The sequence below is a fragment of the Mirounga angustirostris genome, unplaced genomic scaffold, assembly GCF_029215605.1.
Source record: "Mirounga angustirostris isolate CCGP_5_RB_7025 unplaced genomic scaffold, mMirAng1.0.hap1 SCAF_11, whole genome shotgun sequence".
Taxonomy (NCBI): domain Eukaryota; kingdom Metazoa; phylum Chordata; class Mammalia; order Carnivora; family Phocidae; genus Mirounga; species Mirounga angustirostris.
Window position 1 is genome coordinate 68,741,448 of NW_026991719.1, and position 243,793 is coordinate 68,985,240.

At 36.5% G+C, this 243,793-nt stretch overlaps 1 protein-coding gene and 1 pseudogene across 1 annotated transcript; both read right to left on the reverse strand.

The window, feature by feature from the left end:
* Positions 1–41,704: 41,704 nt before the first annotated feature.
* On the reverse strand, positions 41,705–236,587 carry RPS6KA6 (ribosomal protein S6 kinase A6). Its single transcript, XM_064574293.1, has 22 exons — positions 236,145–236,587; positions 184,349–184,408; positions 162,861–162,977; positions 152,131–152,212; positions 151,414–151,494; positions 149,864–149,943; positions 118,200–118,306; positions 117,853–117,890; positions 110,720–110,862; positions 108,035–108,105; positions 107,709–107,797; positions 106,863–106,921; positions 104,413–104,515; positions 103,654–103,784; positions 102,758–102,880; positions 102,008–102,097; positions 100,828–100,986; positions 97,114–97,275; positions 66,061–66,137; positions 64,352–64,469; positions 48,484–48,624; positions 41,705–47,226 (listed from the first exon to the last, which is right to left on the reverse strand). Exons 1-22 carry the CDS (start codon positions 236,220–236,222, stop codon positions 47,101–47,103), a joined length of 2,235 nt encoding a protein of 744 aa, XP_064430363.1. The 5' UTR covers positions 236,223–236,587; the 3' UTR covers positions 41,705–47,100.
* On the reverse strand, positions 224,815–229,707 carry LOC123843200 (septin-2-like; annotated as a pseudogene).
* Positions 236,588–243,793: the final 7,206 nt, after the last annotated feature.

The window sequence follows — 243,793 nt, forward strand, 5'->3', positions numbered from 1 at the left end:
CCATCAGTCTGTTCTCTAGATCACTTATTCTCTTGTCTGCCTCATTCAACCTAGTGTTAGAGCATCCAATTTAAACTGAATCTCAGTTATAGCATTTTTAAGTTCAATCTGATTAGACCTCATTTCTGCCCTTAGAGATTCTCTACTGTCGTTTATGCTTTTTTCAAACCTAGCTATTAACTTTATAGTTGCTATCCTGAATTCCTTCTCTGACATCTTACGTCCATATTGATTAGCTCTGTGGCAGAGAACATTGCCTCTGTTTTTGTCTTTTATTTTGAATTCTTTCTTCTAATCATTTTGTCCAGAGAAGGATGAGTGAGTGAGTGAGCAAAGTCCAAAGTATCAACCATGACCCAAGCAAAATACACCCTAGACAAATCTGAAGTTGTTGGAAACCACAATAGTCAAGCAAACAAAATCAAAAAAAAGAAAGAAAAGTGGGGGGGAACTATAATCTCACAGGGTCAACAAAGCAGGGTCCACTTGTTCCTGATTGAATTTTGGTGTCTATGTTAGAAGACTCTACATCCCAAAATCTCAAAGAAAGCAAAACTTGAATAGAGTGAAAGCAAAAATTGAATAGAGTGAAAAATACTAAAATGAAACATATATCTCTAAAATGTATGACCTTTATTATTTTGAGGTATGTTCCTTTTTAAACCTACCTTGTTGAAGGTTTTTATCATGAATGGATGTTCTACTGTGACAGTTTTTTTTTTTCCTGCATCTATTGAAAGGATCATTCGGCTCTTATACTTTCTCTTATTGATGTGATGCATCACCTTGATTGATTTATGAATATTGAACCACCCTTGCACTACATCCCATATATAAATACCATATATATAAACATATATAAATACCACATCTTCTTCATTCATCAGTCGATGGACATTTGGGCTATTTCCATAATTTGGCTGTTGTTGATAATGCTGCTATAAATATCATCTGGGTGCATGTGCCCCTTTGAATCAGGTTTTTTGCATCCTTTGCGTAAATACCTAGTAGTACAATTTCTGGATTGTAAGTTACTTCTACTTTTAACTTTTTGAGGAACCTCCATACTGTTTTCCACAGTGGCTGCTCCAGTTTTCATTCCCACCAACAGTGTAATAGGGTTCCCCTTTCTCTGCATCCTTGCCAACATCAGTGGTGTCTTTATCTACTTTTGGTGTCAGGGTAATGCTAGTCTCATAGAATGAATTTGGAAGTTTTCCTTCCTTTTCTATTGTTTTGATTGGTTTAAGAAGAATAGGCATTAATTCTTCTTTAAAAGTTTGGTAGAATTCTCCTGTATATCCATCAGGCCCTGGACTTTTGTTTGTTGGGAATGTTTTGATTACTAATACAATGTCTTTGCTACTTATTGGTCTGTTCAAATTTTCTATTTTTTCCTGTTTCACTTTTGGTAATTTATGTGTTTCTAAGAATTTACCCATTTCTTCTAGGTTATCCAATTTCCTGACATATATGTTTTCATAATATTCTTTTATGATTGTATTTATGCAGTGTTATTTCTCCTCTCCCATTTGTGATTTTATTAATTTGAGTCCTTTCTGTTTTATTTTTTTCTTGGTAAGTCTGGCTTATCAATTTATCAATTTTATTGATTTTTATTCAAAGAACCAGCTTCTGGTTTCAATGATCTGTTCTATTGTTGTCATTTTTGGGTTTTGGGGTTTTTTGTTTTTTTTTTTTTACTTTCTATACCATTTTTCCTGCTCTAATCTTTATTGTTTTCTTCCTTTTGCTGATTTTAGTTTTTGTGTGTGTGTTCTATTTCCAGCTCCTAAGTTTAGGTTGTTCATTTGAGATTTTTCTTCTTGAGGTAGGCTTGTATTGCTGTAAACTTCCCTCTTAGAACTTCTTTTGCTGCATCCCAAAGGTTTGGAAATATTGTGTTTTTATTTTCATTTGTTTCCATGTACTTTTTTTATTTCTTCTTTTATTTCTTGGTTGATCTAATTATTGTCTAGTAGCAAGTTATTTAACCTCCACATATTTGTGTTCTTTCCAGTTTTTTCCTGTGTTTGACTTCTAGTTTCGTAGCACTGTGATCAGAAAATATGCATGGTATGGTTTCCATCTTCTTGAATTTGTTGAGGTTTGTTTTGTGGTATAATATGTGATCTCTTCCGAAGAATATTCTGTGTTCACTTGAAAAGGATGTGTATTGTGTTGTTTTAGAATGTAATTTTCTGAATATATCAGTTTAATCCATCTGTTCCAGTATGTCATTCAAGCCATTGCTTCCTTGTTGATTTTATGTGTAGATGATCTGTCCATTGATGTATGTGGGGTGTTAAATTCCTCTACTCTTGTGTTATTATCAATTTTTCCTTTATGCTTGTTATTAATTGTTTTACATATGTTGGTGCTTCCAAGTTGGGGACATAAATATTTACAATTGTTAGATCTTCTTGTTGGATAGTTCCCTTTATATCATATGTGCACTTCTTCATCTCATGTTACAGTCTTTGTTTTAAAGTCTAGTTTGTCTGATATAAGTATTGCTACTGGGGGTCTCTTTTGACATTCATTTTCATGACAGATGTTTCTCAATCCCTTCACTTTCAATCTGCAGGTGTCAAGGTCTAAAATGAGTCTCTTGTAGGCAGCATATAGATGGGTCTTGTTTTTTAATCTATTCTGTCACCCTATGTCTTTTCATTGGAGCATTTGGTCCATTTTCATTCAAAGTAATTATTGATAGATATGTATTTATTGCCTTTTATTATTTGTTTTGCAGTTGTTTACGAAGATTTCCTCTGATCCTTTCTTTTATTTATTTTTTCTTGTTTTGTTGATTTTCTTTAGTGATATATTTGAATTTCTTGTCTTTATTCTTTGCATATTTATAATTGTTTTTTGATATTTGGCTACCATTAGCTTTGGATATAACAGCTTCTGTATACAGCAGTCTATATTAAGTTGATGTTCATTTGAATATGAAACCATTCTTTTCTCTTCTTCCCCCCACGTTTTAATTAATTTGTGTGTGTTCCTTGACTGAATTATTACAGAAATATTCATTTTTACTGCTTTTGTGATCCCTACCTCTATAGTGTCACTTTTCATCTCTCCTTTCTGCTCAAATAGTCCCCTTTAATATTACTTGTATGGCTGGTTTTGTGGTCATGGACTCCTTTAATTTTTGTTTTCCTGGGAAATTCTTTATCTCTCCTATTCTGAATCCAGCCTTGCTGGATAAAGTATTTTTTGCTGTAGATTTTTTCATTCAACTCTTTTAATATATCATGCCACTCCCTTCTGGCTTGGAATGTTTCTGCTGAAAAATCTCCTGCTTATGGGATTTCCCTTGAAAATTAATGACTTTTTTTTTTCTTGGTGCTTTTAAGAAATTTTATCAGTATATTTTTCAAATTTAGTTACAATATGTCTTAGTGTGGTTCTGCTACTGTTGATTTTGTTGGGGGTTCTCTGTGCCTTCTGGATCTGGATTATCTGTTTCCTTCTGCAGATTAGGATAGTTTCCAGCTATTATTTCTTCAAATAAATTTACTGTCCCCATTTCTCTTCTTCTTCCGGGACTTCTATAATACAAATATTATGTTTGATGGAGTCACTGAGTTCCCTAAGTCTGTTCTCATGTTCCATATTTTGTTTTCTCTCTTTTCTTCAGCTTGATTACTTTTCATTTCTCTGTCTTTGGGGTCACTAATTCATTCCTTTGCTTCTTCCATCCTGCTGTTCATTCCATCAAACATGTTTCTCCTTTTGTTTATTGTGCTCTTTATGTCCTGTTCTGTTATACCCTATCTCTGTGTTAAGTGTCTCTCTCATGTCTTCCATTTTTCTCAAGTCCAGTGATCATTGCTTTATGATCATTGCATTAAATTCTCTATCAGGCATGTTACTTATATCTGTTCTGTTTAGATCTCTGGCTGTGGCCTTGTCCTGTTTTTTTTTTTTTTTTTAAGATTTTATTTATTTATTTGACAGAGAGAGAGAGAAGGAGAGAGGGAACACAGGCAGGGGGAGCAGCAGAGGGAGAAGCAGGCCTCCCGCGGAGTGGGGAGCCTGATGCAGGGCTCAATCCCAGGACCCTGGGACCATGACCTGAGCTGAAGGCAGATGCCCAATGACTGAGCCACCCAGGTGCCACCTTCTTTTTTTTTAATTCAGGATAAATTTATCTATCTCCTCATTTTTCTCCCTCTCTGTGTCTGTTTCTCTGTGTTAAGAAAGTCAGTTATGTCAACTGCTCTTGAAAGTGGTGGCTTTATGAAGAAGAGGGCCTGGAGTGCCCTGCAGTGCAGTGTATGTTGTTCACCAGAACCTGGCCTTTCATGAGAGGATCCTTTGTGTGTTGCTTATGCCATACTTTTGTGTCTGAGTTATTTTTCCTTTGTAGTATAGGCTACTGCACTAACTCTTCTTGCTGTGAGCTGTCCTTGCTCTCTGTGGGGTTAGTGGTATGCATACAGGCCAACTCTGAGTGGGCATGTCCCCCAGGGAACTTGTGAGTGGAGTGAAAGTATTAGTAAAATTTTCGCTGGGCCACTAATCCTACCGTGGCTCCCTTGAAGTTCTGTGGAGGGTGGGGGCTGAATGCTAGGGACTGCAGGAGTAGTGAGGCTGGGCAGGGCTGGGCCCAAGTGCAAAGGTGACTGGGGGTGTGCACCTTAGCAGGGCATGCTATGGCTGCGGCGGTATACTGCTGGGAGAAGAACAGGAAAGTACCTAAGTGTGCACAGCTGGGCACTGCTTGCAATGGTGCCTAGGCATGCTGTGTGATTGTGAGTGGGGCATGAGGTTGGGCACAGAGTGGATAGGGGTGCACAGCTGTGCACCACAGGAGATATGCATGGCATATTGTGACAACTGTGGACCCTGCAGTTAATTGGGACACATGGGAGTCTTTTACAAAATTTGCCCTAGCCCAGGGAGTGGGCTAGTCCTCAGGAAAAGTTGTGGACATAGTACACTGCTAATGGGTTAAGTAGCAAGTGTCTATGCTGCCCTGCCCCTTGCAAGTGGCACTTTCTTTATGCTGGGGGGTGGGAGAGGAAAATGGTGCCCGCTGGCTTCCTGAATTTGGAGAAGTCCTCCTACATGCTCCCAAATCAGTATGAATATATTTATCTCCTGTTTGTCCCCAGCGTTGTATAAATTGCCTTTCTTATGTTGCCTCTCCTTGCAGGCTGCTGTTTCTTTAAGGGCAGTGAGGGAGATATCACTCACCCAGCTCACCCAGTGCTGAGTTAGCAGACTTTTAAAGCTCCAGGTTCCAGGGGCGCCTGGGTGGCTTAGTCGTTAAATGTCTGCCTTCGGCTCGGGTTGTGGTCTTAGGGTCCTGGGATCGAGCCCCACATCGGGCTCCCTGCTCGGCGGGGAGTCTGCTTCTCCCTCTCCCTCTCCCACTCCCCCTGCTTGTGTTCCCTCTCTCGCTGTGTCTCTCTCTGTCAAATAAATAAAATCTTAAAAAAAAAAAAAAACTCCAGGTTCCAAATAGCACTGATTTTATAAACTCATGTAGTTCAGCCACTCTGTTGGTTTTTGGTTTTCTTTTTTTATATATTTTATGTTTAAGTAACCTCTACACCCAATGTGGGGCTCAAACTTATAACCCCTAGAACAAGAGTCACATGCTCTACTGACTGAGCCAGCCATGCACCCCAACCCTTCTGGTTTTTAAAGCCAAACCTTACGGGGATTAGTCTTCCCTGTGTGAGCTCCCTAGTGAGAAGGCTCATTTCTCACCTTCTCCATGTGTACAGCTTTCTCCTTGCTGTGGGCAGCCTCCCTCTGCCTTTCTGACCTTCTTAACCTTTAAGATGCAGCTTCTTCTCTATATTTGGTTGTGGAGTTTATTCTGCCAGTCTTTGGATTACTCTGGTTTGTTGACTTAGGTGTGGACAATATCTAGTCAAAAATGTTGGACGGAGGGGCGCCTGGGTGGCTCAGTCGTTAAGCGTCTGCCTTTGGCTCAGGTCATGACCCCAGGGTCCTGGGATCGAACCCCGCATTGGGCTCCCTGCTCCGCGGGAAGCCTGCTTCTCCCTCTCCCACTCCCCCTGCTTGTGTTCAGTCTCTCGCTGTGTCTCTCTCTGTCAAATAAATAAATAAAATCTTAAAAAAAAAAAATGTTGGACGGAGTGGGCTCAGGGTCCTCCTACTCTGTCATCTTCCCAAGCTGCTCCTGTTCCTTGCTTCTTAACCTGAAATGCTTTTTTGCATTTTGATTTCTTTTAGTATTAGTATGCTTTGACATTTTTTTAAATCATATTTCTTTGTGTAATAACTATAGGCTTTTCCTTTGTGGTTACCATGAAGCTTATAAAAAATAAAATGTTAACCCCCTATTTTAAACTAACAAGAACTTTAATGCTATATCTAACGTTTACACGTTTATTTATTTTTCTCCTTACCTTTTAAGTTATTGATTTTACAGTTTACATATTTTTATGTTGTAAGTAATAACAATTACTGTAGTCATGGTTGTTTTTACTACATTTGTTTTTTTAACTTTTAAACTATAATTGTAAATGAATTATGCACTAGCATTGTCATATTACAAAATTTAACTTTTACTATATATTCATTATTACCAGTGAATTTTACACTTCCTTTTTGAATTTTTATGTTAATTAGCATCATTTCACTTCCACTCAACTCCCTTTAGCATTTCTTGTAAAGCAGGTCTAATGGTAGTGAATTCCCTCAGCTTTTTCTGTTCAGGAAAATCTTTGTCTCTTCATTTCTGAAGGACAACTTTGCTGGGTATAGAATTCTTGGTTGGCTTTTTTCCCCAATATTTTCAAAATATTATTCCATTCTTTCCTGGCCTGAAAAGTTTCCATTTGCTGATGGTGTTATGGGAGTTTCCTTGTGTGTCCTTTTTCTTTTGCTGCTTTCACCATTCTTTCTTTATCTTTAATTTTGACAATTTAATCATAATGTTTCTCAGTGTAGTCCTATTTGAGTTCAACCTATTTCGTGTCTTTGGGAAATCATGGATCTGGATATCCATTTCTTTTGCCAGGTTTAGGAGGATTTCAGCCATTATTGCTTTATGTATTTCTTCATTTCATTATTCATGTCTTTATTGAAGTATACTGGACATACAATATTATAGTAATTTCAGATTACAGCATAGTGATTTGTCATTTATATATATTATGAAATGCTGACCATGATAACTATAATTATCTGACACCATATAATCATATTACAATATTATTGACTATATTGCCTATGCTGTACTTTTTATCCCTATGACTTATTTATTTTATAACTGGAAGTTTGTACCTCTTGATCTCCTTCTACTAATTCACACACCTCCTTCCCCTCTGGCAACAACCTGTTGGTTCTCTATATTTATGAATCTGCTTTTGTTTTTATTTTTTTCCTTTGTTTTGATTTTGGATTTCATATATAAGTGAAATCATAAGTACTTGTCTTTCTCTGACATTTCACTTAGTGTATAATGGTCTAGGCCTATCAGTGTCACAAATGGCAAAGTATTATTCATTTTATGGCTGAGTAATATTGCGTGTGTGTGTGTGTGTGTGTGCATGTGCACATCATGTATCACATCTTCTTGATCTATTTATTTATCAATTGACATATACATAGCTTCCATATTTTGGCTATTGTAAATAATGCTTCAATAAACATAGGGTACATGTATCATTTCAGATTAGTGTTTTCATTTTCTTTGGGTAAATATCCAGAAGTGGAATTAATGGTTCATATCACATTAATATTTTTAATTTTTTGAGAAGACTCCACACTGTTTTCCATAGTGTATGCACCAATTTACATTCCCACCAACACTACACAAAGTCTCCCTTTTCTCCACATTCTTGACCACAGTTGTTATTTCTTGATTTTTGATACTAAGCATTTAGATTGGTGTGAGATAATATCTCATTTTGTTTTTGACTTGCATTTCCCTGATGATTAGTGATGTTGAGCACATTTTCATTTCTCTGTTGGATATATGTAGGTCTTCTCTGGGGAAACTTCTATTCAGGTCTACCCAATTTTTAATTGTATTTTTAGTTTTTTGGTTTTTTTTTTTTTTTTTTCTGTAGAGTTGTATGAGTTCTAAATATATTGTTCGTATGTGACCCCTTAATAAGATATATAATTTACAAATATTTTTTCCTATTAAATGGGCTTGACTTTTCATTTTGTTGGTTTTCTTCACTGTGCAAAGCCTTTCTGGTTTGATATAGCCCTAATTACTTATTTTTGCTTTTGTTTTCTTGCCAGTGGAGACAGATCAAATGTGTGTGTGTATATATATATATATATATATATATATATATCTGTTAACACCAATGTGCAAGAGTTCACTGTCTATGTTTCTTTAAGGTGTTTTATGTCAGGTCTTACGTCTAAATTTTTAACCAATTTTAAGTTTATTTTTGATTATGGGTATGTGAAATTTGTACAGGTTCATTTTATGAATGCAGCTATCTAGTTTTTCCAACACCGTTTATTGAAGAGACTTTCTTTTCCTCATTGTATATTCTTGTCTTCTTTGTTATAGATAATTGACTAGTAAGTGTGTTTTTTTTTTCTGGGATGTGTATTCTGTTCTCTTGATTTATGTGTCTATTTTTGTGCCAGGACCTTACTATTTTGATTATTATAACTTTATAGTATAGTTTGATTGCTCTTTTTCAAGATTACTTTGACATTATGGGTCTCTTCCAGTTCAGCATGAATTTTAGTATTATTTGTTCTTCTGTGAAAAACCCTATTGGTGGGTGCCTGGGTGGCTCAGTTGGTTAAGCGACTGCCTTCGGCTCAGGTCATGATCCTGGAGTCCCTGGATCGAGTCCCGCATCAGGCTCCCTGCTCGGCAGGGAGTCTGCTTCTCCCTCTCCCACTCCCCGTTTGTGTTCCCTCTCTTGCTGTGTCTTTCTCTGTCAAATAAATAAATAAAATCTTAAAAAAAAAAAAAAAAAAGAAAAACCCTATTGGTATTTTTATAGGGATTGCATTGAATCTATAGATTGCTTCCAGTAATATGAACATGCTAACAATATTAGTTCTTGAAATTCATGAGTATGGTGTGTCTTTTCATGTATGTGTGTCAGCTTATATGTCCTTCATCAAAGTCTTAAACTTTGTAGAGTACAGATCTTTTACCTCCTTGGTTAATTTTTTTCCAAGATATTTTTTGATGTAATTTTTAATGGGTTGTTTTCTTAAGTTTTTGTTCTGCTAGTTCAAATGCAACAAATTTCTGTAAATTAATGCAACAAATTTCTGTAAATTAATTCCTGCAAATTTATTAAACCCATTTATTAGTTTTAATGGTTTTTAGCAGAATCTTTAGGATTTTTCTCTATATAGCATCATTTCTTCTGCAGATACTGACAATTATATTTCTTCCTTACCAATTTAGATGACTTTATTTCTCTTTACTTTCTGATTGTTGTGACTTGGGCTCCAGTACTATGCTAAATAAAACTGGTAGGAGTGAACAACCTTGTCTTATTACAGATCTTAGAGGAAAAGCTTTTTGTTTTTCATCATTGAGTATAATACTAACTATTGAGTTGTCAGATATATGGCCTTTACTAAGTTGAGGTATGTTCCATGTCCACATTTTTAGAGCTTTTATCATGAATGGATGTTGAATTTTGTCAAATGATTTTCCACATTTATTGAGATGGCCATATGATTTTTCTTTTTCATTTTAATTATGTGGAGTATCACATCATTTGATTGGTAGACATTAAACCAACCTTGCATCCCTGGAATAAATCCCACTTAATCATGGCAAATGATTCTTTTAATGTATTGTTGAATTCAGTTTGCTTTTTTTTGTAATTTTCTTTTTTTGGTAGGTTCTTTGGTTTTCATATTAGAGTAATACTGGACTCAGAATAAATTTGGCAATATTCCCAAGGAAGCAAAATAGTAGAAGAGTAGGGGACTTCCTTTCATTAGGTGTCTTGAATTTAGCTAGATAACTATCAAATCATTCTGAACACTTATGAATACAACCTGAGATATAAGAAAAGAATTACTGGAAATCTACAAAGAGAAAACGCAACCACTTTTTACAAGATAGGAGGTATGGAAAAGTGAATCTGAGGGGATTTATCAGAAGATAAATGGCTGGGGGAGGGATTCTCTGTAGGCTGGCTACCAGTGAGTGGTATAGCCCTGGAACACAAAAATCAGAACCTTTAGAAATCTGCTCCAGTGAGAGACATCCCTGCCTGAATGATGCTCAGGTGGTGAAGTGAGGCAGAATCTTAGGTAGTAGAGTGTGGCCTCAGAATACCCAGGGTCACAGAAAGAATGGGGGTGCCTGAGCCAGCACAGTTTCTAAGCATTGGAGTAGGGAAATTGGTTAAGTTCAGTGAGCCCAGGAGGGGGCTTTAAGCTTGGTTCACCATAAAACATGAACCACAGCATGATTCAATGACAGCTCTCTGTGTGGGGGTCCTGCAAAGGGCAGAAACATGACAACCTTCCACCTTCCCCTGGGAGGATCAGTGTGGGTGCACACCACAGGAATCTGCAGAGTTTGGCACACACAAAAGGGAAGGCTGCTTATCTCTGAGAGTTTACTGAAGAAAGGGTACCATGAACTTTCAGCTCTGGGGCTGGAGATCAGGGAACAGCCATTTTTATTTTCATCCTCTAAAGCAGCGTGGAAATCCTTCAGGGAAGAAAAGCCACTTAGCACAACCTGAAGCAGCTTACACTGAGCCAGGCCCCCTCAAGGGATGGTGCAACTCCACCTAGGCAAAGACACCTAAGAATCAGTGCAGCAGGCCCCTCTACCAGAAGACCAGCTGGAAGAACAGGCAAACACCAAGTATATGGAGCACACAGGACTGCAAAACTCCAGTGCTAGGGGAAAATAATATATGGAGTTCGAGGTTTTTTCTCATGAGTTGTTTATCTTTCAGGTTAAAATTTTCCTTTTTTTTTTTCCCCCTTTTTTTCCTTTTCAATTAGTTTCTTATTGTATCAACTCTTTGTTTTTAAATCATTTTTTTAAATTTTTATTTATTTATTTGAGAGAGTGAGAGAGAGAGTGTGAGCATGAGAGAGGGGAGGAGTAGAGGGAGAAGCAAACTCCCCACTGAGCAGGGATATCGATGTGGGGCTTGATCCCAGGACCTCGGGATCATGACCTGAGCCAAAGGCAGACACTTAATGGACTGAGCCACCCAGGCATCCCTAAGTCATTTTTTAACATTCATTTTTTATACTTATATTTTATACATATATTCTTCATTTTTGGCTTCCTTTCACTGTATTCAATTTTATATATATATATATAAAGTTTGGTTTTCTTTACAATTTGGGGATTTAGTGTCTGCTAACAAACAGACCAAAATACACCTAGGACCAAGTGGATCACCCTGTTTTGTCCACCTGGGAGACTATATTCTCTCTTTTTTCCTTTTCATCCCTTTCCTTTTTCTTATCTTTTTTGGTTTCTGCCTTCTTTGGATTTATCTAGTGTGCATTTCTTTTGTTTTGTGGTTTGTTTTTTTTCTCTCATTCATGCATCTGTCTATGGACAAAGTGACTAGAAGGAGGAATTCACAACCAAAGAAAGAACCAGAGGCAATACTCTCTAACACAGATCTAATCAATATGGATATAAAGAAAATGTCAGAGTTGGAATTCAGGATAATGATTATAAAGTTACTAGCTGGGCTTGAAAAAAAGCATAAAAGACACTAGAGAATCTCTTAGTGCAGAAATAAAATCTAATCAGGCTGAAACTAAAAATGTTCTGAGATGCTGTCTAAATTGGATGCTCTAACAGCTAGGGTAAATGAAGAAGAGAAAGTCAGTGACATAGAAGACAAGTTGATGGAAAGGAAGTTGAAGAAAATTGAGAAAAACAACTAATGGTCCATGAGGGAAGGTTTTGAGAAATCAGTGATATAATAAAGTGACACAATATTAGAATTATTGGGGTCCATGAAGAAGAAGAAAGAGAGAGAAGGACAGAAGGTATATTTGATCAAATTATAGCTGAGAACATCCTTAATCTGGGGAAGGATACAAGCATTCAGGTCCAGGATGCACAGAGAACCCCCCCAAAATCAATAAAAATAGATCAACACCCTAACATATAATAGTGAAGCTTGCAAATTTCAGAGATAAAGAGAAAATCCTGAAAGCAGCTTGAGACAGGAAGTTCTTAACCTATAGGGGTAGAAACAATAAGCTGGCAGCAGACAGATCCCCAGAGATCTGGCAGGCCAGAAAGGGTTGGGATGATATAGTCAGGGTAATACATGAGAAAAACATACAACCAAAAAGACGTTATCCAGCAAGGCTGTCATTCAGAATGTAAAGAAAGATAAAGAGCTCCCAGGAAAAACAGAAATCAAAAGAATTTGTGATCACTAAAACAGCCTTGCAAGAAATATTAAATGGGATCCTGTAAGTGAAGAGAGAACCCAACAGTAACATATACCAGAAAGAAACAGAGACAATCTTCAGAAACAGGGACTTTACAGGTAGTACGAAGGCACTGAATTCTTATCTTTCCATAGTTACTCTGAATGTAAATGGGTTAAATGTTCCAATCAAAAGACACAGGGTATCAAATTGAATACAAAAGCAAGACCCATCAATATATTGTCTACAAGGGACTCATTTTAGAGCTAAAGACATCCCCAGAATGAAAGTTAGCAGGTGGAGAACCATTTATCATGCTAATGGACATCAAAAGAAATCTGAGGGAGTGATCCTCATATCAGGAAAATTAGATTTAAAACCAAAGACTGTAGTAAGGGTTGAGGAGGGTTAAGTATGATAAGTATATCATAGTTAAAGGGTCTATCCAAAAAGAAGATCTAAAAATTATAAATATTTATGCTCCTTACTTGGGAGCAGCCAATTATATAAACCAATTAATAACCAAATTAAAGAAACACTTTGATAATAGTACAATAATAGTAGGGGACAACAACACCCCTCTCATGGCAATGGGCAGATTATCTAAGCAGAAGATCAACAAAGAAACAAAGGCTTTGGTCCAGATGGACTTCACAGATATATACAGAGCATTCTGTCCTAAAGCAACAAAATACATTCCTCTCTAGTGCCCATGGAACATTCTCTAGAATAGATCACATACTTGGTCACAAATCAGATCTCAAGCAGTAACAAAAGATTGGGATTATTACCTGCCTATTTTCAGACTACAGTGTTTTGAAACAAACTCAGTCACAAGAGGAAATTTAGAAGGAACTCAAACACTTGGAGGTTAAGGAGCATCCTACTAATGAATGAGTGGTTCAACCAGGAAATTAAAGAAGAGTTTAAATAATTAATGGAAAGAAATGGAATTGAAAACACAACTATTCAAAACCTTTGGGATACAGCAAAGGCAGTCCTAAGAGGGAAGTACATAGCCATACAAGCCTTTCTCAAAAAATTAGAAAAATCTCAAATATACAAGCTAACCTTACACCTAAAGGAGCTGTAGAAAGAACAAAAAATAAGGTCTAAACCCAGAGAGGGAGAGAAATTATAAACATTAGAGCAGAAATCAATGAAATAGAAACCAGAACAATAGAACAGATCAATGAAACTAGAAACTGGTTCTTTGAAAGAATTAATAAGATCAATAAACGCCTAGCCAGACTTGTCAAAAAGAAAAGAGAAAGGATGCAAATTAATGAAATCATGAATGAAAGAGGAGAGATTATGAAATGAAGCAATAATCAAAAATCTCCCAACAAACAAGAGTCCAGGGCCAGATGGCTTCTCAGGTGAACTCTACCAAACATTTAAAGAACAATTACCGGGGCGCCTGGGTGGCTCAGTTGGTTAAGCGACTGCCTTCGGCTCAGGTCATGATCCTGGAGTCCCGGGATCGAGTCCCGCATCGGGCTCCCTGCTCGGCAGGGAGTCTGCTTCTCCCTCTGCCCTCCTCCCTCTCATGCTCTGTCTCTCATTCTCTCTCTCTCAAATAAATAAATAAAATCTTTAAAAAAAAAAAAAGAACAATTACCTATTCTTCTGAAGGTGTTTCAAAAAGTAGAAATGGAAGGAAAATGTTAAAACTTGTTCTATGAGGCCAGCATTTCCTTGATCCTCAAACCAGACAAAAACCTCATCAAAAAGGAGAATAACAGACCAATATCCCTGCTGAACATGGATGCCAAAATTCTCACCAAGATTCTAGCCAATAGGATCCAACAATATACATTAAGAGGCTTATTCACCACACCCACATGGGAATTATTCCTGGGCCACAAGGGTATTTCAACATTCCCAAATCAATCAACATGATACATCACGTGAGTAAAAGAAAAGACAAGAACCATATGATCCTCTGAATAGATGCAAGAAAAGCATTTGACAAAATACAGCATCCCTTCTTGGCTAAAACTCTCCACAGTGTAGGGATAGAGGTAACATACCTCAATATCATAAAAGCCATCTACAAAAAGCCCACAGTGAAATATCATTCTCAACAGGGAAAAACTGAGAACTTTTCCCCTAAGATCAGGAACATGACAGGGATGCCCACTCTCACCATTTTGTTCAACACAGTACTAGAAGTCCTAGCCTCGGCAATCAGACAACAAAAAGAAATAAAAAGTATTGAAACTGCCAAAGAAGTCAAACTCTCACTCTTCACAGATGACATGATACTTTATGTGGAAAACCCAAGAGTCCATCCCAAAATTGCTAGAACACATACAGTAATTTAGCAACTTGGCACAGAAATCAGTTTCATTTCTATACACCAAAAATGCGATAGAAGAACCAGATATTAAAGAATTTATCCCATTTACAAGTACACCAGAAACCACAAGATATCTAACCAAAGAGGTAAAGGATCTGTACTCTAAAAACTACAGAACACTTATGAAAGAAATTAAGGAAGACACCAAGAAATAGAAAAACATTCCATGCTCATGGTTTGGAAGAACAAATATTGTAAATGTCTATGCTACTCAGAGCAATCTACACATTCAATGCAACCCCTACCAAAACACCATTGACATTTTTCACGGAGCTGGAATAAATAATCCTAAAATTTGTATGGAACCAGAAAAGACCCCAAATAGCCAGAGGAATATTGAAAAAGAAAACCAAAGCTGGTGGCTTCACAATGCCAGACTTCAAGCTCTATTACAAAGTTGTACTCAGCAAGACAGTATGGCATTGGCACAAAAGCAAACATATAGATCAATGGAACAGAATAGAGAACACAGAAATGGACCCTCAACTCTATGATCAACTAATCTTCAACAAAGCAGGAAAGAATATCCAATGGAAAAAAGACAGTCTCGTCAATAAATGGTGTTGGGAAAATTGCACAGCTAATTGTAGAAGAATGAAACTGGACCATTCTTTTACACCATATACAATGATAAACTCAAAATGGATGAAAGACCTCAATGTGAGACAGGAATCCATCAAAATCCTAGAGGAGAACACAGGCAGCAACCTCTTTGACCTCAGTCATAGCAAGTTCTTGCTAGACACATCTCCAGTGCAAGAAATGTCAGAATGACTAAAATTAACAAGACAGGGAACAACAAATGTTGTGGAGGATACAGAGAAAGGGGAGACCTCTTACACTGCCGGTGGGAATGCAAGCTGGAACAGCCACTCTGAAAACAGTATGGCGGTTCCTCAAGAAATTAAAAATAGAGCTACCCTACGACTCAGCAATTGCACTACTAGGTATTTATCCCAAAGATACAAATGTAGTTGTCAGAAGGGACACCTTCACCCCAATGTTCATAGCAGCAAAGTACACAATAGCCAAACTGTGGAAAGAGCCAAGATGTCCATTGAGAGAAAAATGGATAAAGATGTGGTGTGTGTGTATACATATATATATAGCCATCAGAAAGGATGAATACTTACCATATACATCGACATGGATGGAACTGGAGGGTATTATGCTGAGAGAAATAAGTCAGTCAGAGAAAGAGAATTATATGGTTTCAGTCATATGTGGAATATAAGAAACAGCACAGAGAATCATAGGGGAGGGGGGGAAACTTAATGGGAAGTTATCAGAGAGGGAGAAAAATCATGAGAGACTCTTAACTATAGGAAACAACTTGAGGGTTGCTAGAGGGGACCTGGGTGGGAGGATGGGGTAACTGGGTGATAGGCATTAAGGAGGGCATGTGATGTGATGAGCACTGGGTGTTATATGCATCTGATGATTTATTGAACTGAAACTAATGATGTAGTATATGTTGGCTAAATGAATTTAAATTAAAAAATGGTTTGATAAGGATAAATACAACTCTTCTTTAAATGTTTGTTAGAATTTACCTGTGAAGCCACCTAGTCCTGGAATTGTGTGTTGGGTGCTTTTAAATTACTGATTAAATTTCATTACGAGTAATCTGTCTTCATATTTTCTATTTATTCTTGATTCAGTCTAGGAAGATTGCATGTTTCTAGAAATTTTCCAATTCTTCCAGGTTGACCAATTTGTTGGCATATCATTTTTAGCAATAGTCATTTACAATTCTTTTTATCTCTGTGGTGTCAATTGTAACTTCCCCTCTTTTATTTGTGATTTTATTTACTTGAGTCTTCTCTCTTTTTCCTAATGAATCTTGCTAAAGTTTTATCAATTTTGTTATTTGTCAAAGTGCCAACTCTTAGTTTCACTGATCTTTTCTATTGTGTTTTTAGTCTGTCATTTATTTCCACATTGATATTTATTTTTTTCTTTATTGTTTGGGCTTTGGGAAGAGGAGTTAATATGGTGAAGGAGTAGAGGGACCTTTAGCTTGTGTCTTCCCTCAAACACATCTAGGTAAATATCAGATCATTCTGAGCACCCAGGAAATCAATCTTAGGACTGAGAGAACAAAACGGCACATCTATAAGTAGAAAAACAACCATCTTGTGGAAGGTAGGATCTGTGGAGAGTTGATTTTGGGAAGAAAAGAACTGCAGGTGCTGTGAGGGCAGAGAGCCCTGATTGCAGAGAGAGGACCAAGAGGGAGTGAGAGAGAGAGAGAGAGAAGCAGTAGGCAGGGGATTACAGTCTTCCTTAAAACCACTGACTGTGAAAAGGAGAGGGGCCGACTACCACAAGTTATTATAAGCAGCAGAGCACTAAGTCTGGAATTTTAGAAGCTTGTGCCATCGCTGAGGTCACGCCTAGTGGGCTTAGAGGCGCTACTGCAAGGTAGGAGGGCAGAGACCTGGGATCAGGCAGCGTGGTCTGAGGATCCCCTGGGTCACACAAGGAGAAACAGTCCCCCTTCTTGGAGTGCATTTGGGAGTGGTGGCACAGCCTCTCCAGGGACAAAAGAACTGGCGATGCCAACATGCTGCCCCATTCCCTAGCATAGGAACAAAGACACCAGCTGAGGGCAGTGAAACTTGGTACTGGATTTTTGGCGCGCTTTACATAAACTCTGAACCGCTGCATAGTCACGTGACTGCTTTTCTGGGACCAACTGGGAAATGCAAAAGCACGGCGAGACCCTCCCCCAGAGGATCAGCACAGGTCTGCACCACACAGGTCCCTAAAATTTGGAGTTTTGAAACATAGCTGTACACCTGAGATAAACCACGGGAGTACCGTGCCCCCTGGCAGACAGACCGCTTGCCCACAGGGTGAAGGCAGGGATCTGATGGAAGCTGGGGACACAAAGAGGGGTGATTGTTTGCTCTTCTGTGAGGGCTTCCTGAAGAGTGGTGGGCACAAGCTTCCCCGCTCCAGGGACAAGAGAGCAGGGTGACCAGATATTACCCCCCCCAACCCAGCAGAACTGACCAACTTCAGTGAGCAACACAGTGCCCCCCAGTGGAGAATGAAGCTGCTTACACCAAGTCCCGCCCCTTGCGCCCTGCAGCTGCTTCTCCACTACGGTCAATGCTTCCTGATAATCAACACAGCAGGCCCTTCCCCCAAAAGATCAGCCCAGACCCCTCACAGGCAGCAAGTCCACTCATCACAGAGTGCTGCAAAGCTTCAACTCTAGGAGAAATGGGATCTAGCAACCTTTTTTTTTTTTTTTGATATAGCTTCTTTTAACAAATAAACCAAAACATACCCAGTTAAAGCCACACAATGGACAAGTTCCAATCAGCCCCCCTCTGCAGGAAAGGAGAAACTCTGCAGAACACTGACCTGAGGGTAGGAGTAGCCAAAACTCAACAGCAGACTGTATATAGGATCCCCCCCCCCTTTTTTTTTTGTCTTAGACCTCTTCTTAACATAGCCATTACTCTCAGGAGCAGGAATATAACAGGCTTTCCTAACAATCTCACAAAAAAACACACTGACCTAGACAAAGTAACAAGATGGAGGAATTCATCCCAAAAGAAAGAACAGGAAAAAGTAATGGCCAGGAATCTAATCAATACAGATATAAGTAAGATGTCTGAAACAGAATTTAAAACAACAATTATAAGTATACTAGCTGGGCTTGAAAAAAGAAGACACTAGAGAATCCCTTACTGCAGAAAAGAGAGAGACAGACTTTTGACTATAGAGAACAAACCAATGGTTACCAGAGGGGATGTCTGTGGGGGGATGGGCTAAATAGGTGACGGGGATTAAGGACTGCACTTGTGATGAGCCCTGGCTGTTGTATAAATGTGTTGAATCACTAAATTGTACACCTGAAACTAATATTACACTGTATGTTAACTAACTGGAATTTAAATAAAAACTTCTAAAAATATTTAATGTGTTTTTTATGAGTCCATTCATCTTTTCAATTAGGCCTGCAGCAGTGGGATTGTATGGCAGGTGGGAAGTCCATAATATATCCTAGGACTCTGCCCATTCCTAGACCTCATGTCCAGTAAAATGTGTCCCTTGATCACTATCTGAATTGGCGTCACTCACATGCTCTCCAGCTTTGTTAATCCCTTTTTAGTTGCAGTACCACAGGCAAAAGCATATACAAATCCTGTGGAAGTGTCCCTGCAGATCAGTGCACATCTGTGCATTTTCAATTCTGGCAAAGGGCCTGTGAAATTTACTTGCCAGAAAGAAATAGTGTGTGTAGTCTGCTAAGTACACCCTGGGGTATGGCATAATGGCCATTGCCTGAGGTGACACTGATGAAGTTCTTGTCAGCAGCTTGTAGATTGAAATATTTTATTTTTTAAATTTAAACTCAATTAATATGTAATATATTATTAGTTTTAGAGGTAGAGTTTAGTGATTCATCAGTTGCATATAACACCCAGTGCTCATTACATCAAGTGATCTCCTTAATGTCCATCACCCAGTTACCCCATCGCCCCACCCACCTCATCTCCAGCAACCCTGTGTTTGTTCCCTACAGTTAAGAGTCTCTTTATGGTTTGCTTCCCTCTCTGTTTTTGTCTTATTTTATTTTTCCTTCCTTCCCCTATGTTCATCTATTTTGTTTCTTAAATTCCACATATGAGTGAAATCATTTGGTATTTGTCTTTCTCTGACTGACTTATTTCACTTAACATAATACATGCCAGCTCTTTTCAGGTTGTTGCAAATGGCAAGATTTCATTCTTTTTGATGTCTGAGTAATATTCCATTGCACATATACACCACTTCTTTATCCATTCAACAGTCAATGGACATTTGGGCTCTTTTCGTAATTTGGCTATTGTTGGTAATGCTGCTATAAACATCATGGGGGTCCATGTGCCCCTTCAAGTCACTATTTTTGTATCCTTTGGGTAAATACCTAGTAGTGCAATTGCTGGGTCATAGGGTAGTTCTATTCTTAACTTTTTGAGGAACCTTCATACTGGTTTCCAGAGTGGCTGCACCAGTTGGCATTCCCACCAATGGTGTAAGATGGTTCCCTATTCTCTGCATTCTCACCAACATCTGTTGTTCCTGTGTTGTTAATTTTAGCCATTCTGACAGGTGTGAGGTGGTATCTCATCATGGTTTTGATTTGTATTTCCCTTATGATGAGTGAGTGATGTTGAGCATCTTTTCATGTGTCTGTTGGTCATCTGTAGGTCTTTGGAAAAATGTCTATTCATAACCTCTGTTCATTTCTTAACTGGATTATTTGGCTTTTGGGTGTTGAGTGTGGTAAGTTCTTTATAGATTTTGGATACTAACCATTTATAAGATATCTTGCAAATATTATAAGATATTTGCAAATATCTTCTCCCATCCCATTGATTGTCTTTTAGTATTGTTGACAGTTTCCTTCACTGTGCAGAAGCTTTTCATCTTGATGAAGTCCCAATAGTTCATTTTTGCTTTTGTTTCCCTTGCCTCCAGAGACATGTATAGTAAGAAGTTGTTACAACCCATGTCAAAGAAGCTGTTGCCTATGTTCTCCTCTAGGATTATGATGGTTTCCTGTCTCACATTTAGTTCTTTCATCTATTTTGTATTATTTTTGTTATGGTGTAGGAACATGGTCTGTTCTCATTCTTCTGCATGTTGCTCTCCAGTTTTCCCAACACCATTTGTTGAAGAAATTGTCTTTTTTCCATTAGATATTCTTTCCTCCTTTGTTGAAGATTAATTGACTATGTAGTTGTGGGTCCACTTCTGGGTTTTCTATTCTGTTCCATGGATCTATCTGTCTGTTTTTGTGCTAGTACCATAATGTCTTGGTGACTACAGCTTGGCAATATAGCTTGAAGTCCAGAATTGTGATGCCTCCAGCTTTGGTTTTCTTTTTCAAGATTGCTTTGTCTATTCTGTGTTTATCATGATTCCATACTAATTTTAGGATAATTTGTTCTAGCTCTGTGAAAATTGCTGGTGGTATCTTGATAGAGATTGCATTGAATATATAGATTGCCTTAGGTATTATAGACATTATGAAAATATTCATTCTTCCAATCTGTGAGCATGGAATGGTTTTCCATTTCTTTGTGTCATCTTCAATTTCTTTCATAAGTGTTCTCTAATTTTTAGAGTACAGATCTTTTACCTCTTTCCGTAGGTTTATTCCTAGATATCTTATGGGGTTTGGTGCAATTGTAAATGGAATCAATTGCTTGATTTCTCTTTCTGCTATTTCATTATAGGTGTATAGAAATGCAACAGATTTCTGTAAATTGATATTTTATCCTGCAAATTTGGTGAATTTGTATATCAGTTCTAGTAATTTTTTGGCAAATTTTGTGAATTTATATATCAGTTCTAGTAATTTTCTGGTATAGTCTTTTGAATTTTCTATATACAGTGTCATGTCTTCTGCAAACAGTAAAAGTTTGACTTCTTCCTTGATGATTTGGATGATTTATTTCTTTTTGTTTTCTGATTGCTGAAGCTAGGACTTCCAGTACTATGTTAAATAACAATGGTGAGAGTGGGCATGCCTGTCTTGTTCCTCACCGCAAAGGAAAGTCTCTCCTATTTTCCCCATTGAGGATGATATTAGCTGTGTGGCTTTTGTATATAGCCTTTATGATGTTGAAGGATATTCCCTCTAGCTCTACTTGTTCAGTGTTATTATCAAGAATGGATGCTGTATTTTGTCAATGCTTTTCCTGCATCTTTTGAGAGGAGTTCTTTGAATAATTCTTTTAATGTACTGTTGGATTCGATTTCCTGGTATCTTGTTGAGAATGCTTGCATCCATGCTCATCAGGAATATTGGCCTGTAGTTCTTTTGTGTGTGTGTGTGCATGTGTGTGTGTGTGTGTCATGATTCATTGTGTATAACACCCAGTGCTCCAGGCAGAACGTGCCCTCTTTATTTTTTATTTTTTTAAAAAGATTTTATTTATTTATCTGACAGAGAGAGTCACAGCGAGAGAGGGAACACAAGCAGGGGGAGTGGGAGAGGGAGAAACAGGCTTCCCGCGGAGCAGGGAGCCCGATGCTGGGCTCGATCCCAGGACCCTGGGATCATGACCTGAGCCGAAGGCAGACGCTTAACGACTGAGCCACCCAGGCGCCCAAACGTGCCCTCTTTAATACCCATCACCAGGCTAACCCATCCTCCCACCCCCCTCCACTCTAGAACACTCAGTTTGTTTTTCAGAGTCCATCATCTCTCATGGTTCATTTCCCCTTAGATTTACCCCCTTCATTCTTCCCCTCCTGCTATCTTCTTCTTCTTCTTCTTTTTTAAACATACAATGTATTATTTGTTTCAGAGGTACAGATCTCTGATTCAACAGTTATCTAAAATCAAGGTAATGCTGGCCTCATTAAATGAGTTTGTAAGTTTTCCTTCCATTTTTGTTTTGGAACAGTTTGAGAAGAATAGGTATTAAGTCTTCTTTACAAGTTTGGGAAAAATTTCCCTGCAAAGCCGTCTGTCCCTGGACTTTTGTTTGTTTGGACATTTTTTACTACTGATTTAATTTCTTTGCTGGTTTTCATGCTGTTTAAGTTTTCTATTTTTTCCTGTTTCAGTTCTGGTAGTTTATATGTTTCTAGGAATTTGTCCATTTCTTCCAGATTGCCCAATTTGTTGGCATGTTATTTTTTATAGTATTCTCTTATAATTGTTTGCATTTCTGTGGTGATGGTTGCGATCTCTCCTTTCTCATTTGTGATTTTATTTATTTGGGCCCTTTTTTCTTTTCTTTTTGATAAGTGTAGCTAAGGTTTATCAACTTTATTAGTTATTTCTAAGAACCAGCTCTTAGTTTCATTGATCTGTCCTACTCTTTTTCATGGGGAGGGAGTGGTTCTATAGCATTTATTTCTGTTATAATCTTTATTATTTCCCTTCTGCTGGATTTAGGCTTTATTTGCTGTTCCTTTTCTAGCTCCTTTAGGGGTAAGGTAAATTTATGTGTTTGAGACTTTTCTTATTTCTTGAGGTAGACATGTAGTGCTATGTACTTCCCTCTTATGACTGCCTTTGCTGCATCCCAAAGGTTTTGGACTGTTGTGTTTTCATTTTCATTTGCTTCCATGTATTTTTTATTTATTCTTTAATTTCCAGGTTATCCAATTCATTCTTTAGTAGTATGTACTATAACTTTCATGTGTTTGTGGTCTTTCCAAATTTTTTCTTGTGGTTGACTTCAAGTTTCATAGTGTAGTGGTCTGAAAATATGCTTGGTATGATCTCAGTCTTTTTTTTAAATTAATTTCAGAGGTAGAATTTAGTGATTCATTAGTTGCATATAACACCCAGTGCTCATTACTTCAAGTGCCCTCCTTAATACCCATCATCCAATTATCCCTTCCCCCTACCTCCCCTCCTGCAACCCTCAGTTTGTTTTCTAGAGTTCAGCATCCCTTATGGTTGTCAATCTTTCTGTACTTGTTGAGGTCTGTTTTGTGACCCGGTATGTGATCTATTCTGGAGAATATCCCATGTGCACTAGAAAGGAATGTGTATTTTGCTGCACTAGTATTAAATGTTCTGACTATATCTCTTAAGCCCATCTGGTCCAGTGTGTCATTCAAAGCCATTGTTTCCTTGTTGATTTTCTGCTTAGATGATCTGTCTATTGTTGTAAGTGAGATGTTAAAGTCCCCTCATATTATTATATTCTTTTCAATGAGTTTCTTTATGTTTGTTATTAATTGACTTATATGTTTGGGTGATCTCATGTTAAGGGTATAAATATTTATAATTGTTAGATCTTCTTCCTGGATAGACCCCTTTATTATGATACAGTGCCCTTCTTCATCTCTTGTTACAGTCTTGGGTTTAAAATCTAGTTTGTCTAAGGATGGTTATTCCAGCTTTCTCTGGATATCCATTAGCATGATAAATATTTCTCCTTGCCCTCAATTTCAATCTGCAGGTGTCTTTAGATCCAAAATGAGTCTTTTGTAGGCAGCATATAGATTGGTCTTATTTTTTATCCATTCTGATACCCTATGTCTTTTGATTGTAACATTTAGTCTATTTACTTTCAGAGTGATTACTGATGGATATGAATTTAGTGCCATTGTATTATCTGTGAAGTCATTTTTTTTCTGGAGATTTTCTCTGTTCCATTCTTGTCTTTGTTGCTTTGGGTCTTTCTTTCTCACTCAGTGAGTCCCCTTTAATATTGCTTGCAGGGCTGGTTTAGTGGTCATGAACTCCTTTAGTTTTTGTTTTTCTGGGAAACTATCTCTCCTTCTATTCTGAATGATAGCCTTGCTGGATAAAGTATTCTTGGCTGCATATTTTTTTCCCATTCAACATGTTGCATATATCATGTCACTCTCTTCTGGCCTGCCAAATTTCTGTGGAGAGATCTGCTGCTAACCTTGTTTGTCTTCCCTTGTAGGTTAAGGATTTCTTTCCCCTTAGTGCTTTCAGGATTCTTTCCTTATCTCTGTATTTTGCAAATTTTACTATGGTATATCTTGGTGTTGGCCTGATTTTGATGATTCTGATGAGAGTTCTCTGTGCCTCTTGGATTTTTATGCCTGTTTCATTCCCCAGATTAGGGAAGTTTTCAGGTATAATTTCCTCAAATAAACCTTCTCCCCCTTTTCCCCCTCTCTTCTCTTCCTGGGACTCCTATGATACAAATGTTACTATGGTTTATGAAGTCACTGAGTTCCCTAAGTCCACATTTGTGATCCAATATTTCTCTTCCCCTCTTTTTTTTAGCTTCTTTATTTCCTATAATTTTATCTTCTATATCACATTCATTCCTCTGAGTCTTCCATCCTTGTGGTCATTATATCCAGTTGGTGTTGCATCTTGGTTATAGCTTTCTTAAATTTCAGGCTGACTAGACTTTAGGTCTTTTATCTCTGTGGTTTGGGCTCCCTGGTGTCTTCTATGCTTTTCTCAAGCCTAGCTAGTATCTTTCTGATTGTTGTTTTAAATTCTGGCTGAGACATATTACTTACATGTTTTGATTAGTTCCCTGGCTGTGACCCCTTCTTGTTCTTTCTATAGGATGAATTCCTCCATCTTGGCATTTTCTCTAGGTCTCTGTCTTCCCTATGTTAGGAATGCCTGTTGTGTTTCCTGCTCCTGAGAGTAATGGCTATATTAAAAAAAATGTCATATAATGTCCAGGGCTTGACACTTCAGGAAGTGTTTCTAGCATATACTCTGTGCACTCTGCTGTTGTGTTTTGGCTGCTCTATCCCTCAAGTCAGTACTCTGCAGAGTTTCTCCTTCCCAGCAATGGGGAGAATTTGGACCTTGTCCACTGGGTAGCAAGTTTAGCTAGGTGTGTTTTGGTCTGCATCTTAAAAGAGGCTAGATCTTATTTACCCTAGAAAGCTTTGCAGCTCTCTATGATCCATAGACTTAGTGTATGTGTGGGGTTTCTGCTGGTCTTCTGGGGTTGGGGCCTGCCCCTGCTCTGGCTCTCAGGCACACTAGCCCTAATTTAAAAGCACTTATATAGCACATGGAGGCAGGGCTTAGTGCAAGCAGCTCAAGCCTCCACTGTAGGCACTGTGCTGCTTACTGAAGTCTATCTGTAATGATGGGTGGGGGAGGAAATGGCATCAGCTGGCTCTTTCACCCCCAGAGAGGGGATTTCATGACTGCCACTCTGCTGGAAACCCTCACTGAAGAGTGAAAAATTTCTCTTCATTTGTCTGAGGAATCCCTCAGATTCCTGCCTGCCTTCACCCTGTCTTTGTCTGAGCCATCTGCCCACCTTGGGCACAATGCTCCTGTTGTTTTGTTTTGTTTATCTCAGGTGGGTCAGCTGTGTTTCAAAACTCCAAATTTTAGGGACCTGGCTCAGCATGGACCCATACTGATCCTCTGGGGGAGGGTTTCTCCAAGCTATGGCTGCTCCCAGTTTGTCCCAGAAGGCCAGTTGCACAAATGCACAAGACCTTGGAGTTTATGGTAAAGCACAGCAAAAACCAGTGTTGAGGTTAGCTGCCCTCAGCATGCATCTCTGCTGATATGCTAATGAATGGGGCAGCTCAATGGCATCCTCCCGCTCTTTTGTCCCTGAAGAGGCAGTGCCACCTCTCCCAAATGCACTCCAAGAAGGGAAACTGTCTTTCCCAGTGTGGCCCAGGGGATCCTCAGATCAAGCTGTCTGCTCCTGGGCCTTTGCCCTCCTCCACAGGAGCATCCCTATGCCCACCAGACTCCAAATGACAATTGGTATGGACTTCTAAAACCTCAGGCTTTGTGCTCCATCCATTGCTTGTTAAAACTTGCAATAGTCAGCCTCTCTTGTCTTCCCTGTCAATGGCTTTTCTTATGCAACGCCCTGTGCCCTGTTCTCTCTTTCTCTCCTCTCTCCTTGATCAGGGCTCCCTCCCTTCACAGCACTGGTGATTTTTTTTCTCCCCAAATCATGTCTCGGCACTTCCTACATTCCACAATGTGGCCTCTTTTCTCCCTTTAGTTGTGCAGTTTCTTCTCTCAGTCCTCAGATCGATTTCCTGGGTGTTCAGAATGATTGGGTATTTATCTAGCTGTGTTTGAGGGATGAGGCAAGCATAGGGTCTTACTACTGCTCCAACCTAACTCCTCCTCCCTACGTAAGAATCTTTAAAACACATGGCTAAAGACCACCATTGGGAAGAAATCTCTTGGACATGTTTAGTTTTCCAAACAATAGTTAACATTTATTGAATTTGTATTATGTTCAGTCACTGTGTTTTATATATATATTATATAATTCTACCTTTAAAGCAGTCCTTTTGGGAACATCCCATTTACAGATAAAGAAATCAAAGCATTGAGATATTAAGTGATTTACCTAATGCCACATAGATAGTAAATGGTAGAAATAGGATTTGAACATGAGTAGGCAAGTTCCATATATTCAATCAATATTTAGTCACCATTTTGAATGGTGAAAGTGGCTGTCATAATTAGTGTGGCCCTTTAACAAATTATAGTCATGTAAGGGCATCTCAGAGTTTTCAAGATGGAATGGACGTTAGAGATCATCTAAATTACCCACCTAACTGAAACTGAGTGAGGCCACTGTTACATCTTTTATTCTGAAAATGACAAGTTCAGCCACATCAACTAATCAAATTAAGCTAGAGAAACAAAGCTGAGAGAGAAAGAGCTAAGCTTAGATTCTGCTCAAGACCAACACTAATAGGTAGGTTAGGCTTTTTAAGGATTCCTTCAGACTATTTCAGTAAAGGGGACTAGCTCTTTAGAAAACTAGAAAGGTAACAGGACTTCCTAACTTTGTGTCTATTGTCTAGGTTAGTGAGAAAAAAGATATTTATTCGAGCAGAATTCTAAATGACCTTCATTTAAGTCCCAACAACAAATTAATTCAGTATATGGAAGTGAAGAGACTGATTTGATTTACTACAAATTTCTGGAATCATAACCTGCCTTATTTAAAAGAAATCTAGCTGTGAACCTGTTATGAAAAGAGAGTATATTGGTTATAAGTTAATTAGAAAAAAATTTGTAGAGTATACTACTTAACATTTTTTTTCTCTTACTCTATAAAGAGCATCCTTCAAATCAGTTGAAAGGAAATGGACTAATTAGGTTTTGAATTTGTACCTTTTAATTTAGCTTTTAATTCAATAGTCCTAATGTAGTGAGAACCAGTATTTCTTTTATTCCTAAAACCTCAGCCCCCAAACAAGCTTTACTATTTTATTACCTTTACCTCTTTGCTGGTATAAACTTAAAAGGTAACTCCACTCGCTTGTGGAAAGAGAAAAGAGAAAAGGCAGCCTTTGCAGAGCCTCCTATGGAGTCCCTGAGAACTGTCCTGCCAAAAGGGATGAGTGCCCACAACCATGCCACTCAGGCTGGGTGTCTTCACTACTTACTTACTACACACACGCACACACACACACACACATATTCCTTTAGGCCTTCAGGGAATTGTACATATTCTTTCTGTAAAACTACTCCCTGTCCTTTATATATTTTGTCAAAGGCCCACATGACGGAAGTCATATGGGACAGTGTTTACATACAATGGCATTGGTATCAAAGACAAATGAGTTCAAATTCCAGCTTAGTCCCTCATTAGCTGTGTTACCCTGGGTGATTTATTTGACTTCTTTGAGACTGAATTTCCACATCAGAAAAAAAATAGGGATAATAATAATACCTAATTTATAGGGATATCATGTGGTTTAAATGAGGTAATGAAAAACATTTTGATCAATATCTGGCATATAGAAATCAATAAATGGTCACTGTTATTGTTACTCATTTCAAGCTATAGGTCTATTGTTTTTGCTTGAAGGTTTATGCTTTGGAGAAGGAGGTAAGACCTCCTCTTACAATATTTTCAGTGCAAACATTTTTTTTATATATCTTCTGTCTTGCATCATCATCTGTTTCATATGTTAAATGTAAAGAAAAAAATCTTGTCTGGATAAAGTTGTGATAGAGCTTTTAGTTTTGACTCTGCCAAGAAAGTACAAATTGGTATTGTAAGCCCATATTCAATGACAAAATTTGGACAAGTTTTCTTTATGTAGTGTCTTTCCTCTGTGAAATCTTCTTGGAAAAAGCTAGAAATTAATTACTAATGTGTATCTTCTGGCCTGGCAACAACTCAAAGACTAAGGCTTTTGCCAAAGAATATCCAGGAAAAAACGTTTACAGACTGTCTAAACAGAAAGAATGACACAATATTGCCAGGTTAATAGTGAGATATGTGCTGTTTTCATGTTCACACATGGTCTTGAAATTAAAAGAATGCATTTACCTGCCAGACATCCTTATTTCATTAAGGTTCTAACAGCTTGAACTTTGCAGAAATCCTGGGGAAAGGAGCATCAGGACAAAAAGACTTAGAGAAGAAAATTTATGATTACTGACTATTGAAATTTGTTGAAAGTATATGGGTCCTTGGGGTTAAATAATCAGTTTTTCTACTTTTTAAAGTATCTGGACACCTTAGATAATGATTTTGAGATGTCCTTATTTATAATCAATGACTGTCTAAATGATGTGGTAGAATGACAGAGGGAAAAGGAAGGATCATTTCTTGATGAAAAAACATGGTGGAGTTTGGGCAAGATGGCAGAAGAGTAGGGGACTCCATTTCAACTGGTCCCTGAATTTAGCTGGATATCTATCAAATCATTTTGAACATCCATGAAATCAGCCTGAGATGTAAGAATATATATCTGGATCCCTACAAGCAGAAAAGCGACTGCATTTTGCAAAATAGGATGTGAAAAGTCATACATCTGCAGGGAGATATCTGAAGATAAATGGAAGGGGGAGGGAGCCTCCATAAGCTGGCTCCTGGAAAGTGATATAACACTGGAACACAAAATCAGAAACCTTAGAAATCTGCTCTAGGGAGAAACATCCCTCTCTGAAGGGGGCTCTGGAAATGAAAAGGCAGAATTCTAGGTAGGGCATGGTGGTCTCAGGTTACAAGAGACCACAGAGCAAAAGGGGATTCCTGAAATGGTAGAGGGCCTGAGCATTGGAGCCAGGAAGCGGGTTATGGTCAGTCAGCCCAGGAAGGGAGTCTCAGCTCAGATCTCCATAAACCAGGAACCCAGCCAGTCGATAACCTCTCTTTCCTTGAACAGCCTGAAGAAATCTGAAACCTGCACCCATGACCAGGCAAAAACTCCAAGAGCGGTAGTGGCTGAGAAAGGGCTTTAGGGCAGAACCCAGACCTGACTCCAGAGTTTCAAGTGCAAGCTCTCTCCAGCCAGCAGCCAGCCGCTTGTGCCTGCAAAGGGCAGAGGCACTCCCAGGCCCCTGAGACTGCCTCTGAGAGAGTAACTGTGGGCGCGCACCATGGGAGGCTGTGGTTTTCAGTCTCACAGGCAGAAGTGGAGACTGTTTCTTCTTGAAGGTCTATTAAAGAGGGCAGACTGAGATTTTTCTGCTCTGGGCCAGAGGTTTGCCTGCAGCCATTTTTGCTCTGATCTTCTGAAGAGGCACCTGGGAAAAGCACCCAGGGAACAAAAGACACAGAAGACCGGTTTCCATTGAGCCCATCCACCAGACAGGGGGTGGGGCAACTCCACACAGGCAGGGTTACCTGAGAAACAGTGCTGCAGGCCTCTCCCCCAGAGGACAGCTGGAAGAACAAGTGGATGACAATTCTGTGGATCCTATAAGACTATAAAATCCCAGCACCAGGGGGAAATTGTATATTGAGCACCAGGTGTGGCCTGACGACCTGTTAATTTCTCAGACAGAATTCTCCTTTTCTTTTCTCTCTTTCTTTTTCCTTTTCTCATGCTTTTTTCTCTATTGTATTTTTCTTTTTACCTTCTTCTCATTTCAACTAGATGTCTATTATATCAATTTTCTTTTCTTTTTTTGGATATTATTAAATTACTTTATTTCTGAGAAGAGTGAATCTGAATACTTAAAGTTTTATATGACCACAATTTATTTTTATTTATTTTTTAAATTTAATTTTATTATGTTATGTTAGTCATCATACAATACATCATTAGGGTTTTTTTTGTTTTTTTTTTTAATTTTATTCTTATGTTAATCCCCATACATTACATCATTAGTTTTAGATGAAGTGTTCCATGATTCATTGTTTGTGCACAACACCCAGTGCTCCATGCAGAATGTGCCCTCCTTAATACCCATCACCAGGCTAACCCATCACCCCAACCCCCTCCCCTCTAAAACCCTCAGTTTGTTTCTCAGAGTCCATAGTTCCTCATGGTTCATCTCTCCCTTTGATTCTCCCTCCTTCATTTTTCCCTTCCTTCTCCTAATGTCCTCCATGCTATTCCTTATGTTGCACAAAAAAGTGAAATCACATGATAATTGACATTCTCTGCTTGACTTATTTCACTTAGCATAATCTCCTCCAGTCCCATCCACGTTGATGTAAAAGTTGGGTATTTATCCTTTCTGATGGCTGAGTCATATTCCATTGTATATATGGACCACATCTTCTTTATCCATTCACCTGTTGAAGGGCATCTCGGCTCTTTCCACAGTTTGGCTATTGCGGATATTGCTGCTAAGAACATTGGGGTGCATATGGCCTTTCTTTTCACTATATCTGTGTCTTTGGGGTAAATATCCAGGAGTGCAATTGCTGGGTCATAGGGTAGCTCTATTTTTAACTTTCTGAGGCACCTCCACACTTGTTTTCCAAAGTGGTTGTACCAACTTGCATTCCCACCAACAGTGTAAGAGGGTTCTCCTTTCTCCACAACCTCTCCAACATTTGTTGTTTCTTGCCCCGTCCATTTTTGCCATTCTAACTGGTGTAAGGTGGTATCTCAATGTGGCTTTCTTTTTTAATTTAATTTAATTTTATTATGTTATGTTAAATACCATACATCATTAGTTTTTGATGTAGTGTTCCATGATTCATTGTTTGCATATAACACCCAGTGCTCCATTCAGTATGTGCCCTCTTTAATACCCATCATCAGGCTAACCCATCCCGCCCCCCCCCAGAACCCTCAGTTTGTTTCTCAGAGTCCATAGTCTCTCATGATTTGTCTCCCCCTCCAATTTCCCCCCTTCATTTTTCCCTTCCTACTTTTTTTTTTTTAACATACAATGTATTATTTGTTTCAGAGGTACAGGTCTGTGATTCAACAGTCTTACATTTTGATGTAGTGTTCCATGATTCATTGTTTGCATATAACGCCCTGTGCTCACTACAATACATGCCCTCCTTAATACTTATCACCGGGCTAACCCATTCAAAGCTCTTATTTCTTTGTTGATTTTCTGCTTATATCATCTTTCCATTGCTGAGAGTGGAGTGTTACGGTCTTCTACTATTAATGTATTATTATCAATATGATTCTTTATTTTGGTTAACAGTTGGCTTATATAGTTGGCTGCTCCCATGTTGGGAGCATAGATATTTACAATTGTTAGATTTTCTTGTTAGATAGACCCCTTTAAGTATGATATAGTGTCCCTCTACATCTCTCACTAAAGTCTTTGGTTAAAAATCTAATTTGTCTGATATGAGAATTGCTACCCCAACTTTCTTTTGAGGTCTGTTGGCATGCTAAATTGTTCTCCATCCCCTCACTTTCAATCTGGAAGTGTCTTTAGGTTCAAAATGAGTCTCTTGTAGACAGCATATGGGTGGGTCCTGTCTTTGTATCCAATCTGCAACCTTATGCCATTTCATGGGAGCATTTAGGCTGTTCAAGTTGAGAATAACTACTGAAAGATATGAATTTAGTGCAATCATATTACCTGTACAGTCCCTGTTTCTATAGATTATCTCTGTAAATTTTTGGTCTACATTACTCTTGGGGTCTTTCTTCTTTTGTAGAATACCCCTTAATATTTCTTGCAGGGCTGGGGTGGTGGTCACATATTCTTTCGGTTTCTGCCTGTCCTGGAAGCTGTCTCTCCATCCATTTTGAATGACAACCTTGCTGGATAAAGTATTCTTGCCTGCATGTTCTTCTCATTTAGTACACTGAATATGTCTTGACAGCCCTTTTTGGCTTGCCAGGTCTCTGTAGACAGGTCTGACGTTATTTTTATGTTCCTCCCTCCATACATAAGAAATCTCTTCCCCCTAGATGCTCTCAGGATAGCTTCCTTGGCTCTAAGATTAGCAAGATTTACTATATATGCCGGGGTGTTGGTCTATTTTTATTGATCTTGGGAGGGCCCTCTCTGCCTCTTGGACATGAATGCTTGTTTCTTTCCCCAGAGTAGGGAAGTTCTCAGCTATGATTTCTGAAATATATCTTCTAGTCCTCTCTCTCCACCCCCTCGGGGATCCCAATAATTCTGACATTGGAACGTTTCATGGCATTATTGATCTCTCTAAGTTTGTTCTCATGGGCTTCCAGTTGTTTATCCTAGTCCTCCTCAGCTTCCTTCCTTTCTATCAGCTTATCTTCTGGATCACTAATTCATTCTTCTGCCTCATTTACCCTGGCTGTTAGAGTATCCAGATTAGACTGCATCTCATTCATAGCATTTTAAGTTCGGCCTGATTAGATCTCATTTCTGCCCTTAGAGATTCTATATTGTTGCTAATGGTTTTCTCAAGCCAGGCTACTGACTTCGTAATTGCTACCCTAAAATCTATCTCTGACATATTGCTTATATCCATACACATTAGGTCCGTGGCAGAGGCTGTTGTCTCTGCTTCTTTTCTTTGTTGGGAGTTCCTCCTCATTCATTCTGTTGAGGGATGGTTGAGGGAATATACAGAGTCCAAAATATCAACCAAGACCCAAGCAAGATGACCCTTGGAAAATCCAGAGTGGTTGGAAGACACCACCGAAAAAAACAAAGCCAAAATGAAACCCAAGAATAAAATTTATAGAATTAAATTTTTTTTAAAAAAATTTAAAAATTTTTAAAAAGCGTGGGTGTGAGAATGGGGGCTATAATCTATCCTTGTGGACAAATTAGGGTGTTTCATTTCTTCCTGGGTGTATTTTGTTGTGTTTGCCAGTGGGCACTACTTCCCAAAATTACAGGGATAGTAAAACTAGTGTATATATAAAAGTAATATTGAATAGGGAAAAAAGGACTACACTGAAGTATATATCTATATAAAAAATATAGGTGTGAAAAAGTACACGTTAAAAAGCTACTATGAAATATAAGTTGATATATTGAACATCTGGTTGAAATGAGAAAAAGGTAAAAAGAAAAAACAGAGAAGAAACATAAGAGAAAGAGTAAAAAGAAAAAGAGAGTTGTATCTGAAAAATACACAAGCCATGAGGCAACGCCTGGAGCTCAATATACTATTTTCCCCTGGAGTTGGGGTTTTACAGTTTTATGGGGGCCCTAGGGTTGTCCTCCTCTTGTTCTTCCAGTCTCTTCTAGGGGGAGGGGCCGGCCATGCTGTTTCTCAGGTAACCCTGCTTTGGCAGAGTTGCCCTGCCCCCTGTCACGGATCTGGACTCTGTGGAAACCGTTTTTTTGAGCTTTTGTTTTCTGGCAGCTTTCCGTGCCTCTTCTGAGGGTCAGAGCAAAAAATGGCTGCACCTAAGACCTCTGTCTCAAAGCAGAGAAATCGCAGTCTGCTCTTCTCTGAACCCTTCAGAGCACACAGTTTCCATTTCTGTATGCACCGCTGAAACCCGCAGCCTCTGGGAGCCGTGCATGCCCACAGCGACCTTCTCTGCGGTCTCTCAGGGACCAGGCTTTTCTCTGCCTTTTGTGCTGCTAAAACTGTGAGTGGTCCCAGGTTCTTGCGCAGCTCACGCAGCTCCTGGATCCTGTTTGAGCGCTGCTCTAATGCCTTTTCCCAGCCACTATTGCTCTGCGAGTTTTTGCCGGTTCCAGTGCAGGACACTTTTCTGCTCTGGCATTATATCACTTTCCAGGTGCCAGCTTATGGCAGCTCCCTCCCCTTTCTGATTATCTTCTGGTATCTGCTTTAGATTCAGGACTCTGCCCTTCCTACCTTGGGACAGTCAGCAATTTTCTGCTTACAGAGATCCAGGTATACTTACATCTCAGGCTGATTTTATGAGTGTTCAGAATGGTTTGGTAGATATCCAGCTAAATTCAGGGGACCAGTTGAAACAGGGTCCCCTACTCCTCTGCCATCTTGCCCCCCTCCTCTTGTTACTTGTTTTATGGTTTTTTTGTAGTTCTTCTTTGTTCCTGTTTTCTCCTTTTCTCTTCTCTCATGGTTTGGTGGCTTTCTTTAATGATATACTTGGATTCCTTTCTCTTTATTTTTTGCATATCTATTACTGGTTTTTCATTTGTGGTTACCATTAGGTTTATATATGACATCTTATGCATATAGCCATCTATATTAAGTAGATGGTCACTCAAGTCTGAACCCATTCTTTTTTTTTTTTTAAGATTTTATTTATTTATTTGACAGAGAGAGACACAGCGAAAGAGGGAACACAAGCAGAGGGAGTGGGAGAGGGAGAAGCAGGCTTCCCACGGAGCAGGGAGCCTGATGCAGGGCTTGATCCCAGGATCCTGGGATCATGACCTGAGCCGAAGGCAGGTGCTTAACGACTGAGCCACTCAGGTGCCCCTGAACCCATTCTAAAAGCAATAAATTTTTACTCCTCTCCCCCCATGCTTAAGTGTATGGTGTCATACTTTACATCCTTTATGTGAATCTCTAAACTGATTTTTATAGATATACTTAATTTTACTGTTTTTGTGCTTCCTACTTTTCTTACTCCTCCTTATGTTCTTTTCTTTCCACTCAAACTTCCCTTTAACATTTCTTGTAAAGCTAGTTTAGTGGTGAGGAATTCCTTTAACTTTTGTTTGGGAAACTTTATCTCTCCTTCTATTCTTAATGATAGGCTTGCTGGATAAAGTATTCTTTGTTGCACAGTTTTATTTTTTTGTTTTGTTTTTTGTTTTTCTTCTCTTAGCACTTTGAATGCCACTCCCTTCTAGCTTGCAATGTTTCTGCTGAAAAATCAACTGATAGCTTTATGGGGGTTTCCCTTGTGTATAATTTTCTTTTCTCTTGCTACTTTTAAAATTTTCTCTTTATCACTACTTTTTGCCATTTTAATTACTATGTGTCTTGGTGTGAACCTCTGTGGGTTGATTGTATTGTAAGGTGCTCTCATTCCCCAGATTAAGGAATTTTTCAGCAATTATTTCTTTAATTAAATTTTCTACCCCCTTTTCTCTTTCTTCTTCTGGGATCCTATGATCAGAATATTATTAGGCTTGATGGTGTCACTGAGTTTTCCTTAATCTATTTTCATTTTGTATTATTTGTTTTTCTCTCTCCTGTTCAGTTTGATTGCTTTCCATTACTCTGTCCTTCAGGTCACTGACCCATTCTTCTGCTTCCTCTAGTCTACTATTGATTCCCTCATGTATTTTTAATTTCAGTTTTTGTGTTCCTGATCTCTTATTGGTTCTTTCTTATGTTTTCTCTCTTCGTTGAGGATCTCACTAAGGTCCTCCACATCTTTTTGCAAGTCCAGTGAGTATCTTCGTGACTGTTACTATAAATTCCCTATCAGGCATATTACCTTATTTCATTTTGGTCTCTTGCTGTGATTTTGTCCTGTTCTTTCCCTTAGGACATATTCCTGTCTCCTCATTTTGTTTAACTGTGTCTGTTTCTATGTGTTAAGAAAGTCAGCTATGTCTCTTGCTCTGGAAAGTAGTGACCTTATGAAGATGTCCTATAGTACCTTGCAGAGCAATATCCCCTCTTCACCAGAACATGGCACTTCCAGGGTGTCTATGTGTGTTGCTTGTGCCCTACTGTTGTGGCTGAGCCATGTTTGCCTTCATTCCAGTCTTTTGCAATAACTGTCTTCTTGTTGTGTCAGGTTTTGGTCTCTGTGTTATTAGTGGCCCAGTCTGGGGCCACCTTGGGCTTGAGTTGAGTCGGACCAGGTGTTTGCCCGAGATGAAGTAACAGTGAACTGTAGGGCACTCTCCTTGTGTTGTCCCCTGAGACACTTTCATTGGTGGTCAGGTCCACTGTTAGACCAGATGTCTGCCCTCAGGCCACTGCTGGAGCTGCAGTTGGACTGCTGTGTGTGGTTATCTTCTCCTCTCCTTGGGGTAGGAGTCACTTTGGAGTGGTGCTATCTCCTACTGGGGCTGCTTGCACTCTGCCAGGCTTGTCACACTGCCAAGGGCATGTTGGAGGGGGCAATTTCACAGGGGTACATTTGGGCAGGGCATGTGTGCCAGCAAGGTTTGCACTGGTCCTTTGTGGGATGGGACCTGCAGCCACCTGGGAAAACTGCTGAGGCTGGGATGGAGGAGATAGGTTCCCAGAAGAGTGTGGGGGCTGGGACACTCTGTTAGCAAGCTAGGTGGAGAGAGCTTTTGTGCTGTGCTGGTTTCTGTAGGTGTCTGTGTTATCTAGGCTGGTGGGGGTGGGGTAGGGAAATGGTGCCCACCTGCCTGTCCTTTTGTTCTTTGAGAAGTTTCCCAAAGATTTCTGCCCTTCTAGCACATGTTCTGAGATTAATAAAATAAATCCCCACATGGCCCAGGCATTTTACAAGCTGCTGCTTCTATGCTTTATTTCAGTGGAGCTCTTTGTTGTGCTGTCTCTTTAAAAGCAGGGACTCAGTTTCCTATTACCCTCTTGCTCTCCCAGACCTGAGCTGCTGATTTTTAAAGTTCCAGGTGTTAGGCACCACTGATTTTAAGAATTAGCAAAGTTAAGGCCTCTGGTTTTCAAAGTCAAATGCTCTGGGGATTTATCTTCCCAGTGTGGGTCTCCCATGCCTGGATACTTGGTTGGGATGTAATTCTTTCCCCTCTCCATGCCCACAGCATCCCTCTCTCCTGTGGACAGTCTTGTGGGTCAGTTTGGCTCCTGAACATATCTCCACCCTTCTTACCCTCTTAGATGTGGCCTCTTCTCTACATTTAGCTATAGAGTCTATTCTGCCAGTCTTCAGGTCATTTTCCAGTTTATTTATCCTGATGTGGGTGTTATCTAGGTCTAACCATGGCATGAGGTGAGTCTAGGATCCTCCCACTCAGCTGTCTTCCCTTGAAGTCCCTGAAAGTATGCTAAACTTTTAAAGGTACCATGTCATCATATTCTCAAGCCTGGTAAAATCATGTGCTTATTCAACCCCTAAACCAGTAGTTCTCAAATGTAAGCATGTATCAAAATTGCTTGAATTTAAATGCAAAGGTCTCTGGGTCCCAGCTCCAGTTTCTGATTCAGTACCTCTGTAGTATGCCTGAGATTCTGCATTCCTAACAAGTTCCTAGATGATACTAATGCTCCTGGCTTATAGGCCACACTTTTAAGAACCACTGGCATAAGTCAATTTCCAGTGCCTAAAGACATTGAAAGAAAGTAGGCTGCTAATGACAGAATCTTCATTAAGGTAATCTAAATTCCTATTTTTGATGTGGCCATTAAGGGCAATGAACATAATTCAAGAGAAAAACAACAAGTGCTTAAAGATCAGGTGAGTAAGGGCCTCATTCCATTGCAAGGGCAAGAAGTCCTTATTCCAATCCAAAACTATTTTATATTCTATGGACTGAGGACCACAGCACTATTTCCCATCCTCCCATCATCCAAATGATTTTTTTTATTCCAATAATCATGTTCTATCTTCCCCATTGTATGTTGGGATAGTTAAAATTTAGTTACATTTTTCTATGAATCACAGGCAAGTTGATCCAAAAGTTCATATAGAAAAATAAACACATAAGAATGGCCAGGAAAACATTGAAAAGGGAGATATTAAGGCAGAACTAGTCCCATCAGGTATTTAAACATTATACCATGAAACTTCCATAAGCAAAATACTGCAGCACTGGAGCATTGGAGCATCAAATCAATGGGACAGAATAGAAAGTCCAGAGAAAAGACCTAACTACATAAAAATTGTAGTGTATGATAAAAGTAGTATATCTCAAATTACTTTGACAAAGTTAGTGTTTTCATAACTGGTGTTGGGAAAACTAGATTACCATTTGGAATGGATAAAAATTAGATACATTCTTAATACTACACACAAAGATAAAATTGAAAAGGATCTCAGAAATAAATGAAAAATATAAAGTATACAAGTACTTGGGCGCCTGGGTGGCTCAGTTGGTTAAGCGACTGCCTTCAGCTCAGGTCGTGATCCTGGAGTCCCAGGATCGAGTCTTACATCGGAGTCCCTGCTCAGCAGGGAGTCTGCTTCTCCCTCTGACCCTCTTCCCTCTCGTGCTCTCTTTCTCTCATTTTCTCTCTCTTAAATAAATAAATAAAATCTTTAAAAAAAAGTATACAAGTACTGAAAGAAAACACGTGTTACACTATATCTTGGGTGTTGGGAAAGCCTTCCTAACTATGATTAAAAGCATTGCTATAATGAAAGACAAATATGATAATTTCGATTTAAAACATTTTTAGCATTTTTTCATGGAAAAAAATATGATGAGCAACGTAAAAAACAAGTGACAAGCAGAAAGAAAATATTTGCAATATATATCAGATAATAGATAAAGGGCTAAAAGCCTTAAATTGTATAAAGGACTTTTAAAAGTTGAAAAATAGAGAAACCAAAACGTTATAGATACAAACATATGCAAATATATTAAACTTCACTCAAAATAAGAGAAATGCAAACTAAAAGTATACTGAGATGTTATTTCTTACTCCTCAGCTTGACAAAAATACCAATGCCTGTTAATACACTCTATTGGTGAGGCTATGGAAAAACAAGTCCTCTCATGCATTGCTGGGTAGAATGCAAAAGAGCATAACTCCTGGGCGCCTGGGTGGCTCAGTCGTTAAGCGTCTGCCTTCGGCTCAGGTCATGATCCCAGGGTTCTGGGATCGAGTCCCACATCGGGCTCCTTGCTCGGCAGGAAGCCTGCTTCTCCCTCTCCCACTCCCCCTGCTTGTGTTCCTGCTCTCGCTATCTCTCTCTCTGTCAAATAAATAAATAAATAAATAAATAAATAAATAAATAAATAAATAAATAAATAAAAAAGAGCATAACTCCTTGTCAATTTTTGCCATTCTAACTGGTGTAAGGTAGTATCTCAGTGTGTTTTTTTTTTTATTCTTATGTTAATCCCCATACATTACATCATTAGTTTTAGATGAAGTGTTCCATGATTCATTGTTTGTGCACAACACCCAGTGCTCCATGCAGAATGTGCCCTCCTCAATACCCATTACCAGGCTAACCCATCCTCCCACCCCCCTCCCCTCTAGAACCCTGTTTGTTTTTCAGCGTCCATCATCTCTCATGGTTCGTCCACCCCTCCGATTTCCCCTGCTTCATTCTTCCCCTCCCGCTACCTTCTTCTTCTTCTTCTTTTTTTTCTTAACATATATTGCATTATTTGTTTCAGAGGTACAGATCTGAGATTCAACAGTCTTGCACAGTGTGGTTTTGATTTGAATTTCCCTGATGGCTAATGAGATTGACAAGACAAGAAACAACAAATGTTGGACAGGTTGTGGAGAAAAGGGAACCCTCTTACACTGTTGGTGGGAATGCAAGTTGGTACAGCCACTTTGGAAAACAGTGTGGAGGTGCCTCAGAAAGTTAAAAATAGAGTTACCCTATGACCTAGCAATTGCACTCCTGGGTATTTACCCCAAAGACACAGATGTAGTGAAAAGAAGGGCCATATGCACCCCAATGTTCTTAGCAGCAATGTCCACAATAGCCAAACTGTGGAAAGAGCCAAGATGCCCTTCAACAGATGAATGGATAAAGAAGATGTGGTCCATATATACAATAGAATATGACTCAGCCATCAGAAAGGATGAATACCCAACATTTGCATCAACATGGATGGGACTGGAGGAGAATATGCTAAGTGAAATAAGTCAAACAGAGAAAGTCAATTATCATATGGTTTCACTTATTTGTGGAACATAAGGAATAGCATGGAAGACATTAGGAGAAGGAAGGGAAAAATTAAGGGGGGGAATCAGAGGGGGAGATGAACCATGACACTATGGACTCTGGGAAACAAACTGAGGGTTTTAGAGGGGAGGGGGGTAGGGGGATGTTTGAGCCTGGTGATGGGTATTAAGGAGGGCATGTATTGCATGGAGCACTGGGTGTTATATGCAAACAATGAATCATGGAACCCTACAACAAAAACTAATGATGTACTGTATGGTGACTAACATAACACAATAAAAAAAAATATATAAAAAATAGCATAACTCCCATGGAGTGGATTTTGGCAATAGCTAATAAAACTACATATGTACTTACCCTTCAATTAAGCAATTTCATTTTATAAATATACCTTGACCATACCACTTCAAAAATATGAAGATGTATATGCATAAGGTTATTTATGGCAGCATTGATTGCAAATTCAAATCAAAACCACACTGTGCAATATAGCAAATGAGAGAAATGTGAGTCTTGAAGCAGCAAGAGAGAAAGGCACGGCCTGGGTTCTAACCTGTACTTAGGCAGGGAAGTGGGGCACAGGGATAAAGGAAGGAAAGATATAGAGAGGCCTCTATAGGCTTAAGTAGAGCAGGTTCTAATCCTAGAAGAAGCTAAAGTAAAAGGACATAAATTCTACCTTCAAAAATAGGTCCCCAATATTTTCAGTCTATCTCTCCAAGTAAATAGGACACTGGGGAATCATGGGAGAAACAAATTGTGGTCTGCTTCTTCTACTACTTACCGTACCCTCCAGGGCAACTTAAGAAGATTAAATCAGCTTTAGCCTGGTAGGCCTGAATTATTTCAGGGCCCCACAGACCAAAAATCACATTCCTTCCTTATCTTGGTAGCTAATGCTTAAAAGGAAAATGCAAAAAAAGTAATACTTCAGTGAGAATAAGCTGCTTAAAGTATAATGATGTATACATGGTTATCAGATATTTTACTAAGGGGTTGGAGGGATGGAAGGCATGAAAGAGGCAAAAGCAGAAGAGAGATGCAAAAGAGGTGGCCAGTGGGAAAGCAGTTACTGCAGACTTCCCAAAGTTGCCCTAGGGTCTAACCTGTTTACCTTTAAGAAATTTAGAAAAATAGAAGAGGTACAGAGATTTTGATTGCCAGCTCCAAATGCATTTCTGAACCTCATACAAAATTGTTTCTATATGTGTATGCATAGCTGCTACAACCTAACACTACAAATGCATGACTTTTGTTGGGGGGGGGCAGCATTTATGTTATTCTACTTGATACCAAGCTTAAAATATTTTTTCCAATACCCAGAGACTAAGGTTTTAATTTGTTGTACTGTAGAAAAGGTTGTTACCTCAACTAACTTGCAGACAAATGTATTCTCCTGGTAAGTCCTAAAAGTATTTTAAGTTTTCATCTTCATTTTCTTAAATTACCTTGCCTTATAGGAACATGAGAAGAATAATACTAAAGTGGGTAATATTACAGTTCAGGAAATATCAAGGCAAATGCATAAACAAATATCTTGAAGCACTTTTTTTTCCAACTGGCTCCTAAACAATATTTAACAGCTTTTAATAAAATCTGCAAATAGCTGTATGTGTTTATAAAAGCAGAGTTTTACATCTATAAATGATCAAGCAAGATCAACTGTAAAATGTTAGAAAGTTGCAGCCTTTTTATTTAGTACCCAGAGAATGCCAGCAATTTAACATGATATCGTGATAAATGTTGCTCACAGAGTTTTAACAAGAACAAAAATAATTTCTATGTCATCTTTGGCATGTTGTAAATTCAAAATGATAGCCATTTCTTTAGCAGCACTGTGAGGGAAAGAAACAATGTAAAATGCACTACTGGATTTGATCTTATATGAAAAAAGTACAATGAAAACCATAATGTCAAAAGAAATAGTGCTTTAAAGAAAACATTTATAAAATAAATGATGGTATAAATTCCATAATGTAGTCAGAGAAAGAAATACAGTTATCTGAACAATTGGGACCTTTTTTTTTTAAATTGCAACTTTTGAGTTTTAAAGTACACACAATTTCTATTTAACACCACTTCTGCCTTGAGAGGTGTAATAAAATGCAAGGAAATATATTTTCTATATCAGGAAATAAGTTTAGGAATCCCAAAGTATATAGGAAGTGTTGGCAAGGCATTTTTAATTGTAACTATAGCCCCAAGCTTTGTTCTCTCTGCATAAATCTTATGTAACTCACAACTACCAACAGTACTGTTTTTTTTTTTTTGAATCAAATACAGAAAAACCATATTCTCTCTTTTTTGTACTGTGGATTTTAATGCAAAATAAATTCTCATTTCCAAACCATGCTGGCATTTGGATATTTAACTAAGGTTTCTTCTATAACTTTTAAAATGGATGGGTTTTTTTGCTAGAATGCCTTTGTGATGTTAAAAAAAATTATTATATTAAAAAACAAACTTACATTTTTTGCTATTAGTGGTATCTATTTTCTGAGTGAATTTGAAAAGAGAACTCAAATGTGACCTGAGTAATATTAGTTTGATAGGAAAGAAAAAAGCAAATAAATCCAATTGGTCACATTATGACAATTTATTAATAAACTAATGCACTTAGTACGTTCTCTAGAACTGTTCTACATAAAATTAGATGTTTAATAAATACCCTTTGAAGAGTAAATTAGTTCACATAATTAGACAAATAGTACAAAAGCTAAACAGTCATCCAAGGAAGCTCTATTGTCCAAGGTTTAGAAATGTGAATATAGAACAAATCCTAACTTGCCAATCACATATATATTTATTTCTAAGCATTTAGCTAAGATTTCTTGCTGGTCAATAAAAAAGGTACATAACTTGTGGAATATATATAAACAAACTTGAATTTATATATTCTAAAAATACTTTCCCTTTGTATTTTTCTTCATATTTCAAAGAAACTTATCCTTACAATTTAGGACAATTTAGGACTACCTTCAAGAGTTAGCAACCAAACTGAATTTTAGGTGATCAAGCATTATCATTTTATTCAAATGATATGACGGACTTCACTATATTGTAAGGATAAAACCAGGAACAGTGCATCCATGAGTATAATTTATTTGTGAGTAATCACTATCAATGCCACTGCACTCTTGCATAGGAAGGCAGATAGCACACTACTGAATTGTTCTGTTAATTTCAGCAATCGTTTATATTGAGATACACATCAAAAATACCTAAATAAGCTTTGAAATGTAAGAAAATGTTCTAAAGGATTTTAATTGCAGTTGACTTAATATGGCTTGCATTCTTGTTGAGAAGATCAAGGATCTCTGTGTCCTGAAATGTAGACAAAGGATCTGCAGACTTGGACTCCACTGATAGTTTGTACTCAACATTTCTATGCTCTTATTTATCAATACAATAGGAATAGAGGCTGGGGGAGCTGGAGACTCCTTATGTTATAGGCTATGAACTATGAGAAACAAGAATACAGATAGATATGCACTTAACAACTGTCTCTCCCTCCACACCATTCTATCATATAAGTTCATTGTGATTAAAAAGTTTGGAAGTTTCTTGGAAGAGAAAAAGTATAATGAGAAGTAGAAAGGATGAAGCAGGGCACAATAGAAACAGTTTATGAGATAATCTGATCCTGGGGCATATTGTGTAAATTCCTTGCCCAGAAATAACTTCCCTGATAATAACTGATAAACAATTTATTCTCATCCGGTTAGATTGCCTAAAAATCCAGCAACTAGAAATTCATTAGATTAACGGACATCTTCCTTGAAAAATGCCAATTATTTATTAGCCACTGACAAAAAAAGAGAATTAATTTATAAATGAGATCACTCTCCTTTCATCCTTTTAGCTGAATATAGCTGCTCTGTGAGAATGGAAGTTCTGATTTGGGGAAGGGAAAGGGTGTGAGGTGCTTTTGGGGCAGAGAATCCTTCTGGAGTAAGCTTTAATCATGATGGAGTCCTCTGTGAGGTACGCAAGTAGGATAGCATGTGGGGACTGGAAAGCCAGGGAAAAAGAATATACAGAATGCCACAGACATACTTTGCCTAGTTTAAATCCTAAGCTTTCTAGTTGATCTTAAGGCCAAGTTAAGCAGTTCTTTTCCTTTTTCATATATGAAGGGCCTCATGCTGTCAGGAAAATACTATTCAAATCAGTATGAGTAACTTCCTATGGACAGTACTATCTTAACATGATGTTTCAATGAGGAGACATTGTAAACACCAAGCATCTGTTCTTAAGTTTGTGGGTTGCTTATACATAAGAAATCCCTTTGGGTTAACCAGAGGTTCTATCAAAATGTTTTACTATATGTAATTATCAATGACAATAAATTAAAAAAATTAGGTTTAGGCATTTCTGGGTCTAACAAAATAGGCTCAAGTTTGATTTTCATGAAATAACTGAAACCATTCTCCCCCACAAAATCACCACCACTAAATCTTAATTATCTTACCAATGGTTTCCTGAGTTTATTCATGATAATATGCGCTTTAGGATAATAAATTGTTAGTCTATCTGGGCAAACCTGGTGTTTTCCCTTTCAGGAAAAAAATATAATATCCTCTTCCTTCCAGAACAATAAAAACTCAAATTGTGCTATCATTAAATACTAGCAAGAACCATCAACTAGAAAGAAAAACAATGCAAATTAATTGTTCATGAATCCATTAAAAACAATATCCTAAAATTTTATAGAAAGGATTTGTTTCAGTGGTTAAGCATTTTAGAAGCCCCACCAAAAAAGCTCCCATTCACATCTGCCTTTTTTGCTCTAGCAAAAAAGCTAGCTCTAGACATCCCTACCTGGATTCCTTCTACAAAATCAGGGTATATAGTTTGAAGACTTCCCTTACAGTAGGGTTGTCCCAATTACTGTTTTTAACCTACTTTGTTTGAACTTTCCAGCAGAAATGTTTTACACAATTATTGGGAAAATCCACTAGCATATCTGTGTCCTTTATAATTTGTCAGTCCTCATTGAGCAATGAAGAATCATGTTGTTCATTGCTTAATTCTGTGTTCCTTTCATGAAAGGACTGTATGATAGTACCCTTCTGAGTAACCTCACTGAAAAATTAATTAAGATCAGCTACTTTTAAAAACTATTGATTATGGAAAGATTGAAAGTTATTTTGTGATAATTTTTCACTTTCCAATTTCACTTACCCTAATGCTATTACTAGAAAAGCATACATGGAAATATTATCTCTGTTCTGAGAAGTTCAACACCAAAATCATACCTCTTAGTTTGTTATATTAATTCCGATAAGAAGAAGGCATGACAGCACAAACAAGATGACAAGAGGAAAGTAAGTCAAAATATATGGACACAAATTGTTACATGCAAGTACTTCTAGTAATAAAGCAAAATGAGGAAAGAAAAGGCCAAATTGGGAAATAAAAATCCACAAGATATGATACCAGTCTATTTCTAAGTAATGTTTTCCATGTGGCATTAGATGTTTTTTTAATGTCTTTCAATTATTGCAAAAAGACATCTCAAATTAAGGGTATATACTTTTATACATCACACCCAATAAACAGATTTTTGTACATGGAATATATATCACTTACATTATAAAGAGAATATGTATAGTTTCCTTTATTGAATACCGAAGTTACAAGTCTTCTAGCCTAAACTGTATACTTCAGTGCTCAGTAATCAACTTTCTCTCTGAATTAAACAAAATAAAATACACAGCAAACAGTACATTTAGCACTTACAAGTAGTTCATTTATATTCACTAAACAAAACTGTAATATCCTCCAGTTTACATTCATGAGTTTCTTTCTGTCAGTAGTAGTAGTAATAATAGTAATAGTAGTAGTAGTAGCAGTAATGGTATTTTCTTCAACAACATGAAAAGATTCTTTAAAATTCCATCATTTAGAGAAAACAATATATATTACCCAGTGGTTCTGAATCATAAGTTTAATAAGACCAAATTTGTCAGACTTTTTTTATAAATACGATTAAAAATGTGTTCAGATTTTGTGTAAACCATTAATATTGCTTCCTTTTCAAAATGTCAGGTTATCTCTTTGTAGCATTATCTAAAGGTTTACTGAAATGCATTATACTGTATCATGTGTGCTAAATCCACTACAATAAAATTTAAACTATATTACCATAGGATTCAAGGTAAATTAATATGTTACACTGTAATCCAATTTTGGAAGGCCAAAAAACAACAGTGTAGTTCATTATAAAAGGGACAGATAATGATTAAATCCAATTGATTAACTTGAAACTCAGCTTACATATCATGAACGTAGTAGCAACACATGTACTTTATTTTCAAAGGCTTAACTATAACCTATTTAGTAGATTACGACACCAGTATAAAGCCTTTGGCTAAAAAATTTCTCAATTGTACTACAATTCCATTAGATGTAAAATTTACAGAGGACTTATTGAAACCTTTAATTCTTTTTTTTTTTAATTTCTAGATGAGGACATTTATAGGTAGTATACAGGTCTGTCTGCACACATAATTTGTGATTTAATTCTTTTGTAAAAACTTTGGCACCAGCTATATCAGGAGTTCACATATTAGCACAAATGAATGTAGTCCTTTGGTTGTACACAATAACAAGCTTCTATGATACATTTTTTTGTTTTTCTTTTTAAAAAAGCCTATTCTTCAGGATCTGATGTTAAAAAATAATTTACATTGCTTGGCAGTATACTATTATATTTGTATCCTGATTATTGGTAATGATTCCCCAAATCATTATTTTATGAGACCAGAAAAACTATTAAAGTAAATTTTTTGAAAGGAATTTTACAAGTGAGTGTGCAGAAAAATTGTTAGGACCTTGTAGACACCAATTATATACTTGAACACTTGGACACTACTGCAAAACAACATTGTATGAGTACTGTGGACCTGTGTTTTTTAAATCTCATCTCCCTAAAAAAAGGCATTTAAATAGAATATTCAAGTAATGTAGAAGATGATGCCTTTGATATAAGATTAGGCAAAAAGCCACACATTTAATTTTTTCTTCATCCAGTATGGCTGAGGTGAACACTAGAAATCTTACAGGCCAGTTGATGTTCGTTTTTTCATGCTGCGTCGCTGAGCTAAGTTTGAAGCAGCAACAGGCTCAAGGACTGGTTGAAAGGTCTTGTGAGTCAGGGCAGAATATGTGGTGACCACTGCTCCCTAAAATAATGAGAAATAAGACAAATTGAATAACAATCTTTGGAGGTAAAAAAAATTCCATATTATATCATGAGAGATTTAACTAGAATACAACCTTATTTCTGAGGCAAGTAATTGCATACACTTGATCTATGCACTGATGTTCCCTTCATGAATTAATACCTGCTTATTTGTATATTTTTTTTATTTCAGTGACTATGCTTCTTCACATCTTAAAACATTAAAATGTATTCTTTTTATCAGCCTTTCATCACTCATGTAATTTGTTTTAAACATTTTAAGAATTTTATTTTTAATAGAAGTTGTATATATTTAAGACATGGAATATATTGTGATATACATATATACAGTACAGTGATTACTATAGTCAAGCTAACATATCTTCTCTCACATAGTTATCATTTTTTGTGATGAAAGCATGTGAAATCTACTCTTATCAAATTTCCAATATTTAATACAGTATTATCAACTATAGTCATCATGCTGCACATTAGATACCTAGACTTATTCATCCTACATAACTACAACTTTGTACTTTGACCAATATATCCCCATTTTCCCCTCTTCCCTACCCCTGGTAACCACCTTTCTACTCTCTGCTTTTAAATATTTGAGTTTTTAAAATTTCCACATATAAAAGAAATTATGTATTTTTTTCTTTATGTGTCTGGCTTATTTCATTTAGCATGTCTTCTAGGTTCATCCATGGTGTTGAAATGGCAGGATCTCCTTTTTTAAAGCTGAATAATATTCCATTGTATATATGTATACCACTATTCATTTATCCTCAAAGAGATCTCTGTGCTCCTGTGTTCAGCGCAGCATTATTCATAATAGCCAAGACAATTGAAACAACCTAAGTATGCATCAACAGATAAATGCATAAAATGCTAAAATCTTAAATCTAGGTTCAGTGTCTATAAATATGGGAATTTGCACCAATGGTTATTAATTTAGGAACTAATATCAACTTTTTCTTTCCATATGAAACTTGTATTTAGTACACTTCTAGTCCTGGTGTCTCAAGAGCAAGTCAAATACAATCAAAGAATTCTTATTTATCATCCGAACAGCAACAGGTAGAGAATATTAACAAGAATCCATGGTTGTTATTTAAAAAACAAAAACAAAAACAAAAAAATCTATAAATACACTTTAAAAAATAAAGGTATTTAAGGTAATTATATGTGTTGTCAGTGAATGGCATGCAGGCTTTATTAAACATTTAGGAGATGCATAAAAGTATGTTTGTTTTACCTTAATGACATGTGATGTATCATTTCTATTTGGCTGATCATTCAGCAACTGGTCTCTGTGGGTTATCCATGAGTGTTTTAATACTTGTTCTGTAGTGTATCGCTGATGTGGGTCCATATGTAGCATATGGGAGAGCAAATCCTAAAGTAAAATGAAAAAAATATATGTATACACTTATATGAAACTATTTAGTAGCAAAGGTTTTAATAAAATATATTATTTCATATTTTCTCAAAATATAAAAGCATCAGTAGCTTTGTGATCTGTTTTGTTTGACGTATACGCAGGGAAAACCAAACCTATACTCTGCAGAGTTAACTGTCAGAATCTTCAAACAGATTTTTTGATATATGGTAAACCCTTATTTGTCATTTCTAAATCAGAGGATACCAAATCTGTGGAACTGGACTGTTAGTAAGGGAGGAAGAAAATGTAAAGTAGCAGGGGTTATCTTGGAATGTGCTAAATAGTCAAGGAGAAAAGAGGTATTGATCTTTGCTGGTAAGCTGGGCCCTAAAGTATAAGGGTATGTGTAGAATCATACAACATAGAAGGGAAGGTCCCATGTTGTTAATATACTCAATAGGTGATGGTTTAAGTATAAAATACTGAAGAAAGCAAGACATAAATCCAAGATTGGCAGCTGACTGCCAGCATTATAGTGGTCAGAGTATCATAAGTTTCTCACAGACTGTGAATATGCTTACTTTATCTCTATTACAATAACAAGTTGTAAATATAATATAACCTGATTATAAAACACAATTTTAAATATAAACTATCTCTACCAAGCATCTTTTAGAAGAAGGAAAAGTAAACTCTCCTTAACAAGCATCATCTATAAAAAGTCATCATTTGTGAACATTTCATCAATAGTATAAGTAGTGAAACTAAAGACTCTAAGTAGTAACATCAGAATTTGAAAAATAATGAAAGTATGTAGGAGAATAAAACAATAAAAAATCTATTGGAGAAAGGACAAATATGCAAAAATGAATGGGGAAGTAATTTAGAAAATAACATTGAACTACTTCAATAAAACAGACCTAATTGATATTCATAAAAAATGATAAAAGTTCAATAGTCCAAGGACTTCTGCCTCTAGCCAAAATAGAATACCAGAGGCTGGATTCACCCACCTGTTTGAAACAACACTCCCCACCACACATACATACACACACACACACACCAACCATAAAATACAGGAAACAAGTTTTTCAGAGATAAGATATTAGGCAATAAAGGCAAGTGATCGCTAAGAGATGGAAAACAAATCAAGCAAGCCCTATGATTGCCCAAACTTACCACCTTGAGTGTTTTCAGGCTGTTGTGTAGGTAAGGGAAACCCAGGCAGTGCCTGGCAGGTTCCTTGAGTGGATGAGACAGAACTGAGAGTCAGGGAAGACCAAGGCAGACAGGGTTAGCAGGACTGACTACTAGAGTGGTGAGAGGAGCAGAGAAAATACTACAGAGACCTGTAGAGGGTCTTCCTCAATTATTCAGCAGATTATTGATAAACCAATATCTGTGGGAAAAACTATTTGAAAGGGTTAGAGGGAAATCAGAACTCATAGGGGTAGACAATATTGCTTGTTCTCACAAGTCAGACTGGAAAATCTCATAATTCATGGAGTATTTGGTAGAGTACTTGGAAGTAACTTGCCTGAGTAGTGTGTAGCCCTAAATACTGCTCTGGTCTTGCCTAAGAAATATTAAAAGGGAGACCCCAAATTATTAAATTGTTTCACATAACTTAATTGTGCCCCAGAATAAAGCTCAAGAATATGTGTAAGAATACAAAAGTGTCCAGCATACACTAAGGAAAAATTTACTATATCTGGCTTCTTATCAAAAATTGTCAAGCATACAAAAGAGAAGAAAAATAACATATGAGAAGAAACCAATCAATCAAAATTGGCCTGTAATTGATACATATGTTAGAATTAGCAGATAAGGACATTAAAACAGTTATTATAACTCCATTCTATATATTAAAAATAGAGACACAGAAGATATAAGAAGTCACAAATCAAATTTCTAGAGATAAAAACTAAAATGTAAGACAAAAAAATTAAAATGAATGAAAATTTGATATGGCAGGTAAAAAGATTGGTAAAGACACAACAATAGATTCTATCAAAAAGGAACACAGCATAAAAAAAAGAACAGAGCATCAGTGACCTGTGAGACAACTTCAAGCAGCATAATACACAAATGCAATTGGTGTCCCAAAAGGAAAGAAAGGAAGAAAAAATATGTGAGAGAATAATGTTTCCAAAATTTCCAAATTTTACAGAAACCATAAACTTACAGATCTAAAAAGCTCAATGAAGTCCAAGTGCAAGAAAAATAAAGAAAATTATATCAAGGGCATCGACCCAAATTTCTCAAAATCCAAGGCGGAGAAAACTTTAAAAGCAAATAGAGATAAAAAAAAAAAAAAGACATGTTACATATAGTGAAAAAAATATCAGAATGATAGAAGATTTCTTGTGAGAAAAAAAAAAATCAAATAACAAGACAATAGAACTCCTGAACAACCAACGGGTCAAAGAAAAAAACAAATGGTAAGTTAAAATAAACCAAAACAGAAATAAAACCTGCCAAAACTTATGGGATGGAGCAAAAACTGGTTTAAGAAGGAAAGTTTATAGCAATGAATGCCTACATTAAGAAAAAAAGAAAGATCTCAAAAAAGAAATAGGGAAACAAGAAAACTCTCAAATAACTCAACCTTATACTTCAAGGAACTAGAAAAAAAGAAAAAGCTCTAGAACAGGAGGAGGGACATAATAAAGATCAAAGCAGAAATAAATGAAATAAAGAGCAAAAAAACAATACAAAAGAGAGAACTCAGAGCTGGCTTTTTGAAAAGATAAATAAAATTGACAAACCTTTAGGCAGACTAAGAAAAAAAAGAAGACTCAAATTAAATGCAAAATGAAAGAGGAGACATTACAAATGATGCCACAGAAATAAAAAGGACCATGGGACTACTATGAAAATTTATACCAACAAACTGGATGACCTAAAAGAAATACATAAATTCCTAGATATACATATCCTACCAAAAGTGAATCATGAAGAAAATCTGAATAGACCAATACTATGTTAGGAGACTAAAGCAGTAATCAAGAATCTCCCAACACAGAAAATCCCAAACAGATGGTTTCACTGGTGAGTATACCAAACATTAAGGAAAATAAATGCCTACCCTTCTAAAACTCTTCTAAAAATTGAAGAGGAGGAAACATTCCCAAACTCATTTTATGAGGCCAGCATTACCCAATATTAAACCCATATAAAGATACTACAAGAAAATACAGGCTATCATTGATGACTATACATGCCAAAATTCTCAACAAAATAGTAGCTAACCAAATTCAACAGCACATTAAAAAGAACACACAACATGATCAAGTGGGATTTATCCCTGGTTTGTAAGGGTAGTTCAATATTCTCAAATCAATCAACATGATACACCACATTAATAAAGAAAGGTTAAGAACCACATGATCACTTCAATAGATGCAGAAAAAGCATTTGACAAAGTGCAACATCCATTCATGATAAAAGCCCTCAACAAAGTAGGGTTAGACAGACCATACCAAACCCAATAAAGGTCATATATGAAAAATGCACAGCTAATAACATCCTCAATGGGGAAGAACTGAAAGTTGTTACACTACAGTCAGGACAAGACAGGGATGTCCACTCTCACCACTGTTACTTAACATGTTACTGAAGTCCTAGCCACAGGAATCAGAAAAAAAAAAAAAAAAGAAAGAAAGGAAAGAAAGGAAAGGAAAGAAAGAAAGAAGAAGAAAAGAAAGAAAGAAAGAAAGAAAGAAAGAAAGAAAGAAAGAAAGAAAGAAAGAAAGAAATACAAAGCATCCAAATCTGCAGAGAAGTCAAACTTTCATTAATTGCTGATGACATGATACTATATATAGAAAACCTAAAAGACTCCACCAAAAAATTGCTAGAACTGATACGTGAACTCAGTAAAGTCACAAGATACAAATTCAATATGCAGAAATCTGTTGCATTTCTATACATAAGTAATGAAGCAACAGAAGTAGAAATCAAGGAATCAATCCCATTTACAATTGTACCAAAAGCCATAAGATACCTAGGAATAAACCTAACCAAAGAAGTGAAAGACCTGTACTCTGAAAACTATGAAACACTGATGAAAGAAATTGAAGATGACACAAAGAAATGGAAAACATTCCTTGCTTGTGGATTGGAACAAATATTGTTAAAAAGTCCATACTACCTAAAGTAATCTACACGTCCAATACAATCCCTATCAAAATACCACCAGCATTTTTCACAGAGCTAGAACACACAATCAATCCTAAAATTTGTGTGTAACCACAAAAGACATTGAATAGCCAACACAACATTGAAAAAGTCAAGCAAAGCTGGAGGCATAACAATTGTAGACTTGAAGCTCTATTACAAAGCTGCAGTGATCAAGACAGTACGGTACTAGCACAAAAACAGACACATAGATCAATGGAACAGAGTAGAAAACCCAGAAATTAACCCACAACTATATGGAAAAAAAGATGTTCTCTTCAACAAATGGTGTTGGGAAAACTGGACAGCAACATGCAAAAGAAGGAAACTGGAACACTTTCTTATACCATACACAAAAATAAATTCAAAATGGATGAAAGAGCTAAATGTGAGGCAGGAAACCATCAAAATCCTAGAGGGGAGCACAGGCAGTAACCTCTTTGACATCAGCCATTGCAACTTCTTACTAGATATGTCTCCTGAGGCAAGGGAAACAAAAACAAAAATAAATTATTGGGACTTCATCAAAATAAAAAGCTTCTGCACAGTGAAGTAAATGATCAACAAAACTAAAAGGCATCCCATGGGGTGGAAGAAGATATTTGCAAATGACATGTCTGGTAAAGGGTAGTATCCAAAATATAAAAAGCACTTATAAAATTCAACAGCCAAGAAACAATCCAATTAAAACAATGGGAAAAAGATGCCAATAGACATTTTTTTCCAAAGAAGACATCCAGATGACAACACACATGAAAAGATGCTCAACATCACTGACTATCAGGGAAATACAAATAAAAACTATAATGAGATATCACCTCACACCAGTCAGAATGGCTAAAATCACAACACAAGAAACAACAGATATTAGTGAGGATGTGGAGAAAGGGTAGTTCTCTTACACTATTGAGAATGTAGTATAATATTAAGTCTGGAATTGTGATGCCTAGAGTCTTGCTTTTTTTTTCTTTATCAAGGTTGCTTTGGCTATTCAGGGTCTTTTGTGGTTCCACACAAATTTTAGGATTGTTTGTTCTAGCTCTGTGAAAAATGCTGTTGGTATTTTGATAGGGAATATTTCAATGTGTAGATTGCTTTGAGTAGTATGGACATTTTAATAATATTTGTTCTTTTAATCCACAAGCAAGGAATGTTTTCCATTTCTTTGTGTCGTCTTCAATTTCTTTCATCAGTGTTTCATAGTTTTCAGAGTACAGGTCTTTCACTTCTTTGGTTAGGTTTATTCCCAGGTATCTTACGGCTTTTGGTGCAGTTGTAAATGGAATCAATTCCTTGATTTCTACTTCTGTTGCTTCATTACTCATATATAGAAATGCAACAGCTTCCTGTCTATTGATTTTTGTACCCTGTGACTATACTGAATTTGTCAGTTCTAGCAATTTTTTGGTGGAGTCTTTTGGGTTTTCTATATAGAGTACCATGTCATCTGCAGGTAGTGAAAATCTGATTTTTTCCTAGCTAATTTGGATGCCTTTTCTTTCTTTGTGTTGTCTGCTTGCTGTGGCTAGGAGTTCCAGCAGTATATTAAATAAAAGTGGTGAGAGTGGCATCCCTGTCTTGTTCATAACCACAGAGGAAAAGCACTCAGTCTTTCCCCATTGAGGATGATATTATCTGTGGGGCTTTTTTTATATACGGCCTTTGTGATGTTGAGGTATGTTCCCGCTAACTCTTCTTTGTTGACGGTTTTAATCATGAATGGATGTTCTACTTTGTCAAATGTTTTTTCTGCATCTGCTGAAAGGATCATATGGCTCTTATCCTTTCTTTTATTAATGTGGTATCTCATGTTGATTGATTTGTGAATATTGAACCATCCTTGCAACCCAGGAAAAAAATCCCATTTGATCATGAGGAGTACTATTGGATTTGATTTGTTAGTATTTTGTTTAGAATTTTTGCATGCATTTTCATCAGGAATATTGGCCTATGGTTCTCTTTTTTGGTGGAGTGTTTATTTGGTTTTGGTATGAGGGTAATTCTGGCCTCGTAGAATGCATTTGTAAGTTTTCAGTCCATTTCTAATTTTTTGAATAGTTTGAGAAGAAAAGGTATTATCTCTTCTTTAAATTTTTGGTAGAATTCATGTGTGAATTCCCTTTGTCCTGAACTTTTGTTGGGAGATTTTTGATTACTGACTGAATTTTTTTACTGGTTATCAGTCTCTTTAAGGTTTCTATTTCTTCCTGTTTCAATTTTGGCAGTTTATATGTTTCCAGGAATTTATCCATTTCTTCCAGGTTGTCCAATTTTTCGGCATACAATTTTTCATACTATTCTCTTAAATTGTTTGTATTTCTGTGGTGTTGGTTGTTATTACTCCTCTCTTATTTGTGATTTTATTCATTTGGGTCCTTTCTCTTCTTTTTGATAAGTCTGGATAGGGTTTTTTTTTCAATTTCATTAATTTTTTCAAACAACCAGCTCCTGGTTTCATTAATCTGTTCTACTTTTTTTTTTTTTTTTTTTTTAGTTTCTATGTGATTTATTTCTGCTCTAATTTTTATTATTTCCCATCTTCTTCTGGCTTAAGACGTTTTTGTTGTTCTTTTTCTAACTCCTTTAGGTGTAAGGTTAGGATGTTTATTTTGGATTTTTCTTACTTTTTGATATAGGCCTGTATTGCTCTATACTTCCTGCTTATGACCACTGTTGCTACATCCCACAGGCTTTCAACTGTTGTGTTTTCATTTTCATTTGTTTCTATTTATTTATTTTTTATTTCTTCTTTGATTTCCTGGTTCACCCATTCATTGATTAGTAGCATGTTATTTAACCTCCATGTGTTTGTGGTCTTTCCATATTTTTTTCTTGTGGTTGACTCCAAGTTTATCATTGTAGTCTGAAAATATGCATGGTATGATCTAAAACTTTTTGTATTTTTTTGAGGCCTGACTTGTGACCCAATATGTAATATATTCTGGAAAATGTCCCATGCAGAGTTGAAGAGAATGTGTACTCTGCTGCTTTAAGATGAAATGTTTTCAATATACCTGGTTAAGTCCATTAGGTCCAGTGTGTCATTCAAAGCCATTGTTTCAATGTTGATTTTCTGCTTAGATGATATATCCATTACTTTAAGTGGAGTGTTAAAGTCCCCTACTATTATTGTATTATTATCAATATGTTCCTTTATTTTTGTTACCAAGTGTTTTATATATTTGAATGTTCCCAAGTTGGGGGCAAAAATATTTACACTTGTTAGATCTTCTTATTAGACAGTCACTTTTATATCGATATAGTGCCTTTCTTCATCTCTTGTTAGGGTCTTTGGTTTAAATTCTGGTTGGTCTGATATAAGTATTGCTACTCCAGCTTTCTTTTGATGTCCATTTGCAATGATAAATGTTTCTCTATCCCCCCACTTTCAATCTGCAGGTGTCTTTCAGTCTAAAATGAGTCTTGTAGGCAACATGTCGATTGGTCTTTTTTTTTTTTTTTTTTAATCCATTCTTATACCCCATGTCTTTTGGTTGGAGCATTTAATCCACTTACACTCAGAGTAATTATTGATAGATATGTATGTAGTGCCATTTTATCACTTGTTTTGTCATTGTTTCTGGAGATTTTCTCATTCCTGTCTAGTCTTTTTCACTTTTGGTCTTTCCCTTCCACTCAGAGTCCCCTTTAGTATCTTTTGCAGGGCTGGCTTAGTAGTCATGAACTCCTTTCATTTGTTTGTCTGAGAAACTTTCTCTCTCCTTCTATTCTGAATGATAGTCTTGCTGAATAGAGTATTCTTGCCTTCAAATTTCTACCATTTAGCATGTTGAATATATCTTGCTTGCCAACTTTATGTTTAGAGAGCTGCACCTAACCTACAGTGTCTTCCTTTGTAAGTTAGGGACTTCTGTCTTCTGCCTGTAGGATTTTTTCTTTGTTGTTATATTTTGCAAATTTAACCATGATATGTCTTGGTGTTGCCCTGCTTTTGTTGATTTTGATAGGATTTCTCTGTGTCTCCTAGATTTAGATATCTATTTCTTTCCCCAGATTAGGGAAGTTTTTGGCTATTATTAATGAAATAAATTTTCTGTCCCCTTTTCTCTCTCTTCTTCTTCTGGGACTCCTATGAGTGTTATTATGTTTGATGGAGTCACTGTGTTCCCTAAATCTATTCTCATGTTCCACAATTCTTTGTTCTCTCTTTTGTTCAGCTTCATTATTTTCTATTACTTTATCTTCTGTATCACATTTTTTCCCTCTGCTTCTTCCTTCCTTGTGTTCATTGCATCCGGTCTGTTTCAGATATTTATTGCATTTTCCATTTCTGTTTTTTTATCTCTTTTATCTCTGTGGTAAGTGTCTCCCTGAAGTCTTACATTCTTTTCTCAAACCCAGCAAGTATCCCTATGATTGTGGCTTTAAATTCTCCATTAGGCATATTGCTTATATCTGTTTCACTTAGATATCTGGCTGTGACCTTATCTTGTTTAATTTGAGATGAATTCCTCTGTCTCAGCATTTTGTCTAAGTCTCTGTCTTCTCTGTGTTAGAAGAGCCTGTTTTGTGTCCTGCTTCTGAGAGTAGCTTTATACAGAAGAGGTCATATAGTGTCCAGGGTCTGGTGCTTCAGGGAATGTCTCTTTTATGCATTGCAGTCACTCGGCTGCTGTGTTCTGGGTGCTTTATCCTTCAGGCCAGTCATCTGAAGAGTCTCTCCTTGTGTGCAGTGGGCAGTGTTTGGTCCTTGGGCAGAGTTGAACTTTACTTAATACAAACATATATAGAAGAAATTTTACTCTAATGTCTTCTTTTACTGCATCCCACAGGTTTTGGAATATTGTTTCTTTTTCTTTTGTTTGCAGAAATATTATATTTGATGTTTTATTTCTTAATTGGTCCACTGCTTGTACAATAGTGTGTTGTTTAATATTTACATACTAAATATTTAATAATTACATTGTAGATTTTCTAGCTTGGTTTTATTGTTGATTTTTAGTCTTGTACCATTGTGGTTGGAATATACTTGGTATGATTTCAGTCATCTTAAATTTGTAGTATTTGTTATGTCTCTTTTTATGTGATTTAACCAGGGTATTTTTCTGTACTTGAAGAAAATGAATATTCTACTTTTCTTAGATGGAATGTTTTATATGTATCTTTTAGAACCATGTATTGTTAACTATGTGTCAAGTAAAAAATGTTCCTGTTGAAAAAAAATAACTGAGGGTACTCGTTTAAAACAAAGTATATCAAAGTGGAAATGGGTTGGGGGATGGGTGAAATAGGTGAAGGGGATTAAAAGTACACTTATCATGATGAGCACTGAGTAATGAGGTATAGCGCTGTTGAGAGTTTTCCCCCAAGGTCAGGAACACGGCAGGGATGTCCACTATCACCACTGCTATTAAACATAGTGTTAGAAGTCCTAGCCACAGCAATCAGACAACAAAAAGAAATTAAAGGCATCCAAATCAGCAAAGAAGAAGTCAAACTCTCACTCTTGGCAGATGATATGATATTTTTTTGTGGAAAACCCAAAAGACTCCACCCCAAAACTGCTAGAACTCATACAGGAATTCAGTAAAGTGGCAGGATATAAAATCAATGCACAGAAATCAGTGGCATTCCTATACTCCAACAACAAGACCGAAGAAAGAGAAATTAAGGAGTCAATCCCATTTACAATTGCACCCAAAATCATAAGATCCCTAGGAATAAATCTAACCAAAGAGGCACAGAATCTGTACTCAGAAAACTATAAAACACTCATGAAAGAAATTGAGGGAGACACAAAGAAATGGAAAAACGTTCCATGCTCATGGATTGGAAGAACAAATATTGTGAAGATGTCAATGCTACCTAGAGCAATCTACACACTTAATGCAATCCCTATCAAAGTACCATCCACCTTTTTCACAGAAATGGAACAAATAATCCTAAAATTTGTATGGAACCAGAAAAGACCCCAAATAGCCAGAGGAATGTTGAAAAAGAAAAGGAAAGCTGGTGGCATCACAATTTCGGACTTCAAGCTCTATTACAAAGCTGTCATCATCAAGACAGTATGGTACTGGCACAAAAACAGACACATAGATCAATGGAACAGAATAGAGAGCCCAGAAATGGACCCTCAACTCTATGGCCAACTAATCTTCGACAAAGCAGGAAAGAATGTCCAGTGGAAAAAACACAGTCTCTTCAACAAATGGTGCTGGGAAAATTTGAAAGCCACATGCAGAAGAATGAAACTGGACAATTTCCTGACACCACAAACAAAAATAGATTCAAAATGGATGAAAGACCTAAATGTGAGACAGGAGTCCATCAAAATCCTTGAGGAGAACACAGGCAGTAACCTCTTCGACCTCAGCTGCAGCAACTTCTTCCTAGAAACATCACCAAAGGCAAGGGAAGCAAGGGCAAAAATGAACTACTGGGACTTCATCAAGATAAAAAGCTTTTGCACAGCAAAAGAAACAGTCAACAAAACCAAAAGATAACCAACAGAATGGGAGAAGATATTTGCAAATGACATATCAGATAAAGGGCTAGTATCCAAAATCTGTAAAAACTTATCAAACTCAACACCCAAAGAACAAATAATCCAATCAAGAAATGGGCAGAAGACATGAATAGACACTTTTTTTTTTCCAAAGAAGACATCCAAATGGCCAACAGACACATGAAAAAGTGCTCAACATCACTCGGCATCAGGGAAATCCAAATCAAAACCTCAATGAGATACCACCTCACACCATTCAGAATGGCTAAAATTAACAAGTCAGGAAATGACAGATGTTGGAGAGGATGCAGAGAAAGGGGAACCCTCCTACACTATTGGTGGGAATGCAAGCTGGTGCAGCCACTCTGGAAAACAGTATGGAGGTTCCTCAAAAAGTTGAAAATAGAGCTACCATACGACCCAGCAATTGCACTACTGGTTCTTTACCCCAAAGATTCAAATGTAGTGATCCGAAGGGGTACGTGCACCCCGATGTTTATAGCAGCAATGTCCACAATAGCCAAACTATGGAAAGAGCCAAGATGTCCATCGACAGATGAATGGATAAAGAAGATGTGATATATATATATATATTATATTCCATTATATATATATATATATATATTCCATTATATAATATATATATATATATAATGGAATATTATGCAGCCATCCAAAGGAATGAAATCTTGCCATTTGCAATGACGTGGATGGAACTGGAAGGTATTATGCTGAGCGAAATAAGTCAATCAGAGAAAGATATGTATCATATGATCTCACTGATATGAGGAATTCTTAATCTCAGGAAACAAACTGAGGGTTGCTGGAGTGGTGGGCGGTGGGAGGCATGGGGTACCTGGGTGATAGACATTGGGGAGGGTCTGTGCTATGGTGAGCGCTGTGAATTGCGCAAGACTGTTGAATCACAGACCTGTACCTCTGAAACAAATAATACATTATATGTTAAAAAAAAGAAGATAGTAGGAAGGGAAAATTGAAGGGGGGGAAGGCAGAGGGGGAGACGAACCATGAGAGACTATGGACTCTGAGAAACAAACTGAGGGTTCTAGAGGGGAGGGGGTGGGGGGATAGGTTAGCATGGTGATGGGTATTAAAGAGGGCACGTACTGAATGGAGCACTGGGTGTTATATGCAAACAATGAATCATGGAACACTACATCAAAAACTAATGATGTAATGTATGGTGATTAACGTAACATAATAAAAAAATAAAGAAACATGCTTGGCAAAAAAAAATAAATTAACAAATAAAATAAAAGCTATGGTACTAGAAGTTCTAAAAGGATTTCATTATAATATTTTAAGTATTAAGCTGTTCTGTAATATAGATTATGTAAATGTTAAGTTTCAGTATACTTAATTTTCATATTATATAAAAGAACTGGGTGAACAAGAACACCTTTGCTGTTATGATTAAAGGTTTATAGACCTCTCTTTCATTCTACTTACATAAGGCAAACTAATAAAGCCTTTTTTCTCCAGAAAGTTTTCTCTATCTTATAGTAGAATGAAAAGAATACTGGACTGAAAATCAACTCCAGCTCTGCCATTTATTGGTGTATGACCATGGACAAGATAAATTATACACACCTTGGCTTATCTAACTACACAATGATGGACCAGGTCCCTTCCAGCTCCAGAAATCTATGACTTTGAAATACGTAAACAAAGACTCTTCTATTAAAAGAATGTTCAAGCCAAAATGAAAAATAAATATTTATGTAAAATCTGGCCACTTATTGCAAATTTAGTCATTCACAATAGGACAGTATCTATCTTTATATATGGACAGAAAAATCTTAGTGTGCAAATTAACAATGGAAGGTATATCTGAAGAAAAGATTAGTTTATGAAAAAGTATTCAATTAAGTATTATGCTAAGTGTGTTAGAGAATGTAAAAATGAGTATGACATTTAAACACTGAGGAGGAAGAATAAAAATGCACACAAATACATGACAAAGGAGAATGTGTTAAGTGCTCTAATAAAATACATACAACATAGTAATGGGAACACAGTAGAGGACATGTAGAATTTGCTTTTTTTACAGGAGATGAGGGAAGAGGTCATAAATAATTGTCCCATAAGAACTTCTACTAGTCAACTCTTTGTTGGTTAAAGGTCTATGTACTTGAAAAAAGTAACACTTTGTTTACTTAAAATATTATAAAATTTAGACAGAACAGTCTAATTAATCAGGTATTATTGTGTTTACATGGAGTGACACCATGAGATTTTCATTACTCTTGCCTCTTCTACTTTTGCTTAGTTTACAAGATACTTTTTGTCTTCCCTGTTTTCCAAAAGGGAAGCAGTAAAATGCCAATGTTCTTGAAGCCTGCAGTTTGGAGGTGAGGAGTTAGCTGAAACTGTTGTAGCAATAAAACACATAAAACTATCACCTCTCACACCTACCACACTTTAACTGAATGAACAAAGTTTATGAACTCTGCATGGACAGGAGGCAAAGAGAATCATCTTTTATATGCTTCTGGTGTTGGCATTCACCAATAGCAAGAAGAACATTTAAAAATTGTAATGAACTGCAATTAAGTAAAGCAACTGTCAACAGATGATTGTAAGCCAAACCATGAGAGACTCTTGACTCCAGGAAAACAAAACAAAACAAAACAAAACAAAACTGAGTGCTGTGGAAAGGTAGGTGGGTGGAGGGTTGGGGTAACTGGGTGATGAACATTAAGGAGGGCACATGATGTGATGAGCACTGGGTGTTATATGCAACTAATGGATCATTGAACAGTACGCCAAAAACTAGTGATGTACTATATGTTGGCTAATTAAATTTAAATAAAAAAAAAAAGAAAAGAGATGATAGCAAATTCCACAATTCTCACAACTAAGGGGTGCTGGTTTAAGGAGTTATGGGCAACTGAAGAATAGTTTACCTTTATCAGTAATTTAAAACAATCAAAAAAATCAAACTGTTAAAATGTACAGGAGATAGGTGGTTTTTTTTTTTTAGAAGGTTCATGTAAGTTCCTTTGCTCAGCATTTGCCACCGTTTTCAGAAAAATTTCAAAGATAGAACTAAAGTCACTTGATCCATAAAAAAGGAATACATGAAAGACCTTGTGAAATATTTCAACAATATCCCCCAATATCTTTTCCTATGTTAATTACTCCAGAATATCACACTAAAAGAGGAGGGGAGAATAAAACTAAGCTTTAATATGTATTATTATTTCTTTATTTTTTAGCAGGGGGAGCAGCAGAGGGAGAAGCAGGCTCAATCCCAGGACCCTGGAAGCATGACCTGAGCCAAAGGCAGACGCTTAACCAACTGAGCCACCCAGGTGTCCTGTATTATTATTTCTTAAGCACTAGACAGACTCAAACATAAAACACATGGAACATGGAAAACTGAAATCTAAGCATAATTGTCATATGAATCTCTATTTCAGCATTACATTCACTGTTGCTTGTTATTTTTTTAAAAGAAATGCAAGAGGATCATATGTATAGCTTTAAACACTGGACTTACTCCTTGGGAAAATGCATTTTCTGACAAACAAACTGGCTGACTAGAACATACATGTATTTATTGAATACTAGTAGTTTCAATCACTTTACATGGAGAAATACAACAAATTATAAATAAAACAAACTGCAAAGAAATGGAATTTTGGAGAATTTAGTCCCCAAATTTTATAGATGAGAAAACTGAGGCAGCTAGTTAGTAGTTCACAAACTAATAGTCAGTACTCCTGGCTTCCAATCGGGTGTTTTTTTACTATACCACACAGTACACTTGTCTCATAGCCAAGATCCAAACATAATTCCTTATGTGTTTTTCTAATGTTTAAAAGGTAGTTACAATCAAATCCCTGATTTATTTACTCTATAATAATTAGGATATGAGATTTACTCCACAATATACTCTACAGATAAGCTAGTATTCTTGAGACAGTTATGTTTTATAATTAGCAGCTATTAAGTATAAGCAATTCCTTTTGTCTTAAATTGTTTTCTACTTCAAATTGCAGCTTAAAAGCTTCAGGACCCTATAAACCACATGCTGACAGCCTGTGGATTTTTGTTTTAAAACTCAAAATTTTTAAATTATATATGTTAAAAGAGTTCATAGTCAAGGTTTGATCAATTTTTTTCCCCTAAATTAAATCAGGCCGGTTACACTGGAACTGTACAGCCTACTATGGCAGCCACTAGCCATATGTGGCTATTAAGCCTTTTAAAATGTGGGTAGTCCAACTTGTGGTGAGCATAGTATAGTGTATAAACTAGTTGAATCACTATGCTGTATACCTGAAACTAATGTAACATTGTGTGTCAACTATACACAAAAAATTAATGAAAAAGAAAAATAATTTTTGAAAAATGTGGGTAGTCCAAATTTATATGGGCTCTAAGTATAAACTACACAGCAGGTTCTGAAGACTTAGTATAAAAAAAAGAATGTAAAATATCTTATTAATTTTTATACTGTTTAGATATTGAAATGATATATTGTGGATATACCAGGTTAAATAAAAGATATTCTTAAAATTAATTTCACCTGTTTCTTTTTTGTTTTTTAATGTGGCCGCTAGAAATTTTTAAATTACATATGTGGCTTACATTATATTTCTATTGGACAGCTCTAAGTTTTCAATAATAAATATCTAGGTGGTACTGATAAAAAGTTTGTATATTCTCAAAGAATAAGTTAGCATAAAACTGCATAATCACTAGTCAATGTCTGTGCTAAAGAAGAAATGATGTGTAAAAATACACTAAATACAGAAATCAGCTCTAGTTGGCTTTAAATTTGTGTTTTCCCCCAGTAGATTTACATTTTTAGTTTTGGTTAATACTGAAAATAGTTTATATTCCTTGAACACATATGAACTGATATGAGAGAAATATCGCCTAGAAGCATGGAAGAAAAAAAAGTCAGGCTTCATCTTGTTCAAACCACATATAAATGTGAGTTGACTTAAAAACAAATACTGACATATAAACACCATCAGATACTCTGCAAATACAGACTAGGCTACAACTTAAAGGTTTTAGCAATTTAAAGTGAATGCAACAAAAGATATTTATAATTTATACCTTTGCTCCATCTGAAATATTGTCCCAGTTTCCACCACTCAATGAGAACTTGCCATTGCCTATACGTAGCAGTATCTCTTCAGGAGTATCATTGGGGCCATTAGCAAATGGAGTGTAGCTATTAATAAAATAGATTTTAATAGACATTAGGGCCTAACATACAAATTAAATCTAATTAAAAGTGAAGAGGATAAGACAACATGCAAATATTTACTACAGCAAATTAAGAGTATCATCTAATATTTTCCTTCATTCTTCATATCAAATTTTATATTTCAATGAACTTAATTCTAATGAATTAATTGAGTCTTGCCTACATTGATATTTTTTCCTTTGATCAGTTAATCAATGTAAAATAAAATAAAGGTGGCATTTTATGTAAAGCTATAGGCTTAAAATTGGACCAGAATAAAACATGCAAATTTTGTATTCTCCCAGGCATAAGTTAGCAAACCAAATATACTTACTATGAAGAAATCATCAATTTTATATATTTAGAATGTATTTATTGATTAGTTCAAATTTATTCATTAGCATTTTATCAGTATTATCCACGGGAACAGGTTAACAATATTTTAATTAATGTCTATAAACAATGGTTTAAATATTTATATCAATATAACAAAAAACCTCTATAGTTGAAGACAAATAGATTGTACAAAGTTAAAGTAGTTTAAAAATTAATTATGGAATAACAAAAGTGATCAGTTTTGTAACATTCTAACAGGTGGAACTGAAAATGGTATTCAAATTTGGGAATAGAAAGGCTTATGGTTAAGAAGTATGAGGAAGATATCTTAATATGCTAATGCTTAATTCTCTTATGTAACAATTAAGTAGAGATAACTACTCTTCGCTTTAGTACTTCCTGTGGTCTATAACTAAATATTTTGTATAAGTACATAGCATATCTATAAATATTTGGAATACACTGATACATGTAATTACCACCAAGTCAATAAATAATTCAGTCACAATATTCATAACATATTTACAACACTCCTGTTATGTCAAGAATATTTAAATTATACTAAATGCCTTCTTTAAAAAGTCACACCTAAGTATATTATATAATTACATTATAATTCTTCAAATTCCATTCTATGCCTTTTTCTACAGCCATATTTATTCTTAAATAACATTATTATTAAGAGTAAAACAGCACTTATATTATTTGTAAATTACCAATAGTAAAATAATCCAATTATTCCTTTTTTTTTTAGTATTTATCTTTTTCAGAGAAGGCTGCTGTGTATGTTTCTGTAGTTTAGTATTCTGTTGCTATTTATATTTTTTATAAAGCTCAGTCTTACTTAATCTCTACCACCAGGAAAGCCAGAATTCAAATATTTTAAAAATTTAAATCAGTATCAACAAGCTCAATGGGCAAACACCCATTAAAAGAAGAAATTATTTTATGTTCAAGTAAACATTTTCAAACCTTAATGGACTGAAAGTAAAATACCAAAATAAAAATATGTGCTTTATTTTTAAAAGTTTTAGTTCTAGTTGAAAATTCTTTTAATTTATATATCTGAATAATGCCTCATCAAATACCTTACTTCATGTTTTCACATTTTATAAATAAACAATAGATATTTTAAAATGTTCATATCATTTTACTTAAGGCTATTTTCATCTATCCATTTCTTTACAGATAGAGATATATAGATGAAATTCAAATTATGATGTGTATTATTATTTCTTACCCAGCCAGCATCGTGTAAAAAAGGACACCCAGGCTCCAAATATCACAAGCAGCATCATAGCCCTGTTGCATAAGAACCTGAGAAAGAAATACACATTATCTGGTATTACTCAGTATAAATTCGGTTTTATTATCCAAAAGACAGTTGTATTTCCAATAATCTCACAAATGTTCACAATGTAAAAGCTTAGATCATTTAAATCTTTTCAATAATAGATTCATGTAATGTCAAAGGCAAAGTCTTTTGCAATTAGCAAGCATTAAGTAAATGGCTATTAATAAGGTGATTGAGTAACATGGGTCATTAAAAAAAAAAAAAACTTTGAAGATATGATCCCTGACCCTAATGAGTTTTCACTCCTCCTCTTAGAAAAACCAGACACAGACAACAAAATTTAAGATTAATATTGTATAGAGAGCCTAATATGTACTATACACAATACTGTCTTTTCATCCTGACACTGACTCTATGAGGTAGATATTACTCTTTCTATTTTGAAGATGAGGACACTAAGGCAAATATACTATAATTTGCCCAACATCACAAAACTAGTAAGTAGTACAGTTGGTATTCTTACTCTAGAGATTGTGCTTTTAATATCTATGATAATTGCTTCCTTTCCATGCAAAAGATGGTAAGATAATATATGCTCTCATGAAAGCAAGATGGATTTATATTTTACATCAAAGCTTTATATGTTTTGGGAAGAGAAGTATATTTCTGGATCACAAAAACACATCTGATACATTCCGAATGGTTTCATTAATTTTTCATGCAATAGTTCAGCTAGTTGTTCTGTGTCTTAGAGCTAGTGATTATATCAAATAATATGTTTATTATATATTCATGTGAGTTTTCTCTATGAAATTAATAAATTTTGTTGAAAAATAGAGATGACATGGATTGCAAGAACAAATACTATAAAAATCTCTATAGTACCCAAAGCAATCTACACACTTAATGCAATCAAAACACCACCAGCATTTTTCAGAGTTAGAACAAACAATCCTAAAATTTGTATGGAACCACAAAAGACCCCAAACAGCCAAAGCAATCTTGAAAAAGAAAAGCAAAGCTGGAGGCATCACAATTCCAGACTTCAACTTATATTACAAAACTGGAATGATCAAGACAACATAGTAGTGGCACAAAAATAGACACATAGTTCAGTAGAACAGAATAGAAAACCCAGAAATGAACCCACAAATCTATGGTCAATTAATCGTTGACAAAGCAGGAAAGAATATCCAATGAAAAAAAGTCTTTAACAAATGGTGTTGGGACAACAGGACAGCAACACGCAAGAGAATGAAACTGGACCACTTTCTAACACCATACAAAAAAATACACAAAATGGATTACAGACCAAAAAATGGATTAAAGACCTAAATTAAGACAGGAAACCATAAATATCCTAAGAGACAACTGAGGCAGTAACCTCTTTGACACTGGCCATAAGAATATCTTTCTAGATGAGATCAGGCACATTCAGGGTGGTATGACCTAACCTTATACCTAAAGGGGAAGGAGAAAGAACAGCAAATAAAGACTAAATCCGGCAGAAGAAGAGAAATAATAAGGAGGAGCAGAAATCAATGAAATAGAAAACAAAAGAAGAGTAAAAAAAAAAAAGTTTTTCTTACTTTACAATTTTGAGATGTAGTTTCTTCTAACAAACTGACCAAAATACACTCAGGATACAGTGTATTGCTCTGTTCTGTTCACCTGACTGTTTATATTCCTTATTTTTTCTCTCTTTTTTGTATTTAAATTTTCATTTATAGTTACATTCCATCCTTTCATTGTATTTAATTTATTTTTGTACATATATAAGTTTTTCTTTCTGTACATTTTGGGATCTACTTTTCCAGCAAAAGGACCCAAATACACACAGGATCCAGTGTATTGCTCTAGTCTGTTCATCTGTCTGATTATATCCTCTTTAAAAAAAAATTATTTTTTTCAGTTTCAGGTCTCTTCTGATTTGTTTAGTATATATTTCTCTGGGGTTGTTATTGCCATTTTAGCACTTTGTTCTCTTGTCCATCTATTCTTCTCTGGATAGAATCACAAGAAGGAAAAACTCACCTCAAAAAAGAGAACAAAAGGCAGGCAGTACTGACTGCCAGGGACCTAATCAGTACAGACATAAGTAAGATGTCAGAACTAGAGTTCGGAATACCGATTATAAAGATACAAGCTGAGCTTGAAAAAAGCATAGAAGACACTAGAGAATCATTTTCTGGAGAAATAAAAGAACTAAAATCTAATCAAGTCAAAATAAAACAGGCTATTAATGAGATGCCATAAAAAATGGAGGCTCTGGGGCGCCTGGGTGGCTCAGTCATTAAGCAACTGCCTTCAGCTCAGGTCATGATCCCAAGGTCCTGGGGTCAAGCCCCACATCGGGTTTCCTGCTCCACGGGAAGCCTGCTTCTCCCTCTCCCACTCCCCCTGCTTGTGTTCCCTCTCTCGCTGTGTCTCTCTCTGTCAAATAAATAAATAAAATCTATTAAAAATGGAGGCTCTAACTACTACGATAAATGAGGCAGAAGAGAGAATTAGTGATATAGAAGACAAAATGATACAGAATAAAGAAGATGAGAAAAAAAAAGATAACTACTGGATCATGAGGGGAGAATTTGAGACATAACTGACACCAGAAAGTGAAACAATATTAGAATAATTGGGATCCCAGAAGAAGGGGAAATAGAGAGGGGCAAGAGGTATATTGGAGCAAACTATAGCAGAGAAATTCCTTAATCTGGGGAAGGAAATAGGCATCCAAATCCAGGAGGCACAGAAAACCCCCCTCAAAGTCACCCCAACATACAATAGTGAAACATGCATATCTCAGAGACAAAGAGAAAATCCTGAAAGCAGCTCAGGACAAGAGGTCCATAACCTAAGAAATATTAGACAGGCAGCAGACCTATCCACAGAGACCTGGCAGTCCAGAAAAGGCTGGTATGACATATTCAGTGTACTAAATGAGAAGAACATGCAGCCAAGAATACTTTATCCAGAAAGGCTGTCATTCAGAATGGAAGGAGAGATGCAGAGCTTCCAGGATAGAGAGAAACTAAAAGAATATGTGATCACTAAACCAGCCATGCAAGAAATATTAAGGGGGATCCTGTAAGTGAAGAGAGACCCAAGAATAACATAGACCAGAAAGGAACAGAGACACTCTATAGAAACAGGGGCTTTACAGGCAATACAGTGGCAATAAATTCATATCTTTCAATAATTACTCTGAATGTAAACGGACTAAATGCTCCAATCAGAAGACATAGGATATCAAAATGGATGAAAAAATGAGACCCATCAATATTCTGCTTCAAAAAGACTCATTTTACACTGAAAGACACCTCCAGATTGAAAGTGAGGGGGTGGAGAACTATTTATCATGCTAATGGACATCAAAAGAAAGCTGGAGTGGCCATCCTTCTATCAGACAAACTAGATTTTAAACAAAAGACTGTAACAAGACATGAAGAAGGACACTATATCATAACAAAGGGTCTATTAAACAAGAAGACTGAACGATTGTAAATATTTATGCCCCTAAATTGGGAGAAGCCAAATATATAAACCAATTAATAAGAAAATCATTGATAATAATACAATAATATAGGGGACTTTAACACCCCACTCACAGTAATGGACAGCTCATCTAAGCAGAAGATCAACAAGAAAACAAGGGCTTTGAATGACACAGAGGACCAGATGGACTTAACAGATATATACAGAGCATTCCATCCTAAAGTAAAAGACTATACATTCTTCTTGAGTGCACATGGAACATTCTCCAGAAGAGATCACATAGTGGGTCACAAATAAGGTTTCCACGGATACCAAAAGTTTGGGATTATTCCCTGCATATTTTCAGACAATGCTTTGAACCTGGAACTCAATCACAAGAGGAAAGTCAGAAAGAACTCAAATACAAGGAAGCTAAAGAGCATCCTACTAAAGAATGAATGGGTCAACCAGGAAATTAAAGAAGAATTTAAAAAGTTCATGGAAACAAATGAAAATGAAAACACAACTGGTCAAAATCTTTGGGATGCAGCAAAGGCAGTCCTAAGAGGAAAGTATATAGCAATACAAGCCTTTCTCAAGAAACAAGAAAGGTCTCAAGTACACAACCTAACCCTACACCTAAAGGAGCTGGAGAAAGAACAGCAAATAAAGCCTAAACCCAGCAGGAGAAGAGAAATCATAAAGATCAGAGCAGAAATCAATGAAATAGAAACTAAAAGAACAGTAGAACAGATCAACGAAACTAGGAGCTGGTTCTTTGAAAGAATTAACAAGATTGATAAACCCCTGGCCAGACTTATCAAAAAGAGAAGAGAAATGACCCAAATCAACAAAATCATGAATGAAAGAGGAAGATCACAAACAACACCAAAGAAATACAAGCAATTATAAGAACATATTATGAGCAACTATATGCCGACAAATTAGACAATCTGGAAGAAATGTATGCATTCCTAGAAACAGATAAACTACTAGATTCATAAACTACCAAAACTGAAACAGGAAGAAATAGAAAACCCAAACAGACCAACAACCAGGAAAGAAACGAAGAAGTAATCAAAAGTTTCCTGACAAACAAGAGTCCAAGGCCAGATGGCTTCCCAGGGGAATCCTACCAAACATTTGAAGAATTCATACCTATTCTTCTGAAGCTGTTTCAAAAAATAGAAATGGAACGAAACTTCCAAACTCTTTCTATGAGGCCAGCATTACATTGATCCCAAAACCAAAGACTCCACCAAAAAGATTTACAGACCAATATCCATGATGAACATGGATGCCAAAATTCTCATCAAAATACTAGCCAATAGGATCCAACAGAACATTAAAAGGATTATTCACCACGCCTACATGGGATTTATTTCTGGGGTCCAAGGGCGATTCAACATCCACAAATCAAGTAATTTGATACATTATATTAACAAAAGAAAGGACAAGAAACATATGATCCTCTCAATAGATGCAGAGAAAGCATTTGACAAAATACAGCATTCCTGGGGCGCCTGGGTGGCTCAGTTGGTTAAGCGACTGCCTTCGGCTCAGGTCATGATCCTGGAGTCCCGGGATCGAGTCTCGCATCGGACTCCCTGCTCAGCAGGGAGTCTGCTTCTCCCTCTGACCCTCATGATCTCTCTATCTCATTCTCTCTCTCAAATAAATAAATAAAATCTTTAAAAAAAAATACAGCATTCTTTCTTTTTTTTTTTTTAAGATTTTATTTATTTATTTGACAGAGAGAGACACAGCGAGAGAGGGAACACAAGCAGGGGGAGTGGGAGAGGGAGAAGCAGGCTCCCCGCAGAGCAGGGAGCCCGATGTGGGACTCGATCCCAGGACCCTGGGATCATGACCTGAGCCGAAGGCAGTCGCTCAACCGACTGAGCCACCCAGGCGCCCCAGCATTCTTTCTTGATTAAAACTCTCCACAGTGTAGGGATAGACGGAACATACCTCAGTGTCATAAAAGCCATCTATGAAAAGCTCACAGTGAATATCATTCTCAATGGGGAAAAACTGCGAGTTTTTCCCCTGAGGAGGAACACAACAGGAATGTCCTCTATCACCACTGTTGTTCAATGTAGTACTAGAAGTCCTAGACTCAGCAATCAGAGAACAAAAAGAAAGAAAAGGCATCCTAATCAGCAAATAAGAAGTCAAATTCACACATTGCAGATGACATGAAACTCTATGTGAAAAACCCAAATGACTCTACTGCAAAATTGCTAGAACTCATACAGGAATTCAGCAATGTGGCAGGATATAAAATCAATGCACAGAAATCAGTTGCATTATATCTACTAACAATGACACAGAAGAAAGAGAAATTAAGGAGTCAATCCCATTTACAACTGCACCAAAGGCCATATACTTAGGAATAAACCTAACAAATGAGGCAAAGGATCTGTACTCAGAAAATTATAGAATGCTCATGAAAACATTGAGGAAGACACAAAGAAATAGAAAAAATGTTCCATGCTCATGGACTGGAAGAACAAATATTGTTAAATTGTCCATGCTACCTAAAACAATCCATTCAATGCAATTCCTATCAAAACACCATCAACTTTTTTCACAGAGCTGGAACAAACATTCCTAAAATTTGTATGGAACCAGAAAACACTCTGAATAGCCAAAGGAATGTTGAAAAAGAAAACCAGAACTGATGGCATCACAATCCTGGACTTAAAGCTATATTACAAAGTTGTAATCATCAAGAAAGTATGGTATTGGCACAAAAACAAACACATAGATCAATGGAACAGAAGGAGAACCAAGAAATGGATCCTCAATTCTATGGTAAACTAATCTTTGACATAGCCGGAAAGAATATCCAGCGGATAAAATACAGTCTCTTCAACAAATGGCATTGGGAAAATTAAAGAGCCACATGCAGAAGAATGAAACTGGACAAATTCCTTATACCATACACAAAAATAGACTCAAAATGGATGAAAGACCTAAATGTGAGTCAGGAATCCATTAAAATCCTAGAGGATAACACAGGCAACAACCTCTGTGACCTTGGCCACAGCAACTTCCTTCAAGACACATCTGCAAAGACAGAAATGAACTACTGGGACTTCATCAAGATAAAAAGCTTTTGCACAGCAAAGGAAACATTTGACAAAACCAAAAGACAACAAACAATGGGAGAATATATTTGTAAATGACATATCAGATAATGGGCTACTATCCAAAATCTTTAAAGAACTTATCAAACTCAACACCCAAAGAACAAATAATGGAATCAAGAATTAGGCAGAAAACTTGAACAGACATTTCTCCCAAGAAAACATACAAATGCCAATAGACACATGAAAAAATGCTCCCCATCACTCGGCATTAGGAAATACAAATCAAAACCACAAGCGATACCACATCACACCAGTTACAATGGCTAAAATTAACAAGTCAGGAAATGATAGATGTTGGCGAGGATGCAGAGAAAGGGGAAGCCTCTTACACTGTTTTTGGGAATGCAAACTGGTACAGCCACTCTGGAAAACAGTATGGAGGTTCCTCAAAAAGTTGAAAATAGAGCTACCCTACAACCTAGCAATTATATTACTGGGTATTTACCCCAAAGATAAAAATGTAGTGATCTGAAGGGGCACCTGTACCCCAATGTTTATAGCAGCAATGTCCACAATAGTCAAACTATGGAAAGAGCCCAGATGTCCATCAACAGATGAATGGATAAAGAAGATGTAGGATTCTTGGGGCAAAGACGGCAGAGAAGTAGGAGATCCTATCTCAATCAGTCCCCTGAATTCAGCTGGATATCTACCAGACCAATCTGAACACCCACAAAATCAGACTGAGATGTAAGAAGATATATCTGGATCTCTACAAACAGAATATCATTGGTGGATGGTTTCAAGGTATGAAGTGGGGAGCCGTGATTCCAGAGGCAAATATCGGAAGATAAATGGAACGGGGAGGGAGGCTCCGAGATCCTGTGCCACTGGAGTGCAAAAGCCTCCCATGCTGGAGACTGGGCAAAGGCTTGCAGACTGGTATTGGTGGGGAAAGGACTTTAGGGCAGTCCCCCGGATTGAAACCTGGGGCTCCGAGGGCACAGGTGTGAACTGGGGGCAGCTGGCGGTTTTAGAAACACAAAGAGCAGAGACAAGCCTGGACCTGGAGGTGAGGGCTGGGAGTGCTGCTGTGGGGCACACAACCCAGGTCACCACAGTTTTAGCAGCACAGACAGAAATGAAGACTGTGGCCTGGACAGCTCACTGAAGAACAGACTGTGATCTCTCTGTTCTGAGGCAGAGGTTTGGAAACGATCAGTTCTGCTCTAAGTGTTGGAAGAGACATGGAAATCTGCCAGGGAAAGCAACCAGAGAACAAAAGCCCCCCCAAAACCGGTTTTCACTGAGCCCATACCCCCCACGCACAAACAGGGAGCAGGGCAACTCGGCCCAAACACGGTTGGCTGAGTAACAGCGCAGCAGGCCCCTCCCCCAGAAGACAGGCCAGAAGAACAAGAGGCTGGCAACCCTAAGGTACCAATAAAACAGGTGCATCTTGCTTGGGTTCTGGTCAATAATTTGGAATCTGTACATCCCCTCAACCACCCCTCAACAGAATGACGAAGAGGAGGAACCCCCAAAATAGGAAAGACTCAAAATAGGAAAGACTCAGGAAAGACCTCTGATGCAGAACTGATGGATACGGATATAAGCTAGATGTCGGAAATGGACTTCAGGGTCACAGTTATGAAGACAATAGCTAGGATGGAGAAAACGATTAATGGTAACATAGATTCTCTAAAGGCAGAAAAGAGAGCTGATCTGGCACAACTTAAAAATACTATCAGTGAGATCCTATCTAATCTAGATACTCTAACAGCTAGGGTAAACAAGGGAGAAGAATGAATTAGTGATCTAGAAGACAAAGAGAGAAAAGAAGGAACAGGAGGAGGCCTGGAACAAACAGCTTAATATCCATGAAAACAGAATTAGAGAAATAAGTGACGCTATGGAACATTCCAATGTCAGAATCAATGGGATCCCTGAGGGGATGGAGAGAGAGAGAGGACTTGAAGATATATTTGAGCAAATCATAGCTGAGAACTTCCCTAATCTGGGGAATGAAACGAGCATTCTTGTCCTAGAGGCAGAGAGGACCCCTCCCAAGATCAAGGAGAATAGACCAGTGCCCCAGCAAGTAATAGTAAAACTCACAAAACTTAGAACCAATGAAACCATCGTAAGGGAACTTGGGGGAAGAGATTCCTTATGTACAGAGGGAGGAACATCAGAATAACATCAGACCTGTCCACAGAGACCTGGCAAGCCAGAAAGGGCTGGCAAGACATATACAGGGTACTAAATGAGAAGAACATGCAGCCAAGAACACTTTATCTGGCAAGGCTGTCATTTCGAATGGATGGAGAGATACAGAGCTTCCAGGACTGGCAGAAACTGAAAGAATATGTGACCACTAAGTCAGCCCTGCAAGAAATATTAAGGGAGGTTCTATAACAGGAGAAAGACCCCAAGAGTGATATAGAACAGAAAATTACAATCTATAGAAACAAGGATCTCACCGGCAACATGATGACAATAAAATCATATCTTCCAATAATCACTCTCAACATGAACGGCCAAAAGCTCCCATGAAATGGCACAGTGTTGCAGACTGGATAAAAAGACAGGACCCATCCATATGCTGTCTACAAGAGACTCATTTGGAACCTAAAGATACATCCAGACTGAAACTGAATGGATGGAGATCCATCTTTCATGGCAACGGACCTCAAAAGAAAGCCGGGGTAGCAATTCTCACATCAGACAAATTAGATTTTAAGCTAAAGACTAGTTAGAGACACAGAAGGACACTATATCATTCTTAAAGGGTCTATCCAACAAGAAGACCTAACAATTGTAAATATCTCTGCCCCCAACATGGGAGCAGCCATCTACATAAGCCAACTGTTAACCAAAATAAAGAGACATAATGATAATAATATGTTAATTGTAGGAGACCTAAACACTCCACTCTCAGCAACAGACAGATCATCTAAGCAGAAAATCAACAAAGAAACAAGAGCTTTGAATGACACACTGGACCAGATAGACCTCAAATATATACACAGAACATTCCACCCTAAAAAAACAGAATACTCATTCTTCTTGAGCGCACATGGAACTTTCTCGAGAATACACCACATACTGGGTCACAAATCAGGTCTCAACCGGTACCAAAAGATTGAGATTATTCCCTGCATATTCTCAGACCATAATGCTTTAAACTGGAACTCAATCATAAGAAAACATTTGGAAGAAATTCAAACACTTGAAAATTAAAGACCACTCTGCTTAAGAATGTTTGGGTCAACCAGGAAATCAAAGAAGAACTTAAACAATTCATGGAAACCAATAAGAACAAAAACACATAGGTCCAAAACCTATGGGCTACTGCAAAGGCTGTCCTAAGGGGGAAATACACAGCCATCCAAGCCTCACTCAAAAAAGTAGAAAATCCCGAATTTACCAACTAACTCTACACCTTAAAGAACTGGAGACGAAACAACAAATGATGCCAAAGCCATGCATTAGAAGAGAAATAATTAAGATTAGAGCAGAGATCAATGAATTAGAAACCAGAAATAGAGTAGAGCAGATCAGTGAAACTAGAAGCTGGTTCTTTGAAAGAATTAATAAGATTGATAAACCACTGGCCAGACTTATCCAAAAGAAAATAGAAAGGACCCAAATTAATAAAATTATGAACAAAAGGGGAGAGATCACAACTAACACCAAGGAAATAGAAACAACTATTAAAAATTATTACCAACAACTATATGACAATAAAGTAAGCAACTTGGAAGAAATGGATGTCTTCTGGGGAAACCTGTAAACTACCAAGACTGAAACAGGAAGAAATTGACAACCTGAATAGATCAATAACCATTAACGAGATTGAAGCAGTGATCAAAAACCTCCCAAAAAACAAGAGTCCAGGGCCTGATGGATTCCCTGGGGAATTCTACCAAACATTCAAAGAAGAAATAATACCTATTCTCCTGAAGCTGTTTCAAAAAATAGAAACAGAAGGAAAGCTTCCAGACTCATTCTATGAGGCCAGCATTACCTTGATCCCCAAACCAGGCAAAGACCCCATCAAAAAGGAGAATTTCAGACTGATATCCCTGATGAATATGGATTCCAAAATCCTCAACAAAATCCTAGCTAACAGGATCCAACAATACATTTTTTTTTAAAGATTTTTAATTTATTTATTTGACAGAGAGAGACAAAGCGAGAGATGGAACACAAGCAGGGGGAGTGGGAGAGGGAGAAGCAGGCTTCCTGCGGAGCAGGGAGCCTGATGCGAGGCTCGATCCCAGGACCCTGGTATCATGACCTGAGCCGAATGCAGATGCTTAAGGATACAAAATCAATGCACAGAAATCAGTTGCTTACTTACACACTAACAATGCAAGTATAGAAAGAGAAATTAGAGAATCGATTCCATTTATAATAGTACCACAATCCATAAGATACCTGGGAATAAACCTAACCAAAGAGGTAAAGGATCTATACTCTAGGAACTACAGAACACTCACGAAAGAAATTGAAGAAGACACAAAAAGATGGAAAAGCATTCCATGCTCATGGATCCGAAAATAAACATTGTTAAAATGTCTATGCTGCCCAGAGCAATCTATACCTTCAATGCCATACTGATCAAAATTCCAATGACATTTTTCAAAGGGCTGGAACAAACAATCCTAGAATTTGTATGGAATCAGAAGAGACCCTGAATCGCCAAGGAAATGTTGAAAAAGAAAAACAAAGCTGGGGGCATCACGTTGCCCGATTTCAAGCTATATTACAAAGCTGTGATCACCAAGACAGCATGGTACTGGCACAAAAACCGACATATAGACCAAAGGAACAGAATAGAGAACCCAGATATGGACCCTCAACTCTATGGTTAAATAATCTTCGACAACACAGGAAAAAATATGCAATGGAAAAAAGTCTCGTCAATAAATGGTGCTGGGAAAATTGGACAGCCACATACAGAAGAATGAAACTTGACGATTCTCTTACACTATACACAAAGATAAACTCAAAATGGATGAAACACCTCAATGTGAGACAGGAATCCATCAAAATCCTAGAGGAAAACATAGGCAGTAACCTCTTCAACATCGGCCACAGGAACTTCTTTCAAGAGACATCTCCAAAGGCAAGGAAATCAAAAGTGAAAATGAAGTTTTGGGATTTCATCAAGATAAAAAGCTCCTGCACAGCAAAGGAAACAGTCAACAAAACAAAGAGGCAGCCCACGGAATGGGGGAAGATATTTGCAAATGACACTACAGACAAAGGGCTGATATCCAATATCTATAAAGCACTTCTCCAACTCAACACCCAAAAAACAATCAATTCAAAAAATGGGCAGAAGACATGAACAGACACTACTCCAGAGAAGACATAAAATGGCTACCAGACAAATGAAAAAATATTCATCATCATTCGGCATTAATGCAGTAAATTCAAATCAAAACTACATTGAGATACCACCTTACACCAGTTAGAATGGCAAAAATTGACAAGGCAGGAAACAACAAATTTTGGCAAGGATGTGGAGAAAGGGGAACCCTCTTACACTGTTGGTGGGAATGCAAGTTGGTACAGCCACTTTGGAAAACAGTGTGGAGGTGCCTCAAAAAGTTAAAAATAGAGCTACCCTATGACCCAGCAATTGCACTATTGGGTATTTACCCCAACGATACAGATGTAGGGAAAAGAAGGGCAATATGCATCCCAATGTTCATAGCAGCCATGTCCACAATAGCCATACTGGAAGGAGCTGAGATGCCCTTCAACAGAGGAACAGATAAAGAAGATGTGGTTCATATATACAATGGAATATTACTCAGTCATTGCAAAGATGAATACCCAACTTTTCATCAGCATGGATGAGACTGGAGGAGATTATGCTACGTGAAATAAGTCAAACAGAGAAAGTCAATTATCATATGGTTTCACTTATTTGTGGAACATAAGGAATAGCATGGAGGACATTAGGAGAAGGAAGGGTAAAATGAAGGGGGGGTAATTGGAGGGGGAGATGAACCATGGGAGACTATGGACTCCAAGAAACAAACTGAGGGTTTTAGAGGGGAGGGCTGTGGGGGGATGGGTTGTCCCAGTGATGGTATTAAGGAGGGCACATATTGCATGGATTACTGTGTGTTCTACAGAAACAATGAATCCTGGAACACTACATCAAAAACTAATGAAGTACTGTATGGTGACCAACATAACATAATAATTTAAAAAAATTAAAAATAAAAATAAATAAAAATTAAAAACAATGACTAAAGTAAAAAAAATAATAAAGTAACTCAGGGAAGTAGAAAGTGGAATGTTGATGTAATAAGATTGGCCATGCTTAAGGGAAAAAAAAAAAAAAGAAGTAGCATATATATATACAATGGATTACTACTCAACCATCAAAAAATGCACTGATGTGGATAGAACTAGAGACTATTATGCTAATCAAAATACATCAGTCAGAGAAAGATGAATATTATGTCATTTCACACATATGTGAAATTTAAGAAGCAAAAGGTGCAAAGGAGAAAAAAGGAGACAGAGAGGCAAAGCAAGCAATAGCCCCTTAAGTATAGAGAATAAACTGATGGTTACCAGAGGGAAGGTGGGTGGCAGGATGTGTTAAATAGGTGATGAGGATTAAGGAGTGCACTTGTGATGAGCATTAGGTGGTATATGGAAGTGTTGAATCACTATATTGTACACCTGAAATTAATATTACACTGTATGTTAACTAACTGGAATTTAAATAAAAACTTAAAAATATAAAAAAAAGAAATAAACCCACTGCTAAAGCTTTTAGACCTAAAAACAAAATATAAATATTATTAATGCATTAACACTGTGAATTGCATAACCAGCAGCATGGACATTTATAAAAGGCTAAAAATATTAATGTTTGGCTTTGACAATTACCAGACATAAATAACGAGTATCTATCTCACATAAAATTCAAGATATAAATTTTTCCTAGTCAAAGAGTACTTATAAGAACAATCAAGTGCATGTATTGCATGGAGCAGTGGGTGTTATATGCAAACAATGAATCATGGAACACTACACCAAAAGCTAATGATGTGGGGTGCCTGGGTGGCTCAGTCGTTAAGTGTCTGCCTTCAGCTCAGGTCATGATCCCAGGGTCCTGGGATCAAGCCCTGCATCGGGCTCCCTGCTCCTCGGGAAGCCTGCTTCTCGCGCTCCCCCTGCTTGTGTTCCCTCTCTTGCTGTGTCTTTCTCTGTCAAATAAATAAATAAAATCTTGAAAAAAAATACTAATGTAATGTATGGTGATTAAAGTAACATAATAAAATAAAATTTAAAAAAAAAAGAACAATCAAGTGCAAACTTGAAAAGCTAATATCAAAATACCTATATAACTAGCTTATGTAAGTAATAGTAGGGACCAAAAAGGCTCTAAGGAATAACGAGTTATTGCTAAACAACTCACATCAGACAACTTCCATCCAATTTATTGTAGGTTCCTTTAAGTCAGGCTCATTTTTAGACTTCAGTACACATTTAACATTAGTAGAAAAATATCATGTGTTTACTTCTATAAAGAATAAGATATTTCTGGAGATATATTAATTTTTGCAACACAGTTATAGTAGAAAAGGACATCAATGAAGTAAAGCTTAGAAGGTTGATTGATACATATCAAAAAATGAACAAATATTTCTTCCTTATTAATAAGCCAAAATTGTACTAATTAGAATATATCTTAGCAAATAAGGAGTCTATTTACTATGATGAGATAGTGAATTTATACTCCCATAAATGCTATTATTTATTCAAATATCTGCATGGATACTTGAATCTTTCTGATTCTAGTTTAAAAGATAATGTATTTCATATACTTTATTCCTAATTTTTGAAAAGGTCTGAGATTTAGAAACAAATCTTACCTAAAATCTCTGTATTTCATTCATAAAAATTATAAATATTAATTTATTGCTAGCAGAGGCTTCAACACTTGATCATAAAACCTTTGAAAGTATTTTGAAAATACAAATACTACCCAAAGATAGCTGAAGTACTAATTATGGAGAAGTGGTCTCCAGGCGCCCACTTGAAAACCTTCACTACTACAGGGGAAGGGGTTAAGATGGTGGAATATGAAGGGGACCCTATGCTTGCCTCATCTCTCGAAAACAGATAGATAAATATCAAATCATTCTGAACACCCAGGAAATCAATGGGAGGACAGACAGAACAAACTGCACAACTACAGGGAGAAAAGAGGCCACATCAAGGAAGGTAGGAGGTGCAGAGACATGATGTGGGGGGAAAAAAAATCACAGGTGTTGCAGAAAGGAGGGAGCTCTGTTGACAGCAAGGGGAGAGAGAGAAAGATTGAGGAGTGCACAGGGGATTGCACAAGAAAATCATTTCCCCCAAACCACTGACTGGGAAAACAAGAGGGACTAGGAAAAACAAGAGGGGTCTTAGGTTGCATGAGGAGAAACAGTTCCCACTCTTGGGAGTGCATTTAGGAGAGGGGGCACTGCCTCTCAGAGGACAAGAGTTGGCAGGTGCCATTGCACTGCCTCACTCATTAGCATAAGAGAAGAGACACCTGATGAGGGAAGTTAACCTGGACACCAGCTTCTTGCTGTTTTTTACTATAAACTCCAATCCTCTGTACACTCATGCGACTGCCCTTCAGGGACAATCCAGCACCAGCCACAGTGTGGTGAGACCCTTCCCCAGAGGATCAGTTGGGTCCAGGCCATGCTGGTTTCCTAAAATTTGGAGTTTTGAAACCTAGCTGGCATGCCTGAGATAAAACACAGGATCACTGCGCCACCAGGTGGGCAAACAGCTCAGATACAGACAGAGTGAAGGCAAAAATCTGAGGGATGCCTAGGACACACAAGGAGAGACTGTTCACTCTTCTGTGAGGGTGAACTGAACAGCTATGGGTGCGAACGTCCCTCTCTGGGGACAAGAGAGCAGACCGATGTCATTTCTCCCCTTGCCCATCAGCACAGATGGAATTCAGTGAGCAGCATAGCAACCACAGTGAAGACTTGAGCTGCTTACACCAAGCCCTGTCCCCCTGTGCTCTGCAGGTGCTTTTTCACTAGGGTAAGAGTGCCTGAGAGTCACATCAGCAGTGGGCTCCTCCCCCAAAAGACCAGTACAACCCCCTCTCCCCTGCACACACCAAATCAACTGACCATAGAATACTGCAAACCTTGAGCTCTAGTGGAAATAGGATTTGGCCTCTTTTAACATGCAGACAACTACTTAAAACTCGACACACACTGGACAAGGTCCAAACACTCTCCACTGCATGCAAGAAAAACTGTGCAAGGGACTGACCTGAGGAAAAGAGCAGCCAAAACACAACAGTAGAGTGCACACAGCATACACCAGAAACAATTCCCGAAGAACCAGATCCTGGACAGTATACGAATTCATCCCAAAAGAAAGAACAAGAAGTCAAGGATAGGGATCTCATCAAAACAGATATAAGTAATATGCCTGAACCAGACTTCTGACAACAGTCAGAAGGATACTAGCTTGGCTAGAGAAAAACACCAGGAGTCCCTCACCACAGAGATAAAAGACCTAAAACCCAGGCTAGCCAAATTAAAACATGGTATAATGGAGATGTGAAACTGACTGGATGTAATGACCACAAGTAGGGAACAAGCAGAAGAACAAATAAGTGATAAAGAAGATAAAATTGTGGAAAATAATGAAGCTGAAAAGAAGAGGGAAAGAAAAATACTGGATCATTAATGTACACTTAGGGAACTCAGCAACTATATGAAGCATAATAACATTCATATCATAGGGGGCCCAGAAGAAGAGAGTGAAAAATGAGCAGAAGGTTTATTTGAGGAAATTAGAGCTGAAAACTTCCCTAATCTTGGGAAGGAAACAGATATCCCAATCCAGAAGGCACAGAGAACTGCTATCAAAATCAACAAAACAAACTAACACTAAGATATATTATAGTTAAGGGGCGCCTGGGTGGCTCAGTTGGTTGGGCGACTGCTTTCGGCTCAGGTCATGATCCTGGAGTCCCTGGATCGAGTCCCGCATCGGGCTCCCTGCTCAGCAGGGAGCCTGCTTCTCCCTCTGGCCCTCCCCACTCTCATGTGCTCTCTCTCTCTCATTCTGTCTCAAATAAATAAATAAAATCTTTTAAAAAAAAAGATATATTATAGTTAAATTTGCAAAACACAGTGATAAAGGTAAAATCCTAAAAGGAACAAGACAAAAAAGAAGTCCCTAACTTATAAGGGAAGACAAATAAGGTTAGCAGTAGATCTCTCCACAGAAACATGACAGGCCAGGAGGGAGTAGCATGATAGATTCAACATGTTGAATGGGAAAAAATATATATGCAGCCAAGAATACTTTATCCAGCAAGGCTGCCAGTCAGAATAGAAGGAAATATAAGTTTCCCAGATAAAAACTAAAGGAGTTCATGACACTAAACCAGCCCTGCAGGAAATATTAAAGGGGACTCTTTGAGTGGGAAAGTAAGACCAAAAGCACCAAGGACTAGAAAGGAACACAGAAAATCTCCAGAAACACTGACTTTACAGGTAATACAATGGCACTAAATTCCTATTAATAATCACTCTCAATGTAAATGAACTAAATTCTCCAATCACAAGTTATAGGGTATCAGATTGGATAAAAAAACAAGACCCATCTATAAGCTGCCTAAAAGAGACTCATTTTAGACCTAAGGACACCTGCAGATTGAAAGTGAGGGGATGGAGAACCATTTATCATGGTAACAGATGTCAAAAGAAAGTGAAAATAGCCATACTTCTATCAGACAAACTAGATTTTAAACCAAAGCCTGCTACAAGAGATGAAGAAGGGCACTATATCATAATAAAGGGGTCTATCCAACAAGAAGATCTAACAATTGTAAATGTTTATGCCCCCAAATTCAGAGGACTGAAATACATAAATCAGATAATAACAAACAAAAAGGAACTCATTGAGGGCGCCTGGGTGGCTCAGTCGGTTGAGCGACTGCCTTCGGCTCAGGTCATGATCCCAGGGTCCCGGGATCGAGTCCCACATCGGGCTCCCTGCTCTGCGGGGAGCTTGCTTCTCCCTCTCCCACTCCCCCTGCTTGTGTTCCCTCTCTCGCTGTGTCTCTCTCTGTCAAATAAATAAATAAAATATTTAAAAAAAAAAAGGAACTCATTGATAATAACACAATAATAGTAGGGGACTTCAACACCTTACTTATGTCAATGGACAGATCATCTAAGCAGAAAATCAACAGGGAATCAATGGCTTTGAATGACATGCTAGACCAGATGGACATATAACGAATATATTTAGAACATTTCATCCTAAAGCAGCAGAATACACATTCTTTTCGGGTGCATAGGAAACAGTCTCCAGAAAAGATCACATATTGGGTCACGAATCAAGCCTCAACAAACAGAAAAAGATTAAGATCTAACCATGCATATTTTCTGACCACAACACAATGGAACTAGAAGTCAACACAGGAAAAAATTTGGAAAGACCACAAGTACTTGGAGGTTAAGGAACATCTTACTGGAGAATGAATAGGTTAACCAGCAAATTAATGAATATGTAAAAAAAAATACATGGAAGCAAATGAAAATAGAACAGTCCAACACATTTGGGATGCAGCAAAAGCAGTCAAAACAGGGAAATGTACAGTAATACAAGCCTACCTCAAGTAGCAAGAAAAATCTCAAATATACAACCTAGCCTTACACCTAAAGGAGGTAGAAAAGGAACAGAAAGTGAAACCTAAAGTCAGTAGAAGGGAAATGATAAAGATTAGAGCAGAAATAAATGATAGAGAAACAAACAAAAAACAGAACATATCAATGAGGCTAGGAACTGTTTTTTTGATAGAATTAATCAAATTGATGAATCCCTAGCCAGTCTTATCAAAAAGAAAAGAGAAAGTACCCAAATAAAATCACAAATGAGAGAGGAGAGATCACAACCAACACCACAAAAATACAAACAATTTTAAGAGACTATTATAAAACTGGGCAATCTGGAAAAAATGGATAAATTCCTAGAAACATACAAACCACCAAAACTGAAACAGGGAGAAATACAAAATTTGAACAGGCCAATAACCAGGAAAGAAATTGAATCACTAATCAAAAATCTATCAAAAAACAAAAGTTCAGGGCCAGATGGCTTCCCAGGGGAATTCTACCAGTTAGTTATTTAAAGAAGAGTTAATACCTATTCTTCTGAAACTGTTCCAAATATAGAAATAGAAGGAAAGTTTCCAAATTCATTCAATGAGGCCAGCATTACCTTGATTTCAAAACCAGACAAAGACACTACCAAAAAGGAGCAGGATAATATCCCTGATGAACACAGTTGCAAAAATTCTCAACAAAATACAAATCAAATTCAACAGTACATTAAAAGAATCATTCAACACCATCAAGTGGGAATTATTCCTGGGCGGGAAGGGTGGTTCCATATTTGCAAATCAATCAAAATGATACACCACATTAACAAAAGAAAGGATAAGAAACATATAATCCCCTCAATAGATGCAGAAAAAACATTTGACAAAGTACAGCATACATTCTTGATAAAAACCTCAACGATGTAGTGATAGAGGGAACATATATCAACATAATAAAGGCCATATATGAAAAACCCACAGGTAATATCATCCTCAATGGAGAAAAACAGGGATGTTCACTCTTACTTTATTACTTAACACAGGACTAGAAGTACTACCTTCAGGAATCAGACAACAAAAAGAAATAAAATGTATCCAAATTGTCAAGGAAGAAGTCAAATTTTCACTACTTGCAGATGACATGATACTCTCTGTAAAAAACCTGAAAGACTCTACCAAAAAAATACTAAAACTGATATAAGAATTCTGTAGAGTTGCAGGACACAAAATCAATGAACAAAAATCTGTTGCATTTCTATACACAAGTAATGAAGCAGCAGAAAGAGAAATCAAGGAATCTATCCCATTTAAAACTGCACCAAAAACCATAAGATACCTAGGAATAAACCTAACCAAGGAGGTAAAAGATCTGTAATCTGAAAACTATAGAACACTTATGAAAGAAACTGAAGTGGACACAAAGAAATGGAAACACATTCTATGCTCATGGATTGGAAGAACGAATATTGTTAAAATATCTATACTACCAGCCATCTACACATTCAATGCAATCCCTATCAAAATACCACCAGCATTTTTCACAGAGTTAAAACAAACAATCCTAAAATTTGTATAAAACCACAAAAAACACTGAATAGCCAAAGCAATCTTGAAGAAGAAAAGCAGATCTGGAGGCATCACACTTCCATACTTCAAGCAATATTACACTCAAATCAGTATGTGCTAGCACAGAAACATACACATAGATCAGTGGAACAGAACAGAAAACAAAGAAGTGGACCCACCAATATACTGTCAACTAATTTTCAATAAAGCAGGAAAGAACATCCAATGGAAAAAAGTCTCTTCAACAAATGGTGTTGGGATATCTGGACAGCAACATGCAAAAGAAGGAAACTGGGCCACTTTCTTACACCATAAAAGAAATAAATTCAAAATGGACGAAAGACCTAAATGTGAGGCAGGAAACCATCAAAATCCTAGAGGAGAATACAGACAGCAACCTTTTTGATATCAGCTGTAGCAACTTCTTACAAGGCATGTCACAGGAAGCAAGGAATCAAAAGCAAAAATGAACTATTGGGATTTCATCACCACAAAAAGAAATAAATTCAAAATGGATGAAAGACCTAAATGTGAGGCAGGAAACCATCAAAATCCTAGAGGAGAATACAGACAGCAACCTTTTTGATATCAGCTGTAGCAACTTCTTACAAGGCATGTCACAGGAAGCAAGGAATCAAAAGCAAAAATGAACTATTGGGATTTCATCACCACAAAATGCTTCTGCACAGTAAAGGAAACAATCAAAACTAAAAGGCAGGGAGGAGCAAGATGGCGGAGGAGTAGGAGACCTAAATTTCGTCTAGAAATTCAGCTAGATAGGGATCAAACCATTCTGAACACCTACACCTATGAACTCAACAGGAGATCGAAGAAAAGAATAGCAGCAACTCTCTGAACAGAAAAGTGATCACTTTCTGGAAGGTAGGACGTGCGGAGAAATGAATCCAAGGCAATATTCAGGAAGATAGACGGCGGGGGGGAGAGAGCCTCCATCAGGCAGCTACTGGCAAGTGATAGAGCAGCAGAGCACAAAATCGGAAATTTTAGAAGTCGGCTCTACTGAGGGAAGATGCTCCAGTGACTAAGCCGGGGGTGGAACACTTGCTGGGACAGTGTGGTCTCAGGACCCTCGGGGTCACAGAAAGACCAGGGGTGCCTGAGTGCGGCAGAGCTCCCAGGTATCAGAGAAGGGAAGGTGGCTACAGAGATGGAGCCGAGGAGTGGGCTCTGAGCTCGGGGTTGCCATAAACCGGGATCTGCGGCAGAGTCAGGCCACTGCTCTTCCAGCACGGACCCAACAAGTCAGATCAGAGGAGACTCCCCTTCCTCCCCCCAGGAGGAGCAGCACAGGAGCACACCGCAGGAATCTGCTGGGTTTGGAGACTCCAAATGGGGTCATGTGCTAGAGATAGAAATGCTCGGTCACAGGCTGGGTGAGCTTGGAGTGCAGCCCGAGACCGGGGAGACAGGAGTGACTGACTGCTTTTCTCTGGGGGCTCACTGAGGAGTGGGGCCCCCAAGTTCTCAGCTCCTCCGGGGTGGAGATTGGGAGGCGGGCTGCCATTTTCACTCTCATGCTCCAAAGCTGTACCGAAAGCTTGCAGAGAACAAAAGCTCCCAAGAGCAAACCAAAGCAGATTACTTAGCCTGGAATGGGCAAGGGTGGGGCAATTCTGCCTCTGGCAAAGACATTTGAGAACCACTGCAACAGGCCCCTCCCCCAGAAGACCAGAAAGAACAGGCAGCCAAGACCAAGTTTACCTATCAATGAGAACGGCAGAACTCGAGCACTAGGGGAATACTGCACATAGAAATCATGGCTTTTTTCCCATAATTCTTCAGGTTTTCAAAGTTAAATTTTTAAATTTTCTTTTTCTTTCTTTTTTTATTTTTCTTTTTCCCTTTTTCAACCAACATCTTATCAATCCCTTTTTTAAAAAATCTTTTTTATTTTTCATTTTTAGAGTCATAATCTATCCCTTCATAGTAGTTAACCTTATTTTTGGTATATATATATATATATATAAGTTGTTCTCTCTTTAAAATTTTGGGATACAGTTTCTTCTAACAGACCAAAATATACCCTAAATCTTTTGTGTATGGCTTTGTCCTAATCTCCTGCCTGATCACATTCTCTCCTTTTTTTTTTTTTAATCATCTTCTTTCTTTTTTCAACCAACTTCTTATCAATTCCTTCTATAAAAATTTTATAATTTTCATCTTTACAGTCATATTCCATCCCTTCATCATATTTACCCTTATTTTTGTACATATATAAGCTTTTCTTTCTTTAAAATTTTGGGAGGCACATTCTTCTAACAGACCAAAATATGCCCCAAATCTAGTGTGTGGCACTGATCTATGCACCAGACTGATCATATTTGATTATATTCTCTTTTTGTCTCTTTGTTTGTTTGTTTTTTATCTTTTTCTCTTTCTTTTTCTTTATTTCCCTTTCTTTTCCCCTGGTTTCAGGTCTCTTCTGATTTGTTTAGCGTATATTTTTCTGGGGTTGTTGTTATCCTGTGAAAATTTTGTTCTCTCATTCCTCTGTTCTCCTCTGGACAAAATGACAAGATGGAAAAAATCACCTCAAAAAAAAAAAAGAACAAGTGGCAGTACCGACTGCCTGGGACCTAATCAACAGAGACATTAGTAAGATGTTGGAACTAGAGTTCAGAATGACGATTATAAAGATACTAGCTGGGCTTGAAAAAAGCATGGAAGATATTAGAGAAACCATTTCTGCAGAAATAAAAGAACTAAAATCTAACCAAGTCGAAATCAAAAAGGCTATTAATGAGGTGCAATCCAAAATGGAGGCTCTAACTGCTAGGATAAATGAGGCAGAAGAGAGAATTAGTGATATAGAAAACCAAATGATGGAAAATAAAGAAGCTGAGAAAAACAGAGATAAACAACTACTGGATCACAAGGGCAGAATTCCAGAGATAAGTGATACTATAAGATGAAACAATATTAGAATAATTGGGATCCCAGAGGAAGAAGAAAGAGAGAGAGGGGCAAAAGGTATATTGGAGCAAATTATAGCAGAGAACTTCCCTAATTTGGGGAAGGAAACAGGCATCAAAATCCAGGAGGCACAGAGAACCCCCCTCAAAATCAATAAAAATAGGTCAACATCCTGACACCTAATAGTAAAACTTACGAGTCTCAGAGACAAAGAGAAAATCCTGAAAGCAGCTTGGGAGAAGAGATCTGTAACCTACAATGGTAGAAACATTAGATTGGCAACAGTCCTATCCACAGAGACCTGGCAGGCCAGAAAGGACTGGCAGGATATATTCAGAGCACTAAATGAAAAAGATGTGCAGCCAAGAATACTATATCCACCTAGGCTGTGATTGAAAATAGCAGAGATAAAAAGCTTCCAGGACAAACAAAAACTAAAGGAATTTGCAAACACGAAACCAGCCTTACAAGAAATATTGAAAGGGGTCCTCTAAGCAAAGAGAGAGCCTAAAAGTAACATAGGCCAGAAAGGAACACAGACAATATACAATAACATTCACCTTACAGGCAATACAATGGCACTAAATTCATATCTTTCAATAGTTACCCTGAATGTAAATGGGCTAAATGCCCCAATCAAAAGACACAGGCTATCAGATTGGATAAAAAAACAAGACCCATCAATATGCTGTCTGCAAGAGACTCATTTTAGACCCCAAAGCACTCCCAGACTGAAAGTGAGGGGGTGGAAAACCATTTACCATGCTAATGGACACCAAAAGAAAGCCGGGGTGGCAATCCTTGTATCAGACAAATTAGATTTTAAATGAAAGACTATAATAAGAGATGAGGAAGGACACTATATCCTACTTAAAGGGTCTATCGAACAAGAAGATCTAACAATTGTAACTATCTATGCCCCTAACATGGGAGCAGCCAATTATACAAGCCAATTAATAACAAAAGCAAAGAAACACATCGACAACAATACAATAATAGTGGAGGACTTTAATACCCATCTCACTGAAATGGACAGATCATCTAAGCAAAAGATCAACAAGGAAATAAAGACTTTCAATGACACACTGGACCAAATGGACATCACAGACATATTCAGAACATTCCATCCCAAAACAACAGAATACACATTCTTCTCTAGTGCCCATGGAACATTCTCCAGAAGAGATCACATTCTAGGTCACAAATCAGGTCTCAACTGGTACCAAAAGATTGGGATCATTCCCTGCGTATTTTCAGACCACAGTGCTTTGAAACTAGAACTCAATCACAAGAGGAAAGTCAGAAAGAACTCAAATACAAGGAAGCTAAAGAGCATCCTACTAAAGAATGAATGGGTCAACCAGGAAATTAAAGAAGAATTTAAAAAGTTCATGGAAACAAATGAAAATGAAAACACAACTGGTCAAAATCTTTGGGATGCAGCAAAGGCAGTCCTAAGAGGAAAGTATATAGCAATACAAGCCTTTCTCAAGAAACAAGAAAGGTCTCAAGTACACAACCTAACCCTACACCTAAAGGAGCTGGAGAAAGAACAGCAAATAAAGCCTAAACCCAGCAGGAGAACAGAAATCATAAAGATCAGAGCACAAATCAATGAAACAGAAACCAAAAGAACAGTAGAACAGATCAATGAAACTAGGAGCTGGTTCTTTGAAAGAATTAACAAGATTGATAAACCCTTGGCCAGACTTATCAAAAAGAAAAGAGAAAGGACCTAAAAAAATAAAATCATGAATGAAAGAGGAGAGATCACAACCAAACCAAAGAAATAGAAACAATTATAAGAACATATTATGAGCAACTCTATGCCAGCAAATTAGATAATCTGGAAGAAATGGATGCATTCTTAGAGATGTATAAACTACCAAAACTGAACCAGGAAGAAATAGAAAACCTGAACAGACGTAAAACCACTAAGGAAATTGAAGCACTAATCAAAAATCTCCCAACAAACAAGAGCCCAGGGCCAGAGGGCTTCCCAGGGAAATTCTACCAAATATTTAAAGAAGAATTAATACCTATTCTTCTGAAACTGTTCAAAAAAAAAAAAAATAGAAATGGGAGGAAAACTTCAAAACTCGTTTTATGAGGCCACCATTACCTTGATCCCCAAACCAGACAAAGACCCCAACAAAAAGGAGAATTATAGACCAATATCCTTGATGAACATGGATGCAAAAATTCTCACCAAAATACTAGCCAATAGGATTCAACAGTACCTTAAAAGGATTATTCACCAAGACCAAGTGGGATTTATCCCTGGGCTGCAAGGTTGGTTCAACATCTGCAAATCAATCAATGTGATACAATACATTAATAGAAGAAAGGACAAGAAACATATGATCCTCTCAATAGATGCAGAAAAAGCTTTTGACAAAGTACAGCATCCTTTCTTGATCAAAACTCTTCAGAGTATAGGGATACAGGGTACATACCTCAATATCATAAAAGCCATCTATGAAAAACCCACAGCAAATATCATTCTCAATGGTGAAAAACTGAGAGCTTTCCCCCTAAGGTCAGGAATGTGGCAGGGATGTCCACTATCACCACTGCTATTGAACATAGTACTAGAAGTCCTAGCCACAGCAATCAGACAACAAAAAGAAATAAAAGGAATCTGAATCAGCAAAGAAGAAGTCAAACTCTAACTCTTTGCAGATGATATGATACTGTATGTGGGAAACCCAAAAGACTTCACTCTAAAACTGCTAGAACTCATACAGGAATTCAGTAAAGTGACAGGATATAAAATCAATGCACAGAAATCAGTGGCATTCCTATACTCCAACAACAAGACAGAAGAAAGAGAAATTAAGGAGTCAATCCCATTTACAATTGCACCCAAAATCATAAGATCCCTAGGAATAAATCTAACCAAAGAGGCACAGAATCTGTACTCAGAAAACTAAAAAATACTCATGAAAGAAATTGAGGAAGACACAAAGAAATGGAAAAACGTTCCATGCTCATGGATTGGAAGAACATATTGTGAAGATGTCAATGCTACCTAGAGCAATCTACACATTTAATGCAATCCCTATCAAAATACCATCCCCTTTTTTCACAGAAATGGAACAAATAATCCTAAAATTTGTATGGAACCAGAAAAGACCCCAAATATTCCTCCCCAGAGGAATACTGAAAAAGAAAAGCAAAGCTGGTGGCATCAAAATTCCAGACTTGAAGCTCTATTACAAAGCTGTAATCATCAAGACAGTATGGTACTCACACAAAATAGACACATAGATCAATGGAACAGAATAGAGAGCCCAGAAATGGACCCTCAACTCTATGGTCAACTCATCTTTGACAAAGCAGGAAAGAATGTCCAATGGAAAAAAGACAGTCTCTTCAACAAATGGTGTTGGGAAAATTGGACAGCCATATGCAGAAGAATGAAACTGGACCATTTCCTTATACCACACACAAAAATAGACTCCAAATGGTTGAAAGACCTCAATGTGAGACAGGAGTCCATCAAAATCCTAAAGGAGAACACAGGCAGCAACGTCTTCGACCTCAGCCGCAGCAACTTCTTCCTAGAAACATCACCAAAGGCAAGGGAAGCAAGGGCAAAAATGAACTACTGGGACTTCATCAAGATAAAAAGCTTTTGCACAGCAAAGGAAACAGTCAACAAAACCAAAAGACAACTGACAGAATGGGAGAAGATATTTGCAAGTGACATATCAGATAAGGGGCTAGTATCCAAAATCTATAAAGAACTTATCAAACTCAACACCCAAAGAACAAATGATCCAATCAAGAAATGGGCAGAAGACATGAACAGACATTTTTCCAAAGAAGACATCCAAATGGCCAACAGACACGTGAAAAAGTGTTCAACGTCACTCAGCATCAGGGAAATCCAAATCAAAACCTCAATGAGATACCACCTCACATCAGTCAGAATGGCTAAAATTAACAAGTCAAGATACGACACATGTTGGCAGGGATGAGGAGAAAGGGGAACCCTCCTACACTGTTGGTGGGAATGCAAGCTGGTGCAGCCACTCTGGAAAACAGTATGGAGGTTCCTCAAAAAGTTGAAAATAGAGCTACCATACAGCCCAGCAATTGCACTACTGGGTATTTACCCCAAAGATACAAATGTAGGGATCCGAAGGGGTACGTGCACCCTGATGTTTATAGCAGCAATGTCCACAGTAGCCAAACTATGGAACAAGCCAAGATGTCCAATGACAGATGAATGGATAAAGAAGATGTGGTATATATATACAATGGAACATTATAGAGCCATCAAAAAAATGAAATCTTGCCATTTGCAATGACGTGGATGGAACTGGAGGGTATTATGCTGAGTGAAATAAGTCAATCAGAGAAAGACATGTATCATACGATCTCACTGATATGAGGAATTCTTAATCTCAGGAAACAAACTGAGGGTTGCTGGAGTGGTGGTGGGGTGGGAGGGATGGGGTGGCTGGGTGATAGACATTGGGGAATGTATGCGCTATGGAGAGTGCTGTGAATTGTGTAAGACTGTTGATTCACAGTCCTGTACCTCTAAAACAAATAATACTTTATATGTAAAAAAAAAAAGAAGAAGAAGATAGCAGTAAGGGAAAAATGAAGGGGGGGTAATCGGAGGGGGAGGTGAACCTTGAGAGACTATGGACTCTGAGAAACAAACTGAGGGTTCTAGAGGGGAGGAGGGTGGGGGGATGGGTTAGCATGGTGATGGGTATTAAGGAGGGCACGTACTGAATGGAGCACTGTGTGTTATACAGAAACAATGAATCATGGAACACTACATCAAAAACTAATGATGTAATGTATGGTGATTAACATAACATAAAAAAATGTGTAACTAAAAAAAAAAAACTAAAAGGCAACCTATAGAATGGGACAAGATAGTTGAAAGTGACATATCAGATAAAGGGTTCATATCCAAACTATATAAAGAACTTATAAAAGTGAATATCCAAAAAACTACCCAGTAAGAAATGGGCAGAAGACATGAACAGAGATTTCTCCAAAGAAGCCATAGAAATGGCTAACAGATACATTAAAAATGTTCAATATCACTTATTATCAGGGAAATACAAATCAAAAGTACAATGAGATACTACTTCACACCTATTAGAATGGCTATAATTAACCACACAGGAAACATCAGATATTGGCAAGGATGTGGAGAAAGGGGAACTCTCTTACACTATTGAGAATGTAAAATGTTTCAGTCCCCTGGAAAACAGTATGTAGGTTCCTCAAAAAGTTAAAAATAAAACTATCTTATGACCCAGGAATTGCAGTACTAGGTATTTATGCAAATACAAAAATATTGATTTGAAGGGACACATGCAGCCTAGTATTTATAACAGCATAACCAACAATAGCCAAATTATGGAAAGAGCCTAAATGTCTACCAACTGATGAGTGGATAAAGAAGATGTTATGTGTACACACACACACATACACACACACACAGGAATATTACTCAGCCATCACAAAGAGTGAAATTTTGCCATTTGCATCTACCTGGATAGAAGTCAAGTGTATTATGCTAAGTGAAATAAGTAAGTCAGAGAAAGACAAATATATGATTTCACTCATATGTGGAATTTAAGAATGAAAACCAATGAACATACGGGATAAGAAAAAAAAGGGATGTAAACTATAAAAGACTCTTAACTATATATAACAATCTGAGGGTTGCTGGTGGGGAGGTAGGCAGGGGGACGGGCTAAATGGGTGATAGGTATTAAGGAGGGCACTTGTTGTGATGAGCACTGGGTGTTATGTGTAAGTGATGAATCACTAAATTATATTCCTGAAACTAATATTAAGCTATATGTTAACTAAAATTTAAATGAAAACTTAAAATAAAATAAAATAAAATACCTTCACTGTTACAATGATGAGAATGTCTTACTCTAATGGAAGTCTGTTAAGATAAACAGCATCAATGAGCTGTATTTTACTCTGTGGATCTGCACTCATTTAAAAATATTTACCTAACCATTAACCTAAAAATATTTACCTTATCATTAATCTAAATACAGACATACTGTGTATTTTTCCTTTCAACGTCTGTTTTTGAGATGTTCATTTGGGACACATTTATCCCTAACCTTTTTCCAGTGAGATGTTTCCATCATACCAGGTCTACAAGATCAAGTCAATATTAAGAATTCATCCATTAAAATGGTTATTCTATACTCTTCTATGTGTCTATTGCATAAATATGTTAGAATATTTACAATGACTATATATCCTTTATTTGATGAAAAGCCCAAATCTCAACTATTCTGTCCTCCTATCCTTATAAAACCATTAAAATATTCTAGAAAGGCTAATTTTTTAATGTCTAAGTTATATCTCTTAAAACTAGGGGCAGTGCAATGACCCCTTCTTGGATCCTGTATGTGTTCTAATTTTTATTTTGGGAAATATAGTTTCTATATATTGTAATGTGATAAAAATTTGTACATTCATTATTCTATGTATTTAATTAAAATATAGATTAAATTACATTCTCCAGATAGGTACATAATTTTTATACGGCAAACCTCTTATCATAAAAACCCTGTAAAGCAGGTATTATGGTTCTTCAACATTAACATCTTAAAGGAAGGCAATAAATTTTAATATGGGAATTTTTCTTTATTAATATGTTATTTTTCTATTTTGTATATTTCTATTTTCCTTATTAGATATACTACTTTTCATACCTGAAACTAATAACACTGCATGCTAATTTTACCTCAATAAAAATATTTTTCTAGGGGCGCCTGGGTGGCTCAGTTGTTAAGCGTCTGCCTTCGGCTCGGGTCATGATCCCAGGGTCCTGGGATCGAGCCCCGCGTCGGGCTCCCTGCTCTGCGGGAAGCCTGCTTCTCCCTCTCCTGCTTCTCCCTCTCCCACTCCCCCTGCTTGTGTTCCCTCTCTCACTGTGTCTCTCTCTGTCAAATAAATAAATAAATAAATCTTAAAAATATATATATTTTTCTAATATATACTTATTAAAATACAGATTTGTTGATATTTAAATATGACTGTCTTGCTACATCTAATGTGAATTATTATACTGACAGGGATAGTATTTGATATAAAAAATCAGAAAACATGCACATGAGGTAGGAATTTATCCTCAAATTATTTTACTCTTCTTCTCTGTCTTGGACAATTCAATTTTTCAAACCTGAAGATTTTTATGTATCTTGCTTTGTGCTGAACATATGATAATTCATATGGGTTAGCATTATTCATAAGATATAAGAATAATTTCTAACTTACAAACAAAGAAATTATATGGCCAGTGCAACCCCTGATTCATTTTTTAAAATTTATTTTAGAGAGAGAGAGGAGAGGGAGAGGCAGAGGGAGAGGGAGAGAGTCTTAGGCAGACTCCATGCTGAGCTGGAGCCTGACTTAGGGCTCAATGCCATGACCCTGAAGTTACCACCCCAGCTGAAACCAAGAGTTGGATGCTCAACTGACTGTGCCAACCAGGCGCCCCCCAATTCATTTTTGATCAACCATACTTTCACTGCTGTGGAAGTTGCTACTTACTGTCAAAGCTCCCATCCCCAGTATCAGAACTGACTGTTGGAGTTTGATAAATGTGAAACCTATACCGCTTAACCTCCCCAGACTCACCTTTCCTGACTCTTCCCTCTAAGATCTACATACGAATGTTATTTGCCAAGAAAAGTCCCCCTGCTTATAAAAATCCCTGTGAAGCTGTTTTCTCCAAGAATTAGATCTTAAAGACAATCAGGGGTGGCACTGCCCTTATATGTTATGTATAATGTTAAACAATATAAATTACCTCTTGTTCAGCACAAACTGAAATACCTGAAAATCTATCCTGGCTTTATTACTAAGTGAATGCTGGGTCTTGAAAAACTTATTTAAAGTACTTTGAGCCTTAATTTCTTCACTTAATATTTAATATGTTGAAGATGGGGTTATCTCTATTCTCCCTCCCAGCTCCAAAAGTGTATGATTCTGATGGTAGTACATAACCCAACAGAAAAGAGTAGTCTGATGATTATACATTCAGGCTGTTTTCAGATGCTAGTTACTAGTCTGACTATTTATGTTAGAGGTTATCAGAATTCACTAATTTAAAGAGCTTTATAGTTGGGAAAGGATAAGATAACTCAGCTTTTACCTATCAACTGCAACATATACATGACATCATATATATTCAACTAAAGGAAAAGAACAAAAGGCCAATACTAAAGTTTTAAAGAATACCTCAGGTGCTACAAAGTTTGCAGTGTAGCATGGAGTCAAGAGAAGTCCATTTTCCCCTCGAAGTTGTTTTGCAAACCCAAAATCACAAATTCTAATGGAGTCTGCATTGGCTGATTCATCCATATATAAAATATTACTAGGCTTAAGATCACGATGAACAACCTTGAACATAAAAGAAAAAAAAATTACATTTCTATAGTGAACTAAACATCTATGAAATAAAACACTTTACTATCAACTATTTCCAGGAGAAGGAACTTTCTAAATCATAAAATTTTGAAAATGACACTTTTTCCAACCTTGATAGCCTTGACACCCTGAAGTATACAGAAGAAATGATCTCTGTCCAATAAATGCTCCAGCTTCTATTCAAGCCATAAGTTTTGTTAATCATTTCCAATCTCAAAATATCAAAATTCAAGTCTCAGTTCCACTTCTGGAAATAATGGACTAAGACCCTACTTAACACTCTCTTCTCCACAGTAAACAGCTCTAAAACTTGAACATAATTAAAATATCAACTACCTGAAGGTACTGGAGAATGAACAGAAGCAGACAGACTCTGAGGGAAGTATACACTTTGTCGAAGGAGGAAATATAGGGAGCTATAAGCAAGCTTCCCATATCTGTGGTTTTTAGCTTAGGGTTAAGTGCAGTTCCTGTCACACAGTGATGGTGAAAACACATGTGGAAAAGCCCACAGACTTTCTGGCTGGGAGGAACAGAAAAGAGATGCTAGGAAACTGAACGCTCAGGAGGAATTCTGTAAGGAAAAGAGCCAAAACTGATCCCTGAGTCAAAAGTGTGTAAGAGGCTCAATGTAATTCATACAAAGATAAAAGATACAGAGACCAGAGCTGCTGCCCAAAATGCAGAGTTTTCAGTGCCAAGAAAATTATCCACCAAAACAAAACAATAATAATCATTGAATAAAAAACTAACAATACAAAAAATCTACTTAATATTCAAATGTGCAGTATATAATCCAAAATTATCTGATATACAAGGAACCAAGAAAATGGAACACAGTTTCAAGAAAAGAGAAAATCTATCAATTCCAACTCCAAGATGAACCACACTGGACCTAACAGACAAGATTTTAAAGTGGCTATTATTACATGTGACATGATGAAGGTATTAACTAATTCCATGGTGGTAATCATATTGCAGCACATAAATGTATCAAATCAACATGTTGTACAACTTAAATGTACATAATGTTATATGCCAATTATATCTCAATAAAAATGTATTTATTCAAAATTCACAAAACAAATAAAGATAAAAGAAATATTAAAAATAAAGTGGCTATTATAACTATATCAATGAAGTAAAACAAAAACATGTTTTCAATGCATGAAATTCTCAGAAGAAAAACAGAAACAATGAGAACCAAATGAAATGCTAGAAATGGAAAATATTCTGAAATTCTCTATGTGATGATTTTCCTACTAATATTATCCACTTCATTTATTCTAGTCCTATTTTTAATCAGCATTTTACTACACTAAAAGTTTTTTAAAGACAAGGACCAAGTCTTACTCATGCTTGAATCTGCATCACCTTTTACAATGTCTGGCATGTAGAAATGTTCAATATATATCTATTATTGATTTATTTAATTGATGTAAGAATCTGAAGGTTTCTAAAATAATAAAAAATAGTTATTTTACTTTTCTCAAAAACCCTGATCACCCTTCATTTTAGAGAGTGTTGATGAAGACTATCAAGGAATTAAATTATAACAGAATTATTCCTTTAGCACTATACAGTGTATATTTCAAAATATTTAAAATATACTCTCTTAAAACACACACTAAGTACTGGTTTATTTTTCTGAATTATAAGAAGGGTCCCTATAGAATTTTCACTATGTCAATTCTGAATTGTTCATTTTTAAATTTTTTATACTTAAGTGAGTACATATGTACTATTACAATTGATTCAAACTTAAAATTTTAAATTATTTGTGACTTTGTTTACTTGTATAGCTGTATATAATAAAAATTGACCTTTTTCATAACTCAATTCATTTGCTTTCTAATCTTTTTTTTTTTTAAAGATTTTATTTATTTATTTGAGAGAGAGAGAATGAGGGAGAGCACATGAGAGGGGGGAGGGCCGGAGGGAGAAGCAGACTCCCTGCCGAGCAGGGAGCCCGATGCGGGACTCGATCCAGGGACTCCAGGATCATGACCTGAGCCGAAGGCAGTCGCTTAACCAACTGAGCCACCCAGGCGCCCTCATTTGCTTTCTTTATGAAGACATAGGAAGCAAAATAACAGACCTGTTCCTCCACCATAAATTTTAATGCATTAGTATTTCAAATGCTTAGAATCCAAATTTGTTACTGTATTTGTAGGAGGAGTTGGCAAGGGTCAAGATATATAGTCCTCTGGACATTTTTCCAAAGAAGACGTACAGATGGCCAACAGCCACATGTAAAGATGTTCAGTATCACTCATCATCAGGAAAATGCAAATCAGCACAATGAGGTATCACCTTACAACTATCAGAATGGTTAGAATCAAAAAGACAAGAAATAACAAGTATTATCAAGGATGTGGAAAAAAGGAACCCTAGAACACTGTTAATGGGAATGTAAACTGATAATAGCCATTGTGGAAAACAGTATAGAGGTTCCTCAAAAAATTAAAAATAGAAATACCACATTATCTAATAATTTCACTACTAGGTATTTGCCCAAAGAAAACAAAAACACTATTGAAAAAGATATAGGCACCACTATGTTTATTGCAGCAGTATTTACAATAGCCAAGATATGGAAGTAACCTAAGTGTCCATCCATAGATGAATGGATAAAGAAGATAGGGTGTGTGTGTGTGTGTGTGTGTGTGTAATGGGATATTAGCACAGCCATAAAAAAATGAGATCTTGCCATTTTCAACAACATGGATGGACCTAGAGGGTATTATGCTAAGTGAAATAAGTCAGACTGGGAAAGAGAAATACCATATAATTTTACTTTCAAGTGAAATCTGAAAAACAAATGAATAACAAATAAACAAAAAGCAGAATCAGACCCAAAAATACAGAGACAAAATGATGGTTTCCAGAGGAGAGTGGGTGGAGGTATGGGCAAAATGGGTGAAGGGGAGTGGGAGACACAGGCTTCCAGGTATGGAATGAGTAAGTTATGGGAATAAAAAGTATGGCATAGGGAATATAGTCACTGGTAATGTAATAGCATTGTATGGTGACAGATGGTGGCTACATCTGTTGTAGTGAGTACAGCATAATGTATACAATTGTTGAATCACTATGCTGTACACTTGAAACTAATGTAACATTGTGTGTCAACTATACCCCCTGAAAAAGATATACAGTCCTTTTACTGCCAGAACTTTATATGTTAGATACAGTATAATTTGAAAAATACAACATGTCCTTGTCTGACTTTTAAGTTTGATTAGGTTTAATAATTTCAAAGTCAAGGTTAGATATATTTATATAATTCAAACCATTTTAAAACTAATATGCTCTTAAATCAGGGCAACAGGCAGAGTGAAGAGAATTAAAGTATTACCCAATTTCCTAAATCTCTAACTTTCACTACATTATGAATTTTATTAGGATATTCTCTATAGAAATATATGTTACAGGAAAATTCATTTTGAGTGGCATCTCCTAGATATAATTTTATGAAGATATATAAGTCCCAAAATTGAAGGGGAGAATATAACTACAACTTACTCCTTGACAATGAAGATAGTCAACTGTCTTAGTTATTACAATCAGTACATCACTAGCTTCCCGTTCTGAGAAACATTTTTTTTTGAGAATACGGTCAAGTAGTTCTCCTCCTTTCATCAAATCCGTAACAAGGTAAACATATCTACCATCATCATAAACCTAAAAAAAAAATTTTTTAAATATTATTATTTATAATTATAATTCTGAAATTTTGAAATTATATTTACTTTCCTTTTCTAGTGACCCTCTATTGTTAAAAAAGGACATTAACCCCTTGCTGTTAATATAGTACAGGCTACAGAGAAGATTAAAATGGCTAAACAATCTCCTATACAGTCTTGAGACCATGTTAAACATATAATTGCATTAACTTTTGAAGTTGTACATTATACTTCATCAAATTATATAAATGGAACAATAGAACTCTGTGTCTCTCAAATAGCATCTATCTCATTTTTGGCTATATTATAGCCACTTCTCTTGCCTACTAATAATAAGCTTCCTTCTGGCAGTAAATACATTATTTTTAAATATAGTCCTCACAGTCCATTATCTGATATGGTGTCTTAAATATTTCATTGAATTCAAATACTATATTAAGGAGAATAAATAAGAAAAATATGTGTACCCTTTCAGGGCATGTGAGATGTTTGTATACACAGATGTGCATGTGTGTGTGTGTGTGTGTATGTATGTATGTATATACACATATATATATATATATATAACAAAATACTGCTTAAAGATTACAAATCAAAATGCATAATACTATTTCACTCAAGGAACAATCCATAATGCTATAGCCATTTGCTATATAATCAAAAAAGTAAAATATTTTAGAATTTGGCAGATTCCAAATCTCCTATATCTTCTATATTTATAGTACTACAGGATAATAAATGGTGGTTATAATGTTGATTAGTTGACCAGTCAGAATATATTCAAGCCATCAGGACACTGTCATTTACCAACCATCATAGTTCTTTTTTGATGTTGTATAAGAAGGGTAGGAGTACAGAATCACAGGGGAAAAAAAAACTGAAGTGGCAAATTTAAGATTTTTGAGATTTTGTGGCTTAAAAGTAGAATATACCATAAACATGAAAAGTTTCAAAAAGAAAATAAAGTGTCAAGTCATAACTTCATTAGCTTAGCTGATACATAGATTTTGAATACCTACATCCTTTAAAGTAATAACGTTGGGGTGTTGTCCATAGCGCATCAAAATTTCAATTTCTTCTGAGGGGTCTCTCTTACTTTTGTCAATGATCTAAGAAATAAGTCAAGAAAAATTTCAGAGAAAACTAAATTATTTTCTTTGTCTAAAAATGAATGAAATATTTTCCATTTGGTTATATTTTAAGCAAACACTTAAGAGTGATGCTTGTTTCACATTATTTTAACATTTAAAAATTTCCTATAACTGAAACTTAATAATAAAAAAAAGAACACTTTTCTTTAACATTATATTCCACTTAACTGAAACTATATCAACTGATAATGTGATCCAAATGTAACAGTAATTGTCACAATTGCACAATCATACCATACTATATTAAAATAAAACTATTTAAAACAAGACATTCATGAAATATACCATTCCTCCAAAATAAAGTCTTAGAAAGAAATTCAAATGAAAATATTTTCTTAAGACTTTTCCCCCATCTATGATGAGTACTGGGTATTATATGTAAGTGATGAATCACTAAATTCTACACCTGAAACTAATTTTACCATGTATGTTAACTAACTATAATTTAAAAACTTGAAAAAAAAACTTCCCTTATCATCTTATCTTTGCTATCTCCACTTGCTCCACTGAAAAATGTCTGTAAGTTACCCTGTAATTTAACTTACATATATATATACATATATATATATATGTATATATATATATATAAAACAAACAAGTTAGGCTCAGAGATAATACCTTCACTGCAAATTCCATGTTGGTAGCTGTATGAATGCATCGCTTGCAAACAGAATAGGAGCCAACACCAATATCCTCTTTTAATTCATATACTTCAGCAAATTGTGTAGCATTTCCATTTATCTGTTTTTTTAAAGTAAAATATTAAAGAGAATGAAATATTTTCACAAATTTTATCTTCTCTTCTAACTATTCATTAATATGAAATCTTTTTAAAAATTCATTATAGAGAAGTTTTATCAGTATTTATAAATGGTTTAAGGAGATTCTTTGTTAATCCTAAATTTTAGGTTTTCTAGATACCCAAAGCCAATACAATAAACCAACTAGTTTATACACTGCCATTACATTTTTCTTGTCAGAAAAGATTACATAAATATAATTAAAGGTTACTACTATCTGTATTTTTCCAAAACATATGGAGACATCTTTAAGTCATATTATACACAGAGATAAATTAAGAAGTTAAAAATCACTTAAAATGTTTAATGTCTTGAGGAACCCTTACACTGTTTTCCAGAGTGGCTGTACCAGCTTGCATTCCCACCAACAGTGTTAAGAGGGTTCCCCTTTCTCCACAACCTACCAACACTTGTTGCTTCCTGTCTTGTTAATTTTGGCCATTCTAACTGGTGTAAGATGGTATCTCATTGTGGTTTCAATTTGTACTTCCCTGATGGTTAGTGATTTTGGACATTTTTTTGGGATGAGCACTGGGTGTTATACGCAACTAATGAATCGCTGAACACTACAACAAAAACTTAAGATGTACTATATGCTGGCTAACTGAACATAATAAAAATAAATAAATCACTTAAAATTATTGTAAATCCATTAGCAAAAACTGAAAGAAATAGTTATCCCTACACCGAATAATCTGATTAAGTGGAATTTACCTGAACAATTGGTAACACGTTTGCACTTGTAACAGGAGTGATTTTATATTCTTCTGCAATAGAAGTTGCAACAAAGCTGAATCCTTTGAAGAGTTGATGAGCATTAGCACTAGCTGGCAAACCAGGAGAATCTAATGTCCAAATAATTATATTTAATTAGAACTACACAGAATTCTATGATATGAAATGTTAGCATTTCTTTAAATATAAAAGAAACCATTAAATGTTTCCATCAGACACTGTATGTTTTTGATTTACTGCATATTATCTGTTTCCCCATTTAGCTACTATGCAAGCCCCATGGATTGTAATTTTTGCCTGTTCTGTTCACTGCTGCATCTTCAGTGCTTAATACCTTCAATATTTGTTGGTATTCAATATTTGTTGAATGAATGCATGAAACAGATGCTACTCTATGTAGACCTCATTAAATTATAAACTTTAAGAGTCAGTGATATATCTTGTCTTACCTCCTACTCCTTACCCTATAATTCATTAGCATGTCAAAGGACTTTTAAAACAAGAATGAAAAAATTTTACCCTTTGCTTTAACACTTGCTTCCCTGATAAATATTTCCTATTTAAATCCTCTGTTTGAAAGATGCCCATGCAATGCTGTATATAAGATCCACACTTTCATATAAGGCAAACAAACCCTCTGCAAACTTAAAATTCATTTAGTTTTTATCTAAGAAGCTAGTTTATTTTTAACAATCTAATTGAATGAAAGCCCTGATATTACATATAAACATGCATTACCTTTAGGTGTTTTTGCAGTAAATTCAGGATCAAAACAAAAAGTATCATCCGGTTTTCCAGAAGCAGGTTTGAAAGGAGGTTGAACTTCTCTTCTATATAATTTCTAGAAGAAAAAACAGGATAACACAAAATCATATTAACACTTTAAAATTACTATATTTTCTAAGGGAAAGCAGAATATAATATTAATAGTCCTTAATAAAAGACTCACAATTTAATAAATAAAATTTTAACAGGCTTCATATACCTGTTTACCAAATTCTAAAAATTTGAGAGATAATCACAGTCAAATGAGACCAGGAAACACAACAGTGATGCCAAAAGTTGCATACACAAAGAATGATGTTCAATTTTGGGTATCAAAAACTGACTTTAATTCTCCCTTGTAAAATAACCATGTAGAATATATCACAATGTGACCGTACATTCAAGAATTTCAAAACTAATAGATTATCTTCAAGAAGTATATATTTCACCTAAAATATTTTGTTGTTACATAAAAATATGTCTTAAATACACTGTTTAGAGCTATTATTAAATAATTTAAAAATATAATCTTGTCTAACAATTTAACTTCCTAAAATTTTGTTTTTGAAAGACCTTTAAAACATCTTAAAATATATGAAAATTACCCTCTTTTAAAAATCTGCTTTTTTAAAAGGTCACAGTCCTATAGTGGAGGAAAACTAATAATTACTTTGATTTTCATTTATTTAAATATATAAACAATATATTCTTTTGTTACTTAAATTAATAGCAATGAACATAAACTGTTTAGATATAAGAATGATGTAAAAAAGGAATTGTGGTTGTCTAGTTAAGAAGAAAGGAAGAGTAGACAAGCATTAGGAAAAAAAATGACAAGGGGATATAAGGACACCAAGAAAGGGATGCACACACATACGACACAGGACAGACTCCCATGTAGCATGCCCACTGAGTGGCCTTTCAGGGTATTAATACTAATGGCTTATGTTGTGCAGTTGTACAATTATAAAAAAATCATTTTTTCCAACTTTTAATTTAAACTCCAGCTAGATAACATACAATGCAATATTGGTTTTAGGTGTAGAATTTAGTGATTCAAAACTTACATATGACACCTGATCTTCATCATAACAAGTGCTCTCCTTAATCCCATCACCTGTTTAACCCATTCCCCACCTACCCACCTCCCCTCCAGCAATCTTCAGTTTGTTCTCTAAAGTTAAGTGTCTGTTTCTTGGTTTGCTTCTCTTTTTTTCCCCATGTTCATTTGTGTTGTTTCTTAAATTCCACATATGAGTGATATCATATGATAATTGTCTTTCTCTGACTTTTTTCACTTAGCATAATACATTCTAGTTCCATCGATGTCATTGCAAATGCCAGGATTTCATTCTTTTTGATGGCTGAGTAATATTCTATTACACACACACACACACACACACCATTCATCAGTCGATGGACATTTGGGCTGTTTCTATAATGGCTATTGTTGATAATCCTGCTTATAAACATTGGGGTGCATGTATACCTTTGAATTAGTATTTTTGTATTAGGTATTTTTTGTATTAGTATTTTGTATTAGGTATTTACCTAATAGGGCAATTGCTGGGTCATTCGGTAGTTCTATTTTTAACTTTTTGATGAACCTCCATCCTGTTTTCAGGGTAGCTACACCAGTTTGCATTCCTACCAACCGTGTAAGAGGATTCCTTTTTCTCTGCATCCTTGCCAACACCTGTTGTTTCCTGTGTTGTTAATTTTAGCCATTCTACCTGATGTAAAGTGATATCTTATTGTAGTTTTGATTTGTATTTCCCTGATGATGAGTGATGTTGAGCATCTTTTCATGTATCTGCTGGTCATCTGTATATCTTTGGAAAAATGTCTATTCATGTCTTCTGCCCAGTTTTTAATTGGATTATTCATTTTTGGGGTGTTGAATTTTATAAGTTCTTTATATATTTTGGATACTAACCCTTTATCAGATATGTCATCTGCAAATATCTTCTCCCATTCCTTAGGTTGCCTTTTAGTTTTGCTGATTGTTTCCTTTGCTGTACTGAAGCTTTCTACCTGTTAAGTGTGGTTATTCTCTCCTATTCTCAGTTGGGGAATGTGAAGGAGGGAGAAAAATGTACATAGATCCACAGATCTTATTTGCCTTATCATTCACCCCCTTATCCATTTCTCTCCCTCCTGCACATTCCCCAACTGAGAATAGGGGAGAATAGTAACTACACTTAATAGGTAAAACGTATGAGTAACAAAAATTTACTAAATATCATCCACACATCTACTGGTTCAAGGTAATTGTCATGACATCTATATCTCTAAATAAAAATCTCATACCAAAAAAAAAAAACTAATTAAGTTTTATCAACAAAGTCCAAATATAACAATTTTATTCTTCAGTGTTAGTTCATATTAAAGTCACTCAGTAACAAAGTTTCTACTGAACTTACATTCCAGTCAACATTTGCAAAAAAAAGATGTCTTTTGATTTCTTCAACTCCTTCTGAACCTATAAAAAAAGAAATAATTTTTTACTGGTATAATTTTTTTAAGCTTTCTACCTGGCTTCTCTGCTATTATCTGTACAAGAGTATATACATTTCATAGATTCCTTGCAGTGAAAATTTTATGATTTATCTGATATTTTACTGTGTTTTTTGAATTAATATGATAAAATATATCTGATGTTCACATTGAAGCACATAAAGTATCATGAAATACTGAAATGCCTTCCAAGTTAAATCAAAATAGTGTTTAACATATAATTAAAATTGAAGCATATTTTCTTTCCTTCACTATAAAACTTATGACCATGTATCTCAATGCCAAATTAAAAAGTGCAACAGAATAAAGTGACATTGAAATTTTAACACAAGTCCACAAATAAAATGATAGGATCACATCTGGATCCAGGGAAAGGTTACCAGTACGTGGACAAATAATGAGAGACTATGGATATATTTACCTTGAAGATTTCTGGAAGGGACAGAATAATTACCTTCAAATATCTAAAAGGATTACCTATATAAGGGATAATTCTGTGAATTATTTTAGAAGAGGTACTCCACACGATATACATAATGGTATGTATTAAACAGAAGTTCTGAATAACTAGACCACTCCATTCTTAAATTATGGACACAACAGAGTTTACTGGATCTATGTACATACAAAATGCAAACTTCTAGGTATAAATATATAGCAACAGTAAATGAACTAAGCCAGAAAACAAAGTTACAATTATCCTCCCAAAGCATGCAGTGTATTGTTATAAAAGCTAAGACAACAAAGAATACCCAATCTATTTGCTGGATTCCTTTTGAATAACATCCTTAGGAGACTTTGTGCCTCAGCACTAAGAAACTGAGGCATCCCAAGTTTTGCTCTGAAAAATAAGATTTTAGAAAATTTCACTTAAATCTAGCCATACTTTAAATTGACAAATCTTAAAAAGAATTTAAAAGAATGCTTTAACAATGTCAAATAATGTCCCTTTTATGGTAGGAGAAGAAAACAAGACAGTGTGAAAAAAAATGTTCTTTTGTGTCAGTTGAAAACAAGATTCTCAAAACTGAAAGCAAGGAATTTTTCCCAAAAGAAAAAAAATAATGTTCACACTTACTTTAATATCATATTCATGGTTTCATTTCTGTCTTTACCTTGAAATGGCAGAGTACCAGTAAGCATTTCAAACTAAAACAAAAAGTAATACATTAATTTAGCAGAACTTAGAATATACAATAAAATTCTTTAGGAAAAATATTGAGACAAGTAATACATGACCATCAAATCACATAGAATCTACATGATAGGTCAAAATAGGACCAGAAAACTAAGTCAATTAAGGAACTATACTTCTGGTACCCCACTACATATAGCCCAACTGATAGGTGACCGTAGGAAATGAAACAACCAATTTTTTTTCAGTATTGTCTAATCTGGTTACTTTCCCAAACCAAAGCAATTTGAAAATAGACACACAGCATTTTCTTTTAAAACAAAAATACGCTTTTAAAGCAAACATTGAACAATGAATGGAAAATAAAAATAAGCACTGAACCATTTCAAATTCATACATGCTTTGTACAACTAACTGGAATTTAAATAAAACTTAAAAAAAGAATTTCTACAAAAGGCTGATAAGCTCATGAAAAGATGTTCAACATTACTAGTCATTTGTGAAATAAAAAGAAAAAAAGATTTAACTATTCTTATTCTCCTCACTGCCCCCCCCAAAAAGCAATCAAAACAGAACAAGAAGCTACACACATACAACAATATCTTAAAAAAGATTTTTTGAGACAGTTGTACATGGCATAAAAAACATTTTCCCTAAGAGATTTAACTGTAATGTAGATAATTAGAACATTAAATAATGGTATAAAAAAGACTAGATCTAAAAATTAAGATCATTATAGTTCACTAAAGAGAAAACTTTGTATCTCTAATATTTAAGTCTTTTTTCATTATTTTTTTATTATTATGTTCAGTAAGTTAACATATATCTCTAATATTTAAATCTTGAACTTGGATTCAATAATGGCTTTCACTTCAGTCCTCTGCTCATTTATTTGAATTCACAACCTTAGCTTATCCATTCCATTCTTTCCTATACACTGATGACTTTCAAATCTGTTCAAGCCTCAATCTCTCTCAAGTCCCAGTTCTCCCTCCCAAATCTATAGTAATGTTTCTCAACTGGAAACTGAATAAGTAGGGGTAGGAGCCACAGAAAGGGAAATAAGAGAAAAGAAAGTATAGTATATAGGGATCATTGTTCTCAAGTTCCAGTCCCCTGACTCCAAACCTAAAGTTATGGTTCTCCACTAGAGTAATACTACACTGGAGGAGTAGAGATGGTAATGGGAATGACAAAAAGAAGGGGGATATTATATTGGAATCACACCTCCCCCCTAAATTAAACTGTATATTGGCTGACTGAGCATTGTTTTTTCAAAGTCTCCAGATGATCCTGATCTCTCCACTTCCTTTCCTAATTTATTACCACCAAGGGGTTAACCACAAACCCACAGTAACCTATGCAACATGTTATAAATAAATTATTTCTCCATTCGAAAACCAGCTCCCCTTCCCAACTATCTCTTTTCTACTGAACTTTCATTCTTTCAATTCCCTAAAGTTCATAAATTTTTAAGTTATCTTTATCTTTGACCCTTTCCTTCTCCTTCATATGTGACGTTAAATCAGGTATTAAGATCAGCCACTTCTTCCTTCCTTCCTAATATACATTTTTTTCTCTAAGTACCATTTTGTTAAAGAATCTACAAAAGTTTCCTACTACTCAGAGAATTACATGCATACATTTATATGCTTATAGCCTCATTTCCTCCACCTTCACCCTCATTCTCCACTACTATTCTAATTGGTTCTCCAGTTCTTTGCTAATATGATCACAATACTATCCTTCCTGAGACTTGGAACTATTTAAATTTTATCCATGCTTCAGGATTTAAGTTCTACCTTCTCCACTTTTCCTAAATCAACTTATATGATTTCTTGCCTGAATTTCTAAGGTATACTGTCAGGCCGTTTATTTAGCTGTTCCAATTGTTTCCCCAACCAGATTGTATGCCTTCTTAGGTGATGAAAAATGTCAAATATCGTACTTCAAGTTTACTCCTACCCCATTACCCTCCCCAAATGCCAGGTTTATAATAGGCACTAATACATTAATGTGTCATATAGTATGTCATTCAGTAGTAAATAGGCAAAATGGATTATCAGCAAGATGGATTATACAAGCAAATTGATTCAATAGCTATTCATTTATCACTCTACTTAATACTGCAAATTCTATTCTTAATTTATACCAGATTAGTCAGTTTGTATGCCCACTATGCTAGGTACTATGGGAGATGAAAAGTAGTATGAAACATGATTGCTCTTCTCAAGAAGTTTACAGTCTTTCTAGGGACATGCATGAAACAATTTGACAATAAGACAGTTTATGGTGAAGTGCTAAAGTCTGGGATACCTAATTAATAAAACATATGACAGTTAAACATAGTATTCTGAAATCTAAAATCTGGAAAGTCTTTTTCTAAGTTTTAAATTTGAATAGCTTATAAAAGAATGCTGCCATTTACCTTTTCATCTAGGAACTTTAAAAGAAATCAGAATACCAAAACCTTAATTCTTACTGTGTAACAGCTAGCCAGTCACAAGTTTTTTAGTAATCATGAATTATCAAAACTCTGTTCTCACCTGATACATTCCAAAATTTAAATTAAAATTCTAAATAATATTAATTTTATATTGGTATAATTAAAAAATTAACACTACTTACCATAAGTACACCATATGACCACCAATCAGCACTCTGGGAATGGCCTCTCCTATTTACTACTTCAGGAGCCATATACTCCACTGTGCCACAAAATGAGTAAGCCTTCTTTTCTTGATCTACTGATTCCTTGCTGAGTCCAAAATCTATAATAACAATATGTTACAAAAATATATCTGAAGATATTCAGAAAATAGAAAATACCAAAAGAAATAAAATTGTGTTAGACCTTAAAACAATTCATGGATGGCCTATAATTACTCTTAAGAAACCTCTCCTACGAGACAATGGACTTCAACCTGTATTTCATAATGATACTCTTTAAGAGCATTTAAAGATTGCTCAGTAAATTTCATCATCAAAATACACGTTTTCATGTCTATACTAGAATATCATTCAGCAACTTTGAGAGGTCAACAATTAAATCAAAGCTGTCATAGAGATCTAAGTTTTAAAACAGACTAAGACAAAAAGGAGGGAGTAACTTACACTTTTTAAAACACTAAAAAAGCAAAGTGTGCTTTGGTTTTGGTGAACTTCCATTTTTGTTTAAGGCTTTCAAGAGCTGAAGGTACTAATATATAAAAATCAATCTTATTCCTATGTACTAGCAATGAAAAATTGGAAGCTGAAATTTAAAAAGTACCATTTATAATACCACCAAAAAAACCCCAAATGAAATCCACAGGTAAAAATATACAAAGTGTATGAAAGACCTGTATGCTGAGAACTAGAAACACTGATGAAAGAAATCAAAGTAGATCTAAATAAATGGAGAGACACATTGTATGCATGGTTTGGAAGATTCAGTGTTGTTAAAGATATCAATTCTCCTAAAAACTGATCTACAGAGTCAGTGAAACTTCAATAATAAAACCCAGCAAGATTTCTTTTGTAAAAATCAAAAAGCTAAAGTTAAAATTTATATAAAAAGACTATAGAAAATACAATAGCCTAAATAATTTTGAAGAAATAAAAACTTTGAAGGACTTACATTACCTCACTTTAATACTTAACATAAAGCTACAGTAATCAAGAAAGTGTGGCATTGGAGAAAGGCTAGACATATATATGTCATATATAGGACAATATATATTGATATCCATATTGATATATATCAATGCAAAAGGACAGTGTCCAAGAATAGACTAACACATATAGTTCTACTATAATGCTTGTTTTGAAAATGCAAATTCGTTCCACTGTGATTGATACATTAGGAAACAATTTGATCACAACACAAATTTCAAATGGGGTTGGCTTATGTGTGGTTTATGTGTAATTTTGTCTATAAGAAAACACTAGATGAGACACTATAAAACTGTACCTAGCTGAAGCAAGCCAGGTAGAAATAGATACATGCACATACCCCAAACATCTGCCAGCTATTTCAGCTCACCATGCGTATTATGAGCCACTCCTGTCCACCTGTAGTGTTACTCCCAATTCCAGATAATCTATTTTCTACTACTTCACAATAACTAACAAACTGTAACCTTTCTGACAACAATTCTACAAGCAAATTTCAGTATTTTTTTCAAACTAAGGTTCCTACTTATTGTAGTATTTATACATTCTTAAACATTTAGAATGTGTAAAACAATGCTGTCATTTTTATCAACTTCCTATCTTTCTTTTGTGTGTCTGGTTATGTATTTGAGTGTTAAGCCCCTAACCCCATTTTCCCCATTAAACCCTGTGCTTTTTATTATGTAATTATTCATAGTGGAATGATTTTTTTTTAAGATCATATGTGCTGCATTAGAACTGGCTATATATTGTTAATTGATTTCTGATAAAGGTGTAAAAGCAATTCCACGAAGAAAGTTAAGTTCTTTTCAACAAATGGTGCCAGAACAATGGGATATTAATATACAAAAACATCCTCATAACATAAAGAAACATTAACTAAAAATGAACCTTAGAACTAAATGTAAAACCTAGAACTGTAAAATTGTCAAAAGAATAAAAGGAGAAAATCTTTTTGATCTTGAATTAGGCAAGGATTTCTAAGATACAACATCAAAAGTAAAATTCATAAAAGAAAAAAGTTGATAACTGGACTTTGTCAAAATCAAAACTCTTCAAAAGATACTGTTCAGAGAAGAAAAAAAAGAAGCTACAGACTGGAGAAAATATTTGCAGACTGCATATCTGATAAAGCTCTTGTATTCAGACTATATTTTAAAAACTCAAAATAACCCCTTGAAATTCAATAATAAAACAAACAATCCACATTTTTTAAATGGCTAAAAGATGTGAACAGATACTTCTCCAAAGAAATAAATACACAAAAAGATGCTCACTGCCAGTTATTAGGGGAATTCAAATTAAAATCCTAATGAATACTACTACATGCCTATTAGTAGAGCTAAAATAAAAATACTGACAATACCAAGTAATGACAAGGATGCAGAGCAACTAGAGCTCTCATATGTTGCTGATGGGTATGCAAAATGGTGCAACCACTTGGATAACAGTTTGGAGGTTTCTCACTGAGTTAAAAATACACTTACCATAAGACCAAGCAAACCCTCTCCTTCAGTATTTACTCAAGTGAAATAAAAATTTATGTTCACATAAAACCTGCACATGAATATTTACAGTGGCTTTATTCATCACTGCCAAAAACTGGAAACAAGCCAAATATCCCTTAATTGGGGATTAGACAAACCATGGCATCATCATAAAATGGAACACTATTCAGCAATAAAAAAATAAATTGATACACACAATATAGATTAATCTCAAATACACTGTATTAAGTAAATAAAGCCAGACTCAAAAGGCTATTTGCTGTAGTCTCTGTTTTACATTAAATCATGGAAAAGACAAAACCTTAGGGACAGAAATTAGATTGATACTTGTCTAGGGTAAAAAGGAGGATTAACTTACGGGGAAATTGTGGAGGGTGATAGAATTGTTTTATATCTTTATGTTGGTGGTGGGAATAAAACTAAACGTATTTGTCAAAGTTTGTAGAACTATAGATGAAAAAGTGATTTTTAAAAATTAAACCTTATATTTTGAGACAACTGCAAATTCACATGCAGTTATGTGAAATACTACAAGAGATCCTATTTGCCCTTTACCCAGTTTCCCCCATGGTAACATCTTACAAAACTATATTACAGTATCACAACCACAATATTGACAAGGATATTGTCAAGATAAAGAATAATTCCATCACCACAAAGATCCGAAGAATGAGTTTTACTCTAATGTAAATTATACCTTAATTCTATAAATGAAAATAAAGCTCTAAGTCCTATATTGCTCTCTTAAAATAAAATACCAATATTAATAATTAATTTTAGGGTGTCTCAAAATTAATTTTCTTTTTCTTTTTTAAAAGATTTATTTATTTATTTATTTGACAGCGAGAGACACAGCGAGAGAGAGAATGCAAGCAGGGGGAGTGGGAGAGGGAGAAGCAGGCTTCCTGCAGAGCAAGGAGCCCGATGCGGGGCTCGATCCCAGGACCCTGGGATCATGACCTGAGCCGAAGGCAGATGCTTAACAATGAGCCACCAAGGCGCCCCTCAAAATTAATTTTCTAACCATGCTCAATATTTTCATTTAAAAATCACTTACCCTTGTATAATAACTCAAATGCATTATGATTTTTACCATAATTTTAAAATATCTTTTCAATGGACTACTACTTTATTTCTCTACATTTTGAGACTTTTAAACTCCTGCACATTCCATTTCAAAGATTAAATGTAATAAAAGCTAGTCTTCGAGGTCAGTTCAGCCAAATAAAAGAACATACCTTGTAGAGAAGAACACTGGCTTCTTTGGCCATTCCAGAGAGGAGGAGAAAGGGAAGAGAATTTTCTTATCCTCCATTACCTTTCAGAGATTTATACCACTCCATAGAGGTCCTCTGCTGTACTTTCTCTGACAAAACTGACATTTAACACTAGAATTTGCTCAGCAATCAACTGACAAAATATTTTACAATAAGAATTAGCTACAAGATTAAATAAGATATAAGTTAATCAGTGATTTTTCCAAGCCACTAATTTGAAAACAAAATACAGAAATCAGCTATATAAAGGCTTTTTTTGGGGGGGGAAGTATATCTTTGTAACCTTAAATGACTCTAAGACTTCAAATTTTAAAAGCATGCCTAGAAAACAATGATTTCATGACTACTATGAGTAAAAGTAATCCCAGTGACTAATTTGCAGATAGCCATAAAAATTATTAAAATTATTTTTATGTATACATTCTCTCTTAAATATCCAGCTCAAGTACTGCGTGATATAAATTTCTGACACTGTATATTTTTTCTCCCTTCTCTTTATAGAAATTACCCTGTATTATGTCCCTCCAAAAACATAATATAGCAACCACAGATAGTTGAAATTGTGTTTAATTTATAGTTTTTAATGGGATATTATGAGTAAACATTATTTTCTGAACCAGGCAAGTCATATTACATATTTAGATTTTATATAGACTATGAGGTGGGGTGTTACAGAAAAAAAAAAAAATAAGACACAAAAACAATATAAATAATATATTGGCATTTATGCAGGTATTTTGGGGTATTCATTCTCATTCTGTTGATCTTCTGCTATACAATCATACTCTCAGTATGAGGTCAATTAGGCTAAAACCATAGTCATACCAAGGAACATTTATATAGTCCACTGTCATTCTAGAGTAACCTGTTATAAGTCTATTCTTTTTATCTAGAGGATTTTTAAAGTGGACAGATAAAAAGAAAGATATTGCCCCTCTCTTATGATTAAGGAAAACCTCCTAATTCTTCCCTAAGCCTAAGAAGAAGTAATCTTGGGAAAGACCCTGCCTAGATGAGACATTCCTAAATCACTATAGCCCACTGGTATCAATGACAAACAGCTATCAATCTGGTACTTTTGACTGTAGTATTCAAAATGGAAGGAAGAAGATAGGAAGGACAAGAGGAAAAGAGGGAGAGGAGAAGGGAGGAAAAGACACACAAAAGGAAGAAAAAGAAAAGAAAGAAAAAGAAAGTAAGAAAGGATAAAAAGAAAATAAGTTAAAGGAAATAATGAAAAAAAAATAAAAGTAAAGTATAAGAATATTTGCTGTGAACGGTCACACTTTAACCAACCTTATTGGAATAGTGTTAGGTTAAATCCATATGTTTATTACTCATTACACAACTTTGAATTGGGCTATAATTATAAAACAGTGTAAATTATCTAATATTTATTATTCTATAATTTTTAAAGAAATATTAACACCATTTTAAGTAAAATAGATTGAATTGTTAAACATATTTATATCACCTTTTCTTCCTGTTATAAGCCTCTATCCTTTGCTTATAAGTTTACGTTTTTTCTAACTAATCCTTCCTCCTCAGCCAGTTTAAGTCCAAAAGCTATAAAAGCAGAATTTACATTACAAGACTAAATATAAAACAATTTGACATCATTATTTACCCAAATAACCTTAATGTAGAAAAGCAATATAGGTCAAATTTATTCTATTTTTTTCCCACCTCCCTTCCTCAACTCCTGACAAAACAGGTATAGTTTATTTTTAAAAATGAAAAGAATTAAATTCTAATTAGCTTTGCAACTAAAACTTGATTGATATAAAATAAAAATTATATAATGCATAAAATCTTAAAACGCTACTGTTCTCTCTTCCTATTATTTTTCTTTCCTTTTCCTTTTTCAATCCCTTTAAATCTACGTTGCTTCTTTTATATATGAAAAAGAGAATCAGGCTATGAATCAAAAAGATTTACTAAACTTTATTTGAACTTTGTCACATCTGCCTGAGCCTTCAAGTTAACAGTTTTATACTTTATTTTTACATTGAAGCGGTATACTTAGGAATTTAAAGCAACTTACCTTTAAAGTGTACTGGTCCAAAATTCTCTGTAAAGACCACATCTTCATTTTAACATTCTGATAATTAAATAAAGATTTTACTATCTATTTATAACATAAGTAACCTTTTGAGATTGGCTCACTCAGCATAATGCCCTTGAGTCCATCCAAGCTGTTGCATATATCAAGAGTTCTTTCCTTTTTACTGCTGGGTAGTATTCCATTGTATGGTTGTATCAGTTTGTTTATCCATTCATTCTTTGAAGGACATTTGGGACATTTCCAGTCTTGGGCTATTATAAATAGAGCTGCTATGAAAATTCATGTATAGGTTTTTATGTGGACATAAGTTTTTATTTCTCTAGGACAAATGCCCAGGATGAGTACTGTATGGTTCTATTTATATCATATTCTCAATATAACAAAACTAGAGATGTAGAATAGATTAGTTGCCAGGAGTTAGGGGAGGGATGTGGAGGGCATGATTGTAAATAGGCAGCACAAGAGAGTTCTTTTGTAGTTGTAAAACAGTTTTGCATATTGATTGTGGTGGTGGTATTCAAATCTATACATGTGATAAAAAGTCACAGAATTACACACAAACAAAAAAATAAATGCATGCAAAAACTAGTGAAATCCAAATAAAGTATATGGTCCAATGAGTTGTACTATACAAATCAATTTCTGGGATTTGATAACACACTGCAGTTTTATAAGATGTCACCATTGGCGGAAGCTGGGTGATGGTTAGACAGGACCTCTCAGTACTATTTTTGCAACTTATTGTGAGTCTATAATTATTTAAAAATAAAAGCTTTTAAAATTGGTATAATAACAAAATTTTACGCTTAAGAATCCTGTGAGGATTAGCACCTTGTGTTATAGTAAACCCTAAATATTCAAAATAAAGACAAATAAAACATTTTCACAAATAAAGAAAAAAATGAATCTCTGATTCTGAAACACTTGGTTTAAAAGTTTATAATTCATTATATTTCAAATATGATAACTACTTATGATAAATCTTTCAGTCTAGACTAAAACTAAGATGATGTGTTTTTATCTAGAAAGCTAAATGTCATTTGTTAATTAGGACAGTAACTCCATTGTATAATTTTTTGGTATTACAATTAGAACATATTGAGAGCTATCTTATCTACCTTTTAAATAAATTTTAGTTCACTAAAGAGATGAATAAAACACAAGTCAAGGAAAAAAGAAAACAGGCTTAGACAAATATATATTAAAATATAGAAAAATATAAAATGGGTTTAGGATAAAATAAGAAAATTTGCATACCTGTTAACTTGATATGTCCTATTTCATCAAGCAGAATGCTGTAAATCAAAATTCACACTCAACAAGATGGAATAAAATATTTTATACAAAACATTTACATAAAAATCATCATAAACTTTAATATTTGATATACTGGAAAATATTTAAATGATTGATTTCAAATCAACGGGGAAATAAAATCAATGGGTATCTTATAAAGATTACTTTTTTAAGTAAGTTTCATATAATTATATAATTCATATATAATTTCATGTAATTTTTAAATAAAATAAATAAAAGACTTAATGGAGAAAAAAGTAGTTATAGAAAACTGGTAACAGGGATTCATAAGAAGAATATAGCTTTACTTTTCTGGCTTCAGGTCTCTATAGACAATTCCTAATTGGTGCAGATGATCCAAAGCAAGGGCCAGTTCTGCAAGGTAGAATTTTACATCTTCCTCTGTAAACAGAACCTAGAATACAATAATTTACCATTTGATCCTTTTTCCAACATTGAATTTTTTAAATTTACTTCATTAAAAACCAATAAACAGACAAATCTAGATAAGTAAAAAAAATAAAAAATAAAAGTAGATAGATTAAACTACTCTTTAAGAATCCTTCTCTTCGGGCACCTGGGTGGCTCAGTTGGTTAAGCAACTGCCTTCGGCTCAGGTCATGATCCTGGAGTCCCGGGATCGAGTCCCGCATCGGGCTCCTTGCTCAGCAGGGAGTCTGCTTCTCCCTCTGACCCTCCCCCCTCTCGTGTGCTCTCTCTCTCTCTCATTCTCTCTGTCTCAAATAAATAAATAAAATCTTTAAAAAAAAAAAAAAAGAATCCTTCTCTTCAATATTAACTGTTTTAATGTAAATCTTCCTAAAGCATATTATGGAATTTACATATCTTCTACACTGAAGAGTCAAATTAGCTTATGTGGAAAAAAGCTTTGTAAATTATGAAATGCTATGTGTGTAACCATGAGGTATAATTATTATAGGTTTAGGTCTATATTCATTCATAAGTGAGTGTTAAATTTACACACAAAATTAGGCACTACTCAACCATTAGATGTATTTTTTTTTCCATTGGATGTAATTTTTAAGATTTATCAAAGGCTTTTGATTGGCAAAACAAATAATTTGTCTAGAAATTGGTTATTTTCACTACAGAAATCTCTGAATTATTAGGAAAGTTCAAAATTTGAATGAAACATCATTAAATCTTATTAGTGACTTGTGCATTTAGAATTATGGCCATTGAATTACATAATACAGACTCCGGTTACTAGTAAAACTGCTGAGAATGAGCAGTTAAAGATAAATTTTGAAACTCTACCTACTTTTTATTAAAATGATCTATAGAAAAACAAAGATTGTGCATTATCTAACTTTCAGGGAGTTCCTTTGAATATTATAATGGTAAAGTTATAAAAACATAATTTTCACTTGATACTTTTTTATTAAGAATAAACATATTTGATATTTTATTAAGAATAAAAATATTTGTTACTTATTTAACTTCTCAGGAAGGCTAATCAAAATTTTAATTTAAACCTAACACATAAGGAAATCCTAAACAAAAATCTTTCTAACTTTAAAGAAGCTTTGTCCAGGTTACAGTTTTATGGCAAGCATATTATTTTGTCATGAAGCTGTCTCTGAAAAGCCTCATGATAGACACAAATAAGAAACTTACTAAGTAGCAATTATGTGCCAGTAAATTTACATTCATCATGTTATTACAACCTTTCAAACAACACTATGAGGTATATATTATCACCACCTTACATCTGGAGAAAGAGACTCAGAATCAGAATAGCTAGAATAACATAGCTAATAAGTAGGCCCACAATTTGAACTCAGGAATACTTATCTCTAAGAACTACCTCTTCCCAGAAGCCACTTCCACCATATGTTAGGTTTCAACTAATGCTTTCCTATTTACTAATCATCCTATCACCAATGAACCCATGAAAGAAAATCATCTAAACCCTAGCACCTTGAGTTAAGCACTGCTAGTCTTTTGTTGTCTGCTCTTCAAATCATTTGTGCATGTGTGTTTTAACATATTTAAGATCACAGTATATATACTATTTAGTGGCTTCCTTTTTACCCATTTAATATTATAACATAAGCCGTCTCCCACATTTTTAAAATTTATAGTTTTCAATAGTTGCATAATATCAACATACTAATTTACCATAATTTACCTAAATGTTCATTTGGATTATTTCCAGTTTTTCATTATTTAAATAACTCTGTAATATGCATATATATATATTTTATTTATTTCCCCAAAAAGAATTCCTAAGAAATAAAACAGGAAATACTGGGTCTGTGAAAATAAATAGTCCAAGATTTTGACATATAGAATAAAATTATTTTCCAAAAAGTTTACAATAATTTCTACTCCCATCAGCAATTTATGAAAGCATTTGTCTTACCACATCCACAATAGCACTGAATATTACTCTTCAAAAATATTTTTTAATTTGATACACAAAAATGCCACCAATTATTTTAATTTAAATTTTGATTCCTAGGCTAAACATTTTTCCATGTCCTTTAGGCATTTCTATTTTGTAAGTAAATTATTGGTAATGTTTTTGCCTATTTTCCATTATTTACTTACTGTTTTTTTCAATCGGTATAAGCCCTTTATATATTAAAAATGTCAGTTCTCCATCACATTACTTGTAAATATTTTCACCATTCTGTGCTTGTTTTTGACATTCAGGAATTCTTAATTTTATGTAGTCAAATTTATCTATCATTTCTGTATGATTTTCCTTCATTATTTTAATGATTAAGGAGAAACCTCCACTAAGTGGTCAACTGCAAAATTGGCTGCCATTTTCTTTTAGGACAATTGTTTTTCCAGATTTAACTCTTAAGTGAAATTTATCTTTGTATGGTAGAGATGAAAATTTAAAATGATATTCTTCTGAAATATCTAACTGATTTATCATATACTATTTATTGAACAATCAGTCTCTTTGCCATTAACTTGTGATTCTCCTTTATCATAATAACATATGGTAAATCATATACACCTGAGTATTTGGGGGCTTTATAGTATGTGTTTAATCTTGCGTTGATATTCTGATGTTCTGCTTATAGCAGCAGTTTTACAAAGTTTTAAACAAGAGGAAGGACAAGAAAAGTGTGTTATTTTCAAAATATCTTAGTTTTTTTTTTTTTTTTCATTTGTTTACTTTTCTAGATAAGCTGGTAAAATTATTCTGTCACTTTCAAACAGACAGAAATTCCTATTGGGACTTTGCTTGAAAAAATTTTTAAACCTATAAATTAATTCTGGAAAAACTGGCAGCTTTATAATTATCACCATTCATCCAAATATATTTTCTTAATATTAGCAAAGTAAAACACGGCTTAAGAGTTTTGTGTGTTTGTGTGTTGGGGGGGAGGTGTTTGGGGGAGAGAAATTTGGGGAGGTACTGTTCCCTTTGAAATATATATGACATATAATATTCTTTAACACATACAAAAATATACTTTTTAAAGTCTTTTACTAAGGCATGAAGAACATGACCTCATTTTGGATGACATAACAGGTTTTTTGTGTGTATATACAAGTGAAATATAACCAAAAACAACTTCTTATTAATAAGTTGTCTATAGAAGTAACAAATCATTTGCTAAAAGCCTGTTCAATGAATATACTAATTTATTGTCTTTGGCAAATGCATTTAAAATGCTTGCTCTTACCTAATATTCCAGACTTAGGAATCAAAACTTACTGACTGCATCTCTGTGCTAGTATGGGTTTAGATAGTCCCACATTGAGAATGAAGGTCTGAAGAGTTTAAAAGAAAATTAGAAATGACTACGAGTAAAAATTTCTCAAACACATTCTTGAAAATTCTACACTGTAACACAAGAAATCATGAATTCTGGGGCCCTGTTTCACTGCTGCCATTCTGTGTCTTGACACAAGCTTTTAACAAGGTCCTTTATAACCCTCCTTGGAAGTGGGTCCTAGACAGACCCTACCATAAACTGAATTCTGTTCTATAATAAATAATATACCAAGATCACAGTCTATGTTCATGCATGGCATGTTCTACACTGGACATAGACAGATACAAGCCAGAGACCTTAGCCACGTAAGCACTGGCTAGCATATAGTTCCTTTTTCACAGCAAGTTCCAGAGCTCTGGGAATCAATAATAGCTCTCCCACACTCAACATCTTAATTCTGGAAGTGAGATGTTGAAACACTATCACCCAATTAAAATGCTATTCCCAGAGTGCCACTTTAAGACAAAATGAAGTAGACAAGGACAGGATATATTTCCTGCCTGAAACAACTAAAACACAGTACAAAATCTATGAAATGACACTTTTCAAAACATTAGCCATCAGTCAACAAAGGACAATGAATACTGAAAAATGGGAAACAAACAAGGTAAGCCCTACAGCTGTCCTACCTTACTATCTAGAAAGAGTTTCCAAGCAGCTGTGTAAGGAGAGTCAAGTCAGGCAGAGCCTGTAAGACTCCCTGAGTTAATGAGAGGCTGGGGAGACAAGAAGGATAGAATTCACAAGATAGCATATAGAAAGGAGAACTTCAGAGAGAGATAGAGAGAGACAGAGAGAGTGCTATAGAGTTATGTAGAGGTCTCCCTCAAGCATTTACCAGAAAAATGCTTAGGACACAGGAGTAAGGAAATTATCCTGAGCTAGAAAACAATCAATGAAAGGATTAGAAGACTGTTCAATGGAACTTACACAGGGCCAGGAATACTTCCTGTTACCTCCAACCACAGCAGAAAACCTCATATTTCACAGGGTATTGGACAGAGTAATCCAAAGTGTTTTGCTTCAGAGTGGTGCAAAATTAGTCCCTGATTAAATGCTGTTCTGGTCCAGTTTAACAACCTGAAAAAATCAAACTAGTTTTATATTCCAAAACAAATCTCAATATTTGTAAGAATATAAAAATATGATCACCTAACAAGATAAATTTCAGAAAGTCTGCCATCCAATAAAAAATTACCAATCATGGATCTGAGGAAACTACTTGAGCCCAGGTAAGCCTAAGGGATTAAAAACAAGAATTCACAGAATTCACAAAGTAACAGGATAGGTCCTATTCTCAAAAGTGAGAGTGAAAAACTTCATAATTCACAGGATACTGGTTTAGAGTACTAAGAAGGGTGATGTTTCAGTATTGGGAAAAATTAATTCTAGACTAAATTCTGCTCTGGTCCCACATAACAAAACTTAAAAGCAAGACTCAAAAGGTTAACTGTAGGGGCGCCTGGGTGGCTCAGTTAGTTAAGCGGCTGCCTTTGGCTCAGGTCATGATCCCAGGGTCCTGGGATCGAGCCCCGCATCGGGCTCCCTGCTCGGCGGGGAGCCTGCTTCTCCTCCATCTGCCTGCCTCTCTGCCTACTTGTTCTCTCTCTCTATCTCTCTGTCAAATAAATAAATAAAATCTTAAAAAAAAAAAAAAAAAGGTTAACTGTATCCAAGAACAAAGCTAAATACTACTTATAAGAAAACAATAGGGGGTGCCTGGGTGGCTCAGTCCGTTAAGTGTCTGCCTTCAGCTCAGGTCATGATCCCAGGACCCTGGGGTCAAGCCCCACGTTGGGCTCCCTGCTCAGTGGGGAGCCTGCTTCTCCCTCTCCCTCTGTCTGCCACTCCCCCTTCCTTGTGCTCTCTCACTCTCTATCAAATAAATAAATAAAATCTTAAAAAAAATAAAGAGACCTGAAAACTAGCTAAACAGATTCTTCACAAGAAATGGTAAAAGGCCCACACATTTAGAGGCTACAGAGGTGGACTGAGGAACATAGGCAAGGGGACACACCTTTGTGCCCTCCATCAGCCTTGCTACAGCTCATTGGTACCTCACAGAAAGGAAATTGTATGCTCATATGAAGCTCTAATTTTTGCAACTATAGCCCAAGGGACCCCCTCTAGATTGCCTGGTCTGGAGGCTAGTAGGGTTTACAACTGCAGTCCAAAGGGATGTATATATTGGCATGCTTTAAAACTCCTGCCAGAGGACCTGGCTTTCAATCAGCCTGAAACTAGGTGCTGACTGAGATCTTTCCATTTGGAACACTGACAGGTCTTGGCACATCATCAAAACTGGGACCTATAAAGAATAAATCAGGCTGCTTTGACAATAATGGTTTTGTTTTAAAGGTTTTATTTATTTATTTTGAGAAAGATAAAGACAAAGAGAGAGAGAAGGAGACAGAAAAGAAAGAGAGAGAGAGAGGTGAGAGGCAGAGAGAGAGGGAGAGAATCTCAAGCAGACTCCATGCTGAGTGCAGAGCTGGACATGGGGCTTGACCTCACAACTGTAAGATCATGACCTGAGCCAAACTCAAGAGTTGGACACCTTACTGACTGAGCCACCCAGGCGCCCTGACAATCATGAAGGTTTAAGAGACAACCATGAGCTCAGGTATGGTTGAAAGATAAGATTCATCTCTTACACAAGACCACTCTTTCAAGACTGGGAGAAGTATATGTTTCACCTAATGTATATATAAACACAGAAAGTCAAGCAAAATGAGGAAATAGAGGAATATGTTCCAAATGAAATAACAAGATAAAACCTCAGGAAAAAAATCCTCAATTTAACATAGATAAGTAATTTACCCAATAAAGAGTTCAAAGTAATAGTTATAAAGATGCTCAACAAACTACAAAGAAAAATGGAAACACAATGAAAACTTCAACAAAGAGATAGAAAATAGACAAAAGTACCAAACAAAGATCATAGAGCTGAAGAATAAAATAACTAAATTGAAAAATATACTAGAGGGTTTCAACAGCAGACTAGATGGAGTATAAGAAAGACTCAGTCATTTAGAAGACAGGGCAGTTGAATTCACCCAAAAAGAGCAGAAAAAGAAAAAATAATTTAAAAAAGTGAAGACAGCTTTTGTGTCCTATGGACAACATAAAGCAGAATAACATTCACATTATAGGGGTCCTAGGAGAGAGAGAGAGGAGAGAGAGAAAATGGCAGAAAACTTATTTGAAGAAACAATAGCTGAAAACTTCTCTAACCTGGAGAAGGAAACAACATCTAGATAAAGGAAGCCCACAGAGTTCCAAATGAGAAAAACCCAAAAAGATCCACACAAAGACACATAAGTAAAATTTCAGAAGTTAAAAATAAAGAGGTAATCTTAAAACTATCAAGAGAAAAACAACTTATTACACACAAGGGAACCCCATAGGACTATCAACATTATTTTTCAACAGAAACTTTGCAGGCCAGAAGAGAGTGGCACAATATATTCAAAGGGCTGAAAGGGAGGGAAAAAAAAAAAAAAAAGAACTGTACAAGAGTACTCTACCCGGTAAGATTAGCATTCAGAATTGAAAGAAAAATAAAGAGTATTCCAGATTAGAAAAAGCAAAAGAGTTCATCACCACTAAACTAGCCTTATAAGAAATGTTAAGGGACTTCTTAAGTAGAAAAAAAGGGTGTTAATTATTGACAAGAAAACATGTGGAAGTATAAATCTCACTAGTCAAGGTAAATACAGGAGTCCTCCCCATTATTGGCAAGAGATATGTTCCAACACACTCCCGAAACTGAAGGTAGTACCAAACCTTATACATACTATGTTTACTCAGTACATACATATCTATAATAAAGTTTAACTTAATTTTAGCATAGTAAGAGATTAGCAACAATAACTTATAATGAAAAAGAACAATTATAACATTATCCTGTAATAAAAGTTACATGAATGCAGTCTCTGTCTCTTTCAAAATAATTACTATACTGCGCTCACCCTTCTTCTTGTGATGATTTGAGATGATAAAATGCCTAAGTGATGAGATGAAGTAAAGGGAATAACATAGGCATTATGCCATAGCACTAGCCTACTGATCTTCTGAGGATATGTCTTAAGTAGGATAATCTGCCTCTGGACCATGGGTTCCCACTGGTAAATGAAACCAAACAAAGAAAAACTGTGGACAATGAGGGACTATTGTATATAATAAAGGTGGGTTAATTGTTTACAACAGTAGTGTGAAGAATAAAAGACACAAGTAGTAAAAATAAAGATAAATACAATAATCAGTTAAGGGATACACAAAATAAAAAGATGTAAAATGTTACATCAAAAACATAAAATGTGGCAGAGGGAGTAAAAAAATGCATAAAATATATATGTATAGAGAGAGGGAGAAAAAGAGGGGGAGAGAGAGGAAGAAAAAGGAAGAGAGGGAGAAAGAGGAGAGAAGGAAAATGAGGGAGAGAGAGGGAGAAAAAGGGAGAGACAGAGGCTGTTATATGTGAGCCCCATGGTAACCAAAAAGCAAAAACCTATAGTAGATAAAAAAGATAGTAATAAAGGAATCTAAGTGTTACACTGAAGAAAGTCATCAAACCACAAAGGAAGAGTGCAGAAGAAAGAAAAAGAAACTATAAAACAGCTAGAAAATGATTAGCAAAATGGCAGAAGTACCATACCTATCAATAATTATTTAAATATAAATGGACTTATTTTTTAAATCAAAGGACACAGAGTGGCTGAATAAATATAAAACAAGACCCATCTATATGCTGTCTACAAAAGACTCACTTTAAACATAAGGACACACAGACTAAAAGTGAAGGCATGGACAAGTAACAAAATGGTAATAAATGCATAGCTACCAATAATTACTTTGAATGTAAATGAACTAAATGCTCAAATTAAAAGGCATAGGATGACAGGGGGAATAAAAAACAACAACTATCTAAATACTCCCTACAAGAGACTCATTTCAAATTTAAAGACACCAACAGATTGAAAATGAGAGGATAGAGAAACACTTACCATGCAAATGGATGTCAAAAGAAAGCTGGGATAGCAAGATATATATTAAACAAAAAAGACTTTAAAAAAGAATATAACAACAAAGACACTATATAATAATAAAGGGGACAATCCACCAAGAAGATGTAACAGTTTTAAATATTTATGCACCAAAATGGGAGCACCCAAATACATAAAACAGTTAAAAACAAATTAAAAGTAATACAACAATAGCAGGGGACTTTAACACCCCACTGACATTGATTGACAAATCATCCAAACAAAACCAACCAGGAAACTGGCTTTGAAAGACACACTGATTCAGATGGATATAACAAATATATTCAAAACATTCCAAACTAAAACAGCAGATTACACATTCTTTTCAAATACACATGGAATATTCTCCAGAATAGATCACATATTAGGCCACAAAACAAGTCTCAACAAATTCAAAAAGGTCGAAGTCATACCATACATCATTTCTGACTACAACACTATGAAACTAGAAATCAACCACAAGAAAAAATCTGGAAAGAGCATGAAAACATGGAGGTTAAATAATATGCAACTAAATAATGAATGGAACAACCAAGACATTCAAGAAGATTCAAAAATTACATGGAGACAAATGAAAATGAAAACAATGATCCAAAATCTTTGGGATGCAGCAAAAGCAGGTATAGGAGGGAATGTAATAGCAATACAGGCCTACCGGAAAAAGCATAAACAGAACCACCTTGGGTGACAAAGCTGCAAAACAGGCTGCCTAACCTGCTTAAACAAAGAACCACAATCCTGAGCTATGCTGGTCCTACCCCTCAGAGTCAAGTTAGCCACAGTCCCAGGGATGAGGGCTCCTTCCCCAGAAGACCAGCAGAAACACCTGTCCACACCACGTCTCCCAACCAGAGAGTTCTGCAAGGCTTCAGTTCTAGTGGAAGTACCAACAGGACTCATTTATCAAGCTGACCAAAGCACACCTAGTTAAAATTCACCACACTCTGCCCAAGGACGAAACACTGCCCACTGCAGACAAGGAGAGCCTCTCCAAACGACTGGCCTGAAGGACAGAGTGCTAGAACACAGCAACAGAGTACATGCAGCACACACCAGAGACACTCCCTGAAGCACCAGGCCCTGGACACTATATGACCTCTGCTGCAAAAAGCCATTACTCTTAGAAGCAGGACAAATAACAGCTTTTTCTAACACAGAACACAGAGATGTAGAAAAAAATTCCAAGATGGAAGAATTCACCCCAATGAAACAACAAGAAAAGGTCAAAGTCAGAGATCTCAGTGAAGCAATTATAAGTAACATGCCTGATGGGGAATTTAAAGCAACAATTCTAAGGATACTTGCTGGATTTGAGAAAAGAATGTAAGACATCAGGGAGGTCCTTGCTGCAGAGATAAAAGAGTCAAAAAACAGTCAGAAATGAAAAATGCAATAACTGAAATTTGAAACAGACTGGATATGCAATGAAAACAAGCATGAAAGAAGCAGAGGAACATTTTAGTGATATGGAAGATAAAATAATGGAAAACTATCAAACTGAACAAAAGAGAGAAAGAAGAATTATGGAACATGAGTAGAGACTTAGGGAACTCACTGACTCCATCAAATGTAATTACTTTATATCATAGGGGTCCCAGGAGAAGAAAAGAAAGAGAAAAGGGGACAGAAAATTTATTTCATAAAATAATAGCTGAAAACATCACTAATCTGTGGAAAGAAACAGATATCCAGATACAGGAGGCACAAAATCAACAAAAGCAGGCCAATATCAAGACATATTGTAATTATATTTCCAAAATATAGTGATAAAAAAAATCATAAGAGCAGCAAGACAAAAACAGTCCTCAACTCACAAGGAAAGACCCCTAAGGCTAACTGCAGATCTCTCAACAGAAACATAGCAAGCCAGAAGGGAGAGACATGATATATTCAAAGTTGTGAGTAGGGGAAAAATCTGAAGCCAAGAAAACTATCCATTCAAGCTATCACTAAGAATAGAGGGAGAGATAAAGAGTGTCCTACACAAAAACTAAAGGACACTGTGACCACTAAATCAGCCCTGTAAGAAGTATTAAAGGGGGCTCTTTGAATAGAAAGGAAAGAAAAGGTGACAAAGACTCTTTGGAACAGAGAAAATCTCCAGAAACAATGAGAAAACAAGTGATAAAATGGCACTAAATACATATCTATTGGTAATTACTATGAATGTAAATGGATTAACACTCTAATCAAAAAGCATAGGGTGTCAGGAAAGGAGGAAAAGATGGGGGAGGAGTAGGGGACCCTATTCCAACCAGTCCCCTGAATTGAGCTGGATATCTACCGGACCACTCTGAATAATGATGAAATCAGCCTGAGATGTAAGAAGATATATCAGGATCTCTACAAACAATATCGAAGGTGGTTGGTTTCGAGGTATGAAGCTGGGAGCCATGATTCTGCAGGCAAGTATCAGAAGATAAACGGAAGGGGGAGGAACCTTTGGAATCCAGCACCATCGGCACACGAAAGCCTCCTGTGCTGGGGACGGGGCACAGACTCACAGACCGGTAGCGGTGGGGAAAGGATTTTAGGGCAGTCCCCCAGACTGAAACCTGGCACAGCAGGGCTGTGCATGTGAACTGGGGCAGATGCTGGTTTTAAAAGCACATAGGGTGGAGCCACGCCTGGATCTGGAAGCTAGGATTGGGAGTGCTGCTGAGGGGTGCACAACACAGGAGATACTGCAGTTTTTAGCAGCACAGACAGAAACGGAGATAGTATGGCCTAGAGAACTCAAAGAAGAACAGACTGTGATCTCTCTCCTCTGAAGCAGAGGGTTTGAAACGATCTCTTCTGCTCTGACTCTTGGAAGACATGCAGAAAGCCACCAGGGAAAGCCTCCAGAGAACAAAAGTTCCCCCAAAACCGTTTTTCACTGAGCACATCCCCCCCCCAACAGGGGGCAGGGCAACTCTGCCCAAACAGAGTTGCCTGAGTAACAGCACAGCAGGTCCCACCCCCAGAAGACAGGCTGGGAGAACAAGAGGCCAACAACACTAAGGTCCCTAAAAAACATGTGCATCTTGTTTGGGTTCTGGTCAATAATTTGGACTCTGTACATTCCCTCACCCATCCCTCAACAGAATGACTAAGAGGAAGAACCCCAGAAATAGGAAAGACTCAAAGACAGTGACATCCGCCACAGATTTACATATGGATACAGATATAAGCAAGATGTTGGAAATGGACTTCAGGGTAAGAGTTATGAAGATGATAGCTAGAATGGAGAAATCGATTAATGGCAACATAGAGTATCTAAGGGCAGAAATGAGAGCTGAACTGGAAGAAATTAAAAATGCTATCAATGATCCAATCTAATCTAGATACTCTAACAGCTAGGGTAAATGAGGCAGAAGAAAAAATTACCGATCTAGAAGACAAATTAATAGAAAGGAAGGAAAAAGAGGAGGCCTGAGAGAAACAGCTTAAAATCCATGAAAACAGAATTAGAGAAATAAGTGAGGCCATGAAACATTCCAATGTCATAATTGTCCGGTTCCCTGAGGGGGTGGAGAGAGAGAGAGGACTAGAAGATATATTTGAGCAAATCGAAGCTGAGAACTTCCCTAATCTGGGGAATGAAACAAACATTCACGTCCTAGAGGCAGAGAGGACCCCTCCCATCATGGAAAACAGACCAACACCCTGGCATGTAATAGTAAAACTCTCAAATCTTAGAACCAAGGAAACAGTCTTAAAGGCAGTTAGGGGGAAGAGATTCCTTACGTACAGAGGAAGGAACATCAGAATAACGTCAGATGTATCCACAGAGACCTGGAAAGCAAGAAACGGCTGGCAAGAATATTCAGGGTAATAAATCAGAAGAACATGCAGCCAAGAATACTTTATCTGGCTAGGCTGTCATTTAGAATGGATGGAGAGATGCAATGCTTCCAGTCTGGCAGAAGCTGAAAGAATATGTGACCACTAAGCTGGCCCTGCAAGAAATATTAAGGGGGGTTCTATAAAAGGAGAAAGACCCCAAGAGTGATATAGAACAGAAATTTACAGGGACAATCTATAAAAACAAGGATCTCACAGGCAACATGATGACAATAAATTCATATCTTTCAATAATCACTCGCAATGTGAACTGCCTAAAGGTTCCCATGAAATGGCACAGTGTTGCAGATTGGGTAAAAAGTAAGGACCCATCCATATGCTGTCTACAAGAGACTCATTTTGAACCTAAAGATACATCCAGACTGAAAGTAAAGGGATGGAGATCCATCTTCCATGCCAACAGACCTCAAAACAAAGCTGGGGTAGCAATTCTCATATCAGACAAATTAGATTTTAAGATAAAGACTGCAGTTAGAGACACAGAAGGACACTATATCATTCTTAAAGGGTCTATCCAACAAGAAGATCTAACAATTTTAAGTATCTATGCCCCCAACATGGGAGCAGCCAACTATATAAGCCAACTCTTAACCAAAATAAAGAGACATATTGATAATAATAGTTTGATTGTAGGAGACCCCAATACTCCACTCTCAGCATTAGACAGATCATCTAAGCAGAAAATCAATAAAGAAACAAGAACTTTGAATGATACACTGGACTAGATGGAACTCATAGATATATACACAACATTCCACCCTAAAATAAAAGAATACTCATTCTTCTCCAGCACACGTGGAACTTACTCCAGAATAGACCACACACTGGGTCACAAATCAGGTCTCAACTGATACCAAAAGTTTGAAATTATTTCCTACATCTTCTCAGACCATAATGCTTTAAAACTGCAACTCAATCACAAGAAAAAATTTGGAAGAAATTCAAACACTTGGAAGCTAAAGAGCACTCTGCTCAAGAATGTTTGGGTCAACCAGGAAATCAAAAAAGAACTTAAACAATTCATGGAAACCAATGAGAATGAAAACATATCGGTCCAAAACCTATGGGATACTGCAAAGTCAGTCCTAAGGTAGAAATATATAGCCATCCAAGTCTCACTCAAAAGAATTGAAAAATCCCGAATTCACCAACTAACTTTACACCTTAAAGAACTGGAGAAAAAACAACAAATGATGCCTAAGCCATGTATTAGGAGAGAAATAATTAAGATTAGAGCAGAGATCAATGAATTAGAAACCAGAAACACAGTAGATCAGATCAACAAAACCAGAAGCTGGTTCTCTGAAAGAATTAACAAGATCAATAAACCACTGGCCAGACTTATCCAACAGAAAAGAGAAAGGACCCAAATTAATAAAATTATGAATGAAATGGGAGAGTTCACCACTATCACCAAGGAAATAGAAACAATTACTAGAAATTATTATCAACAACTATACCTACCTGGAAACCTATAAACTCCCAAGACGGAAACAGGAAGAAACTGACAACTTGAATAGGCCAATAACCAGTAACGAGATTGAAGCAAAAATCTCCCATAAAAAAAAGAGTCCAGGGCCTGATGGATTCCCAGGGGACTTCTACCAAACATTCAAAGAAGAATAATACCTAGTGTCCTGAAGCTGTTTCAAAAAATAGAAACAGAAGGAAAGCTTCCAGACTCATTCTATGAGGCAAGCATTACCTTATTCCCCAAACCAGGCAAAGACTCCATCAAAAAGGAGAACTTTAGACTGATATCCCTGATGAATATGGATTCCAAAATCCTCAACAAAATCCTAGCTAATAGGATCCAACAATACATTAAAAGGATCATCACCACGACCAAATGGGATTTATCCCCGGGATGCAACGGTGGTTCAACACTCGCAAGTCAATCAATATGAGAGAGCACATTAATAAGAGGAGAGAGAAGAACCATATGGTCCTCTCAATTGATGCAGAAAAAGCATTTGACAAACTACAGCATCCTTTCATGATTAAAACTCTTCAGAGTATAGGGATAGAGGGAACATTCCTCCAGCTCATAAAATCCATCTATGAAAAACTCACAGCCAATATCATCCTCAATGGGGAAAAGCTGAGAGCCTTTCCCTTAAGATCAGTAACACATCCAAGATGCCCACTCTCGCCACTGTTGTTCAACATCGTGCTAGAAGTCCTAGCAATAGTAGTCAGACAACAAAAAGAAATAAAAGGTATTCAAAATGGCAAAGAAGAAGTTAAACTCTCTCTCTTCGCAGATGATGTGATAATTTATGCGGAAAACCCAAAAGACTCCAACCCCCAAATTACTAGAACTCATACAGAAATTCAGTAATGTGGCAAGATACAAAATCAATGGACAGATATCAGTTGCTTTCTTACACACTAACAATGCAACTGTAGAAGGAGAAATTAGGGATATGATTCCATTTACAATACCACCAAAACCATAAGATACCTCAGAATAAACCTAACCAAAGACGTAAAGGATGTATACTCTAGGAACTACAGAACACTCATGAAAGAAATTGAAGACACAAAAAGATGGAAAAACATTCCATGCTAATAGATTGGAAGAATAAACATTGTCAAAATGTCTATGCTGCCCAAAGCAATCTATACCTTCAATGACATCCCAATCAAAATTCCAATGACATTTTTCAAAGTGTTGGAACAAAGAATCCTAAAATTTGTATGGAATCAGAAAAGACCCCGAATCACCAAGGAAATGTTGAAAAAGAAAAACAAAGCTGGGGCATCATGTTGCCTGAATTTAAACTATATTACAAAGCCGTGACCACCAAGACAGCAAGGCACTGGCACAAGAGCAGACACATACATCAATGGAACAGAATAGAGAGCCCAGATATGGACCCTCAACTCTATGGTCAAATTTTTGACAACACAGGAAAAAATATGCAATGGAAAAAAGACAATCTCTTCAATAAATGGTGCTGGGACAACTGGATAGCTATATACAGAAGAATGAAACTTGACGATTCTCTTACACCATACACAAAGATAAACTCAAAATGGATGAAAGACCTAAATGTGAGACAGGAATCCATCAAAATCCTAGAGGAGAATATAGGCAGTAACTTCTTTGACATAGCCCACAGCAACTTCTTTCAAGATACATTTCCAGGGGCTAGTGAAAAAAACAAAAATGAACTTTTGGGACTTCATCAAGATAAAAAGCTTCTGCACAGCAAGGGAAACAGTCAACAAAACAAAGAGGGAACCCACAGAATGGGAGAAGATATTTGCAAGTGACACTACAGACAAAGCACTGATTTCCAAGATCTATAAAGAACTTCTCAAACTCAACACCCAAAAAACAAAAAATCAAGTAAAAAACTGGGCAGAAGACATGAACAGACACTTCTCAAAAGAAGACATACAAATAGCTACCAGACACATGAAAAAATGTTCATCATCATTAGCCATCAGGGAAATTCAAATCAAAACCACATTGAGATACCACCTTACACCAGTTAGAATGGCAAAAATTGACAAGCCAAAAGACAACAAATATTGGAGAGGTTGTGGAAAAAGGGGAACCCTCTTACACTGTTGGTGGGAATGCAAGTTGGTACAGCCACTTTGGAAAACAGTGTGGAGGTGCCTCAAAAAATTAAAAATAGAGTTACACTATGACCCAGCAATTACACTATTGGGTATTTACCCCAAAGACACAGATGTAGTGAAAAGAAGGGCCATATGCACCCCAATGTTCCTAGCAGCAATGTCCGAAATAGCCAAACTGTGGCATGAGCCGAGATGCCCTTCAACAGAAGAATGGATAAAGAAGATGTGGTCCATATATACAATGGAATATGACTCAGCCATCAGAAAGGATGAATACCCAACTTTTTACATCAACATGGATGGGACTGGAGGAGATTATGCTAAGTGAAATAAGTCAAACAGAGAAAGTCAATTATCATATGGTTTCACTTATTTGTGGAACATAGGGAATAGCACGAAGGACATTAGGAGACGGAAGGGAAAAATAAAGGGGGGGAAATCGGAGGGGGAGACGAACCATGAGAGACTATGTATTCCGAGAAAGAAACTGAGGGTTTTAGAGGGGAGGGTGGGGTGAGTTGATGGTTTAGCCCAGTGATGGGTATTAAGGAGGGCATGTACTGCATGGAGCACAGTGTTATATGAAAACAGTGAATTGTGGATCACTACATCAAAAACTAATGATGTAATGTATGGGGATTAACATAAGAATAAAAAAAAAAGAAAGAAATAACAACAACAAAACACTAATGATGTTTTGTATGGTGACTAACATAACATAATAAAACTAAATTAAATTAGAAATATACTCATTCAAAGGAATACATACATCCTGATGTTTATCGAAGCATTATCTACAATAACCCAATTATGGAGATAGTCCAAGTGTCCATTGACTGATAAATACATAAAGACGATGTGGTATGTGTATATATATATATATATGAAGGAAATAGCTCAGCCATAAAACAGAATGAAATTTTGCTATTTCTAATGAGGTGGATAGAGGTAGAGAGTATTATGCTAAGCAAAATAAGTCAGAGAAAGGCAAATACCATGTGATTTCATACATATATGGATATAAAAAACAAAACCAACAAAGGGAAAAAAAAAGAGAGAGAGGGGCAATCCAAGAAACAAACTTTTTTTTTTTTTTAAGATTTTATTTATTTGACAGAGACATAGTGAGAGAGGGAACACAAGCAGGGGGTGTGGGAGAGGGAGAAGCAGGTTTCCTGCAGAGCAGGGAGCCCGATGGGGGGCTCGATCCCAGGACCCTGGGACCATGACCTGAGCCGAAGGCAGACGCTTAATGACTGAGCCACCCAGGCGCCCACAAGAAACAAACTCTTAACTCTAGAGAACAAACTGATGGTTACCAGAGAGGAGGTAGCTGGAGCGGATGGGTTAAATAGTTGATGGGGATTAAGGAGGGCACTTAGCTTGAGGAGTTTGGGGTGTTATATGGAAATTTTGAATCACTATATTGTACACCTTAATCTAATATTACATTGTATGTTAACTAACTGGAATTTCAAAAACAGCTTATCAAAAAGAATTGATACAACTCAACCCAACAAATAATCCAATTAAAAAATAGGCTGAATACATGAACAGACATTTCTCCAGAAAAGACATACAGATGGCCAATAGACAGACAGACACATGAAAATGTGTTCAAAATCACTCATCAGAGAAATGCAAATCAAAACAATGAGATATCAGATCACTCCTGTCAGATTGGCTAAAATCAAAAACAAGAAACAAGTGTTGTTTAAGATGTGGATTAAAAGGAACCCTCATGTACTATTGGTAGGAATGTGAATTGGTGGATCCACTTTGAAAACAGTATGGAGGCTCCTCAAAAAGTTAAAAATAGATATATCCTATGATCCAATCGCAACACTGGTTATTTACACAAAAAACAAAAACAAACAAAATAAAAGCCACTAATTCATAGGGATACTGCACCCCTATGTAGCATTATTTACAATAGTCAAATTATTGAAGCAGCCCTAGTGTCCATCAGTAGATGAGTGGATAAAGAAGATATGGTATATATTTGTACAATGGAATATTATTCAGTCATAAGAAAGAATGAAATCCTGCTATTTGCAATGACAGGATAAACCATATTGACACACTTTTATTTTTTTTTAAGATTTTATTTATTTATTTGACAGAGAGAGAAAGAGAGAGAGAGAGAGCACAGTAGCAGGGGGAGCAGGAGAGGGAGAAGCAGGCTCCCCACTGAGCAGGGAGCCTGATGCAGGGCTCGATCCCAGGAGACCTGGGATCATGACCTGAGCCAAAGCCAGTTGCTTCAATGACTGAGCCACCCAGGTGCCCCAAATTGACACCCTTTAGCTTGACTCACCAGGAAATAAAGAAAAATGGCTCAAATAAATAAAATCAGAAATGAAGGAGTGAGGGGAGTTCCAAGATGGTGGAGTAGTATTAGTAGGGGAATGCTGAACTTGCCTCATCCTTTGAATACAACTAGATCAACCTTCAACTATTTTGAACAATTAAGAAGAGGATCTGAGGAGTACAGAAACAATCTGCACAGCTAGAGTGAGAAAATTTGGCAGAGATGAGGTTCGGAGACTGAATTGGGGGACTGGGAAGCTATGTGGCTGGGAAGGGGAGGAAGTGCAGTTCCTGGGGCAAAGTCAGGAGCAGGGAGAAAGTTGCAAAGATCGCAGTGGTTTGTAACCACACAAAAAGCTGTGGTGAGTGGATCCCTGGGTTGCTCAGGGAGAGATTGCTCCCCTTCCAGAAGGGCATTTGGAGGAGCATATTTGTCCACTCCAGAGAAAAAGGGACAGCTGTGGAACTCTTGAGTGGAGCTCAGTAGCGGGTTTAGAAGGGTGTGCAGAGGGCAGAAAGCCTCTTAATTTTATGTTGTGAGCATACAGACTCAAAACTCTGTGTGCACGCCAAACAGCTGCTTTTCTGGGACTAACTGATGAGAGCACAGAGACTTGAGCAGAATGTAGATAACCTTGCAGCTTTTTCCTGTTTGCGACAATAGATTCAAGCCTCTGCAATGGCTTCTATGTGACAAAGAGGAGTAGGGGACTGAGTCAAGTGCAGACGGCTGATAACCTGGCTCAAGTTTATCACTGAGCATTACAATAAACTCAAGCCTCTGCGCATGCAGAGACAGCCGGTGCGAAGGCTTTTCAGGGACAGGATAGTGTTGGGCACGCCCTGAGCCTCCCAGCCAGGGGACGGGATTGGGCACTCATATCACCAGGCCATTAAAAACGGAGTTTTGAATCCCAGCCACCAGCCAGAGATAAAATACAGGAGCTCTATGGCTCTGGGTGTGCCAACAACACACACAGGTTAGGGCATGGAACTGAGGAGGTACCAGCTCACAGGAGATTGTTGGCTTTTCTAAGAGGGCCTCCTGAGCAGCAGCTGCCAGGAGTTCCACTCCCCAGGGACAAGAGGGAGAGGTGATGCCATATTCTACCTCCTATACCATCCTTTTCTCCTCTCACCCACCAGCAGAGTCAGACTCCTCAGAGAAACACAGACACTCTAGTGGAGGCTGGAGTCCCCTACAATAAACCCCACCCCCCTGACCTGTCAGGAGCATCTTTAGGAGGGCAAGTCAGCTTGTGTGCCAGCATAGCAGGCCTCTCCCTCAGAAGACCAACACAAACCCCTACATCTACCAAGTCTACTGATTAAAGAAAGCTCCAAAACATCAGCTTCTGGCATAATTTCACAAACAATTCAAAGCATACCTACTTAAAGGACCAAACACTCCCTACTACAAGCAAGGAGGAACTCTGTAGAGGAAAGACCAGTGGGGAAGAGCAGCCAAAACACAACAGTAGAGTGTACACAGCATACACCAGAATCACTTCCTGAAGATATTCTTGTTGTTCTTTATATTATTATTTCTGTCACTGCTGCTTTTCTTTTTCTTTTCTGTTTCCTTTTTTCCCTTCTCTTTCTTTCCTATCTTTTGTGTACAAAATGACTAGGAGGAGAAGTGCATAGTGAAAGAAAGAACCAGAGGTAGTACTCTCTGCCACAGATTTAATCAATATGGATGTAAGTAAGATGTCAGAAATAGAAATCAAAACAATTATTATAAAGATACTAGCTGGGCTTGAAAAAAGCATAAAAGACACTAGAGAATCCCTTATTGTAGAAATAAAAGAACTAAAATCTAATCAGGCTGAAATTAAAAATGCTATTCTGAGATGCAGTCAAAAATGGAGGTTCTAACTGATAGGGTAAATGAAGCAGAAGAGAGAGTCAGTGATATAGAGGACAAAATGAAGAAAGTAAGTAAAAAGAGAGAAAAACAATGACTTAATTATGAGAGGCAACTCTGAGAAATCAGTGATACCATAAAGCACAATAATATTTGAAAAATAGGGGTCCCAGAAAATGAGGAAAGACAGAAAAGGACAGAAGGTTTACTTGAACAAATTACAGCTGAGAACTTCCCTAATCTGGGGAAGGAAACAAGCATTCAAGATCAGGGGGCACAGAAAACCCCCATCAAAATCAATAAAAATAGGGAAACATATAATCCCTGACATATAATAGTGAAGCTTTCAAATTCAGAGATAAAGAGAAAATCCTGAATGAAGCCAGAGACAGGAGGTCCTTAACCTAAAAGGGTAGACACATAAGGCTGGAAGCAGACCTGTCCACAGAGACCTGGCAGGCCAGAAAGACTGGCATGATATATTCAAGGTGCTAAGTGAGAAAAATATGCAGGCAAGATACTTTATCCAGGAAGGCTGTCATTCAGAATGGATGGAGAGATAAGGAGTTTCCAGGACAAACAAAAACTAAAAGAATTTGTGATCACTAAACAAGCACTTCAAAAAATATTAAAGGGGATCCTGTAAGTGAAGAGAGAACCCAAAAGTAACAAAGACTAGAAAGGAACAGAGACAATCTACAGAAACAGTGACTTTACAGGTAATACAATGGCACTAAATTCACATCTTTCAATAATTACTCTGAATATAAATGGGATAAATGCTCCAATCAAAAGACACAAGGTATTAGATTGGATAAAAAAGGAAGACCCATTGATATGCTGTCTACAAGAGACTCATTTTAGACCGAAAAACACCTCCAGATCGAAAGTGAGGGAGTGGACAACCATTTCTCATACTGATGGACATCAAAAGAAAGCTGGGGTAGCAATCCTTCTATCAGACAAATTAGATTTTAAACCAAAGACTGTAATGAGAGATGAAGAGGGATACTATATAATAATTAAAGGTTCAATCCAACAAGAAGCTCTAACAATTCTAAATATTTATGCCCCTAACTTATGAACAGCCAATTAAATAAACCAATTAATAACAAAATTAAAGAAACACATTGATAATAGTACAATAATAGTAGGGGACTTTAACACCCCACTCACAAAAACACAGATCATCTAAGCAGAAGACCAGTAAGGATCAAGGGCTTTAAATAACACACTGGACCAGATGGACATCACAAATATATTCAGAGCATTTTGTCCTAAAGAAACAGAATACATATTCTTCTCAAGTGCACATGGAACATTCTCCAGAATAGATCACATACTTGGTCACAAATCAGTACTCAACCAGTACCAAAAGTTTGGGATTATTCCCTGCATATTTTCAGACCACAATGCTTTAAAACTTGAACTCAATCACAAGAGAAAATTTGGAAGGAACACAAATACATGGAGGTTCAAAGCATCAACTTAATGAATGAGTCAACAGGAAATTAAAGAAGAATTTTATTTTATTTATTTTATTTTTTTTTAAATTAAATTTTATTTATTTATTCATGAGAGACAGAGAGAGAGAGAGAGGCAGAGGGAGAAGCAGGCTCCCAAGGAGCAGGGAGCCCGACGCGGGACTCGATCCCAGGACCCTGAGATCATGACCTGAGCCGAAGGCAGATGTTTAACCATCTGAGCCACCCAGGCGCCCCTAAAGAAGAATTTTAAAAATTCATGGGAGTAAATGAAAATGAAAACACAAGAGTTCAGGACCTTTGGGATGCAGAGAAGGTGGTCCTAAGAGGGAAGTATAGAGCAATACAGGCCTTTCTCAAGAAACGAGAAAGATCTCAAATACACAAGTTACTGTCATATATAAAGGAAATGGAAAAAGCACAGCAAACAAAGCCTAAACCAAGCCAGAGAAGATAAATAAGAAAGATTAGAGCGGAAATCAATGAGATTTGGTTGATCATTTGATTCATCAATGAGAAAAGTAGAACAGATCAATGAAACTAGGAGCAAGTTATTTGAAATAATTAATAAGATTGATAAACTCCTAGCCAGATTTATCAAAAATAAAGTTTGGGTTTATTTATTCACATTCACATTCAACATTCACAAGTCAATCAACGCGATACATCACATTAATAAAAGAAAGGACAGGAGCTATATAATCCTCTCAATTGATGCAGAAATAGCATTTGATGAAATACAGCATCCTTTTTTGATTAAAACTCTCCACAATGTAGGGATAGAGGGAACATACCTCAATATCATAAAAGCCACCTACAAAAAGCCCACAATAAATATCATTCTCAACAGGGAAAAACTGATACCTTTCCCCTAAGGGCAGGAACATGACAATGATGTCCACTCTCACCACTGTTGTTCAATGTAGTACTAGAAGTCCTATCCTCAGCAATCAGACAACAAAAAGAAATAAAATCATCCACAGTGGCAAAGAGGAAGTCAAAACATCACTCTTCACAGATGACATGATACTCTATGTGGAAAACTCAAGAGTCAACCTAAAAATTGCTAGATCTCATACACGAATTCAGAAAAGTGGTAGGACATAAAATCAATGCACAGAAATTAGTTGCATTTCTATACACTAACAATAAATAGAAATTAAGGAATCGATCCTATTTACAATCGCACCAAACACCATAAGATACCTAGGAATAAAGCTAACCAAAGAAGTAAAGAATCCAAACTCTGAAATTATAGAACACTTGTGAAAGAAATTTAGGAAAACACAAAGAAATGGAAAAATATTCCATGCTCATGGATTGGAAGAATAAATATTTTTAAAATGTCTATGCTACCCAGAGCAATCTACACATTCAATGCAATCCGTATCAAAATACCATTGACAAACTGGGTGATAGGCATTAAAGAGGGCATGTGATGTGATAAGCACTGGGTGTTATATGCAACTGATGAATTATTCAACATTACATCTGAAAATAATGATGTACTGTATGTTGGCTAATTGAATTTAAATAAAAATATACCAACTACATTTTTCACAGAGCTGGAAAAAAAATGCTAAAATCTGTATGGAACCACAAAACACCCCAAATAGCCAAAGGAATGTTGAAAAAGAAAACCAAAGCTGGTGGCTTCACAGTGCCAGACATCAAGCTATATATTACAAAGCTGTAATCATCAAGACAGTATGGCACTGGCACAAAAACAGACACATAGATCAATGGAACAGAATAGAGAGCCCAGAAATGGACCCTCAACTCTATGGATAACTAAACTTTGAAAAAGCAGGAAAGAATATGCAATGGAAAAAAAACAGTCTCTTCAACAAATGGTGTTGGGAAAATTGGACAGCCACATGCAGAAGAATGAAACTGGACCATTATCTTACACCATACACAAAAATAAACTCAAAATGGATGAAAGACCTAAATTTGAGACAGGAATCCATCAAGATTCTAGAGGAGAACATAGGCAGCAACCTCTTCAACCTCGGCCACAGCAACTTCTTGCTAGACACATCTCCAAAGGCAAGGGAAACAAAAGCAAAAATGAAATATTGGGACTTCATCAAGATAAAAAGCTTCTGCGCAGCAAAGGAAACAGCCAACAAAACTAAAAGGTAATCCACGGAATGGGAGAAGATATTTGAAATATCTCACCAGGTAATGGGCTAGTATCTGACATGTAAAAGAACTTATCAACTCAACACCCCAAAAAAAAGAATCCTGTCAAGAAACGGGCAGAAGACTTAGACATTTCTCCAAAGAAGACATACAAATGGCCAACAGACACATGAAAAAAGCTCCACATCACTTGGCTTCAGGGGAATACAAATCAAAACCACAATGAGATACCACCTCACACTGGTCAGAATGTCTAAAATTAACAAGTCAGGAAATGACAGATGTTGGCGAGGATGTGGAGAAAGGGGAACCCCCTTACACTGTTGGTGGGAATGCAGCTAGTACCGCCACTCTGGTAAACAGTATGGAGGTTCCTCAAATAGTTAAAAATAGAGCTAGCATATAACCCAGCAAATGCACTACTAGGTACTTGCCCAAAGGATACAAATGTAGTGATCCGAAGGGGCACGTGCACCCCAATGTTTACAGCAGCAATGTCCACAATAGCCAACTATGGAAAGAGCCCAGATGTCTCTCAACAGATGAATGGATAAAGAAGATGTGTATATATATATACACACACACACACATACACACACACACCTATATATATTCCATTATATATATATATATCATTAAAAATGAATTCAAGCCATCAAAAAATGAATTCTCGCCATTTGCAACATGGATGGAAGTAGAGGGTATTATGCTAAGCAAAATAAATCAATCAGAGAAACACAATTTTCATATGATTTCACTCATATGTGGAATTTATGAAATAAAACAGAGGATCATACTGGAAGGGAGGGAAAAGTAAAATAAGATGAAATCAGAGAGGGAGATAAAGCATTAAGAGACTCAACTCTAGGAAACAAACTGAGGGTTGCTAGAGGGCATGTGGGTGGGGGGACAGGGTAACTGAGTGATGGGCATTAAGGAGGGCATGTGATATAATGAGCACTGGGTATTACAGGCAACTGACGAATTACTGAACTCTACCTCTGAAACTAATGATACACTACATGGTAATTAATTGAATTTAAATATAATAAAATTTTTAAAAAATGCAAGAACAGAAACAAAACAAAACAAAAACAAAAAAAGGAAATGAAGGAGGTATTACAACTGTTAACAAAGAAATATGGAACATTATAAGAGGCTGCTATGAATAATTATAAGCCAGAAGATTGGACTACCTAGAAGGAATTGTAAATTCCTGGAATCCTATCATAATCCAAGCCTGGATCAAGAAGAAAGAGAAAATCTGAACTAACCAATTAGTAGAAATAAAATTGTATCTTTTATAAAAAAAAAAAAAATCGACAAACAAAAGCCAGACACCTTCACAGGTGAATTCTACCAACCTTTTATTTTTTTATTTTTTTTATTTTATTTATTTATTTTTTAAGATTTTTATTTATTTGCGAGAGAGAGAATGAGAGACAGAGAGCATGAGAGGGAGGAGGGTTAGAGGGAGAAGCAGACTCCCTGCTGAGCAGGGAGCCTGATGTGGGACTCGATCCCGGGACTCCAGGATCATGACCTGAGCCGAAGGCAGTCGCTTAACCAACTGAGCCACCCAGGCGCCCTCTACCAACCTTTTAAAGAAGAGATAATACGTATCCTAGAACTATTTCAAAAAATTAAAGTGGAGGCAAAGTTTCCAAAATCATTTCATGATGTCAGCATTATCCTGGTAACAAAACCATACAAGGACACTAAAAAAATCAAAAGGAAGAAAAATAAAAACATAGATATTCCTGATAAACACAGATACAAAAATTCTCAACAAAATATTAGCAAACAAATTCAAAAATACATTAAAATTATTGTGTATCATGATCAAGTGGGATTTATTACAGGAATATAACAATGATTCCACTTCCACAAATCAAACAACATGATACACCACATTAACAGCATAAAAGATAAAAATTATATGGTCATGTCACTAGATGCACAAAATGCATCTGACAAAATTCAACATCCATTTAGGTAAAACCTCTCAAAAACACTGGTGTAGGGGCGCCTTGGTGGCTCAGTCATTAAGCATCTGCCTTCAGCTCAGGTCATGATCCCAGGGTCCTGGGATCCAGTCCCACATTGGGCTCCCTGCTTGGCAGAAAGCCTGCTTCTCCCTCTCCCACTCCCCCTGCTTGTGTTCCCTCTCTCGCTGTGTCTCTCTCTGTCAAATAAATAAATAAAATCTTAATTAAAAAAGTTGGTGTATAGGGAACATACCTCAACATAATAAGTCCACAGCTAACATCATACTCAACAGTGAAAAGCTTTCTAAGATCAGGAACAAGATAAGGATGTCCACTATCTCCACTTTTATTCCACATATGTATTAGAAATCCTAGCCAGAGCAATTAGGCTTGAAAAGGAAATAAAACGGCATCCAAATTGGAAAGAAGTAAAACTGTCATTACTTGCATACACTATCATTTTGTATATAGAAAACACAGAAGACTCCATTAAAAAAAAGTGTTAGAACTAATCAACAAAGTCAGTAACCTTGCAAGGTATAAAATCAACATGGAAAAATCTGCTGCATTTTTATAAACTAATAATGAACTATCAGAAAAATAAATTAAGAAAACTATCCATTTACATTATATACACAACTAATGAATCATTGAACACTACATCAAAAACTAATGATGTATTATATGTTGGCTAATTGAACATAATAAAAACTTTAGAATAAAAAAAGAATAAAATATCTAGATATAAACTTAACCAAAGAAGTGAAAAATCTGTACATTCAAAACTATAAAACACTGATGAAAAAAACTGAAGAAGACACAAATAAATGGAAAGATATTCCAAACTTACGGATTGGAAGAATTAATATTGTTAAAATGTCCATATTACCAAAAACTGTACAAATTCAATTTAATCCCTACCAAAATTCCAATGGCATTATTAAAAAAAATAGAATGAACAATTCAAAAATCTGTTTGGAATCATAAAAGACTGCAAATAGCCAAAGCAGTCTTGAAAAGGAAAAAATAAAAGTTGTAGTTATCAAGCTCCCTGATTTGAAACTATATTTCAAAGCTATAGTAATCAAAACAGTACAGTATTGGCATAAAAACAGACATACACCTCCAGAGAACAGAATAAAGAGCCCAGAAATTAACCCACACATATATGGTCAATTATTTTATGACAAAGCAGATAAGTAAATACAAGGGGGGAAAGATAGTCTCTTTAATAAATGAAGTTGGGAAAACTGGACAGCTACATGAAAAGAATCAAACTAGACTATTATCCTATACCATACACAAAAATTAACTCAAAATGGATTAAAGAGTTAAATATAGGACCTGAGACCATAAAACTCCTGGAAGAAAACTTAGGAAGTAAACTCCTTGACATCAATCTTGATTTTTTTTTTTTAACTGACTCCAAAAGCAAAGGTAACAATAACAAAAATAAACAAGTGGGACTACATCAAACTAAAAAGTCTCAGGGCACCTGGGTGGCTCAGTCATTAAGTGTCTGCCTTCGGCTCAGGTCATGGTCCCAGGGTCCTGGGACCGAGCCCCTCATCGGACTCCTGCTCAGCTGGAAGTCTGCTTCTCCCTCTCCCACTCCCCCCGCTTATGTTCCCTCTCTCACTGTGTGTCTCTCTCTGTCAAATAAATACATAAAATCTTAAAAAAAAAAGTCTCTGCACAGCAAAGAAAAACATCAATGCAATGAAAAGGCAATGTATGAAATGGAAGGAAACATTTGCAAGTCACAGATGTGATAAGGTGTTACTATCCAAAATATATAAAGAACTCCTGCAACTCATCACCAAAAACAACCAAACAATTCAATTTAAAAAACAAATAAAAAAAAAAAAGAGCAGAGGATCTGAATAGACATATTTTCAAAGGAGATATCACTAATCATCAGGGAAATACAAATCAAACCCATGATGAGTTATCACCTCATACCTGTTAGAAAGGCTATCATCAAAAAGACAAGAAACAATAAGTGTTGAGGATGTGGAGAAAATGGAACACCTGTGCAGTGTTGTTAGCGATGTAAATTGGTACAGCTAGTATGCAAAACAGTATGTGAAGTTTCCTCAAAAAATTAAAAATAGAACTACCATATGATTTAGCAATTCCAGGACTAAATATTTATCCAAGGGAAACAAAAACACTAATTTGAAAAGATATGTCTACCCCTATGTTCACTGCAGCATTATTTGCAATAGCCATATATGGAAATTATGTAAGTGTCCACTGATGTATGAATGGATAAAGAAAATATAGCATATATATACAATGGAATATTATTTAGCCATATAAAAGAAGGAAATCTTGCCATTTGTAACAAAATGAGTGGCCCTTGAATGTGTTATGCTAAGTGAAATAAGTCAGAGAATGACAAACACCATATTATCTCACTTATATGTGTAATCTAAAAAATAAAACAAATAAATAAAAGTCATGGATATAGAGAACAGAGTGGTGGCTGCCTGTGGGAGGATGGTTGATGGGTGGGGGAAATAAAAAATAAAAAAAGAGAAGATACAAAATACCAACATCAGGAATGATACAAATATCACTAATGACTCTACTGCTATAAAAAGATAGTAAAGGACTATTATGAACAATTTCATGTCAATGAATTTGATACATTTACTAAAATGGCTAAATTCCTTAAAAGACACAAAATACCAAAGCTCACTCAAAAAATAAAAAAGATAAACTGAATACCTCCAAGTCTCTTAAATAAATTGAATTTGTAGTTAAAATGCCTTTCTATTAAAAAAAACTTCAGGCCCAGATAGCTTCACTGGTGAATTCTACCAACCATTTAATGACAATTTTACAATGAATTCTTATAGAAAATTGAACAGGAGAAAACACTACCCAACTCATTCTATAAAACCAGAACTGCTATGGCATTAAAACTAGACATAAAAAATGCAAGAAATCTATAATCAAATATCTCTCATAAAAATAAATGTAAAAATTCTGAAAAAACATTTAGGAAATATCATCCACAAATATGCAAAAAACATAATACACCATGTCTACATGGGGGATTCATCCATAGGCAAGACTGCTTCAACATTTGACAACCAATCAATTTAATTTACCTATTAAAAGATTAAAGAAGAAAAAACATAGTATCTCAATAATTGCACTGAAAGAATATTACAAAATCTAATGTACAGACCTGATAAAAATTCAACAAACTAGTAACAGAAGAGAACTTTCACAACCAGATAAAGAACATGTAAAAAGACCTATACTGAACTTTGTAATTCATGCTGAAATGATGTTTTTCCCCTGTGATAAGGCAAGAATGTCTGCTCTTACCAATTCTATAGAACACTGAACTGGAGGGTCAAGCCAGTGCAACAAAGACAAATAAAAGAAATAAGTGATGTCTATAAAGGAAAAAAAAGTAAAAACTCCTTGTTTGTAGGTTATAAATAGAAAATTCTATGGAATCTACCAAAAAAAAAAAAAAGCCATTAGGTGTAATAAGTAAGTTCAGTTAAATTCTAGGATACAAGTTCAATACGCAAAAAACAAAACAAACAAAAAAAAAACTGTATTTCCATCCAACCTGAAAATGAAATTAATAAGAAAGCAATTCCATTTACATCATTTTAAAAAAGGAAATACTCAGAGATAAATCCGATAAAAAATGTGGAAGACTGATACACTGAAAATGACAAGACATTGCTGAGAGAAATTAAAGGAGACTCAAAAACTGGAGAAAAAATCATATTCATGAAATGAAGATTCAATATTGTGAAAATGTCAATTATCTGCAAATTGACCTATAGATTCAATGAAATCCCAATCAAAATCCCAGCAAGCTTTTCTGTAGAAAGTGAAAGGCTGATTTAAAAATTGATATGGAAATACAAAGGACCCAGAAGAGGCAAAAGAACTTTGAAAAAGAAGAGCAAAGGGGCGCCTGGGTGGTTCAGTCGTTAAGCCTCTGCCTTCAGCTCAGGTCATGATCCCAGGGTCCTGGGATGGAGCCCCGCATTGGGCTCCCTGCTCAGCGGGAAGCAGCCTTCTCGCTCTCCCACTCCCCCTGCTTGTGTTCCCTCTCTCTGTCAAATAAATAAATAAATAAATATTAAAAAAAAAAAAAGAGCAAAGCTCAAGGATTTGTACTACCTTACTTTAAGACATATAGTATAGTAATTAAGGGTATAGTAATTAAGAAATCAAGTAGTGAAATAAAGATAAACAAATAGATCATTGAACAAAATAAAATGTCCAAAAATAGACCTTCACATATATGGTCAATAGATTTCCAACAAAAATGCAAGGTGATTCAGTGAAGAAAGCATAGACTTTTTTAATCACAAGGCTAGAACACTGGGATATGTATATGCAAAAAAAAAAAGGAAAAAAGAAAAGAAAAGGACTTCAAAACATACCTCTCACCATACACTAAAATAAACTCAAAATGGATTATATACTTAAATGTAAAACCTAAAATTACAAAATATCTAGAAAATATAGAATATCTATGTGACCTGAGATTAGGCAAATATTCTTTAAATAGGACACCAAATTCATAAAAGAAAAAATTATAAGTTGGAATTCATCAAAATTAAGAACTTCTGCTTTTGAAAGACCTATTAAAGAGAATGAAAAGGCAAACCACAGACCAGGAGAAAGTATTTGCAAACAACATATATGATAAAGGACTTACCATCCAAAATATATACTCTCAAAACTCAGAAAACATACAATTTAATAAAAAATGAGGCAAATATTTAAACAGACATTTTATCAAAGAAGATAAATAGATGCCAAATAAGTACATGAGGAGATGCTCAACATCATTAGTCATTAGGATTATGCAATTCAAAACCACAATAAGGTGCCACTACACACTTATGTCCAAAATCAAAACAAGACTACTGACCATATTAAGGGCTGGAAAGGATGTGGAGCAACTGAAACTCTCATACACTGCTGGTGGGAATATAAAAATTATAATCCTACCTTAGAAAACAATTTGATAGGGTCTTTAAAATAAGTTAAAACATATACCTATCAAATAGTCCAGTCATTATACTCCTAAGTATTTAATCATGAAAAATGAAAACATAACCATGAAAATGAAAACATATGTCCATACAGTTATTTGTGCATGAATGTTTGTAGCAACTTTATTAGTAATATCCAAAAACTGCAAATAACCCAAATATCCATCAATAAGTTAACGCACAAATGGTGGTGTATCCATACAGTGGAATACTATTCAGCAATAAAAGTGAATGAACCACTGATACATACAACACCATGGCTAAGTCTCAAAATAATTATTCTGGTTAAATAAGCCAGACAAAAAAGAATATATACTATAAGATTCCATTTATATAAAGTCCTAGAAAATGTAAACCAAACAATGACAGAAAGCAGATTCAGTAGGGGCAGGGTGGAAGGGAGGCATTACAAAGGGGCACAAGAAAATGGTTGGGGATGACAGATAAGCTTATTATCTTGATTGTGATGATGGTTTCACAGGTATATACAAATGTCAAATTTTATCAAAGTATGTATTCTAATATGTGTAATTCATTGTATGTCAGTTATACCTTCATAAAGTTGTTGTAGAATAAATTAAACCCTACTCCCAGAGGCATTTTGGTAGCTTGAGTAGCCAAAATCCTAGGCTTGCCCCTATCTACTTCATCCAGTTATTTATATTGATCTTGTGCCTAAAGGAATAATGAGTAGCACACTGAGGAGATCTAAATGACAGGCAGACAGAAAATGCCATTAACTGGCACATCAACTAAATACTATGCAATGAAATAAACAGAAGAATTATTTAAAATTTCTATAGAAAAAAATTAATCAGCAGAACACAAATGATTTTTCTTAGTTTTGTTTCAATAAAATATAGTAAAAATTTACAGATACCTACCTCTTTGGATAATCTTGTGAAGACATCTCCTCCCCTGAGAAAATCCAGTATTAAATAGAGCTTCCCTTCAGTCTGAAAGGCTAATTATAAATTAAAATGTAGTAACAGAACATTAACAGAATCTTAAAGGCTTAACGACCTCAGTATAATTTTTAATTAATATATATGTTTAGTTTTATCATTAAACACTATAAAGGAATTAAGCATTTATTCACATGGTCCAATGGATAACATTATCTCAAAACTGAACTTAGTGCTGAAATAGCTATAAATCCCTTCCTAGAACATAATCAACTTTACATGTGGTTTTACACAGAAACTTCTACTGCCATCGTTGTCCTGATTTATGGCGCATCATGCTCTACTCCAAACTGCTTGAACTCCACCTCCCTACCTACTGAAAATCTACTAATTCTTTCAAGCTCAACAAAAATGCCACCTCCTCCATCAAGCTTTCCTCTATTAAGGATTTCTCTCTTTTCACATTTCATAGCATCCTTACCCTCTTCTCCAAAACAATTACTTGCTACTACTTTTGAGATCTCATTGTTCCTTATTTATGTCTCTCTTATGGCACTTACTCCATTTTTATTTGTACAATTAATTTGTTTACATGTCTGCATTCCAATAGATTAGAAGTTTTTTGAGTCAGAGATTGTTTCACCTCTAGAGCCTACTTCATTCAATAGAGCGTTTTGCACACAATTGGTATTTACTGATTAATGTAATGTACTCCTGGTGATTTAAGGAAGTGGAACTTTAGATATTACTATTTTCCATTTAGGATAACAAGGAGTGAAAGAATAATGGGTGTGAATTTTTTAAGGATTTTTAAAAATAATTTAGTATATACTTTAATGCATTATTTTTCAAAAATTCCTAAGAATAAAATCAATAGCTGCTACTTTTTTAAATCTTGAAAACTTACTGATATCATAGAATATATCAGTGATTTAATGATGTATATATCTTTGAATTCTCCAGGAAAGCCAAACTGCACAATCTCATGTATCCATAAATTATGAACGGAGCCATGATTCAAACTCAGCACTGTGTGACTCCAAACTCACGTTCTTTCCATTATATTTACTGCTTCTTACTGGTATTCCTCTTCCCCCAAATAAAAGAAAGAATAACTCAAATGGACTAATATAACTACATGGTCCTCTTCAATAGAGCTAGGAAATAAATTAATAAGCTCATTATGAACATGTAAGAGGAACACATCCAAACATCAGATGTTTTGAATAAATTATCACAGTTTATAGCCTCAGATCATTAAAGGTACAGCCTAGCGGAGTAAAGAAATACTACCAGACAAGTAATCAGAAGACACTATCTTATTACCTTAGACAAATTAACCAACAGATAAAGAAAATACAATTCAAAATTGGATATTGATTCTTACTCTTATTTCGGATAAATATATTTTACATAGTTGAATGTATTAAATAATTTTGAAGTATTTATTTCCCGTTATGTTATTGTTTGAAGGGAAATCTTAATTCTCTAATTCCATAAATTAAAACAAACAAACAAACATGACATACCATAGTGTAATTTGACAATAAATGGATGATTTACTTCCACCAATATATCCCTTTCCATCTTTGTCCGAACTCTGTCTCGAACTAAAAATTATAGAAAGGTAGAATATATTACTCTTCTATATAAAATTTCAGTAGAGATCCATCAATAATTCACCAAACAAAAATATGAAAATATAAGTGTATAAGTGCTTAAATTTGCAATCTATATATTTCTAGACAGTAATTACCATATTCTCAGAAAGCCAACAAATTCAGTTTAGATCTAGATGGATTAAAGTGACATTAAGTAGGTATTTGGATAATATGTATTTATTATGTATTGGTCTCCAATTTTCAAATGAGTTCAATGATTAAAACTGAGCACAGAGAAGATGGTGTAAGTGTATCCAGGTGGTTGTGCTTTTTCAATATGCAAAATCAACAAAGATGAAACAGAAAAAAAATAAAAATCTTAAAAGAATATAGCTTACTAAAATAAGTTCACTTTATATTAAATAAAATGTGTCACTTTTTATACAATTAAATTTTTACCAGGGTACAGTCTAACTAAATTAGAGCATATGCCAATATCAAACCTAGAAATATCACTTACAGGCTAGAAAACTTACTAATGTTTAAAGGAAACTGAGTCTACTCAACTTATACAAGCAATACACAGCATATTTCTTAAAACAAGCTTTATCAAATTCTATCTTAATAAGCTTTGTAATTTTCTACCTTTTAAAGAAGCCTTTTTTAACACCTTCATTGCATAGAGCTGCCCAGCATCAGGACCAGTCTTCTTTCGAACAAGAAAAACCTAACAGAGGATTTTTTTTAAGTGAAATTTGTATTTCAAGACATTCTTGCTATACACATTAGCACACATATATGCCCATGCATTTCCTCTAATTTTATAAAGATATACTTTTCTCTATAAATTATATTCTTAGTTAACTTTTCCTCATTTTCATTCATTTAGTAAATCCCACTATCATATATACTACTGTGGGAAAGAAAATTTTTAAAATAGATGACATGGTCATGACTTCAAGAAGTTTGTGATGTATGAAATAAGCAACATAATGAAAGGCAATTTGATCTAAGGGAACTACTTTTAAGAACCACGCACCTTTTTCTTGCCTTACTAAAGACCAAAGAATTGTGATGACTGCTAATTTGATACCTTCATTTCTACTTCCTTATTTGTCCATTTTAGAAGGTACCAGGCATTTTATTTTCTAGTAAGAAATCAGAGGCAATTATACCTGTCTGCCAGGTTGAACAGTCAAGATGGTAAAGTATCACAGTAAACAAATTAAACTCTTTAAGATTACTGAGAAAACTTGAGTAATACTACCTCATATTTTCAAACTAAGATTAAAAGTGGTTTTTAAAAAGCTTCAGTTATGAAAATAAATATGAATAGATTAAACTTTTATAGGAGTTATTTATTAGTAAAGGGCTGTTTCATTTTTAAAAATTAGTAAAATTTGCTCACTACTGTGAAATAAATGCTACAGAAACTAAAACAACAACAACAACAACACAGTAGAACAGATCAATGAAACCAGGAGCTGCTTCCTTGAAAAATTAATAAAATTGATAAACCTCTAGCCAGACTTATCTAAAAGAGAAGAGAAAGGACCCAAGTAAAAAAAAAAAAAATCACAAATGACAGAGGAGAAATAACAACCAACACCACAGAAATATAAACAATTATAACAGAATATTATGAAAAACTTTGCCAACAAATTGGACAATCTGGAAGAAATGGATAAGTTCCTAGAAACATATAAGTTACAAAAACTAAAACAAGAAGTAGAAAACTTGAACAGAGCAATTACCAACAATGAAATGGAATCGGTAATTAAAAAACTCCCAACAATCCAAAGTCCAGAACCAGATGGCTTCACAGGTGAATTCTAATAAATATTTAATGAAGAGTTAATACGTATGCTTCTCAAACTATTCCAAAAAATACAAAAGGAAGGAAAACTTCCAAATTCATTCTGTAAGGCCAGCATTACCCTGATCCCAAAACCAGATAAAGACACCACAAAAAGAGAACTACAGGCCAATATCACAGAAACACAGATGCAAAAATTCTCACTAGAATACTAGCAAACAGAATCCACAACAGACTAAAAAAAAAAAAAAAAAAAAAAATCAGGAGCGCTTGGCTTGCTCAGTTGGTAGACCATGTGACCCTTGATTTTGGGGTTGTAAATTTAAGCCCCACATTGGGTGCAGAGATTACTTAAAAACGAAATCTTAAAAAAATTTTTTTCACCACAACCAAGTGGGATTTATTCCTGGGTGGCAAGGGTGGTTCAATATTCATAAATGAATCAATATGATATATAACATTAATAAAAGAAAGGTTAAAAACAATATGATCATTTCAAGATGCAGAAAAAGCATTTTACAAAGAACAGTATCCATTCATAATAAAAACCCCCAACAAGGTAGGATTAAAAGGAACATACCTCAAAATCATAAAGGTCATATATGAAAAACCCACAGCTATTACCATCCTCAATGGGGAAAAACTGAGAGATTTCATCTACTGCCAGGAACAAGACAGGAATCCACTCTCACCACTGTTATTTAATTTAGGACTGGGAGTCCTGGCCACAACAATCAAACAACACAAAGAAATAAAAAGGCATCCAAATCAGCAAAAAATTCAAACTTTCATTATTTTCAGATGACGTGAGCCCAAAAGCTCCACCAAAAAACTGCTAGAAAAACAAGTTCAGTAGAGTCGTAGGATACAAAATCAAAATGTAGAAAACTGTTGCATATCTACACACCAATAATGAAGAGGCAGAAAGAGAAATCAAGGAATCAATCCCATTTACAATTGCACTAAAAACCCTAAGATACCTAGGAATAAACCTAACCAAAGAGGTAAAGATCTCCTACTCTGAAAACTATGAAACATTGATGAAAGAAATTAAAGAGGACACAATGAAATGGAAAAACATTTTATTCTCATGGATTGGAAGAACAAATATTGTTAAAATGTCTATATTACCCAAAGCAATCTACACATTTAATGCAGTCTTTATCAAAATACCACCAGCATTTTTCACAAAGTTAGAACAAACAGTCCTAAAATTCGTATGGAACTACAATAGACCCTGAATAGCCAAAGGAATCTTGAAAAAGGAAAGCAAAGCTGGAGGCATCACAATTCTGGACTTTGTCAAGTTACATTACAAAGCTGTAGCGATCAAGACTGTATGGTACTGGGATAAAAACAGAGACATAGATCAATGGAACAGAATAGAAAATCCAGAAATGAACCAACAACTCTATGATCAATTAATCTTCCACAAATCAGGAAGGAATATCCAATGGAAAAAAAAGACAATCTCTTCAACAAATGGTATTGGGAAAATTGGACAGTAGCATGCATAAGAATGAAACTGGACTACTTTCTTACACCATACAAAAAAATAAATTCAGAATGGATGAAAGACCTAAATATGAGACAGGAAACCATCAAAATCCTAGAGGAGAACATGGGCAGTAACCTCTTTGACATTATCCATAGCAACTTCTTACTAGATATGTCTCCTGAGGCAAGGGAAACAAAAGCAAAAATAAACTGTTGAGACTTCATCAAAATAAAAAGTTTCTGCATAGTGAAGGAAACAACAAAACTAAGAGGCAACCAATAAAATGGAGAAGATATTTGTAAGGGATAGTATCCAAAGTATATAACCAACTTATAAAAATCAACACCCAAAAAAGAAATAATCCAGTTAAGAAACGGGCAGAAGACATGAATAAACATTTTTCCAAAAAACATATCTAGATGGCCAACAGATACATGAAAAAATGCTCAACATCACTCATCATCAGGGAAAGACAAATCAATACTACAATGAGACATCCCCTCACACCAGTCAGATTGGCTAAAATTAACAACACAGGAAACAGATGTTGTCAAGGATTTGGAGAAAGAGGAACCCTCTTACACTGTTGGTGGGAATGCAAACTGGAGCAGCCAATCTGAAAAAGAGTATGGATATTCATCAAAAAGTTAAAAATAGAACCTCCAGTTAAAAGTTAAAAATAGAATGATCCAGCAATTGCACTACTAGGTATTTACCTAAAGGATAAAAAAGTACTGATTTGAAGTGATACATGTGCCCCAATATTTATAGCAGCACTATCAACAATAGCCAAATTAAGGAAAGAGCCCAAATGTCCATCAATTGATGAATGGATAAAGAAGAGGTGGTATGTACATACAGTGGATTATTACTCAGCCATAAAACCAAATGAAATCTGGCCATTTGCAACGACATGGATGGAGCTAGGGAGTGTTATGCTAAGCGAAGTAAGTTAGTCAGAGTAAGAAAAAAACATATGACTTCACTCATAAGTGGAATTTAAGACATAAAACAAATGGAAATAGAGGGGAAAAAAGAAAGAAAAACCAAGAAACAGACTCTTAAACAATAGAGACCAAAGTGCTGATTACCAGAGGGGAGGTGGACAGGGGAATAGGTTAAATAGGTGACAGGGATTAAGGAGGGCGTTTCTTGTGCTGAGCACTGGGTGTTGTATATAAGTTTGAATCAGTAAATTCTACACCTGAAACTGATATCACACTGTATGCTAACTAACAGGAATTTAAATAAAAACTTGAGGTAAAAAGACCCAAAAGGAACAAAAAACAGAATGACCAATTGAATTTCCACTAAAAAAGTATCTAGAACACCAAGTCCCCTCTTTACCTCACTCCGTGGATGGCACCCTTGTTTATTCGTTATTCTCACCCCTAAAGAAGTTTGAGGTTCTTCTCTGGAGTGGTCTCTGAAATGCAGGATGCCAAAACAAACCCTAACCCTAACCTTAGCCCTATGCCTATAACTAACTCTATCCCTTACCAATTACTACTAAACTCTACCTCTAAACTAGTTCTAACCTTAAACCTAACCTCTGGAGAGGTATCTGAACTGCAGGAAAGGAGGGACATAGCCTCATTCTAACCATAACCCTAGCTCTAAATCTAATCCTAACTGAAACCCTAACCCCTAACTGCTAACCACTAAACCCCAACCCTAACTCTAATCCTAAACAGATCACTCTGGAGAGGTCTCTGAACTGCAGGATAATAGGCACATTCCCTCACCCTAGGCCTAACTCTAATCCTAGCCCTTACATTAGTCTTAAACTGAACCATAATCCTTGATCTGAGGAAAAAGAAAATTTGGTTCATAGATACAATGGAATATTACTCAGCCATAAAAAATGAAATCTTAAAAAAATCATAAAAAATGAAAGTTACTTAAAGTAACACTAACCCAAACACTAACCCCAACCATGCCCTAACATTAACCCTAAAGTTACCTCTCTGGAGAGGTCATTGAACTGCAGGATAATAGGTGCATAACTTCATCCTGGCCCTAATCCTAACCCTTATTCTGGCCCTAAACCAAACCCTAATCCTAGATGTGAAAAAAAAAAAAAGATTCGATACACACACACACACACACACATGCACACACGCACCATGGAATATTATGCAGCCATTAAAAAGAATGAAGTCTTGCTATTTGCAAGGACATGGAAGAAGCTAGAGAGTAGTATTCTTAGTAAAATTAGTCTGTCAGAGAAAGACAAATAGCATATGACTTCACTCAGAGATGGAACTTAGGAAACAACATAAACAAGCAAATGGAAAAAAAAGAGAGGCAAACCAAGAAACAGACTCTTAAATATAGAGAACAAACTGATGGTTACCAGAGGCGAGGTGGGTGGGGGGATGGGTAAAATAGGTGATGGGGATTAAGGAGTGCACTTGTAATGAGCACCAGGTATTGTAAGGGAGTGTTGAATTACTACATTGTACATTGAATCTAATATTACACTATATTTTAACTAACTGGAATCAAAATAAAAACTTTAAAAAAAGAAAAAAATCAGATTAATTGAATTGCCACAACACACACACAAAGCTTCAGCTAAACAAATGGCATTAACCCTAAGCACCAGACTCATAAGTTTCAGATACCCAGTTTCCTTTTTCCTAATCAATATCATGTGACCAATATAACAACAATAAAAGGAGTGAAGTCATTTCATGAATGATGACTCCACCACAAGGAGGAGAACTATTTTTATCAGACTCATAAAGGGAAGCAGTTCTCAATCCTTTTGGTCTCAGGAATTTTTTACAATCTTAAAAATTAGTGAATACTCCAAAGAGTTTTTGGAGTTTTTTGTGGGTAATATCTATTGATATTTACCATATTAGAAATTAAAACAGAGAGGGGCCTGGGTGGCTCAGTTGGTTAAGCATCTGCCTTTGGCTCAGGTCATGATCCCGGGTTCCTGGGATGGAGCCCCACATCAGGCTCCCTGCTCAGCAGGGAGTCTGCTTCTCCCTCTCCCTCTGCCTCTCTCCCCAGCTTGTACTTTCTCTCTCAAATAAATAAATAAAATCTTTTAAAAAGAAGAAATTAAAACAGAGAAAAACATCTATGTATTGATTCATTAAAAATAATAAACTTGTTACATGTGAACATAAATATTTTTCTAAAGATAACTATATTTTCCAAAGCAAAAAAAAAAATGTGAAAAGTGACATTAATAAACATTTTTGCAAATCTCTAATACCTGACTTAACAGAAAAGAGTTGGATTCTTGTATCTGCTTCTACATTCAATCTGTTGCAATTAAGTTGTTTCGCTTGAAGTAGAGAAAGAAAATCAGTCCTCACACAGATATGTATACAGAAAAGGGAGGACTATTTTAATAGCTTTTTCATATAATTGTGCTTATTCTTCTTTGATATGACAGAAGAACTCAAAAAGTGGCAGTTTCTTAAAGGTTTGTTACAATAGAGAATCTGAAACCATATAAATTAACTGTCCATATTCTGTTACATAATAATCCATTGGTCTACCTTACACTTTGAATGGATTTTGTACTATCTGATTTGATATCATGTGTTGGTAATCTCAAAAATATTGCTTCACTGAGTTATGCAAATCTTCCAAATGTTGAACAGCAGTGATCTCATTGGAAAAGTTTTTTGAATATTAAGATGTCAAGCTCGGGGTGCCTGGGTGGCTCAGTCGTTAAGCGTCTGCCTTCGGCTCAGGTCATGATCTCAGGGTCCTGGGATCGAGCCCCACATCGGGCTCCCTGCTCCACGGGAGGCCTGCTTCTCCCTCTCCCACTCCCCCTGCTTGTGTCCCCTCTCTCGCTGTGTCTCTCTCTGTCAAATAAATAAATAAAATCTTAAAAAAAAAAAAAAGATGTCAAGCTCACAGTGTCAAATAAAAATTTTCCAAAGCTCAAATTTTATCACTGACAAAAATATTGTCAGTTGTTTCCCATGAAATAACAGGATCCCTTCATTTTTGAGGAAACATCTACCAAATACCCAAGTTTAAGTAACCATAGTTTGTCAGTCATTCTTTTTTTTAAAGATTTTACTTATTTGAGAGAGAGAGAGAGAGAGAGAGAGAGGAAGAGCATAAAGGGAGAGTGAGAGAGAGAGAAGCAGTCTCCCCACTGAGCAGAGAGCCTATCGTGGGACTCAATCCCAGGACCCTGAGATCATGACCTGAGCCGAAGGCAGACGCTTAACCAACTGAGCCACCCAGGCTCCCTTTCAATCATTCTTTCAAGTAAAATGGTGTTCTATGGAAAAAGTGGCTAGTTCAGCTTACAATTCAAAAAATCACACAAGTGCTTTGTTTTGATGGTATGCAGCTTCTGGTATACAGCTAAAGTTCTTTATATGTACTTCTCATTTCATCACACAACATTAAAAAGAAGTGTACTCAAGGGTTGGGATTTGAGAAATTTAATAATTGTTAACACCTCAAGGACATTTTGAAGTAAAACTTGCATTTTTTTAAACTGCCAAGTATGTAGCAATGAGTACAATGACTACTGACATAATTTGTAGTCACTGCTTTGGTTGTGCCAAGGTGTCAGAAGTTTTACAAATAGTATCTTAGTATTATTATAAAATAGTTTTGACCTTGAGGACCCCATGAAAGTGTCTTATGGATGCCCAAGAGTAGAGAGACCACACATTGAGAACTACTGTTCTAAAACATAGCCCTTAGTAGGGATGAAAAGAATGGAATATAGAGGGCAAAAAGAAGCAAAGAAGAGAGAAAAAAAATGGTCCAGACTTTCAGGAAGACACTTGCACAAAGCAATCACTTTTTCCCTAGCTCTTCTAATACTCACTAGTATCCTAATATGGCATCTAATAGAAGCCATCATTTATAGTCTAGAGAAATACTTGTTTATTTGTTCATCACCTGATTTGTTCTTTTCAGATCTTAGATGGACTGAACTAGCATAAGAAAATATCCTCTCTGCTCTCTTCCCATGATCAACTACAGAAGAAGTTGCATGGCTTCAAACTACTGTATCTAAAAACATATCTATCCTGTTCAAAGAGGTTTCTTTTCAGTCACACTAATCCAGTTCTTGGAAACAGTTCAGAAAAGAAATGAGTGAGTGAGTTACTCCAATATACCTCTTTTGGTCGCATGGACTTCTATATTTTCCATTAATAAGTACTCCATAAGTATTTGTTCACATGAACTTAAAGATCACACAGCTTTAACATTGATTGAAGAGAAAAAACTGTAAGAAATTTTAAGATGTAAACATTTATAAAACTATCTCGTGAAAATGACTCAAGAGGGCAAGGGCCTAGTATTTTCAAAAATTCATTTTTAGGGGCAGCTGGGTGGCTCATTCAGTTGAGCATCTGACTCTTGGGTTTCAGCTCAGGTCATGATCTCATGGGTGGTGAGATCGAGCTCTGGGTCTGGCTCTGCAGTCAGCAGGGAGTCTGCTTGAAATTCTCTCCCTCTTCCCCTCCCTCCACTTGTGTGCATGCACGTGCATGTGCTCTCTCTCTCTCAAATAAATAAATCTTTTAAAAATTTCATTTTTAAGTCCTATACTGTATTATCACATAAGTAAAAAAATTATAATCCACGAATGTTAAAAGGTATGTGTTGTATAAATATTACTTGGCATGTGAAATACAAGGAAAGCTAGTCTGATAATTTCAGACATATTTTCATGTGTTTTATTTGATGTGTTTTAAAATAATTAATGTAAGCTGTTTGGTATACTACATTTCAATCCATACATTAATGATCATTAATAGCATTATACTTGGTGTGTTCAGTACAGAATTTTATATGCTTATTTCATGAGATAATGTAAGCTGCTTTGAAATACAACTTTAAAATGATTTTAATAGTGTTTTCCCCTATTAAATATGCTATAAAATATCTCATTGCAAGGCTTTATATAGGCCATAATTCTATTTATTTCATTTTAACAATGGAACTTTTGCAGACAACTAAATAAGGCCGCAGCCCAAAGTTTCTTGGAATTTCTCCTACACTTTGATTTGCAGCTTTGGCCAAATTCCTGCATAGGTTCAGCATATAACAAGTCACATCTACCCAATGTCCATGCAAATGTTGTAGTACTGACAAGCATGTAGGTTCACATCCTAGGGGAAAAAAAATAAGCCACCTCCTTAATATTTCTTTGGTTGATGAATTGCATGAAGATCATTACTTTGTATTTTAGTATTACAAATTTTAAAAAGTCTTCTTTGATATCCTTGTTAAACTGAAGTTCCTGCACAAAGCTGAGTATTTCCTGAATTTAAGGACTACATTGACAACTTGTCCACATGTTGCTATATTTAATGTGAAGATGTTATTGAAGACATTACATTATGTTATATTGTATTCTATGAATCCCCATGAGAAAAAAAAATTTTCTGGTCTGTTAGATCTGTTTACAACCTTAAAGATACTGCCATAATTATGCAATTAAAAGTATCAACTTTTTATAATGGCTGCCAGAAATTTTAAGTCTTCATTTTGTTCCCACTTCTAGGAGACTCATAGGCTTTTATGTCATTTGTAAACAACAAGATTATATCACTGGCTTCATCTAATCTTTCCTGCTGTAATCATCTCAACTTATTTTTAACTTTATTTTATTTCATATTCATCTATGAAAACCTTAAATCATTTCTGGAGCAAAGCTGGATATAAATAAATATACATATGAATAGATATATACATCAAATGAAAAAGCAATGATTTTAATGGCTTAAAATGTTTGCCTGGTGAAATATTAAAGTTGATATTTAAGCATTTATACATTTGGGATATAAAAGAACTGCATCTCTTCCTCTAAAATTAACATCATAAAAATACAATGTAAAATAATTAAGAGAATAATGTACTTTAAGAAATTTAAAAAAAACATAAAGGTATGCAGAATGCACATGCCTACTCTACAGGTCAGTTCTATAAGCACACCCCCCACACACAATCTTTTAAAGTTTTATTCTCCCCAGTACAAGTATTCAGGTCTTATCTCCTTGTCTTCATATACCTCTGTACTAATTTACTATCAAACCATAATCTACCACAGTTTGTCTTTGTTGTGACCTGAAAACATTTCTCTGTATTTAATATGTTACATTCTATACCACATAGATATCAGATTACTTTAAGACAATGTCAATTTTATATTCACTAATACTGCTTTTATAAATGTGCACATACTGGGTGTTCAATAAATATCTTTCTTTTAAAATGATTCAGATCATAATAATCACCATTCAGTTACCCCACTTTTCCCTTTTGAAACTAAATATCAGACACCCTCAAATTAGTAGCTTCACTTTATCTTTCTCCCCTTACATTGTTGTTGTTGTTGTTGTTTTCTTAAGGGCTGTTAATTACTGTGTGTGTACAGTAACTTTCATGTCTTGGATGTTATTAGCTGTACAAATGTCAAGAACCAGACCTACACACTTCTGAGAATCTTATGGCAGTAAGCACTTAATAAACAGTTTCAGTGATTTCAGAGTTAATCTTTCTCAATTTTGCTCTCTCCCTTGAAATTTAAGCTCCTTGAAGGCAGGAGTTTCACATCATCCATATGTCACCCAGTACCTGCCCCTGCTGTAATTTATATACATACTGCTTTAACAGATAATAGGTGAATTCATGCACTCATATATGAATTGGTAATACATTCTGACATTTGTGATAGAGCTAAGGAATATAGATAAAATCACTAGGAAAGAGCAAGCTGTGATCATGCCAGCATATGAATAGAGAAAAAAGGAAGACTTTAAAAAAAAATCAAACTACTTTGATTTAGGCAGTTAATAAATAGCATGCTATAATTTGTCCTAAAAAATGAGTGAGCCCATGGTACTGGGAAACACTGATTATTATACATAAGTATAAAGAAATGGGACTAAAAGTACAACAGAAATAAAAAGAGTAAAATTAGAGAGTTACCTTTGTGTGTATCCTTTGACAAATTTAGAAATGGCATATTTTCCAAATTTCTATCTATATGTATATTATTTTGGCTAAATGTTCAGAAGAGAAAAAAATGTGGAATAAAGCATTTATTACCTTTCCAAAGGATCCCTGACCAAGAACCTTGAGCAACTCAAACTGTGCAGGATCGGCCTTCTCATATCCTTCCTTAACATGATGAGTAATAGGGATTTCTTTAACAACATCTTCATCCTGTAAAAAGAAATCCAAACAACACTCAAATCCAGTTGCAACATCTAATGATTAGCTCAATTTAGAACCAGAAATCACAACAGAAATTAACTATCGAACTCTTTCACCTTAACACAGGGTTTTATGGGCTACTAGTATATTCACTTCCCTATTTTCTAACACATAGAGATACACCACCACCCCTATTATATAATTGCATGTAAATATAAGCACATAAAATCTATGCTTCAGGATTCCCTTCCAACTAGGTAGTGACAAAAGAAAAACATCAACAACTAACAGTTTTAAGGCCCTCACTGGAGGGGTGCCTGACCGGCTCAGTCGGTTGAGCATGCAATTCTTAATGTTTGTAAAGCATGTGATTTGATCTCAGGGTCATGAGTTCAAGGCCCACATTGGGTGTAGAGCCTACTTAAAAAAACAAAACAAAAGACCCTCCCTGGAGTATGAATTATGAGGTGGCTGAAGAGAAAGTCAAGAGACAGATAAAACCTTGTAAATTATAGGGCATGGCAAAATATGTAAGCTTCAAAAGTTCTCTGAAATGGAATTTCAGTAGCCTTTTAAGTAGTGATATATAAATGTTTAAATGTCCAACTAGCTACATCATTGAAAAGAAAAACTGGCTATAGGCAAACAAAATCTACAAAGCCCAAACACATGTTTCCAGGCCATGACCCTATTTTTATTGAAACTTTGCATATAAATTATATGCCAGATTTCCTACAACCTGGGTCAGGCAGAAAAGAAGCCACCCAGGGAGTGTTCCTGCTTTTTGATGTAGGACTCTATTCAGTTGTGAAGATTATACTCAAGTGAGGTGTAATTCTAGTCCCTAGAGAAGCACAGTAGCTAGGATGAAAAAAACCTCAAATGAATTACATATCACAAAATAACAAGAGCTGGGATATAGTATCTAACATTCTAACTATAGAGGAAATAACTGAGGCCCACAGAGTTTAAGTTCACATGACCAGTTAATCACAATGTCTAGAAGTCTTGGTAGCTTTCCAGAACACCATATTAAATTCTGGTCTGGATGGCAAAAAATATTCTCAATCAATTCATGCATTAATTGATTGATTAATAAATAGTGACTATGGCCCAAGTGGGCGTGAGCAGAATCCCAAGTAAACTAGACTTCATGGCAGCTAAAATAACTTCCATGTTACACAAATAGTCAAACATTCACTCTCTCATGAGGGTAGGCAAAGGAATTTTAGCTTTAGGTATCTGTAATCACTAATAGGCCAGAAATGACGAATCAGCTCTAAAAGTATGTCCATGGATGTTTGTTTTACATTAAAATAGTATTTCAGGGGGTGCCTGGGTGGCTCAGTCGTTAAGCGTCTGCCTTCGGCTCAGGTCATGATCTCAGGGTCCTGGGATCAAGTCCCACATCGGGCTCCCTGCTCCACAGGAAGCCTGCTCCTCCCTCTCCTACTCCCCCTGCTTGTGTTCCCTCTCTCACTGTGTCTCTCTCTGTCAAATAAATAAATAAAATCTTTAAAAAAATAAAAATAAAAAATAAAATAAAATAAAATAGTATTTCCGCAGACTCCTAAGTAGATATGAGAGTAACTTTCCCAAAAAAAGTCAAAAACTTTTTTTAATGGAAATACATATGCTTTGTAGCTACCATTCTGGGATTAAAGCACAGCATATCTGTATGCACCTTTGCAATAGAATATGTGTATAACAAAAGCAATATCACTGTATACTCTTAATCTTATGGTTAACTGAGTTTTCACCACATACTATGAATATACTACTGGTCTTCAGAGCATATAATAAAAACACGTATTGGAATTTTTCTCCACCTGAAAGAACACTAGTAGAAGAGTCAGTAGACTAAGTTTTGCTCCTAGCTCTGCCATACATAAGATAAGCAGCCTTGGCTAAATCACAAACTATTCTTCTTCACTGTTCTCACATGACAAACAGGTTATATCAGATGGGTCTTTAAGGTTCTCCACAAGTCTGTGATTCTATGTTGAACACAGTACAGCATTTTTACGTGTAAGTACTTTAGTTTCTGCCATTTAAGATCATCATTATAAACATGGGTCATGATGACATTAGGTTTTTAAAAATGTTCAGAGCTAGGAAACAACTGTACTCTATTCTAGTTACTATCACCAAGGAAACAACTATACTCTAGTTAGTTTCACCAAACCTAAGAATGTCTTCCAAATGAAAGTGTCTGCCCAATGCCTCTTCTCTTAATTAAAATCCACAGATGCCCATCTTTCAAAAATATAACATACCTTTCAATTTTTGGCAGCATTACCATAAAAAGTTTCCAACATGAAAATACTACTAGATTAGAAAAGACCACTTTTCCCAGTGGATTGCCCCCATAAAATATTGTTACACTGTGTCCTAATAACTCATTAACTTGTCTTTCTCTCCCACTAGACTGTGAGCTTCCCGAATGCAGGTATTATCACATTCATTTCTGCATTCCTAAGGCTTACCACAATACTTGTTTGATTTTATGGGAGCAGACAGCCATAGAAATTGATGTAATTTCATAAAAAGGCAATGAAGGAAAACTTGTTTTAATTTATATATATATATATATATATATATATATATATATATACACACATATAAATTATGGGCTACTGGTATATTCACTATATATATGTATATACATATATATAGTATATATTATGGTATAATAATACCATACAATACCATACAATAATATTTGTTTTTATTTATTTGGTATTTATTATGGTATAATAATAATTTGGTATTCATTATGGTATAATAATACCATATAATACCATACAATACTTGTTTTAATTTATGTATATATAAATTATTAAATATATATAAATATGTATATATAAATTATGGGCTACTGGTATATTCACTATAATATATAGTATTTATTATTTTTTAGTATAGTTGACATACAATTTACATTACTTTCAGGTGTACAAGGTAGTGATTCAACCATCCTATATGATATCCTATGCTCATCACAAGTGTAGCTACTATCTGTCACCATACAACGCTATTACGATACCAGTGATTATATTCCCTAATGCTGTAGCTCTTATTCCCTTGACTTATTCATTCTGTAACTGGAAGCCTGTATCTACCAATTCACTTCATCCATTTTGCCCATCTTCCAGTTTCCCTTCCCTCTGGCAACCATCAGCTTATTCTCAATTGTAAAAAGAAAGATTTTAAAGATAAATTAACTAGTAAAAAAAAAAAAAACTCTCAAAATTATTTTTAAATGCCTTGAAAAAAAGGAGAAAAATACTTATCCAGAATGATTTTTTTAATATATAAAGGAAATAGGGAAACAGGAATTCATTCTGGATAATGGAATTGTGTCAGTTTTGAACAGAACTGACTTTATTTCCAAATTTAATGAAATAAGCATTTTTTTTTCCTTAGAGTGTGAGGACTATAAACATTTTTCCAGATTATTCATGGTCAGTATTTTTATTACACTGTGTTGTACTTAACATAAATGAAGGGCATAATGACTCCAGAATCTGTACTTTTAAAAAATGCTGATATGAACTTACTGATTGGTCATCTGTCTTCTCTATTAAAAACATATGGTCCTAAGCAAACAACTACTATGCATTACATTACTAAATTATGGCCAGTTTACCTTTAAGTAAACAGTAGTTTACAATGCCCTAGCTGCAAATAAAAATCACTAGTAAAATAAATATTTATTTAATATATATGTTTGAATCCCACCCTCAAAGATTATGGTTCAGTAGAACTAGGGTGAGACCTAGCATTTTTTAAAACCTCCCCAGATGATTCTGATACATGCTCAGGATTGAACAGTACTATTTAGGTGCTTCTAAGATACAGTTATATAGGTATATAAATATAGATATCTACACAAATACACACACACACATACACACAGCTACTTATTACAGAAGTGTTTTATAATTTGCATGTGCTCTTTTTTTTTTTTTTTTAACTGCCAAATTATCTGATACTCTCTGTGTCATCATTTCCAATATTGGTCTTTCTTATTTCATCTTCTCCCCAGCCCATTCTTGTCTATTGACTAACATTTCTCAGCTTCTCCAAGGCTATACTTATTGATGTTTACTATTAAAACATTTTTTTCTGTCAACTGCAGCCCTCCTTCCTTCCTCTACTTCACTTTCTTCTGGTTCTGCAACATTCCAAAGCTTTAGACTGGCAGCATTCTAGCCTGAAATAAGACAGTAATGTACCTATCAGCAATCCATTTGTTTTCTCCTAAGAGTGAATCATCTTCAAAAAATTTTCTCTATCCTGGTATAATAAAGTTGTGGTATATTACATAATCTTCCCATATATACCGCCTTTTATCTTTAATTATTCACTCATTCAGAAAAATCAACAGCATTCATGGAGCACATGCTATGTATTAGGCACTGTGCTACCCACTGGGGATACAGAGATAAAATTTGGACTTGAGGATAACAAATTTTGTCAGATATATCACTTCCCTTAATGAAACAAAAAGGTACACAATATGTTAATGGGCTGAACTGTTTCCCCTCAAAATTCATGTGCAACCCCCAGTACCTCAGAATGTAACTATTCGGAGACAGGGCCTTAAAAAAGGTAATTCAGGTAAAATAAGGTCATTAGGATGGGCCCTTATCAAATATGACTGCTGTTCTTACAAGAAGAGGAGATTAAGACATAGATACACACAGAAGAAAAAGCATGTGAAAGCACAGGGAGAAGACAACCATCTACAAGCCAAGGCAAGAGGCCTCAGAAGAAACCAACTTTGCCAACATCTTGATCTTGAAATGCTAGCCTCCAGAATTGTGAGAAAATAAATTTGTTGTTTAAGTTACTTAGTCTGTGGTACCTAGCTATGGCAGCCCTAGCAAACTTATACATAGTACCTGATCATAGTTGATCTCTGTAAAGAAAGTTGCTACTGTGAAATTAAAATCTAATAACTTTGAAATAGGAACCACTGTTCAACACCATATGACAAATCTGAGACAAGGATGATTGTGAGTTAGTGGGTTTTTTTGGAATATCATAGTAATTGTTGATAAATATAAAAATTATGAAGGCTCAATCACAACTAAAATAGTATGCTCTGACCTCTACACTCTGTGATCATCTTTTTAATTCAGGGGCCCAACAAGGCTATAACATTGGGAAAATATACTGATAGAGTTCAAAACATACTGCCAAATACACTAATGCTTCAATCTTTTGATTAATTGATTTGAAATCACCTGTTAATGAGAAAGAGAAGCTGAAGACAATCCATTAGGAAATCATACTATATAATGCTATTATGACTACTTCCTAGGACTATGGTACTGAACATAGATACCTCCAGAAAACAGGTCAAAACAAAATAAGAGGGATGGACCTACAGAGTATAATGCTAAGTGAAGTAAGTCAGAGAAAGACAAATATCATATGATTTCGCTGATATGTAGAATTTAAGAAACAAAAGAAATGAGCAAAGGAGAAAAGAGAGAGAGAGAGAGAGAGACGGAAGGAGGGGAGAGAGAGAGAGAGAGAAGCCAAGAAACAGACTCTTAATTATTCAGAATAAACTGGTTATAGGAGGGAAGGTGGTGGGGCATAAATGAAATAGATAATAGGGATAAAAGAGTGCACTTGTCATGATGAGCACTGGGTGATGTATGGAATTGTTGAATCACTATATTATATACTTGAAACTAATATAACACTGTATGTTAACTATACTGGAATTAAAATAAAAATGAAAATAAAGAAGAGAAATTTTAAAGCATAATTGTTTCAGTTTTATGTAATAATGCAATATCCATCTGTTCAAACATTTGCTATATTTCTGGGTAGATAGGCCAGTTTGATAACCCAGAAATTCCAAGAGGATTTAGTTGTGGATTTGTTAAAATATACATGAAAAGATCTGGGAAACAGCTTGATGTACTCTTCTCATGCAGTGAATAATCTAGGGTCATTGAAAATCAAGCTAAGTATCAGCCTACTTTGAAAGAGCGTTAATAGTAATAATAATGTAGATGTCAAGACACAACTAGGGTGAACAAAACACCTCAAATAATGTACATATTGGAAAGTAATTACAGAATATTTAGGTTAGGAAAATAGTATCGATTTGTCCTGACTGAAAACCAAACAAGGGTGGCAAGCTAGTTCCCACGTGGCTTGGATTATTCTATTTACTAGGATCAGCTCTTTAGTTCCCTCATCTATAAAATGGCAATAAAACCGACCCTATCTATTTCAGATCTGGGTGACAGAGTCAACTGAGAATTTTGAAAACCACAAAATGTCTATAAAAATTGAAGTTATTGAATTATTTATACTATTTATCTTTGCATCCCTTGTGGTATAGCATAACTACACCTTCTGTTGGTTAGGCATCAATATTTAGATGAACAATAACTGTTTATCAAAGAGTTTTGCATATCTATAGGACAAGGGTTTGAATTTTTTCTTTTGCAGAAATTTTCCCTTTATCACATTATCACTATTTTTATACTGCATTATATTTTTTCAAGTTTTTCTTTAAATTCTAGTTAGTTAGCATATATTGTAATAATGGTTTCAGGATTAGAATTTAATGATTCTTCACTTACATATAATACCCAGTGCTCATCACAAGTGCCCTCCTCAATACCCATCACCCATTTAGCTCATTGCCCTGCCCACCTCCCTCCATCAACCTTCAGTTTGTTCTCTATAGTTGAGTCTCTTATGATCTGCCTCCATTTTTTTTCTTCCACTTCTATATTCACCTGTTTTGTTTCTTAAATTCCACAGATGAGTGAAATCATATGGTATATCTTTCTGTTTTCACTTAGCATAATACACTCTACCACCATCAATGTCATTGCAAATGTCAAGCTTCATTCATTTTATAGCTGAGTAATCTTCATTGTATATATATACAACATCTTTATTCATTAATCAGTTGATGGGCACACAGGTTCTTTCCACAATTTGCCTATTGTTGATAATGCTGCTGTAAACATTGGGGTACATGTGCCCTGCAGAATCAGCATTTTTGTATCTTTTGCATAAATACCTAATAGTGTGATTGCTGGGTCATAGGACAGTTATATTTTTAAATTTTTGAGGAACCTCTGTACTGTTTTCCAGAGTGGCTGCACCAGGTTGCATTCCCACCAACAGTATAAGAGGGTTGCGCTTTCTCCACATTCTCATCAACATTTGTTTTTTCCCTGTGTTGTTAATTTTAGCCATTCTGACAGGTGTGAGGTGGTATCTCGTTGTAGTTTTGATTTGTCTTTCCCTGATGATGAGTGATGTTGAGCAACTTTTCATCTGTCTATTAGACATCTGTATGTCTTTGGAAAAAAGTCTATTCATGTATGTCTTCTGCCCATTTCTTAACTGCATTATTTGCTGTTTGGATGTTGAGTGTGATAATTTCTTTTTTTTTTTTTTAAGATTTTATTTATTTATTTGACAGAGAGAGAGAGAGACAGCGAGAGAGGGAACACAAGGAGGGGGAGTGGGAGAGGGAGAAGCAGGCTTCCTGCCGAGCAGGGAGCCCGATGCGGGGCTCAATCCCAGGACCCCGGGATCATGACCTGAGCCGAAGGCAGTTGCTCAACCAAATGAGCCACCCAGGTGCCCCAGAGTGTGATAATTTCTTTATAGATTTTGGATAATAACCCTTTATCAGATATGTCATTTGCAAATATCTTCCCCCATTCTGTAGGCTGCCTTTTAGTTTCCTTCACTGTGCCGAAGTTTTATCTTGATGAAGTCCCAATAGTTCATTTTTACTTTTCTTTCCCTTTCCTCAAGAGAAATGTCCAGTAAGAAGCTGATATAGCTAATGTCAAAGAGGTTACTGCCTGTGTTCTTCTTCAGGATTTTTGTGGTATCCTGTCTCACATTAAGGTCTTTCATCTTTCATAAATTTTGAATTTATTTTTTGTATGGTGTAAGAAAGTGGTATAGTTTCATTCTTCTGAATGTGGCTGTCCAATTTTCCCAACACAATTTGTTGAAGAGACTGTCTTTTTCCCATTGGATATTCTTTCCTGCTTTGTCGAAGATTAATTGACCATATAGTTGTGGGTGCACTTCTGGGTTTTCTGTTCTGTTCCATTGATCTATGTGTCTTTATTTGTCCCAGTACCAGACAGTCTTGATGATGACAGCTTTGTAATATAGCTTGAAGTCAGGCATTGTGATGCCCCAGCTTTGGTTTTCTTTTTCGACATTCCTCTGGCTATTCAGGGGCTTTTCCTGTTCCATACAAATTTCAAGATTGTTTCAGCTCTGTGAAAATCCTGGTGGTATTTTGATAGGGATTGTATTAAATGTGTAGATTGCTTTGGGTAGTATAGACATTTTAACAATGTTTGTTCTTCCAACGAATGAGCATGGAATGTCTTTCCATTTCTTTGTGTCATCTTCAATTTTTTCATTAGAGTTTTATGGTTTTCAGAGTACCTTTCTTTTACCTCTTTGGTTAGGTTTATTCTTTGGTATCTTATGGTTTTTGGTGCAATTGTAAATGAGATCAATTCCTTGATTTCTCTTTCTGCTTCTTCATTATTGGTGTATAGGAATGCAAATGTACTTGATTTTCTATCCTGTGACTTTGATGAATTCATATATCAGTTCTAACAATTTTTTGATGGAGTCTTGGGGGTTTTCTACATAAAGTATTGTCATCTGCAAAGAGTGGAAGTTTGACTTTTCCTTGCTGATTTGAGTGCCTTTTATTCCTTTTTGTTGTCTGATTGCTGAGGCTAGGACTTCCAGTACTATGTTAAATAACAATGGTGAGAGTGGACATCCTAGTGTTGTTCCTGATCGTAGTGGAAATGCTCTCAGTTTTTCACCACTGACAATGATATTACCTGTGTGTCTTTAATATATGACCTTTAGGATGTTGAGGTATATTACCTATTCCCCTAATTCATTGAAGTTTTTTTATCAAGAATGAATGCTATATTTTATCAAATGTTTTTTTCTGTATCTATTGAGAGGATCATATGGTTCTTGTCCTTTCTTTTCTTAATGTGGTGTATCACATTGATTGATTTGTGAATACTGAACCACCTTGCAGCCAGATATAGATATCACTTGATTGCAGCAAATAATTCTTTTAATGTACTGTTAGATTCAATTTGTGAGTATCTTGTTCAGAATTTTTGCATCCATGTACATCAGGGATATTGTCCTATAAATCCCTTTAGTGGGATCTTTGCCTAGTTTTGGAATCAAGGTAATGCTGGCCTCAAAGAAAGAGTTTGGGAGTTTCCTGCAGGGCTGGTTTAGTGGTCATGAACTCCTTTAGTTTTTTATCTGGGAAACTGTTTATATTTCCTTCTTTTCTGAATGGCAGCCTTGCTGGATAAAGTATTCTCGGCTGCATATATATTTTTTTCCCATTCAGCACGTTGAATCTATCATGCTACTCTCTCCTGGCCTATCATGTTTCTGTGGAGAGATCTGCTGCTAACCTTATTTGTCTTCCCTTGTACGTTAGGGATGTCTTTTTTGTCTAGTTCCTTTTAGGATTTTACCTTTATCGCTGTATTTTGCAAATTTAACTATGATATATCTTAGTGTTAGTTTGTTTTGTTGATTTTGATGGGAGTTCTCTGTGCCTCTGGATTGGGATATCTGTTTCCTTCCCAAGATTAGGGAAGTTTTCAGCTCTAATTTCCTCAAATAAACCTTCTGCCCATTTTTCATTCTTCTTCTTCTGGGCCTCCTATGATATGAATGTTATTATGCTTCATATAGTTGCTGAGTTCCCTAAGTGTACATTAGTGATCCAATATTTTTATTTCCCTCTTCTTTTCAGCTTCATTATTTTCCACAATTTTATCTTCTTTATCACTTATTTGTTCTTCTGCTTGTTCCCTACTTGTGGGCATTACATCCAGTCAGCTTCACATCTCCATTATACCTTTTTTTTTTGGCTAGACTAGGTTTTAGGTCTTTTATGTCTGTGGTGAGGGACTCCTGGTGTTTTTCTCTAGCCAAGCTAGTATCTTTCTGACTGTTGTTTTAAATTCTGGTTCAGGCATATTACTTATATCTGTTTTGATGAGATCCCTATCCTTGACTTCTTGTTCTTTCTTTTTGGGTGAATTCCTCCATTTTGACATTTTGTGTAGCTCTCTGTCTTCTCTGTGTTAGGAAAGTCTGTTATGTTTCCTGCTCCTGAGAGTAATGGCTATATTAAGAAGAGGTCGTATACTGTCCAGGACCTGGTTCTTCTGGAATTGTTTCTGGTGTATGCTGTGTGCACTCTGCTGTTGTGTTTTGGCTGCTCTTTTCCTCAGGTCATTCCCCTGCAGAATTTCTCCTTGTCTGCAGTGGGGAGTGCTTGGACCTTGTCCACTGTGTAGCAAGTTTAAAATAGGTGTGTTTTAGTCTACTTGTTAAAAGAGGCTAGATCCTATTTCTCCTAGAGCTACAGCTTTGCAGCTCTCTGTGGTCAGTAGACTTGGTGCAATGGGGCAGTTTGTGCTGGTCATCTGGGGGAGGGGCCTGCTGATGCTCTGAGTCACAGGGACACTTGCCCCACTGTAACCAAAAAAAAAAAAAAAAAAGCACCTGGTGTAAGTGGGCAAGGTTCCACCCTGGGCATTGTGCTGCTCACTAAAGTCCATCCTTGCTGATGGGCAGGGGTAAAAATTTTATCAGCCGGCTCTCATCCCTGAAGAGGGGATTTCATGCCCACAGCTATTCAGGAAGCCCTCTCAGAAGAGCAAACAATCTCCCCTAGTCTGTCCCAGGCATCCCTCAGATCCCTATCTTTACCATCTGTGTCTGAGCCTTCTGCACACCAGGTGGCACAAAGCTCCTGTGTTTTATCTCAGGCATGCCAGCTGGGTTTCAAAACTTCAAATTTTAGGGACATGGCACTGCATGGACCCATGCTGATCCTCTGGAGGATCGTCTCACTGAACTGTGGCTGGTGTGGGTTTTTTCCAGAAGGTCAGTCACAGGAACATGTAGGGGCTTAGAGTTTATGGTAAAGCACAGAAAAAAGCCAGCATCCAGGTTAGCTGCCCTCAGTAGGTGTCTCTGTTCCTATACTAATGAACAGACCAGCTCAATGGTGCCCACGGACTCCTCTGTCCCTGGAGAGGCAGTGACACCTCTCCTAAATGCATTCAAAGAATGGGAACTGTCCCTCCTAGTGTGACTTAGAGGATCCTCAGACCACACTGTCCACCACTGGGCCTCTCCTCTCCTTCTCCACAGGAGCACCTCTATGCCCACCAGGCTCCACACTGGTGATGGCATAGACTTCTAAAACTTCAGACTTAGAGCTCCACTGCTTGTAAAAATTTGCAATAATCAGCCCCTCTTGTTTTCCCCATCAATTGTTTCAGGTGAGTGTTTTTTTAAGCAATGCCCTGCATTTGTGTTCTCTCTCTCTCTCTCTCTTTCCCCTCTCCCTGATCAGGGTCCCTTCCTTCTGTAGCACCATGATTCTTTTCTCCCCCAAATCACATCTGAACATTTCATACCCTCCACAATGTGGCCTCTTTTCTCTTTCTAGTTCGGCAGATTATCTTCTCAGTCCTCAGATCGATTTCCTGGATGCTCAGAATGATTTGATATTTATCTAGCTGTGTTCAGGGATGAGGCAAGCATAGGGTCCCCCTACTACTCTGCCACCTTAACTTCCAAGGGTTCAAATTTTTTTAAAAATGCTAAATGAATAAAAAGCAGAAGTAAGGACCAACTTTGCAAGGGAAGAAAAATATTGAAGCACAGCAAGGATAAATGTCCAGAATGGAAAGAGAAGTAAAGGAAGGAAAAATCCACCCTATGAGAAGCAGGCACCCCAACTTAAGGGACTTCCTACATATAGCTACACATGAGTTTAAGTAAAACGCACTTGTAATAGAATATTTCTTAAAGGATTATTAAGACAGACATATGTCAAGAGTGGTTTCTAAAATTAGATATGTAGGGCTTCAAAATATCAGTAAATCAGTTTTTTATGTACATTTTCAGTTAAATGTAACCTTTATATTTCTGGGTAATAAAAATATGTATCAGTTTAGAGACTAAACATGCTACTGATGTTGTACTAATGTAGTGAACAAAAATCTAATAGTTCAATGATTCTTCTTTTGAAATTCCTAAAACATCGGTAGCATTAAAAATGTGTATTTTATTTGAGGTAGTAATAGCCATTCCATACAAACTTTAAAAGTAAATATGAATGGATTATAAACTACCAATATAAGACACCTCTACTTATTTTGAGAACATAAAATAATCAATTCATGTCAGTAATCTACTAAAGAAGAATCATAACATCTTTTTTTTCTAATCTGGACATTGTTGGGAGAAATAGGGGACTAGGTGGTGAAATATGATATCATATATCTCTTATCACTGACCTGTTACTTAATGATTACCAAATATGAACACTGTCTTGAGAAATGGAAAAAATCATTATTACTAATCTGGATATATTAAAATTATACTAACTATAATTTAGCTTTGTTAATCATAAGCTAGATGTATCTATCTACTTATATCTATATCTATATCAAGAGTGTGGGAAACAATTTACTTCATTTTGCCTGTTTTAACTGAAGAAAAGTGATCAGATGACCATGAAATTTCAAAGCTACGATAAGTGATATGAAGTGGATTAGCTGTCTAAATCAGTCAATAACAAAACAGCATCAGGCAAAATAGGCAATTCCTAAGTTCAAATTTAAAGAATACTGCTTAAAGAATCTATGCATCACAGAGCAATCTCTACAACTCTCCACTATCTAAAATAAATAAATAAATAAAAACAGCCGACCACAAAAAAACACAGCTCCCAGCATCACACTGGAATAGGCAACCACAGCCCCCAAAATCCTATATATGAAAACATTAAAGAGATAAATTTATACAGTTAGTGTTTATCATCACTCATATAATTTAACTGACACCAATGAGTACCTAAACCATCGCACAGCAAATGTACTTTAAGTTCAGATAACTCAGGCTATAAACTAAATCAAATTCTGGGGCACCTGGGTGGCTTAGTTGGTTAAGCGTCTGCCTTTGGCTCAGGTCATGATCCCAGGGTCCTGGGATCCAGCCCCTCATTGGGCTCCCTGCTCAGCAGGGAGCCTGCTTTTCCCTCTCCCTCTACCTGCTGTTCCCTGTGCTTGTGTGCACTCTCTCTCTCTCGCTGTCTCAAATAAATAAAAATCTTAAAAAAAAACCTAAATCAAATCCTTACAAGTGATTCTAGGTCCCTTATTCTCCAAAACTTCAGATTTCCCTTTCTACCCACTGAAGGTGACTGACCAATTTAGATGACATTAGCATCAATTGTTATATATTTTTACTGTCTTTCCATAAAAAGTATATTTCCTGATTCTTTTTTTTTAAATTGGGAAGGTAAATATTTGACAATAATCCTATATATATGTATCTATGTGTTTATGTTGGCTACACATCTACATATGTGCACATGCACACACATACATTTTTTTCTGCCTCCTATGGTGTGGGGCATAGTATTTCCCTGTTAATTTATTAATTCTCAAATATACCCTTCCCCACTGCCTTTTGTATTTTCCTACACTTCATCTTTTATAAACTAGTAACATAAATACTATGCCTCTTAGTACATATGATCTGTAGAGAAAGCTTTAGATGAATATATTGTTTTTTAATTTTTTTTTAAAGATTTTATTTATTCATTTGACAGAGAGAGACACAGCGAGAGAGGGAACACAAGTAGGGGGAGTGGGAGAAGGAGAAGCAGGCTTCCCGCTGAGCAGAGAGCCCGATGTGGGGCTCAATCCTAGGACCCTGGGATCATGGCCTGAGCCGAAGGCAGACGCTTAACAACTGAGCCACTCAGGCGCCCCGAGAAAGCTTTAGATGATTTTAATAGAAGCTTACACTTAATTATACTCAAAATTAACATGTTATTTATATTAAATAAATTACAAAAGAAATAATGATAACATTTTATCTGCTAATCAGAACTAAGATTATTGTGACATCATCACAACCTGCAGAGATAGTGAATTTTTACATATATTTCAAAGAAGAATCTTGGACAAACCCAATTTAAATATCTCTGCTGGCTCTATCTGAAAAAGTCCTCTTATAACACAGTTTCAAGGGGAAAAAGATATCAAGGTTGATTTTATCTGTAACTAAATAAGAGAAGGATGATGCCTTTCTAATTTTCCACTTCTTTGAGTCTACACAATACACAGATGAGTTAACATGAGGAGCACTATGTCATAAGTCTCACTTCTGCTACTTGTTACATTGATGATCTAGTATAAATCAGAACATCTGCAGGTCTCAACAGACTTAACGAAACAATGGGGTTATTAAAAAATATTGTCTCTAATACTCTTTCTAGCTTTAACAATCCATAATCCCACCCCCAAAAAACTATTGAAATGATAATCATAAAATAACAAAATAAATGTGGATGAACATCTTAGGCAGACCCTTCTTAAAATCTTAAGAACACTCTTCTGTAAAACAAGATCTTGTACAACAAGGATCAAGTACATAGTCCTGACACAGAATGGCCCAATAGCTAAATGGTCTTTTTTTTTTTTTATTTTATTGTGTTATGTTAGTCACCATACATCATTAGTTTTTGATGTAGTGATCCACGATTCATTGTTTTCCTATAACACCCAATGCTCCAAGCAGTACGTGCCCTCCTTAATACCCATCACTGGGCTAACACATCCCACCACCACCCTCCCCTCTAAAATCCTCAGTTTGTTTCTCAGAGTCCATAGTCTCTCATGGTTCATATCTCCCTCCAATTTCCCCCCCTTCATTTTTCCCTTTCTTCTCCTAATGTCCTCCATGCTATTCCTTATCTTACACAGATAAGTGAAACCATATGATGATTGACTTTCTCTGCCTGACTTATTTCACTTAGCATAATCTCCTCCAGTCCCATCCATGTTGATGTAAAAGTTGGGTATTCATCCTTTCTGATGGCTGAGTAATATTCCATTCTATATATGGACCACATCTTCTTTATCTATTCAACCCTTGAAGGACATCTCGGCTCTTTCCACAGTTTGGCTATAACAGATACTGCTGCTATGAACATTGGGGTGCATATGGCCCTTCTTTTCACTACATCTGTGTCTTTGGGGTAAATACCCAGGAGTGCAATTGCTGGGTCATAGAGTAACTCTATTTTTAATTTTTTGAGACACCTCCAAACAGTTTTCGAAAGTGGTTGTACCAACCTGCATTCCCACCAAAAGTGTAAAAGGGTTCCCCTATCTCCACAACCTCTCCAACATTTGTTGTTTCTTGCCTTGTAAATTTTTGCCATTCAAACTGGTGTACGGGGATATCTCAATGTGGTTTTGATGTGAACTTCTGTGTTGGCTAATGATGATGAACATTTTTTCATGTGTCTATTAGCCATTTGTAAGTCTTTTTCAGAAAAGTGTCTTTTCTTCTGCCCATTTTATGACTGGGTTATTTGTTTTTTGAGTGTTGAGTTTGAGTAGTTCTTTATAGATCTTGGATATCAGCCCTTTATCTGTAGTGTCATTTGCAAATAACTTCTCCCATTCTGTGGGTTGCCTCTTTGGGTTTTTTTTGGGTTGTTTTTTTTTTTTAAAGATTTTTTTTTTTTTTTTTTTATTCATTAGAGACAGAGAGAGAGAGAGGCAGAGGGAGAAGCAGGCTCCCAAGGAGCAGGGAGCCCGATGCGGGACTCGATCCCAGGACCCTGAGATCATGACCTGAGCCGAAGGCAGACGATTAACCATCTGAGCCACCCAGGTGACCGCCTCTTTGTTTTGTTGACTGTTTCCTTTGCTGTGCGGAAGCTTTTAATCTTGATGAAGTCCCAAAAGTCCATTTTTGCTTTTGTTTCACTAGCCTTTGAGGATGTATCTTCAAAAAAGTTGCTGTGGGCTATGTCAGAGAGGTTACTGCCTATGTTCTCCTCTAGGATTTTGATGGATTCCTGTCTCACATTGAGGCCTTTCATCCATTTTGAGTTTATCTTTGTGTATGGTGTTAGAGAATGGTCGAGTTTCATTCTCCTGTATATAGCTGTCCAATTTTCCCAGCATCATTTATTGAAGAGACTTTTTTCCATTGCATATTTTTTCCTGCTTTGTCAAAAGATTATTTGACCATGGAGTTGAGGGTCCATATCTGGGTTCTCTATTCTGTTCCATTGGTCTATATGTCTGTTTTTGTGCTGGTACCATGCTGTCATGGTGATCACTGCTTTGTAATATAGCTTGAAATCGGGCAACGTGATGCCCCCAGCACGTTTTTCTTTTTCAACATTTCCTTGGCGATACAGGGTCTTCTCTGATTCCATACAAATTTTAGGATTGCTTGTTCCAGCACTTTGAAAAATGTCATTGGAATTTTGATCAGTGTGGCATTGAAGGTATAGATTGCTCTGGGTAGCATAGACATTTTAACAATGTTTATTTTCTGATCCATGAGCATGGAATATTTTTCCATCTTTTTGTGTCCCCTTCAATTTCTTTCATGAGTGTACAGATCCTTTACTTCTTTGGTTAGGTTTATTCTGAGGTATCTTATTTGCTGCTATTGTAAATGGAATTGTTTCTCTAATTTCTCTTTTTACTGTTGTGTTGTTAGTGTATAAGAAAGCAACTGATTTCTGTGCATTGATTTTGTGTCCTGCCACATTACTGAATTGCTGTATGAGTTCTAGTAATTTGAGGATAGAGTCTTTTGGGTTTTCCAAATAAAGTATCATGTCATCTGCAAAAAGAGAGTTTGATTTCTTCTTTGCTAATTTGAATACTTTTTATTTCTTTTTGTTGTCTGATTGCTGTTGCTAGGACTTCTTGTACTATGTTGAACAATAGTGGTGAGAGTGGGCATCCTTGACATACACCTGATCTTAAGGGAAAGTCTCTCAGCTTTTCCCCATTGAGGATGATATTCGCTGTGGGTTTTTCATAGATCGATTTTATGAACTTGAGGAATGTTCCCTCTATCCCTATACTCTGAAGAGTTTTAATCAGGAAAAGATGCTGTATTTTGTCAAATGTTATTTCTGCATCAATTGAGAGGACCGTATGGTTCTTCTCTCTCCTCTTATTAATGTGTTCTATCACATTGATTGATTTATGAATGTTGAACCACCCTTGCATCCCAAAGATAAATCCCACATGGTCGTGGTGGATGATCCTTTTAATGTATTGTTGGATCCTTTTAGCTAGGGTTTTGTTGAGGATTTTGGAATCCATATTCATCAGGGATATTGGTCTGAAATTCTCCTTTTTGATGGGGTCTTTGCCTGGTTTAGGGATTAAGGTAATGCTGGCCTCACAGAATGAGTCTGGAAGCTTTCCTTCCGTTTCTATTTTTTGAAACAGCTTCAGGAGAATAGGTATTATTTCTTCTTTGAATGTTTGGCAGAATTCCCCAGGGAATCCATCAGGCACTGGAATCTTGTTTTTTGGGAGGTTTTTGATCACTACTTCAATCTCATTACTGATTATTGGCCTGTTCAGGTTGTCAATTTCTTCCTGTTTCTGTCCTGGGAGTTTATATGTTTCCTGGAAGGCATCCATTTCATCCAGATTGCTCAGCTTATTGCCATGTAGTTGTTGATAATAATTTCTAGTAATTATTTCTATTTCCTTGGTGTTAGTCATGATCTCTTCCCTTTCATTCATAAAATTATTAATTTGGGTCCTTTCACTTTTCTTTTGGATCAGTCTGGCCAGTAGTTTATCAATCTTATTAATTCTTTCAAAGAACCAGCTTCTAGTTTCATTTGATCTGATCTACTGTTTCCGGTTTCTAATTCATTGATCTCTGCTCTAATCTTAATTATTTCTCTTCTAATACATGGCTTAGGCAACGTTTGTTGCTTTTTCTCTAGTTCTTAAGGTGTAGAGTTAGATGGTGAATACGGGATTTTTCTAATATTTGAGTGAGGCTTGCATGGCTATGTATTTCCCCATTAGGCCTGACTTTGCAGTATCCCATAGGTTTTGGACCAATGTGTTTTCGTTCTCATTGGTTTCCATGAATTGTTTAAGTTCTTCTTTGATTTCCTGCTTGAACCAAACATTCTTGAGCAGAGTGGTCTTTAGCTTCCAAGTGTGTGAATTTCTTCCAAATTGTTTCTTCTAATTGAGTTCCAGTTTTAAGGCATTATGGTCTGCAGGGAATAATCTCAGTCTTTTCGTATTGGTTGAGACCTGTTTTGTGACCCAGTATTTGGTCTATTCTGGAGAAAGTTCTGTGTGCGCTCGAGAAGAATGAGTATTCTGTTGTTTTAGGGTGGAATGTTCTGTATATATCTATGAGTTCCATCTGGTCCAGTGTGTCATTCAATACTCTTGTTTCTTTGTTGATTTTCTGCTTAGATAATCCGTCTTTTCCTGAGAGTGGAGTATTGAGGTCTCCTACAATTAATGTATTGTTATCAACATGACTATTTTGGTTAACAGTTGGCTTATGTAGTTGGCTATTCCCATGTTGGGGGCATAGATATTTACAATTGTTAGATCTTCTTGTTGGATAGACCCTTTAAGAATGATATAGTGTCCCTCTGTGTCTCTAACTGCAGTCTTTAGCTTAAAATCTAATTTGTCTGATATGAGAATTGCTACTCTAGCTTTCTTTTGATGTACATTGGCATGGAAGATGGATCTCCATCCCTTCACTTTCAGTCTGGATGTATCTTTAAGTTCAAAGTGAGTCTCTTGTAGACAGCATATGGATGGGTCCTGTCTTTTTATCCAATCTGCAATCCTGTGCCATTTAATGGGAGCATTTAGGCCATTCACGTTGAGAGTGATTATTGAAAGATATGAATTAATTTTCATCATGTTGCCTGTGAAGACCTTGTTTTTATAGATTGTCCCTGTAAATTTCTTTTCTATATCACTCTTGGGGTCTTTCTCCTGTTATAGAACCCCCCCTTAATATTTCTTGCAGGGCCGGCTTTGTGGTCACATATTCTTTCAGTTTCTGTTGCTCTTGGAAGCTCTGCATCTCTTCATCCATTCTAAATGACAGCCTTGCTGGATAAAGTATTTTTGGCTGCATGTTCTTCTTGTTTAGTACCCTGAATATGTGTTGCCAGCCCTTTCTGGCTTGCCAGGTCTCTGTGGATAGGTCTGACATTATTCTGATGTTCCTCCCTCTGTATGTAAGGAATCTCTTCCCCCTAACTGCCCTTAAGATTGTTTCCTTGGTTCTAAGATTTGCGAGTTTTACTATCACATGCCAGGGTGTTGGCCTGTTTTCCTTGATCTTGGGAGGGGTCCCCTCTGCCTCTAGGACACAAATGTTTGTTTCATTCCCCAGATTAGGGAAGTTCTCAACTATGATTTGTTCAAATATATCTTCTAGTCCTCTCTCTCTCCACCCCGAGGCATTCCAATAATTCTGACATTGGAACATTTCATGGTGTCACTTATTTCTCTGATTCTATTTTCATGGATTCTGTGTTGTTTTTCCCTGGCCTCCTCTTTTCCCTTCTTGTCTATTATTTGGTCTTCTAGATTACTAATCCATTCTTCCACCTCGTTTACCCTAGGTGTTAGATTATCTAGATTAGATTGGATCTCATTGATAGCATTTTTAAGTTCTGCCAATTCAGCTTTCATTTCTGCCCTTAGAGACGCTATTTTGCCATTAATTGATTTCTCCATTCTAGCTACCGTCTTCACAACTGCTAGCCTGAATTCCATCTCTGACATCTTGATTATATCTGAATTAATTTGTGAATCCGTGGCATAAGTCATAGTTTCTGAGTCATTCCTATTTTGGGGGTTCCTCCTCCTAGTCATACTGTTGAGGGGTGGTTGAGGGAATGTATAGAGTCCAAATTATTGACCACAACCCAAGCAAGATACACCTGTTTTCTAGGGACCTAAGGGTTGTCGGCCTCTTGTTTTCCTAGCTGTCTTCTGGGGGAGGGTCCTGCTGCGCTGTTACTCAGGCAACCCTGTATGGTCAGAGTTGCCCTGCTCCCTTTGGTGGGGGATGGGCTCAGTGAAAACCTGTTTTGGGGGGCTTTTGTTCTCTGTCAGCCTTCCCTGGCAGCTTCCACATCTCTTCCGAGAGTCAGAGCAGAAGAGATCATTTCCAACCCTCCGCCTCAGAGCAGAGAGATCGCAGTCTGTTCTTCAGTGAGCTCTCCAGGCCACACTATCTCCTTTTCTGTGTGTGCTGCTATAAACTGCACCGTCCTGGGTTGTGCACCCCTCAGCAGCATTCCCAGTCCTCGCCTCCAGGTCAGGGCATGTCTCTGCCCTTTGTGTTTCTAAAACCGCCAGCTGCCCCCAGTTCGCACGTGGGGTCCTGCTACTCCAGGTTTCCATCTGGCGGGCTGCCCTAAAGTCCTTTCCCCATCGCTATCGGTCTGCGAGCCTGCGCCCTGTCCCCAGTGCAGGTGGCTATTGCTCACGGGCGGCATAGGATCCCAATGGCTTGGCTCCGTCCCCCTGGATTTATCCTCTGATATATGCCTGCAGAATCATGGCTCCCTGCTTCATACCTGGAATCCAGCTGCCTATAATATTCTGTTTGTAGAGATCCAGATCTATCTTCTTACATCTCAGGCTGATTTCCTGGGTGTTCAGAGTGGTCTGGCAGATATCCAGCTCAATTCCTGGGACCGGTTGGAATAGAGTCCCCTACTCTTCCGCCATCTTTGCCTCTCCATCGCTAAATGGTCTTTAAAACTAATTAGAAGGACACCTGGGTGGCTCAGGTGTTTAGGCATCTGCCTTCAGCTCAGGTCATGATCCCAGAGTCCTGGGATTGAGTCCTGCATCGGGATCCCTACTCAGTGGGGAGCCTGCTTCTCCCTCTCCCTAGGCTGCTCCCCCTGCTTGTGTGTGTGCTCTCTCTCTCTCTGTCAAATAAATAAATAAATAATCTTAAAAAAAATAAAACTAGTTAGAAAATTCTGATATAATTTAGATGTAGTACTTTTTCAAAGCCAGGAAATGAATTTTAAATGACCTCAGGTTAAATATTTCTACATTAGATCTCTTTTCTACCCCAAAGTTGAAGGTAATTTTATTTAGTTTAATTCAGAGGATTCTGTATTTAAGTAACCCAGTTACTCATATACTAGCAAGTAAAAATTTCATTCATTATTACACTTAAGATGGGTGAATTTCATGGCATATAAATTATACCTCAATAAAGTTGTTTAAAAAAATTTCCATGTAAAAATTTCTGACAAAAACTGTCCTGTATTTTAAATTATTGTTTTATTAAGAATTGAATTTGCTTATTATCAACTTACCTGAATAAATTTCTTTAACAGATGATTTTTCTCCTTTCCCATTATTCTCTTTCATTTTAAAAATGTAGCATAATGGGTTAATGAAATTACTTACTTGGCAAGAATCTGCTTCTCCCTCTTCCATTGGCTCATCAACCATTTGAAGACCATTTACCTGAAAAATATTGTTCAAAAACTGAAGTTTAGGATTACTAGAACAAGAGTAAGAACTAAGAATAATATAACCCCGGCATTTCCCATCATGATCTAACAAGATCCACACTTACTGAAACACAAATTGTCAAAGGACATATAGAAGGTACTTAGAAAAGGAACATTCTTAATATGGTTTTCAGATTGTTCTCGAGAATCCTTAACTTTCAGAGCTGAATGTTTCATCTCAAATTATTTAGAGCTTTGCTATGATTTATTAACATACATTAAACATATGACCTTTGTGCTTTCAGTAATATTGTCCCCAGCCAAACACCAATGGAAAAAGAAAGCATTCAATTAAAAATGGGCAGAACTATATGAGGACTCTGAAAATTAAATAATAGCAAGCAGATAAGGGAGGGAGAACAAAATTCAAAGAATAACCAGCATTATGGTGAGTTTCCTGGGTTTATTTCAAACCTTTATCTCTTGACTTTGACCCAAGAAGATACTGAGTCATGGAACTCCACAGCGGGTATGAATAATATTTGCAAGAAAAACCTCACTTTCTGGAGAAAGGAACAGGAAAATATGCACTTTTGAGCTAGTGAACATAAGAATTACAAGCTTTTTTCCCACTTTTTTTTTTCTTTTTTGATTCCCAGTCCTGCTCCAAGGCAAGCTCCAATCAAGAGAAACCTATCTGATCAGAGAGACCAGGAAAAGAGGCTCATATGATTAAAAAATAAAAGTTTGTGTAAGGGGAGGTATTTCCTGTTATTTTTTTCATGCTCTCCTTCACTTCATCCCAAGGGCAGCCCTAATAGTACAAACCTGTGTGACATCATGAAAGACTAAAATTTTGAGAGAAACTAAGTTCTGGTCAGAGGAATCAGGATAAAGGGCCCATGGGAATTGGAGAATCCATAGAAGATATCATGGAAAAGATAGAATGGGAGAAGGAGGTCCCCTAATTCTGTGTACAAACAGACACAATTCCTGGTCTCAACAACAAACTGCATGTGTGTGGAATAGAATCTAAGAAGCCTAACAATGGGCTTGAAAACAACAGCAACACCAACCACTGATATGGTCTAAAACTAACTACTGAGTTACTACGTGCAGAGTTCTGACCCAAACAATCTGAAGACATAATTAATGTTGGAACCATCACACAGAGAGGGTGAGATAGAACTTGAACCTAATCAGGCAGATTGTATGCTGAAACAGTCAAAATTAATAGGTGTCAATTCCAGGATAACTCTGATGTTGAAACATCCGACAAGGATTATGCAGCTATTATAACTATGTGCTTTGGTTAAAAATAAACACACTTGAAAAAAAAAATAAACACACTTGAATGGAATGATAAAAAGTTATCAGCAGAAAATATAAACTATAAAAAATGTAAATAATTTTAGACAAAAATAATATATGATTTAAAAAAATACTGGGTTAGCTAAGAAAATGGAGATGGTGGAGGAAATAGTAAACTTGAAGATACAGCAACAGAAATTAACCAGTATGAAGAAGAAAATGAAAAATGGTTAAAAGCAAATGAACAGAGCCTCAGAGACATATGAAATGTGAGAAAATCTAAATTCCATATAATTAACATCCCAGAAAAAAAGAGAGATACAGAAAGAATTATTTAAATAAATAATGGCAAATCCATCCATATAAATTTGGAAAAGAGAAAAATCTATTGAGACAGAAAATGAACTAGTTGTTGCTTAGGGGTATGGGATAAGGAAATGGGGGTAACAGATAAAGGGTAAAATGTTTATGATGTGATAAAGTTCTAAAACTGTGTTGATAGCTGTGCATATCTGTAAATATTCTAATATTCTGCTGTGTAGAAGCATTTTAGTTTTTTGAGATAACTGACATACAATATTACATTATTTTCAGGTGTACAACACAATGAATTCACATTTGCATACACTGCAAGATGGCCACCAAAATAAGTCTAGTTACCATCTACCACCTTACATATTTAATACAATGTTATTGACTATATACATCATATACACATGACTTATTTGTTTTATAACTGGAAGTTGGCACTTCTTAATTTCCTACAACAATTACACCTCCCCAGTGTCCTACCCTTCTGGCAACCACCAATCTGTTCTCTGTATTATGAATCTGGGTTTTGTTTTCTTTTTATTGCACATGTACATAAGATCATGCAGTATTTGTCTATGTCTGACTTATTTCATTTAGCATAATACCCTGAAGGTAAATCCATGTGGTTGCAAATGATAGGATTTCATTCATTTTTTATGGATGAGTAATATTCTCTTGTGTGTGTGTGTGTGTGTGTGTATACATACATAAATACATGACTTCTTGTTTATTCATTCATCATCAATTGACACGTGGTTGTTTCCATCTCTTGGCTATTTAAATAATGCTGTAGTAAACAGAGAAGTGGAAATATCTCTTTGAATTAATGTTTTCATTTTTTTCAATGTTACCCAGTAGTGCAATTGCTGGATCCTACCTACAGTAGCTCTATTTTTAATTTTTTGAGAAACCTCAATACTATTTTCCATAGATGCTGCACCCACATATATTGCCACCAAAAAACATGAACATCCATTTTCAGTTGCATCAAAATGAATAAAACAAAGTTTTATTTGTTGTTTTTTCCACATTCTCCCCAGCACTGGGTATCTTTTTGATAATAGTCATTTCCACAGGTGTTAGGTAATATCTCTGTAGTTTTGTTTTGCATTTTCCTGATAAATTAGTGACATTGAGAATATTTTCATATACCTTTTGGCCATTAGTATGTCTTCTTTGTTAAAATGTCTATTGAGATCCTTGACCCATTGTTTTAAATTTTTTAAGATTTTATTTTTTAAGTAATCTTCTAAACCCAACATGGGGCTTGAACTTAAAACCCTAAAATTAGGAGTCGCATGCTCTATTGACCAAGCAGCCAGGCACACCTCTCTGCCAATTTTTTTAAAACTTTTGCTTTGGTTTGCTTTGGTTTGTTTTTTTTGTAATTGAGGTGTAGGAGTTCTTTCTATATTCTGGATATTAACCCCTTACCAGTTATATGATTTGCAAATATGTTTTCCTTTCAGTAGTTTTTTTTTTTTCATTTTTTGTTGGTTTTCCTTTGCTGTGCAGAAGCTTTTTAGTTTGAAGTAGTCCCATCTGTTTATTTTTGCTTTTGCTTCCCTTGCCTTTGGAGTCACATCCAAAAAACATATTGCTAAAACTGACTGATCAAAGAGATCACCATCTAAGTTTTCTTCTAGGATTTTTATGTGTCTGGTCTTATAGCTAAATTTCTATTACATTTTGAGTTAATTCTGTATATAGTGTAGGAGAGTGTTCCACTTTCATTCTTAGGATGTAGCTGTTAAGTTTTTCCAACACTATTTATTAAAGAGACTGCATTTTCCCCATTGTATATTATTGCCACCTTTGTCATAAATTGACTACTGGTGTTTTCACTTCTGGACTCATTATTCTATTCCATTGATCAATGTGTTTGTTTTTATGCCAATACCATACTGTTTTGATTAGTTTTGCAATACAGTTTAAAATGAGGGTGCATGGGGCACTTGGCTGGCTCAGTTGGTTAAGTATCTGCCTTCTGCTCAGGTCATGATCTCCGGGTCCTGGGATCAAGCCCTGCATTGGACTTTCTGCTCAGCAGTGAGTCTGCTTCTTTCTCTCTCTCCCTCTGCCCCTCCCCACCACTCGTTCTTTCTCTCTCATTTTTAAAAATTAAATAAATAAATAATAAATAAATAAATAAAATCAGGGTGCAGGATACCTCCAGCTTCGTTCTTTCTCAAGACTGTTTTGGCTATTCAGGGTTTTGTGGTTCTATACAAATCCTAGAATTATTTAAAATGTTCTAGTTCTCTAAAAAATTTCAGTGTAATTTTAATAGGGACTACATTGCATCTGTAGTTTATTTGAGGTAGTTTGGACAGTTTAATAATACTAATTCTTCCAATCCATGAGCACAGAATATCTTTCCATTTATTTGTTTCTTCTTCAATTTCTTTCATCAATACTTGCTATTTTTCAGTGTACAGATCTTCACCTCCTTGGTTATATTTATTCCTGTTTTATTCATTTTGATGCAACTGAAAATGAATTTGTTTCCTTGATTTCTTTCTTATTAGCTCTGATAGTTTTGTGGTAGAGTCTTTAGGGTTTTCTATATATAGCATCATGTCATCTGCAAATAGTGAGTTTCACCTCTTTCTTACCAATATGAATGCTTTTATTTCTTTTATGCACCTACTTGCTGTGGTTAGAATTTCCAATACTATGTTAAATAAAAGTTAAGATAATAGGCATCTTTGTCTTATTCCTGATCTTAAGGGAAAAGCTTTCAACTCTTCACTGTTAAATATTAGCTGTGAATTGGTCATATATGGCCTTTATCATATAGAGGTACATTCCCTCTATACCCACGTTGTTCAGAATTATCATAGATGAATGTTTAATTTTGTCAAATCCTTTTCTGCATCTACTGAGAGGATATGATTTTTATCTTTCATTATGTTAATGCAGATTATCATGTTGATTTATTTGTAGATGTTGAATCATCCATGCATCCTTGGAATCAATTCCATGTGGTCATGATGTATAATCCTTTATTTAAAAGATTTTATTTATTTGAGAGAGAAAGAGAGAGCACAAGGAAAGGGAGGGGCAGAGGGACCAGCAGACTCCCCAAGTGGGGAGTCCAACATGGTGTTTGACCCCAACCGAGCCACCCAGGCGTCTCAAAAATTATTTATTTATTTAATTAATTAATTTATTTATTTCAGAGAGAGAGAGAGGCAGATGGAGAGAGAGTCTTGCAGACTCTGCACTGAGCATGGAGCTGGATGCAGGGCTCAGTCATGACTTGAGCAGAAACCAGGCATCAGACGCTCAATTGACTGTGCCACCCAGGCACCCCATATAATCCTTTTAATGTATTGTTGAATTCATTTTCTAATATTTGGCTGAGGTTTTTCGCATCTCATTTCATTAGGGATATTGGCCTATAATTTTTTTTTTTTTTAAGTCTGTGTGTCTGGTGTTGGTTTCAGGTTAAAGCTGGTCTTATTATAATTCTTCATAATAATCTCTTATGACCCTTTGTATTTCTATGTTATCACTTGTAGCTTTTCTTTCATTTCTGATTTTACTTATTTGAGCCCTCTTGGTTTTTTGTTGGCAAGTCTAAAGTTTTAATTTATTTTATCTTTTCAAAGAATCAGCTCTTAATTTAATTGATCTTCACTACTGTCTTTTTAGTCTCTATTTCACTTATTTCCTCTATTATTTCCTTCCTTCTACTAACTTTGGGATTTTTTTCCAGTTTAGGTGTAAAGTTAAATTGTTTACTTGAGATTTCTCTTGTTTCTTGGGGTAGGTCTTTATTGCTATGACCTTCCTTCTTAGTACTTTGCTGCATCTGACAAGTTTTGGTATGTAGTATTTCTGTTTTCACTTATCTCTAGATATTTTTTTTTTAATTTCTCCTTTGATTTTTTCTATGACCCTGTAGTTGTCCAGTAACATGTTGTTTACTCACCCTGCATTTTTAGTTTTTCCAGTTTTCTTCGTGTAATTAATTTTTAGATTCATATCACTGTGGTCAGAAAGATGCTTCATATTATTCTTCTTGAATTTATTGAGACTTGTTTTGTAGCCTAATATGGAATCTATCTGGGAGAATGTTCTATGTGCACTTCAGAAGAATGTGTATTCTGCTGCTTTTGGATGGAATGTTCTGTATATATCTATTAAGTCCATCTAGTCTAATGATCATTGAAGACGAATGTTTTCTTTCTGAAACAAGGTTCATATATGTCTGGATATAATCTATCCATTGATGTAACTGGTATGTTAAAATCCCTATTATTGTATTGCTGTCAATTTCTTCATTTAATAATTTCTCCCTGTTAATATTTGCTTTTACATATTTTGGTGCCCCTACTTTGGGTGCAATATATAAGTATTAGATCTTCTTGACCCCTTTATCATCATATAGAGTCTCTCTTTGTTGTTCACTATAGTATTTGTTTCAAAGTCTCTTTTGTCTGATATGAGTGTAGCTATACCACCTTTCTTTTCACTTCCATTTCCATGAAAAAATATTTTCCTATCTTTTCACTTTGTCTGTGTGTCCTTACTTCTGAAGTAAATCTCTCATGGGAAGTATATAGACATGTCTTTCTGATTTGTTTTGGTTTTGTTTTTTAACACATTCAGCCACTCTATTTCTTTTGATTGGAGGAGTTAGTCCATTTACATTTAAAGTAATTATTGATAGGTACGTACTTATTGCCATTTCATTTTGTTCCAAGATTTGTTTTTGTAGTTCCCCTATGTTCCTTTCTTCTTTTTCTCTTTATTTCCTTGTGGTTTGATGACTTTCTTTAGTGTTAATATGTAGATTCCTTTTCCACTTTCTTTAGTGTATTTATTATAAAATTTTGCATTGCGGTTATCAGGAGGTTCACATATATGAGTCTATGTAAAAAAAAGTCTATTTTAAGTTGATAGCAACTTATATTTGAACACATTCCATAACTCTACATTTTTACTCCCCACCCTACATTTTGTTTTTTATTTACACAAAATGAGCAACCCTTTTAGAATTTCTAAAAAAAAACAGTTTTATTCAAGCTCAAGTTAGGACTGTCTGGTATACACAATCTTCTTCACAAAGAAGAGAGTGCTTCAGTAGGGGAACATTTAGTGTAGGGTATATGCATTTTTTTACATAAACAGTTACAAATTATTACACAAAGAACATTGCAGAAAGTTGTAGACCTTAAGCTTCTAGTATATGCTGGGCTGTATGACTTTAATCTTATGGGAAGCAGGGAAGTTTCTTACTTTCTCTTAACTTTTGTGTTCAGAATGTTCCTTTTTGGTTATTTTCTTTAATGCAGGAGATGTGTGATGTGTGATTGGGCCAGAAATAGAACCCATGCTTTGAGGTTTTGCCAAATCATTTTGACCTTGGTAAATATTGAAGTATAGCTTCCCTGGGAGCCTAGGACCAGGCTTCACAAACATTAAAAGGTGAAAACTTCCTTTATCAGATTTTGCATTGTGATTATCATGAGGTTCACACATATGATCCTATGTATATAAGTCTATTAAGTTGATGGCAACTTACATTTGAACACATTCCATAACTACATTTTTACTCCCCACATTTTATGGTTTTGATGTCACATTTTACATCTTTTTATTTTATAAATCCCATAACTAATGATTGTAGTTTTAGTTAATTTTACTACTTTATTTCCTTTTAATCTTAATAGAAGTTTATAAGTGACTTAACCATTTCCTTAACTCTATATTTATCTTTTCCAATGAGATTTTTACTTTTGTATGTTTTCTTGTTATTAACTACTGGATTTCTTTTCAGAGTAAAGAAGCCCCTTTGATATTTCTTGTAAGGCTGATTTAGTAGTGAGGAACTCCTTTAGCTTTTGCTTGTCTGGAACACTCTTTATCTTCCCTTCAAAGCTGCAATGATAATCTTCCTGGGTAGAGTATACTTACCTGGATTATTTTTTTTTTTTTTCCTTTCAGCACTTTGAATATGTCACTTTGAAACTCCCTTCTGCTTTCAAGGAAGTTGAGCTGAGAAATCTGATAGCCTTATGAGATTTCCTTTGTATGTAACAAGTTGTTTTTCTTTTGCTCCTTTTAAGATTTCATATCTAGGGGTGCCTGGGTGGCTCAGATGGTTAAGCATCTGCCTTCGGCTCAGGTCATGATCCCAGTGTCCTGGGACCGAGCCCCACATCGGGCTCCTGGCTCAGTGGGGAGTCTGCTTCTCCCCCTCCCTCTGCCTCTCCCACTGCTCATGCACTCTGTGTGTCTCGAATAAATAAAATCTTAAAAAAAAAAAGATTTCATATCTAACTTTTGACATTTTAATTATAATGTGTCTTGGTGTGGCTCTCTTTGGTTTTTCCTACTTGGAATTTTCTGGGATTCCTGGACCTGGATGTCTGTTTCCTTCCCTACATTAGGGGAATGTTTAGCCATTATTTCTACACATAAATTTTCTGCCCCTTTTTCTAACTCTCTTCTCCTTCTGGGACCCCTATAATGTGAATGTTATTCTGACTGATGTTCTGGCAGAGGTCTCTTAAGCTATCTTCATATTTATTTTTATTGTGTTTTCTTCTTCCTGATCCATCCAGGTGAGTTCCATTGCTTCACCTTCCACCTTACTGATCTGTCCTTCTATTTTATCTAGTCTGCTATTGAACCACTCTCATGTATTCTTCAGTGCAGTTAATGTAGTCTTCATCTCTATGACTTCTATTTGGTACTTTGTTTTCTATATCTTTGCTGAAGTTCTGTGTTCATCCATTCTCTCCCAAAACCAGTGAGCATCTTTGTGAACATTACTTTGAATTCTTTATCACAAAGGTTCCTTATCTCCATAATATTAGGTCTTTTTCTGAGGTTTTGTCCCTTACTTTCATTTGGAACATATTTCTCTGTATCCTCATTTTACTTTTCTATGTATTTCTATGTATTAGGTGTAACAGCCACCTCACTCAGCCTTGAAGAAGTGGCCTTGAGCAGGTGATGATCCTTTTTTTTTTTTAATTTTAATTTTTTAATTTTTTTTAGTATTCTTTTTTTTTTAATTCTTATGTTAATCCCCATACATTACATCATTAGTTTTAGATGAAGTGTTCCATGATTCATTGTTTGTGCATAACACCCAGTGCTCCATGCAGAATGTGCCCTCCTCAATACCCACCACCAGGCTAACCCATCCTCCCACCCCCCTCCACTCTAGAATCCTGTTTGTTTTTCAGAGTCCATCGTCTCTCATGGTGGTGATGATCCTTCTTGTTCAAACTTGCCCTAGCTCTTAGTTGTCTCTTGCACCTTTATGGCCATCTAAACCACCTGATTTATTCTTGATATGCCCCCATTGCTGAGAGTATGTCAAGACCTGTCAATAATCCAAGTGGATGAACTTCAATTAGCTCAAAGCAAGATGCTCAGGCAGCAGTTTTTAATGTATGTAAATATATACAGTTCTGCGGGGCCATAACCATAATCCCTGTTGGCTTCTGGACCAGGAGATCTGGAGGTGTCCCCTGGATGACAGTTGCAAAACTCAGGGCTCCAGATGAGTGTATAAGCTCTTTTCTGGGAAGTCTTGTCAAGTTGTAGCAAAGCCAAAGGGGTGTGCAAGATGGCGCCTTCCTGCTTACATTCCCTGGGGATGCCCCTTAGCCTCTAGATATGTGGGTAACAAGAAACCTTTTCCTTAGGCTAAAGCTACAGGACAGGTAAATGGGTTTTTATACAGGAAGATTGGGGTTGTGTTTCATTCTGCTCTATGTGTAGTGCCCTGGGGCCTGCCAAGTGCTGTCTTTCCAATTGTTACAATTCCATGGAGCTCTTAAATTCCAGTCCTCTTGGCCACCAGGGCCAAGCAGTCAAGTGGTGATCCCTGTGTGGATTTCATGCTCCTAGTGGCTTTAGCAAGGCAGCTGGAGAGTGTAGTGGGTGGGACACACTTGCAGGCTTCAGAAGGCAAATGTGGGAAACATGTCTGCAGGCACTTATGGGCTTCAACCATTCAGAGAGAGCCTTTGTGCACATACACACAGGCTTCAGGCTGGGAACTGGAGTATGCTGTGACAACTCACACTCACCAGTCCAGGCAGGGTGTGGGTAAATGTCATGACCACCTGTGCTTGCAGATTTTAGCAAGGGAGCAGGAGAACTCCATGATCATTCATACTTGCCCACCCCAGGAAGGAAACTGGGTAGTACTGCAACAATCCATGCTTCCTCCAGTTTCAGCAGGTGTCATAACTGCTCACCCCTGCCTGGCCCAGCAAGGTGGTGGACGGGTGCTGCATTTGAACCAGTCTACCTGTGCTAGCAGGCTATGTGGAGAGCACAACAGTGGCATCCACCAGCATCTTTCTCTCTAGGGAACATCTGGACTGTCTCCTTTTCCAGAAGATGCCCCCAAATACACAAATGAATCTCTCTCACATATAATCTAGGCAGTTTTGGAATGGCTCTTTTTTTCTCTGGGTCTTGAGGCAAGCAGGACCAACCACCAGCACTAAAAGAAAGGAATCTCAATGTCCTACAGCATTTTGGCACCCCCAAACATCAGTCCCCTTGGTTTTCAAAGCCAGATATTCTGGGCACTCATCCTTCCAGTGCAGATACCAGGGGACAGAGTGCATAATGTAAGGCACCAACCCCTTGCTCCTCAGGGAGAAGCACCGGTCTGGTGAGATTCTTCCCTACTGTGTGTTGCTGTGCTGGGGGTTGAGGTTTTTTGTAAGACCAGGTCTCTGATTCTCCTATCTGTCTTGATCCTTTTATTTTTTGTTGTGGAGGGGATTCCATCAAGTTCTCAAATCTTTTGCAGAGAGAAATGATCCGTACCTATTTGTAAATATGGTGTGTCTGTGAGAGGAGGAGAATTTAGGACCTTCCCACACCACCAACCTGGACCCTGCTCTGTACATATTAAATGGGTGAATTGTATGGTATGTGAATTGTGTTTCACTAAAGCTGTTTTTCTCTTAATGGTTAAGAATTTCCCAAATTGGGTGAATTATATAAATTTACAATTTAAAGAAGCTTAGTTGAACCTCAAAAGGGTAAAATTAAAGAAAACCACCCCAAGGCATATATTAATTAATCTACTTTAAAACAAAAGAGAAAAGGGGGGAAGTCTGGAGAACAATGAGAGAAAACAAACATATAAACATCAAATTGAATAACTGCAGATTTCTTATAAGAAATCATGGAAGTCAGAAAACAGGAATATATTACCTGAGATATTTGGAAACTTATGTTAATACAAAAATACAGACATGATTGTATATAGAAGCTTTGCCTGTAATTGTCAAAAACTGGAATCATTCAGATGTCCTTCAATTGGTAAATGGAGAAAGAATACTCATCAATAAAAAGGAAGAGCTACTGATACTTTCAACAACACGGTTAAATCTTAAATGCATTGAATCCAGACCCAAAAAGCTAAATGTTTTACAACTACATGTATATGACACACTGAAAAATGCAAAACCATAGGGAAAGAATTTGTATCACTATTTTCCAGGGGCAAGAAATAGAGGAAGGGGAATACTAATTAGCAATGAAAAGGAATGATCTATTTGATACATTTAACAACATGAATGAATCTCAAATACATTACTGAAAAAAAAAAACTGAAAAGGCTACATATTGTATGATTCCATTGATGTAGCATTATAGCAAAGGTAAAATTATAAGGTATGGAGCAGGACTTAGCAGTTGTCAGAGGTTAGGCTACTGGTGGGGTGAATTAAAAAGAGGAAGCAATGGGAATTTTGGAGGGTGATGGACTATTCAATAGCTTGATTTTGGTTGTGGTTACACAGCTCTATGAATCTGTCTAAACTCAGAAACATACATGAAAATGAGTCAAATTTACTGTATATAAATTTTAAAATAAGCTTATTAAGAAGTAAATGACCAAAAAAGAAAAATCCACAAGTAAATGACACCCTACCCCACAAAAAAGTAAATGACCCAGCATTATTTATTTGATTATCACCTTTCTTTTTTTTCCCCTCTCTTTTTTAACCAGGTAAAACTGGTATATAACATTATATTAGATTCAGGTATACACCAAATATATTTGATACCTGCATACACTACAAAAATGAACACCAAAGTAAGTTTAGCTCCCATCTATCACCACATAATTGACCTTCTTCATACTTTTTGCCTACACCCCAAATCCCCTCCCCTTCAATAATCTACAATCTTTTCTCTGTATCTATGCGTTCTGATTCACTCATTTGTTTTATAGATCCCACTTACAAGTGAAATCATGTGATTTGTCTTTGACTTACTTTACTTAGTATAATACCATCAATGTCTATCCATGTTGTCACAAATTACAAGATTTCCTTCTTTTTTGTGGCTCAGCAGTATTCCACAGTGTGATATATATAGAGATATATCTCACATCTTCTTTATCCATTCATCCATAGATGACACTTAGGTTGATTCTGTATCTTGGCCATTATAAATAACACCGCAATGGACATAGGGGATAGGGGTGCATGTATCTTTCTGAATTAGTGTTTTGTTCTCTTTGAATAAATACCCAGAAGTGGAATAGTGGGATAATATGGTAGTTTTATTTTTAATCTGAGGAAACGCCATACTGTTTTCCATAGTGACTATCCCAATTTACATTCCCACCAAGAATATGAGATTATCTTATCAACATCATCTCTCCAACACATATTACATCTTCTCTTTTTGATAATAATATTCTGACAGGTATGAGATATCTCATTGAGGTTCTGATTTGCATTTCCCCGATGTTTAGTAATGTCAAGCATCTTTTCATGTGCCTCTTGGCCTTCTGTATGCATTCTTTGCTAATTTATTCAGATTCTCTGCCCACTTTTAAATCAAATTGTTTTCTTTTTTATTATTGAGTTGTATGAATTCTTTTATATATTTTGGATATTAGCCCCTTACTGGATATATGATTTACAAATATTTTCTCCATTCAGAACATTGCCTTTTTTGTTGATGTTTTCCTTCACTGTGCAGAGGTTTTTAGTTTGATGTAGTCTCATTTGTTTTTACTTTCATTGTCACTGCCTTTGGAGCCAGACACAAATATCTCTAAGAGCAATGTCATGGAGCTTACCACCTCTTTTCTCCTAGGAGTTTCGTGATTTCTGGTCATACATTGAAGACTTTAATCCATCTTGAGTTAGTTTTTGTGTATGGCGGAAGACAGTCGTCTTCCTTCATTCTTTTACATATAGCTATCCAGTTTTCCCAAAACCATTTATTAAAGAGACTGTCCTTGCACCATTGTATATTCTTGGCTCCTTTATCATAAATTAATTGACCATACACGTGTGGGTCTATTTAATGGCTCTCTATTCTGTTCCATTTATCTATATGTCTATTTTTATGGTAATACCACACTGATTTAATTACTATAGTTTTATAATACAGTTTAAAGTCAAAGAATGAGATTCCTCCAGGTTTGTTCTTTCTCAAGATTGCTTTGACTATTCAAGGTCTTTTGTGGTTCCATACAAATTTTAATACTATTTGTTCTAGTTCTGTGACACCACCATTGAAATTTTGATAAGGATTGCACTGAATCTATAGGTTTCTCTGGGTAGTATGGACATTTAACAATATTAATTCTTCCAATCCATAAGCTCAAAATACATTCCCATTTTTTTTGTGCTTTCAATTTCTTTCATCAATGTCTTATAGTTTGCAATGTACAGGTCTTTCTCCTCCTTGGATAAATTTATTCCTAGGTATTTTATTCTTATTGCCACTGTAAATAGGATTGTTTTCTTAATTTATCTTTCTGGCAGTTTGTTATTAGTGTATAGAAACACAACCAATTTCTGCATATTGCTTTTCTATCCTGCAATTTTACTGAATTTATTAGTTCCCAGTTTTTTTGGTGGAGTCTTTAGGGTTTTCTATAGATAGCATCATGCCATCTGCAAATAGTGACAGTTTTACTTCTTCATTTCAATTTGTATTCCTTTTATTTTTTTCTTGCCTAACAGCCATGTCCAAATCTCCCAATATTATGTTGAATAAAAGTGACAAGAGTGTGTATCCTTGTCTTGTTCCTGATCTTAGTGGAAAAGATTTCAGGTCTTCATCACTGAGTATGATGCTTGCTGTGGGTTTTGACACCACATACAGCCTTTATTATATTGAGGTACATCCCCTCTATATCCACATTGTTGAGAGTTTTTGTCATACATAAATGTTGAATTTTTTTAAATGTTTTTTTCTGTATCTATTGAGAGAATCATATTATTTTTATCTTTCATTTTGTTAATGTGGTGTATCATGCTGATTGATTTGCAGATGTTCAACCATCCCTGCATCCCTGGAATCAATTCCATTTGATCATGATGTATGATGCTTTCAATGCATTTTTTAATTCAATTTGGTAATTTTTTTTTAAGATTTTATTTATTTATTTGAGACAGAGAATGAGAGAGACAGAGAGCACATGAGAGGGGGGAGGGTCAGAGGGAGGAGCAGACTCCCTGCAGAGCAGGGAGCCCGATGCGGGACTCGATCCCGGGACTCCAGGATCATGACCTGAGCCGAAGGCAGTCGCTTAACCAACTGAGCCACCCAGGTGCCCCAATTTGGTAATATTTTGTTGAGGATTTTTGCATCTATGTTCATCAGGGATATTAACTTGCAATTTTCTTTTTCTTTTCTTTTTTTTTCCATGTCCCTGTCTGGTTTGGGTATCAGAGTAATGCCTGCCTGGTAAAATGAGTTTGGAAGCTTTCCTTCCTCTTCAATTTTTTTGAAGAGTTTGAGAAGGATAGGTTTTAACATAGGTTTCATTCATAAGTTTTATGAAGGTTGCAATCATCTTTGAATGTTTGGTAGCGTTGACAGTGAAGCTCTCTAGTTCTAGACTTGTTTTTTGGGAGGTTTTTGATTATTGATTCAATCTCCTTATTAGTAATAAGTCTGTACAGATTTCCTACTTCTTCATGATCCAGTTTTAGAAGATTGTATGCTTACAAGGACTTGTCCATTTCTTCCCTTTCTAGTATGTGGGTGTATAATTATTCATATTAGTCTCTTATGATCTTTTGTATTTTTGTGGTGTCAGCTGTAACATCTCTTTCATTTCTGATTTTACTTATTTGAGCCTTCTCTTTTTTCTTGGTGAGTCTACCTAGTGGTTTGTCAATTTTGTTTATCCTTTCAAAGAAGCAGGTCTTAGTTTCACTGTTCTTTTCTATTGTTCTTTTGTCTGTATTCATTCCCCTTCTAATCTTTATTATTTAATTCCTTCTATTAACTTCTGGCTTTTTTTGCTCTTTTTCTATTTCCTTTAGATGAAAATTAAATTATTTACTTGAGATTTTTCTTTTACCATAAGGTAGACCTGTATCACTATGAACTTCTGTTTTAGAAATGCTTTTGCTGTCTCCCATAGATTTTAGTAAGTTGTATTTCCATTTTCATTTGTTCAATTTCCCCCCTTTAATTTCTTCAGGAACCCATTGGTTGTTCAGTAGCATAATGTTTAATGTCCACATATTTGTGATTTTTCCCATTTTCTTGCAATTGAGTTCTAGTTTCATACCACTCTGGTCATAAAAAATGCTTAATATTATTTCAGTCTTCTTAAATATATTGCAACTTGTTTCATGGCCTAAAACATAATCTAGCCTGAAGAACATCCCATATGTACTTGAGAAGAAAGTGTATTCTACTGCTTTTGGATGATATGTTCCATATGTCTATTAAATCCATCCAGTTTAATGTCTTTTAAGGCCGTTGTTTCCTTACTGAGTTTTCTGTCTAGATCATCTATCCTTTGTAGTGGGATATTAAAGTCCCCTACTATTACTGTGTGCTGTGATTCTCCCTTTAGGTTTGTCAGTATCTCCTTTTAGGTTTATCAGTATCTACTCAATTTAGGTGCATAAATCTTTACAAATGTTACATACTCTTGTTGGATTGACCCCTTTATCATTATGTAATGCCCTTCTTTGACTTTTATTACAGTATTTGTCTCATCTTTTTTGTCTGATATGAATATAGTTACACCAGTTTTCTTTTCACTTCTTTTTCCATCCCTTCACTTTAAGACTGTGTATGTCCTTAGAACTTAAATGAATATCCTGTAGGCAATATAGAAATGAATCCTGTATTTTAATCTACTCATCAATTCTATCTTTTGATTGGATATGTAGTCTGTTTACATTTGAAGAAATTATTGATAGGAATTTGCTTATGTCATTTTGTTGTTTTCAGGCTGTTTTTGTAGTTCCTCTGTTTCTTCTCTTGCTCTCTTCCCTTGTGGTTTTGATGAATTTCTTTAGTGTTACACTTAGATTCCTTTATCACTATCTTTTGTGTATCTAATAGAAGTGCTTTCTTTGTGATTACCATGAGGTTCACACGTAATGGTCTTTATATACAGAAGTCAATTTCAAGTTAGTAGCACTTAAATCTGAACACACTGTAAAAACTCTACATTTTTATCTCCATGTTTTATGTTTTCACATCATATTTTATATCTTTATGGGTATCCCTTAACTAATTATTGTATAGTTACTTTTACTACTTTTGTCTTTTAACCATCATACTAGCTTTGTAAGTGGTTAACCCACTACCTTACTATATATTTGCCTTTACCAAGGAGATTTTTTAGATTTTTTTTTTTTTAGTTTCCTTTAACATTTCTTGTAAGACCAGTTCATTGGTGATGATCTCCTAGAGCTGTTTTTTTTCTGGAAAACTTTTTATCTCTCATTCAATTCCGAATGATAGCCTTGCCACACATTCTTGATTGGAAGTTCTTTCCTTTTAGCACTTTGAATATATCATGCCACTTCCTTCAGGCCTGTTGAGTTCTGCCCAAAAATCAGCCCACAGTCTTATGGAGGTTCCCTTGCACCTAACTTTTCCCCTGCTGCTTTTAAGATACTTTTTTTTTTTTAACTTTGACATTTAATTATATTGTATCTTTGCAGATCTCTTTGGGTTCATTTTATTTGAAACTCTCTGGGCTTCCTGGACCTGGATATCCGATTCCTTTCCCAGGTTAGGAAAGTTTTCAGCCTCTATTTCTTCAAGTAAATTTTCTGCTGCTTTCTCTCTCTCCTTCTTCTGAAATCCCTATAATGTAAATATTATTCCACTTCTTGTCCCATGAGTCTTTAAACTATCTGGACTTTTTTTGTTGTTGTTGTTGCTCTATTTGGGTTACTTCTACTGCCCTATCTTCCAAGTCAATGATTTATTCTTCTATTTTTTCCAGGCTGCTATTGAAACCCTCTCATGTATTTTTCAGTGCAGTCATTGTATTCTTCAGTTCTGTGACTTCTGTTTGGTACTTTCTTATGTTTTCTATCTCTTTATTGAACTTCTCACTATGTTCATCCATTCTTCTTTCAAGTTCAGTGAGTATCTTCATGACCATCAATTTGAATACTTCATCAGGAAGATTACTTATTTCCATTTCATTAAGGTCTTTTTCTGAGGTTTTGTGTTGTTCTTTTCTTTGGAACACATTCTGCTTCCTCATTTTGCTTGACTTTGTGTTTATGCATTAAGCAAAACAGCTACTTCTCCCAGTCTTGAAGGAGTCTTTGTGTTCAAGATGAAAGGTGTCATTCAATCTTGCCCTAGCTCTTGACTATCTTTCAAACTTTTGTGATTATCTAAGTAGCCTGATTTACCTTAATGGGTCCCACTTGTTGAGGGTGTACTAAAACCTGACAGTTTCTGAAAGGGAGTGATCTCATTCAACATCTAGGTTCAGGCTGATTGAAAGCCAGTTCCTCAGGCAGCAGCATTTAAAGTATGCAAATATATACAGTCAGACCACACTCATAGACCCTACTCACCTCCAGACTAGGAGATCTGGATTTATCCTTGGGTAAATGTTGCAAGAATTGGGACTTCAGAGAAGTGTATAAGTTCCTTTCTGGGAGGTACCAGTGAGCTGTGGCAAGGCCAAGGGAGGGCACACAGATGCATGTCCCCTTACCTGCATTCCTTCAGAGTGCCTCTGTAGCTTTTAGATTTATGGATAACCTGAAGTCTGTCCCTCAGGTTGAAGTGTCAGGACAATGAAATGGGCCTTTTTCATGTGCAGACTGGAAGTATGTTTCAGTCTGCCCCCTGGGTGTGGTATCCTACCCAGAACCATCTTTCTGATTGTTATCATGCTGCAGAATCCAGGAGTGCAACCTCCTCTGGCCACCAGAGCCAGGGAATCAAGAGTATCCCCTGTGTGGACTACACTTACCCACCAGCTTTAGCAAGGTTACAGGAGAGCGTTGGGATCAGGGTATGCCCATGTCTTTCATGAGGCCAGGAAAGAGTGCTGGGAACAGGGCATGCCCATAGCTTTAGTAATGCTGGAAAAGAGACCCTAGTGGTGGGGCATGTCCAAGGTTTTAGGAAGTCCTGAGAGGAGCACTGGGAGGGTAGGAAGACCTGAGAGGAGCACTGGGAAAGTGGAGTAAAGCCATGACTATGGCTTTACTGAAGCCAGGAAAGAGTGTTGGGGGCAGGGCATGCCTAAGGTTTTAGTGATGCTGTAAAATACCATGGGGGTGCAGCACCCCATGGATTTAGCAAGGCAAGAAAAGAGAACTAGCAGTGGGGGATGCACACAGTTTAGCAATGCTGGAGAACACCTGTCCTTAGCTTTAGCAAGGTTGTATCCACATACCACCTATGCTAAGTAATGGAAGAATGCAAAAAAATGGTGCTCTCCAGCATTTCTATCCTGGAGGAAAATCCCAACTAATCCCTGCCCCTCCAGCAGACTTTCTAAGATTAGCAACTGAATCACCTTCACATATAATCCACTCATCTCTCAAACTGCTTTGTGCTGGCTCCCAGGATAAATGAGTCCATCAGCAAACCCCTTTAAAGAAGTATCTCAGATCCCCACAGACCCCTGGTCTCCTGGGTGTAAGTGCCATTGGTTCCCAAAGCCAGATGTTCTGGGGACTTTGTCTCTCTAGTGCATGTCCCAAGGGTTGGGATGCCCAATGTGAGGCACAAACCCTTCGCTCAAAAGGGAGAGACTCTGGGCTTCTGAGACCCCTCACTATTGTTTGTTGCTGTACCAGGGATGGAGTCTTTGGCCAGACCCCATCTCTACCTCTCCTATTTGTCTCAGTGTGGCACTTTTATCTCTCATTGTAGAGGAAGCTGTTCAGCTGGTTTTCAGTTCTTTTTCAGCGGGAATCATGCCATGTGTAATTATAGATTTAGTGTGTCCTTGGGAGGAGGTGAGTTCACGATCTTCTTATGTTGCCATCTTAAACTGGACATAGCATCTTTCTTTTTTGAAGGGTTGTATTGTTTTATTCTTAAAGATTTTATTTATTTATTAGAGAAAGAGAGAGAGCACTAGCTGGGGGGGGGGTGGCAGCAGAGAGACAGGAACAAACAGACCCCCTGCTGAGTGGGGAACCTGACATGGGGCTTGATCCCAGGACCCTGAGACCATGACCTGAGCCAAAGTCAGACGCTTAACCAACTGAGCCACCTAGAAGCCCTGGACATAGCATCTTTCTTCTAAAACAACCCATGAGTAACAAATAGTCACCAATGATGTCTATTTTGATAATAGTCCTCATCTTACTTGATGTTGCAGTTGACAACTCTTTCCTATTTAAGTCTATGGATTCTGTGGTATCACACTTTCATTATTTTTGTTCTTTTTCAGTATCGATGAAACATTGTAGATCCCTAGGAAATGGACTTGGGTCACCTTCTCATCACACTCTACATTCTTTCCCCAGACAGCTAATTTACTGACATGATTCACATTTACTCAGAGACTATTCTCCTGAACTCCTGATCCATATATCCAACTACCTACTTGACATTTCCACTTGCTTATCTCACATCTCTCAAAAATAACGAATACAAAAAAGGAATTGGTGATACCCCCACATAAACACACATAAAAATTGGCATTATTTCAGGGTTCCCAATTTCAATAAATAGTACCACCATCTACTATCTTACCTCAAAGGCACATATAATACAATGGAGGATAAAAAAAAGAAAAAAAAACTGTGACTGATTCATCAGTAACATACAGGAAGAGGCACATTAAGCAAAAACAGTTCACAAACCAATATTAAGACAGAGTCCTAAATTTAAAAAAACAAAAACAAAAAAACAGAGTCCTGATAACTGAAATTTTACTACAAAATGACTCTCAGGATTATCCATAGAAAAGGTAATACTGCTCTCCTCTGTTACTTTAGTTACTAGTTACTTCCTTATCAGACTATCTTATAACAAATTTATGATGAATTTATAGGTCTGAAAGAACTAGAAATAAAATTAATCCAAATGAGTCCAAGAGATCACTGCATACTAAAAATCATTTCAGTCTACAGAAATCTTTAACAACAGAACATTCCATTACTCTCACCTCATCTACCTTCAATAAGGTACCAGGTTTTCAATATAATACTCATTCCTATACAGAACCTCAACATTCACTAATATTTACTAAAATTTAAGTCATTTCAACCTGTATGAAAACAAAAATATTTTCAGAATTCTCTGGGATAATAAACCTTTATTTGAAAAATAAAATTTGTTATTTGAAAAGATAATCAGACATGTTGTTTCCACCAATTAAGGGCCAAATAGGGATGAAACCATTTTCTATAGAAGATTCTGGAAAGCTTAACAAAGTTAGGTAAAAACTTATTCAGATACTCCAAAACTCAAGTAAACAGACTCTCATATCAGAACCTAGTAAACAATTCTTTAAAACTATTTTCATTTTCTCAGAAAATAGTTAAACAGATCACTTTAAAAGATTCTGAAGAAAAAAAGTTTCTGGGAAAATAGTAATACTAAACTGAGTTGCAGTACTCACCTGATCTCAAAAGATCACATAGGTCATCTCAAAACAATCATTTCTTATAACTAACGACACAAACATCTCATCATGGAAAACTGAACTGAGAAAAAAATATATATTTTTCCCTTCAGAACCTTAGAATTGGAAGTGGTGTGGGAAAATGAACATATCAGTACTATAATTTTGTAAAAGAGTTATTATGCAGCCATGATAAAACATATAATAGAATTATATATATGCATATATATATGCATAATATAATATGTATAATATAATAAACATATACCTGTTTCACAGAGTTAAATTCCAGACTAAACAGAGCTCATGGCTTGGTGTTTAAAGATATACTGAAGAAGGAAATGGAGAGATAAACAAGTAAGGAAGAACAAGTTACAAGGTGAAAAGAAATATGGGTGAACAAAAGTTAACAATGCAGCTTTGTTGCTATGAAAGAAGTTATCAAAATAAAAATGCAATGTGCCAAGAACATATCCTAGGATTTGCTTTTTCAAAATAATTCCACCACAGGTGAAAAGGTGGAAAAATTTGAACCTTTGAGCACTGTTGATGGCAATGTAAAATGGTACATCTGCCATGAAAAACAGTATAGCAGTTCCTAAAAAAAATTAAAAATGAAATGACTATAATATTAAGCAACCCCACTTCCGGGTATATACCCAAAAGAACTGAAAGCAGGATCTCAAAGAGCTATTTCTATACCATGTTCAACACAACATTATTCATAAAAACCAAACGGTGTAAGCAACCCAAGTGTCTACCAAAAGATGAATGAATAAACAACTAGGTACATATATACAATGAAGTGTTATTCACCCTTACAAAGGAAGGGTGAACTCACTTCCTTACAAAGGAAGTAAGTTCTGACACATGCTACAACATGGATGAATCTTAAAAATGTTATGCTAAGTGAAATTAGCCAGTCACAAAAAGACCAATACAGTATGCTTCCATTTATATGAGATATCTAGAGCAGTCAAATTCACAGAGACAGAAATGAGAATGCTGGTTGCTTGGGGCTGGGAAGAGGGTACAAGAGGGAGTAATTATTTAATGATCAAAGAGTTTTCAGTTTTGAAAGATGAGGATTTCTGAAGATCAATGGTACAATATGAATGTACTTAATTCTACTGAACTATACACTTAAAACTGGCTAAGATGGTAAATTTTCTCTTGTGTAACAATTTTTAAATACTATAAAAATAATAATAAAATAGGGGTGACTGGGTGGCTCAGTTCGTTAAGCATCCAAATCTGGATTTCAGCTCAGGTCATGATCTCAGGGTCCTGGGATCGAGCCCCATGTCATGCTCTGTGCTCAGCTGGGAGTCTGCTTGAGGATTCTCTCTCTCCCTCTCCCTCTGCCCCACCCCCTGCTCATGTGCATGTGCGTGTGCTTTCTCTAAAATAAATAAATAAGTACTTAGAAAATAATAATAAAATAATAATTCCACAATGACAGATAAATTTCTTGCTATCTATTTAGACTTGAAGCATTTTGAGAGCAGATACCATGCTTTATTCATGAGAGAGGCATAGTAGTAGTATCCAAAAAACAGCAAAGTTTTAATGTCAAGCAAATCTAGATTCCTATTGTAAAACTCTACTTTTACTGCCTTGAGAAAATGTCTTAAACTTCCTAAGTCTCAATTTCTTCATCTGTAAAATAAGCAATTTAGGGTTGTTATAAGGATTAATAGAATGTTCTTAAAGCAGCTGGCAGTGTCTGACATGTGCTCAATAAATGCCTGATGTGTGATGTTTTCCTGCCAAAAAGAAAATACAAAAAAGTATATGAAACATTTTAATTAATAATTCACCAAAGATGAATGATGCTAACTATAAACAATAAAACATTTCTGAATCAAAACTTACTACTATATCATGATATGCTACTTAGTTTCAACATGTCATACAACTGTGGGAAGATTACTTTTAAAATAATGATGGAATCATTTTTGGTCAACTTGAATCTTCCAAACCATAAAGGTACATACATACTGATGAATATACATCTTGCTTTAAGAATCACAAATTGGAGAGAAGTGAAAAGTATCTTTGTATATTTTTACTATAACACACTTTATCAATTCCACTAAGTATTTAGTTGGGCATTTCCAAGAATAAAGATCTTTTTATTTTCAATTCTACATGAAGGGTTTCATTTACATACTGAGATTTAAACTACAAAATGTTTTCAAAACTGTATTAAAAGTTATGGCATAAAAGAAATTATGGCCATTTCTCCAGTAGACTATCTTTTTAATCTTTTAGACTGAATTTTATACTCAACATACTTATGGAAATTTTGATAGCACATACAATATTCATTTAAAATGATTTGCAGGATCTATTCTGGTTTTCTAATTATACAATATTCCTGTCATTTTTATCCCAATAGTTTAGTCGTTTGAAACACCCACCTAGGGCGCCTGGGTGGCTCAGATGGTTAAGCGTCTGCCTTCAGCTCGGGTCATGATCCCAGGGCCCTGGGATCGAGTCCCGCATCGGGCTCCCTGCTCCTTGGGAGCCTGCTTCTCCCTCTGCCTCTCTCTCTCTCTCTGTCTCTCGTGAATAAATAAATAAAATCTTTAAAAAAAAAAAAAAAGAAAGAAAAAGAAACACCCACCTAACCACTGTCACTGCTTCAGGGCAATTTTAAAAAAGGACAATTTTATTTCAAATCAACCTGAAAGAGTTGTCTGTTAAAGAGTCTCAGGTTGGGCAAGAGTGTACCAACTCCAAGCTATTATCCTTCTAAGTCAGGGATTTAAAAACAATTAGAGGTTCCAGTATAAAAACCATAAGCTGATAAAGCATAAAACAGACCAAATCTAAATGTGAATGGTATTTGAAGTGTTTCCCACTTTGGGTTACCTGTGCTTTCAAATGTCAACTTATCAAGACTCAATGTTACACCATCCCTTTTTCATTCCACCTTACCAGACACAGACTTCTATCTATAAATACTATCTTCTTATTATCTGTTCTACCCCTCCATCAGACTGTAAACTCCCTGAGGAAATGGATCATGGATTATAACTATTCATAACCTTAGTATACAGCATATTATCTAAAACATAGCAAACCAAAGAAAAAGCTGGGGGCATCATAGTGCCTGACTTCAAGCTATATTACAAAGCTGTGATCACCAAGACAGCATGGTACTGACACAAAAACAGACACACAGATCAATGGAACAGAATAGAAACCCCAGAAATGGGCCCTTAACTCTATGGTCAACGAATCTTTGACAAAGCAGGAAAAAATATCCAATGGAAAAAGTCTCTTCAATAAATGATGCTGGGAAAATTGGACAGCAACATGCAGAAGAATGAAACTGGACCATTCTCTTACACCATACACAAAGATAAACTCTAAATGGATGAAAGACCTCAATGGGAGACAGGAATCCATCAAAATCCTAGAGGAAAACATAGGCAATAACCACTTTGACATCAGCCACAGCAATGTCTTTCAAGACATGTCTCTAAATGCAAGGGAAACAAAAGCGAAAATGGACTTTTGGACTTCATCAAGATAAAAAGATTCTTCACAGCAAAGGAAACAGTCAACAAAACTAAGAGGCAACCCATGGAATGGGAGAAGATTTTTGCAAATGACATTTCAGGTAAAGGGCTGGTGCCCAAAATCTATAAAGTACTTCTCAAACTCAACACTCAAAAAAACAAATAACCCAGTCAAAAAATGGGCAGAAGACATGGACACTTCTCCAAAGAAGACTTACGAATGGCTACCAGATACATGAAAAAATGTTCAACATCATTAGTCATTAGGGAAATACAAATCAAAACCACATTGAGATACCACCTTAGACCAGTTAGAATGACAAAAATTAACAAGACAGGAAACAACAAATGTTGGAGAGGATGTGGAGAAAGGGGAACCCTCTTACACTGCTGGTGGGAATGCAAGTTGGTGCAGCCATTTTGGAAAACAGTATGGAGGTTACTCAAAAAGTAAAAAATAGAGCTACCCTATGACCCAGCAACTGCACTACTGGGTATTTACCCCAAAGACACAGATGTAGTGAAAAGAAGGGGCAAATGCACCCCAATGTTCATAACAGCAATGTCCACAATAGCCAAACTGTGAAAGGAGCCAAGATGCCCTTCAACAGACATGGATAAAGAAGATGTGGTTCATATATACAATGGAATATTACTCAGCCATCAGAAAGGATGAATACCCAACTTTTGCCTCAATATGGATGGCACTGGAGGAGATTATGCTAAGTGAAATAAGTCAAGCAGAGAAACACAATTATCATATGGTTTCACTTATATGTGGAACATAAGGAATAGCATGGGGAACATTAGGAGAAGGAAGGGAGAAATGAAGGGGGGCAGGGAAATCAGAGGGGGAGATGAACCATGAGAGACTATGGACTCCGGGAAACAAACTGAGGGTTTCAGAGGGGGAGAGAGGTGGACGGATGGGTTAGCCAGGTGATGGGTATTAAGAAGGGCACGTATTGCAAGGAGCACTGTGTGTTATAAGCAAACAATGAAATATGGAACACTATATCAAAAACTAATGAAGTACTGTATGGTGACTAACCTAATAAAAAAATAATAAATAAATAAAACATAGTAGATCATGGAAAAATATTTCTGGAATGGAATGACTGAATTTCTATTCTAAACGAACTCAATGTAAAAATAACTTCAATGACAAATAACTGTGATACATTTACCTTAGATTTTATTTTCTTACTTGAAATATTTAAAATAAACTTTAAAATTTAATCATAAAGTATTTTTGGTAAGTCATTTTGCTTATCACTTCTAACTCTTAATTTTAAATTCTAAGAGCCAACGGAAATTCAGCTCTTTCAAAATCATTTTTAAAATAGATAGCTTGGGGGCACCTGGGTGGCTCAGCGAGTTAAACGTCTGCCTTAGGCTCAGATCACGGGCCTATGGTCCTGGGACTGAACCCCCTGTTGAGCTCCCTGCTCATCAAGGAGTCTGCTTCTCCCTCTCCCTCTGCATTTTATGTTCTCTCACTGTCAAATAAATAAATAAAATGTTTAAAACAAAAATACATAAGTTGGATCATTCACATGATTTTTTAAGTATCTTATAAATTGTTGATATTTCATATCTTGCATGGAAATTATTTCAAAGAGTTTTTTTTTTTCCCACTGGATTCTTAACCGAAAATTTTGTCATCAAGATTAGTAGAAATTTAACTTCACAAACCACATGCTTTTTTTAAAAAAAAATAATTCCAATAGAGTTAACATACACTGTTGTATTAGTTTCAGGTGTAGTGATTAAACAATTCCATACATCACCCACTGCTCATTGCAACAAATGCATTCCATAATACCCATCACCTCTTTTACCCATTGCCCCACCCACTCCCCTCTGGGAACCATCAGTTTGTTCTCTACCATTAAATCTGTTCCTTGATTTGTCTTCTTTTTCTTTTCTCATTTTTTTGTTTCTTAAATTGCACATGAGTGAAATCATATGTTTGTCTTGCTCTGACTGACTTATTTCACTCACCATTATATTCTCTAGTTCCATCCATGTCCTGGCAAATGGCAAGATTTCATTAATTTCTATGGCTGAATAATATTCCATTGTAAACATATACCAATTTTTCTTCATCCATTCATCTATGGAGGGACACATGAACTGCTTCCATAATTTGGCTATTGTAAATAATGCTCCTGTAAACGTAGAGAAGCATGTATCCCTTTGAAATAATGTTTTTGTAATACCTGGGTAAATACCCAAGAGTGAGATTGCTGGATCATAGGGCAGTTCTATTTTTAACTTTCTGAGGAACCTCCATACTGTTTTCCACAGTAGCTGCCCATTTGCATTCCCACCAAGAGTACAAGAAGGTTTCTTTTTCTCCACATCCTTACCAAAACTTATTTCTTGTGTTTCTAATTTTAGCCACTCTGACGAGTATGAGGAGTTATCTCATTGTAGTTTTGATTAGCATTTCCCTGATAATGAGTGATGTTAAGCATCTTTCCATGAGTCTGTTGGCCATCTGTATATCTTCTTTGTAAAAATGCCTGTTCGTAACTTCTGCTCATTTTTAAGTGGATTATTTGTTTTTTGGGTGTTCAGTTTTATAAGTTCTTTATACATTTCAGAAACTAATGCTTTCACAGATACGTCTTTTGCAAATACCTTCTCCCATTCCATTGGTTACCTTTTAGTTTTCTTCATTGTTTCCTTTACTGTGCAGAAGCTTTTCATTTTGATGTAGTCCCAATAGTTTATTTTCACTTTTATTCCCCTTGTCCCAGGGGTATATCTACTAAGAATTTACTATGACCAATGTCAGACACATAACTGCCTGAGTTCCTGAGTTCTCTTCTAGATTTTTATGGTTTCAGGTCTCACACGTCTTTAATCCACTTTGAATTTATTTTTCTGTACAGTGCAAAAGAGTAGTCCACTTTCATTCTTTTGTATGTAGCTGACCAGTTTACCAACACCACTTTTGAAAGGACTGCCCTTTTTCCATTGGATATTATTTCCTGTCTTGTCGAAGATTAATTGCCCATAGAATCCTGGGTTTGTTTCTGTGTTTTCTATTCTCTTCCATTGATCTATGTGTCTAGTTTTGTGCCAGTACCATACTGCCTTGATCACTACAGCTTTGTAATAAAACTCAAAGTCTAGAATTGTGATACATCCTGCTTTGCTTGATTTTATCAAAACAGCTTTGGCTATTTGGGGTCTTTTGTCATTCCATACAAAATTTAGGATTGTTTGTTCTAGCGCTGTGAAAAATGTTGTTGGTATTTTGGGTTTTTTTTTTTTTAAGATTTTATTTAGGAACAGAACATATTAGAGAGGAAGGAAAGATGGTGGAGGAGTAGGGGACTTATTTCAACTGGTCCCTGGAATTGAGCTGGATATCTACCAGACCACTCTGAGCACCCACCAAACCAGCCTGAGATGTAAGAAGATCTGGATCTCTACAAACAGAATCATGGAGATGGTTGGTTTCAAGGTACGAAGCGGGAAGCTGTGAGTCTGCGGGCAGATATTGGAGGATAAATGGCAGCGAGAGGGAGCCTGGACATGGGGATCCTACACCGCTGGTGAGCGACAGTCTCGCTCGCTGGGGACGGGGCAGAGACTCGCAGAGCACTAGTGGCGGGGAAAGGACTTTATGGCAGCCCCCAGGGCAAAAACCCAAAGCGGCAGGGTCATGCATGTGAACTGAGAGCGGGTGGCAGTTTTAGAAGCACAAAGGGAAGAGACATGCCCCGACCTGGAGGCAAGACTGAGAGCGCTGCAGAGGGGCGCACAATCCAGGACGCTGCAGTTTATAGCAGCATGGACAGAAATGGAGACAGTGTGGCCTGGAGAGCTCAATGAAGAACAGACTGCGATCTCTCCGCTCTGAGGCAGAAGATTGGAAACGGTCTCTTCTCTCACTCGCAGAAGAGACACAGAAAGCCGCCAGAGAACAAAAGCCCCAAAAACTGATTCCCACTAAACCCATCCCCTGCCACAGGGGGGCAGGACAACTCCACCCAAACAACGCGGCAAGAACCTCCCCCAGAAGGCAGTTGGGGAAAACAAGAGGCCAGCAACCCTAAGGACCCTAGAAAACAGGTGCATCTTGCTTGGGTTCTGGTCAATAACTTGGACTTCATACATTCCCTCAGCAACCCATCAACAAAATGACTAGGAGGAGGAACCCCCAAAATAGAAAAGAATCAGAAATTATGATGTATGCTGCAGATTTAAAAATAGATGCAGATAAAACCAAGATGTTGGAGATGGAATTCAGGCTAGCAATTGTGAAGACAATGGCTAGAATGGAGAAATCACTTAATGGCAAAAAAGAGTCTCTACGGGCATGAATGAAATGAAAGCTGAATTGGCAGAACTTAAAAATGCTATGAATGAGATCCAATCCAATCTACATAATCTAACAGCTGGGTAAGTGAGGCAGAAGAACAAATAAGCAATCTGGAAGACAATATAATAGATAAAAAGGGAAAAGAGGAGGCCAGGGAAAAACAACAGAGAATCCATTAAAATAGAATCAGAGAAATGAGTGACACCATGAAGCTTCCCAATGTCAGAATAATTGGAATCCCGGAGGGAGTAGAGAAAGAGAGAGGACTAGAAGATGTATTTGAGCAAATCCTAGCTGAGAACTTCCCTAATCTGGGGAATGAAACAAACATTTGCATCCTGGAGGCAGAGAGGACCCCTCCCAAGATCAAGGAAAACAGGCCAACACCCCAGCATGTAACAGTAAAACTTGCAAATCTTAGAACCAAGGAAACCATCTTAAGGGCAGTTACAGGGAAGAGATTTCTTACGTACAGAGGGAGGAACATCAGAATAACGTCAGACCTATCCACAGAGACCTGGCAAGCCAGAAAGGCCTGGCAAAACATATTCAGGGTACTAAATGAGAAAAACATGCAGTCAAGAATACTTTATCCGGCAAGGCTGTCATTTAGAATGGATGGAGAGATGCAGACCTTCCAAGACCAGCAGAAACTGAAAGACTATGTGACCACTAAGCCGGCCCCGCAAGAAATATTAAGGGGGTTTTATAAAAGGAGAAAGACCCCAAGAGTGATATAAAACAGAAATTTACAGGGACAATCTATAAAAACAAGGTCTTCACAGGCAACATGATGACAATAAAATCATATCTTTCAATAATCACTCAACATGAATGGCTTAAATGCTCCCATAAAACGGTAGAGGGCTGCAGATTGGATAAAAAGACAGGACCCATCCATATGCTGCCTACAAGAGACTCATTTTGAACCTAAAGATACATCGAGACTGAAAGTGAAGGAATGGAGATCCACCTTCCATGTCAGCGGACCTCAAAAGAAAGCTGGGGTAGCAATTCCCATATCAGACAAATTAGATTTTAAACTAAAGTCTGTAATTAGAGACACAGAAGGACACTATATCATTCTTAAAGAGTCTATCCAACAAGAAGATCTAACAATTTTAAATATCTATGCCCCCAACATGTGAGCAGCCATCTACATAAGCCAACTGTTAACCAAAATAAAGTGTCATATTGATAACAATACGTTAATTGTAGGAGACCTCAATACTCCACTCTCAGCAATAGACAGATCATCTAAGCAGAAAAATCAACAAGAAAACAAGAGCTTTGAATGACACACTAGACCAGATGGACGTCACAGATATATACAAAACATTCCACCCTAAAACAGCAGAATACTCATTCTTCTCGAGCACACATGGAACTTTCTCCAGAGCAGACCACATACTGGGTCACAAATCAGGTCTCAACCAATACCAGAAGATCGAGATTATTCCCTGCATATTCTCAGACCACAATGCTTTAATGCTGGAACTCAATCCCAAGAAAAAATTTGGCAGAAATTCAAACACTTGGAAGCTAAAGACCACTCTGCTCAAGAATGTTTGGGTCAAGCAGGAAATCAAAGAAGAACTTAAACAATTCATGGAAATCAATGAGAATGAAAACCCATTGATCTAAAACCTATGGGATACTGCAAAGGCAGTCCTAAGGGGGGAAATACATAGCCATCCAAGCCTCATTCAAAAAAAATAGAAAAATCCCGAATTCACCAACTAACTCTACACCTTAAAGAACTTGAGAAAAAGCAACAAATGTTGCCTAAGCCTTGCACTAGAAGAAAAATAATTAAAATTAGAGCAGAGATCAATGAATTAGAAACCAGAAACACAGTAGATCAGATCAACAAAACTAGAAGCTGGTTCTTTAAAAGAATTAATAAGATTGATAAACCACTGGCCAGACTTATCCAACAGAAAAGAGAAAGGACCCAAATTAATAAAATTATGAATGAAAGGGGAGAGATCACGACTAACACCAAGGAAACAGAAACAATTATTAGAAATTATTATCCAACAACTATATGCCAATAAAATGAGCAAACTGGATGAAATGGATGCCTTCCTGGAAACCTATAAGCTGCCAAGACTGAAACAGGAAGAAATTGACAGCCTGAATAGGCCAATAACCAGTAACGAGAGTGAAGCAGTGATCAAAAACCTCTCAAAGAACAAGAGTCCAGGGCCTGATGGATTCCCTGGGGAATTCTACCAAACATTCAAAGAAGAAATAATACCTATTCTCCTGAAGCTGTTTCAAAAAATAGAAACAGAAGGAAAACTTCCAAACTCATTCTATGAGGTCAGCATTACCTTAATCCCCAATCCAGGCAAAGACCCCATCAAAATGGAGAATCTCTGACCGATATCCCTGATGAATATGGATTCCAAAATACTCAACAAAATCCTAGCTAATAGGATCCAACAATACATTAAAAGGAACACCCACCGCGACCAAGTGGGATTTATGCCCGGGATGCAAGGGTGGTTCAACATTTGCAAATCAATCAATGTGACAGAACACATTAATAAGAGGAGGGAGAAGAACCATATGGTCCTCTCAATTGATGCAGAAAAGGATTTGACAAAATACAACATCCTTTCATGATTAAAACTCTTCAGAGTATAGGGATAGAGGGAACATTCCTCAAGTTCATAAAATCCATCTATGAAAAACCCACAGCAAATATCATCCTCAACGGGGAAAAGCTGAGAGCCTTTCCCTTAAGATCAGGAACACATCAAGGATGCCCACTCTCACCACTATTGTTCAACATAGTACTAGAAGTCCTAGCAACAGCAATCAGACAGCAAAAAGAAATAAAACGTATTCAAATTGGCAAAGAAGAAGTCAAACTCTCTCTTTTCGCAGATGACATGATACTTTATGTGGAAAACCCAAAAGACTCCACCCCCAAATTACTAGAACTCATACAGCAATTCAGGAATGTGGCAGGATACAAAATCAATGAACAGAAATCAGTTGCTTTCTTATACACTAACAACGCAACTGTAGAAAGAGAAATTAGAGAAACGATTCCATTTACAATAGCACCAAAAACCGTAAGATACCTCAGAATAAACCTAACCAAAAACGTAAAGGATGTATACTCTAGGAACTACAAAACACTCATGAAAGAAATTGAAGAAGACACAAAAAGATGGAAAAACAATCCATGCTCATGGATCAGAAGAATAAACATTGTTAAAATGTCTATGCTACCCAGAGCAATCTATAAAAGAGAGAGTTTGACTTCTTTGCCAATTTGAATACGTTTTATTTCTTTTTGCTGTCTGATTGCTGTTGCTAGGACTTCTAGTACTATGTTGAACAATAGTGGTGAGAGTGGGCATCCTTGATGTGTTCCTGATCTTAAGGGAAAGGCTCTCAGCTTTTCCCCGTTGAGGATGATATTCGCTGTGGGTTTTTCATAGATGGATTTTATGAACTTGAGGAATGTTCCCTCTATCCCTACTTCAATGCCATCCCGACCAAATTCCAATGACATTTTTCAAAGTGCTGGAACAAAGAATCCTAAAATTTGTATGGAATCAGAAAAGACCCCGAATCACCAAGGAAATGTTGAAAAAGAAAAACAAAGCTGGGGGCATCACGTTGCCTGATTTCAAGCTATATTACAAAGCAGTGATCACCAAGACAGCATGGTACTGGCACAAAAACAGACATATAAACCAAAGGAACAGAACAGAGAACCCAGATATGGACCCTCAAATCTATGGTCAAATAATCTTCGACAAAGCAGGAAAAAATATGCAATGGAAAAAAGACAGTCTCTTCAATAAATGGTGCTGGGAAAATTGGACAGCCACATGCAGAAGAATGAAACTCGACCATTCTCTAACACCATACACAAAGATAAACTCAAAATGGATGAAAGACCTCAATGTGAGACAGGAATCCATCAAAATCCTAGAGGAGAACATAGGCAGTAACCTCTTTGACAGAGCCCACAGCAACTTCTTTCAAGATACATCTCCAAAAGCTAGTGAAACAAAAGCAAAAATGAACTTTTGGGACTTCATCAAGATAAAAAGCTTCTGCACAGCAAGGGAAACAGTCAACAAAACAAAGAGGCAACCCACAGAATGGGAAAAGATATTTGCAAATGACACTACAGATAAAGGGCTGGTATCCAAGATCTATAAAGAACTTCTGAAACTCAACACCCAAAAAACAAATAATCAAGTCAAAAAATGGGCAGAAGATATGAAAAGACACTTCTCTGAAGAAGACATACAAATGGCTAACAGACACATGAAAAAATGTTCATCATCATTAGCCATCAGGGACATTCAAATTAAAACCACACTGAGATACCACCTTACACCAGTTAGAATGGCAAAAATGGACAAGGCAAGAAACAACAAATGATGGAGAGGGTGTGGAGAAAGGGGAACCCTCTTACACTGTTAGTGGGAATGCAAGTTGGTACAGCCACTTTGGAAAACAGGGTGGAGGTTCCTCAAAAATTTAAAAATAGAGCTACTCTATGACCCAGCAATTGCACTCCTGGGTATTTACCCCAAAGTCACAGATGTAGTGAAAAGATGGGCCATGTGCACCCTAATGTTCCTAGCAGCAATGTCTGCAATAGCCAAGCTGTGGAAAGAGCAAGATGCCCTTTAACAGATGAATGGATAAAGAAGATGTGGTCCATATATACAATGGAATATGACTCAGCCATCAGAAAGGATGAATACTCAACTTTTACATCAACATGGATGGGACTGGAGAATATTATGCTAAGTGAAATAAGTCAAGCAGAGAACGTCAATTATCATATGGTTTCCCTTATTTGTGGAACATAAGGAATAGCATGGAGGACATTAGGAGAAGGAAGGGAAAAATGAAGGGGGGCGGAAATCGGAGGGAGAGATGAACCATGAGAGACTATAGACTCTCAGAAACAAACAGGGTTTTGGAGGGGAGGGGGGAGGGAGGATTGCTTAGCCTGGTGATAGCTATTAAGGAGGGCACGTACTTCATGGAGCACCGGGTGTTATACAAAAACAATGGATCGTGGATCATCACCACATCAAAAACTAATGATGCATTGTATGGTGACTAACATAACATAATAAAATTAAAAAGAAGAAGAAAAGAAGTATGGTATGTCTTTAATCTTTTAGAATTTATTGAGACTCTTCTGTGGCCTAATATGTGGTCTATTTTGGAGAATGTCCTATGTGTACTTGAAATGAATGTGTTTTCTGTTTTAGTTTGGAATGCTCTGAATATATCTCTTAAATCCATCTGAACCTGTGTATCATTCAAAGCTGCTCTTTCCTTGTTGATTTTGTTTGGATGATCTGTCCATCAACGTAAATGGGGTGTTACATCCCCTACTATTATTGTATTACTGTTAATTGTTCCTTTATTTTGTTATTAACTGTTTTATGCATTTGGGTGCTATTTCAGGTGCATAGATATTTAAATTGTTATATCTTCTTTTGGGATTGTCCCCTTTATTATTATATAGTCTTTGACTCTTTTTACAGACTTTGTTTTAAAGTCTATTGTGTCTGATCTATATATTGGTACTCCAGTTTTCATTTAACATCCATTGCATGGTAGATGTTTCCCCATCCCCTCAATTTCAATCTGCAGGTGTGCTTAGGTCTGAAATGAGTGTCTTATAGGCAGCATCTGGATGGGTCTTTTTTTTTTTTTTTTTTATTCACTTTGACACATTATGTCTTTTGATTGGGACATTTGGTACACTTACATTCAAACTATTTTTTTTTCCTTTACTGTCAATTTTAGAGAGTTTTTTATGTTGTTAGCCAGCATATAGTACATTATTAGTTTTTGATGACGTTGATGTTCAACAATTCATTAGTTGCATTTAACACTCAGTACTCATCACAACATGTACCCTCCTTAATACCCATCACCTGGTTACCCCACCCCCCCACCCCTTCCCTTCTGTAACCATCAGTTTGTTTCCTGGAGTCCAGAGTCTCTCATGGTTTATGTCTCCCTCTCTGATTTCATTCCATTCACTTTTCCCTCCCTTCCCCTGTAGTCCTCCATGCTATTCCTTAGTTCCACATATAAGTGAAACCAATTGTTTTTCTCTGCTTGACTTATTTCACTTAGCATAATCCTCTCCAGTTCCATCCATGTCCATGCAGATGGTGGGTATTCACCCTTCCTGATTCCTGAGTAATATTCCATTATATATATGAACCACATCTTCTTTATCCATTCATCTGTTAAAGGGCATCTCAGCTCATTCCACAGTTTGGCTACCATGGACATCGCTGCTAGGAACACTGGGGTGCATGTGCCCCTTCTTTTCACTACATCTGTGTCTTTGGGGTAAATACCCAGTAGTGCAATTGCTGGGTCATAGGGTAGCTCTATTTTCAACTTTTTGAGGAACCTCCATACTGTTTTCCAGAGTGGCTGCACCAGCATGCATTCCCACCAGCAGTGTAAGAGGGTTCCCCTATCTCCACATCCTCTCCAACATTTGTTGTTTCCTGTCTTGTTAATTGTTGCCATTCTAACTGGTCTAAAGTGGTATCTCAATGTGGTTTTGATTTGTATTTCCCTAATGGCTAATGATGTTGAACATTTTTTCATGTGTCTGGTAGCCATTTGTAGGTCTATTTGGAGAAGTGTCTGTTCATGTCTTCTGCCCATTTCTTGATTAGATTCTTTGTTTTTTGGGTGTTGAGTTTGAGAAGTGCTTTATAGATCTTGGATACCAGCCCTTTTTCTGAAATGTCATTTGCAAAAATATTCTCCCATTACATGGGTTGCCTCTGTTTTGTTTACTGTTTCCTTTGCTGTGCAAAAGCTTTTTATCTTGATGAAGTCCCAAAAGTTCATTTTTTCTTTTGTTTCCCTTGCATTTAGAGACATGTCTTGAAAGCAGCCACTGTGGCCAATGTCAAAGAGGTTACTGTCTATGTTCTCCTCTAGGATTTTGATGGATTCCTGTCTCACATTGAGGCCTTTCATCCATTTTGAGTGTATCTTTGTGTATGGTGTAAGAGAATGGTCCAGTTTCACTCTTCTGCATGTGTTTGTCCAGTTTTCCCAGCACCAATTTATTGAAGAGACTGTCTTTTTTCTATTGGGTGTTCTTTCCTGCTTTGTTAAAGATTAGTTGACCATAGAGCTAAGGGTCCATTTCTGGGGTCTCTATTCTGTTCCATTGATCTATGTGTCTGTTTTTGTGCTAATACCATACTGCCTTGACTACAGCTTTGTAATAGAGCTTGAAGTCAGGCATTGTGATACCCCCAGCTTTGGTTTTCTTTTTCAATATTCCCCTGGTGATTTGGGGTCTTTCAAATTGGCAAAGAAGACGTCAAACTCTCTCTCTTTGCAGGTGACATTATACTTTATGTGGAAAATCCAAAAGGCTCTACCCAGTAGTTATTAGAACTCATACAGCAATTCAGCAACATGGCAGGATACAAAACCAATGCAGAGAAATCAGTTCCATGTCTATACACTAACAATGTAACTAAAGAAAGAGAAATTAAGTAATCAATTCCATTTACAATAGCTCCAAAAACCATAAGATACCTAGGAATAAACCTAACCAAAGAGATAAAGGATCTGTACTCAAACTAATTATTGATACATATGTATTTATTGCCATTTTGTTACTTGTTGCATGGTTGTTTTGTAGCCTTTTTTCTGATCCTTTCTTCTTTCATAGTTCGTTGGTTTTCTTTAGTGATATATGTGGGTCCTTCCTCTTTATTTTTGCATATCTGTTACTGTTTTTTTGGTTTGTGGTTACCATTCAGTTTATATATAACATCTTCTACATACAGCAGTCTATATTAAGCTGATGGTCAATTAATGTTGAACTCATTCTTTACTCCTCTCCCCCCCTCATTTCAGATATTTGCTATCATATTTTACATCCTTTTATGAATGTCTTGATTGATTTTTACCGAAATATTTGTTTTGACTGTTTTTGTGTTTTTTATTTTCTATACTCTTACTGATGGTATTTCCTTTCCACTCAAAGACTCCCCTTTAATATTTCTTGTAGGGCTGGCTTAGTGGTCATAAATTCCTTTAGTTTTTGTTTGAGAATCTCTTTATCTCTCCTTGTGTTCTGAATGATACCCTTGCTAGATAAGACTAGTATTCTTGGCTACAGATTCTTACTTTTCATCACTTTGAATATATCATGCCACTCCCTTCTAGCCTGCAAAGTTGCTTCTGAAAATTTTGCTGATAGCCCTATGGTGTTTCTTTTGTATGTAACTGTCTTTTTTCTCTTTCAACCTTTAAAATTCTTTAATTATCTCTATTTTTACCATTTTAGGTCCTATGTGTCTTGGTGTGGACCTCTTGTCACACTGTATTTTTTTTTTTAACCTGTATATTCAACATACTTTTACTCCAATGTCCCTTGTACTCTTTTTAATTTGAAAAAAGGCCAACAAAATGGATTATTTTTTATGCTGTTTTGAAATCTAGAATTTTATTGGCTGAAACATGAAAAACACGTCCCTGAAGGCAGGAAGAATTATTTTTTAGATGCTGTTAATCTTAAAAAGAACCTAATACGTAAGAATATTTAGCTCACTTTTTGGAACCTGCATAATTCAGCCAAAACCTTTCAATATTTTACTTTTGCCATACTAATGGCTACAAGGTTTCAAAACAAAGAAAGTCAAATACACTGCTCCTTATAAAATGTAGAATCTAAGAATGTAAAAACTGAAATGATGATGACACTTTGTTTCTCCCAAATTAAAGAGATAGTGACCCTAAAGTTATAAAATTTATTCAATTGGGATGAGTCCCCAAAACAATGGCCTAATTCAAGATCACTCTCTTCAGAGATGCTGTTATTTCTAGAAAAATAGCCATGCCATGGCCCTCTTAATAATCTTTCTGTAACACAGAACCTGGTAGTTTAAATAAAAATGCTGAAGTTAGCCTCACATTATCTAGCCAAACCTATGTTTCACAGGGACTACTAATATGTATCTGTTAAAACTGTCACATATGCTATTATTTATCCTGCTATTCTGAACAATCTCAATGCAAATAGTGAGAAAAGGCCTAATTTTAAGATTTTACTACTATCACTACAATAGCAATTTATGTATTCTGCCATATTTGAGCACACACATCAGCAAGTTGGAGGTGGAATGTACAAAATCAAGTATCACTGAACTGAGACCTATTACTAGCAACTTGAAGGGTGACTTGCTAACCGAGAAAACCAACCTCTAGAAACATCATTTCAACACCAATGCAGCAAGTTCAAAGAACTAAGAAACCCAAATTCAAAGACAATCCATTAGTAAAAGTAAGTTTCCTTTCCCATATAGCGAAAATGATTGTAGAAGAACACTAAATTAAAGTAAGAGGGACATATGCCCAAACATAATCATCCTCTCCAACTGTCACAGTCAAATGCCAGGAGTAAGAGGAGGTACTTAAAACAAGAATAAAACACAAACTAAACTGTCATACATACTGTGACTCCATTCTTGACAGCTGACTTAAATAGAAGGAAATCTATTAATATTTTTTAAGCTATCAATATTTTTTTAAGAAGCAAAGAGTGGAAAGGAACTATCAGTTAATCTGCAAGTAATAATACCACAGGAGTATAGAATTAAAACATTAATGTCCAGAAAGATGAAATTTAAGAAAAGCTTTTAATAAGCCTAAATTTATTGGTCTTTTTGACATAATATACTGTCCTTTCAGATATTTCCTTGTGACTATGCAAGAATGGATGCACAGTTAATTGGTTTTCACTTATCAAGGCAGAAGCCTAGAGCATTAACCAAATGATCCATATCTAGTAACTAACATAACACCTTACACTTAAAAAGGCATTTAAAATAATCTGCTAAATAAACGCATGCAAAATATTTAGAACCAATTAAAGCCAATCTCATTATCATCATGTTTTAAGTTCTGCAAATGATAAATTATTATGAGTTGAACTAAGCATATCAATATTATATACACATTAGAAGGTATTTGTGGAACATTTGAGTTTTTAAAACTTTGGTTCAGTGACAGAGAAACAGCTTCCCTGGTTACTATACAGGCAGGAATTTGTTTACCCTGATTGGTTGAAATCAGAGCTAAATGACATTAATAGTTTTTAATAGCTCCAAAGGACTCCCAATGCCAAGACACTGGCCATCTGGCCAATCACATATGAGCTACACCACAAGCTTTGGAAAGTCTACTTTCAAAGGACACGTACATATATATGTACAGATGAATGCATGCATATACATGACATGTACATAACATGGCATTCTTTGGTAGTAATTCTTCTCATTGTAGTAACCTCTTAGAGATATGAGGTCCATGTAATTTCATTAAAATACTACCTTGGTCAATGTGAAATAAGTTTAAAACGTCCGTTGATTTATTTATCAGGACAAAAAAGTACTTTGTTTAGAACACCTAAATTTTAGAGTCATTTTGTTAAAACAACAAAACTTTATTATTCTTCTCAAACATTGTGTACAAAGCACAACTGTTTAGCTTCTCAAAATAATCAGAAATACATTACTTTCCATCTTATATATGAGGAAACTGAAGACCTTTATTTGTTTCTATACTTTTCTCAGATATCAGTTAAGCATATTTGTGTGGATCTATTTCTGGGTTCCCTCTTTTGTTCCACTGATCTATGCATCTATACTTCCATCAATATCACACTGTCTTAATTACTTGCAGTAATATAGTAAACCTTAAAATCCCATATAGAGGGATTCCTTGCATTTAAGTCTTCGTTTTAAAAATTGTTTTAGATATTCTAGGTCCTGTATAATTTTGAGTAGATATGGCTATTAAATCAAATCTGATTTACTGATCTGATATGGTTATCAACAATTTGTCTATATCCTCTCCTTATCTTTAATATTGTCCTTATGGTGGGGAAAGACAACAATGTATAGAGGAAAGAGCACGAAATTATTAAAATGATCTAGATTCAAATTCCAAATATGCCTCCCACTAATCTGTACATCTTTTTCTCATAAAAAGACACACCTTTTTCTTACCAAGTTATGTTGAAGAGTGAATAAAACTGAAGAGATAATATATGCTCAATAAATGTCATATTTTTCTCCCTTAAGTTTAGAAACATTTAAGATGGAATGGATTCTAATGTCTTTACAGGTAAAAAAAAAAAAAAAAATCGCATTAGGTGTTAGAATTACTATATTCTCTCTTAAAAGTCTGTCTCCAACCACCATATAGGAGAGGCAGATAAATCCTATAGTAAGAGTAACTATCCAAGGACTTTGAAATTTTTGTTAGAATATTTGCTAGGGTATTTTATTGAAAATAGAGTCAATATCTCCTTATTTAGCTGGTAATAAGGGACACAAATCATTTAACTGCCATGTCAAGGCTAAGCAATATCAAAATCAGCTAGGACACTTATATTTTGTTTTTACTCTATGGGAAAGCATGTTCCTCAAAACTACACAGCAGGAGCCTACAAGACAGCTCAAATACTCCCAATACCCCCGCCATATCTTAAAACAACAACAAAATGAAACATGCAGAAAAACCTTACAATTCACAGAAAATTAATTTTAGAGCTAACTGCTAGCTTTTAACTGATATGCTTACTGTTGTTGTTGTTGGATAATGAGAACTATATGACTATTTCTCTTTTCACTTTGGCCTAGAGCTGTGGTTCTTTATCCTTGGCTGTACACCATAATCATCTGGGGAATGATGCTTAAGCCCCCACCAGATCAGTAAAGTATCAATCTCTCTGAGGCACTAGCATGGACAATGGTTTTAAAACTCAAAATCCATTCCAGCATTAGTGGTTAGTTAAGGTGGAAGAAAAATGAAAATGGAAGGTTCACCTCACAAAATATAAAGTATAACATAGCAACAAAATACAAATGTTAAAAGTACGTCATACAAAACACATCAAAAGTTTAAAAAAAATTAAATTCTCAGGCACAGGTACTGTAAAATGTAGATGGGCACCCCTCCAATGATCTCTCAGAAACACACAGCTGTAGTACTCATGCGGAATGTTTTCTGTATCTTGCAAAACTATTTTCTTACACGTGGTGCCCATGGACCCCACCATCGCCATCCCCACCCTGCATCTGCAGCTGCACCTGCAGCTGCACCTGCGCCTGCATCTTCGTGATCATTTCCTGCATGCGGCGAAGCTCTGCTTCCTTCTCCAACAGGATCTGGTCTTTATTCATGTCCTCGTTTTCCACTTTTCTGCCGCCTCTTTTGAGCCTCTCGGAATGGAAGTTTTCATAGTGAAGGTCCTGGGTCACCTCCTGGAGATCCTGCATGTGGGTGAGGAGCATCGTCTGCAGCTTCAGAAAGTCGTGCTATGGGATCTCCACCTCCACAACGCCCCATGCGTAGAGGCGGCCTCTGACCTTCTTGCCCTTGGCTTCAATCAACTGATTGGATCCAACCACAGAGAACAGGATACTGGCCTTGAGAAGTCTAGTCTGCTCTTTAAAGTCCTCATCTTCATCTGATTCTGCATCAGGTAAGTGATAGATTTTGATGCTATGTTCTTCAGTTTCATCCAGGATCAGTCAGTATGTATAATTAACACTGAATTTCTTTGATTTGACTGGCCTAATTGTTGAGCACTCTTGATTTCATTTCTAGAACATTCGGACGTAGCCAGCATGCGCCTGGGTGCTAGTGATGTGGACCCAGTGATACAGAAAGATGAGCTGGCGTCTGTCTGCAGGGCATTTACCTAGCAGGTCACCAAGATGGAGATCCTCCCTTGCTTCGCTTTGTTTTGAGCACAACACTTAAAACCAGTTTTGCTTCTATAATTCAATACTGTTAATTCATCTGCACATTTACTTTTTTACCAAGTAAAACAACAGAATTATTATCTAATATGTGTATACTAAAATAGCTCTTTTTAAAAAACAGGCAATTAGCAAATTTTAAGAAGTCTTTGGATTCTGATGCTAGGTCATTTTTTAAGCTGCTCTGCCGAGAACCTGCCACAAGCCATGTTTTGTAGTGTTCCCCACTGATACTAGTTACCCTCTGCTATGGACAGCGAGCATCCATGAGCTCCAGTTTTCACATTACAGCAGTGATTCTTACCCATGCAGAGAGAGCCAGTAAACGATTTTTACTCAACTAATATGAAAAGTTACTTTTTTAAGGAAAATTAATAAATGATATATTTAGAAACCAGACTTTTTACATTTTTATATGGCACTCTAATGTGCTTTCTGTAACTACAGGTTTATAAGACCTGCCTGAGCAGTGAGAATCAGGGTCCTTTGGGGGGTAGCCCTCTGAACCCAGACCTGTCCTGGGCCCTGAGGCTAATGGCCCCATGATGCCTGAATGCCGACCAGGTTTTCCTGATTTGGCTTTCCTTTAACTGGTTCTCTAAAATTTTTAATAGTTTTCTGAAAGGAGGCAAATAGCAGCAGTCATTTTTTTTTAATGTGCAGATTGTTACCCATTTTCAGCCACCATCACGTCCTTCGTTATGTGTACTACAAACCTCCCCGTATGTCGGGTGAGACTGAAAGACATTTCAAATCTGCACCGTGGTCTGACTGGTAGACCACCAGTCAGATCAGTCTTCTGTGCTCTGTGGTCTTGGCCCTTTCCTTCCTTCCAAGGGGTGCTGAGAGGCTCCAGGGCTTGCTTTTTTCAACATTTCTACTGACATTGGGAAAGTGGTCCCCAGAGAGTGATGGGTGAAAGGACACCTGGAGGGAGCAGGTGTTGGCTCCATGTTTTCATTTTGCTCTAACAAGAGGGGCAGAGATGCAGAAAACACTTCCCCTGAGGATGGGAAGAGTTTTTGCTTGGGCCAGACAAAATAAAGTGACGTGGTCAAAACACATTAGTCACAGAGGCAGGCTACAGAGAGTAATCAGGTGTTCTCGAGAACTTTGTCTTCCCACTGTTGCATAATGGTGACTAGTCACAAGCCTTAGTTTCAGGCACAGTTGTACAGAGTTCTTACCAAGAGAAAGTGTTAAGTGACTTTAGCACCTCCGTGCAAGGCCAGCTATCTGGGTTATTTTGGCATTAAGTACACTAGTAAAAGCTGTTTAAAAGGTGGAGCTGGGGGCACATGTACGTGTGGTGGCTGCAGGCCCCCCATATGTTTGGGTAGAACTACGAGGGCCAGCCGCCACCTGGAAAGGGTTATGCAGGGTGGGTGGACCTACATTGTCTCACTTCTACATCTCCCTCTGTTTTGCTGCCCAAATCTAAATAAATACTTTCACTTAGAGATAACTGCTTTCACTAAGAGATGATCTTTACCTATAGAAATGTATTTTGAGGGCGCCTGGGTGGCTCAGTTGGTTAAGCGACTGCCTTCGGCTCAGGTCATGATCCTGGAGTCCCTGGATCGAGTCCCGCATCGGGCTCCCTGCTCGGCAGAGAGTCTGCTTCTCCCTCTGACCCTCCCGACCCTCCCCCTCTCATGTGCTCTCTCTCTCAGTCTCTCTCTCTCAAATAAATAAATAAAATCTTTAAAAAAAAAAAAAAAAAGAAATGTATTTTGAAAACTTATTTTACACAGCAATTTTGTATCCGTTGAAACTAACCTTTTATCAATAAAGCACTACTGTTTGGCCATTTAAAAATAAAAAATAAATAAATAAATAAATAAATAAATAAATAAATAAATAAAAATATAAAAATAAATAAATAAATAAAACTCAAAATCCTAGAGGAGAACCTCTTCAACATCGGCCACAGCAAATTCTTTCATGATACATCTCCAAAGGCAAGAGAAACAAAAGAAAAAAATGAACTTTTGGGACTTCATCAAGATAAAAAGCTTTTGCCAGGCAGAGGAAACAGTAAACAAAACAAAGAGACAACCCACGGAATGGGAGATTTTTGCAAATGACATTTCAGATAAAGGGCTGGTATCCAAGATCTATAAAGCACTTCTCAAACTCAACACCCAAAAAACAAAGAATCAAGTGAAAAAATGGGCAGGAGACATGAACAGACATTTCTCCAAAGAAGACCTACAAATGGCTACCAGACACATGAAAAAATGTTCAACATCATTAGCCATTAGGGAAATACAAATCAAAACCACATTGAGATACCACCTTAGACCAGTTAGAATGGCAACAATTAACAAGACAGGAAACAACAAATGTTGGAGAGGATGTGGAGAAAGAGTAACCCTCTTACACTGCTGGTGGGAATGCATGCTGGTGCAGCCACTCTGGAAAACAGTATGGAGGTTCCTCAAAAAGTTGAAAATAGAGCTACCCTATGACCCAGCAATTGCACTACTGGGTATTTACCCCAAAGACACAGATGTAGTGAAAAGAAGGGGCACATGCACCCCAATGTTCCTAGCAGTGATGTCCACGATAGCCAAACTGTGGAAGGAGACGAGATGCCCTTTAACAGATGAATGGATAGGGGCACCTGGGTGGCTCAGTCATTGAGCGTCTGCCTTCGGCTCAGGTCATGATCCCAGGGTCCTGGGATCGAGCCCTGCATCGGGCTCCCTGCTTGGCGGGAGGCCTGCTTCTCCCTCTCCCACTCCCCCGCTTGTGTTCCTGCTCTTGCTAACTCTCTCTCTGTCAAATAAGTAAATAAAATCTTTAAAAAAAAAAAAAAAAACAGATGAATGGATAAACAAGATGTGGTTCATATATACAATGGAATATTACTCAGCCATCAGGAAGGATGAATACGCACCATCTGCATGGACATGGATGGAACTAGAGGGGATTATGCTAAGTGAAATAAGTCAAGCAGAGAAAGACAATTATCATATGGTTTCACTCATATGTGGAAAATAAGCAATAGCATGGAGGACATTAGGGGAAGGAAGGGAAAACTGAAGGAGGTGGAAATCAGAGGGGGAGATGAACCATGAGAGACTATGGACTCCGGGAAACAATCTGAGGGTTTTGGTTGGGGGGAAAGCCTGGTGATGGGTATTAAGGAGGGCACATGTTGTAAGAACACTGGGTGTTATCTGCAAATAATGAATCATTGAACGCTACATCAAAAAAAGAAAAGAAAAGGGGCGCCTGGGTGGCTCAGTCGTTAAGCGTCTGCCTTCGGCTCAGGTCATGATCTCAGGGTGCTGGAATCGAGCCCCACATTGGGCTCCCTGCTCAGCGGGAAGCCTGCTTCTCCCTCTCCCTCACCTGTATTCCCTCTCTTGCTGTGTCTCTCTCTGTCAAATAAATAAATAAAATCTTTAAAAAAAAAAAGAAAAGAAAAGAAAAGAAAAATTTCTGTTGTTCAAGAAAAAAAAAACCTCCCTGGTATATATGACAGTCAGAGTTGAGAACCCCAAGGAACTTCAAGGACAAATTTGCAATTCAACTATATTTTAAATGTATAGTAGACCCTTAGAGCCTGCTTACCTGTGTTCTATTTCACTCTCCAACCTTTCTCCATCCTTTCCATACATCTCCTACTTTGTTTTTCCTTATCCTGAATATCAAAATAGTTTTGTTATTGGATTGTATTTCCTATAAACCATCTCAAAGATTTTGTGAAATGAAGCAAGGTATAAGTAAAATTCTCGCTCTCACTCATGTACACACACACACACACACACACACAGCAGGACCTACTTCAAATGTATAGATACAGGTTGAAATCTAGGAGCAAAATCAGTTACATAGAATGCCTCCAGGACAATTCAGAAAACATTTCTTTTATCTACAAAAACCCAATTAAGCTTAGCTCTAAGTCTCTCCACCTTCCAACTCCTTTCTTACTTCTCACCTAAAAACAAACCAGAAGAAAACAAAGTACACAAAAAAAGAAAACTACCAGCAAGAATAGTAAATAATCTTTCAAAATAACATATACATGTAAACATTATATAAGAAATTCTGACAAAGTACTAAGAGACTTACCTCAATATTCCAAGTGCTTACCAGATCTTCAGAACTGCTGCTAAAGGCAATGACAGCATCCACCAATAAATACATTTTCAAGAAGGGAAAAAATCTTGTATTTGTTTCTCAACATTAGAGATCAAGGAGACTATAAAGAGGGGTGGTACTGAAACAACAATATGGTCCACAATAGCAACAGCACCAAGTCAGGCCTCATTATGGAATGGTAAGATAATGATTAGCTCTCTTGATGAAATAATCAAGGTAGGGAAATACAAAGATCCTTTCCTGAAGGAACTAACTGGAATATTTCCAGACCAGACTAGTTTAAAAGAAAATAACTTTGGAGGAAACTGGGAAGGCACCTGTGGTAGAGAGAGCAGGACCCTATTGGCCCCTCCCTCTTATTCCAAATAAACCTGGTGAAAGCCCATAAGAAATACAGATGTCCCTATTCTCTTTTCTACATTCCAGAAAGTAGCACTGACCACTATTTTCAGAACGGCCCTCTGCACCCAGGGGCTGCTGACTATTTAAGACGAATACTGATGAAGCAAGAATTACAGGTCCAAGGATCATTTTAAAAGCATGAAAAGTAAAAAAAAAAAAAAAAAAAAAAGCGTGAAAAGTTTGTTTTTTTTTTCTTTAGCTAAGTAATACATTTGCCTGTAGTAGTAAAAATTTTAAGCACACTAAGAAATCATCAGAGTGGTTTTCTCTTGTTCAAGTCAATATGAGAGAGGAGAAAGTTCATTTCGCTTTCTATCTCCCTATGCTGCAAAGATCTACTTAGCTTGGTATTAGTTCAGTGGCTAACACAAATACTTATATGGGCTGGCATGCATTAAATATCTGTTAAATTAAGTCCTATCAAAACACTCCTCGTATCTGTTTTTCCCTCTTACTTCTTCCCTCTTCTATCAGTTGCCAAATTCTAATTAGTTTATCTCTGCGAGTTCTATCCCATCAGTCCCCTCTTTTCTTCCCGTTTTGCCCTAGTTCAAAAATCTCACTACTACTTCCACTAATACAATAGCCTCTTAGCTGGTATTCCCCACCTTCAGTCTCTCCCCCACTCTAACCCCTCCTACACACGGTGATCAGTTATTTTTCAAAGCATAGATCTGGTCATATTAATCATGGCCTTGACAACCTTTAGTAGCTCCCCTTTACAAATTAACATTGAACCCTTAAACTGGCTTTAAAAGTCCCATACAATTGGGGCCTAGCCTACCTTTAATATATCCCCTACCTCACCTCACACTATGTCTTCACTCTCACATCACAGACTTATATCCTAGCAATATTAGATTCTCCCTTCCTCTAAGACTGCCTCCATGTGTTTGCTTATATTGTCCCCATCCACCAGAAATATGTTCCCTTCATCTCTGTCTGTGAAAATATTATCCAATCTCTACTGCCCTGTGCAAATTCCACATCTTTAACAAGGCATTACCAGATCTACCCCTAAACCACTACCACAACCACCTCATTGTTGATGGTCTTTTGATTCATATAATCAGTTTCCACACATGTCTATCTTGCCTACCTAAATGTAAACCCATGGGAGTGGGCTGAGACTCAGGGTGGTATATCTTTAGACATTTCACATTACAGTACTATGTACTGCACTGCCTTGTACCCTATAAACGCTTGATGAACTGAACGAATTCCTACCATTGCAAAAGTTCAGAAAGGGAAAAAAAAAAGTAAAAAGTAAATATCAATGAAACACCTCAATAGCCAGTTACAGCAAATGGTGCTCCTAACTTCATATTTTATCCCTGAATCATAGTGCTCCTAACTTCATATTTTATCCCTGACTCATCCTATCTGTGATTGCAAATATGATTACTATACTTCAATGAAATGCTCAGATATAGGAAGGAAGTCTTAAGAAAAACTGTGCATAATAGGGAAAGCTGGGGGCTATGACCACAGCTATCTAAATCCCAAGATTTTAATATAGGTGACAGTAATTCAGAGTTTAAGGGCAGGGAAAGGGGAATAATGATGACTATGGGAAAAGAGAAGGAACTACTGTGTACTAGAGATCTACTATATGCAAAGCACCTCTTATTTATTCTGTTATCTTTAGGATTTTTTTAACAAAAACAGTCATGGTTAAATTTGATGAGGTTACACCCTTTTCAGTTAATTGTATTCACTATCTATAAAACATCTCCCAGCATTTTGTAATGAAACAGACTATTTTGTCCAAGAAATTAAGCTAGACACATTCCTGTTGCTATCCTACACACCCTCTTCTGAACAATAAACCCAAAGCATCAAAAGGCTAATTATTGGGGCACCTGGGTGGCTCAGTCATTAAGTGTCTGCCTTCGGCTCAGGTCATGATCCCAGGGTCCTGGGATCGAGCCCCACATCGGGCTCCCTGCTCAGTGGGAAGCCTGCTTCTCCCTCTCCCCCTCCCCCTGCTTGTGTTCCCTCTCTCTCTGTGTATCTCTCTGTCAAATAAATAAATAAAATCTTAAAAAAAAAAAAGATGTGGTGCGTGTGTGTGTGTGTATATGAATATTTCTCAGCTATAAAATATTATAAAATATAAAATTTTATAAAAATATTTCTCAGCTAAAAAATATTTCTCAGCTATAAAAAGAATTTGGAAGGACATGGATGGAGCTAGAGAGTATTATGCTAAGTGAAGTAAGTCAGTCAGAGAAAGACAAATACCATATGACTTCACTCATATGTGGAATTTAAGAAACAAAACAAACAAATATGGGGGTAAAAAAGAGAGGAAAACCAAGAAACAGAATCTTAACTATAGAGAACAAACTGATGGTTACCCAAGGGGAAGTGAGTGGAGCAATGGGTTAAATAGGTGATGGGTATTAAGGAAGGCACTTGTTATGAGCACAGGGTATTGTATGTAAATGTTGAACTACTAAATTCTAAACCTGAAACTAATATTACACTGTATGTTAAGTAATTGGAATTTAAATAAGAACTTGGGAGAAAAATTAATAAATAAAAGTACCAATTACAGTATAATATGATATGATATAATATGCAATTTGAAAACTATAATCAATTCCTCCTTCAGGAAGCAAGCACTCTCTCACCAAAAAACAACCAACCAACCAACTAAATGCATACTATAATGTACATAGCACTAACTCATGAAAAGTTCACTTTACTACATCCGGCTGTTCTTTATAACCCTTACCCAGGAATGCCCATTACCCAATCACACCTCAAGTAACATTCCCTCATCTTGACAAAATCCGGTCAAGAGCTAAAATTGTGTCTTCCTGTGGGGTGATGCTCTTTGAAGTCCCTATTCCTAGTATACCTAATTGAGACAGTCCCTGCAAGAGCTTTCACAACCAAAGCTTCTTGCTTATCCTATTTCCCTTCTCCCAAGAACCTTCTTCCCAATAGCCAAAAGAACCCATATTTCCCCTCTTAAGGCCAATTTTCCACCTCTCACTGGGACGAAGCTAGTTCTTATTTCGAACCTCCAACACATTTTCCCACAGGACAATTTTACAAATAGTGGTTAGGCTCTTCATCATTATAACTCCCTATTGCGTGCCCTGGTCTAAAAATGTAACTGTTAGTAACTGTTTCCGGTGAAAAAGCATGTTCAGCGTCTCAAACAACCAATCCTCACACTTCTGAATAATTCAGAGGTTAACAACTGCCCATGAAACAAGACAAGTAAAAGATACTGAAAAAGACTCCACAGTATATAATAGAGCACATAATCTTTAATTTTACCAGGATTCAACACACACAAAAACTGACAGAAATCACTTTCTTTGACACTGAAGTTAACACATTCTCACTCACATTTTCTTTAAGGATTCCAACACATTTTCAAAAAATATATTCTACAATGAAAGTACCTAAGGTCCTAAAAACTATCATGATTGGGGCTGCAAAGCTCATGCTGAAGGGTTAACATTTCTAAAGCCAACATGAACAAACATGTAATTAAAAGTCAGTCGGAGAAAAACAAATATCATATGATTTCACTCATATGTGTAATTTAAGAAACAAAACAGATGAATATAGGGGAAGGGAAGGAAAAATAAGATGAAATCAGACAGGGAGATAAACCATAAGAGACTCTTAACTATAGGAAACAAACTGAGGGTTGCTGGAGGGGAGGTGGGTGGGGGGATAGGTAACTGGGTGATGGGCATTAAAATGGAACGCACTTGATGTAATGCCCAGTGGGTGTTATATGCAACTGATGAATCACTAAAATTCTACCTCTGAAATTAATAATATATACTATATGTTAATTAAGTTGAATTGAAATTAAAAAATTAAAAAAAAAAGAAACTCTGGGAGGGGGCGCCTGGGTGGCTCAGGCGATTGAGTGTCCACCTTTTGGTTTTGGCTCAAGTCATGATCTCAGGGTCATGAGATTGAGTTCCATGTCGGGCTCTGCGCTCAGCGGGAAATCTACTTGAGATTCTCTCCCTTTGCCCCATCCTAGCTTGTGCTCAAGCTCACTCTCTCTCTCAAATAAATAAATAAATCTTAAAAAAAAAATTAAAAAATAAAGTCTGCGAGGTAAAATTGTTTCCTTCTTATCAAAAGAATACTGTTATAAACAAACAACAAAACCCTATTTTACATGCTAAACAGGTCTGTTCAGATGTAGCAGTTTTCACCTAGAATATTTTTAACTAAGTCACTTGAAGCATTAAACCTAATCAATCATAACTATTTTAGACAAAGGAGGCAGAAATACTATCTTTGCCACATTACCTTCACCTTTTGTTTTACAAGATTTAGCAATTTTCACGTGAGTATTTTTCCAAATTGATGAGTTAGAGAGACCCATTGTTAAATCTCTAAAACATACTGCAAACAATAAAAACACCATATGTGGTAATTATGATTCAAAACATTTCTCCATTCTAATTTAACAAAAATAATAAAATAGTAGGCATGCAAAAGGCTCTCCATCTCCCACCCCATCCTTATAGACAAACATTTAATTGTTTTTATATACCAGATACCTGAGACTGTAAGTCAACTGATTACATACATGAATAAAAAATTCCTCTCCCTTTGAATGGTCTTGCTAGAAAATTCTTGCAAGTATGAAACATCCTTATATTCCAAGAAGAAATGTACCTTTCTTCACTTATCCTGTTCTTAAGAGATGTAGAATATTAAAATGTATTTTGGAACTGCTTAGTTTACTAGTAAAATATTTACTATAGGGGAGAGGGTTCAACTTTAGACTCCTTCTGAATTTATTTCTATTATATTTCTTGTTAAATGTTATCCTGGCACGGAATTTTAACCACAATTTAGTTGGAAATGTGAAAAAGAAAAAAGAATGATTTAAACAGAGAACAGTCCAAAGTGTATTTTTAAGGATGGAGCAAGTACTTGAAGACAATTTAGCATCCTAAGATGTGGAGGATTGTGATTGCCAGTCCTACCTCAAAATATCCTACTGTGAGTCAGTTTGGCATTCAAGACTTTTTATGAGGTCTACTGTGGCCTCTACTGGAGTATTAAGCTGCTAATCATTAAGTTATTAGAAAAGGATCTGACTTTCTATCCCAAAAGGCTCATTTTTAGAGTTTAAATGCTGCCCGCTTCTAACAACAGCAATAGTAACAACACTAAAAACAGAATACCTGTGCACATCTAAGTTTTCACTGCACAGCTGACCTAAGTCCAACCAGAACAGTTTCAGAGGAGCGGGAAGAGAGGAGAACCAAAATATTCTGGTTGAACCTCAAACTCTTCCAAAGATTCATCTTACAAGGGCTAGGGTTTACTTTGTGTTTTCTTTTACTGACCAACGGGGCGGGGACAGCAATTGGGGAAAGAAGGATAGGAGGAAGAGGGTGGTAGAAATGAGGGGACCACAGAACATCGCCTTAACGTCAACAAAGAAACCTGGGCACAAATTAATCTCCACTTGGGTTGTTACAAAACCCACAGCATGCCATGCAGAAACTAGAAAGCTAAGTAAGGAGCACACATCCCTATGAGCAAATGTCCCCAGAGTTATTCTGTCACCTAGGTGTGTGTTTTGGTTTGGTTTGTGTGTATGTGTGTGTGTGTTTTGTTTGTTTTGTTGTTGTTTTGCGCTGGGTTCCTAAAACACCCGGGTTCAACAGCCTGCTGGAATCAGCAGCTGTCCGTGAAAGTGGTCCCAGAGAGCAAACCTGGCGCAACAGAGAAAGAGGAATGTGCTGAGCCAGGCGCGGCACCTGGCGCGTTCCCCAGTCCCACTCCAGGTCGCAAAGTGAAGAAACTTAGTCACAACTCCAGCGTGGCCCGGGAGGCAGAAGCTCCTTCTGAGATCGAGCCCGGGCCGCGGCTGCTCGGACTCCTCAACGCCCTAGCCCGCCGTCTCCCGAGCGAAAGCACAGTTGGGGTACTGCGTGCTTCGCCGTCCCGCAGCCTCAAGGGAGCTTGCCTGAGCACCCCGCTCCCTAGCCCCACGACCTTCTCTCTCGGGCCTCCAGCCAGGGTCCTGAGGGAAGGGGGGGGGGGTGGCTCCAGCCCTTGGCCACCACACTAACCTCGCCGCTGCTCGCGCCGCCTCCGAAAACCTCCATTTCTTGGTTCCAGAGCTCGTCCTGAGGAGAAAACGGTAGCATCGCCCCTTCAGGAGCACTTGAGCAGGAGCTGCCAACCACTGGCGCAGCCGCGCATCCCGTCGTTTGAGCTTGCCGGCCGCCGCCACCACCACCAGAACCCCCTAGTTATGAAGCCCCTCCTTCAGCGACCGCTGCCCTAGCTGCAGGGTGCCCTCAGAGGCTGTGAGCGGAGGATCGCCGCCGCGGGCAGCCGCTCCCCATAGACAGGAAAACTGTGCTGCCTCACGGAGAGCTCTACTCGGCTTGTGCTCACCACTGCCGCCACCGCGACTGTAGTTCGGCGTTGATTCTGTCCCCCACCCAGTTTCCTAGGGCCCCCTCCCAGTACCCAGCTCCGTCAATATGGCGGCAGCGGCGGCGTTACCTGTGCAGCGCCGGGAACAACCCCCCCCCCGCCCCCCGCCCCGGGCGGCAGCACAGTAGCGTCACCGGAACGTCAGTGGAGATTCCCCAGCCTAGGGTGAAGAGGGGGTGGGAACAAAGAGCGGGGGTGAATACCGAAGACCGCGTGGTTGGGGGTGGGTAAGAGAGGAGGAGGACGCGCTGGGCGAGGAGGCGGGAGAAGAGTAGTAAAGCCACTGGAGCGCCGCAGTAAACCTACCCACTACATGGAGCATGCGCGTCGCTGTTCACACATGCTCAGCAGGCCCTCCCAAGTCTACGAAGCCGGCTTGCAGGCGGGAGGATTCCCAAAATGAATGTGGGAAGCACTGGAGGAGCATTGGAGGAGTCAGTGTCAGGGGAGGACTCCAGGAATATCTGCTTGCAGGGCTCACAGAAGGCGGTGTCCTATACACCGAATCACACCCATTTTTTTATAGTGACGAATAGTGGAGCGGGGATTTTATACATTGGGCTTCTAGAAACTGGAGGCAGGAAGAAAATGCATTTAAAATAAACTAGTATACCTGCACTCCCTAACTCTTCCACCCCCTGTCCCTCTCAGCATTTCCATAGTATTGATGACATGCAGTGTTTCTAGTGTTCACACACACATGCACACAAATATGTCACTTATTGAACTCTACTTGTGGCATTGAAGGCAGAATGTACGAAGCTAATTTCACCCCTACCTTGCTCTGAAGGTATTAGACCTGTAGTGAAATAATCATTTTTCTATCTTCTTCCAATGGAACGTTTACTGCTTTGCTACTCTGAGCCACACACTGTACTAGGAGCTAGCGATATAACTAAGATAAATAAAGTGCAGTCTCATACACGGGGGATGATCAAGATCTTTACTGAAACACTTCAGAACCCATGGTAAAAAAGTGATTCCACCTTTGACACTTCAAGGAGACTTAAAATAGCAAAGGTAACAGCGACAAGGCGGCTCAGTACCTTGGAGAGGTTTCTAATGGTCAATGTAAAACGCAAGCACCCTTTCCCCACTGCTACACCTAGGGCTGCTGTGTTGTGCTCGAGGAAAACACTGAACTATGCCCTCCATTTATTTCACCATCTGGCGTCCAGCACTATGTAAGTAAAAAGCAGACCACAGAGGTTGGCACTGAATAGCAAACAAGGATCACTAAAGGCGCCCTCCCACCCACACTGCTTAAAATCCCAGGGAAAAGAGTAAGCTTTACAAATATGATTCTGTAAAAGTGAAAACTTTCAAAGTAGTGGGTGCATGGAGCTATAAACAGTGAAAATGTGCATGTGCACACACTTGCATAAATTCCTGTTTGGCTGAACTGGCAGTGTTCTTAAATAAGGCCCACCATTTTGAGCACTGGATCTCATCCTTTCTTGCCACTCAAAGGCTTTGTTCTGCAATTCTCCATCACCAACCCCTTAGCATCATATATTTTTGTCCCTCTACTGGACCTTTCCCATCAGCAAAAATGTATTGTTGTTACTGACCTTAACTTGCTGAACTACTCACTAACATTTGATGCAGTTTATGACTCCTTTATTTTTTTTTTTTAATGACTCCCTCCTTATTTAAACATTTTCTTCACTTGGCCTCCAGAACAAAACTGTTCATTTTCCTCCTACATCACTGGCCATTTCTTCTCAGTGCCCTTTGCTGGACAATCCCTCATTTTCCCAGTATCTAGAAGTAGAAACTTCAGGGTTCCATTCTCCATCTATCTTTCCCAACAGCCTAGGTATTTCCATAACCCACCCATTTCCATGGCTTAAAATATCATCTCTATGCTGAGAACTTTCAAATTTTATCTCTAACCACAAACTCTTGAAGTCAAGACTTGTACATGCAACTGTCTATTTTACTTAGATCTAATAGGTATCTCAAACTTAATCTATTCAAAACTGAATTCTTGATTCAACCTCAACCAATGTGCTCCTTGCCTGGACTTCTCCAGGCAGTTAATGACCTCCACCATCCACCTAGTTTGCTGCTCAAATGTCACTTCAGAGTGCTTCTATGACTGTCCTTTCTACAGCGCAATCCCCATAACTCTCTAACCACCCCCTGCCTTTTCTTCATAACAGCAATCAACATAGGGTCTATATTTGTTTATTTTTTCCTATGAGCACCAAATATACTGCCTGGAACATAATGGAGCTCAGTAAATATTTACTGAACAAATTAGTGTGTCCTTTGCTATTATTGTTTTGTGCATTTGATAAATACATCACATCAACGATATCAAGAAGCTTCCTCACTATGAATGTATTTCCTTTTTTTTCTTTTTCCAAATTTTTATTTAGATTCCAGTTAGTTAACATAAAGTGTAATATTAGTTTCAGGTGTAGAATTTAGTGATTCAACACTTCATACAACACCCAGTGCTCATCACAGCCAGTGCCCTGCTTAATACCCATCTCCTATTTAAGCCATCCCCTCTTTCAGGAACCCTCCATTTGTTCTCTATAGTTAAGAGTCTCTTCTTGGTTTGCCTCTTTTCCCCCCCATGTTCATTTGTTTTTTAAATTCCACATATGAGTGAAATCGTATGGTATTTGTTTTTCTCTGACTGACTTTTTTCACTTAGCATAATACTCTCTAGCTTCATCCACGTTGTGGCAAATGGCAAGATTTCATTCTTTTTATGACTAAGTAATATTCCACTATGAATGTATTGGGTTTCTGTGTTAAATTTAGCCTTCATATATGTTCATTCATTCAACATTCCTCTTAGCTTATAAACATACATACATCTCTCTCATTTAAAAAAATCAAAACCCTTTCCTCAACTCAAGGATTTTAATAAATTCCTGTTTCTCAGTTCTTTCAGTTAACATGTCCCATTATGTCTACCTCAAATATTTTTTTTATTTTTTTAAAGATTTATATTTATTTATTTGAGAGAGACAGAATGAGAGAGAGAGAGCACATGAGAGGGGGGAGGGTCAGAGGGAGAAGCAGACTCCCTGCCGAGCAGGGAGCCTGATGCGGGACTCAATCCAGGGACTCCAGGGTCATGACCTGAGCTGAAGGCAGTCACTTAACCAACTGAGCCACTCAGGTGCCCTCAAATATTTTTTTTAAATATCTGCTCCATCCTCCATTGTCATTGCCTCAGTTCACCTCATAGAATATGTCCTTGAACTAGTGATACTAATGATTCCTCTTATCTTGTCTTTCTGACTCTAAATTTATACTCTTTCTCCAATCCATCCTCTTCACTGGCAGCCCAGGAATCAAAATTCCTCAATGATACTCCATCATCTCTAGTAAAATATCCACACTTGTTATCTCTGAATGCAAATGTTCTCACCAACTGGCCTCTGACTATCTTTCCAGCTTCATCTACCATCGCAAATTCCAGTCAGATCTATGCACATCTTATTGTATCTTCCCTATCTTAGTTTTCCTAAACAACTTACTTTTAATAGCAGTCAATACTAACAACTACTATTTACTGAGAGCCCACTATGCTCCAAGCATATGCTCTTCATGAATTCATTTAGCCCTTATAACAATTTGTAAAAATTTGTATTATTTGTATTTTACAGATGAGGAAACTGAGCCTGGAAAAGATTCAGTGATTTTACCAAGACCTCACAGACATTAAATGGAAATTCTAGAATTAAAACTACATCTGTCTGATGCCAAAACTTCTACCCCACTCTGTTGCTCTGTGAAACACCTCTGATATTACCTTCCCCTCTCCATACCCTCCTTACATTCATCCCTGGGGAAAATTAGTCACCCATTCCTCTTTACTTCCATAAAATCTTTTCCATATCCTTATTTCAACACTTCTTTAATTTTCTTTACTAACAAACTTTGAGAATTTGATGTTAGTGAATTAACCTATTAAGCTCTGTACTCACAGGATATGTCTGGTGCTCAATACATTGGACGGACAAACAATATTTTTCTGCTCTAGCCAGACACTGTGTTAAAGCTGTGGGCTAATATAAAAATGTATGACAGTACTTAACTCTGCAGAGTTCAATGCTTATTTGCTCTATTTTGATTTCTTATGCCAAAGACATAGTGTCTGATTTTAAGTTACTAGTAACCAGGACCTATTATATACAATTTTGACTAGCTCAGAGGTCCTTAGCTTCTTGGTGAAAAACATGATGACTTTATTTAGCACAAAGGCAGGTATTAAGGAAGACTCAAGCTTCAGTCTTCTGCAAAGTATACATAGCAGAGATTCTTGCTTTCTCTTTAGTCTTCAGGAAATGTTTAGCCTGAAATTTTCTGTATGCCTATGTATCTCTAGATTTCCAATTATTGGAGCATAACATTAGAAGTTTACACAATATTTAGTAATATTTCGGTGACTCTGGAACTGGGATGTACTATATCTAGTCTCTAAATAATATATTGTTCATCACAAAAAGGTAATGAGATAGGCTCCAGCATTAGATCATGTGTTCTGAGTATTTTCAGGGCTAAGGAAAAGGTATACTTAAACATTCAAAGTGACTTATTTACCCTGTGATAAATGACACACATTGGATTACCAGGGTCAAAGGTGAAAATAAGTGGTCATGTAATTTAACTGAATAAAGTTAACTGACCCATATAGAGATAAATCTTTCTTGGCCCCAATAAAGAGGTGTAAAATATAAACTAAGGGCCTTTGATCAACAGATCACAGACCACCCAAGATTCTACACTATGGTTCTGATTTCTAAACTGTAGTATTTACAATTAATGCATATTTGGTCTATAATTATAGAAAGAGCCACTTAGTCACTCAGTATTCTATGCTTATTTCCCCAAAGTTTGTAACCCAAATAGCTGGAAAATGGTGAGCCAACATAGAACATAAAAGCATTATTAGGAAAATATTCAAACATTTCATTTTGAAGATATTCAGACATAAATTATAAAAGTAGATTCATGTACACAAACAGAGAAGTTTTAAGTGTTTAATAAATACTTATAATCTTTAGATAATTCCTTGGGAGTGCCAGAGAACTTTCATTCTCTAAAAATAATGAATAACTTTAGGCCTTCTACAAATCAATTTCAAAAGGGGAGCAATTCACTTACTTATCAAATGTAAGCTCATTACTGCTTTTTGTTGAAATTAATGAAATTAAACAATAAATAAATGATAAATATTATCAAAGTTTAATAGTTGTTCTTCTTTGGACAGTAACTAAAGTTTATCGTACATAGAAAGTGAAAGCCCTTAATAATACTAGAGATTAGGAAGAGTAGTAACCATCATTTGTAGTCTAACTCTTAAGATATTTACGAAAGATACTTACATTTCATGAGTTAACTTCAACTCATTAAATTGTAATAATGGTATGTGCTACAAAGGCATTCCACTGTATCACATATAAGGAAAATATCAAGCAGTAAAATTTATTTTCTTTTTATTTCTACATCTCTTCAAAGCATGTCAACATATTAGGTTATAATGCTATTTTCTGAGGAAAAAACAGTTGATCTTACTAGTAGGTTTACCAAAATGATGGAATGACAGGAAACGAATTCCAAGGATGATGTAAATAAATATAATAACCAGTAATAGTTGACAAAATGGATACATTTTTATAAGCCAAAGGAATATACCACATGTAAAGGCAATCTGGCTGCCCATGTCCTTCACAGCATTGTTCACAAAGGTTGAGTTAGCCGATTTGACAAGTAACTTGGTGTCTCTTCCTTAATTCACAATTTTCCATTGGGTCCCTAACAAATCCTGGAACCTTGTTGAGGAGAGTTCCTTATGAGATAAGGTGACCATTCACTGATTAAGAATATGGGAGTAGTTTTGCTACCCTATACAAACATCAAACATACTCATAAATCTGTAAAGCAATTAAAATATATAAATGTGTGCAACTACCAATTTAATTAGTTTCAGAACGTCTTTGCATATAATTCACAAAGCTGTTTTCACCTACAATAACATGTAATTAGAGTTCTCATGACTGAAATAATGATAAAAGGTTTCCCTGGTCCCATCCATACCTGCTTACTAGGTTTTCCAAATATTTAAGGTTTCTAAATAAAATTTACATTAAACTGAACTAGATAATTTTAGGCTTACTGTCATGGTCTTATTAACAGCATACTCTTAAGTCACTGCTAAGTATGCCTCAGAATTTTCTGCAGGGCTTTCTCAAAACACAGATTGCTGAACCCCACTGTTTCTAATTCAATAAATTGAGGTTGGAAACTGAGTGTTTGCATTTCTACCAAGTTCCTAGGGATTCTTCTGATGCTGGTTTGGGGACTGCACTTTGAGAACAACTGCTTTTTAAGTTATAATTAGCCAAAGCAAGAGATAGATATTTTAGAGTAATTTTGTTCAAAAAGCCTAAATAATTCATTTTAATTTCAGATCTTTTGAACTCATATGACATATGAATAGAGACTTGGAAAGTAAATTTAAATTTAAATATAAATTTTCAAAGGAAAACCTATAGAAGGTTCAAACCCTATTGAGGCATTTCAAGACCATATAAAAACAGTTGGCATGTTAATAACTTATTCTTAGTGTACAGAGTTGAATATAATAAAAAGTGACTTTTGTCTGATGCCCTGTTTTAGGTATTCAAGTAGGAAAATGGGCAAATTTGGAGGTGACTACAGAAGAAAAGGATCAAGACAACTTCAGGTAGACGTGGCGTAATACCCTGGATAGCTCCCTGGAATAGTTGTTGCTTTGAGTCTAAGCCTGATCTCACCTAAGTAAGCCTCTTTTCTACTTAGAGCCCCACTCCTTGTTAGAATTCTGAATGTTCAAGAACGCCACAAATTTATATAAAGTTGAGTCCCTAGGAACTAGGGGGTGGAGGATTATTTATATTTCCTAAGTAATATTTGGACCCCCTGTCAGATGAAAAGGATATATATTTTCATCTGATTTGGAGTAACAGAGACATCCATAATCCCAAGGAGGCCTATGTCAGGGTCTAGACATATGTAGATAAAACAAGACATTTCAAGGGGCGCCTGGGTGGCTCAGCCCTTAAGCGTCTGCCTTCGGCTCAGGTCATGATCCCAGGGTCCTGGGATCGAGCCCCGCATCGGGCTCCCTGCTCCGTGGGAAGCCTGCTTCTCCCTCTCCCACTCCCCCTGCTTGTGTTCCCTCTCTCGCTGTGTCTCTTTCTGTCAAATAAATAAAAAATCTTAAAAAAAAAAAAAGACATTTCAAACTAAGAATTGGCTTTCATCC

Coding starts and splice junctions, on each gene's coding strand:
- RPS6KA6 (XM_064574293.1), bottom strand. CDS start 236,222: ATGCTACCGTTTTCTCCTCAGGACGAGCTCTGGAACCAAGAAATGGAG. Junction 162,978..184,348: donor GAGAAGCAGATTCTTGCCAA/GTAAGTAATTTC, acceptor TTCTTTTTACAG/GATGAAGATGTTGTTAAAGA. Junction 48,625..64,351: donor ATATTTCAGATGGAGCAAAG/GTATAAATTATA, acceptor ATTTTACTTTAG/GATTTGCTCTCCCATATGCT.